Here is a 288,358-nt window from a genome sequence, read left to right as displayed (position 1 = left end):
TAGAAAAACAACATATTTGGGCTTAGGATTAGAATAGAATTTCCAAAATCATATTAAACACGTTTCTGCCTGCTTTACAATATATTTATACTAAAAGACATTCTAAGCATCAACAATTATGAAATCAAATTATCAATCAACTCTGAGAAAATAAGATATTCTTCATCCTGAAGTATCAGATATTCAGCCAAGATTTATTCTTTGATATTTTATTCTGTCTCTGTCTCTCTCTCTATCTCTGTTTCTCTGTCTCTGTCTCTGTCTGTTTCTCTCTGTGTCTCTATCTCTGCCTCTCTCTGTCTCTGTCTATCTCTGTCTCTGTCTCACTCACCATGTATGTGTGTGTGTGTGTGTGTGTGTGTGTGTGTGTGTGTGTATTTGATTCGTGTATATGAATGTAGACATATGGCATGCACTGGCTCCAGTGTACAGGAGGAGGTGAGAGGCCAATCTCCTGGACTTGGTTCTTATCTTCATAAAGGTTCCGGGGCAAAACTGAAGTTGCCATGCTCATGTATGAACCACGTTTATCTGCTGAGTCATTTCACCAGTCCTAAGATTTAGTTTTCTATGTAACAATAAACATGTTTTACTTCTGTTTTTAGTAAATGGTGAAATTATGTATGTGTACATGTGAGTGTGTGTCTGTGTGGGTGTGTGTTTGTAAACCAAAGAACTATTTTAAGATAAATTTCTGAATGATTTACTGAAAGGTAAGTTTCAGATCGTATACCCATTCTCTTATTATACCCAGGATCATATAAAAATTTCTTGGGAGAAAATAGGTCGTATATAGAGAAAACTAAAGAAACTATTTCAGTTAAACCGCATCGTTTCTTTCATAGCTGGCATTTGATAAATACTTAGTGATTTTTTTAAACAGTTGTGCTTTATGTGAGTCTGTATTTTTTTCTCAAAGTTATATTTAAAGACAACTGAAGTCTACACACCAGATAGAGTGCCATAAGAAAGTGACGCATTTTACATAACCAATGTTCTCCATCCTTCTGAAGCAGGAACAAGGAAGAAGATCTGCTGCCAATGAATTTTGTCAACTCCACTGGAGAAAATCACATCTAAATTTCTCAAGTCTTGGGCTTTTTATCTGACTAATTTGCTAGAGTATTGGTCTTATAGTCACACCAGGCCAGGGCTAGCAACCTTTGCCCTGTGTTCCTGAACTTTGGAATAGGCCATTCAGCAATGCCTGCCTGTAAGATAGTTGTAGTGAATGTGAGGCTGAGTGACCGCAGGTTTTAAAGAGCTCAAGCAGCTGTAGACTCTGCCCTATGATTTCCTTTTCAGTAATTTTCTTTCCTGTCACTGTCCTCCTGATGAGATCATAGTCATCACTTCTCTAACGATGGTGGCTTATAGTTCAGAAGTATACTGGCAGGGCCTATTTCTATGCCTTTGAGTTGTGGCAGAGAAGCATATATCCCATTCCTTCCCCGCCGTGAACTCTGGCCAAATTATAAAAACATGAGTGTCTTGCGTTTTTAAAATCAGATTGGAAAAGAGGATGATCCGATCCTTTAAAATGGGAAAATGAATTGAATGTCATGGATTTTCCACTTGCTTTCTCTTTCCGGGGACCCTAAGGGTAGGTGGCCTAGGAGAGCTCAGATAGTGAGCCAAGGTCCTTCTGTTACCAGAACTGCAGAAGGCAGAGCTCTCAGTGCAGTTGAGCACCTGGAAACCATGGAAAGAGCAGCAACAGATAAAGCTTTCACTTGTGAGAAGGGATAGCCCCAACTCCAGAACTTTCAGAGCAATGGTGCCTTCAGAAGAACATGGTAACCAGGACAAAGAATTACAACATCATCGTACAAAGCAAATTTGGGAAGACAGAGACTGCTGAGAGATCAGTGCGTCTAAGTCCTTGATAGATGGAATTTGGCACTGAAATCCTAATGAGTTAACCGGGCTTCGGACAGCTTGGATTTTCCATTAAATCCCAGAGGGCCATACCTTAAGAGAGAAACGCATCCCAGAGCAAAGATCAAAACTAAAATAGTCTCATCCTAAGAGTCCCAAAGTAAAACTAAGTACTGACAGACTCAGTGTAATCCACAGTAATTTAACCACACGGTTTTAAAACAACCTTTAAAAAAAAAATCCCCATTGCTTTTCACAGGAAATACAGAATCAGACTCTTTAAAGGGTGTGATCACGAATCAACGCTGTTGTGAATCTCTCTTACAAGAAATATTACTCGTGAGAAAAACAAAGTGTTTTTAATAGGTGAGGGTTGATTCAATCAGAAACGGACCCACAGGCCCTTTACATGTTGAAACTGGTGGCCAAAGGCTTTAAAAATAAGCACATTTAGGAAAGTCAATGAAGAAACAGGTGAGAAAACTATACCAAGGGGGAAAATAAGGTGTGTCTAGAGTAAGAAAATATAATAAAGTTTTTTTAGATGTTAACGTTGTATAGGACTGGAGAGACCGCTCAGTGGCAAAGCACAGCACTGCTTTTCCAGAGGACCACGGTTCAGTTTGGAGCACCCACATCACGTGACCCACATCACGTGCTCACAACCACCTGTAACATTAGCTCCAGGGAACCAATGTCCCCTTCTGGCTTCTGGGTGAACCCGAGCACGCGCAACATGTACACAGAGACAGACACACAAAGATACGCAATTTAAACCACGGTGTTGGATCAAATGAAACAAAGTTAAGTGAGTTGCAGGCCAGTAATCTTCGGGGGGGGGGGGGCACGGAAATTACTGAAAACTGAAGCCTAGAGAGCAACTGATTTAAAAATTAAGCAGAACTTTAATAAGTGACTGATCAGTGGGCAACATTCCAAGTGTTAATATTACCTGCATGCACTCCCAACTCATGTCCCTTACATGAGTTATTTCTTTTGATTTTTCACAGCCTAAGAAACGAATAGTTGTCAGGAACTAGTATTTAAAGCAAGAAAAATTACCAGGAAATAAATTACCTAGCTTTGATTAATGTATTTCCTGTTCATTCATTTTATCCGAAGATGGGTGTGGTGGTAGGTACTTAGGACTTCAACACTTGGGAGGCTGAAGCAGGAGGATTGCCAAGTTTGGGGCCAGCAGGAGACTTAGTGTCATAAGAAAAGGAAGGAGGAAGAGGACAGAGTAGGAAAGAGGAAGGAAGATTATTCCCTTTTAGTCCCTCACTGGGTGTCTCACAAACTTGCCCAACATTAGGCAGTGTGCTTCTGTGGTGTGATCAGGTTTGTAACTCTGTTCATTCTGGCTGGGACATGGTCAGCAACAGTCTCCATTTGAGGAGGAGGGGGAGGAGGAGGAGGGGGGGGGAGGAGGAAGAGGAGGAGGGAGAGGAGGAGGAGGGGGAGAGGGGGAGGAGGAAGAGGAAGAGGAGGAGGAGGAGGAGAAGGACGAGGGAGAAGGGGAGGAGGGGGAAGGGGAGGAGGGGGAAGAGGAGGGGGAGGAGGAGGAGGAGAGGGAGGAGGAGGGGGAGGAGGAGGAAGAAAACCTGGCTACTTTCTTTGATATAAGGCTTGTCTTGAAAACTGCTAAACTTGAAAGTAAAACTATGTATTTTAAATACCTGTAGATTCTCCTGACTACATCTCAGGTCACCCTTATGCTTTTGTTACTGTGTAGCTCACTATCTACAGAAGAAAACAAAGGAATCATCTCTGAAGACACAGCTCAGAGGGTGAATCCACCAAGCTTTAGAGACTGATAAGGGCAGAGGTATATCCCCTGTTCTGCCTAACATTGTGTATTCAAAAACAGTTCTTTAAAAGCAAACCTATCAGCCTGACGACTCAATAAAATCCCCGTTGTGATTTGTAGCTTATTATTTTGATTTTTTTTGACTTTTCAAAAGGGTCGGAAGGAGCAAGCAATCTTCCAGGTTATGAAAATGCACACAGCAATTGCTAAATTATTGAAGATGGTATTCGTTTTAGGAGATTATGATATTAAAATGCTATATGTGTTTATTTTTTAATTTGTGGGATTTTAAAATTCAGTTTAGTCCCCAGACCAGTCCATAAAGAAGAGGGTAATAAATTCATTCATTTGTTGAAAACTTTTAGCAAGGCTTTATCATGCCCACCATGTTCCAGACACTGTGCGAAACATTATGACACACACACACACACACACATCAGAGAAAGAACGATCTAGTAGACAGAGAGCACTGGAAGTGTGGCTCAGTTAATAGTGACTTGCCTAGGTTGTAGAAATCCCTGGGTTTGATGGAACATGCTCACAATCCTAGCACTTGGGAGGTACAACTGGGAATATCAAAAATATCAAGACCATCCTCGGCTACTGTCTTAATCAGGGTTTCTATTCCTGCACAAACATCATGACCAAGAAGCAAGTTAAGGAGGAAAGATTTTATTCAGCTTACACTTCCACATTGCTGTTCATCACCAAAGGAAGTCAAGACTGGAGCTCAAGCAGGTCATGAAGCAGGAACTGATGCAGAAGCCATGGAGGGATGTTACTTACTGGCTTGCTCAGCTTGCTTTCTTATAGAACCCAAGACCACCAGCCCAGGGACAGCACCACCCACAATGGTCTGGGTCCTCCCACCTTGACCTCTAGTTAAGAAAATGCCTTACAGCGGTGTCTCATGAAGGCATTTCCACAACTGAGGCTCCTTTTCTGTGATAACTCCAGCTTGTGTCAAGTTGACAAGCAAAACCAGCTAGTACAGTTACATAGTAAAATTTGAGGCCAGTCTGCGGTACATGATACTTTGTCTCAGAAACAGAAAGAGGACAGGAAGAGAGTTTAGGATCCCGGAAATAATGGACCATTTTCAGTATGACAGTTGATATAAGGATTGGACCAAAGCGAGGCATGATGGTACCTGCCTGTAATCTCAGTGTCAGGAGACCAAGGCAAGAAGATCTCTACTGTGAGATCCTAGGAGAGAATTTTGGAATGACTTTCTAGTGACTTTAATGTTGATGGATTTAGTCAAGTTCCTCAGATCTTCTTTCACAAAAGACGCACAATCTAAACATACTGTGCCCCTTAAGGAGTGCAGATGGGGCTGTTTTGGAAGCAAAGCAACGTCATTTTAGAGGTTGAACATGCCTGTCGTAACATTTACCCTTTTCTGGATCCATAATAATTTGCTAAAAAAAAATCCCTATAAATAAACCAGTTAAAAATAAAAATAAATACTAATAGGCTTAAAGGATAATTTCTGTCTGAATTTATTCCAATATTAAAAAAATGGAGTGTATCACGAAGTAGATTTTGGCATCAATTCAGCAACATACATTTCATACGATGAGATAAAAATCAAACAAACTCAGATAGAGATGACTAGAACTAACAACACTGGGGACATTAGTAGACAAACGTGTGACAGATTTCTGGTTTTGTTTGGCTTAAATTAGGAGGTGCTTTTGGGTTTTTACCTTGGCACCAGTTATGAAATGATTTCTCATCCTTCTTATTTACTTTGAATTGGTTTCTCAGAGAGCATGCTGCTTAAGAAAACAGGTGTCTTCGTACAACCCCTGGGAGGCCTTGTTTAAGTTTAACGTGCTTCATTTAAGGAATCAGGGAAGCCATGAACACCTTGTTTTGACACAGGTTAGCAGATGATGTTTACTTGGGTTTAAGTAAATGGTGATTTGTCATATGGGGGAAAAAAAGTACCCATGACTGTTACCCCAATCTGTTGAAACTTGTCAATGCTTTGAAACCACTAATGATGTCATGCCTCATGCTTTGGGGTTAGAAAGCTTTAGGAACATAGACTAAAATCTACAAGAGATCATATTACCCCCTTAGCCTCTCAGAATACCTCTTCTTGGTGAGTCCAATGGGAGAAATGATAATAAATACCACAGACATTCTGAAAGCTGGAGCTTGTTCATTTTTCAATGCAAAGAATCAAACCCAGGGCCCAACGTTGCCAGAAAAACATCCCACCACTGAGCTGACTCACATCCCTGATTGTATTTTTAAAGGAAAATTGAGAATGCAAACAGCCTGAGAGTCCCTTCATTTACCCCTCTCAAAGGTGCTGACACACACACACACACACACACACACAAACACAGAGAGAGACAGAGACAGAGACAGAGACAGAGACAGAGACAGAGACAGAGAGAGAGACCAGATAGCTATAATGGCGAAAATAAAAGTGCCACAAGGATTAAAGAAAATATATTGATAAAAAGATTGTCCTATGAATAATCACCAACAACTATCTAATGAAATCCAAGGCATCTATGTTAGACCTAGTGGAAATGAAGTTGTGTGTTGCAAATAATTAGAAAAATTATTATGTGCAGTCGTCCCTATGCTACTTCAGAGGGTTTAGAGTTCTGAAACTTGCCCTGGTTTTCAGCTAATTTTAGCCCTTATACCTATGAACAAGAAGCTGAGATAGCTTATGTTTATTTCATATGCAAAATTAATTTCCTCCACCAGAAGATTAATATAATGCCCCAACTCTAAACAATTATCACCTAATTAATGTATTTCCATGAAGAGCTGGAGATTTAGAACTGCATCATGATAGAAATCTCAGCATCTTTCCTCATGGTACAACTCTGATCGATTTGTTTTTTTAAAGTTAGCCTGGGGGTTGGGGATTTAGCTCAGTGGTAGAGCACTTGCCTAGCAAGTGCAAGGCCCTGGGTTCGGTCCCCAGCTCTGGAAAAAAAAAAACAAAAAACTTAAAGTTAGCCTGGATAGGCATCTTTGTGTTCCTTTCTCCTAAAGAAGCCAAACAGCGATGCAAAGAACATGTTTTCAGAGTGTCTATTACATGAACGCATGCTGAGATGTGCAACAGGAAGTGCTCTGTGCTGACCCTGATGTTGGAACAAGTTAAGCCAAGCAGCGTCCTATGTGATAATGATTTACAATCAAGACCCAAAAAGTCAAACAGCTTCACATTCCTACTGAGGTAAATGGAAATATTCATTCCCTTTCTTCCACTTCCTCCTTTCACATTATTAAAATTATATTTTAACTCATTTTTCTGATAAAGCATCACAATGAATTTAAATCATAATAGGCATGTCCCTCCCTTGAGCAACCTACATTCGTCCAAACAACACAGAACTTTCGAATCTGTTATGTTATGAAGGGCTGAGTTTGAGAAGAGAAAAATGCGAAGCAATCTAGGAGGCCTCTAGATTGAGGATTTAATGTTCTCAGCCCAAGTTAAATGCTGAAGCATTGTCAACATGGTTGAAGATATAGGGTGATCTAACCATGCAGCAGGAGAACTCTGAAGTGGGGTGAGAATCCTCATAAGAACCCTAAGAGACAGGAGTTCTGCCCTGAACATGACGCGAGGCCACTACGATAGGGTACCTCAGAGACAGGAAGTGGGATCTAATTAAACCAAGATCTCCAGAGCCCGGATCTCGAATGTCACTTATGAACCTACTCTATAATATTTTGTTCTACAAGCACAAAGACACAAAAGAGAACTTCCAGAAGGTGAGAGCATATTCGTGATGCATATCTACCAGGCAAGGGAGGCTAGTAAGGGAACATTCAGAAACCCATTTCTAAATTGCCTTCTAGCAGAGATTTACAATGCTACAATATGGGGTACGCTCCACTGTGATTCAGGGTATCACCTCTCTGCCATTGTAAGTGGAAAATTATTTCCAAGTTAGCAGCCATGTTTCCTCAGAAAGAACAATCTCCTCTTGTTGTAGTGCTAAGGATGCACTGAAGAAAAATTGTAATGGCAAAAAGAAAAAAACCTTCCTGGACTTTTCCAGGGTGCAGAAAGTCAAGGGCCAGTGCCCTTTACATAATGGTGGTGCTGATTCAAAGTCTCTTGGATGGAGAGCTGGAAACTATAGCAGCGCTGGGAACAAAGTTGGGGAAATTTTAGACTGGAGAAGTGGGACTCCCATCAGACTGGTGGCCATGCAAATTCGGAAACTAATACCTCATGTAAAGTGATATTAGGAAATATTCCTTAAGGTCAATTGATCCTATCATCAGACAAGCTATTTTTAATAGTATTTATAAAACCCTCCATATAGTCGACCTGGGGTGGGGCACTAATTCCCTCCTTTCTTTATCTTGGCAGGACATCACCATAATAGGTTTCCCACAAGGAAATGCCAAAATCTAACGTCACAGTTATGCTCAGAGCAAATAAAAATTATTTCACATTCTCTTTTACCCAAAGACCAATCATTATTACTTACCCATGATTCATAAGTGTATGCAGTAGTACTGTGTACTTTTAGGCACTTAAACATCTATTTTCAGAGCTCTTTGGTTTATTAAAGCTCCAACTGAAGAGAGTAAAGCTCGCTAACTAACAATGCAGTCCATCAAATGGACTTCAGAGATCAACAGACCTTCTGAGCAAAGACAAAGCTTCAAGGAAAAGTTGCTTTTCTGCAGTTCTACTAAGTCAACTGTGGGCTGTGATTACAAGAAAATCTATGGACCAAAGGTGCCCCTGACCTGGAGGAGTAGACTGTGGCCCTTTCAGTGTTAATCATAACTGAGAAGTCCAGAGACAACCATCTCTCAAAGCATCACCACTGACCACCATGCCTCAAACTTACTGTCCCACCGAAAATTGGAAAGAAACATTCCCAGTCCAGAGACACAGATAAGGTACAGGGCAGCCAGAATTTATGTGATCCACACACCCATCTTCCAAAGCCCATATAATATGTCACACAGAGTTTGATCCTAGAAAGATGCTTTGGTCTTTCAATATTAAATGGGGGTGGGGAGCGAAAGAAAACACATTGTTCTTGTGTTTCACCCTGAAGTGTACTCCACATCAGGTGCTACCAAGTTCTAAATGACACAATGTAGGCTTTGTAGTTCTGTCCCTAGCAAGATGGACTAAGTAAGGCATTTAGCCGTACACACAGTAGCTCAGTAGTATTGACGTGTGTGTGTGTGTATGTGTGTGTGTGTGTGTGTGTGTGTGTGTGTGTGTGTGTGTGTATTTCAACTTGTTAGAGTAGGTTCTTTCTTTCAACCATATGGATCCCAAGAGATTACAATCAGGGCATCAGGTTTGGTGACAAGTGCCTTCTCCCCTGAGCCATCTTCCCAGCCCACTTTTAGGGCAACTTGAATAGTTTTGGCAATTGTTTTCTGCTCATATGGTGTACTATCACTGACAGAGTATTTTAGGACCCAGAAATGAGTCAGCCACACTTAAAGACAGTGCTAAAGGAGATTTCAATGGGAAGGCACACTAAAGACAAATTTAAGAATAAAAAACAAACTTTGGGCCAGGTGGTAGTGACACAGGTCTTTAATTCCAGCATTCGGGAAGTAGAGTCAAGCAGAAGATGCCAGCCTGGTCTATAGAGCAAGTTCTGGGACACCCAAGGCTACACAGAGAAACCTTTCGTCAAAAACAAACCAAACTTTTGGCAAGGATTTCCTCAAGTGAGGCTGATTTAGCTGAGTTTTAAGATGGGGAAGCAGATAGGGTGGTGGCATTTAGTATTCTTAGAATTAAGACTTTTGGAAACATAGGTTCATGTATAGTTAACAAAACACTTTGAAGACTCAACATGATGATTATTGAAGTCTTTTTCAGTAATTATAATGCATGAAGGTCAAATCACTCCAAACTGCCTTTAAATATACCATGAATTTGAATAATATAGACACTAGATTGTTAGCTGTACAAGGCTTACTCTTTATTCAATCTAATACAGACACAAAGATTCATGGGTTCATGTGCGTAACGATTTAGCTTCCACTGATCTTAGGTGTTAGGAATGGAGGGCAAGGATGGTAAACTATTCTTGTTAGTTTTCTGTTGCTGTAATAAGACATTCTGACTTAAAGCAACTTAGAGGCTGAAAAAGTTTATTTCATCTTACTTTTCAAGTACACATTCCATCAGTGAAGGAAGCCAGGGCAGGAACTCAAACAGAAACCATGAAGGAATGCTGTTTACTTGCTCTCCGGTTCATGCTCAGCTAGCTTCTGTATGCAACCAGGCCTACCTTCGTAAGGATGGTGCTGCCTATCGTGGGCTAGGCTTTGGGCCCTCCCCAGTCAATCATCACTCAAGAAAATCTCTCACCAGCTAATCTGAGGAAAGCATTTCTTCAGCTGAGGGTCCCTCTTTCCAGATGATTTTAGGTTCTATCAAGTCGATGAAGAAAACCAAAGTGAGGGGAAGCAAATCTGAGCACTGGATATGGGCAGAGAGTGCCCTATCACCACTGGGACCCTTTATGCATATGCAGGTACATACTAGAGGGCACTAGTTAAGGTTAACAGAATATGTCATTGAGAAAGCAGGTGAACAGTGACAGAACTATGCAGAAAATAAGACAGTCACTTTGAAGAATACTTGGGCATTGTGTAGTAAAGTGAACACAGACATCTTCTTTGACTCAGCAGTTACAATGACAGATCTCTGAATATGGCAGGTGGGGTTATCACCGTGGGGAAGACAAAAATCAAAGCATTGCTGAGGTCTTTGGCCAAAATATGAATAAGACAATCTGCCAGTCTCTTCAAAGACAGAAAACATTCACAATGAACAGGTTTTGGAATTCAGACAACGAACGAATCTGTTTTATTGTTACTTCATGACCTTCACCAAGCTGGTGAACCTCAGTGTTTTCTTCTGTTAAATGGAAGTATGTCACGTGACAGGGTTTTAATATGAACTGAGTTCTATATTTAATAAAGCCCATTATTATTTCTGCTTACTCATATCCTGGTACTTAGCTCACTACTTTTTACTACTTTGTATATTCACTGTATACAAACTACATTCTAGCCCAGTGAATTTCCTAACTCAAGCCTCATAAATGTTACACAATTATCAAAAAAAAAAACAAAGTTTTTTTTTAAAGTGTAAACATGGACTTCCCAAGCCTTTCAAGTGGTGGCGTATTCCTATTAAATGCTTTTTTTTTTTTTTAGCCGCCTCTTTCTTAGCTTTATGGTTTAAAAATATATCACATCCTAGGAAATCTCTAACTACTTAAATGAAAGCTGGATAAAGGAATGAGTGTAGAATCTGACTTCTTCTCTGTGACTCTATCTAAATAAACAACAGTAAGAAGTATTTACAGTCAATTATGTCTGCATTACAGTCAATATTAAAAGTCAATAATATTCTTACCTAATATTTTAAAATCCTTTCATGGTGGTCATCAGCCTTAGTTTGCCCGATCATTTACAGGTTCTTCCTGCCATTCTGCTGTAGTTAGTGTAATCTTTCCGTGTCTTCCCTTTGGAAGTCATGCCAGTTTGAACAACAAACACATCTGCTCTCTATCAAGCATTTTTCACTTAACATTTTCCTGAGGAGCCAGGAAAACACAGTGCAGCAGAAGGTGTTGAAGATTTCATCTGCAAGCTCAGCAAATTGTCTAGTTTTGTAACAGGACTCTGGAAGGTTTGGATGCAGAAATAAATTAAGTCAATATTTTATTAGTGGATCATCATATAGCAGTGCAGATAAAGCAAGACAAAAAATTTCATTAAAATGTTTTTATGTATGTGTATATGTTGTGTTAACTTGTCCGGATGCACCTCATGTGTGGGCAGGTACCTAGGGAGGACGGAAGAGACTGTTGGAAGCCCTGGAGGGGCTGTAGGTGGTTTGTGAGCCAGTTGGTGTGAAGGCTGGTCTCCTACAAGAGCAGCGAGAGCGCTTAGCCACTGAGTTATCTCTCCAGTCCAAGACAGAAATAGTTACAGGTCTAAGAGTTGGGCAAGGCCCAAGGAAGATTCTGCCAGATCACTGGTGAACAGGTTCATTGGCAGATGGATTACTAGTGGACCAGGAAAATGGGTCAAATTTGGTAATAAGTATATTTATACTATGCTTTCCAAAAATAATTGCTAAAAAAAATAAAAAATAAGAGAAATTTACTTGGGTTTCTAGGAAGTACCATCCATCCATCCATCCATCCATCCATCCATCCATCCATCCATTCATTATTCATGCTGAAGATAGAACCAGGGCCATTATGATTCATCACCACAGTTCCTTTTGCCTTTTATTTTGAAATAGGTGATTATCCTTGAGTTCTCTTTGTAGAGCAAGTAGGACTCAGCCCTGCAATCTCCTCCCTCTAGTAGCTGATATCATGGCCCTGTGACACCATGTGCAGCTTAGAGTGTGATTTTAAAAATCAAAATATTATCTGATCTGCCCTCCGCCACTGAATTTCTAGTAGGAGTCACCAGTTCACTCTGAAATCGTGTATGTTGGAGACAAGTCTATTTTATAGAACTGAATGACGTGTTGCATGGAAAACGCCAGTGTCTAGACTAGACTATTTCTTCTCCTTTCCTCCTCTCTCTTCTCCATGGTTCCCACACAACTTGTAGTACTTCCAAAGAATTACGAGGAACGAAGATTATGGCTTCTGACAGTTTAAAACAGATTTCTTGATTTAAATCTATTTTAATAACTTACATAAGTTATAGAAAGACTTTAGTCAGTTTAAACATTAGCCTGTGAAGTATGATATACTATTTTTATGATGCCACGATATACGTTAATCAGAACAGCAAACACTGTCCTTTTTAATATCATCATTTATTTACTCAGCCCAACTTAGCAGGAAAGACAAAATGGGTGTCTTGGCATGGAACAAAGACACGGAAAGAACAGAAGGTCAGCAGTGCCAGGCACTGGAGTAGACTTTGAAGTGTAATCATTCCTAGGAAAACACAATCGCACAGTGATCATGAATCATGGTTATTTCTGGCTTTCATGGAATCATCATACTGAATCTCCCAATGTCTAAAAAAATAAAATCTATCAATTCCGTGTTTGAAAAAAAAAAAAGGATATTCCTCTAACAATCCAGGTGCCATTTTCTCTTCAAATGTTTGTCACTACTTAATGTCCAAGGAATCTTGTACCTATTTCTTTTAAAATGTCAGCTTGTAAGTTCTTTCAGAGCATATCAGCAAAAGAAAAGAAATCACAAAGGAAAGGGTTTATACATTTGATTAAAACAGAGTGAAATCTGTAGAAGAAGGCCTGTTCTAGAAGCAAATATATGAGGAGAACATAAAAAAATCCATCTTAGATAAAAGGTCACTGTGGTAAATCCTATTCTTGAGTTCTCAGAGTCAATTCCCTAATCAATTCCATGATTTAGGGAATTTCTGTAACAAGACAATCAGCTGGCAAGTAATGAAATGTATTCTACCTCATTGATGACCAAATGAAATTGAACTCAAATGCAAAAATTGAACAGCATTTTCAGCCAATAGGGTGGAAAATTTTTAGAACATCAATGCCTGTGCTAGGGAAAGGAAGGGAATAGGTACATGTCATTTGCTGTTGGTCTACATCAGCATAGTCTTTCTAGAAAGAACATAATATGCATTAATATTTTTATCGATCCAAAGACCCCTTGACAGTGAAACTCCTACTCTAAGTATTTCTCCCAGGAATGGATTGAGCACCACCAGCACAGGACAGAATAAAAAGCTTTGCTCAATGTTTCATTACTTCATGAAAACCAGAAGGAACTCAACTATCAGTATAAAAATTAAGTAAATATGGTGCATGTGTTTATGGAATGTCCTTCATTCATTAAGGGTGCAAATTTATATATCATTGGTATACAATAAAGCCAGTATAGAGCCAGATGTGTGACTCGGTGTTTAAGAGCACATACTGCTTTTCCAGAGCCCTGCATTCAGGTCCTAGTCCTCACATAGGTTGGATCTCATCTGCCTGGAGCTTCTGCTTCAGGATCGCTGACACTCTTCTGGCCTTGGTGGGCACTGCATACACATAATATATATATATACATATATATATATATATATATATCTCCATGTGCACACACACACACGTGCACACACACACACATACACACACCCACACACACACACACACACACACACACGATACACATAATAAAAATAAGAGCATAGGTTTTTGTTTTAAGCCTGTATTTTTTTTGGAGAAAATGATACTTACAAAAAAATGAATTTGGAGCTGGCAGCATGCTTTTGAAGGATATGCATAAAGCCTGATGATAGAATTATGTAGTGCTTTTTGTTTCATGTGGGTCTAACATGTCTGAACTATTTATAATCACAATAAAAAAAATCAATAAAAGTATTATCCATTCAATTTCCCATTATAGAAGGGGAAATTCTCTGGCAAACAATTTCAAACTTTTGGTTAGGTGGATTAAAATTTGATACCCTGAGCAGAGACACAACCATATTTCTGTATCCTAATGCAGACCTAAGTGTGCACCATAGTGGATGTTGTTGGCCAATTGCAGTAGGGAAATGCATTAGGAGACCAGTGATTCAGACAAGGGTCTTATGTCCTGCCAACCATGTGGAAGAGCTCTGTGGAGTGCCTGTTCATTTTAGGAGTCCCTTAACAACCCAGAGGTACTGTATTGAAGCTTGATATCTCTTAGTTTGTTCCTTGGTGCTATTTCTTCTTAGTTTTGAGTGTGAAATGAAATTTTGGGAATGTAGGAGATGTTCCTCTAACAACTCAAGTGCCATTGGAGAATAGAAGACAGAAACTGGATGAGTGTAGCAAAACTTCTAGGCCACAAGTTGGGGAGTGACATGGTCAGACCATACTTTTTGCTATTTTTAATCTGTGGGGGAAAAGAAAGTCACAGAACATGAGCCCAAACACCTGTCCTCCTGCTCCATATACAAATATTTCAGTCAAAATATGTAACCCGGAGGGGGGAATTCGTCCAATAAATACACACACCTAGCTGAGGCCTTCACAAACGGGCCCTCAGGGTTTCTCAGCAACTCATGATCAGAGCTCCTCTGAAACGGTTCATGAAAAACAGTTAAATATGTTTTCTTAAGAAGCAAGTCAACGTGTCAGAAAAATAGGATTGTCCTAATCCAGTTTAACTTTTAACCTCAAGAAATAAGCAAGAAAAGTTGCAACCTGAACCTTTCTTAGCAGCGAAATGTTTCTCTTCCTTTGTGCTCCCGATGAGTCCTTCCTTTTTGTCCTGGGGATAATGGAATATTATAATTCATCAAAATGTTATCCCCACAGGAATCTGGACACCTCCAAAAGGAAGCTAGAAAAAGAAATCATGGGCCCCATTTTCAAAAATATTTTTGTTTGACAAAGCAGGGACTGATCTGAGCTCAATCTGGTATGAGGGCTAAGGATTTGGATAGAACTCTTTGGCAGACCATCTGTCCTCAGGACCAGTCGGGTGGTTGAAATTAGGCCCTTGGGTCACTTGGCCATGCAGTCCTGATCAATTCTCTTCACTGTTCCAGGACCCTACAAGAAATGTTTGTACTAGCTAGTTGGGGTGATAAACACCTCAAATCCCAGCACTTAGGAGGTGGAGGCCAGAGGATCAAGAGATCATTTGGAGCTATATAATGAGTACCAGCCTGCATGAGATCCTATCTCAGTGTTTTTGTTTGTAACTAAAGGCTTAGGCTCACAACCAAAAGAATACAAAGTTCAGTTCTCTTTATATAATTAAATGACAGTACAAGAGAAAATAAGTATAAATCAATGTGTTTAAAACGAGTAAAATAGAAACATAGTAATAAAATAAATACATCAAGATAAAAACTAGACTGTGACCAGGGAAAGGTGCACTGATTACACGTTTTATGATCTTTACATATATACATATCCTTTGTTAGTATAATCTCTCAAGATGCACATTCTTGTAATCTGTGGCTAGAATTCTTGACTTTCTAAGGGTGTTTGATGAATCTGTATTCATTTTCATGTAAATCAACTCACTATTTTTTTCCCTACAGATTAGCATCTCTTTACCCTGCTTTAGAAATCCTTGCTAACATAGGGAGATGAAATTCTCCACAGTTCAGCTTTGTATCCATGTCTTTGTATCAATCCATCCCTGTCTGTTCCCTGGGGCACTGGTACTCTCTATCTTTCTAGAAGGTTCTCCTGTCTTTGACAAGTTTCCTTTGTCCCTGGGTCTTTCCTTCAAAGGTCTTCTTCTTTCCCTCACAGTAACAGAAGCATTCTATATTTCCATCCTGCCTAGCTGCCCAAGCAAGGGCAGACCCAAGATGTCTGTAATAGGTTAGAAGGTATAGTTCTGAGACATAAGTCATTTGGAAATCCTTTGAAAAATAAAACACAATAAAAACAAAATTCACCGGCAGTAAATATGGCAAATTTAAAAAGGGCCACTAATCCCTGGTTCGGGCCAGAGCAAGTGATGGTTTCTGCCACTGGGTCTCAGTGTAGGCTGCTGCAGCCTGAGAAGGTTGCTTTGTCCTCTTAGATCTCTCTGCTCAGCATCCTGGAGTTTGAATGCAGTGCCATTTTGAAGTCATTGCTTTTACTTCACCCACCTAAATCCACCACTCTTTTACCACACATGCACAGTTTTCCCTTTCATCTTTTTTCCTGGTTATTTTTTTATTTATTTATTTATTTTTTTTACCTCTAATCTCTCCTTAGTCAGTAGACTTTCTGAAATGAGCCTTTGGGCTCACAGAGCCACTTTGCTGATTCCTGTCATTTAATGCCCAAGAGGAAGGTGAGTCCAATTCCTCTGTCTCCCTTTTGTTTTAAATTGGCCCTTTGATCCTGTCCTCTTTTAGCTACCCCTTTGATTTCTGGCTTGCTTTGCCACAGCACCTCTCACATGGTCTTCCATAGTTATTATCCTTCCTTTCTGCATTGGCTAGTAGCTGTAATCAAAATGTCCAAGAGAATGACTCCAAGTAAAGCAAGATTTATTTTGGGTCTGTGGTTTCAGGAGTTCAGACTGTGGTTGCTTGGTGCCTTGTGCTTAGGCAGAACATGGTGGTGGGTGTGTAGAGTGTAGAAAGCTGTTTACCTCATGGCAAGACCAGAAGTAGGACACAGAAATACAGGAAAGAGCGAGAGCAGGATATATTCCCCCAACAATATGTCTCCAGTGACCACTTCCTTTAACAAGGCCCCACCTCTTACTTTTTGCTGCATCTAATAAGGTTACCATATTGTGAATCCCTTCCAAGTTTAGTTTATTTATTAGGTCAGAGCCCCCATGATCTAATTATTCTTGGGAATTCCCTCTCAGGCACACCCAGAGGTGTGCTTCACTATGATTGGTTTGTTTCAGTATCATCAAGTTGATCATCAAGATTAACCATCAGATTACCCCAATTCTGCTCTCCACCCTCTTCAGGTATAAGAAACGGGCCTTCATAGCTCAATAATGAACATCGTGCATCCAAAAGCAGTCATTGCTTTATCTTCATTGCTTATTCTTCTTGCAGTGGTTCATGCAAAAGCTTTGGATTTTTGTTTGCTTTGACCGCTATGACAGCACTCTTTTGATTCCTTCCCACTCTTGAGATGTGTGCTCCCTTCCTCTGCATGGGTGACTCCTCTCCTCTGTTCAGCTCTAAATAAGAGAACAATCCAGACTTGGTGCTGTCTGTCACCAGCCTATCCATTCCTCTTCACTAACTCACTACTGAGTGGATTGCTCTGCTGAGGTGGCACTTATACTCATGTTGTACCAGAATGTGAGTTTCTACTCCTTTCCCCTTCCCAAATTTCAGGATGTCTACAATTGGATTGGTATTTGTATCCTGGGCAGCAGAAACAGTACCATATGCCAGGTTGTTCAAATGACAGAAACCTGTTATAGACATGCCCTAAAGGCCACTAGTTTGAAATGGAGGTGGTGACAGGATTGTTCTTTTGATACTTCTGAGGAAGAGTGTTTATTTCCCCTCTTGTAGCTCTAGTGGCTTCGGGTTTCTCGTGATTCACAGATGTCATGTGCACCTCGAATCCTCATCACTCCCATGCTTCCCCTCCATTGCCTCCCTGCCAGGATGCACTCTATCCCTTCTTTATAATGTTTATGATCTTGCCACTCTTGTATTGTACTGAGAATAGTCATTCCCTCTCACACAGAGACCCCTCTTAGTCACACACTCAAGAATTCCATTCAAAACACAAAACCAGAACCCATAATATATATGCCAAGGACCTGTAGGGGGGAAAGTGGGAGAGGGGAGAGTAAAAATAAAAAGCTGAAATTAAATACACACCACACACACACACACACACACACACACACACACACACACACACACACACGAAAGAAGAAGAAAAGGAAAGGCCCTAACATGATATGGGACAAGGAAACCCCAACACATCGTTTTCATGTTCTGTTGGTTATCTACTTCTGAGCATTCAGCTTACCCATAAGAGTAGTGTGCTTCCTCAGTGAGGCTTGAAGAAAACTAAATTTCTATTTTCACGTGGTTATCAGTTACAAATTGCTACTGGGTTAGGAAGGGCAGGCATGTATCTGCTTCTCCTCTCAGCTCTGTCTCCATCTGGTGCAGACCCATTTAGGCCCCTTCTGTGCTGCTTCAGTTTCTGGGAATTCATACGCGCATTGGGCCTCCTGTGCTTACAGGCCTTGTTTCTTTGGTGTCCCCTCATCCCCTCTGGCACTAACACATCCTCACAAGAATTTCCTGAGCCCTAAGGAGAGGGATGTGATAGAGACATTGCTCTAAGAACTGAGCATTCCAAGGTCTCTCATTGTGGATATTGTTTGGCTGTGGGTCTCTGTATTTTTGCCATCTGATGTATCAAGAAGCTTCGCTGATGATGACTGAGCAATTCACTGATCTATGACAATAGCAGGATGTCTTTAAGAGTCATCTTATTGCTATATTTTGGGGGACGATGTTTGTTTTGATTTTTAACAGTAGTATTTGGTTTTACCTTCAGTTCTTTGGCTATCTATACTTGGTTTCTTGGTCACCCAAGAAGTGTCAGATATGGTCTTCACCTCAGAGAGTGGGCTTTAAGTCAAGTCTAAGATACTGGTTTACTACTACCACAGGATTGAAACCACCATTCCACTAGCATATCTCTCAGACAGGTCATCATTGTAGATATAAAGGTTTGTAGCTGGGTTGGTGTTTATGTTTCTCTTTTGATAGCCTGCAGAATACCTTCCTGTACCAAAGGTGCTAGCATGTAGGGATGAAGGCCCTAATTGCTGAAGGCAATATCCCCCTGTTCAATGAGTTGTGTAAGTATTGTCTTCAGCAATAAGGTGTAGCCATCAGTTTGTCAGAACAACCTGAATTCTTAGCAACAGCCTAGGTTGTTTGAAGCTACCCGTGGGAGCTGTTTGGCCCACAACTCAATTATATGTAACCCCTCACTGGTACTGAAAGCTTCATTTAGTGACAAGAGATGTCCAGCTGGAGCACTGTTTCCCTCGTTACTCAGCGATTTCATTTAGATCCTCTTCCTATATGTATGTTTTTCAAGAGAGCTTTTATAACATGAGGCTTCCATACTACCCCTCAAGTGGTCCTTCGTTTGAGCCGCGACTCTGTGTACACGTGACTCTATGTCCTCTGTTCTTAGCCACCTCCCTTTCTTCTCCCTCCCTTGCTTGATATAGCTCTTCTACCGAAATACACTCTTCTTCTCTACTTTTCATAAGACATTTGTTAATAACAACAGAAAAAAATAACTAATAGAGCAACGGAGAGAATTATCAAAGACTGCTGATTTGCCAAGGATGTAAGACTTAGAACAAGTTTACAGATTCACTACAAGGTTTTCAGTGAGAAGCCAAAAGCATGGTAAGTTAGGGAATGCGAATTGGTTAGAGGTGACGACCCAGAAAGGGTAGCTACAGAAGATCATTGGCCCATTAGAACTGTCAGTGAGTGGAAGGTAAGAGGTGGGTCAGGATAGGAGAAGAACTCTTATAAATGTAGAGGAATTCAATCTGTCCAGTGAGCTTCTCTGGCCAGATAGTTTCTGGGGGCCAGAGGGTAGGAAAATTCCCCCTTTGTTTTACAACCCTCTTTCCACACTGTTTCTGCCTGTCCACCTGACCCTCACCACCTATCTTTATTTCCATTCTTTTCAACACTATTGATTTCACTGTGTTCCCTGCATTCAGCAATTGTATGAGCAGAAGATTCTATGATTCTGTGAGTCTCCAAGGCTAGCTGCTGCCTACCGAGAAGCATCAGGATTGCATAAGACTCACTTAGAAATGCGGGCAGTTAGTAGGATGCACTCCAACTTAGCCAGAAGGGAATTCTGAAAGTGTGCATAAAAGTCTCTCTGTTATGAAGTTCACAGTAGATTTTTGATGTATCTTAAACTTTTATGGCCACTGCCATAAACCTCATCCGTGTCCTGAGCTTTCTCTTCAGCGGCCTTTCTGGCCAGTTCCATGTCGGATGGTCCCCTGAGCCAGAGCTTGGTTCCCAGTCATCATGTTTATCGTCATCTTCTGCTGTCTTCCAAGGCTCCTGACTCCTCTTTTCCAGCAACATTATTTTTCCTCATTTTTCACTGAAGCTTGTTTGAAATCTCGACTTTGCTTTAATTGGTCTTGGGAGGTAGACTGGCTTTGTCTATGACTCTTTTATAATAAGATTAGTTGAAAAATAATTTTTATGTCGGGTATGTTGATTGATTATTACCATCATTGGCCTTTCACTGTTGGCCAATCATTTTTGCCAATTTATCTATTTAAGATCTTTGCTTTTTTGTGTTAATATTGGAGCTCCTTTATCACTATATTGACTGGATGTTGATACACTATTGATCAACATTTTTGGAAATGTTTTCTGGTATTGTTGGTATTTAAATTTTGGCTTGTTGTTTTGAATGCTAGCAAAATTTTGAAAATATCATAATCTAGCAAAGTGTTGATAAATGTGTGACTTTGTCTAAAACATCCTGTTGCATAGTAGTTGGAAAATTAATATTCCTAAAGAGTTGAAATTAATTATGTATTGTGTTTTCTAATGCTTTTTCATGGCTTAAAATACATTTAAACACGTTTCCTGGCTCTTTTGGATTTGTGATATAATACACTGTAAGGCTAGATATACTCCAAAACACTTATTAGTTAATACTTTTTACTATTTATGAAATCTTTTTGAGGTGTGGGGAGGGGGGGCAGTAGAATACAGAGGTTAAGATGTGGCTCTGGGACCTGACAGCCTGGATTTGGATACAAGCTGAAGCACTACCTTGAAATATTGGCTTGGGAAAATTAATTTACTCTTCATTTCTTTCAGCCTTGGCCTCACAAAGAGGATGAAATAAGCAATTTCAGAATCCCACATATAGTAAGCGACCTATAATGACTATCTGTGTGGCATTTCAAAATTCATTAGGTTCTATTTCAAACTTTTTTTTGTATTTTTACCAACAAGATGTACACCTATTTTTGTTTGACTTGTGTGTGGTTTCATAACTTATTTGAAATTTTCTGGGTCGAGGCTCTTTCAGTGTTGTCTTTTCTTGGCAACTTTTATTCAGAAATCATATATTTGGGTTGCTTGACTGGCTGGGACACTAGTAGGCAGTCTATATAAACCAGCTTGCAAGAGGAAACAAGAGAGAATTTGGAATTCTACATTTTGAGCAGGTGGGCCTTACAGGTGAGGTGAACGTAAGAACTATAATAAAGAAAATCGGTGTAGGGAACAGGGCTTGATGGCTCTGGTGGGGATGTGAAAGAAACCACAGTGCCTTAAGGGGTTGGCAGCATGGTGAACAGAGAAGCCAAAAGGCAAGATGCAAAGGAAAGAAGAGAAAGAAGAAAGAGGAAGGCGTAGTTCGACCCACAAAGCTCCTGCCATTCCTGAGACCAGAAATGGATCCAGCTAAATCCTGCAGCTCGGCTTTGCTCCCACATAGCCAGAGCTGAGAGACAAGTAAAGTATGCATCTTCCCATTTAGGCCTAAGCTCTTTTCTACTTTGCTGAAGTTCTTAAATGCAAAGAGATTGACCTTTTTAATTGGCAAGGTATGTAAGATATTATGTCTTGCTCTAAAACTTTATCACTGCTTCTCATTGGCTGGTACCACACAACAATTTTCAATTTATACTTGCATGAATTTTTAAAATCATCTGTATCATTTTCAAGCTCAGCTACAGCCCCTTGACCATTATTTCAGAAGGCTCAACCATTTTGGCTTTGCTCCATATTTGAAATTATGATTTGTGTTTCCCAATAGATTTCCATTCAAATTACATCTCAACTCCTAACCTTTGTTTTACATTGCCTAAGAGCACAGAAAGTTACCTTTGGAGAGGGGAGATGCATATTGCATTGAAAAACTATGCTGTGCCCGGTCTTTGAGTTTGCCTTAAGGCCGATTTATGCCACTTAAAGTAATCCAGTATGCTCTTTGGTAATTGAAATCCTTCCATTACCCTCACTCCAGCCCATTTAAATATTTGTCTCTCAGATGCAATTACGTCAGGAGGTGAGCCAAATGGTTTGGGAAAGTCATGGGCACTTCCACAAGACTGTTGGCTCCCAACCAAAAAGTTGGCTCTTGATCATAATTCTCGGCCCAAGTCTCTTCTCTTTGAGGCTCCTGTTTATGGACTGTGATCTACCTTTCTCTTGATTCTAACACAATGCTCAGGAAAAACAGTTGACCGCTGCTTCTTCTTGGTGGCAACCATGAAGAAAAGATTCCCTCAGATCTCTTCATTGCTTGATATCTAGAAAAATAACTCCTCTTTTGCTTATTTTCCTTAGACCCCTTTACATCATACAATTTGATGAATACATGAAAACAATTTCAAACATTTGTATTTATTCTAAACCTTGTAAGTACAATATTAAGTAGGATACTGCCCCATAATCCCAATCAACAGAGCTAGGAAATGCCCATGCTAAAGTACCAATAGTGCCTTAGAATGTGCTTAGACAGATGTTTATTACACATAGAATGCTGCTGGGTCGCAGCATACAGAATAAATAATTCAATGGAACGCATAGAGAAAACTAATGATTCTGTATTCTAATAACCGTTTTATGGAGAGCTTTTCATTAAGCTCTCAAAACTATCTAATACATCCACATTTGGATGATGCAATGAAGTTATATTTAACTGTAGAACTCTCCTTACATGCCAGATTTCAAATCTGCTTCTAAGTAAATGTCCTTTTGTGGACTTATTATGACTATTCCCGTCTTCTTTCAAAACAAAACCATTACTGATGCTCATTTCCTTTCTTCTCTGGGCTTCTGGCTGTCAGATTTACACCTCTTCCAACAAATGCAGTCTTGGCCAATTGCTCCAATATCACAGCCAAGAACAGGGCTCTCAAGCCCATCAGACCTGGCCAGAGAGTACCAGCAAATGTTTTCTTATGGGGTCCTCTCAAGAAACAATCCCAAAAGACGATGCAGGTAAGATTATAACGAGTTAGTATAATGAGTAATCACTGATTGAATATATGATTAACTGCAGGCCCGCTTTATTAAAATTTAGAAGGTTCATACTGCTAAGTCATTCAGACATGTATATCCCAATATGAAGATGCATGTGAAATGCTGGTATAGTAGCCATTGAGACTTTCATGGGCCAGGAAAACCAAGTTATGATTCCTACTGAAAATTAGTTCATTTCTCTAGTACAAATCCCCTCCAAAATGCGCAAAACTGTATTTTCAAGCAGACACTACCAAAATACTCCAACACCCTCAAGTAGGAACACATGCACCAGTTGATAACTGAAAAACTGTGTGGTGTAGTTGTGGGCCATGTGGTGCCCTGCATCTGTTTCTCTGATGCTTTACCACTTTTTAGCCTCCCCTGGGACCAAGCTTGCCTGATGCCCTTCATGGCACTGACATCTACATTAAAATTATCCTGTGGAAGTTTGTATCACCCTATTCTCTGCATGGGTGGGTATATGCGTGCTCTGGTGCACGTGTGGAAGTCCAAGAACAATCTAAGGCCTAGCTTGTCTCCTTCAAACTCAGTTCTCTCTGACATCTGACAACTCAGGTTTTCAGGATTCACCACGCTTTACCCTCTAACTACCCTTAAATCATTGGGAAAATAGATGCTCCCGTTTTTGTGGGTTTTATTTTTTAACATTCCTGAGAACTCTGACATTTAAAAGCACAAAGGTAATTTTTTTCTCTTCAGCATAAAGCAGGTAAAGAAATATACATTGTTTCATTTAAGAATAGTTCTTCCTGATGTGTGCTTTCTTAAAGTCTGAAAAAGTATATGGAGAGCGATGAAAATAAAGGATTCTGATGTTTTGCGTTATGTGGTACTCTGCAAAGAATGATGACCTCTCCTGATACCCCACTCTCCAAGCCTGGATGTGAGTCACCCTCTGCTCTAGTGTATCCACTCTGTATGTACAACCTGCATATTAATTAGTGATCGACTCAGTGATCAAACTGTTTAAATGACAGATGTTCAAACAACCTCTATCATACTTAATAATAACCCCAACATATAAAATTGATGATTACAGTAATTAGGACATTATGTGAGTTGTATCATTACTGTGGACAAATATCTGACAGCAACAACCTAAAGGAAATGGCCCAAAGACCCAGGGCAAGTATGACTTCAAAGATATTCCTCCAATGAGGTTCTTTCCTCAGCTAGGCCTCACCTCTGGTGTTTCTATGATCTCCAAAGATAATGACGCCCGCCAGCTTCTCTCTAAGCGCAAGTGTATAAGACATTTCATATTCGATCCATAATAAAAATCTCCCAAAGAAGAGCCATCTGTGTTCCCTTAAAGAATCATCTCATGCTATCACAAGAAGAGGTAAAGAGAAGAGAATAATATTCTGAGAGAGAAAGAGAGAGAGAGAGAAAGAGAGAATATGGAAGAGGAGTTTTAAATTTGGTTGCAACATTAATGAGCAAAGAAGTTTCTTTCCAAAATTCTAAATTCTAATACTTTGTGGGCTTGAACAAATGTCTCAGCATAAGCTGGAATCCAAATACATATCATTCAGAACCCACATTCTTATACTTCAGTTTTAAAGGTATCTCAAAATAGAGATATAAAGTGCCCCCTCAAAAGGTCCATGAGTTATTGGTCCCCAGCAGGTGGATGAAATCCCTGAGGGGTAATTAAATCATGAAGTGCTGAGCTAAACAGCAGTTAATCAACTCACTGATTCACAATTTGAAGGCATTATTGGAAAGTGCTGGAAAAGTTCCGAGGTAGAGACGAAGAGGGAGAGGTCAGTCAGAAGTAAGTCTTACACACACACACACACACACACACACACAAAGAAGTTCATTCCAAAAGCAATTAAGGCACATTCTTGCAATTAAAAAAAAATCCCAGAACTACAAAAAGACAAAAATAATTTAAATTCCCCATTCTAGATGAATGCTTGCCCTGTGAAGTATGGAATGATTTAAACCTCAGCTCCTCCCAGAACGATGAACGATGAACGGCCCTCACGGTCTCTTTGGCAGCTTTAGGAAGAGAATGAAACCCTGGGTTTGATCATTACACGTGACTGTTATTTATGAAGAAAATCCACATTTTTTTCCTCCTTCTTGTGTCTTCTCATTCCAAGGCTGATCTCTGACTCTGAGGTGGGAGTTTTGTAATCTCCCTCAACAGAAATTGCTCCAGGGAAAATTTGGAAAGATCATTGGGGAAATTGACTTTTTTGTCCCCAGAAAGTCAAAGAACAAAAAAAAAAAAAAACTGTGAAGTTAAAATATTCACGTAGAAGCAGGAAACACATGGAACCAACTTTCAAAGAAAATTTCTAATTAGCTATGAAGGGTTGACAAAGCTCCTTGGGTAGGTATAGAAGCTACAATTGAATCGGTGCTCTAACATTCAGGTATCCTGAGCTATGCGCGGCAAACCAATGCCTTTTCATGAGCTTTCTTTTCATGAGCTTTGCCCAGGCCCCTCACATTCTCCAGCAGTAGAGATGACTGCATTGCAAATATGTCAGTCATCCTTCACTCACTCAACCTCTTATACTTCCATTAATTGAACCAGTCCTGTGCCAAGCCCTGTGTCATATGCTTCAGATACAGACAAGAGAACTTTGTCATTAATGAGTGCACATCCCGGATCAGAAATCATATATCAGTAATTACAGTACAGAGAGCTGGTCCCAATAATAGAGCTAAGGAATGATCAAAGAGGGAAGAAGATAATTAGCTTGGGAGAAGAGTTTTGGGTCAAATGACTGAGTTGGGGTACATAGGTAAGTTTGGGCAAAATGAGGAATACAAATAGCAACACGGAAGGCACAAGATGTTGCAGTGAATATTAAGAAAGTGTACACCAACCCATGCTATTGCTGGCTCTGGCAGGCCACATGGCATCTGTGGGATATTTTCATCTCAATCAGCAAAATGTCTCCACCTGACTTGTGACGTTCCAAACTTCCCTCCCATGTTGCCGAAGGCTGCTCTCTGGGCCCCGTGGCGATCTCGCCATCCATCTTCTAGTCCCCAAGGCGGGTTGCTGCCACACCAGAGACCACCCATCTCATGGCTTTCATGCTGTGGACTCTGCTCACATTCCTAGCATCCACCCCCTGTGATTATAGCCACAATTCCCAGTAACCCGTTAAAATCAAAACTCAATAAGCTTGTAATTTATATTAAGGTCTCATTCCACAAAACGTCCACACAGTAAACTCAGAGCCAACTAATATTGATATAAACTGCCCACCTAGATAAGACAAATTGTCCTGTAAAATTCCATCCCTTATGAAATATTCATAATTACCTGTGACCCATTACGGCCACCCAGATCTGGTTTGTCCTTCTCCTCCGTCTTGGTTCTTCCTCCTCCTCTCACTCTCCCTCCTCTCCCCAAAACTCTGTACCCATCTTATTTTTTCACTGCCCAATCAATCGCAGGCCTTGTCTTATTTTGTGCCTGCCCTATCCTGCATAAAGACAACAGTCTAAGAGAGACCATGATAGTATTCATTTTGGCTTTATTGGCTGCAAACTGTCCTAAAATAGTGTTCCAAGTAGAACATTTCAGATTCTGATCATAGCAGCACGGAATTCATTAGAGTCTGGGGAAATGTGGCTTCAAAAGGAGAATTTCCATTGGAACAAGACTTCACAACCCTGCACTTTGATTGGCTGTGGTTTTCGGAAGGGGTTTCCATCTGCTACAAAGAGAAGTTTTCTTGATGATGGGTGAAGACTACATCCATTCTTTGGTCTGAGGACAAATGTGTATAAATCATACTTAAGGATTGTGCTGGTTTAGTGAATTAGTGGTTGTAGCTTCTCCTCCGATGACAGCTATTCCACAGCATTGAGAAGTTAGCTCGGTTTCCAGTACCAAGAATGTTTTCACATTTGCTGAGCAGGTCTTAAAGTCCACTTGGAGAGCAAGTTGGTTACCACCAAAGTATGTGTCATTCTAAATGGTCCTGCTTGGTGCTCGTGTGGATTACTTCTCTCATTACTAAGACAAAATACTGGAAAAAGGAAAGAAAGAAACAGTAAAAAAAAAAGGAGCAGTTAATTTTGCTTGCAGTTTCAGAGGAAACAGCCCATTCTGGTAAGGCAACAGGAACCCTAGCTACTGGACATGGAGTGACTGGTCACATTGCAGAATCAGGATGCAGACAGTAATGAATGCTGGTGTTCAGTTAACCTTCTCTTTATGCAGTAGAACCACAACTAGGGAATGGGGCTGCCTACATTTAGAGGTGTTCTTCTCACTTAACTTCATCTAGATAGTCTTCCAGATATGCCCAGAGATTGTCCCCATGGTGATTTGCAATCTGGTCAAGTTAACACTCAATGTAAACGATCAAAGTATAATATAAGGAATGGTAGGCTCAAAAATAGTTTAGATGAAGCAAAGGCATAATTAGACATATTTTTAGACTCTTTTCTTTTACTTTTGTGTTGTGTTTGCATGTGCTCGTGTGTGTATATATGTGAATGTGCGTGCTCATGTGTGTACATGTATGAATGCAGGTCTGAAAGTATATGAAGTTCAGAGTGGACTATACAGTGTTTTCCTCAGTCACTCTCCAAATTATTTTGCTAAGCTGGCTCCCCATTGGTCTCTAGGAACCTGCCTGTCTCAGCCTGTCTCGGCCTCCCACATGCTGGCATTAGAGATGTGTACCCCGGGCCTGGCTTTTATGGAAGTGCTGCAGATCGGACTTAGATCCTCTTGCTTATGCAGTGGACACTTTATTGACTGAGCCAAGTCTCCTACCCATTGTTTTGCTCTGTGACTTTAAATTTTTCTTAATACACTATAGCAGGAAATCACATAAGAGTACATAATAATATGATTTTCTCAAATATCTTACATTTTTAAATAATTTTAAATATTGATTTTTTTAATCCAGTGACTCAGATTTTCAAAATTCAAAACTATCAAAGGTTTTACAATGAATTGCCCCAGACCGAAGCATCTATTATAAATATCTCCACCAAGCAGGTAACCATTTCATTACTTCTTTGAAATATAAATACCACTCTTTCTTTATTTTCCTGTGCTAAAGAGAATTCTATTCAAAGATCTACACTTTATTTCTTTATTATTTTAAAAATATGTCTTAGAGTACTTTCCATATTAATACATGGAGAAACTTTTATAGCTGCCTTTCATTAAATACAGATGAGATTAAAGGTATAGTTTGGTAACAGAATGTGTGTTTAATATGCCTGAGGCCCAGTGCCCACTCCCCAGCACCACAATTAATAAATAAATGCTTCAATTGCAATGTAAAAATAAAAAGGTGGAGAAACAAGAAACAATAGCCCTGAAAAAGCATGATGCTTAGAGACTGGGGGACTAGGCAAGAGATGGAGTCAATAAAATTTGGAGACAGTTTGGAGAAAAGGTAGACCAAGAAAGAAACAAAGACATGGGGCAGAGTTTTAAAGCACTAGCTGCTCTCCTAGAAGACCTGAGGTCAGTTCCCAACACCCGCATTGGGTGGCTCCCAAGGGCAGCTCACTACCACCTGTAACTACAGCTCCAAGGGTCTGATGCCTTATTTTGGGCTCACCAGACATGGACACACACACACACACACACACACACACACACACACACACACACACACTCTCTCAAATGAATAAAATAAAACTTTTTTTTTGAAGAGGCAATTGAAGGTAGAGGAATAAGCACTTCCTGGTCTTAGAGATTGGAGTAGCTTTTGTCAAATGGAGGCGTTTCACAGAAGTAGAAACATGAATGAACCACCATACATAGTTCCATGGTCAAAAGTCTAAAAAGTTCCCAGTATGCATTATCATGTTGAAACTTTATAGCATCCCCAGGACTGGAGATATGGCTTAGTAGTCCAAGGCATGCTCTACTCTTCTAGAGGACCTAGATTTGGTTCCTAGCACCCATAAGGAGACTAACAGCTGTTTGGAACTCCAGTTCCAGAGAATCTAACACCTTCTTCTTGCCTCTGCAACCACTATAGGCCTATGACACAGATATGCATACACCCAAAATACCCAAAACACAAATTAAAAATAAATTTTAAAATCTTAAACATCATTGAAAGTTCTTTGTTGTTGTTATTGTTGTTGTTTTGCTTATGTGTTTATTTTGAAAACTACTATGTTAAAATACACACAAACACATACTGCCCAGCACTGAATCTCTACCCTGGTAGTTCATACCTTAATTTTCCTTTAAACGGTCCTTGCCCCACAAATGGAAAATTCATCTACGAAGGAAACTACACTTATGAAGAGGCTAGCAAGCCCATTAATATCTACACTGTGGATATCTACATCTGGATGTCATGAGGTGGTTGCCTTGATGACCCTAAATCTATCCCTAAGGCCTATGTCTTCCCTTACCTAGTCTGCCTCCCTCCAATCAATGCATATCCACATACTGGGTCCACACTGATAAGTCATCATAAATAATTGACCATGTGAAAGAAGATTGGAAAGGCAAGCTGGAATATCAGGAGACACTTGAGGATCTTCAGAGTGGAAATGGCTATGAAGTGGAGAGGAGAAAACATGCAGACTAAGATCCAAAGGCTGAAAGCAGCCCTTCTGACCCGACTACATCATGTAAAGATGCTAAAAATTCTGATTTCCAACATAACTTCCAGTCCGTTGTGAATGTGGATCTGTCAAGATATAAGACAGAGTATATTTAACTTAGCTGTGTGTTAGCTTGATTTACTGTTTGTAAACATCTAGACATATGGTATATGGGCCTCTGTTAATCTTCTTGAACTAGATCCACAGGTTTTATTGGTTAGTACAAAAGGAATAGTGAGCCGCCAATGAGGAAGACTGAGTTAGTAACATTTACAGGTAGAAAGCATTTTTAAACAAATTTGAGGAAAAGTCAATTGTTCTGTCAATAGCACACTCTCTTGTTAAAAACATCCTTATGGCAATTGAATTTACAAAAGCCATAACAGGGACGTAGAAAATCAATCATAAACCTAAGCTCACACAGTTAGTACTTGTGAGAGAGCTTCAGGATCAATTAATTCCCAAACAATGTTCTTTTGCTCATACCCTCCTACCTGAAACTGGAGAATAATGAAGTGCTTTTGCTTTTGCAATATTAAAAAAAGAAGAAGAAGAAGCATTTCCCCGAAGACAAATGTCTGCTCACGCAACCAAATAACAAAATTTGATTTTGTTAGTTGAGTCTATAAATTATCTCCTGACATATATCTAGTTCCAAAAATAAGCTGAGTTCTGGGTCACTTCCTAGATACAATTCTTTTGTTAAAAGCACACTCTGTGGTGGGCAATGAAAAGACACTGCTTAGCATTGTTTGACATTATGGTTTAACACTTAGTAAACTATTACAACCACTTAGTTTAGTGCATATTTAGTAATAGAGAAAAATCATACATACTTTAATAAATAATCATTAATACAACAAATCATTAATATAATAAAGACCAATAGTACATTAACAGCTAGACCCAAAAAGCTTTAAAATATACTAAATAAAGCAGAAGTTCTGATATTCAATCTTCATTTTCAACTTGGTTATGAGAATGCTTGTTTCCAGAGAGGTTGAACTGAAGAGAGAAGACCCATCCTCAATGGGGATTGTACCTTTCCATTGCCTGCCATCCAGCCTACATAGAAGGAGAAAAGAGAATACAATATGAGCCCCAGAGCTTAACTTTCTCTCTGCCCCTTGGCTGCAGATACAATGGACCATGTACTTCACATGCTCACAGACATGACTTCTATGTCAGGATGGACTTCACCCCCTTCCTTTGATTGTTTTGTCAAGTATTTGGTTACGGCAGTTTCTATGAGTTGATTTGATGACTCTAACGACTGTGCCATTCCCAGATTTCTCAGCCCTTCACATCCATGGCTTCCAGCTCTTACATTCTTCCTTCACCCCTGCCCCCTCATTAAGGCTACATTAATATTTGTCCATAGGTATAAACATAAATACTTAGAAAGCAGGCTGACAGTATTTCAAATTAGCTAAATGATATTACACCTTTGGGCTCTTAATGACAGGACTGCCAATATTTGGGGTACTCTTAGAGATAAATCTTGAGTTATAAAATGACCATGAGTCCTAGAAAATACAACAATAGAATTTTTTGTATTAAAATTGCATGTTTAGGTATCAAGTTGACTAGGGGTCGCTGTTCCTGGATGATCTTCATTGTCAACTTGATTGGGTTTGGAAATACCTATAAGACACAATCTAGGTGTCTCTGTGATGATGTTTTCAGCAAAACTTTAACTGAGAAAGGAAGACCCACCCTGAATATTGATATTCAAATGATTGTGGGTCTGGACTGAATAAATGAAGTTGTGGGAGGAGGGGAGAAGGAAGCCTGCATTTGTCTCTTTTTTGTATCCTGTAAATGCAATCTGACCAGCTACTTTATGTCTCTACCTTGAAAGGTAGCCAATATCTCTTCTTAACCTGTGAGCGAAAATTAATTGATCATTATTTAATTTGCTCCTCCTAGGCACTTTGACACAGTTGCAGAAAATCCTGCACTTGAATTAGAAAAGAGTTATTTTGCTTACAACTTCAGTTGGTATTAACCACAAAATGTTAGTGATAAATTCCTAAGTATGTTAAATGAGTTGAAAATGTTTAAGTAGACTTTAGATACTTTAGTAACTTATAAATAACATTTCTCGAGACAAAATGTTTATTTGGTCATGGTGCTACAGGCCTGTAATCCCAGAGCTTGGAAGATAAAGGGAAGCAGGAGAATCACAAAGTCAAGGTCAGCCTCCCATAGTGAGTTTAAGGGCAGTCTGGGCTATATACAGTGCCCTTTTTGTTCGTTCATTTGTTTGTTTGTTTTAACAGGATAAAAAAATGAACATTATCACATATACATGTTCCTGTGTCCTGAACACACAGATCTGTGAAGCCACCAGAGGCTAGCCTATGATATACTTTATATTCCTAGAACTGAAGATCTGCTGAGAAATTTTGATAATAATTAGGCTCAGAACTAAAATGATGTGTGTGGAACAATGTCCCATCTCCACTAGACAGTGACAAATAGGACCCTGAAATTAACAGAGTATCATTTGACTTCCATACACAGGACCAGGAAATCTGAGGATGCTAGATGGACACCATGAACCAGTAACCCTCATCCTTGGAATGCCCAAACTCTTTGTTAGACATCAATGAAGGGATTATACACCTGGGACACAAAACATTGTATCATGGGAGCCTACCATGGAAAACCTCCTCACAGTTTGAGGGTCATTGGTCTAGAGAATGACCTCGGGACAAGAGTCAACAGCATGACAATGATCAGAAAAAGATATCAAGTATTAGACATAGCCTGTGTCCCTGGTACATCCATCATTTGTTCTCCTCCTGGAACTTTAAGGGCAACAGTCATTAACTAATACCAACAAGGTAACTAGGACATTTAAAGACTCAGTAATCACTTGTAAGGATTTGCAGGTATAGTTGGGGATTATCCCTGTGGAAAAAGGAAGCAGAGCCTGCCTTCAATTTGTAAGCAGTCTCAGAACATCAAAATATTGGTATTTATTATTAATGAGGTCATATATGCATCAACTTGAGCATTTTGTAATACATGTAAATATACAATTACATGTGTGCTACATAGCAATTTAGGGAAGAAAGGGTTTATTTTGGCATATGGTTTGAGGGTATGGCCATCATAGCAGAGAAATTATGACAGCAGAAGATCAAGGCATATTGTCACATTGTATTCATACCTTCTAATCCTTCCTAAGGATTTGCTAAGTCTAAAAGTCAAGAGATGCTGTTTATGGCCTGCTGGAGTTCTCCTTTATTCACTAAAGACCTCAGCTCAGGGAATACAGCTATCTAGTTCCCCTAATTCCAGCAAATTGTCTCATCTCAATTAACTTAATCAAGATAATCCCTCACAGTCATATCCGGAGGCTTGTGTCTTTGGTGACTCTATATCTTGTTGGATGGGATGACATGATACTAAAAATTACTGGTTGTTTATCTAGAATTGAACTATAACTGGTTGTACTGACTTCATCACTACTAAATTTCTATGAGGAGACACCATGACCAAGGCAACTCTTAGAACAGAAAGCTGGGGGCTTATTGACAGTCTTAGAGACTTAGTCATTATCATCATGGCAGGAAGGAGACAGGCATGGCACTGGAGCACTAGCTGGGAATTCTGCATCCTGATCTGCAGGGAGAGAGAGGAGGTGAAGAGGGGGAGGGGAAGAGAGGGAGGGAGGGAGGGAGGGAGGGAGGGAGAGAGAGAGAGAGAGAGAGAGAGAGAGAGAGAGAGAGAGAGAGAGAGAGAGACTGGGCCTAGCACACCCATTTGGAACCTTAAGCCCTCCATAGCTCCTCCAAAAAGGTCATGCACCTTCTAATCCTTCCTGAAAAGTATTTGCTAAATCTCCATGGATCAAACAGAGACAAACTGCGCAGCCTCACTGTAACTACTAATCAATACTCTCCCACTTCCCTAAGAGATCTATACTAAAAACATTGCCTCCTATATCCAGCTATTGGCTCTCGGATCAACTGAGGTTTCCTGTGAAGGTACAGATTCAAGCGGAGAGTCTGAAATTAAGTGTCCCAAACCAGGTGAGTGTGGAAAGTTTGCCAGATCCTTGCTATGACATTTGTAACTTAGCCACTAGGGTCTAATTCCCATGCTTATCTTTAATGACCTATGTACGGTTTTCTTTAGATACAGACTCATTAAAATATGACCCAATGCTGGTCACTAAAAAACATGAACTTACAGACTGCTGACACAGTTCTTAATCTTACCTGCTCTGACTTTTATCCCTACCATTTTCCTAAGACTGTTCTCTCAAGACCTGAGAATTCTAATTTCTAATTCAGCAGCATTCTCTCAGTCCTGAGGGTCTCTGTCCTTAAGCTTCTTCAACACTTGTTCTGATTAATCTCCTTCTGCCTCCCCTTGTCTATCTCCATGTTTCCCTCCTTGTTTATTCTTAAAACTGGCTATCCACTGGTTCTACCTAGGACTGTTTGTTAATTTGTCTCCCGCTCTTCCTCCTTCTCCTCTTGCTTTTTCTCCTGCTCCTCTCCCTCCGCATCTCCTTTCCTTTTCTCTTTATAACTCATCCCTCAACCTCAACCAACAGCGTTGATGTAGTAGAGCTGCCTTGACGTCATCCCCATAGCAAATTGTTATCATTCCTGCCAATTCCACATTCAGCGGCCCCATGAGAGAAGTAGAAGTTCCAAGGACATTATGAGTATTGACTTCCTTCAACTGGTCCTAGTATCTGACTGTTTGACTCCTCACAGGATACCGCTGCATAAGTGTGGAATACAAGGTCTGTCACTGATGGCTCCAGACTAGCCTATGGCCTCATGCTCCCATGAAAGCAATTTCATTTCTGCTCAAACTAGTTCACCCTGTGCTCCCCTCAGTGACTCAGCAGCCACCTTACCTCTCTGCCTTTGGGTGCACTGTGTATCACTCTCCTCGGTAATGTCTTCCTTCCAGCCTGGCCCTCTCTCCTTCAACCTCAAATCTGGAAGTCTCTTGTCTCTTGTCTGGCAGTCTTCAAGTACCAATTTGCATCAAGGTTGCTAGTGAATTTCTCGTTTCTCTTTCCAAAAGTTCAAAAATACTTCAACTCATGACCCAAACGTTTTTCATTCTTTTATAATGCCAAGGCCTCGTTTATGCCGCTCTAACATTCAAACACTGAATAGCAGCCCTATTCTCTTTTACAGAGTAAGAGGGTCCCATGCTTTCTGAGTCTCCAATTTAAATATTATAAGTATCAAATACAGAGTTCCAACTTACTTAATTTACTCAAATATAAAAAACCTCAAGCTTGAATTACCCTAGATGCCTAGAACAAATGAAACTCAAGACGGATGATCAAAATGTGAATGCTTCACTCCTTCTCTAAAAGGGGAACAAGAATACCCTTGGCAGGGAAGAGAGAGGCAAAGATTAAAACAGAGACTGAAGGAACTCCCATTCAGAGCCTGCCCCACATGTGGCCCATACATATACAGCCACCCAATTAGACAAGATGGATGAAGCAAAGAAGTGCAGACCGACAGGAGCCGGATGTAGATCGCTCCTGAGAGACACAGCCAGAATACAGCAAATACAGAGGCGAATGCCAGCAGCAAACCACTGAACTGAGAATAGGACCCCCGTTGAAGGAATCAGAGAAAGAACTGGAAGAGCTTGAAGGGGCTCGAGACCCCATATGTACAACAATGCCAAGCAACCAGAGCTTCCAGGGACTAAGCCACTACCTAAAGACTATATATGGACTGACCCTGGACTCTGACCTCATAGGTAGCAATGAATATCCTAGTAAGAGCACCAGTGGAAGGGGAAGCCCTGGGTCCTGCTAAGACTGAACCCCCAGTGAACTAGACTGTTGGGGGGAGGGCGGCAATGGGGGGAGGGTTGGGAGGGGACCACCCATAAGGAAGGGGAGGGGGGAGGGGGATGTTTGCCCGGAAACCAAAGAATTTTTATTAAGTATTAAATAAATAAAAAAAACTGAAAAAAAAACAAACCTCAAATTTCATATGTATGTATTTGTTTAGAAAAATTGGCTAAATCTCTTTGATCACACAATTCTTTCACAAAAATGCCAGTCTATTCCTTTAAAAAGAAACTGTATGCTTGATTTCGATGTAAACTAATGATTGTTTTAGGGATGTTAATGGAAATAGAAGACTCCTTTTTAGCTGGAAATAGAGTCAAAGTCATTTTTTGATCATGGTAGAGCACGGCTAACACATCATACTGAAATTTCTTCAGCAAACATTAAATTCCTCTTCCATGAAAGAGATAATATTGCATGCTAAACTACATTAAAAAAAAAACTTGGAATTACCAGAAAATAAAATCTCTTTCTCAAGTTTTGTGTGCTAATGGGATTGAAAAAAGAGTGATTCATGTAGAGTAATTCCTATTAAAGTTTAAAATGCATTAAAATTAAATAAAGGGCACCCCTCAAGAGCACATATAATTTACATTTGGGTAATAGGAGAATAGATGCTTCCTTTACAGAATTTTCCGTTAGTGTGCTATGGGCATTGTCAAGTATTGATGCCTTCAGTTTATAGGAGTTCAATCCTAGAAGGAGAATTTTAAAATCCATTTGCTCTGGTCTCTTAGAAAAAAGTGTCAATTATCCACATTTGTATCCATTTCCTGATAGTTTCCCCCGTATAATTTTATTGATAGCTCTCTCTCCCTCTCCCTCTCTCTTCCCCTCCCTCCCTCCTTCCCTCCCTCTCTCCCTCCCTCCCTCTCTCTCTCTTCTCTTCTCTCTCTCTCTCTCTCTCTCTCTCTCTCTCTCTCTCTCTCTGAGCTAATGGGGCAGTATGCTAATTACTGGCTTGTTACATTGTTATATCACACATACACACACTCAAGAGGATTTTGTTAAGAGTATAGAATACTCTACAAATGAATGGGACCCAACTTTGTTCCATGGAAGCAGCATGTGGTGGTGACACAGAGGGAAATTCGGGCTGAGCTTTAGCAATGCCCTTGAGCTAGACTTAAAGTGAAGCCCTGATCTACCTCTCAGAATGGCCTTCTGGGGAACTTACTCTGCCCTGTCTTCACGGGACTCAGCAATGATTCCAGCTCTGCAGTTAAACGATTCCTGGAAGAGGGAAAGACCACCATGCTTCTTACAGAGAACCTGAGCCTACAGCCCAGACTTGCTGGAGTCTTCCTCTATCAGGATGGAAAGAATGCCATCCTAAGTCCATGATGTTCCCATTTTCAGTGAGTCAGCTCTTCTCAGGTCTCAGCTGTGCAAGACCTGCCCCATAGCACCCACCCTGGCCAGATGAAGATGCTAGAAACAAGACCATCCAACTAAGAAGCTCTGCGCAACTAAGAAAATGGTGCTTCTCTGGGCCGACAGAGCCTCCTCTAAGAGGCACGGTTCAGCAAACCTATTGAAAGATGGATTTTAACCAACCCAATGTCCTTGTCCCCTGGCTGTCCTTATCTTTAGCCTTTTCCACAGAAGCTCTGACTAACACTATGCATTGTTCTCCCTTCAAGTATTGGAGACAAAACAGTAACCTTTGGATGTGTCAGGCTGGAGATCTGTGATGTTCAGCAACACCTTGGTAACAGTACATTAAGGGAGATCTTTTGATAATAAGCCCCCTGATTACAGCTCTGCCATATCCGGTCTGCTTCAGACACGTCATTACCAAGGTTATAAGCAGATGCTTCTAAGATAAAGCCTGACTTGGAGATGACTCTCAGAGTGGTTTATTTGTAAGACCCGTCAGAAAATTTCTCCACTGTATCAAATTATTTTAAGCCTGTCTTAGGTGACTTCATGTTACAATCCCTGCTTATTGCAGGCAGTCATCGGGTCCTCAAACAACCTTAGAAAAGAAGTCTCACTGCATTTTAATATAATTCCAGGGAACTTTTTGTTATGAGAAATGAAAAACAGACATTTACACAATTATGTATATACAATGTATATAAAGTTGTATACTTTAGCTATGTGCTGCAATTTCATTCTTGGTAATCTGCCAAGCAGATCTTAGTTCATTCCTGCGGGGAAGCATCCCTCTGTAGGGTCAGTCTTCCAGCCCAAGGCCCAGACAAAATCTCATCCTCCAGAAAGAAGAGACCTTCTTGAGGGTGAGGAGAGAGAGAGGCTAGAATGCCTTGCAGGTGACTGGGAAAGGCTAAAGGAGCAGGAGATAAGTGGGAAGAGATTCCTTAGAACCCTGTTACCTCCATTCTCCACCCGGGGCCTAGAACCGAGGAAGTTCTCAATGTATGTTTACTAAGTGACTATTTAGGGCTTGGGAACTCTGGTGCTCAATGACCTTGTGAACGCAACATCCACGGAGGGTCCAGTTATTTCAGATAAAACATTCCAGGCTTCTTTCTCAGATGATTAGGCCAGGCCAAGCTGAGCCAAGTAGGCTCAGCTGTTCTCACTTTTAGACATAATGAAAATGTCTATGGCTTGCGAGTGGGTTCAATGGAAGAGTTAGTGCTTGGTTAACATGCATGACACCCTGGCTTCATTCTCCAATAGAGTAAAGAGGGGGAAGAAGAAAGCAAATGCTTATAGCCATATGTCCATTATAGCATAAACATATCCTGACAGGTCTATTTAAAAATTGCTATTGAATTTACCAAAAAATATTGCTATTATTATTAAGGCTGGTTCCAGTGGACTAAGGCAGATCATAACATTTTATAAACTTCTAACATGCAGTGACACTTGCCTCTTAGGGCGAGTCTCATCAAACTGAAGTGCTGGTTTCGGGCTTACAGTTCAATCCATTTCTCTGACTCACAGGGGTGGAGTAAAACAACAACCTTCTCTGGCCCCTCAGTCTGAGTTTTTCAAGTCACTGGGTGATTATGCATTTATCAACTGACCACAGAAGGTGCTAGGGAGAACCATGGTTTATAATTACCACCCCACAATGGGCTTTTATGTATTCTAAAACAGTCCTCACATAAACATATTAGATCAGAGAAAACAAATAAAACATAAGAGCGTCACTGAAGGAAGTCTGGAAAGGTAGGGCAGGAGGAAATACGCAGAGCCAGCTAGAACATTGCCCAAAAGGGAACTCCATACGCCAGCACCTCTACACCCCAGGTACAGGGCACACCAGCTACAATTACTGCCTGTTGCAAACGGATGCAAAACTCTGGCCAGACACAGTACAACAGAGCTTCCACTGTGCATTGAAGTGTGCAGGGATATATATAGAGAAAACGAAATGCTACCATGGTTGAAAGAAGGTATGTATCCCTTTGTGCTAACTTACTGAGTCGGGTAACTGAGTTTAGACTTAAACCTCCTTCCCCTTCCAAAGCCTTAACTTTTGTTCAGTTGATGGTCTCTAACACAGGAGCCACACCCCCACCCCACCCCACCCAGTCCTCCACAGAGGACGTAATTCAAGATCCTAACAGGCACAAGAAAAAAATTGCACCAAATTTTCTACAGACGTATCTTTCCTCTATATAAACACGCCTATGATAAAGTTGAGATCATAGTTAGGCACGGCAAGAGATTAAAAACAAGAGTAAAGTAGAAGGATTACAGCAATCCATTTCAATGAAATCACCGCCATCATCATCGTGATCATCACCATCATCGCTGTCACCATCATCATCACCGTCATCATCGTCACTGCTGCACTGCGGGGCCATTGTTGATTAAAGTAAGGACCGCTTAAACACAAACACAGCAACATCATGAGAGTCAGTGATCTTAGCCCAGATGCCATGTGGGATTGGATGGACGGAGTGCTGAACATGTCACTAAGAAAGCTGCACACAATAAAACATACACTGTTTATTTCTAGATATTTCCATGAAGCCTTTCACCTAAAATCTCAAAAAGCAAAACAGCAACTAAGGACGTAACTTTGGACAACACTTTCATAATTGTTATTGCTATGTAAGAATTAAACCTGTTCCGGAAAATCCTGAGGGGATCCAGAGAAGGCTGGAGATGTGTGACACCTGAGAATTTATAACTAGGCTCAACAGTGGAACTGAACGGTAGATTTTCTGTGTGATTTTTACTTCAATCTGTGTTCTTTTCTAGTTATATCAATTTAAAATAAGAGAAAAAAAGCAAAAACAAATAAATTAAGAGCAGTTCAGTTTCGGGGAGATTGACTTTTAGTAGCTTGTTGATATAATGGTTGGACATCCTCAACATTCAAATAGGACCAGTTCTGAAATGTCCTTGACAGTAAATAGGAATTGTGACGGTTGAAAATAAAGCCCAAAAAATGTTTATTTGTCCTCAAAAGTGTTTTGAGACTTATATTTAACTGTAGACATGTTAAAAACTGAAGGTCTTAACTGTTTCAAACAACATAGCAAACACCAACACCACAGAAGATGAAGGAACCGATCTATAATCAGCTCCTTCCGATGGTCCCTCAATGGAAGAGATGATCAACTCTGCGCATGCCTGAACCTAAACAGAACCAAATGAAGACATGATGCGGACAGATAACGGCAAACAATTAAAACTTCACTCGGTACTTCCGTGCCCAGGCAAAGGGTTACACATGCTTTCCGTGAGCGCGTCCTCTTCATTTTCAACAGAGGCTCTTCTCATCTGCTCTGTTGCAGCCTGGGCTGAGGAATTCTGGGAAATGCGATTTCCACCTGACACCCTCCTGTGTCAGTTCTTCCAAGATGAACTCTCAGGGAGCTACATTTACAAGAGGAATAACGTAAGAAAGTGTCCTGACACTTTCATTGTGATTTTTCCTTAATGCTCAAAGAAACCCCTCTGCCAACTTAGTGTTGCAAAGACCGAAGACGGTTTGTACAAATCTTACTATTTTGTCTCAATATACAAATGTGAAGTTAAGTTTCTCAAATCAAGTACGTTTGGATATATTTCCTTCTAGGCAAGATCTTAGAAATTCTTGATAAGCAACCTACTGTTCTCTGAACTTCTGTCACAATAAAATCTCTAAGGGAACGTATTTAGAGGCACCCAGATCACTAACATCAACCATCTTTTCCCCCACCCCAGAATATTATGTTATTTAAGGAACTGTAAGCGTTAACCACTACAACAGTGGATCCCTGACCAAATGGGTTACATAAATATCACTGCATATTTCTTTTCCATTGAGTATTCACTTACCTTGTTCTTAGAAAAATAACATAATAGTAATTGTTTTCACTTAAAAATTATTTGCATTTAACAACTTAAGAATACAGAGTATACTTTCAAACTTAAGCCATTCCCCTGTAGGAGGAGGGGAGGAAGGATTATAGGAGCCAGAGAGGAGAAGGACACCCAGAGAATCAAGAAGCCAGGACTCATAGATGCTAAGACTGAACCAACAATCAGGGAGCATGCAAGGCTAGAGGTCTAACCCAGGCCTTCTGCGCATGTGGTATAGTTATGTAGCTTGCTGTTTGCATAGGACACCGAAGAGACAGAGTGGGGCTGTTTCTGATGCTTTGGCCTGCTATGGGGACCCTTGTCTTCCCACTGGGTTGCGTAGTCTAGCCTTAATATGAAGGGACGTGCCTAGTCTTATTGTAACTTGATATGCGACGTTTGTTTACTATTCCTTTCTGAAGGGAAACAGAGAAGTGGGTGAGGAGAGGGTGGAGCTGGGAGGAAAGGAGGGAAGGGAAACTGGGGAATGTAATACATAAGAGAATAAATTGATTTTAGAAAATTCATAAACACTTGGAAGGGGGATATTTTAACCACGTGAGTCATGTTGCCGTAAATAAAATACTGACGTCAAAAACAAAGACATTACAATGCTCTTTTTAAATTGATGAACCTGTGATTATATGTGTGTCTATGGGCACACACATAGGTTTGGGTGGAGGCCTGATATCCTTCATCAATCACTCTTGTTTATATATTAATGCAGGGTCAATCACTTGAACCCAGAGCTCTCCAATCCAGGTTGTCAATTCTGTCTCTGCTCCCGAGTCCTGGGAGTACAGGCGGTTCACCAAGCCAGCATAGTCCTTTCCATATATGACATGTTGCAATATTTGAGGTTCTTTTTTTTTTTTTAAGAGTACACTATAACTGTCTTCAGACATGCCAGAAAAGAACATCAGATCCCATCACAGATTGTTGTGAGCCACCATGTGGTTGCTGGGAATTGAACTCAGGACCTCTGGAAGAGCAGTCAGTGCTCTTAATGGCTGAACCATGTCTTCAGCCCCTCCACCCCCCGACCCCGAGGTGAGGTTCTTAAAAGTTGTTTTGCATCTAGCTTCTTCTTATTGTTGAAATCATACGAGGCTAATAGTTTGAGATGGTTTATTCACATATTTTCTTCATGACTTGACTTCTGGAATTTGAACTTCACACGGGAGCCTCACTGTAGCAAATGCTGGATCCATTTTTACCTCTATCACTATGACAGACACTTCCGTTTTCCAGAGATGAGCCCTCCTTCACTGAGTAGGTCAGCCCTGCTCTATCTCGTGATCAGGAAAGCCTACTGACTGCTGCTGATTCTTCTGAGCTGATGCAGAGGCTGCCCTCGTGTAGGTCTCTGCTAAATTATTTTATCCCTCAGAGTTGCATAGCTGCCTCCTGCCATCACTCTCAGCCCAGCTCATAGTTGCCCTCAGTACAGATCACGTGGATGACGTTCTTTGTCTTCAGGGCAGAGCTGGCTCAGAAGCAAAAGCTTTCTTTTAACTGGTCATCGGGTCAAATCGCAAACCTATTAATAAATTAATACAGAGTTTCAAGGAATATCTTTAAAACATGGTAGAAAATAACTAGAATTATAAGCACAAAGGGTGGAGCTGGAGAGATGGCTCAGTGGTTAAGAGCACTCACTGTCCTTCCAGAGGTCCTGAGTTCAAATCCCAGCAACCACATGGTGGGTCACATCCTGTAATAGGATCTGATGCCCTCTTCTGGTTGTCAGAAGACAGCTACAATGTACAATGTACAAAATAAATAACTATTTAAACACACACACACACACACACACACACACACACACAATTAGAACTAAAGGGGGAAAAGCTGACCCAAAGTGGTCAGCTTGTTCAGCCTTCCAGAACATCTTCAATAAAATTTCTATCTTTTCATAGCAACTACCTGATTGGGCAGCAGTCCACCATGACACATTTTGCCTGAATATTTTGGTAAAAATATGCAATGGATATAAAAAAATATGCAACTAGACTTTCCTTACCTCTCTTCTTAATTCTTTTTTTAAATCTCAGTACCTTCACTAAGGCTGCTTCTGAATCATTCGATTCTTAGCGAGTCTCCAAGGTCAATACTATTGAGAGGACAGTGTTGAGTATTGTTATTGTCACGCTCTGACGAGTATGCATCTTGGAGACTCACAATGGGTTCGTATCCATGTAAATCTGTAAGATCGTAGGGATCCGTCATCCAGAGGCAGTTATTTAAAGATGCCAGGCCCCATGGTTCATATGCATGCCTCGACTCTACATCCACGGCAGCCATCGAGTAATAGAAAGTCTTGGAGGAAAAGTAAATATCTACAAATGTTTACATAACACCATTTCTCTGCGATCTACACTACATTAGAGACTATAACTTAATCTGGAAATGTTCAAAAGAATATGATGGGGGGGCTGGCTTGAAGCAAGATTTTGACCTATAATGTAAGAAAATTGAATATGCACAGGTTTTGGTGTCTCCAGAGTCTTGGAAACTCACAGATAAGAAGATGCCACAATGTATATCTAATAGTCAGAACTGGACATGTCTTCTCCACCAGCGGTTTTATTTTGTAACACAATTCTGCTGTACCATCTACCTAAACAAGGATGTACTTTTAAGGAAAGAACGGGGCCTCCTTTTTTACAAATGAAAGATTTCCCTTTTAAAAACTTATCTTTTTATTATCAAATATGTCTGCTGTATGGATTTGTTGTGTATATATGTGTTTGCATGTGTGAATGTGTATATGCGTGCATGTGTGTGTGAGTGTGTGTGTGTGTATGTGTATGTATGTATATGTGAGTGTTTGTAAGTATATATATGTATGTGTATATGTGAGTGTGTTTGTGTGTGCATGTGTATATATGTCTGTGTGTGAGTGTGTGTATGTGAGTGTGTATGTATAAATATGTGTGTGGGGGTGTGTTTGTGTGAGTGTGTAGGTGTGTGTGTGTGTGTGTGTGTGTGTGTGTGTGTGTGAGAGAGAGAGAGAGAGAGAGAGAGAAAGAGAGAGAGAGAGCACCTTTGCAAGGGGAAAATGAAAGGACTATCAAGATGCTTGCTTTCTCAAATTGCATTTAAAAATACTGTCAGGGATGTGTGTTAGCTTGAGCACATGAATGCTGTGATAGATGTGTGGAGGTCAGAAGACAGCTTTCAGGAGTTTGTTCTCCTTGACAACTGTGGATTTTAGGGATCAAACCATTAGGCTTGCATGGCAAGGGTCTTTACCAGCTGAGCCAACTCACTGGTCTCAAAGCATTCTCTTTATTTATCCTTTTTCCTCAAAACGGTGTAACAATTAGTTTAAGTCTCTACAGAGAGGGAATTATTTGCGATGGCCATGTGATTGGTAGCTACCAAAATGCTCTACGAATTTGTGCACTAGCCTTCAGCTAGAACCCTCTGCTCTTTTTCTAGTATGTGTGTCTGTATGTGTATGTATGTATGTGTATATGTATGTATGTATGTATGTATGTATGTATTTCTAGTGTCTGTGTGGATGAGTGTGGTTTGCATGTGGATGTGTGTCCATATGTGCACCTATGACAGAAATTAACTTCTGAGGTTAGAAGTTAAGGTCAGATATCATCTTTAAGTGCTGTCCACTTTTCTTTCAAGACAAGTCCTCTCACTGAACTTGGACCTCGCACTCTACCTCCCCCAGCATTGGAACTTCAGGAATACATTGGCATTTGCAGCTGTCACATAGCTGCTAGGGACCTGACCTGAGTCTTCATGCTTGTGGGCCATGCACTTTACCAACTGGGTTTGGACCTGAGCCCCCAGAATACTTAACTTTGTTGATGAGATTGTGTGTGTGTGTGTGTGTGTGTGTGTGTGTGTGTGTGTGTGTGTGTGTGTTGGTGGGGTATGTGAGCACTCATGCACATGTGTGTCATGATTTCTAAAAATGAATGCTCTCCAATTAGGAGGCCCACTCCATCATGCTAGGTGCCTAGCACAATGTCCAAAAGCAGGGCTCGTTCTGAATGAGGTTCATTTTATGTGGTCTTTGACTTTTTTTTGGAAAGAATGGTAGGGATGTCATTTTCTATTACACTTGTAAATGCAATCTGGGAACACTGAACAAAGGGACACCCAAAAAATAAACACAAGTTTCAAAAACACATCTGAGCATCTCATTGAGATCAAAGCCCTATGTGTTTTTGCTGGGTGTATCTTTTACATATCAGAGTATTTCTGCCTTATTGACCATTCCTCTGGACCTGTCCAAAGGGCAGATGCCTGTGAGATCTTTAAAGCCTGTGAGGAGGCTTTAAAAAGACAGTTACTTCTCCATGGCATCAACCCATTGACAGAATCCCTTTTACTGCCTGGCTCTCATAGCCTTCACTGTTAAGTACATTAATTTACTAATTAGCCCTTTAATTAGATTTGTCTACATGCGTGATTGCTCCTGCGTGATTGTAGTCATGGTGACTGGTGTTCTTTGACCACTGCGTCTCCAGACAATAAACACTTCTGCAGGTAGTATGGAAGTCTTCTATTCCTCGTAATAGGCATGCTTGGTTTTCTATCACAATAGAACTAACCTGAAATTTATTTTTCTAAAACTTCCAGTTGCTGAGTTGGACGGACTGACTCCATTTGAGTCAGGCCTTCCTAGGAAAGTTCACTAGGGCCCATTGTTTGCCATATTATTGACTTAACATTCATTAAGAGACTCATAAAAACTTACTTCCTGCATGTTCAGGGCATAGTGTTTAAGCTGTAAATATGGCAATATGGGTGTAAATATTGGCTTAAAAATCTTCTTTGAGTCATTTATTTCCTTTATCTTATTGACTCTCCATGGCCATTCCCCTCTGTTTGGACTGGCCCTTTCCCAGTCTCCAAATGTGCTTGGTGAATTCCCAGTGGCCATTTCATTGGGATTCTTCCCGTAAGAGTCAGGGGGCACCAAGCTCGGATCGTTTGTGTTCTCACTCTGTTCCAGACACTCTGTAGTGGATGAACACGAGGACGGCACTCCACTGGGCTGGCCTTTGACTCTTGGCAAAGGGTAACCTGTGCACTGAGGGAATTCACTCTGCTCTGTGGATCTCTAATGTTTGTAGAGATCTCTGTGGAAACAAACATTCAGAGAGTCTTTGTAGACCTGTCCAGGAATAATTAAGGCAGGAGATACCTACCTCTTTAAAAAAAATGTCAGGTTACACTTAAGGAGTCCCTAATTGATTCACTTGTGAAAATGATTGCTTTTCCTAGCACTTCTCCTTTTTCTCATAAACTGAGAAAAAAACCCAAAGGGAAAGTCAACTGAATCAGGACAGAAATTCATTTTTACAGCTGAATAAGCTTTGTCTCTGGTTGTTTTAAAAATGAAATAAATGGAAAAATATTTGTCGGAGAATAATAAACACACCCAGGTATTTGCTGCTATTGTAAGGCTGGGCTGAGAGTGAAGTTGCTCCGTGAGACCACCTGTGTTTCTTGGTTCGAGCCCAGCAGAGCTTCAGAATTTGTATAGTTGGGTGCAGTCCAGCAACCTGGCTGCATTCTTGGATCTCTTACTGAACATGAGGCACCAGAATCACTGGAAACTTTAACAAAAACATCAACAACTGGAAGATCCAGTGAGCCTATGCTTTGACCCCCGGGCTGCACACCCTTACATCAATCTATTTTGAATCTTCTGGCAAATGAGTTCAAGGTGGGGGGAGGGGATGTACGAGCTGAGGGTACAGCTGCTTGGTTCCCCTGAGGAGATGAAGAATCCAGAATCACCCCAAAGCACATATTTAAATGTCTGCTTTTTAATCTGTTTCCACTTGGCCATATGGATGCTTCTTTTGCAACTTGAAAAGCATCGAAGGGAAAAGGAGCATAACCCTTGTAGCATTCCATTATGGAACCTAATAAAAGCAGCACAACTCTAAGTCACTTCAGAAGCGAACGAACAAATTGCTTCTCTAAAGGAAGGAATTTATTCATCTTCAAGGAAGCTTGTGATTCAACCCAACCATCCAAGATCGATCTTTCAAAACAGTAGCTGAGGAAGGAAGGAGACAGCTGGTCTATTTTCCACTTGTCCTTTGCTTCCCTACTAGATAATTTGGATATTTCTGAAGAATCTCATTGGAATAGTTTTACTTGAGTCTCCAAATTTTGATAAGTTTAACTACTGGCATCTAAAGAAGACGATAGCTTCCTGGTTGCTGCCGCTGCAGAGAGCCCGTGGGCAGCACCCCACGAGCGAACCTGAGCCTCGGGACCACAGGTAAGACCAAATTTTCTGCTGCAAGAAAGCTGCCTGGTGAGCTTCGGACACACGGAAGCAGAATTTCTCTAGGACCGAGCACGTTCTGTGTTTACCGGAAGTCCCACACCCGCGGATCCCGGCCCGCAGCAGCTCTCTGCTCCCAGACCCAGTGAGAGAGAGACCCAACCGCCTGGTCAGGTGGGCACTCCTGAGGCTGCAGAGTGGAAGAGACCACCAACTCTGCTCACCCCTGCCCACATCCCTGGCCCAAGAGGAAACTGTATAAGGCCTCTCGGCTCCCGTGGGGGAGGGCCCAGGAGCTGCAGGACCCCTGCCAGAGACACCGCCGGACCCTGAAGGAAACAGACCGGATAAACAGTTCTCTGCACCCAAATCCCGTGGGAGGGAGAGCTAAACCTTCAGAGAGGCAGACAAGCCTGGGAAACCAGAAGAGACTGCTCCCTGCACACACATCTCGGACGCCAGAGGAAAAAGCCAAAGACCATCTGGAACCCTGGTGCACTGAAGCTCCCGGAAGGGGCGGCACAGGTCTTCCTGGTTGCTGCCGCTGCAGAGAGCCCGTGGGCAGCACCCCACGAGCGAACTTGAGCCTCAGGACCACAGGTAAGACCAAATTTTCTGCTGCAAGAAAGCTGCCTGGTGAACTCAAGACACAGGCCCACAGGAACAGCTGAAGACCTGTAGAGAGGAAAAACTACACGCCCGAAAGCAGAACACTCTGTCCCCATAACTGACTGAAAGAGAGGAAAACAGGTCTACAGCACTCCTGACACACAGGCTTATAGGACAGTCTAGCCACTGTCAGAAATAGCAGAACAAAGTAACACTAGAGATAATCTGATGGCGAGAGGCAAGCGCAGGAACCCAAGCAACAGAAACCAAGACTACATGGCACCATCAGAGCCCAATTCTCCCATCAAAACAAACATGGAATATCCAAACACACCAGAAAAGCAAGATCTATTTTCAAAATCATATTTGATCATGATGTTGGAGGACTTCAAGAAAGACATGAAGAACTCCCTTAGAGAACAAGTAGAAGCCTACAGAGAGGAATCGCAAAAATCCCTGAAAGAATCGCAAAAATCCCTGAAAGAATTCCAGGAAAACATAAATAAACAAGTAGAAGCCCATAGAGAGGAGACACAAAAATCCCTGAAAGAATATCAGGAAAACATAAATAAACAAGTAGAAGCCCATAGAGAGGAGACACAAAAATCCCTGAAAGAATTCCAGGAAAACACAATCAAACAGTTGAAGGAATTAAAAATGGAAATAGAAGCAATCAAGAAAGAACACATGGAAACAACCCTGGATATAGAAAACCAAAAGAAGAGACAAGGAGCTGTAGATACAAGCTTCACCAACAGAATACAAGAGATGGAAGAGAGAATCTCAGGAGCAGAAGATTCCATAGAAATCATTGACTCAACTGTCAAAGATAATGTAAAGCGGAAAAAGCTACTGGTCCAAAACATACAGGAAATCCAGGACTCAATGAGAAGATCAAACCTAAGGATAATAGGTATAGAAGAGAGTGAAGACTCCCAGCTCAAAGGACCAGTAAATATCTTCAACAAAATCATAGAAGAAAACTTCCCTAACCTAAAAAAAGAGATACCCATAGACATACAAGAAGCCTACAGAACTCCAAATAGATTGGACCAGAAAAGAAACACCTCCCGTCACATAATTGTCAAAACACCAAACGCACAAAATAAAGAAAGAATATTAAAAGCAGTAAGGGAAAAAGGTCAAGTAACATATAAAGGCAGACCTATCAGAATCACACCAGACTTTTCGCCAGAAACTATGAAGGCCAGAAGATCCTGGACTGATGTCATACAGACCCTAAGAGAACACAAATGCCAGCCCAGGTTACTGTATCCAGCAAAACTCTCAATTAACATTGATGGAGAAACCAAGATATTCCATGACAAAACCAAATTTACACAATATCTTTCTACAAATCCAGCACTACAAAGGATAATAAATGGTAAAGCCCAACATAAGGAGGCAAGCTATACCCTAGAAGAAGCAAGAAACTAATCGTCTTGGCAACAAAACAAAGAGAATGAAAGCACACAAACATAACCTCACATCCAAATATGAATATAAAGGGAAGCAATAATCACTATTCCTTAATATCTCTCAATATCAATGGCCTCAACTCCCCAATAAAAAGACATAGATTAACAAACTGGATACGCAATGAGGACCCTGCATTCTGCTGCCTACAGGAAACACACCTCAGAGACAAAGACAGACACTACCTCAGAGTGAAAGGCTGGAAAACAACTTTCCAAGCAAATGGTCAGAAGAAGCAAGCTGGAGTAGCCATTCTAATATCAAATAAAATCAATTTCCAACTAAAAGTCATCAAAAAAGATAAGGAAGGACACTTCACATTCATCAAAGGAAAAATCCACCAAGATGAACTCTCAATCCTAAATATCTATGCCCCAAATACAAGGGCACCTACATACGTAAAAGAAACCTTACTAAAGCTCAAAACACACATTGCACCTCACACAATAATAGTGGGAGATTTCAACACCCCACTCTCATCAATGGACAGATCATGGAAACAGAAATTAAACAGTGATGTCGACAGACTAAGAGAAGTCATGAGCCAAATGGACTTAACGGATATTTATAGAACATTCTATCCTAAAGCAAAAGGATATACCTTCTTCTCAGCTCCTCATGGTACTTTCTCCAAAATTGACCATATAATTGGTCAAAAAACGGGCCTCAACAGGTACAGAAAGATAGAAATAATCCCATGCGTGCTATCGGACCACCACGGCCTAAAACTGGTCTTCAATAACAATAAGGGAAGAATGCCCACATATACGTGGGAATTGAACAATGCTCTACTCAATGATAACCTGGTCAAGGAAGAAATAAAGAAAGAAATTAAAAACTTTTTAGAATTTAATGAAAATGAAGATACAACATACCCAAACTTATGGGACACAATGAAAGCTGTGCTAAGAGGAAAACTCATAGCGCTGAGTGCCTGCAGAAAGAAACAGGAAAGAGCATATGTCAGCAGCTTGACAGCACACCTAAAAGCTCTAGAACAAAAAGAAGCAAATACACCCAGGAGGAGTAGAAGGCAGGAAATAATCAAACTCAGAGCTGAAATCAACCAAGTAGAAACAAAAAGGACCATAGAAAGAATCAACAGAACCAAAAGTTGGTTCTTTGAGAAAATCAACAAGATAGATAAACCCTTAGCCAGACTAACGAGAGGACACAGAGAGTGCATCCAAATTAACAAAATCAGAAATGAAAAGGGAGACATAACAACAGATTCAGAGGAAATTCAAAAAATCATCAGATCTTACTATAAAAACCTATATTCAACAAAACTTGAAAATCTTCAGGAAATGGACAATTTCCTAGACAGATACCAGGTACCGAAGTTAAATCAGGAACAGATAAACCAGTTAAACAACCCCATAACTCCTAAGGAAATAGAAGCAGTCATTAAAGGTCTCCCAACCAAAAAGAGCCCAGGTCCAGACGGGTTTAGTGCAGAATTCTATCAAACCTTCATAGAAGACCTCATACCAATATTATCCAAACTATTCCATAAATTGAAACAGATGGATCACTACCGAATACCTTCTACGAAGCCACAATTACTCTTATACCTAAACCACACAAAGACACAACAAAGAAAGAGAACTTCAGACCAATTTCCCTTATGAATATCGACGCAAAAATACTCAACAAAATTCTGGCAAACCGAATCCAAGAGCACATCAAAACAATCATCCACCATGACCAAGTAGGCTTCATCCCAGGCATGCAGGGATGGTTTAATATACGGAAAACCATCAACGTGATCCATTATATAAACAAACTGAAAGAACAAAACCACATGATCATTTCATTAGATGCTGAGAAAGCATTTGACAAAATTCAACACCCCTTCATGATAAAAGTCCTGGAAAGAATAGGAATTCAAGGCCCATACCTAAACATAGTAAAAGCCATATACAGCAAACCAGTTGCTAACATTAAACTAAATGGAGAGAAACTTGAAGCAATCCCACTAAAATCAGGGACTAGACAAGGCTGCCCACTCTCTCCCTACTTATTCAATATAGTTCTTGAAGTTCTAGCCAGAGCAATCAGACAACAAAAGGAGATCAAGGGGATACAGATCGGAAATAGATCAAGGGGATACAGATCGGAAAAGAAGAGGTCAAAATATCACTATTTGCAGATGACATGATAGTATATTTAAGTGATCCCAAAAGTTCCACCAAAGAACTACTAAAGCTGATAAACAACTTCAGCAAAGTGGCTGGGTATAAAATTAACTCAAATAAATCAGTTGCCTTCCTCTATACAAAAGAGAAACAAGCCGAGAAAGAAATTAGGGAAAGGACACCCTTCATAATAGACCCAAATAATATAAAGTACCTCGGTGTGACTTTAACCAAGCAAGTAAAAGATCTGTACAATAAGAACTTCAAGACACTGAGGAAAGAAATTGAAGAAGACCTCAGAAGATGGAAAGATCTCCCATGCTCATGGATTGGCAGGATTAATATAGTAAAAATGGCCATTTTACCAAAAGCAATCTACAGATTCAATGCAATCCCCATCAAAATACCAATCCAATTCTTCAAAGAGTTAGACAGAACAATTTGCAAATTCATCTGGAATAACAAAAAACCCAGGATAGCTAAAGCTATCCTCATCAATAAAAGGACTTCAGGGGGAATCACTATCCCTGAACTCAAGCAGTATTACAGAGCAATAGTGATAAAAACTGCATGGTATTGGTACAGAGACAGACAGATAGACCAATGGAATAGAATTGAAGACCCAGAAATGAACCCACACACCTATGGTCACTTCATTTTTGACAAAGGAGCCAAAACCATCCAATGGAAAAAAGATAGCATTTTCAGCAAATGGTGCTGGTTCAACTGGAGGGCAACATGTAGAAGAATGCAGATCGATCCATGCTTATCACCCTGTACAAAGCTTAAGTCCAAGTGGATCAAGGACCTCCACATCAAACCAGACACACTCAAACTAATAGAAGAAAAACTAGGGAAGCATCTGGAACACATGGGCACTGGAAAAAATTTCCTGAACAAAACACCAATGGCTTATGCTCTAAGATCAAGAATCGACAAATGGGATCTCATAAAACTGCAAAGCTTCTGTAAGGCAAAGGACACTGTGGTTAGGACAAAACGGCAACCAACAGATTGGGAAAAGATCTTTACCAATCCTACAACAGATAGAGGCCTTATATCCAAAATATACAAAGAACTCAAGAAGTTAGACCGCAGGGAAACAAATAACCCTATTAAAAAATGGGGTTCAGAGCTAAACAAAGAATTCACAGCTGAGGAATGCCGAATGGCTGAGAAACACCTAAAGAAATGTTCAACATCTTTAGTCATAAGGGAAATGCAAATCAAAACAACCCTGAGATTTCACCTCACACCAGTGAGAATGGCTAAGATCAAAAACTCAGGTGACAGCAGATGCTGGCGAGGATGTGGAGAAAGAGGAACACTCCTCCATTGTTGGTGGGATTGCAGACTGGTAAAACCATTCTGGAAATCAGTCTGGAGGTTCCTCAGAAAATTGGACATTGAACTGCCTGAGGATCCAGCTATACCTCTCTTGGGCATATACTCAAAAGATGCCTCAACATATAAAAGAGACACGTGCTCCACTATGTTCATCGCAGCCTTATTTATAATAGCCATAAGCTGGAAAGAACCCAGATGCCCTTCAACAGAGGATTGGATACAGAAAATGTGGTACATCTACACAATGGAATATTACTCAGCTATCAAAAACAACGAGTTTATGAAATTCATAGGCAAATGGTTGGAACTGGAAAATATCATCCTGAGTGAGCTAACCCAATCACAGAAAGACATACATGGTATGCACTCACTGATAAGTGGCTATTAGCCCAAATGCTTGAATTACCCTAGATGCCTAGAACAAATGAAACTCAAGACGGATGATCAAAATGTGAATGCTTCACTCCTTCTTTAAATGAGGAAAAAGAATACCCTTGGCAGGGAAGGGAGAGGCAAAGATTAAAACAGAGACTGAAGGAACACCCATTCAGAGCCTGCCCCACATGTGGCCCATACATATACAGCCACCCAATTAGACAAGATGGATGAAGCAAAGAAGTGCAGACCGACAGGAGCCGGATGTAGATCGCTCCTGAGAGACACAGCCAGAATACAGCAAATACAGAGGCGAATGCCAGCAGCAAACCACTGAACTGAGAATAGGTCCCCTGTTGAAGGAATCAGAGAAAGAACTGGAAGAGCTTGAAGGGGCTCGAGACCCCATATGTACAACAATGCCAAGCAACCAGAGCTTCCAGGGACTAAGCCACTACCTAAAGACTATACATGGACTGACCCTGGACTCTGACCCCATAGGTAGCAATGAATATCCTAGTAAGAGCACCAGTGGAAGGGGAAGCCCTGGTCCTGCTAAGACTGAACCCCCAGTGAACTAGTCTATGGGGGGAGGGCGGCAATGGGGGGAGGGTTGGGAGAGGAACACCCATAAGGAAGGGGACGGGGAGGGGGATGTTTGCCCGGAAACCGGGAAAGGGAATAACACTCGAAATGTATATAAGAAATACTCAAGTTAATAAAAAAAAAATAAAATAAAATAAAATCCATTGTTGAAATAAAAAAAAAAAAGAAGACGATAAAATGGTTCACTCATGATTAATAGGTGGGAGAGTACTCTATGTATGTAGTCGAAATGATGACTCATGCACTCGTGTGCCAGAAATGTGTATATGATCTTGGACAGGTTGTTTTGAACACTGCAGAGTTCTTAGGTGAAACAAAATTACAGGATAAGATCCTGGCTCTCCATGGTGCATCATTTCAGGAAAGCGTGTGGTATCACTAAAGAAATGTTATGTTTTTCTATATTTTAGAAGCACGGTACCAAACAAAATGGAATTTTACTGAAGGGTGGTTCACACATTTTAGTATACTAATCACCTATAAAGTTATAAGAAGCAATATCTAAAGTTTCTTGACCATAGGACTCTTACTTTAAAATATCAGCAGTAGGGAAAAACCTATTGTACTTCCAGCTCCAAAATTCCAGTTTTTGACCTGAAGTGACTTGTTGAAAATTGCCCTGGATACAAAGTCATTATCACAGAAGTTATCAATCATCTCTGAATCTTGTATTTCACAGGTAGACATATGGAAATACCAACAGAGCAGGCACATAAGGTTTTCCTGTTCTTCTGTATTCTCCAAGTTTGGAGAGACAGGTGACCTTTATGTGTACGGCCTTGGACAGAAAAGAAAGAGTGCAAATTCATCAAGATGTACAATGGCATCACTCAGTCCTGGTGCCATCCATCATATAGTTTGTCTCCTGCCTTTCTTATGAGACAATATGCCATCTAAACAACTAACGATGCCCATATCTCTGTTCGGTATTTTATTTGCCACATTATTTATCATTTATTCTTCAGAAAATAAAAGAAAGACCAGCTTAAATTAGACATATTTATTTTATTATTTTATGTATGTCTGTGGTTTGCCAGCATGTATGGATGTGTACCACATGATTGCCTGGGGTTTGTGGAGATCAGTCTCTCCGGAGACTGGAATTATAAACCATAGTAAGCCACTGTGTGGGTGCTAGAATTTGAACCCAGGTCCTCTGTGAGCAGCAATTGTCCCTAAGGTGCTGAACCAATTCTCTACCTAAAATGAAATTTTTTAAGAAAATATTGAATATCAGCAGATCCAGTAAGAGGCCTATGCTCTAACTAGAACACAGGTTTTCTAAAACCCTGTATTCATGTATGGCTGGCCCATTTCATGTTTCCTTCTCTTTTGTGATTATAAGTCAGGCACCACCGGATACAAGAGCAAAAGTAGTACCATCTGGGTGACTCTTACACATTATCAAGTACAGCTGCAGCATGAGGTACAACCGTGGCTAACTCTGGAACACAGCTTCTTTGTGATTTTGGGAAACACTTCCCAGATTTCACCTCAATAATACTAGTGTCTTCTTAATCACCAGCTTGCTATGCTTGTGTAAATGCTCTTCATGAGACTTAACCAGAGAACAAAGTCCATGATGGTCATTTCTGAGACTTCCTTTGTCAATGCAATTAATCTGAGTCTCTTCACCTTATCCTCAGGCAGAATCTTCAGACAAGGGCAAAAAGTAGTCACAGTCTTCACCAAAATACCACAAGAACAGTCATCTAGATCACAAATTGAAATTCTCCACTAAACCTCTTGGGCCATGTCAACACAATTCAAATCGCTCTCAGCAACAAAGTCTTCCACAGTCCTGCCAGGATACCCCATTTAGCCCCATTTAAAGCATTCTACTGCTTTCCAAATCCAAAGTCCCCAAACCCATTCTTCCAAACAAAAACATGATAAGGCCGACCACAGCAATACCTGACTCCTGGTGCCAATTTCTATCTTAGCTATGGTTTTACTGCTGTGAACAGACATCATGACCAAGGCAACTTTTATAAGAACAACGTTTAATTGGGGCTGCTTACAGGTTCAGAGATTCAGTCCATTATCATCAAGGCAGGAACATGGCAGCATTCAGGCAGGCATGTTACAGGAAAAGCTGAGAGTTCTACAGTTTCATCTAAAGGCTGCTAGAATACTGACTTCCAGGCAGCTAGGGTGAGGGTCTTAAGCCCATGCCCACAGTGACACACCTACTCCAACAAGACCACACCACCAAACCATCACACTAGCGTGCATCTTCCCAAATTGAAAAAAGGATAAACATGCCCTGGGGTAACTATGTGTATATAGCAAAGGGTATAAGATGAATTACATTTAAACTAGATTCATATTTTAATTATAAGTAAAAATACACTGTATCTTGTCAGCATTTTTCCTCACATTTTAATGTTTACATCTGACAGCAGTGACTACATATTTAATGTAAGACTCTGATATGGCTATTCTCAATTCTGTTGTGAAGAGCATTGTTGATTTATTACTTCAACTGGTATTAACTGAACCTTTCCTTGGATTTGAGCAAAGGCCATACTCTATGGTATCCCTGAGAGCTTCTGTATTTCTTCAGAATGACTTTGGCTTGGACTCTATTGTTAAAACTGTGCTCTAAGACTCTTCACTCTAACTTCCTCTGTCTCCTTTCTGTCACCCAAGTGAGTGCACTATGGTGCAACTCTCTCTCTCTCTCCCTCTCTTCCCCTCTTCCTCTCTCTCCTCCTTTCCTCCTTGACTTTTATCCCAGTACATCTTATATGACTGATCTTATGTTGGCTCTTTCTTTGTAGCGGGCAGAAACTACTATTAACCAAATCCACAGAATTGGAAACATAGACTAAGTTACTTTCTAAACTTTGTTTTGAACAAATTTCATTACAATGGAAATTTCTGTAAGAACTGATATGTAGGAAGCAAGTTTGGGCACTGAATAAACCAGGTTTGGTCGTACAGGTCTGAAATTTTAAAACTTTGGAGGTAGAGGCTGAAGGATCAGAGTTCATGGTCTTCCCTGACTCAGAGGGAGTCAAGGTCAGGCTGGGATACATAAGTCTCTCAACTCAAAGAAACAGATGTACACAAATATTTAGAGATTTTTATATGAATTGGAAGACTACATTCTAAAAGTTTTCCTATTTTTAGCACTTGTCTCTACTGAATTGCTTATACATTTTTGTAGTGATATTCTGTGTGTGTGTGTGTGTGTGTGTGTGTACATGTATGTTATGTTATTTAAGTGTGTAAGAGCCAAACTCAGGTTTTATACTTGCAGTAAAGGCACTTTACAGAGTAATCCATTTCCCCAGCCCCAGTCTAAGTGAATTTTAAAGTTTTTACCTACCAAGGATCATAAAGGATGAAATAATTTCTAATTTCACTCATTATTAAATAATCATAAACCCTCAAAAGGTGAATTCTACCTTAACTCATAACCCTTAACTCCAACACTGACAGTCAGACAATATCCAGAAGGCACTGTGCACAGGTTAGTAAATTGTAAAAGCAAAGAGAGAAATGCATCTCCTAGATGAATTTCCATGGAGCCAATTATGTTGAGGAGCAGCTCACATCACTGTTAGCTCTTGGCCAACAGCTCACAGAATCTGGCGAGTGCTCGCAGAGGAATTTTGTGTGGGCTTGTGCACTCATTTACTCTCCAAAATAATCCCATCTGCGTGCATGAGACACGCTCTATCTGTTTCTGCTCAATAGGAGACCAGACTCAAGCAAACGTGCTCACTTTCTTCACAAGCTGGGTCCTTGAGGAGTGACTCATCCTTTTCAGTGCGCCCCACCAAGTTTGGAAATGGAAGACCCACACATGTTCTCTCAGTTGCCTGTTTTAATTTACAGCTTAGGAAAACATAATATTTTATTGGCTTACACTAAATCAGGCACCCAAAACAATTAGATACTTGGGGAGTGGGAGGGAATGAGTGTTTTAAAGCTCAGCTCTAATTCATTTTTATTGATTTCATCAACCCTGGGAGGTCAAGGAGGCAATTTTTCCAATTTTAAGTAAAGTTGCCCTGTTAAGAGACATCTTTTCGAATTCTCACTTTTCTAGACTGAGTCTCAGGTAAAAGACAAACGTGCAAGGGTACACTTTAAGTAAATCAGTTGGAATTGATGCCATGTTTCCAGAGAAAGAATTGTTTCTGTTTGTTTTTACAGGCAATTCACAGTTAACTACTGTATTTTCGAGTTATAATGAAACCTCAACTAAGCCGGTGATGGAGCTGTGAGGACTTACAAAGAAGGCTTGCCCTCCACCCTTAGGGTCTCCCTGACTACTGCAAATCAGAACTGAAAACCATTTAGGTCCATTTAAAAGCTCCAAAGTACCAACTGCCTTTTAAAGGGCACTAATAGAAAGGGGCTCCACATTTGCGTTACTGACTCTGAGCAAAACAAAGGAAATGAAGCCATGTGCTTGTTGGGAGGATCAAGGCAGGAGGCAGACTTTCAGAAGATTACATATGAATTTTCCCAGAAAAGGCATGCTATTTTATCTCTCAGTGTATCTCTTTGAAGTAATAATGTATGAAGATTAGTGTGTTAATATCTTTACCACAAAGTCTTCCATTTTGACTAAAACTTCTAGTCCATTAACAATAGAGAGGCAGGGCACACGCCTCTGTGTGTGTGTGTGTGTGTGTGTGTGTGTGTGTGTGTGTGTGTGTGTATGTGTGTGTGTGTGTGTGTATACATGTGTGTTTATTTCAATGAAGTAGAAAGTATTGTAGCTCACAAGCTCCTTTTCAGCATCCAGAAAGGTGTCCCTAATGCACAAAATAAAGTCAAACCATGAAGTAGCACAAAGAATGCACAAATATTGATTTTTATATGATCAACTAAAGCATTTATATCGAGCTCTGGAGACTAAGTGATTCAAAGAATACTTTCTGTCTTTCAAAGTATGATGATGAAATACATTTGGGTTTTATCTATGGTCACAAAAGTTGACCCACTTATGATGAACAGAAGCCCTCGGCTACACAGTTGGCCCAGGAGTTTAGATTCTTTGAGTTCATGTTCTATACTAAACCATAACACTGAGAGTATGAATGTGCAAAGTTAAATATCCATATTTATTCTAAAACCCGGGCCATTTTACAGGAAGGAAAGCTTTTGCTTATGGTGGCACAACTTTTGCATCTGAATACATGTCCATACGCTACTTCTCCAGAACTTCAGAATGTGTCCTACAGTGTGCTACATGGATAATTTTGCTAGTCAGCTGAGTTTAAAAATAAGAAGATAACTCTGGATTATCTGCATGCTTCCTATAGTTTCACAGGTATCCTTTTAGTGTAGATGTACGTGTATGGTGTGTGTGTGGGCCGTAATGGTCCAGGGTTATGGAAGAAGGTCTGAGGGAGCTTTAGTCCCAGATACCTCAAACATTCGGATGGTAGGAATTGGCTACCTCCCCTCTTCCAACCTGGCGCCATAAAGCAGACTCCCCTACGATCAACCATAGCAGGGATTTATTACCTGACCGTTATCAGGCTTCACTCCTTGCTTGACCTTATAAGGTTCCCCTACCCCACCCCACCCCCTACCCTACTCTACAGCCCGAGTACGTAGATAAAGTATCGGCCAACACTCCATCCCCGGCCAACAGTAAACGGCCACATAAACCTTTGCCCAGAGACCCTGGTCACCTCTCCAAGGGTATACATACCACAATAAATGCACCAGTTCTCCAAAGCTAGTCTAGTGTGTGTTCTTTGCCCAGCACCGAGATCCTGCATCGCATTCACCCTTGCCTAACTAAGCTTCCCTCCCTCCAGACATAGAGTGTCTTCCTCAGTTGCTCTCCATTCTATGCATTGCAGTAAGGTCCCTCACTGTTTTGACTTGTCTAGCTACCCAGCATGCTCTGGGAGTCAGACAAAGCGGGAGAGGGGGTTCTTAAATGATGAAAAAGCAGAATAGTCACATGAGGCTTATCTGGAAATTTCTGGCATTGAACATCGAACAGGCCAAAGAGCCAAACAATGTTTGGGGAGTGAGAAGGCAGTAAAATTCACCACACCGCACCACTCACCCTAGTTCCCCACCAATCTTTCAGAAATCAACAGCCATGTCTATATAATGTTTTTAGCCCAAGGGAAACCATTTGCATCTTCTAACTTCACAGTTATAAGTTCATGTTGTTTTTCAGTCACTAAATTTCTGTAAGAGTAATAAGAAAAAACTTAATTAAATGACTTTCAATGTTCAAAAATGAACATGTATGTATATATAGGTGTGTGTATTTTATGTAAATACATTTTGTTTCATATATGTACACATATATTTTATTAATATATGTGTATGTGTGTGCTTCTAGCAAGTGTTGTTTTTTTATTGTGAAGACAGACTAGATTCTAAATTCAGTTAACGTTTTTGTAGACAATTCTTTAGGTGACTATAACATAAAAAGATTATGGAGAATTGCTCAGAAGATTTAAATCTTACAAAGTGAATCATTTGTTATTTTAAAAATATTTATTGCCTGGCATAGTGATGCATGACTTTAATCCCAGTATTTGGAGGCAGAGGCAAGAAGATCAGGATCTCTATGAGTTTGAGTCCAGCCTAGTCTACATAGTGAGTTCTAAGATAGCCAACACTACATAGTCATTCTCAATCTCTCTCTCTCTCTCTCTCTCTCTCTCTCTCTCTCTCTCTCTCTCTCTCTCTCTCTCTGTCCGTCCCCCTTTCCCTTCTCCTCCCCCTCCCTCTTCCCCTCCTTCTCCTTTTCCCTTTCCCCACCCCCTCTCTCTCCATGCATGTGTATGGTTTTGTCTGTGCATATATTAGTTTATTTATTGTGTAAGTGTTAGTACAATTGTTCTATGGAAGGTTCATGAGCATTGTGAGCTAATGTGGAGGTCTGGGGTCAATTTTTGGAATCTATCTTCCACCTGTTGAGGCAGGATCATTCTTGTTTCTCCAGCTTGGCTTGACCATGGAATTCCAGCTGATTCTGCTTTGGGGTTGGAGTGCTGGGTCTACAGATGCTCGTCACCACATTCAGCTTCCTGTGTGAGATTCAGGAGGTGGACAGAATTTGGGGCTGGTGCTTTTGGGCACTGAACCATTTTCCTGACCCATTCCCCTCATTTCTGAGGGACATTACCTAGCCAAAGACTTGTCTCTAGAGAGATAACAGCTGTTGATGGCTGGATGGCTGCCTCTTGTAGAACTATAGCTCTAGATGTGAGTTGCCTGTGTTCCTCCTGATTCATCCACTTATCAGATGTACAAAGATGGTTGCCTCTTCTAGCACATCTGCCCATATTTGTTTATGTGTTACGTAGTAGCCAGAGTACCTAGATTATAGGATAACTATGAAGATTAAACAGGACTAGTAACCACTCATTAAGTGGTATGTATTACCCTTTTATTTGAATCTAGTGAAACTGCTATACATTATTTTAAATAATATAACGATATTAAATTAATCAAACATGTCTCTATTTTGAATACACAGAAAGTTTCAGTGTGTAGATTAAAAGTACTACATCCTTACTTCTTAGGAAGACTGCTACTGTGTCTTATAAAAAATGTTGCTCAATAGCTTCTAGGTTTTTTAAAATTCATTTAAAAACTCCAGAATTCTCAGTAAAAAATGTGTCATTACATTATGATTGGGAAGAAAGAAGTCCATGTTTCTACAAATTATAAAAGATAAAGAAAGGCATGTTTAAATTCTCGAGTCTCAGTGAATTCAAGGAATTTACAAATGGAATGTGGGTCAAATTTTCCTAATTGTTATGATCTTCATAACTAAATTCTAGAGGTGGCTTTTTTTTTTATTCTGTATTTCATCTATTGCGGTAGTGATCTCTTGAATTCTGCTGGCTAGCTTCCATGCGCCTCACCCATTGGTTGGAGCTAAATATTTTGTATGGTTTGAAAAAGGCACACACACGTGCATATGTGTGTGCACGTACACACACACACACACACACACACACACACACACACACACACACACCAGATAGTATAAAAGTACCCGTTTCCTCTTTCCAAAGTAGGGCTAAATGACTTTTAGTAGTCAAAATACAAGAGCCTCAACTGCCCCCAACGTGGACCTTGCAATTCACTACTTAGAGGTGGTATCCATCTTTCTGGCATCACAATATGATGCTACCTATAAAGTCCACCTTGAAAAACAAAAAAGAAAACAATGACAGTGTGTTGTCTGTTTTTCTCTTAATGTTTTAGGTGCATTTACAGATTTTTGTAGGGCTACATTCATAGCTATTTTGGACAATATGTGAACTGCAGAGTGGACACCCTTGGACAGAAAGCACCGATAGTCAGGCACTGACGAATTCATCAATGCAATACATTCTGATGTTCTCAGGAAAGGGAACAGAGGAACACAGGCTTGCAGTAGTGAAGTACCCAGAGAACAAAATGGATGAGGAAAACTGGAGAAGAGATGAAGATGCTATGCACATCTTCTCTCCCAGGATATAGCCCTGTGAGGCTAAAATGACCAATGGATTTGCCACTGAGTTGGTGCCTTGTTCCAAACAGTCATGTTCCCATATCCTCCCAAAAACCCTGCTCAGAAGATCTTGTCACCCTCCTGTCTCACTTTACAGATGAAGACTGAGGCTCAAGCTTCTCCGACTTATTCAAGGTTCCTCTTGGTCCATTAGCTGAACCAGGATAAAAACCTTAACTGATCAGATTCAAAGCCATTGGTCTTTCCATCAGCACCTGACACAGTCTGCTAGCATGTTACATTCCAAGTCCTGTGTGTTAAGCTCCCAGGAAATGTCTGTCAAGCTGATGAAGTAACATGAGCAGAGTATAAGGGAGAAGAATTCTCAAACTAGATGCAACTATTACAGGAAGAAACTACACATGTAAGACTTACATGGGAATCTTGTCCCTGCTGAGGAGTACATCTGACAGATAGAGAAAGGAAGGGAAGAGCAAATCCTAGCTGATGGATAACAGATTATTTTTAAAGAACTCACAACTGTCTGTAACTCCAGTTTCAGGAGATCTAATGCCCTCCTCTATCCTCCTTGGGCAGGCACGCACATGATGCACAGACATACATCAAGACAAAATACCCATACTCACCAAATAGAAAATTGAAAAAACAAAGAAAAACAGTGTGGCTCTCAATTCCCCTTCCTAATAACTGGCCTTGCCTCCTGAGTAACCTCTTTCTCTCCTGTTGCCTCTTACCAGATCATCATACTCATTATTACCTTTCTCATCATCTCTGCCACTGTCACCATGACTACCACTACCATCACTAAGGTCCCCAGGAACATCAACGTACCGTTGTGGTTTGTGAGACTTGATCGTCACCTCTGCTGAGGAATGAGCCCTTGTAAAGCAAACACTGTCCTTGTTTTCAAGGAGTTGAACGATGTAGGCTCTGTCTGCATTTCTTTTCTTTAGACTCCCTTCATTGGTGCTTGCGTACCTACTTCCCACCCTCTGCAGCATGCCCCCTCTCCTTACATCTGTATTAACTGTTCTCTACTTAAGGCACTACGCCTTCGAAGCCAACAGAATCCAGAGCCAGCATTGTGCTCTCCAAGAAGCTTTTCATGAATCCTTCTGAAACTCCAGTGTCTTCGTCCTAACTCCTTTAATCAGCATGCCCTTTAAATGGATTTTCACTGGAAGCTCTTTATTCTAATAGCTTATAAATTCACCATAGGAAAAGCTAACAAATCTTTGTTGACGGAATGAATGAATAAGTCAGTTTATAGTGATCACAGCATAGCTTTGCAAGAGTTACCTGCCTTTGTCTTCTGCTAGAAAGAGAACACAGGTATCAATGTACCTAGTAACAGACTCCTGGAACTTTTCACAGTAAATCTTACAAAATAGACATTCACTGTAGTCTTCTGCTCAAGCTATTAAGAGTAAGTGAGTGTTCAGTGCTTAGCTCAGAACAGAATATTAGCATCTCCACCTCTAAGGCTCAGGGAACACCACAAAGGAAGGAATGTAAGAGCAAGACGAGAGGCAGAAGTGTTTTGAAAACCTACTTTCTGCCCATGACGTGGCTGTCACAATCATGAACTCAAAGTAGCTATGGCTGCCTACACAAAACTGGGTGGGTCAACCATGAGTGATGGATTTAGGGAGAGGCACATGGGACCCTATGGATCCCTGGGGAACTATTGGTTATTAGTGGATACTAGGAGATGGAGAGGATTGTCTTCTGTTGTGTAGTGTTGATGAGCCTGCATGTTCCAGTGGATAATTCCACACTCGTATTTATGTGGAAGACCCTGGTGAAACTCGATGTGTTGAAAAACATACCAAAAAGACAATGACTATGGCTAAAGGACTTGTGAGAGGGAAGAGGCTTGATGGAGGTGGGACAAGATAACAGAAGGTGGGGAGTAAGTACAGTCAGAATACATCTCCCATTTATATAGTTATGAAACTGTTCACCAAGAAACAACCCCAAGATGATATTCTGAAAGACCTTCAGAAAACAAATGCTACGGCAAGGTTGGCGTATGAGAAAATATTTAGAATATTAAAGAATAGGTCAATGTTACTAAGCTAGACTCACTACTCTGAATTCACTTCTAAACTAAGTTAATTTTCCTGGAGGGAAAATTCAAAGGTTGGGGCTGGTGAGTTGGTTTGGTAGGTAAAGTCACCTGCCACAAAAGCTTGGCTACCTAGACTCTATGTAAGAGTAAAAGAAGAGAACTCTGCCCTCTGACCTCCATGTACCATCATGACACATGCTCTCCCGCACATACTCTGTGAACATAGAGATACACACACATACACACACACACACACACACACGCACACACGCACGCACGCACGCACGCAAGCATACAGACCAATAACAATGATGATGATGATAAACTTAAAAATAAGCCTTGCTTATGGAAATTTGATGAGGTCATCTCTTTACTCCTCACTATAAAGTGGTCTGAGAGATTGGTATGAGAATGCTTTTCTCCGTCATTCTGCTTTCAGTAAGTCTCCCCAGGATCTAACGTTCCAGCAGGTGATGGATTAGAAATCCTCTGCCCTGACCAGATAATGAGTGACCACACCAGGTCAGTTCTTGATAGCTCTGTTACCTTAAGCTTGGTAGTTATTTGTCTTCGGTTATTTTTATTCTCTTACTTAGGTATATAAAAATGAAAGTAGACACAATAAATCCCTACTTGTATAAAGCTATGAAACCAAAATGAAAATAACTTTAAGTTTTTAAATGAAATAAAAGCATCAGAATCTAAAATCCAGATAAAAACATTGAAGTATTAAGATAGTTTGTATGTACTATTTTGCCGTCACACTCCAGGATACAGAATTGGGACACTGTGTGTCCTCTTCCTTGATCTTGTTCTTGGTCATCCCATATGCAAATTAGTGGCCTCTTTGTGCTAAACCCCCATGACAGGCACACGCCTTTCTCTTGTGGTGCTTTTTAATTTTTTTCTTTTATCCTATTTGAGACAAGGTCCTCTAAGTTTTCTAGCCTGGCCTCAAACTCTCCATTCTCCTGTTTGAGGGTGAGCAAGTGTTAAGATTATAGGAGTGGACCATCCTCCCTACTTACTGTATCTTATGGGGTTCACATGGTTTATGATTGCCTATCTGTTCATATCTACACAGGAGCTGTCTTTTCATTTATGCCTGCTTTGAAAGCTAAAGTACAGTCATTTCCCCACTTTCCAAGTAAATTCTTATCTTGTACCTCCTCTAAGAAGAGACAAACAGTGGACTGTGAACAAGTAGGAGGAGACCTTTGTCATGTGGGAGTGTTCCTTTGAATAGGAAAGTAAGTCACTATGTAAGGATGTAAACTCTAATAGTATAGATTTGAACTCCGGGCGATACCCAGGAGCCTGCTGACGAGTGTCACCGTTCTGAGACACGCAGCTACTACAGCAATGCTTCTCTGCAGAGCAAGGGTGCAGAGAGCTGGTCACAGTCTAGGGTAGCTGCTGGGTCTGGCAGGTCTGAAAGGTTCATGGCAGGAATAGAGGCTCCCAAGAAGGCCACTGAAAGACTGCTGGAGCTCCACTGCCTGTGGAAGGTCTCTTGTGGTGGCTCTGTCTCTAGCAGACCAGGTGTACTTTTCTTCTTTCTCCAATAACATCTGGGAGACAAATCACTGTCCAGAACCCGGAGCAGGTTTCTGGTTCAAAATATGTCTTGTGGTGCACTTTCCTCTAAAGATCCTGGTGGGCCCTGATTGGCTGAGTGTTTGTACACTAATGAAGCACACACATACACACACACACCACACACACACCACACACCACACACACACACATACACACACACACACCACACACACACATACACACACACACCACACACACACACACCACACACACACATACCACACACAACACACCACACACGCGCACACACACATACACACACCACACACGCACACACACATACACACACCACACACACACATACACACACACAACACACACACACATACACACACACAACACACACACACACACACACACACACACACACACACACACACGAAAGGGACCCACCAGGAGACAGAGTTCAAACTCCGAAAGGAAGAGAGAGCACTTAAAAAACCTGGGCTTGTTCTCAACCTCTCTATCCCTCTTCTCCAATGGCACAGCAGAAGGCCAACAAACAAAAAAACCATGGTTTTTTCCATCATTTCTTTGGTCCGATTGCCTCAGGCTTAAAGCAGCCTTGTGCTTGAGTTAAGGGCTCCTGGGACTTTTGTTCCCTGCAGATTCCTTGCTTCGATGAAAGGGAACCTGGGATCTCCACTGGCCACTCCCTAATTGTTCCCTGGGCTTCAAATACAGCCTACTGTTGGCATCCAAAGCGTTTCCACATCTTTTCCAATCATCTCCAACTGTGGGAATCCTCCACCACCACCTAATTTTTGGAAATAGCAGTGGCAAAGAGCGGAGGAGGAGGGATAGCCCATGCATGAACTACTAATCTATCAACATTTATTTATTTATCTATTATTTATTTATTTTCAGAATTTAGAAAATAGAATGGTTGAAAGGGGAAGTCTTAATCACCCTTAACTACAGAGACAGCCACTGCCATATTTTTTAGTGTATCTTGCCATCCCATAATTCTTATCGTTTGCCTAGTCTTTCTTCATTCTTAATGTGACATTAGAGAACCCACAGCAGTTCTACCTGTAATGTAAGGACACGTAAAGGCATGTTCTTTGTGACTGTGGGGTGGGAAGACATGAGTCTTTAATATGGTGCAGAACTTTATCTAAGATAAATCTCAATGTTAAACATAGAGAACTTTTTTGAGGTCTTTATTTTCTTGTGTAGAGAGGAAAAAACAATCTGTAGCTGAAATATCTCTTGCCCTGTAAGATTATTTGAAAGTTTTGAGAATAAGAAAATCAATAGGCCTTGTCTAAAACAAAGTCTAGCATTCTGAAAAAATAAAAATGTATTTTAAATTCTGTCTATAACTTTAACTGGGAAGGATCCCAAATTTACCGAATTTAGAACTCTGGGGTAGCTGGGATCTGAGGCAAACAGTAAGATTAGTATATATACCAAAGGTATAAGGCTAACCAGACAATTGTGCTAATGTTAAGTAAATCAGAGATCAGAGCAGTAAATATTTGAGCAAACTTTGTGTCTCAGGAGCAGGGTGACTCACAACCTCCCACAAGTTCAGACAAAGTGGACTTTCGGAAGAAATCACTGTTTTCCCAGTTACTCAGCAAGGCTTAGGGGAAGAGGTGAAAACAGAGAAGGAAAGACCTCCATTGGCTAACAATAGGTGGCGTTTCCAGGAATGAGGCTTAAAGATCAAAGAGGAAAGGAATTGATTAACTCGTTAAGAAAAGACAAGAAATTAGGAAGAAAGTAAAAAAACACCTGGGTTTCTTTTGAGGACAGGTGCTTGCACAAAACGTATCTGTCACTTAACCACTTCTAAATAAATATTCTAGTAGCAACTACTTGCTGGGTAACAGTTGGGAGAAGCAGGACATCCACCGCATGCTGAGTGATTCTGGACGGAAAGATTTACTTCATAAATGAACCCTTAGCTCGCTCCTCGAAACCAAAAGGGATTGGCTTAAACCGCTATTTCTCACTCCCATCTCCAAATGAACTGATTCTGAGTGATAACGCTCACTTTGCCAATTTGCACTCTGTGATTTGGCAGAAGTCACGAAACATGGAACCTTGCCCATTACCAGCATTCAAAACATCTGACATCCCCGAGGGCCTGGCTATTACCTATGCATATTCTCGTGCATGTTCACATGTCCACAGGCCTGCATAAGTCATCACACCACACTCGTGCATGCACGCACACACGCACACACTCACAAACGCATGCACACTCCCACACACAGGTACATGTCTGGGAGTGACATTAGGCACTGGGAAATGTGGCTACACACAAATTATCCTAGGAAATTAATAGGGATTAAAATCATACCTAAAGGTCACTCTTCAAACAGTTGTAGCAAATGTTTGTTCCTTTCTCCGTGATAAAAATAACATCAAGATACTAATATATTCTCCTTTGCGGGTTATATTTTTGTTCTATTTCTATTCAGTGGCTGATTTCCGTTTATATCTATGAAATGAGGAAATGTTCTGGTGTTTTAAATGTGGACACAATGTTGCCATGATTCTAAAAAAAAAAACCTCGAGCGATTCAAAATTGTTCCATGGTAAAACTGCAAGCATCTCCCCCTTTCTAGTGTCTTTGAGTCACTGATTTCAGATGTATTAGTCATATTCCTTAAGGCTGAACCTCATTTTATTAATTTCTGAAGTTTTCTCCTCATATAAAGGTAGCTGGAGTTCTGCAAGAGCATTAGAACAAGATCAGCCTGTTCTCAACGTGACAAATTATACGGTTTCTATGTGAACACTGCCGTTCTTCATTCAGAGTCAGAAAGCATGGGAGCCGAGATGAGTCATAGTTTCCCGACACTGGAAGAACTTGTTTGCTTCTCCAGCCTCTGAAATGCCATCAGAGAAGAGCTTGATTCTTCCCAAGGACAAGCGAATTCTACAAGATCACATTCTAGATAAAGGCATTTCAAGGAAGAGCACACCGCCTCGGTGTAAATTTAACAACGCCACGGTATCCCTTGACCGCAGGGGCAAGGTTGAGGAGGCAGTTTTGTTAACCCTCATGCTGCCTTTAGACAAACCAGTGTCGAAGCTTTCATAGCTGTTCAGACAACAGAATGTTCTAGTCATGCTGATTTCAGTGAGGAATACCAACGTCTTGTAGAGGCGAAGCTCGAACCGCCGAGCAGCAGATTCGTCAATTGTATCGGGTGCTCCGCACATCTGGCAAAGCCTGTGAGCCTGGTATCTCTTTCTACCTGACTGAAGTTTTGACATTTTCCTCAGCCATTTTCCTCCTCAGGCTCATGTTTCCAATGACACAATGTACTCCTCTTCTTCTTCTTCTTCTTCTTCTTCTTCTTCTTCTTCTTCTTCTTCTTCTTCTTCTTCTTCTTCTTCTTCTTCTTCTTCTTCTTCTTCTTCTTCCTCTTCCTCTTCCTCTTCCTCTTCCTCTTCCTCTTCCTCTTCCCCTCCTCCTCCTCCTCCTCCTCCTCCTCCCACCTCCTCCTCCTCCTCCTTCTCCTCCTCCTCCTCCTCCTCCTCCTCCTCCTTCTTCTTCTTCTTTTTTTTTTAGCATGACTGTGACTGTCAGAACAACAGTCCACCTATCCAAATCAGCAAAACGAAAACAAAAAGCAATGTGTACAGGAGGTAGGAAACAAAACAAAACAAAGCAGGCTTTAAGATTCAATAGAATTAAGTTGGGACCTTGGTATCTAAGCAACTCAATTGTTCTCTTCTGCCTCGGTGTCTGCATCAATAGAGAAAACCAGTTAATGATGTGGATCCTGCAGACGCTGTGAAAACTAAAAGACAAGTTTTAAAGGGCTTGTCTACGCGTCACTAACCCTTCTTTAAAACGTAATGAATTTTCCTCACAAAGTAACTTGAGTAAGGATGTATCCAATATGAATTGTGCACACAAGCACACGTACTTTTTAAAGGTTGCCAAATAGAGCTGATGGTTGGTAGAGCCGCTGGTGGGTTTCCTGTGCCGCCAGTGGACGGCCCCGTACCCACGTGCGCATGGGCAGTACTAATTGGATTCCCAGTGTTATTTTTAAAGAGAGACAGGAAATGTGAAGGGAAATTTCCAAACGTTATTTTGAACTTTAAAAATGCTGAAGAAAATTACCACCAAAGAACTCACGAAAACTCTGGATCAAAGACGATCCACAGTTAGTAATTACCAACCTTAATTCCCCGTGCTAAACTGGTAAGATTTCCAGCACTGTCCCCAGCCAGGCCATCTCATTTCTGTGTCACTTTATCAGGATTGACAAAGAAAAGATGAGTTGGGACAGGAAGAGCTTCCTCCCACAGTCTACCTACAGCTGACACCATTCTCCTCAGCTTCTCGGGCTTACTAAGTGTGGAAGCAAACCAGAGGTTAGTAACAAAGTCATCTGCTTCAAATCCTTTCTGAAATGGGTGTTGGCAAATAGATGTAGAAATCAACAAGTGCTAGGAAGACAACCACGGTGTAATATAAACCGTAGAAATGCTCTAGACTCTATAGTCCAACAAATCACTGCCACATACTGACCATGCAGTTTCTGAACCACTCAGCCTGCTTCTTGGTCATCACATGGAGTGGTAATGGCACCACAGACAGTTTTTCTAAGGATGTAAACGTATAGCAGATACGTTTGGTCAGGTTCCCAGGACTTGGTCGACCCTATAGATCTCAGTTTTCTTCCACTGTGAACAGCTATTCTGACCTTAGAATGGGATCTCCTATGTTAAAAGAAATGGAGAAGGCAGAAATAGGCTGGCCATAAATCAAAATCACTGAAGTAGTCATAGTCTTTGTCGTCATAGCGATCACGATAAGATGTTGAAAGGATGGGCAAGTGACTAGCCTGCCAGCATGCTATTGATCCAGATTCTGAAGTGTAGAAAATATTTTCAGTAATGTAATAAAAAAAAAAAGAGAAAATGAGCAGAAGCGAAAAGCAAAGATGTTTGCCCTCTATAAAGTTGACTCAACTTGCTACTGAAACTGAACTGCAGACACAGCTGGACAATTCACGCAGCCTCCAAACAATAGCAACTACCAAGTCAAAGTAGAAAAGGAGGAATATTTAGTATGTTAATTTTCTGATAATAAAGCTACGAAAAAAATCTCATTTTGGAAGATTCAACTAAAAACATAAACTGAAAAATTAAAATAATCAAATTTATCTCTACCAAAATAATTAACTTGGATTTTTTTCATTCAACAAGGATGGGTTTATGACACATGTATAAAATTTTTAAAAAACTTTTTTTTAATTTTAAAAATCTCAGGAGAAAATTACTCTAATTGTTCTATGGAATAGTGGCCCAAAAGTGTTCAGCCATAACAGAAATGTCTTAAGATCAGTGTGCTGACATTTGCCCCTAATTTCAGTTCTTAGTAGATTTCAGCAGAAGGATCACAGCTTCAAGTTCAGTCCACATAAATATCAGTTTCTAGGACAGTAGACTATACGGTAAGATCATGCAGACAAACAAATAAGGATGACAGAGAATAAAAGGAGAATGTTCAGGGATATGGCAAGGTCAAGTCTGAAAGGACCAGAGGCCCTCCTCATGGAGATGTATAAGAGATGTCACAAGTCAGTGTATGCCATGCATGTGTTAATAATGAAATGTAATAAAATGCCCTACTCAGTGTCTAACATCTTGGGAGTACTTCTTTCTATCTGAAATGTTGAAAACATTGCTTTTAAAGCTTTGTATACTCTATAATTTTTTTAAATAAAGCTCTTGAACAGCCTCATAGGTACCCTTAAGAAGCACAGCCTACTATACCATAGGGTCAAAAACATGAATTTTTTTTCAACTCTTGACATATACTAAATTGAACTTCTAAAAGGCTATGTTGATTTAACATTTCATCCTCCAGCTATTAGGTCATCTTTACTTAACTGTATTTTTGCAAAATAGATATTGGTTTTTGTTAGCTTCTTCTTAATTCTCTAGGTAAAAAGTGTCTGTTAATGTTTAGCTTCCCCTTAACACAAGCTTTATAAGTTTAAACCCTTCTTCATAACTTTGTATCTCTTTTGAAATATTTTTGGAAAGCATTCCCTTACATAGTTTGAATGAAGTGCTTTTGACATTAACGATCTATACAATTTTATTATTAAATATTTTTCTGAAATGACCGGTACTTAAAATGAGACATTTCCCCCTAGTGTCACAAAGCATATTCAGAAAGGACCAAGACGTTCTCCCTCCCTTCCTCCAGCTAACACCAACCTCTTTGTGTTGGTGTATCTTTGTGTATCTTTGGTAGATTTTTGTGTTCTGAAATCAGGAACCACGAAGGATCTTGCCTTGAGCAATTGCAAAGAAGCCACTTACACTGTGGGATCAAAGACTCTCCCTGACAAGTTGGTGTCTGTCCTCTGGCGGGGAATCTGGAGATGCTCTGTACCAGGAAGAATGGACCAGGAATTAAAGTGAGGAGCCAAGCAGGTTGTACAAGGTCTTTGTCAAAACCTTGGGAAGAGAGGCAAAGCCAAGCCGACAGCTTTCCCAAACACTACAGGGCATAGTCAAGCCAGAATGTTTCCTACACAACAACACTGCTTCTAAGAACCATAGTGTAACTTCATTCCTGTATTGGGTCTGAAAGTCATTAGGACACATACACATCACCCTCAAAAACCTGAATATAGTGAGGCTAATCAAGGCCTGAGGGATTGCTACCTCCTGGCAAAAGCCATGAAGGTAGATAAGGGTATCCTTGGGGTATCCTGTCCTACAGCCTAGGAAGAAGTGGGTGGAAATAAGATCTACTCCACTGACAGTGAAATTTAAGTCCCCTCTAAACACCAAAAAGCCTTACAGTCCTAAAGGCAACTGTGCTGAATAAAATTGTTATAAAACATTAAATGTACAGGAATCAATACTATAATACCTTTTTATGGTAAAAGTAGTTAGCATTTGATAAACCTCATTATGTGCCGGGAGTCATGCTGAACATGCCACGAAGGCTATTCTCCTTAACACGAGTAGTTTTTAGAGGGTAGATGCCAGCCTAATGTTCCTTTCCCAGACTCCCTACCTCCCTCCCTCCCTCCCTCCTTAGCAATTTACCTAAGGTAGCATAGACTTGAAACAAATCTAGATCTGTGTCATGGCAAAAATACAAGAGCTTAACTATTCTGCTTTCTCTTCTGAAGCAGGAAAGATACTTTTATTATAATTCGGTGCGCGTGTTAGCTGTAACACACAATCTTACGTACTTGAGCAAGTACAGACTCCTCAGCTCCCATCTGCCTTTCTTTCTTGGGACTATTTACTTGTTGCTTCAGTTTCTAATCTATTATTCTGTCGCTTCAGTTTGATAGTCTTAAAAGCCTTTGGGGAAAACATAAACAGATGAAATAAGCCATGGTTTTATAGATAGATAGATAGATAGATAGATAGATAGATAGATAGATAGATACATACATACATACATACATACATACATACATAGATACATAGATACATAGATACATAGATGATACATAGATACATAGATACATAGATACATAGATACATAGATAGATACATAGAGGTAGAAATGCACAAAGATATATTACTGTAATGTCCAAAAATGTAATGCTTTCTTTTAAAAAGTACGTACGTGCACAGCCAAATGTAAATTCAGCTCTGAAGGGAAATGCCCTGGGTGCCTAGTAACGTATCCTGTGCTGCTGTGTTGACCAAAGACAGGAAATGGAGCATATAGCATACCTAAAGTGGTATTACCTTCTGCATTTATTGCTACAACAGAACTGATCCTGTCTGTTGCAATTCTGACAGCATAAGATAGAGCAAATCTCCATGAAAGCTCTGTCAGCACAGATGATTAAGACCTTTACCATACATCTTATTCATGAGCACCCCTGAAAGCAGAATGCCCACTCACAGTGATTAGTGAGTGGGTCAGCCTGAATCATAAGAAAGTATGCACCTGACTGAATCACCAAGTCCATTTCCTGTAGCACCTGGTTTGCCTTGGACCACTGCCACGCACAAACGGCCCCAGACAAAGCCTGTTCAGCTTCTGAAATCTGATAAGGTCACAGCTAGAGGTAGTGTGCTGGGTGAGATTCACCAGAGCCCTGGTACAAGAATCAGGAAATCCACTGCTATCTAAAACCAATACAGGTATATCCATAGCATTTTATGGTATCATTTCCAGTCATTTAGACAAAGCCATTGTATTGGGGGCCTGGAAAGCAATTCAGGAAACCGCTAATGTATGTCCAAGTGAGTACAAAGGTTATTACATCTCAAAACGATTGACGTACAATGTGTCTGATAAATGTGCTTATTGAACTCGTGAGTCATCAATTCCACTACTGTTCTCCTATGAAAATTATCCTTACTGTATGGCCTCGGGGCCACTCATTATCTCCTTCCCCCAAGGCTTAGCACAGTATCCTCTACCGTCCAAAGCAGTATGGAAATTCTTGTCTGTAAGAGACTAGGGGGAAAATAATGACTTTAATAAAAGTATTTAAAACCATGTTTTGAGGCCGCCGAGAAGTCTCAGTGGGTAAGAACTTGCCAACAAGCCTGAACACCTGAGTCCCATTTCTATCACCCACATAACAAAAAGGAGAACCAACTTTCACATGTTGTCTTCTGATCTTGAAGTGTGTGCACACGAAATAAATAAATAAATAAGTGTATTTTAAGTTTTTTTGAAATCATCTTTTTGTTTCACCTTACATAGGGGGGAAGAGAAGGCTGTCAAGTAAATCTCTGTTTGTTTGCCTTCACTATAATGTGAACAGTAAACAAGAATAGGAAGCCTAGAGATTCAGACCCCTATTGGGTGATCTATCCCTCACCAGAAGGTTTGTGCAGTATCAGTTCATAGGAACTGAACTGTCATCCATTGATAATGGGAGTGTCAACTGGTGAGAAGGTTTAGCTGACAAACCTGTCATGAGGCAGTCTAGAAAGGAAGCATGTGAAGGTTGCCTTGTGAGGACTATGAACCAGAGCACACCGACTGATTTATCTTCAATAGCATGAGACATTCACCCAACAATGGAGTCTTGCCAAGCCTGTCCTGATCATCTTGTCCCCCTTGACTTTGCCTATTTTGATTCCAGAATTGATTACCTTTGACATAGAAGAGATTTTCTCTATGTCAAGAAAAGAAGCAAATCTTTAAGATTTCAGATAGTGACTTACAAAATCACGGTCACATCCTGGACCCTCATCCTGGTTTTCCTTATTGGAGCATACTGAATTGTTCCTAAGAGTAACAATTGCTCCCAGACTCTCATTTCACCATGTGTAGATGAGGTCACATCTATTATGTGAGCACTGTCTAATTCTGGAATTAGGAGAGGAATATTAGTTATCTCTTAGGTCATTGTGATAGGATATCTAGCAGAAGTGACTTAAGGGAAAAGTTCATTGGGCTCACGGCATCTAGGGCACAATGAGCAATACATCATGATGGGGAAGGCTTGGAGTCTGGGCAACTCCATCTGTGACGCTGGGTGCTTGTGCCAGCAGCTCCATGCATGTTGATAGATCAGGAAGCAGAGAGCTCAGTGAGGAATGAGAGGCAGACATAACCTCAAGAGGCCCATATCAGCTAGCTAGCCACTATGCCCCCAAAGGGCATACTCCCAGAACCAAACTATTAGAAACAAAAGGTTCAACCATAATGGGGGCAGAAGGCAGATTTCAGACTTCAAACCATAACAGAATGCTAAAAATAAAGACCTTGGGGTCAGGGCGATGGCTCAGTGGTCAAGAGGATCTCCTGCACTTTCAGAGGACATCAGTTTGATTCCCAGCACTCACATATGATGATTCACAACTGCCTGCAACTCCAGCCCTGGGGGGATCCAAACCTCTGACAAGCACCCCTCCCAACATGTACACATTAAGAATAACAAAGTAAATCTTTTAAAAATGAAGATAATAGTTTAAAAACACCGAGAAATACATTGTCATCTTTCCTGTGAAATAGTGGTCGCTTTGTTTCACCATCAAAAAACCACCCCTCCAGCTCACTAGACTGTCCATTTCTGACAAATACATCTTATGAATTTATTTATTGTACAATGGATTACATTTAGAAGAGTATACACCTGCAGTCAGAACAATCACAAGCCCTGGTAAGTCTTTGCTGAGTTGACATATCCATAAGGTTTACTAAACTTGAGTGCCTGACCAACCTTCCAAGGCATTCACAAGACTGTAGCTACCACTGTAACTCCATATTAAAGCACATGCTGAGCTTTGCTTATGACCAGCAATTGGGTGGTTAAGTGGACTGTGCCTGATTGTGCTGTCTGTTCCTTTTCCTGCTTTGTGGCCAAATTCTTGTTTATGCAATCATGGGATCTAAGTACCAGATGAGACCTAAAGGAATTCCAGTTAAGCCTCCTGCTCCAACCCAACACTACAGATTACCCCAGGCTTATTTCTTCAGTTTTAACAGATTTCCTGGAGCAAAGATTCACAACTGGTAAGTTCTCCAGCTTAATGAAGATGTTCTTTCTCCTATGTAAGTATAAGATTTCTTATGAGAACTTCAGGCCATTTCTCTTTCTGATCTCTATGGAAACAAAGACCAACTACTTAGTTCTTCAACAAATAGCATTCCATAAGATTGGAAAAATCTACAATTATCCATAATTGTTTTATTCCCCCAGTTACATTTCCCACAGTCCTTTAAATTTTTTTTTATTTCCAAACATTTTTATTGTCTTTGTTTCTTCCAAGTTGCTTGATGTACTTTAAATCCTATGTAAAATATAGGAAGATAAAATAATAGTAATAATAATATTATTATTAGTCAATCAGATGTCGGAAATTTTACTCCACCTCCTGTATCATGAGACGGACACACATTCTCTATAGGAAAACTATAAAGCGTGTGCTTTATGTCTTTGCTATGGTTCTGTCTCTTGCTCAACTTTGGCTTGAATTTTTTACTCCTCAGAAGCTATTCTTTACTTTTAGGCTATTGAATTTTCTCAGACACGAAGCATCAGTCAACCAGAGAAAATGTGTCTCACCTTCCACCCAAATTCAGATTTCTTCCAACACTCCTAAAGTCATTGCCTCAGCAGTAGTACAAGCCAGTTGAACACCATGTTGAGCATCACGCTCGCTGTCTTTCAATAGACTTCCTGCATGGCAAGCACTCCCAGGAACCTCTTCAAGAATGGATTATGGCTGTCATGCACACCTTTGTATCAGGAGTTCTGTGAGTGATTTTAGTAATCGTGTTGAAACAGAACCTTGAAATGAGAAATTTGCTTGGGAGGGGCCCTTAAAATAACATATAGAATACAAAGAGAAATGTCTTAGGATAATCATAACCTGTAATGGTTATTGCAATTTTTCATGGCAATTCTCGTAGCGATGCTGGATGAGCCTAAGGGAGTGGAAAGACAATGATTAAGAGACCAAGATAACCTTGAAGAAAAGACCAAACTTGATTTTATTCAAATACCACATCATTATCCCTTCAAATAGGTGTTCACCCCATGTTTTCAGTGCTTTTTGGTCATCATTGTAAGTCACATGCTGTGCCAGCCAGGGCCCAGGAGCACAGGCATCGGTGTCTTCTGTAGTCAACTGTGAACTTGGCCACTTTAAGAGTGCCGTGAAAACTTCTTGTCACCTTCAGCTCCCTTGTGTATTTATTTCTCCTTTCTTTTGAACGTGCATCTCACTTTACTTGCTGCATGCCAAGTATCATTTTGTAAATTTGTTATGAACATCGACTTGACAAATTCTCATAATCATCCAGTGATGCAGATGCTATTGAACCCCTTGACCATACATGGAAGAACTGAAGACTCGGGGTATTATCCAAACTTCATACACCTGAAAATAAAAGATCTGGGCCCTAGCCCTAATGGTTCAGGTTTTGACTCTGCTTTTAACCGCCACTGATGGAGTTGGAATTGGGACCTAATGAAAACCATGTACTCAGTAAGGGGCAGGGTTTGTGGGTTGCCATGCATGCGTACTGATGGTAGTCCAGATAATGATGACAGTTATTTTCCAAAGTGAACAGATCGTAGGTGACCCACTATATATTAGGCTGGCCTTAAGGGGTATGGAGGAAAGTGGCATTGCAATCAGTAGGTGGAGCTCTTTCCTCTGATTGCATTTACCACCCACCCCTCCCATCCTACCTCTACCCCCTCCACTATTGCATTGGGAGAAAATAGATAATCCCAGTATGTCAGCTAGTAAAGAGAAACTCCAGCAAGTTCATCACTGTATATAATTTATTATATATAATAATGTATAATTATTACATACTATATACTGTAGATAATATATAGCACATGTGATATATAAGTATATAAGTATATAAGTATATATTATCCAATATAAATATATTAGGCATTATATATTATATTTATAACATTATATAATACATTAATATATAAGTATTACTATTTTATATTATATTAATATATTAATTGTTGCTATTATATAGGTTAATGGTTAATATTAGTAGTAGTATATTAATCTATAATTAATGTATAATGTATTATATGTGTCATATTATTAATGTATTATATATTATATGTGTGATATATAGAAGGCAGAAAATTAGCAAAATTAGTCTTTTTTTTTTATAGGTATTTTTTCAGAATGAGAAAGATATTTTAAAAGGCAGAAGGAACCACCACCGTGTAAGGGAAAGTGATCTAAAGCCGTAGGTATGGAATTTGTCATTGATAAGGAAGGCTAATGAAAAAGGGAAATGCTTTTGGATGAGATGAGTTTTATATGGCAAAGTAAGACTTTGTGTTAAAAGATTATTTAAAATGAAAATATATTATGAATTATATATATGAATTATAATATAATATAATGTAAATTAGAGGTTTTGTGTGTGGCAGAAAAGGTTATGAGAGTTAGGGTGTGAATAAAGAAAGGTCACACAAAATAATATGATATTGAAGATTATTGAATTTGCTAAATAGAAATCTAGCACTCCACATATAAACCAGCGAGGCTGTGGCAGCACTCACAGGTTCAAGTTAGATGGGGTCCTGCTGTTGAGAGGGGGGACTTTGCTCCATATTGCTTTGTTTGGGCATTTTATTTTAGTCTTACTGGTATTTTGCATGTATATTACAGTTTCCAATTTTGTGTTTTTATAGTGTTTTTGTTTGTGAATTTCTTTTTTTTTTCTCGATCTTTATTAAATTGGGTATTTCTTATTGACATTTCAATTGTTATTACCTTTCCGGGTTTCCAGGTGAACATCCCCCTAACCCCTCCCTCCCCTTCTTTTTTTTTTTTTAATTTAGAGAATACTTTATTAGTTTTTGTAATCAAACCCACGTAGATAAGACCTTACATATTTAATACAGTGTGTTACCCCTGTACAAATGGAAAAAACTTAAGTTCAACATTTCTAGACCAATATGGCTGTTAATTTCTGTACAGTGCCAACTCAACACAGTAAACGGGGATACTTTCTTCCAAAGTTGACAGCACAGCTAAAGTTTCAAAAAATTCAAATTATATATCTGTATATATATATATATATTTATATAAAAAGACCAATAATAGCAGTGTGTTATGCATCAACAGCAGCAACAGCTTTTCCAGGTTCTGCAGTCATCTGAACAAAACTGTAGAGACATCCAGCACACTTCATTAAAAAAAAAAAAAAGTAAAAAAACGAAACCTGAGAAAACAGCACAGTTCTGTTACTCTTGTGGTACCTGGCACCATTTTTTTTAATTAGCTTCTCAATCATCATCTGGAAAGAAAACATTCTGAGCAACATCATTAAAAACAGCTCTGATAAAGCACGGTCACTACTACGTATCATAAAGCAGGTACAAGCTATTTTACATCCACAGAGGTATGATACAGTACTGTCCTACATCTATAATACTAGAGGATACAATTTAAAAGGCATTATTTGAGACTTGATTCTACTTTTCCAGCAGAGGGCCCAAAGGATGGTGTGACACAGCTTTGTAAAGAAACATACTCTAGACAGGATTTCCTTTCACTAGTGGCACACTTCTAAGGATTCATTCTCTCCATGAATGTCAGCTAAAACCGTTATTAAAAAAATGAAATATCCCTAGAACAAAACCGTATAACCACCGGATTCACATGAAGATGACGTAGTGGAGACAAGCTGGACCTCACCTTACCAACAAGCTATCAAATCTGTTATGTTTAAACAGTGAGACCTCCAAGGAAGGAGATGCCAAGTAGTGCTTCAAAGCTTCGGACCACAATCAAACACAGCATCCTTTTCAACAGAAGCAGAAGCTCATCTGAATATGCTCAAGGATGCTGACATCAACATTTAATCATCTCCTCACTCATCCAGGAAGAAGGGGAGATCAGTTACTACTGTACTTTATTGTGTTCAACCAAATCACCATGTTACAAAAATAGCAAGCTGCCATAATAAAAAATAAGGCTCCTCTATCCAGCACCAGATAGCATCATTTTACTTTCAAGCCTAGAAATTGCACACTTGTATATAAACCAACCGAAGATGAGGATTGAGAGTTCATCTTGGTGGATTTTTCCTTTGATGAATATGAAGTGTCCTTCCTTATCTTTTTTGATGACTTTTAGTTGAAAATTGATTTTATTTGATATTAGAATGGCTACTCCAGCTTGCTTCTTCTGACCATTTGCTTGGAAAGTTGTTTTCCAGCCTTTCACTCTGAGGTAGTGCTGTCTTTGTCTCTGAGGTGTGTTTCCTGTAGGCAGCAGAATGCAGGGTCCTCATTGCGTATCCAGTTTGTTAATCTATGTCTTTTTATTGGGGAGTTGAGGCCATTGATGTTGAGAGATATTAAGGAATAGTGATTATTGCTTCCCGTTATATTCATATTTGGATGTGAGGTTATGTTTGTGTGCTTTCATTCTCTTTGTTTTGTTGCCAAGATGATTAGTTTCTTGCTTCTTCTAGGGTATAGCTTGCCTCCTTATGTTGGGCTTTACCCTTTATTATCCTTTGTAGTGCTGGATTTGTAGAAAGATATTGTGTAAATTTGGTTTTGTCATGGAATATCTTGGTTTCTCCATCTATGTTAATTGAGAGTTTTGCAGGATACAGTAACCTGGGCTGGCATTTGTGTTCTCTTAGTGTCTGTGTGACATCTGTCCAGGATCTTCTGGCCTTCATAGTTTCTGGCGAAAAGTCTGGTGTGATTCTGATAGGTCTGCCTTTATATGTTACTTGACCTTTTTCCCTTACTGCTTTTAATATTCTTTCTTTATTTTGTGCGTTTGGTGTTTTGACAATTATGTGACGGGAGGTGTTTCTTTTCTGGTCCAATCTATTTGGAGTTCTGTAGGCTTCTTGTATGCCTATGGGTATCTCTTTTTTTAGATTAGGGAAGTTTTCTTCTATGATTTTGTTGAAGATATTTACTGGTCCTTTGAGCTGGGAGTCTTCACTCTCTTCTATACCTATTATCCTTAGGTTTGATCTTCTCATTGAGTCCTGGATTTCCTGTATGTTTTGGACCAGTAGCTTTTTCTGCTTTACATTATCTTTGACAGTTGAGTCAATGATTTCTATGGAATCTTCTGCTCCTGAGATTCTCTCTTCCATCTCTTGTATTCTGTTGGTGAAGCTTGTATCTACAGCTCCTTGTCTTTTCTTTTGATTTTCTATGTCCAAGGTTGTTTCCATGTGTTCTTTCTTGATTGCTTCTATTTCCATTTTTAATTCCTTCAACTGTTTGATTGTGTTTTCCTGGAATTCTTTCAGGGATTTTTGCGATTCCTCTCTGTAGGCTTCTACTTGTTCTCTAAGGGAGTTCTTTATGTCTTTCTTGAAGCCCTCCAGCATCATGATCAAATATGATTTTGAAACTAGATCTTGCTTTTCTGGTGTGTTTGGATATTCCGTGTTTGCTTTGGTGGGAGAATTGGGCTCCGATGATGCCATGTAGTCTGGTTTCTGTTGCTTGGGTTCCTGCGCTTGCCTCTCGCCATCAGATTATCTCTAGTGTTACTTTGTTCTGCTATTTCTGACCGTGGCTAGACTGTCCTATAAGCCTGTGTGTCAGGAGTGCTGTAGACCTGTTTTCCTGTTTTCTTTCAGCCAGTTATAGGGACAGAGTGTTCTGCTTTCGGGCGTGTAGTTTTTCCTCTCTACAGGTCTTCAGCTGTTCCTGTGGGCCTGTGTCCTGAGTTCACCAGGCAGGTTTCTTGCAGGGGAAAAGTTGGTCCTACCTGCGGTTCCAAGGCTCAAGTTTGCTCGTGGGGTACTGCCTAAGTGCTCTCCGCGGCGGCAGCAACCGGGAAGATCTGCGCCGCTCTTTCCGGGAGCCTCCGTGCACCAGGGTTCCAGATGACGTTTGGTGTTTTCCTCTGGCGTCTGGATGTGCACAGAGTGCAGTCTCTTCTGGTTTCCCAGGCGTGTCTGCATCTCTGAAGGTTCAGCTCTCCCTCCCACGGGATTTGGGTGCAGAGAACTGTTTATCCGGTCTGTTTCCTTCAGGTTCCGGCGGTGTCTCAGGCGCAGGGTTCCTGCCGCTCCTGGGCCCTCCCCTACGGGAACCCAGAGGCCTTATACAGTTTCCTCTTGGGCCAGGGATGTGGGCAGGGGTGGGCAGTGTTGGTGGTCTCCTCCGCTCTGCAGCCTCAGGAGTGCCCACCTGTTCAGGCGGTGAGGTCTCTCTCCCACCGCAAAATTAGTCTTTATAGATTCTGTCCAAATTCTATTGAATTGACTGAAAAAACCTTTAATATTATCATGGAGGTGACACATATAATAAAATACTTATTTTATTATAGTATATCATATAGTAGATATATTGAGAATAACTGATAAAATATATTTTACCATATATAAAAGCTATTAAAGTATTGAGTTTAAAAGTTACTGTATTTTATTCTTAATCTTTTTCAAAGTGTGTTCTCATAAAACAATTTGAGTGAATTTGGTCTAGAATCATTTCAACTACCTGGCAGATTGGAAGAGGGAGGACACATAAATCAAAAGAAAGTAATCACATAAGAGAAGTTACTACCAGGATCTGAGATTCTGGGTTTTCTCTAGTTCGTTCATCACTTTAGTTCGTTCATCACGGTAGTTTCTGGCTATCACTGATGCTGTTCGTGACGTGGTTTCCTCCTTTCTTCTTCCTGATTCTTACTGATGCTCCCTGCAGTTCTATGGAGTCTGTGTGAAGCAGTAGTTTGAATTCTGTATCCACCCCACCGGCCCTTTGAGGTGAACAAATGGCTATTTTAGTTTTGTGTGTTTGAGAACACTGAGTAGAATTAATAGCTTCCTTCAGATGAAGTTCCTAGAACTTTCTAACCTACAAAGGAACAGAACAGGTTTGAAGGAATTCTCTTCTCTGTCTGCCTTTCCTATTCCCTTTATCCCATAAACACTTATGGAATCAGAGGCATACATGTGTGAAGCCCAGGTTTAGATAGATTTTCAATTACCAGTTGTGCTACTAGAAACTGAAACGACCCAGGCACAGCCACCAAGAACTGTAGTGGGTTGGTCTGATGCCACTTGTATTCAAATGCTAAATTCTGTACTCCAAGGTCTGGTTGCTCCATGATGAATAGATCCTCAGGTATACCTCCTGTTGTATAAATCTTGACCCTCTAGTTATCCCTGATTGGGTGATAAAGATGTCTACAGCCTGTAGCTGGGCAGAGTTCTCCAGGGTCTGAGGCAGGGACCATGAGAGAGAGAAGAAGGAGTTGGAAGAAGAAAGAATTCACCGTAGGGTAGGCTGATCGTGAGTACATGGCCCTAAGGGTAAGTAGACAAAGTAGCATAGAGGGTTGATATCTGTCTAGCTCTAATACTTTAAGGCTTATTATAAATATAAATGTTTTATGCCTTATATTTAGGAACTAAATGATCTAAGGTGGTGTAGAAACCCCTAAATAATACTTACCACAACAAAGACCCTCAAAGGAAAAGAGGAAGGACAGCAGACAAGTGAAGTATGTACTGTCTGCTGTGACGTTAATACTTGGGCCCCTGCACCCAAGGGATGCAATCACTCATTTACTCCCGCTCTTCAGCAAGTAAGCACGAGCACAGACTCTAAGCAGTCGTCAGTGCTTAGTGAGATGACATTTAAAAAGGTAAGCAAGTCAGAAATGGGTTCCAAGAACCAAAGCCTAACCAACAAAACCAGAAACAGTGAGTAGATGGTAGAGTCCGAGAATGTATGTGTAGGGAAAAAGGACAAAATTCTCATCATAAAGCATTCATACAGTTAATAAAACCATCGCATCTACTGGACGCGGAACTAATGGTGTGGCATAACCACATTGGAAGAAGCTGCATCTGTAGCAACAGCTAGCTGGAAATTGAGACTGGTTGAGTGGGATGTATTTTATCTCCCTCCCCTTCTTTGTAATGGTATTACAATAAAATGTTTTACAGCTTTTTCATCAAAATGCTCAAATAGCCCTTCTTCAAGCAAAGCACTCAGTGAAAAGGCAAAGAACAGGGCAGACGGCAGACTCAATCTGACCCTTGATTTTGCTTGTCCTTGAACAACCCATTTAGTTTCCAGTAGCTTCAAGTTTTTGTGTCTACTAAATGGGAATCATAAGAATTATATTGATTATCGACTCTGTCTCAAGGCTGCCTAAGAATTACAATGAAAGAGGAAATAGGAACGTGTTCTAATAGTTTTTCTGTGGAAACAGGGGATGGTGGGAGTCAAATGAAAGCAACTGGGAATAAAGAACAGAAAGGCTGCCTGTTAGTTGCTGGCAATGTAGAGGTCTTTGTCCTGCCTGAGTACACACTCCACATTGGCTCTTAGCATTGTTCATTGTCCCTGAGATTCTAGTTTTTGATTCTTCAGAGGACCAGGGACTGTGCGTTACATATGACAGAGATTCAGTTAATATCACCACAAAACAGCTTTCAGAAACTGAATAACTTCAGGAGCTTTGGCAAATAAAGTTTATGCTTTATTTATTTGTAGAAATAAATTTAATCACAATTCACTTGTAACACTTACTGATTATTGAATCCATCACCATATTTGAGCAGTAATAACTGTAATAAATAACACTATAATAAGTAAATTGTGGTAACTGCATTTTATACTTTTTTTCTAGCTATATAACACAATATATAGAAAACCTAACTCTTTGGGAATGAGGGCTTTTTGCGTGAGTTCATATGAATACCCAGGCAGGCACGCACTCGTGTGTGAATGCAAGGGACACTGGGTATCAAGTCTTCCATAGGCATTGCTACCTTGTTACTTGTGATGGATCTCTCACCAACTTGCAAATTAAGTGCATTCTGGAATTATAAATACATGCTCCATGCTCCATGCCTGGTTTCTTCACACAACTTCTGAAGAACAAACTCGGGTCTTGGAGCTTACAAATCAGACTCTGCACTGCCTGAGCTCTCGCCAGCCGATCTACTGCCTCCCAGAAACAAGATCTTACTACATAGTGCATAAGCTCACTACATAGTAAGTAAGGATTACAACGTCCTCATTGTCTGAGAACTTGTTAGACACTATGCTGGCCTTGAACTTGCAATGTTACCTCCCTTTGTCTCCCAGGAGTGTACCATCACAGCTAACAGAAAAATACAATTCTAATTAGTCAATTCTAATTAGTTAAAAACTGAAGCAAATGGCTGGGAAACTAACTTGATTTCACCATCGCCCTCTTTTCTCATTTCTATTATGATATTTAGGCAGCTTACAGTAGAAGCCCCTTGCCGTGTGTTGAACCACCTGAGTTCAGACTGCAGGGACTCGAAGTTGATGCCACACCTTCAGTTCCTAGAGAGACCATTGATGCTTATAGATTCGTGCAGTTCATGTCGACCTGCCTATTTCTCTAACAAAGGATCGTTCAAGTGACCCATTTAATTTGCCAAGATCCTAGGGCTCTACCCCAGTGCTGTCACACTCTTTGGTATTCCCTGTAAGAGAAAATGTAAGAGTGCAAGCTCTACCATTCCCTGATTAAAGACATACCTCTGGATTTATCTATCAATCAGCTGAAAGAAAGAACGTAAAGAAATGTCACAATGGGAACTTACTCAACTTAGCCTCCTCATTTACATACCAACCTAGGACACTTTTCTATAGACCCTTTCCCTGGTTTGCATGGAAGATAAGAACCTGACCAAGAAGAGGAAGGCTAGAGACAATCAGAAGAAAAGACTATCAAAACACACATCTGTACTTAGAATACTCAGGAATTAAAAAAGCATATCGAAGTGTCTTTTTAGGAATTTAAAATGCCTTATTTTTTTTCCCTTGGACTAAATGCCACCTCCTAACCTCTACCAACACTTCAAGAAGACATAAAGAAGGCTAACTTTAGTGGTTGTAGCAAAGCAAAGCATATAATTCAAGGAAAAGACTGAGGTCTTGCTCACTTTACTTAAATCTGAACTGTCAGAAAGTGATCTCTCGGTTACCATGAGGTACTAACAGGAAACCGACAGTAAAGTCAGAACCCTAGGCCTAAACTCATGAGCTGACTTTCCTGCTTAGGCTGCCAGTTTGAGGCTCTAGAGGAAAAGAGAAACTTGTTCCTTCTTATCCTATTAATATTCAACTCACAGTACAAATTCCACAGTCCAACCTTTCAAAGACCCCAGTACGCACAGATAAACAAGGCAACGGGGAACTGTACGGTTAATTTCCTGTACAAATAGTGGTAAGGAACCATTAGCATACTGGACCGCATCTGGGTAAGGGCAGGAGATGAAAAGCCAACAGGACAGATGCTAGCAACGAACAGCAGACAAGTCTAGAAATGCTCCTTGCATTGGAGCTTAGCATAACCAGGTCTGCTCCAATGTTAAAGGTAAGGGCCTACAGGAGCATTTGACAGCTTGATAACTAATAGCCCCCGGCCCACTACCAGACCAACCCAAGCCCTTCCCTTCACTATCTCTGTAATAAGACATGATTACTAACATCCAGTGATACCCGAGGAACTCTCATGTGTTACCAGCTGTCACTAAACACCCAGCAATTGGAAGGTAACACACAACAAGATTTATTTAATATGGTTTTATTGTGTAATTTTTAAACTAAGCAACATGATCTGAAGTGAATATTATTGTTCTAACTTCCAAAGAAAGGAAGGATATGTAAAATATAGTAACAACATCTTTTTAATTAGGTGGTCAGAAAATGAATTGGCACACTAGAAATATATAAAAATTCAATAAGCTGGGCTGGAGAGATGGCTCAGCGGTTAAGAGCACTGACTGCTCTTCCAGAGGTCCTGAGTTCAAATCCCAGCAACCACATGGTGGCTCACAACCATCTGTAATGAGATCTGATGCCCTCTTCTGGTGTGTTACGGACAACTACAGTGTACTTACATATAATAAATAAATCTTTAAAAAAATTCAATAAACTCTGGGTTATCAATAATGGTTTAAAACAATCATGTGGTTTTCATTAACTATTCTTCTTAAAAAAGGATTATCAAAATACCTATGGCCTCTCTAGTTCCCTCCCCTCTCTCGCTCCCTCCCTTTCCTCCAACCTACCTATTGCCCTTAAGACTCAAGTTTCTTTCTCTTGACTGGAGGTGATAGTTTTGTTTGGGACAGGACCTCATTCTACCAATTCTTCTCCAACTCTTGACTCTGTTAATCCTCCTGCCTCAGCTTCTTGAATATGCTATTATATGTGCCTCTTGAATGTGCTATTATAACCAGCTGGCAATTTTAAGCATAGACAAAATGCATAATCCTGAAACTTACAATTCCCCGTGATCCTTACAAGTTATCAAACCATTATCAGGTTTCTAGGTTCAGTACAGGTCAAATAAACAGGTAAAATTTCAATTACTGTTTGCCTAATGGCATTCCCTGGAGTTTTCTGTTTTGATTTATTTTGTTTTATTTCCTTAATGTTACCTTCCTTCCGTCTAATTCATCTTTAATAAAAGCGTACTTCAGAAACATCAGTATAAAAGTGTATTGGTGGCTTTGGTTTCTGGGACCCAAGTTAACAAATGAACACTTCAGATCTGCAGAGGGAAGGGGATGGAGAGTCTGGGGTTCTGTGTGCCAGGAACTAGACGTAGGGCCTCAAGTGAGTCTCTTAAATGCTCTGGGTATCAGATTCCTCCTCAATTAAAGAAAAGCATGACAAAAGTCAACTCCTCACAATGCCCACATCTATGATTCTACGACACTTCAGATGTTGAAAGGCACACACTGTGAATGTTTTCTAAAGTACAGTTCATTAGGAAGGTAGATTATTGAGCATCAGGATTTTAGTTCCTGATGCCACTAACCAACTCAGTGGCTAAGTGAAATTAAACCCTTTCTGAATCAGAAGGGAGAAGACAGAACTTAAAGTAAGGTTTTAAAAGCTGACACACTTTATGCAAGCTTATATATTAACCTTTCTCAGTCTCAATTTTCTCATCTGAATGATGAAAATGCTTGACTAAATCATCTCTGGACTCTTGTCTCCATATTTCGGTGCTTTGGTATCAAGTTTGAGGGTAAATTCGGGGGATCGTTTCTTGGCCTTTTGGCAAAAATCAAGTGGAGAAATGTTTAGGGACCAATGAGATAGTTCAGTGAGGAAAGGTGCCTTTGTCTGGTGGTACAAGTTAAAACTATGACATCAGTTTTTGAAACCAATGGACTGTGGTTTAAATAGAGAATGTCCTCTGTAATAGCATGTTTTGACACTTGGTCCCCTGCTGGTGCTGCTAATTTTGAGGAGGGTATGGAAACTTTGGAAGGTCTAGTCTTGTTAGAGTAAGGCACTAGGAGTAGGCTTTGAGAAAATATGACCTCACTTCCAACTTTCTCTGCTTCCTGTACGTGGATGAAAATGTGATCAGTCAGCTTCCTCTTACTGTCACCATGTTTTTTCTAACACTCGCCATGCCTTCCTAGCCATAACTAACACCATCATCCCTCTGAACCTGTAAGCTAAAATATTCCTTTGTCTTTCTTCAGTTGCCTTTGGTCATAGGTTTTTATCACATCAATATAAAAATAATTAATTTACCATGTAAATGTAGAAGAATGAGTTCACAAAGTTTCCCTTTGACCGTCATCCATGCTTCTCACATAGACACCATGTAAAACACAGAGAGAGAGAGAGAGACAGAGAGACAGAGAGACAGAAAAACTAAGAGACAGAAAGACAGAGAACCAGAGACAGAGAAAGAGTCAGAATCAAAGACAGAGACAGACAAAGACAGAGGAGAGTACTAACAATAGTAGTAGTAGTAGTAGTAGTAACAAAGAAGAAGAAGAAATAGTAGAAGTAGTAGTAGTAGTAGTAGTAGAAGTAGAAGTAGTAGTAGTAGTAGTAGTAGTAGTAGTAGTAGTAGTAGTAATGGGAGGAGGAGGAGGAGGAGGCGTTTGGCCATTTCCATTTTCAGAATGTTCACTATGATGATCCAGGAGCCATTTTCCACACTAATCATTGTAAAGCTGATTAATTATCCACTGATGACTTTTTGATTTACTGCTCTGTGACTTTTCAAATAATATTGTCCAGGTGCTTCCTGGCAGGACAAGCAAAGGTTGCCAATGCGACCCCTCGCTCAGTTATCCTTTCAGTAAATATTCATGGGTTTTCACTACTTTCTCAATGATGACTAATCTTTGACCAAAGCATATTCCACCTTAAAAAACAAGACAGTCGCCTTCTTTGTGCTTCTTTGCCTATAAAACTGTGACCATAGATACTTACCTCCATTATGGAAGGGCTTTGAAGATTTATGACATCTGCAAGGTGCATTGAGGTCCTGGATGCAAGGCGCTCCATCTGTTGCACAGTGTAATTAACATTATGAGTTTACCAAAAGAAACATAGGAGTCATTGTTAAAGAACATGATGGAGACTGTCTCAGCCTTTAGTCATAAGACACCTCTTATGCAGGGGAAGGTAATAATTTATAGAAGCTTCTAAAAGTAATTTGGATATGAAAAGAGTTTCTTGTTTTTAAACTCAGCCAAGTCTTTTCATTAATTAGAAGAGTAGCCTTCATAATGTATTCAACACACTCTATTTTCCTTAACTAATAACATAAAAACAAGTGTCACAATCTAAAAATAAGTGATGGCGTTCATGAAATTTAGAAAAGGTGACATGCATTCAAATTAGGAAAACTATGTTTTAGGAAACTATAATATCTGGAAGCTTCTGTTCCTTTGGTCAAAGCTGGAGAGAAGTTCTCTGTGTCATCTTCTTCATGTGGTTTAGTTCACTGTGGCAATGCTAGGGCAAGAGGACACCCACTCCCAGGATCTAAGCCTGATTGGATGACACTAATCCCAGTACTTCTCCAAGAGTCAGGCAAAGTTCTTGGCAAAGACCTGAAAATTAAAAAAAAAAAAAAAAAAAAAAAAGACCAATGATCAACCAGTTCCTCCTGATAGCTTAGATCAAACAGTGTTCCACACATCAAGAAACTTAGTGAACCCTGGACACTGCGTCTGCCTCTGGGGACACTGGCGTGGCTAACAGGGGTAGCCATTATTCTGAAGTGGAGAATGGAATTCCCATGAGCCTTAGCTGACATGCTGTTGCCTCCATCTCCAAGAAGAACTACAATCCAAAGAAAATGACTGTTCTTATTCTAGACATGCAGTTTTTCAGGACTGAGGGAAAGTTCCAGTATTAGAGACACAAATAGATAAGGAAAACACTTAGTAGCATGAAGGATAAAAACAACTAATAGTATAATACATACCTGTGATCCCAACACCGGAGAGGCTGAAGCATCCCGTCTTAACAAAATAAAGGGCTAGAGAGGTGGCTCACTGGGTAAGAGCATTTGCTGTACAAACATGGAAATCTGAGTATGAATCCAGCACACATGTAAAACCCCAGATATAACTGCATGTGCATGTAATACTTGCACTATGTCAGGTAGACACTGGAGCTTGGGGGCTACTGATGACCAGCCTAGTTCTAGGTTCATTGAGAGTCTGTCCCAAGGGCATAAGGCAGAGAGTGATAGTCCTGAGTATCTGATGTGTCCCTCTAGTCTATGCCCAGGTACACATACTAGCACAAACACGTATGATTGAAGAGCACACATACAACACAAACACATACATATTCCCCACGGCCACAAAAAAAATCCAACAAAGTATAACCGATAAGTTTTGAGTAATTAAACAATCTTTATTTAACAAAGTATTTTTCAGAAGCACAGTTTGAAGTAATAAGAAGATGAAACTTAGCGCACTTGCCCATTAGTTTTTAATAATGTTTCTAAAATTGTTCTATTTAATAAACTAATGTCTGCATTTCAGTCTCTGTAAAGTTGTTCCAATGAGGGATATGGGAGGAAAAACAAATCATGAAAAGGGTAGCATTCAAACATGTAGGACAGTAAAACTTTTGTATATGATTTTAATAGTAGACATAGGACATACCTTTGTCAAACCCCACAGTAGCAGGCAACTTGGCGAGACATGATGTAAACAACAGACTCTAGTTAATAAGCTGCCATTGTGCAATTGTACCAAACTATAAAACAACATGAATTTAATGGAAGAAGTTACTAGACTTGCTTCCTAGAAACTGAAAAATAAGTTAATAAAAATAAAGTCAGTATCTCTTTGAATAAGGAGAGAAAAACCTATATACTACTTGCATATATATCCAATTTAAGTAAAAGAAAGCTAAGGGAAGATTGTATTTGAAAAAAATACTTATATGCCTTTATCACAGAAACAATAGTCAAAAATTAAACCTGATTATACCTACTTCTTTACTGGGTGCATGCTAAGAAGCAAAGAGCTCTTGGTTTATTCTGAACTGCAAAAGGAATTATAGTTTTAATGAAAATATCACGGATGGTCACTGTAAAATTCCTATCTCTATGCCTCAACCCCAAGCAAAATGTAAAAATTTTTTAGATCATATGAGACATCTATATATTACAAGGGTAAGGGAATACTGTTAGCTGATCAAACAAACCACAGAACTCTGTATGACAGATATGTCTTCCTACTTCCCATTCCAAGAATGTCATGACGCACGAAAGCAATATCACAGGGAAGTGGCAGTGATGTCCTCTAGAGTAGGATGTCTAGAGCGAATGGTTACAGTGAGGAGTATGATGACACTGATGCAAGGCCCTTCTATCCTGAGTCATCTCAACAGCTACTCACATCACTTGTAAAAGCCAAGACCAACTACAAAACAGAAATTGTGTCGAAACTTTGACTACCAGAGTCCCAAACCTGAAAAGCCTGCGCTGACTGTATTCATTTGGAAAGAGACACCTTCAAGGTGTCTCTCTAGATAGGACTGGCTTTGGAGCTTGAGGAGTAACACTGCAGTGTCACTTAGATGTTACCGACCCATGCAAAATGAAGAAATTTCCTAAATATAACTGGCAACATGTCCAGAGATGACTTCCTTTTTGATATTTAGAAGCAAGTCTTGACTACCTACTACCATGACACTTCTTCCTGGGCCTATGGCACACCTGCTCCATGCCCCTGCTCTTGGCAGTGATTTGGAGACTAGCTCCCATCCCCAAGAAAGTCCTTTTAGAAAAGATTGCATAACTGTTACTGTCCTTGTTCTCATTGTATAAAGGGGGACACCAGTGAATCAGGGTAAGGAACTGAACTACCCGAGGTCACACAGTAGGTGAGGAACTGTGGCCATCACAGCGCCATGACATTAATCATGATGTCACACTGTTCCTGCCAGGATCCTGTCTTTAAAGAGCTTCTTCTGTGTAGAGAGTGGCTCGGCGAAACAAAGATGGCACCGACATCCAGCCTTGTCTGGATATAAACGACTTACTGCGCATGTGCAGGCTTGTCCCCTTGCTAGGGCTCCCTCTAGTGGTGAACAGCAGTACTGCACACGTGCGGTTTATGCACCAGGTGTCAGTTGACCGTTAATATGCTAATGAGGTGATTCATTCTCCGCCAATCCCTGGAGGACAAGTAGTGGGGTGATCCAAGCCCCACCAATCCCTGAGAGATAATTAGCATACTGTTGTCTATATAAGCCGAGCGATTTTGCTGCTCGGGGTCCCTGTTCAGAAGAGCTGTAACACTAAGAGAGCTGTAACACTGAGAAGAGCTGTAACACTGAGAAGAGCTGTAACACTAAGAGAGCTGTAACACTGAGAAGAGCTGTAACACTGAGAAGAGCTGTAACACAGTAAAGGCTTGCTCGCAGAAGAATCCTGTTGCCGCGCGTCGTTCTTGCTGGCGGGACATTGGGCGCGCAACACTTCTATATTGTTTTACAATGGTTTCCCACCAATATCCCACATGGCCTTGGTATGAGCTACACTGAATTCGGCCTTTCTTCACTCCGTTCTTTTGTTTTTATACTCATCCACTCCCTCATTCATTCACACACTCAACAACATAGTCAACAGACAAGTGTTGAACTCCATAATATAAACTAGAGTCCTGGCAGAGAGCTCTGAGATGAAGCAAATAATAAAAGAGGTGCAGTCCCTGGTTTCATGAGATTTACAGGTTAGCCAGAAAAACAAATGAATACCAATCACACAAATAGCTGTCTAAATAAAAACGTCCTAAGTATTGCAAAGGAAAGCATAAATGTGTGAGAAGGTGAAAAGGGAATGAAATCACCTGATAGTACTACAGTGGGAGGTGATCAACAGAGCTTTAAGTCTCTTGTTTATCTATCTATCTATCTATCTATCTATCTATCTATCTATCTATCTATCTATCGTTTAAATTGGATCTAGCTGCCCCTCATTGAACTGAAAACTGCCAGTCTTATGTGTCATCTCATGAGGACAACACTCACTATTCTTTTTGAAAATGCAATTAGCTAATCTAGGAAACTCACTGTAGTGCTGATATGCTGGAGGGAACACTTCCGATAATACCGTCTGAAGACCCTCTTCTCGTGTCAAAGGAGGTATCAAGCTCGCCAGCATCTGGAGATCTTTGCCCCTTGCTGGGGGAATTTGAGGCCCCTTGGGGTAGGAAAACCCATGGACCAATGTTTCATGTCTCAGTCAGCTGCCTCCTTTATCTTTATTGGGGTCATTCCTCACTATGATCTCTGTCTATGTTGCCAACGCAAAGATGTGAAATTATGGTCCATTCCAGATTCACCAGCTAGCCCATAACTAGAAGAAAGTCCCAGAGGAAAAGAACAATGACTCACCTTAGTGGTGGTGACCTGAGGCCACCTTTTGTAAGAACTTCATGGAAGATCTTCATAGTTATCTCTTGGCCTTGGGCCACCTAATAAGATAGTCTTCATTAGAGCCATAAAAAACAGATGTAACCAAAATGATACTGATCAGCCAACAAGTAAGATGTCCCCCAGGCACTAGTGGGAAGTAGCAGCAATTTAATTCTAGTGTCCCTCTTTGAGGATCTCCATAATTACACCCATTTCACAGGTCTTACCCATGGGATACCCATAAGTCTGTATTATAACATTTCTGTAGTCACAACATAATTCCTACTTTTTAACCAAAACTTGTGTAGTCTTTGTAACCACATGTCTCAAATTTATAACCATAGATCAGTTAGATGTCATATTAACTAAAAAGCTTTCTACTTCGAGTATATTGAATGCTGGAATAGATGGACACAGATATTCTCATATAAAACACCAAAACTTACCACTCAGTTTTTTTTTTTTCTGGCTCTTGCTTGTCTTGTGACTAGAATGAAGGAAATGTTGGCCTACATAAATTTTTCTAGCTACTATAATATGTTAATATAAATACTTTATAAATGTGTAATCAAAGATTATTTCTCCCAATGATGTGATTCTCCCTCCAACTGCTCCCAAAGCAAGCTAGCAGGGAGATACTTAATTTTCCTTCCCCAACTGTCTGTTCCCTTCCTGTACCTTCTCCTTCACTCCCCTACTTTCCCCAGTTGTCCTGCCTTTGCACTAAAACTTTCTTGTTGCTAGAACCTCTACCTACCCTCTAAGTTACTTGTGTAATATATGTGTGTGTGTGTGTGTGTGTGTGTGCGTGTGTGTGTATGTGTGTGTGTGTGTATGTGTTTATAGTTTGTTTGACTGGAAGAAAGTTTAGATATACTTGGCTTGTCAAGTTTTTAATCTTTAGTTTAATTAAGAATAACTAGAACATATACAAATAATACAGAATAATATCCCCAACATGCATTTGCCCAGAGGTCAGACTTATCATGCACTAATGTCTTTCCACTTCCCACAAATCTATTTTTAAAAAGAAGACCTTCACAGCCAAGTTGACTTCCCTACCTTTCTCCTTTCTTCTTCCCTAAAGAGGAAGAATGGTCTTCCATTCGGGTTCTTTAGGAGGTTAGATTTTGTTTCTTAAAGATCATGTGTGTTTGATAGCAGGGTACATTCATGTGAGTGCAGGGGCCCAAGGATGCCAGAGACACTTGATTCCTTGGACGTGGAGTAAGAGTTAAGTGGAGCCCAGGCGATATCAGTGCTGGAAACTGAACTCCAATCAGTACACAGCCAAACTGCTTGGCCCACCCTTCAGACCCAATATCTTACACTTCCATCTCATATGTACTTATTCATAAATTTAAATTTAAATGAGATGACCTCAAATGTGTTTATTATTTTATCTGTTCTATTCAGCACACTAATTCCTGGCACCAAGTCTGGAGAGAACACGTAGAACCAGTTAGATCATTTATGTTCTTGTTTCCATTATGTGAGCATACCATAATTTACTGACTCACTCAGGATTAGGCAAACTTGAGTAGACAAACATACACTACGCACTTCTAATTGTGTACTTTTACAAACAGCACTCCCAAGAAATTTCCTCTCAAATACTTCCTTGCACAGAAGAGTTTCCCTCAAGGGTGACTGCCTACGCATACACTGGGTTCCAACTAACCCAAAATAAATAAATAAATAAAAATAAAAAAATAATAAATTAAGGGAGACTTACTAGTTATTAAATGACTAAGAATCATTATACTGAATATGTAAGAAATTCCTAAACATATACTAGAGAAGAAGGTGATCCAATAAAATTGATAGATTATAAAGCTATCTGAATAAACTAAACTCCAATCAGTACACAGCCAAACTGCTTGATCCACCCGTCAGACCCCATATCTTAAAGATAAGTGTTAAGTAGCTGTTAAATATTAAAAAAATTGTTCAACCAGTAGTCATCTAAAGGAGCTGAAGTAAAAATGAAATCCCAAAGCACATATATATGATATATATCAATCATATATCAGATATATCAAGATATATCACATACATCACATATATCATATCAATTATATATCATATCAATCATATCAGTCATATATATCAAATCTATCATATATATTATATACATCATATACATTATATATTTATCATATATATCAAAGCGGCCAAAGAACCCCCAAAGAAAGAGGATGCCAGGGCAGGGCTTATGGGACTCTCCTATTCAGGCATGAGGAAGTGACTTTCTCTCCCTGGACCTTGGTAATTTCACACATAAATGAAGGTGATCTGTAAGAATCATCTAAGTCCCACTAGTTCCATATCTTTCTATTTGTTTAAACATGATTTTTGCCAGAACTACATTTGGAGATGTGAAAAGACAAAAAGGCAAATTATTTGTCTCATTCATTAAGTAAGGCTCTGCTAGGAGAGGCATAACTTCTTTTGGTGTACATCTGTGTGTTTCTTTCTCCTAAAATATTTATGTATGATGAAGTAACTATCAAGTCACTGTCCTAAAATAAGTTATGGGAAAATGAAAATATCAACCTCTGAAGGGCTAATCATCCCCACAGAAATAAATGCTGTGATGTGGTATAGTAAGGGGATGTTGGGAAGCATTGTTACTAGGGTGACCAACTCAAAGGCCTCCTTTAAGAAAAATAGCAGCCCATCTAAAGAAGACTTGCAGATCGAGAGGCAGTCATAACCAGGAAAAAGCAACAAGCTATATAAGGAGGACCCTGGAGTAAAACAGAGTTTGAACAACCTAAAGGATACTTGGTGGCTGAAACGGAAATGGAAAGAATGAAGAGATAGAGGGTAGAGGTAAAGAATCCGGGAATATCCCAGTGTTTTAAGTAATACTCAAGGGCTTAGATTTTTATCCTAAAACCGAGCAGAAAAAGAGTGGAATCGTAGCTTAGGATGTTCACTCCCCCACACCGACAGCAGGACATTAGGCAGGAGACGGAACTGAGTTGTGTGCTGGGTATCCAAAGTAAGTACAGTGAAACTGACGAATAGAGAGACTTGGAAGAAGGAGGCTCTACAGGCCCTGCTTTGACTTGATGCTTGAGGGAAGAGGAGGAGTAAGGAGAGCTTTTAGTATCCGGCTTAAACCACATTGTAGAATGATTCTACTCACACAGCGGGTCACGGGTCACAGAGCAGAGAGAAGTGTGAATCTTGTGACCCTGTTGTACAGCTTGAGTGTTAGGAGGCAGCTGAGAGATGGATGAACGCAGATGCAGTTGGATAAAGGACATTGCTGTCCTAAGAGCAGTACTGCCTCCCCAGATTGGGACGTGAGAATCCCAGGGAGTTGAAACTGCCCTAATAAACAAGCTTATCTAGCTAGAACATCTATAGTGAGACTTAAGGGCAAAGGAAAGTAAGACGTTATCAGAGCCGTAGAAAACAGCAGAGTTCAGTTGTATACACACACACTCACACACACACAGGGTGGGGTGGGGGGAATACATGTATGTATAGACATAAATGCATAAGCAACAGGGTAGACAGTCCTCCATGAAGGTTCCACCCCTCAATATGGTTGTCTGTTTTCCTTAAAGTTTGATCTCAACACTGATGGCTTTTCAGAGAAGTCTCATGACGATTTACAGAATTGACCTTTCCTAGCATATAGCATGACTGTATGGTTAGACCTGGGGGCTATGCTGATCTCTGGAGAATCTGCTCATAATTTTGGCATCTATCTGTCTAGGTCACTTGTGAATGCACTGTGCTTGTTTCTCACGCCTGCTCTGTCTTAATGCAGGAGGCAGGCACCAACCAACGCACTGTGCAGTACCAAGAAAAAACTTCCGGGTGACACCTTGCGAGAGCGAAGAAAAGCTTCCTCCTTAAGGCCCGTGGGAACTTTGAAAATGTGGAATGCAAGAGTGCACTGTGGAATTTAGTCAAACCTAGGGTTATCCCTCCAATTTTAGAAGAAAAAGAAAAATAAAAGAGCAACTAAACATTGTGCTGGGTCCTGGCACCAGATTGCATGTGCCGTCATCCTCCAAAGACTATGTGTGCACTGACAGCTCTGAACTCTCTCCTAAAAAAGGGACGGGGGCTGAGAAAATTATCGCCTGCTTCCACAGCCTCCCCAAAACTCACACACTCGAAAACCGGAACCATTTATCCTCTGATAACTTAACCATCTACTTACTAGACAAGTCCACATGTCACTGTTCAATTAAAAATTTAGTATAAAAACCCAGAACAAAATCTCGGAGTTTCCTGTGTCCTCTTTTCAGCACAGGTTGCACAAATGACCGAGATGGTGACGGCAGACACCCTCTCTCTTAAGGGTGACTTGGTGAGGACACCAGAAAGAGAACAGCATCAAAGCAAGAAAAGACGATGGACGGTGGAAAATGAGTTCCCCGGGACAAGGAAATACGGTCTTCTGTCTCCTGTTAATATTCCAGGGAGTAAGAGAGAACAGTGATGTATGTCAAAACACCCTAAGAGATTAAGAGAAAGAAACTTGCAAGCTCTGTATGCAGAAAGTTTCAGTCATGTTTTCAAATCACTCCTAAGATGAGGTGCTGAAAGGCCCACAGGCCAGGGATTTGGGCATAATCGGATCATTCAAAATCATATAAATGGCTGCCAGAGTCCAGGACAATGTTCACTTTTGAAATCACAAGAAAAGCTTTGTTTTCGGTAGGCTGAACTGACTAAAGCTCGGTTTCAGTGAAGCATGTTTTTGCTTTGGGTGTCATTATTTACTTTGGCATCTACAACCAAGGGAGCCTTTTTCTTACTCCAACTGTTGTTTTTCTTGTTTCTGCTACAACTGTGAGAGCGGAGGCAAGAACCCCGATGCTACATATCTGAATGAGAACTGGGCCCCTGTTTACCTTTGGTTCTGATAAGCCAGTGAGGGAGCATGGGGTCTCCATTAACTTGCCACAACTTGAAAAGCTGCTAGTTGTAGGTCTTGTCTCTTCAGCAATCTGGAAAATCAAGTTTAGCTGGTTTGATCAAAGACCCTGGGAGTCAGTTGAGAGCACTTTGTATGCAAAACTATAGATACTGTATACATCGGCCAGCCCAAGGCCAAAAAGCTAATAGCTCTGGGAGAGATAAAGGATTGTAATGTTGTGCTTGCGAATACCAAAGGACGGAATTAGCCATTTTAATATGGCGGCTAAGGTTTGTACTGATTAGACACTCAGACAAACAAAATACTCCAGATCTTTGAGACTTAAATCATGACCAAAAAAAAAAAAAAAAAATCTCGCTTCTGTCTGTCAACCTGCTGGAATTCAGTGTGGAGTCAAGGAATAAAACCACACTTCTATTGATGAGAGAATAGTGTTAGATAGCTATAGAGTGAGATTGCTTTTTTCCCTCTTTGTTTTATTTTATTTTATTTTATCTGTATCTCTTTTCATCCATAACTTCTCACTACAACACCTGCACAGACAAGATGATTTGATTGAGATTGATGTGGACATTCTTTCTCGGACATCCTACTTTTGGGCAAGTCAGTCATGCAAGAAAAACTAGACTCTGCTGCCAAGACATGAATCCCCGGGTCAGAACATTGTACGTTTCAACATGAGGAATTAGAATGACTAAAACCGAAAAGATTGGTCAGGTCCTTTGTACCTGATCTTATGAAATCCTGGCTTATTTCTCATTGCAAGGTTTATTTCTTGTCCTGTGATTTTATTTTTATTTATCTTGCGAAAGGGCAGACAAGGTTTTGTTTGTTTTACCTCCGGGTGGGGCAGGTAACAGTTGGTAAACTCCCTGCTATGCAAGAATGCAGACCTGAGTTCAGATCCTTGACACTTAGGTAAGGAAACAGTCATGGCTGCTCCTGGAATCCAGCGCTAGGGAGGCAGAGACAGGATGAGATTGGAGCTCAACAGTCAACTAATCTAGCCAGGTTCCAGGTTCAGGGAGAGAGCCTGTATGAGACCAAGGTAGAGCAAGAGAGGAGAATGAGCATGTGGATGGCCTCCTTTGGCTTCCACATGTGTGCAAATGCCCTTATCCGCACACTGTCTGTATACCTGCATGCAGTACACGCAAACACACAGAGCGGTGTGTGTTGAAACAAACACTGAAACCATTGTAAGCTAACTGCCTGTCCCTTTAGCTAGCATTTTTGACAACACAATATTAAGTCATGCCCTAGAACGTTAACCTTTCTTGCCCTCATGTTTGTAAAGAATGTCGTGTTTAAATGCAAGAAAGATTATTAATTCTTAAAAGGGACCCTGATTTTAGTTATTACTTACAATCCCTGAGATGCAACCATTGAGAGGAACTTTAAGCACACATACTCACACACTCACACATGAAAGGGAGACAGAGAGAGAGAGAGAGAGAGAGAGAGAGAGAGAGGGGGGACAGAGACAGAGACACAGAGAGAGACACAGAGAGAAACACAGAGAGAGAGAGAGTTGCACAGTGACCTGGTATTAAACTAAATTACAGTGGTGACATATGTAAACGAATCTGCCAGTACAAGTCTCTGAATGCCGTATGCGGTGCACAGTAATGGACAATGTGTTATTTGAGTTTTGTACTAATTAAAAACTACGTCGTTGCTAAGAATCAGTGTATTAAAACCATACATTCTTATTAAGCACGTTCCCGAGAGTTAGAAAGATGAGAGTTGGCTCTCAGGTTTCGGGGAACTATTATTAGGTTCTCAAAGTATTTTCTTAATCGCTTGCGTTTTCTGAGGGAACGCTTGGCGTCCATGTCAAGTAAACAAGGTCTGATTGTGTTCTAAAAGGCCATCTCAGGTCTTTTCTTCTTTCCGTGTTGTTTTTCCTTCCCACTCCACCAAATTTCACTTCTCAGAATCGGGACCTGAACCAAAGTTAAACATCATAAAGAAATTTGCTCAGTATAAATGAACTTTTATGGACGGAAAAGCATTTTTTTTTACAGTGTAATCTACATTTTTGTAAGGCCGTGTGGAAAATCCCTGGTGATTGAATGGCACTTAAAGACTTAAGGCCATACATTTGCCACCAAGTTTTCAAAAATCCTAGGGGGGCAAAGGGGAAGGAAACTATGGTTTCCCACTGTAGTCCCTAGAACAAAAGATTGCTTTTAAGGACCTTGTGATCCTGGCCCTCACTGGCTTTTTAGCCTCAGTTCACACCACCCAGCAGTGAGCAGTGACAGCCCCCACCAATTGCCTACAGCCTCCCCTCAAACTCTCCTTGCCATTACTCCCAGGACCTTGTCACATCCTCAGTTTCTAAATCCTCCCTGAGTCTTTCTTGCCCAATGACCCAGATTTCTTTCTTTTCTTTTTTGTTTGTTTTTTTTTTTCTTGAGATTTATCTTATTTCTCAAGTGTCTGTGGAGAAAGGTACACACACATGTTCAGGTTTCAGAGAAACCCAGAAGAGGGTGTCAGAGCTCTTACAGCGGAGTTTCAGACAGTTGTGGACCTGACTAGGGTCCTGAGAACCAACTCAGATCCCAGACAAGAGCTGCAAACACTCTTCATGGAAGAGTCAGCTCCCCAGCTCCAGGGGACTTGTTTGTTTGTTTGTTTGTTTGTTTGTTTGTTTGTTTTTGTTTTTAGCTTTCAGTGCTTGAGCCTCATTTTTCTGAACAGTATCTTCATGAACCATTCTAATAAGCCCAAGATTTCACAGGCCATCGTCTTTCCTTTAACCTGAAATGACTGAGAAACAAAAAGCCCCTTATCCTCGTCCCTTGTCCACATCCCAACTGCACCTGATCCCAACCCACAGCCACAGAACTGCCCCTTCCCTTGTTTCTTGCTCATGAGCTGTGTGATTGAGAGAAAATTCAGTGCCAAGCTTTGTGATTTGCACCTCAATGAGTTTTTCTGAGCGACTGAAAATGAGGTGAAATTAGAGTCGACTTGCTACAATTGCCTGTTCCCCTGATAGCATAGGACATCAGAACATTCTTGCTCATATGCAAGGAAGAAAACTGGTGAGGTGCAGGGAGATGTGTTCTTCTCACCCCCTTTTACTAACTCGGACTACACTGCAGTGTCTTAGAGTTGAGGGAGGCTCCTGCCTAATTCGCCAACTCCTCTCACACACATACACCACGACCTGTCCCCTTACCCAGAGGATCCCAACCCTTTCTACTATATTCTTGCTCTGCAGAACTTAAGTGGCCAAAAGGTCAACAAAATCTCAAGAGTCATACTCGAGACAGCAAATGCCAATAGCAACCTTCTAACTTCTTTTTTTCTTTAGGGAGAAAAAAAGACCCTTCTTAAACAGCTTGGTCAGTAAGTATGCGTGGCAGCAAAGGATTCTCTGTTTTCTCTTCAGATGATCACTAAACCCTGAGGCTTGACAGCTTTTTCTTCTTGTCATCTTTTTACAGACTCAACACCAACTCTCTGCTTCCACTTCATTGTTTACAGATCAACCAACCACTTGTGCTCATTGTACCATGAGGGCTAACTAGTCTGACTAGGTTTCTTCCCTCCTCCATTGGCTTTCAGTCCAAAGCCATATGTTGATTCTCGTGTAAGCGGCCTCCTTCTGTGAACATCTCTAACCAGGGCAGTGGTTCACATTATACACATATCAGCTAAGTATTAGATCTTCTTAAGATACTAATGCCCTAGGTGTGGGGGTGCTGAGGCAGGAGCGTCTCAATCTGGACAGCCTGGGCTGTGTAGTGAGAGCTCGTTAGAAAATAAAGCAAAATCAAAGACAGGGGCTGGCAGTGGGGTGGCTACAATTATTTAAAGAAGGTGTTCTTTAGATCAGCAAACAAATTTCTTCAATAAATATGATGAACCTAGCATCGAATGACATACTTTAGTGTTGTTTGACCATAAATTCCTATTAATAAGCTTATCAAAGGCTTGTGTATATAGCTAGACCTGAATCTAAAGTTAACCTTTAGAGTCTTAGCCAGGCATAGTGGGATTGCTTATAATCTCGGCATTTGTGAGGTGGAGGCAGAGGGATTAGAAAGTAAAAGCTCTCTCCGGCCACATAGTGAGTTTGAGAACAGTCTGAGCTACAAATATGTTTTTGGAGCCTGCCAAAATGTGATTTTCTTAGAGACTTTCGGAACTTCCCATGGACTAAACAGAGTCCAATTTCGCCTGCTTAAGCTGTATCTAACTGCAGCCATTTCTATTTCCAGTTTCTGCCTTAAGTCACATTGTCATAGACGAGGGTTGCAGAATTACGGGCTACTCCTCTCTGTCTAACACAAACCTGCAAACGGTTCCAACATGAAGCCTGGCTCCCAGACAGCAGCCTGACAAGCTCGGAGCAAGATGTGGTCCAGGTGCTCTGAGTGAAGGAATCTGTGCTTCTGAGCCGCTCTGAAGGGGCTTTGCCTGCAGGCTTGGAGTTGAGTTTTGAAAGACAAAGAAAAAAAGACCCCAGAAGCCATTTTGAGTCATAGAGAAAGGACATGATCAAGGCAGAAACCACATCACAAAACTGTCAATACCTGGTGTTGGTCACATCTTCCTCAAGACCCTGAGAAAGAGCATGACCCACATCTTACAGGAACAATATTATTGGCATGGTTTTATGCACCGCAGAAAAGTTTAAGCCATTAAAATGCCATGACTGATAACCGCACTTCTACACATTGAGAACCCCATTCTCAGTATACTGAACTGATTTGAATAAATGGCTACTGAGAAAAAAATTATCTTCATAATTATAGCTAAGCTGATACAGGTGAGTACTCTGAATTCTTATTGTTTCCAAGTCTCGACTTGTTGATGAATCACTGGTAGATTTCCTGACAGACTTTTTCCAAATTACTAGGATTTAATAGTGGAAGAGCATGATCTAGGTGCTTCACTTACTGTCAAAGTAGTTCCTCGGTCTCCTAATATATACAGGAAAGGCAAGGGAAACAATTTCAGTTTTAGGGTAAGATGTTTCCTTTTACCTCCAATGCTTTTAAGTTAAAAAAAAAAAGTCTCATTCTCACACAAGGTAGAAAACTTGTATTGTAGATAAATGCATCTTATACTGCATTAATTATTAATTGCATGCCCCACCTAAAATAAAATGCCTATGATCTCTAGTCATACTCTGAGAAGTTTAAGACCATTGTAATAATAGTGTTTCTGTGAAACCATGGCTGATGGAAAAGAAAGAAAATATTGGGGAAATTGTACTTTCCTTGGCTTATTTCCTTGATGAAAATGAAAGAGACTTGGTTATCTCATTTCTGAGATACACACACACACACACATATGTATATTGGGAACACTTGAACCAGTGGGCCAGCTTCTGTCACTAACACTGCATTACCCTTGGTATAAGTTGGTGGTTGCTCCCAAGCCACTTAGAAAATGCACGATTCTCACAGTTGATCCCACTCCCCCTTAGATCAGCCCCATGCCAGTGCCTGGATGATACTCATCTTCACAGTTGATTGAACGGGCATTGCTTTTCAGGTTGCAGTGCAACGTGACTAATCCCAAACAGAAATGAAACCGAACTAATTAATAAACAACTCTTCCTAATGTGCATTCTGATTAAAATATGGACTTAAGATCGGAAATTCTGTTTCAAGAACTTTTAATAGTTCTTCTGCTCACTGAATTGTGATCAAATCAAAAATCTCATTGCTTTCTTGCTTGTTTTGTTTCTTTATCTTTTGAAACAGGACATTGCTATAGCTCAGGATGACTTCAAACTTATTGTGTGGAAGCTCTTATCAAGTTTGAGCCTTGAAAATGATGGCTTGAGGTTTGGCCCTCAGCTTCTCAAAGGCTGAGAGTATAAGGTATATGTTACTACATCCCAGCACCATTGACAGACCCTTTGATACAATTTCTTTTTTAGATATGTTATTTGGTTATTTGGGTTGTTTTCTTAGTTACCAATATAAGTAAGTTTCTCATTATAATCAATATTTTGGGATGCTTGTGAGATAGGCCAGTGGGTAATGTGCTTGGCCACCATGCAAGTCTGAAGATCTGACTTCAGAAGTAAATCTACAAAATTGTCCTCTGACCTCCATACATGTGTCATAGCAATAAATTTTAATTCTTTGTCTGTTTCTTTTTGGTTTTTAAGACAAGGTTTCACTATGTAGTCCTGGAATTTACTCTGTAGTCCTAGAACTCACTTTATAGACCAGGCTGGCCTTGAACTCCGAGATCCAGTTGCCTCACCTCCCACAAGTGCTAAGATTAAAGGCATGCACCACCACTGCCTGGCTAACTTAAAATATTTAAAGTATCTTCTATTATACAGAGGAGAAATGGTTCTGTTTTATGGAGAAATCTACCAAATTTGAAAGCTCATGTGTTTTGGTAATAGAAAATGTTCACTGTCTTAGAAAACATTGCTTCAGCCACACATCTAGCAGATCAAGAGCAACTTTCATCAGAAATCTCAAAATTTCTACTCTCATTATTTTATTGACACCACTCCTAATACATCAATGTGGGATTCCATAGCTCCAAAGGAGACCAGGTCTGACCCTTGAAAAACATCACTTCTCTAAGGAGCATATAGTATATTCTTCCCTAGTCTGCTCATAGCAAGATTTATTGAGAGAAGTATAAGAGAGGCAAAGTCCTTAACCTCTGAGAAGTCATTATAATCATATAAAATAAAGAGCAATAGCCAAGGTACAGAAAAGGAACCTAGAGAGCTGGAATAAAGGCATTTGCCACTTAGAATGCAAAGATGCCAACTTCGGAAGACTAATCCTCTGTGTTATACAACCAAGGAGAAGAACAGAAGAGCAATGGGGAGAATCTGGTGAGGGGCAGGAAGGACAGCTTGAATTGAGTGTGGGGAATATGAGTGAAGACCAAGAATAGCAGCCCAAGGTGGTGGGGAAATAGCATTGCCTTTGCAAGTGGGTTTCCATCCAGTCTCTGTGCTTCCCTCTGACCTCCATGCTCGGGTTGGTGCTAAGAGCCCAGGGAGAGGACTGGAGCAATGCAAACTTTCACTGAAAAAAAGAGAGAGATTAACATTTGAAAACCATAGAGTATTTTGAAAATGCAAGGAAGCCAGGTATCACAGCATCAGGTAGATGGGCATAGGATTGGGAGTTCAAGGGTATCTTTGGCTACATAGGGAATTTGAGACCAACATACAAATGCAAGATGTCACCGTTTTCTTAGCAACATAATTCATAATCATATTAAAGCATTCTCTTGCTTAAACATTCTGGGGAATTCTCTTTGCATTTATGAATAAATAAAATCTAAAGTCTAGTTCTACTGTCTAGTTCCAGGTGCCTTTGTTGCTCACTTTTCCTAGGGCGCACTGGCCTCCCCCCCCCACACTCCCCCCTCCAGTTCCAGGTTCTCTAGGACCACTTGATCTTTCTACGTCTTCTCTATCTAACCTTCACCTTCTTCTCCCTTCTCCTCTCTAGCTCATTGAAAAGATCTCTGAATTTCAACTGAAACACGTCAAAAAGAACTCATACACCCCGCCCCCTCCCTCATTCATAGAAGGACCCCACTCTTCCCAGACACATCATGTTGGGTTTGCCCCCAGCATCTGCCCTCATCTGAAATTACTTTTCTTATTGATTTGTCTCTAGCTCACTGACTGGCTCCTGCATCAATCTTTCTCTCTACGGCATCATTCTCCTTCCCACTGAGCTAGAGAAGAAGAGCTTCTTGACCCAATCTAGGTCTCTCAGCAGCTGTTTCCATTACTGCAAACGGATTTAAGATGGCTTCTTTCCTTTCCATCTCTATTTTCTGAGTTGCCATTCTCTATTTAACTTTCTTTAGTCAGGTCTGTGTTAACTTTGTCTCACTGTGAAAAAAAAAAAAATCCCAACAAGCAACTTAAAAGAAGAAAATGGCTGTTTGGGTAGATGGTTTCAGAACTATAGCCCATAATCAGTTGACCCCCACTGTTCTTAGGGAGGTGGCAAGGGAGAAGGGCATGGTGCAGTAGACCAAGGCTGTGCTCCAGGAAGGCCAGGATGTACAAAGAAACAAATAAAAGACCTGGGTGCTAGAGCACACTCCCAACAACTTAATTTTGTTCCACCATATCTTACCTTCTGACATACACCATCTCCCTAACAGTGGGCACCTAAGCCTTTAATGTACGAGGTTTAAGGGACACTTGAAATCAAAATCTAAAATAGGGTCCCTATCCCTACTTCACAAAACTGTTCTTATCAGTATCCTCACTGACAGCTTTAGCAGCGCCTAGAGTTAACTTTCAGCTGCCATCTGCCTTTGAAGTACCATTTGACAAACCTGATTATCTCACACTCCCTAGTATCTTTATTTCTCTTGGCTGCTGGAACTTGATTTCCTATTGGTTCTCCTATAACCTCATAAGCTGCTTTTGAGCAGGTCTTCACTATTTAAAAGATTAAGAGGCCAAGTTTAGTCTTTATGTTTCTCCTAATTACACTTCTCCTATCACTTTAGTTTTATAGCTTTAATATAGCCTATGTGCTAATAAATTCTCAAATGTTTTAAGCTCAAAGATAAATCTACTTGAATGTTCCAAGGCAATGCAAGCTACATAACAAACTACCCAAAAAGGAATGGCTTAAAATGACAATTATATTATTATAGGCCACAAATTTGAGTAAACTAAATGGCCCACCACAGGATACTCTTGGATATTTACCTGATGATATATAGACCATTTTAGAAGAGGGCCAAAATGGCTACCTTCCTTCACACATTTAAAGACCTAATTACATAATATGCAGAACCCACTGGAGGGTGGGGAGATTAAGAATCTTTGAGAGTGTCTATATTAGTTTGGTCTGTAAGTTTGTCTTCATTATATTGATTGATGTGGACTCAGCCAACTGAGCTGGAGATCTTGGCCTATGTAAGTTCAGAGAACAAGCTGAGTTCTAAGAATCATGTGTGTGTCAATTTCTGTTTGCCCTTGACTATAGATGTAATGTGATTAGTTATTTCAACTTCCTATAGCTTTGACTTCCCTGCAATGATGGACTATAACCTGGCCTTGTGAGCTACAATAAACCCTTTCTTCTTTATGTTGTTTTTGTTGTCAGGGTATTTTATCACAACAACAAAATAAAAGTTAGGAGATCCCTTGCTTAAAAATCACTAAGAATTTCAAGAACTCAAAGGTAGGCATTCTTTACACAGGTACATGGCTTTATTTCCTGGATCATATTCTGTAGAATCATGGAGTAGGCAGGTTAAAATGTAAACAACTAGACTCATTCCAGAATGGCCAAATCAGGTTCTCTACTATTTATCTATGGTATCAACGTTATTTACGTGCTTTATGTTAGAGTTTGAAACTGACATTTTTGTGTCCAAACATACCTTCTACTTCTAGATACTTTCCCTTCCTTTTCTAATTTCAAAGGCTTGGTGGTCAATTATCGTCCTTAAATTAAAATTTAAGACTTGATGAGTTATTAATGTCTATTAACACTAGTAAGAGTCCCTAAAATAAACAAGGAAACAGCCTAAAAGCTGGACAAGCAATAATATTTTAAGAAGGAAGGAAGGTCATTCTGACACTCATTTATTTGCTGTCTGTGAATCAAAAAAGTAATGTTCACTTTTGGTATTTCAAAACATTACTCACTGATTTGTTTTATTAAAACGTATACAGTGAATGCCTGCTATGAGTGAAGAATAGAATTGTTCCCCTTTATGATAATTATCTAGGAAGCACTGGATTATAGCTCTAAGGATTTGTGTTTTGGGGGGATGTCTTGAGACAGGTTTTCTCTGTGTAACTCTGGCCATCCTAAGACTCATTCTGTAGACCAGGCAGGTCTCAAACTCAGAGATCCACCTGCCTTTGACTTCTGGGTGCTGGACCTATAGTTGTGTGCCACCACCGCCACCACCACCCAGCTTAGTCCTGGGGATCTCGAGTATAACAAGTACCAAGTAGATGAAGCCACTTACAAATGTCACTACAAAATGTCTTTGAACTCTGCTTACAATTGGACTCGGAATTTTTGTAAATTTGTATTCTAAATCATATGTATTTTTTAAACAGAAAATAATGTTTAAGTTATTATGTACTGTTAGAAGGCAGGAGACTCCTCTCAAAACACATTTTATTCTTTGTATAATGATAGGATACCGTTCCCATTCTTCAGTTTTGTGTGACTATTTAATTGGGTGCTAGCCAATGGTTCATGAGACTTTGCTAGAGTGTTTTTTAAACAGTTCTCTAGGCCTATTCCACTTCAGTTGGTGTCATCCAAAATGTTGCACCAAACTTGGAAGGCATATATTGTCAGTGTCAGAGCCACAACATAGAAGGAGCCTGGGTCCTTGAATGGTCAAATGGAGGAAAACTGTAGGATGATGTCATTATGCAGGTGAAAGCAGGTAAGTTAGGTCAAGGCCATGACTGGATAGTAAAAGAATAAGGTGGGGACAAAGTTTTTGTAAATCAGGAGAGAAGGAGAGGAAGAATCAAGATGGAGATAGGGAGGGATGACCCAGATCCAGGTGGTCTTGAATTGCCAAGGTAACTGGGATGGCTTTCTGTAGGCAAATTTATCTTATCTAGGTGGTTTATATCCTGTTGGAAATTTATTGTGTGTGTGTATTGTGGATTGAGACTTAACATATAAATTTGATTGTTGGTTTCAGTTTGTTGAGTCTTTGTTTCACCAGGTAGTTGGAAGTTTATACTTTAACTACCAGGGGGCAGTTTACTGGAGTGTGGGCAGAGTCCATGGCAGGGAACTTCGATAGGCCAGCTACTGCTGGCCTTCTAAAGCCCTGATTTTACCAGGTAGCCGGAATCAGAGAGTTCTCAGCTAACAGGCGCCAGGGGAGATACTAATCTGAGATAAATTAACAATATTTCCAATGGCCCACTGGAGCCAGAACTAACAAGGGAGGGAGACCACCAGGGTACACTCGGGAACTGGTTCTGGCATTTTTTTTTTAAATTTTTACTGCAACAGAAAACTACAAGTCAGTTTTTCTATTAGAAAAACCTTCTTTATGACTGTATCACTATGTATTTTGTGGTGTTTGTTACATCAATCTTTACCTCAATATTATAGATATCTCACTCTTCCACTAAATCCTTGATAAATCAGTGTTTGGCCAAAAATTGTATGGTTGTTCCATGGCTTGACACAACTCCTGGCATAACTAGTTAAGGCTTTTTACATAGATACTCTCTTTCCATGAAGTATGGCAGGCCACCATTATGCATGCCCAATATTTTTTGGTAAGGTACCAACCACTTTTATGTACACAGCAACAGTGTTAGAGCAGCAATCTCCATTGTGACCTAAATCAGGAAACCATGAGCAGTCAACCCAATGAAGCCAACAACTCTCTTTCCTGCAATGTCCCGCCATTGCAGCCACTAGGTGCCAGGGGTCAGATCCCCTCCTCATGCAAAGTGTTTCTTTTCTAGAAGACAATCCAGGCTCTGTACCCCACAACAGAGTTGCTTCTGTATCTGTTCATTTTTTTGTTTTGTTTTGCTTTTGGGGAAGAAGGGGGTGTGAGTATGTAGACAGTTAATAGTGTGGTGGTTCACTCTGAAACAGATTTTTAAGTATACTAAAGATCTTAGAGAGCACTTAGCTCTCTCTAGTATATTACAGCAGGGAATATAAGAAACATGAGATACTGAGGCAACAGACAAGTCACACGTCATAAGTCACAGGGCTGTATGCAGAATTTGCCATGGAACTCAAGGGTTCCTGAAGTAATCTTCATGCTGATAATGAACAGGGTCTGAATTTGCACATGCGAACATCTCCCTGAACATGAATTGTCACAAAAATGCAAACCTAGAAGTCACCTCACCATCTCCTCAGTCCTGGAATTCTGGAAAAGAAAAAGGCAGTTTGGGTCCTCTTACCTTTTGAGGCAGCAGAAACCTTCTGAACTTAGAGGCAAGATGGATGTAGATCTCCTGTCAGAAGGTGAACTAGTGCAGGGCAGGCTTCCTGAATGTAGTCCATGCTCCCAAACCACTATTGCTATCAATTCTACCTTCGTTTTTGTTTGTCTTTCTTAAACATCCTGGGTTTCTCTTCCCATTCATTACTAGTAAGAGTTTCTTCATCTCCCATTCTCTTGAAGCCTTGTCTTTCTGAACTGTCCCACGTGACAGTATTTATTTTGGCTTGCCAACAGTTTCCCTTCACGGTGTCCTGTCCAACATTTTTTCCAGTTGGTCAGTTTGCTAGCTCAGGATGTTTGGAGATAGAATGTTTACATATTGGACATGTTGCCTGTTTACATGCAGTCTTGTCATGTTCTCATCAGGTGACTTAAGAGCTTATTGTTCTCTGGGTCACTTCTTTAACCATCCGAAATGTGCTCTCTGGGCCAGTCCCATGGGTTGTTGATTGACATCAAAACATTCTAAGGTGTTGGGTCCTCCTGTCTTCTATTTTTTCTTAATTTCTTCTCATTCCACCTGAGCAGGAAATACCAGTTTTTCTGCTGCCTCATGGGATACCTCATCACTAAAAGCAGGCTTTCTCTTTAGCTCCCATTACCTTAAGTTTGTCATTGTTCTGCTAATGCGTCTCCAAATTCTGTGATGAGATGCCAGTGTTTTTGCCTACCACCACAACTATGTTTTCCAGTTGCTGTGCCTTTGTGTACCCTGCAGTACCAGATGTAAGGCTGGATGTTCTTTTGTGATCCTAAACATGGCCCAAGAGTTTACTTCTTTCTAGAACTCCCTTCATGTTTCTGTTATTGGGTTTTGTTTTCTCATTTCCCAACTTGGAGATCATTTCAAATTGTATTTCTTCCAAGTCAGTCCCAGTTCAAAGTGACATGGCTTTATTTATTTATGTAGTGTGTGTGTAAGTAAGGTGGTAAGTGATAGAAAAAGATATCTAGATATTAACCCTGGGCCTTTATATATAAGCACATACAAAACCCACACACGTACACATATACACATGGGTGTGAAAGAACATAAGACATGGAAATAATCCTTTTAGCACACAGTGGTCTGTTGCTTCACTTGGAAATTGGCCAAAAGACTAAACTGATCATGTCTTCTGTCATTCTCATGTTGCTGCTGGGTCTCTGTCTATCCACTAATTCACCCCAGATTGAGCTTTCTCCCTCCTTACTGTGGTGGCCTTAATTCATAATTTCTTTCTTCCTCTTGAATCTTCTACAACACTTCACTAAGCCTCTTTGCCTTTAGACCACACCTTCGAATCAAACCTCCACTGAACTCCAATAAATCCTTTCCTTAATTAAATCTTTAAAATTCCCGTCTCCCATTAGATCCCTCCCTATATGGTTTCCTCATCTTCTAGAAGTTTCTTCAGAATACAGGTTAAGCCCTGAAGGCTACCCCAGCAAGCACTTTGACTCCCATCTCTCCAGCTCATTGCTTTGCACACAACCTTTAAGGTTTTTAAAGCTTAGGAGAGTACCAAGTTGTTGCGTGCTATTGCCATCTATGAAGCCATCATTTGACTTGCAGTCACAAACGTACTCCAACCTTTAAGCTCAATCAAAGGTGCAAACAGGAATGCAGGTCTTTCTCTGCTGGCAAATAAGTCTCATATACATTGCTGCTTGCTGAATACGCCTTCACCTGAGTTTGATATCATCCAAGAATCTTTCCCCTTCTGCACATCTTTCTCTTAGAAAAGAAAGGCCCCTGGCTCAGAGCAAAATGCTTATTGTTTGATCACCAAGCTCCTGGGGGATCTGCCCACTGAAAACAAATTCCTGTTTGTTAGATTGCTGGGAACTTACAGAAATGAGCCTCTTAGCCACCAAGGTAGAGAGCTCAGGTGCAGAGAGAAAAAAAGAAAAAAATCATGGCACAAAACGGCATTCTGTGTGCTTGGAAACAACTGTGCTTGTGAGAAGCTTAAATACTAGCTAGGTACAGAGAGTTCAGCAATCCTTTCCGAAGAGAAATCATAGTTTCCACGTGACAAAAGCAAATGCGCTCTTCTTTGAATGCTGAAAGTGAGGCAGCAGTTTGGAGAGGAAACAAAGTGTCACCAAGTAAAGCACTTGCATCTGAGTTCAGAGCCAGTCCCTTCCCGTCCCAGTCACCTTTGTCAGAGCACACAACAGCACAGCAAGCTTGGGCTTTCTCACTTTCCCAGGTCATATATCTTTACCACTAGTGAGATTCTGACTTAATCACAGAAACCCATCAGCTCTCTTAATCCCCGGCTGCTTTAACGAGCTCTGCATGTGCTGCAAGAAAGCCAGGACTCTGTACTCAGTTCAGTACCATGCTGCTCAGCCTTTGCCTAGAACCCATGGCTCCTCCGTTCTCACGACACAGGAAGGCAGACAAGCAGTCAAACGATACCTGACAAGCTACACGTATCTTTAGCTAAAGTCGTAGGGGCAGGGAGGGGCAAAGAGGTTGCCCTTTGGTTACCTCCTGAGATGTGTCACACCTCAATAGCGCTCGAGAGCATTGTTAAAAAGCTATACGTTGCAGCTGAGAACACTGAATCCAGAAGTGTTTTGCTCAAGTGATGGACCGTGGATCTAAACTGGCCTTCCATAGATGTGCTCTGTCCCTTCCATGGCAGCAGCTTCCCAGAGAACAGTCATGGCCCTCTGTGACAAAGGGAAACTGATTGCCTTCAAATCTGATGGTAATGAAGTAGATTGCTCAGAGAATAGACCTCACTTCTCTTAGTTCCCATTCTTGTTCCCCTAGTGGATATTAGTCCAATGGTGGTGTCTCTATGTGCTAGGTCTAGAATTTTTCAGAAACTGTGTTTTAGCTCAATGACTAGCACCAGAGTGAGGGCTACAGTGATAGGTGACAGCGAGATATCAAAGGCAAGCCACCCTCGAGTCTCCCATACACAATGTAATCTCAGATGAAAGCCTTTCTTTCGGCTTTACGCTGAGGAGTGACGCTCAGACGCATTACCCTTGTATTATCTGGATTGATATCCCAGGCTCCGACAGCCCGGTGACAGCTAGCAGAACTCGACTATTGCTAAAGGCGAATGTCTATATCTCCTGGCATCGAAGATCAATATTTCACTGGCTTCTTGTTGCTTAAATAGCTCATCTCAAATAGCTCTTGGCAAACATTCATTCAGCAAGACACCTACCATGTGTGACACAGCAATAGGAAATAAAAAATGTAAAAGATACACGCACTGGGTTCTTCCTCCCAAATCATGCATTCGTACATCTCTACTGCCCTTACCATAATAAAATCAAACACTGCCCTCCCACCCCAATTAGGAACATAGTAGCAATGTTTTGATTGGTTTGTGGCTCTTCTTTTGAAGCTAGAAGTTCAGTTATAGTATACCTCTACTTGATGTCTTTCGATAACTGCCCCTTGCAACCACAATGAGCTGCTTTGCCTAACTCTGAACCTTCATGTCCGCATATTCCCTGCGGTTCAGGTTTACCTGAGACAATCTCTCCTCCGAGGGATCTCCCTGGTGACTGCTTCTTAGACAAACATGGCAATACTTTGCTCCCTTACCTCTTAGAAGAGTTATTAATGTATTAAACATTTTTTTAAAAATATATAGCTATTTCTTTCCATCAGGGTAAGGCGAAGCCTTTGAACACAGGGGTTCTTTTTCTTCATTTTAATTTGCTTATCACTTCTGCCAAAGCCTCGCTCAACGTGGTGCTTAATGAACTTGAGAAATGAATCAGAGCGGAGTACATCTTGGCATAGTCACATGAGCGGTTAGTGAGAATAGAAAGCATCATACAAGACAAAGTCAGTCAACAATCAACATTCTAGCATGCGGTGGAAACAGGATTCACAAACCCCTGTCCCTGAAGAGTTATTAACAGTTGATGGCTTCTGGGGAAGGCAGAATAGGTTTTCTTTATGGGTGTAGCTCCTAGTATAGGTCAGCCACACTCCACTGGGTGGCCCCATATCCAGGAATATGTGGACAGCACAAGTTAGAGTTCATGGGTTATTAAGACAAACCAAAAAAGGGACATGAAGTTGGGGGTCAGGGAGGTAAGGGTGAATCAGAGAACTAAGGGAGAGGACTAGGGTGACACGAGTTTGTACAGCCTGAGGGATTGACCTGATTGGAGTTTCAAAGGAATGAAGACAGAAGAGCTTGGATTGGGAAGACTGCATTCTCTGATGGAGAAGCCACGGCATCCCTGGAAGCTCAGCATATTTATTAAAATAAATGTTGAAACAGGAGGCAGGGTTATTGCATGCAGCTGAGCAGGGAGCGGGGCTGTTGCAGACAGATAAGCAAGGGGGCAGGGTTATTATGTACAATTGAACAAGGAAACAGGTTAATCAAATCTTGGTAAAAGCAAACTCTGAAGTGTAGTCCATGAACATACAGAGGGAGAAGGCTATAGCAGACATTTTCTGCACACACTGTCCATGCTTGCACTTGGCCAGAGGGAGACTTTGTCATCGATCTGAGCCTCATGGAGGCTTTCCTCTTTGCACAGGTATGCAGCATTGGGAGTCCTTAAGATGGGGGTGCCCCTGTCAAACAATATACATTCACTGAGTACTTCGCATGCTCCCTACAGTGGAGGGTGAATATGACCAAAATATTTTGTACGAAATTCTCAAAGCATTAATAAAGTAGTAAAAAAAATTAGAAAGCACCAATATCACTCATGCCGTGACACTTTGTTTTTCATTCCATGTTTTTTGTAATTTTCATGTCACTTTTTCCCTCTATTTTCTTTTCATTGATTTTAATAAGAAAAACAAACAACCTAGTTGCTGATACTTAACTGACAGTCCTGTCACTGAAAAAAGAGAGAAAGCTGAGGACATTTACAGTACATCTATCCAGATAGTAACGTAAGTATTATTTCCCCAAACAATGTTTCTTTTAGGTCTACATAGTAGATCTATGTTTCTAAATGCTTGCAAGGAAGCATCCAAGAGAAAGGGTCGGAAGAGCCTAACAAACATGAACTCTAAATGTCCTTCAGAGAGAATGCTTGAAGAAGCATTGAAGGATTGATGTAACTTAGAAGTTTGCCGATCCAGTACTCATGAGACCTTGGGTTTGATTCCCCCACACCAAAGAATAAGAACGAGGAAGAAGAAGAAAAAGAAAAAGAAAAACTATCCACAGCATCAATTACAGCAAAGGCCCTAAGAGGAAGAGCCGAGTTTCATGACATATTTCAGCAAAAACAAAAACCAATAAGAACAAAGAGGCTGGTGGCTCAGCTATTCACACAAGGTTATTCTGTTTCTTAAAAAATAAAACAAGAAGCTATGCATGCTTCATGTTCATGTGTATGCAGCAAAAGATCTAGGAGGTTCCTCATTGAATTGCTAATACTGAGAGAGCCCGTGGGCAGCACCCCGAGAGCAAACTTGAGCCTCGGGACCACAGGTAAGACCAACTTGTCTGCTACAAGAAAGCTGCCTGGTGAAATCGGGACACACAGAGGCAGAATTCCTCTAGGACCGGGCACGTCCTGTGTTTACCGGAAGTCCCACACCCCCGGATCCCGGCCCGCAGCAGCTCTCTGCTCCCAGACCCCGTGAGAGAGAGACCCAACCGCCTGGTCAGGTGGGCACTCCTGAGGCTGCAGAGCGGAAGAGACCACCAACATTGCCCACCCCTGCCCACATCCCTGGCCCAAGAGGAAACTGTATAAGGCCTCTGGGCTCCCGTGGGGGAGGGCCCAGGAGCGGCAGGACCCCTGCCTGAGACACCACCAGAACCTGAAGGAAACAGACTGGATAAACAGTTCTCTGCACCCAAATCCCGTGGGAGGGAGAGCTAAACCTTCAGAGAGGCAGACAAGCCTGGGAAACCAGAAGAGACTGCTCTCTGTACATACATCTCGGACGCCAGAGGAAAACACCAAAGGCCATCTGGAACCCTGGTGCACTGTAGCTCCCAGAAGGGGCGGCACAGGTCTTCCTGGTTGCTGCCGCTGCAAAGAGCCCATGGGCAGCACCCCGCGAGCAAACTTGAGCCTCGGGACCACAGGTAAGACCAACTTGTATGCCGCAAGTGACCTGCCTGGTGAACTCAAGACACAGGCCCACAGGAAGAGCTGAAGACCTGTAGAGAGGAAAAACTACACGCCCGAAAGCAGAACACTCTGTCCCCATAACTGGCTGAAAGAAAACAGTAAAACAGGTGTAGAGCACTCCTGACACACAGGCTTATAGGGACAGTCTAGCCACTGTCAGAAATAGCAGAACAAAGTAAACTAGAGATAATCTGATGGCGAGAGGCAAGCGCAGGAACCCAAGCAACAGAAACCAAGACTACATGGCATCATCGAAGCCCAATTCTCCCACCAAAACAAACATGGAATGTCCAAACACACCAGAAAAGCAAGATCTAGTTTCAAAATCATATTTGATCATGATGCTGGAGGACTTCAAGAAAGACGTGTAGAACTCCCTTAGAGAAACACAGGAAAACATTAATAAACAAGTAGAAGCCTACAGAGAGGAATCGCAAAAATGCCTGAAAGAATTCCAGGAAAACAAAAATAAACAAGTAGAAGCCCATAGAGAGGAGACACAAAAATCCCTGAAAGAATATCAGGAAATCATAAATAAACAAGTAGAAGCCCATAGAGAGGAGTCACAAAAATCCCTGAAAGAATTTCAGGAAAACACAATCAAACAGTTGAAGGAATTAAAAATGGAAATAGAAGCAATCAAGAAAGAACACATGGAAACAACCCTGGATAAAGAAAACCAAAAGAAGAGACAAGGATCTGTAGATACAAGCTTCAACAACAGAATACAAGAGATGGAAGAGAGAATCTCGGGAGCAGAAGATTCCATAGAAATCATTGACTCAACTGTCAAAGATAATGTAAAGAGGAAAAAGCTACTGGTCCAAAACATACAGGAAATCCAGGACTCAATGAGAAGATCAAACCTAAGGATAATAGGTATAGAAGAGAGTGAAGACTCCCAGCTCAAAGGACCAGTAAATATCTTCAACAAAATCATAGAAGAAAACTTCCCTAACCTAAATAAAGAGATACCCATAGGCATACAAGAAGCCTACAGAACTCCAAATAGATTGGACCAGAAAAGAAACACCTCCCGTCACATAATAGTCAAAACACCAAACGCACAAAATAAAGAAAGAATATTAAAAGCAGTAAGGGAAAAAGGTCAAGTAACATATAAATGCAGACCTATCAGAATCACACCAGACTTCTCGCCAGAAACTATGAAGGCCAGAAGATCCTGGACTGATGTCATACAGACCCTAAGAGAACACAAATGCCAGCCCAGGTTACTGTATCCTGCAAAACTCTCAATTAACATAGATGGAGAAACCAAGATATTCCATGACAAAACCAAATTTACACAATATCTTTCTACAAATCCAGCACTACAAAGGATAATAAAGGGTAAAGCCCAACATAAGGAGGCAAGCTATACCATAGAAGAAGCAAGAAACTAATCGTCTTGGCAACAAAACAAAGAGAATGAAAGCACACAAACATAACCTCACATCCAAATATGAATATAACAGGAAGCAATAATCACTATTCCTTAATATCTCTCAACATCAATGGCCTCAACTCCCCAATAAAAAGACATAGATTAACAAACTGGATATGCAACGAGGACCCTGCATTCTGCTGCCTACAGGAAACACACCTCAGAGAAAAAAACAGACATTACCTCAGAGTGAAAGGCTGGAAAACAATTTTCCAAGCAAATGGTCAGAAGAAGCAAGCTGGAGTAGCCATTCTAATATCAAATAAAATCAATTTTCAACTAAAAGTCATCAAAAAAGATAAGGAAGGACACTTCATATTCATCAAAGGAAAAATCCACCAAGATGAACTCTCAATCCTAAATATCTATGCCCCAAATACAAGGGCACCTACATATGTAAAAGAAACCTTACTAAAGCTCAAAACACACATTGCACCTCACACAATAATAGTGGGAAATGTCAACACCCCACTCTCATCAATGGACAGATCATGGAAACAGAAATTAAACAGAGATGTAGACAGACTAAGAGAAGTCATGAGCCAAATGGACTTAACGGATATTTATAGAACATTCTATCCTAAAGCAAAAGGATATACCTTCTTCTCAGCTCCTCATGGTACCTTCTCCAAAATTGACCATATAATTGGTCAAAAAACGGGCCTCAACAGGTACAGAAAGATAGAAATAATCCCATGCGTGCTATCGGACCACCAGGGCCTAAAACTGGTCTTCAATAACAATCAAGGAAGAATGCCAACATATACTTGGAAATTGGACAATGCTCTACTCAATGATAACCTGGTCAAGGAAGAAATAAAGAAAGAAATTAGAAACTTTTTAGAATTTAATGAAAATGAAGGTACAACATACCCAAACTTATGGGACACAATGAAAGCTGTGCTAAGAGGAAAACTCATAGCGCTGAGTGCCTGCAGAAAGAAACAGGAAAGAGCATATGTCAGCAGCTTGACAGCACACCTAAAAGCTCTAGAACAAAAGGAAGCAAATACACCCAGGAGGAGTAGAAGGCAGGAAATAATCAAACTCAGAGCAGAAATCAACCAAGTAGAAACAAAAAGGACCATAGAAAGAATCAACAGAACCAAAAGTTGGTTCTTTGAGAAAATCAACAAGATAGATAAACCCTTAGCCAGACTAACGAGAGGACACAGAGAGTGCATCCAAATTAACAAAATCAGAAAGGAAAAGGGAGACATAACAACAGATTCAGAGGAAATTCAAAAAATCATCAGATCTTACTATAAAAACCTATATTCAACAAAACTTGAAAATCTTCAGGAAATGGACAATTTCCTAGACAGATACCAGGTACCGAAGTTAAATCAGGAACAGATAAACCAGTTAAACAACCCCATAACTCCTAAGGAAATAGAAGCAGTCATTAAAGGTCTCCCAACCAAAAAGAGCCCAGGTCCAGACGGGTTTAGTGCAGAATTCTATCAAACCTTCATAGAAGACCTCATACCAATATTATCCAAACTATTCCATAAATTGAAACAGATGGGTCACTACCGAATACCTTCTACGAAGCCACAATTACTCTTATACCTAAACCACACAAAGACACAACAAAGAAAGAGAACTTCAGACCAATTTCCCTTATGAATATCGACGCAAAAATACTCAATAAAATTCTGGCAAACCGAATCCAAGAGCACATCAAAACAATCATCCACCATGACCAAGTAGGCTTCATCCCAGGCATGCAGGGATGGTTTAATATACGGAAAACCATCAACGTGATCCATTATATAAACAAACTGAAAGAACAGAACCACATGATCATTTCATTAGATGCTGAGAAAGCATTTGACAAAATTCAACACCCCTTCATGATAAAAGTCCTGGAAAGAATAGGAATTCAAGGCCCATACCTAAACATAGTAAAAGCCATATACAGCAAACCAGTTGCTAACATTAAACTAAATGGAGAGAAACTTGAAGCAATCCCACTAAAATCAGGGACTAGACAAGGCTGCCCACTCTCTCCCTACTTATTCAATATAGTTCTTGAAGTTCTAGCCAGAGCAATCAGACAAAAAAGGAGGTCAAGGGGATACAGATCGGAAAAGAAGAAGTCAAAATATCACTATTTGCAGATGATATGATAGTATATTTAAGTGAACCCAAAAGTTCCACCAGAGAACTACTAAAGCTGATAAACAACTTCAGCAAAGTGGCTGGGTATAAAATTAACTCAAATAAATCAGTTGCCTTCCTCTATACAAAAGAGAAACAAGCCGAGAAAGAAATTAGGGAAACGACACCCTTCATAATAGACCCAAATAATATAAAGTACTCGGTGTGACTTTAACAAAGCAAGTAAAAGATCTGTACAATAAGAACTTCAAGACACTGAAGAAGGAAATTGAAGAAGACCTCAGAAGATGGAAAGATCTCCCATGCTCATGGATTGGCAGGATTAATATAGTAAAAATGGCCATTTTACCAAAAGCAATCTACAGATTCAATGCAATCCCCATCAAAATACCAATCCAATTCTTCAAAGAGTTAGACAGAACAATTTGCAAATTCATCTGGAATAACAAAAAACCCAGGATAGCTAAAGCTATCCTCAACAATAAAAGGACTTCAGGGGGAATCACTATCCCTGAACTCAAGCAGTATTGCAGAGCAATAGTGATAAAAACTGCATGGTATTGGTACAGAGACAGACAGATAGACCAATGGAATAGAATTGAAGACCCAGAAATGAACCCACACACCTATGGTCACTTGATTTTTGACAAAGGAGCCAAAACCATCCAATGGAAAAAAGATAGCATTTTCAGCAAATGGTGCTGGTTCAACTGGAGGGCAACATGTAGAAGAATGCAGATCGATCCATGCTTATCACCCTGTACAAAGCTTAAGTCCAAGTGGATCAAGGACCTCCACATCAAACCAGACACACTCAAACTAATAGAAGAAAAACTAGGGAAGCATCTGGAACACATGGGCACTGGAAAAAATTTCCTAAACAAAACACCAATGGCTTACGCTCTAAGATCAAGAATGGACAAATGGGATCTCATAAAACTGCAAAGCTTCTGTATGGCAAAGGACACTGTGGTTAGGACAAAACGGCAACCAACAGATTGGGAAAAGATCTTTACCAATCCTACAACAGATAGAGGCCTTATATCCAAAATATACAAAGAACTCAAGAAGTTAGACCGCAGGGAAACAAATAACCCTATTAAAAAATGGGGTTCAGATCTAAACAAAGAATTCACAGCTGAGGAATGCCGAATGGCTGAGAAACACCTAAAGAAATGTTCAACATCTTTAGTCATAAGGAAAATGCAAATCAAAACAACCCTGAGATTTCACCTCACACCAGTGAGAATGGCTAAGATCAAAAACTCAGGGGACAACAGATGCTGGCGAGGATGTGGAGAAAGAGGAACACTCCTCCATTGTTGGTGGGATTGCATACTGGTACAACCATTCTGGAAATCAGTCTGGAGGATCCTCAGAAAATTGGACATTGAACTGCCTGAGGATCCAGCTATACCTCTCTTGGGCATATACCCAAAAGATGCCCCAACATATAAAAAAGACACGTGCTCCACTATGTTCATTGCAGCCTTATTTATAATAGCCAGAAGCTGGAAAGAACCCAGATGCCCTTCAACAGAGGAATGGATACAGAAAATGTGGTACATCTACACAATGGAATATTACTCAGCTATCAAAAACAACGGCTTTATGAAATTCGTAGGCAAATGGTTGGAACTGGAAAATATCATCCTGAGTGAGCTAACCCAATCACAGAAAGACATACATGGTATGCACTCATTGATAAGTGGCTATTAGCCCAAATGCTTGAATTACCCTAGATGCCTAGAACAAATGAAACTCAAGACAGATGATGAAAATGTGAATGCTTCACTCCTTCTTTAAAAGGGGAACAAGAATACCCTTGGCAGGGAAGAGAGAGGCAAAGATTAAAACAGAGTGAAGGAACACCCATTCAGAGCCTGCCCCACATGTGGCCCATACATATACAGCCACCCAATTAGACAAGATGGATGAAGCAAAGAAGTGCAGACCGACAGGAGCCGGATGTAGATCGCTCCTGAGAGACACAGCCAGAATACAGCAAATACAGAGGCGAATGCCAGCAGCAAACCACTGAACTGAGAATAGGACCCCCGTTGAAGGAATCAGAGAAAGAACTGGAAGAGCTTGAAGGGGCTCAAGACCCCATATGTACAACAATGCCAAGCAACCAGAGCTTCCAGGGACTAAGCCACTACCTAAAGACTATACATGGACTGACCCTGGACTCTGACCCCATAGGTAGCAATGAATATCCTAGTAAGAGCACCAGTGGAAGGGGAAGCCCTGGGTCCTGCTAAGACTGAACCCCCAGTGAACTAGACTGTTGGGGGGAGGGCGGCAATGGGGGGAGGGTTGGGAGGGGAACACCGATAAGGAAGGGGAGGGGGGAGGGGGATGTTTGCCCGGAAACCGGGAAAGGGAATAACACTCGAAATGTATATAAGAAATACTCAAGTTAATAAAAAATAAAAATAAAAAAAAAGAATTGCTAATACTGATTACTTCTGACAGGATGAGATGCTAGAAGTGGAGAGCATATGAAATAGGACTTTGGTATGTTAAATACTGCAATATTGACTGAATCTGAACTTCCATTATCATAGCCCAGGGAGAAATCTAATTCTAATAGGAAAGGATAGCTATCTCTCTTGGTTAAAAATTAGCCACGTGACATGCTGAGTTTCTATTAGCAAAGTTGAAAAAGTACCAAAAATATATTTCTGCGTAATAGTTTGCCTATAAAACTGTGAATATTGAATAACTGTAGAAGTGGGGTGGAGAATAAATGAAATGTTCTGGGCATTTGAGCTGAGCATCGAAAAGGGAATTACATTTAAATAGCAAGAACACCGTCATCGAGCAAGGATCATTGCCATAGCATGTTCATGAACACATTAATCTGCACGCCAGGTTCAATTATATTTATTGGAAGTAGTACATGTGTGCAAATGTGAAGGGAAATAAAACCGAAGCTTCTCAATATTATATGCATAAAGTTTTATTATATAGTGAAAGAAGTTGTCAACTGAGTCTAAGCTAAATTTGTTATAAAATGTTAATATTAACCACGACATTTCTCCCTGGTGGGCAATGTTTCAAAGTCATCGATACCACCTTACACCTTGGCATGCCTCAGCCAAGAGCAAATAAAACATCCAGAATCTGAAGATGATTAAAAACAGCAATCTTAGAGAGGTGGCTCAGTGGTTAAGAGTGCTTGCAGCTCTTGAAGTTGACCAAGGTTCAATCCTCAGGGTGCATATGGAGGGTGATGACTGTCTCAGGAGTTCTGACTCCCTCTTCTGGCCTCCTTGAGCACCATACATGCATGTAGTACATATGCCTATGTACATACGCATAGGCACAACATACACACAAAATAAAAATAAACAAATCTTTTTTAAAAAATAGCAACCTAATGTCATGATGGACTTCTGAATATAGTAACAAGGAGAAGCTGATCTGGCCATGCAAAAAGATAATGTCTCCTAAGAGCCAGCTTAACCTGTAAGTTCTGAAACAAATTTCTGTTGGGGTTTGGTCTGGTGCCTCTATGTATTCAAATGCTAAATACAGGCTCCCACGATCTGTTGCCCCCCTTCCCATGAGCAAATCCTCAGGTACACCAACTGCTGCGATGTAAACTTTGCTTCCCTGTTTAAAACTATTGGTTAAATAGAGGTGGCTACAGCCACTAACTGGGGAGGATGGAGGTAAGCAGAGGTTGAGTTACCAGACCAGAGGTCACAGGAAGGAGAAAAGAAGAGGAGAGTAAAGGAGGAGGTCTGAGAGAATAAGAGGTCTCTATCAGATGTGATGGACCAGGAGCATGTGAAGATGACCTCCCACCCCCAGGACAGACTGCTGGAGCAGAAATAACCCAGGCAAGACTCAAACAGCAAGTGTTTGGAGGAACACAGCTGGGGAATTAACAGTCTAGCACATAGACAGATAGATTAGGGGTAATTTGCCCAGTACTTGTGCAAGAGCTGATTAAATAAATCCATAGGACTCTGCCTTGAACAGGCCAGGTCATATTAATAATTGATAGAGATTATTAAAATCCATTTATAAATTTCAGCTTTATATAGCTATAATTTATATATCATAAAATTCACATGTGCACACACACAGAGTGTGCGTTTAATTTTCTGTTGTAAATGGTATTTTCCTATTTTCCATGAAGGGGAACAGTCCAAGTTCCCCAGTAGATGACCCAAACTGAAAATAATATAAAACATTATATTATGTACTATGAATTGTCCTGTATATCATAGCTATAATACAGTTTGATTTACAAAGCAAATCGAGGTAAGAGCTCAATAATGATTTATAGACCTTGTAAAGGTCTATAGACCCTAGCAACCTAACCTTAATATAGATTTCCCCCCTTTCTTATTAAGTCGAGAATTTTCACTTTTTTTACTTAAAGGAAGCACTCTACAGCATGTCTCTGGCAAATTCAAATTTCTAGCAGTGTTGGTCTTTCACTTGGAGATCGTTAAGAGAAATAAGAGGGACTAGACTAGAAGCACTATCATATAGCTACGGTCAGTCTGACAGGCCTGAAGGTTACTAAAGGACAAGTGGGTAGACAGCGTACACGTCATAGACGAGGGATAACTGAACGTGCAGGTAGGGCTTAGGGATCCATCAGAAATTTCAGAATAGCACACAAATTGCAATTTATGGATTGCATTTCTGGAATTTTCTCTCCATACAGTCAAACTTGGCTTGGTTGGTGGGCAACTGAAGTCACAGAAGGAAAACCGAAGATAAGGGAGTGGCCACTGTGTTTGTACATCCGCACAATCAATGGGGGAACATTTTTATTGATGGGAAGAAACCTTGTTCCCACGTAACATTCCTTACCCTTCTCTCTCCAACTGTCAACTGTGCAAACAAAACAAAGTAGGAACTAAGTGAAGTAAAATGGGGAAATGAGTGGAGGAGGCCAAGGAAGAGTTGACAGGAAGAGAAAGGAAAAATACAAGCAAAATCCTAAGAGTTTGAGGAGACTATAGATGGGCACATTGGTCACTCCACATCCGTATTGGAGCATCTCTCCTTGTGAACCAGTATAGGTGCACTTCCCAACTGATAGAATGTAGAGTAGGAAACGCATGGTTATCAACTAAAGAGCACACTATCGAAACCTATGTAAACGTCACTTGTCAGAAAATAACCAAAAGGAAAATACACTGCCAGGCCATTGCCATGGTTCTCTGGATTAAAGCCAGAGACTTTCATTACTTAGGCACTGAGATTTTAGCTTCTAGTTGAGGTCCGCAAAGGTGTCTCCCGTCCTGAGTTGTTAATCCGATGTCTCCAACACGTTTCATGACACGGTCAGGAATAATACTGTGTACAGTTCAAGCTTTTAAGGGCAGGAAGATTTCTTATGTTTATACAACGAGCTCCTTCATCAGATCCAACAACTCAGGAAAGATCAGTCCAGGACAAAGGGTCACAGAAAACTGTTCCGGCATCTTACCCTTCCAACCTCACATGTTGAGAGAACACACTGAAGTTAATGTCAGCCCGCCCAAGTTGAGAGATAGTACTCAAATGTTGCCAGCTACGATCAAGCCCCCTCTGTCTAAACGTTTGCACCTTTCTGGACAAAGAAGTCTAATAACTGGAGAGATAAGACAAGAGAAAACATTGAGCAGTAACTTTTCCACAGGCCAGGTTTCCCCAGAGGCAAAAGACAAGGGTGCTGTATTTTCTCAACCCTTGTGATAAGCGCTCCTGGAAGGAAAGAGAGAGAAGGTTGAATAGCTGGAAAAACCTCCACAACATGGTAGAGGTGCATGTAGGTAACAATTGTTTGGGAGAGTTCCCTCAAGGACTCTGTTGCTAGGTGGCTACAAAATACAAACAAACAAGATCGACTACAGAGGAACCGAGTCTCAACACGACTTCTGGGACAAGGAAATCAATAAAATGCCAGCCAGTGAGGTAAGAAGAATAAGCTTAAACATGCGGGGTTTACTCGCATTCTTTTGTGTGTGTGTGTGTGTGTGTGTGTGTGTGTGTGTGTGTGTGTGTGTGTGTGTGTGTGCTTTTTTTTTAAAGAAATGATTACACAAAGACAGGAACAGTGAAGTGAGAACTCACTAGCGTAGAAAATGGGAGTCCAGGAAGATGAGAGGAAGTTTGTTTTAAAGGCGAGGTTAAAAGAAAAAGGCTGCACCTGTAATACAACTGACTGTGGATTTGCTCCCCTGCGGTTTGTTCTGTGGGATTGCCTTGTGCCTTTGGTCTGTCTGTAGGAAAACTACACTTGGGGAACTGAATCAGATTCCTCACAGCTTTGTCTAAGATCCCAGGCTGATAGATTTGTGAAGAACACTTGCTTGGATGGCTACCTTCTCACTGGAGGCCTCACATCAGTACCCAGTGATACTGCCTTAGACAGCATCTGAGAGAGAGAAATGTGATTCCCAGGCAGCTTGGTCCTCAAGACTTACCTCGGCCATATCCCAACAACCTCCTGAGCGGTAACTCTACCACTCTCTGATGTGAACTAGCTACTTCATCCTAACTAGGATAAATTTATTCTTAGCGATCCCAGTATCAAATAAGCAAACAACCACTGTGGTGGCCTGTCTGGTACAATAGCCTTCTGCTTCTCCTTCTTTCTCAAGGCTCACCACTTCCTGAGTCCTCTTTGCTCACAGTGGCCTAAAGGACTCTTCCTGCCCTGATATGTATGCTCTGTGGGTTGAGTGACAGCCTACCTTGCATGGTTCATTTTATGGGTACATGTCTTATCTCTCCAATCTGACTATAAACTCCTTAAGGTCAGGGACTGAGACACATTTATTCGTGTTTTTATATCCCCAGGGCTTAACATAATGTTCAATAGATGTTTGTTGCTAGTTTTATATGCTTGAAAAAAGGACAGACATTATATCAAAGAAATGGCAGTTGCTAAAACAAATGCAAAGCAATGACTGACACTGGTCCAATTTCAACAGCAGACTTTCCTTTACTCAGGTGTTCTGAGAGCCAAGGTAACAGAGAGATATCATACTACACAACTGCCTTCCAGTATCAAGGTAAGGACTTTATTCCAGCCAAGAGGGAAAAACAGAGTTCCAACACCAACTCTTTTCCTTTGCTATGTGAAGAGGAAATTACATTCATCACTACTGAGAGCACAGTTTTCCCTGGGATCTAGCTGCAAGGGAATCTGGAAACTATAGTCAAAGTAGGCACTCAATCGCATCTCAGCTATGACTCTGTTAATGGGGGGAAGGGAGGGAAAGTGAGTTTGTGGGTGAGAGCCATCCTCACCACAGGCATCCTGTAGACCTTCCTCATCTGCACTAGTCAACTTTTTCAGCTCATGAGAACATGCGTTCCATGCTGTGCTAGAACAAGCCTTCTCTTGTGATGTTGGCACAATCTAGAAACTCGTTGCAATCACAAAAGAAATCTTAATTCTCCCAAGAACCTCACTTTGGAGAATATTTAGCATCACTTTCCCTCTCTCCCACATCTTGCTCTTTATTCTTTTCATAAAAAGAAACCCCCTGTTCCTCTCCATGTAAGGCCAAGTGACATATTTCCCATAGTCTGTGGCAAACGAGGACCAGCTCTGTTGCTGTAGACCAAAGATATTGGAGGTAGGAGGAAAGTCCTCTCGTTATCAGTGCATTAGAGGTCATACCCAAAGTGCTAAGTCAGAAGGGATTTGACTCCCACCTGTGCAGGGCCAGAGCCCCCTGCCAGGAGAACCTCTGCTCTACCTTATGTGACAGTAATTCAATCTGGACACACAGAGGGCAACAAAGAAGGATCAAAAGGAGACTGTACAGGCTGGGGAAATTACTTCATGGTAGACTATAATTTAGAGGAGTCTGGGATTGCAGGAGGGAAAGGAATGGACTTCTGCTTAGTCACAGTGAATTTGGAGCATGTGGAAGAGAAACTATGAGAGCATCAAACCATGCCTGGGGGCCTGAAGGCCAAACATTAGAGGAACACAAAGAGTGTGCACACTTGTGGATGCCATGCCTGTCAGCTAAGCACGGGAAAACCAAACAGTATGTGAATGCACAAAGCAGAAAAGCAGGTAGCTGCCCGAGCGAGCTCTCGTTGACTGATTTCAGAAGAAAAATTCAACTTGATTGACTAACCCGCATTGCACCAACAGTAATAAATCCTTTGGGCCAAGCAGAATTCGGTTCAGCTGGAAAGCTGCACTCTGGGCTATCGTTTTGCATACCAAAATATCCATATATCTTGGGAAAGCATCAAACATTATGTCTTTCCTTTCGTAGACTGGAATGTAAAGTACCCACCAGATCCTCCTGGACGGCGCCTGGGTGAATACTGTTCTTCTTATTTCTCTTAAGCTGCTAAATATCTACTTGAGTAAAATTATGGGCTCTTTGCACATGGAGTTTTTTTCCACTTGATTCCTGAACACCAGGGCAATAAATGTGACTCAGAGCCTTCCGTCTAACAAGACAGGTCTACTTCACTCAGTGGAAGAGAGTCCTAACAACAACTATTTCTTTGTGCATTAAACCAGAGGGCTACAGAGGATCAGAAAGACAGCCCCGGGATGGGATATAGCTCAGTTCGCAGAGTGCTCGCCCAGATTTGAACCCTGGTACTGCATAAACCAGATGCCTGGAATCTTAGCACTTAGGAAATGGAGGCTGGAGGACCAGAAATTCCTGATTATTCTCTCACGAGCTAGAGAGCTCAAGGCCAGCTAAGAACCCTAAAAAGAAAAAGAGAAAGAGAGGGAAGAAAAAAAATAGGAAAGTCTCCTCATGTCTGTCCAGACCAAAAAAAAAAAAAATTTCGAAGCCACCTGCAGACACTGGAAGTGAAAGTGCCTAAGGGCCCATGGCCTTCAGTCTGACCCAGGGACTGCTTTTCCCAGAATGACTGCTCACTCGATAAAGGCAGAACAACTTCTTTCTCTTTCAATTCTCTTCACCTTCCTGGAGTGTGGGTTTCAAGTTTGTCAGGTGAGCCAGCCATGTGCCCTGTCCAGCAATGCCTGGAAGCCAAAGGGTGCACATGGAGAAAAAGAAAGCGCGCGCGCGCGCACACACACACACACACACACACACACACACACACACACACACACACACACACAAATGTTCCTTTATTCAGCTTCACCAACCTTCTCACCACCATAGGACAAACAAACACCAGTGAGACACTAAGGCCAGCCCCTTCTCCTGAGCTCAGAGCTGCCAGGTTACCAGGGAGGCCCTGTGCCAAATTAGAATGCATGAACTTTTAGAGTATAGAAACCAGAGCAGGAATTAAGCTCATATCACTCAAAAAGAGCTGAATGCATATGAAACCAAAGTACACTGTCAGCCACCTCCACTCGCTCCAGGCGCTGATACCTTGATTAGCTATGCAAGAAGCTACCTGCTATTTTAGAATTATATGAAGTCACCTCAGGGTATCTACGAGCTTCTCACGCACAAGGGACTGACTCTCCCCGCCCCACCCCATCCCCCCCTTCTTCTTGGCTTACAGCACAGTTGTGGCCACATCCAGGTAAGTACTATATCACGGATTGTTGCATAAGCTGTCATTAAAGCTCACAGGAGAACCAGTCAGCAAACAATAATGCTTTGCTGCTACGTACCCCCAAGATGAAAAGACCCTGAGAGTTTGGAAGGAGGAGGGTAAACAGGCCCCTAAAAGATTAATGAGCCAAAAGGTTAGTTTAAGAAAAAAAAATTGAAACATAATCAAGTACTTTTGCTGTACCCCACCTTTTTAAAAAGAAATTAGCTTCTTTCCTAAAATAGTAACTAAAGCTATAGGAACAAAAGAGTAGCTCACATGATAGGCATCTACGGGAGAGAGCTGCCAGCACACATAGCATTACGGGCACTGTGCAGTACAACATGTTTCTACCTGAGACACAGATTCTGTTTGGATACTAGACTGCTCAGAAACCTTGCTACATGAAAATGTGATTGTGAACATGAGGGACTGACAGCTCAGCCTTCCACAGCCAAGGTTAACAAGGGCTTCTGTGTGCTTTCCCAAATAAATATCTTGCCACAGCTCACCTTTGACCCGTACAGTCCTTAATCCTTCAGCCTCCAGCTCTGCCTGGGAAGGGTGGAACCATTCTACCTCCTAAGCTGTGCCAAAAAGAGCGCTGAGCACTCAGCAGAGCTTCGACCGAAACCGCCTTAATCACTCACCTTTCATCTTCTCAGATTTCCAGAGTAACGATTCAAACTGACTGTAGACTTCTCAGGGCCCCCCCCCCCCACACACACACACATCTCAAGACTTGATTATTCACGTGAGGGGGAAAAAAGTTCCAGATTTCTGTTTCTGCTTATTCAGCCCTCAAGCCTAAGGGCAGCCATCAAAAGGACTTTTGAGAACCCAGGGCTCCCCGCCTGACCTCAACTCAGCTCGTGGCCCCTTACAATAGTCTGCCATGCTTACTGCTGTTCCCATGTAAAGTCTGTAAGTCCAATCTGGCCTGAGGCCTTAATAAAACACTTCCCTTACTCCGCATGCGATTATGAAGCATGCAATTTATATTTCCCGCTGCAAAAATATGTTCTCATGCAAATAAATCCCTTTGACCTGAGGTAACCACATGTACCTTAGAAACGGGAGTCCACTGCTTAGTCAACCAAACGACAACACCATCAACCACCTGCAATTTATTGAGACATGGGTGAACCCAGGCAGGGCAAGCTTCTTGGGACCGTCATAGACAACTGGACCAGAACTACAAAATGAGATTAACTCTTCTCTTTAAGAGCTTATGAAAGTAAAGAAGTTAACTAAAAACCCAGCTTTCACCACTGGGACAAGAGGATTCCCTGGCTGGATAAAAATTCTAAACACAGAGGCCATTTTGGGTGTGTAAGCTATTAAAAAGATGGGCACAAAAGTTTCACCTTTTTTTGCTACCTTTCTTGCAAAATCTCAGATGCTCCACAGTTCAGATCTTAAGTCGAACATTTTAGGGAGGGAGATTAGAAACTGGAGACTCTTCTGGAAAGTTGATGAGTTGTTAGGTGAGGTTCACAGTCCAGAAACACAAAGGTTGAGTAGACCCATAGAGACAGTGGCGATGCAGCCCTTACCCAACCCTTCCCAGTTGCACTCGGATTAGCCGTGTGCAGGAGAAGCAGCAGCATTTTTCTAACACTAGCGATCAGGCTGATCGCCCACCACCATTTCCTCTATCACCATAACCTCAGCACCAGAGAACAAGAGGTCAATGTGTTTGGAATGCTCCCCTTGTCCCCGGAAGCCAACACAACACTTTGCCATTGGCTAGTTGCGTAGGTACTCATCTCACAGATATTCACTCCTAGTGTATGCAGGTCTTCAGTGCAGGCGCCATCACAAGGGAAAACTAAAAGACGAAGGAAGCCGTGGGGGCGAGGGGGAGACTCTATCTCCCTCTCGGAGTAAGTGCGTTCTAATTGCAAACAACTAACTGGCAAGCTGACAACCAAAGACTGCCGTTGACTGTGGTCGAGCCAGAGCATTAAAGGGTTGCAGGAGGCTCCGAAACATTGATTCCTACTCTTGTCTTTAAAATAAAGCACAACAAACAAAAAGTAGGTGTTTCTATAGAGTGTGTGTGTGCATATGCATGATAAATCTCTCACATGCCTCAGCATGTGTGAGGTTCGACGATGATGAGTTTGTGGAATCGGTTCTCTCCTTTACCCTTTATGTGTGTCCCAGGGATTGAACTCAAGCCATTGGGCTTGTGTGGCACAAATCTTTACCCACTGATTCAGTCTGCGGTGTCATTTTCAAAGCTACTTCATTTTCAAACGGACACTGACGAGTGAATCCATTCAAGATTCCAGTCCAGCCCTGAGGTGCAAAGCTCACCATATTATCTGCCCATGTTCCTACTTAGGTCGTCTTTGCATCCCATTTAAAAACAAAGGAGAGCAAAATCTCACGCTTTTCACTTCAGGTTTAATCGGGCAAATATACATTGTTCTTTTTTTCTACAAAGAACAGAGCAACATCATAGATCTGATCAGAGTGTTTTAGTACAAAATCAACAGGCAGGAACTATCTAGGTGAGTCATGAGGAGGTGTAGTGCTGCTCTTAGGCTACCTAAAAAAGAGGGAAAGTTCATTAAAGTTCAGTCTCAGAGAACACAAATCTGAAAACTTACAATGCGTTAAAAGAAGTCAATCTCTCCAGCAGTGTGTTCCCTTAGAATCTGATTTTTGCCAAGACTTCACAAAAACATGATCATACTAGACCTGTCAAGGGGATCAGGTCAGTCATAAAATGGGAATCCTGCCATTCTCTGTTCCCTGTTTATCACACAGCTGCAGGGGCTGAGTTGCAAGGGTTTATTATTTCTGAAGATATGCCCGCACATAAACATGGGCAAGAGAGATTCTCCAAGGTGCCGCTAGTTATAGACAAGGACCCCAGGAGGGTCGATGAGGGACAATGGAGTCTCCCTTTTTCCTCACAGCATTTTCTCCTGTAAGATGTCATTTCCTCCACTTCATACTAATGGGAAAGGACCAGACCAGAGTCTGGAAGGAGAGAAAGCTGCCATTGGGTAAACACATGCTAGCAGACGTCCTTTCTAAAATGGATCGAGTGTCTTTAATCCTGTATCTTGGCCTGCAGAGGACTTACGGCTTTTATTTTCTTTTCTCTCTTTCCTTGTGGGGCTTGCCAAAGTAGACTTCATCTCTGCCTTAAAGCATGCAAACACAGAGTTCTGTATTCCCTGACGAATCAAATCTGTGCCAAGTACAAGCTGTGATGACAAAGTTATGTGGCAAGGAAAGAACAAGGTGATAGAAAGACCAACAGAAGTGCCAGTTTCCTCTCTGCCCCCCAACGGTTGGAGTTTACAAATTAAGAGGTTAATGTCCCTTCCATACCTCACTACTGGCACACTTGTCCCCTGCCCCAACTCTGGCTCTGGTATAACAGAACAATGCCACCTATGTTAAAACTGGTTTGGTTTGTACGGAATTGACATTTGAGGTTCTGATCCACCACCCTTGGCTTCTGCTTCATGATGAGCGACTTAACTACCTGAATCCTCTAACCCTTTCTATCACTCACTATAAACCAGCTGTCAAATTTTGAAGGAGCCAAAGCCTGTGTCTAGCATGTAATGATCTTTGTTTCTAAACTCCATCACTCCCTAATCAACCCCCTCCACCTCATCCACCCTGCCATTTGCCTTTTAGGGATTCATTCACCCGTACCTCGGTTTGTCATGATATGAATTCATAGATTGGAAGCGGCCTGTTCTTGTCATTCTCATACCCACAGTTACCACAGTTACAGTTCTAAATTTCTCCTGGTATCCTTGATAGGCTCTCTGAGTTGCAAAGCTACCCAAAGAGCATCCTTTTGGATATCATCATAGACGATTTCACCACCTCTCTTCCCTTATGCCTTGTCTTTCTGTGTGGAGTGGAGTGTTGTCCATTGCCAGGAGTCATGTTGTCTGCTTTACTTTTCCTACCAAAGTACTTTCCAGTTCTTAATCTACCTCTTATTAAGCACATCGACACACAACACACATCAAAAACACAGTATTTGTAGAGTATCTACACTACTTCTGCCAAGAAGTATTTGTGACTTTTGGGATACACGGAATACGTTGCCAGGAAAAAAAGAAAGAAAGAAAGATCCTTACACTGTAGCATTCACATGTTGGGTTTTAGGTGATATCTCATACTGATAGAGGTGGTAGTGATGACAACGACGATGACGACGACAACAATGGTGATGACAATGACAATAAATAAGCAATGTTGACATCTTGGGAACTGAAAAAAGCAAAAGTGGAAAATGCAACTGTAAAAAAAATAAGACCATTGGGAACTTCCATTGCAACTCAGGTTGTAGTGTACCACGCTCCGTGCTTCAAGTTCACTTCTCTGTGGTGCTTCTCCTTAGATGCATGCAGTCAACCTTGGTTTCAAAAACCTCACACCTACTGACAAATAAGTCTCAAACTTATTTCTCTTGATAACCCTAAACGCATATATCTAATTCTCTACTGAAACCCCACACCCTTGGCTTGTTGAGCAGTGGCAGCAAACAGCGATTGATGAAGTTTCAAACAAAAGCATAATACCCACTGAAAGATGAAGGTCGAGCTCAAAATGGCTTCATGGATGCTAAAAGCATGATCCAAAGACCATGATCTTGTTTTCAAGGAGATATTAACTGGCCTAATTCTACATAAATTGTGAATGGGGACCCAGTAAATTCTCTTTTTGTTCTGAAATAGTTTTTACTTTGTAGAAATGTTGCAACCCACATATAGAAAGAGTTCCCATAAGCCCTTCACACAGTTTTCCCCAGTGTTAGCTTATACACCCATTAGATAATGTTCATAAACATAAATTACAGATTGTATTTGGCTTTTCTCGGGTTTCAGTTCATATATACATTCCTCCTGTTTTCCCCAATGTCCTTCTCGAGTGCCTGTTTCTCTTCTAGGAGCTCATAGAGATTGTAGCGGTTGTATTCTTGGTTTCCTCTAATCTGTTTACACAGATGATCAGTGTTTCCTTGTCATAGGACTGAATGACTAACAGGTATTTTCTAAAATGTTCTGTATCTTAGATTTATCTGATATTTTCTCATGATATTGTATAGCATTTTTAGCAAGAATATTATAGAAAAATGTACATCTTCTTTGTAACAGAGAAAAGCAAAAGTGGAAAACACAACTGTAAAAAAAATAGGTCTTCAGTACAACTTACCAGACTATGTCGCTACACTTATTAAATACTAATACTGGCTTCTAATATTTCTTGACAAATTAAAATGTGAGGAACGGGAGAGTAAGATGAGTCAATAATGAGTTCAAGGATTTCATTATGGGACACTGGGCTTATGAATTTATCAATTGTAATGGATGCAAGCTAGGGGAAGAGAGGTATTCACATTTGAAAACACCAACATGGGATCTATAGGCTACTCAAGAGCACCTCCCAGTATGGAACTGGATATATAGCTTTAGGATTTAGAAGACAGGTTTTAAAGTAAAGTAAATTTAGGAACAGTTAGCATGTATAAGGTTTCCAAAACTGAGACTAAGTGTTCTCACCAAAGGGGAAATAAAAGAGAGAAGTGAAGATACATGCTGTGCCCTGGGACCTTACAACAGAACAACACTGGAGAGAGGAGAAGAAACCACAAACAATATTAAGGATGGCAATCACTGTGCTGGTGAAATGGCTCAGTAGGTGAAGGCACTTGCTTCCAGTCTGATCTATGATGTGATCTCTGAGACTCACATAGTAGGAGACACCAACTTGGGCAACTTGTCTTCTGACTTCCATGTATACCATAGCCTACATGAACACACACACACACACACACACACACACACACACACACACACCTCTGAATCAAATAAATGTCATTTAAAAGACAAATAGCAATCTCTAAGGGAACAAAAAAACCCTTTTAGATGATATTTTTCTATTATTGAAAATAGATTGTTTTTGTAAAATATGTTCTGATTATGGTTCCTCCTCCCCTAATTCCTCCAAGATTCTCTCCACCCCCTCCTCCCATCGGAATCCTTTCTGTCTCTCAGTAGACAGCAAATAAACATCCAGGGGATAATACTAAAATAAAACAAGATAAAACAAAACCAAACAAATTTGGATAGGACAAAACAAACAGGCAACAGAAAAGAATCAAAGGCACAAAAACACACATGGTTGCAGAAACACACATGTTCACACACACACACACACACACACACACACATACAGAGGCACTTCATAAAAACTCAAAACTGGAAGCTATAACATATAACATATAACAAAGACAAAGGACCTGTAAAAAGTCCTGGCAAACTTTATGGTACAAAGAACTTAGTATTTCTCTCTCTCTCTCTCTCTCTCTCTCTCTCTCTCTCTCTCTCTCTCTCTCTCTCTCTCTCTCTCTCTCTCTCTCTCATGTCTATTCCCAACTACTGCAGAAAAAGGTTTCTCTGGTGATGGCTGAGCACGACACTGATCTATGAGTACAGCAGAATGTTGTTAGAAGTCATCTTAGGGCCTTGTGCATTTAGCAGAACAGTAGTATTTGGTTCTTCCCTAGCTTCTTTGTCTGTCTGACCTCAGGTTCTTGGCCAGCTGATCAGTGTTTTGGGATGGGTTGCATCTCATATAGCGCACCTTAAATCCAGCCAGATATTGATTGGAACTCTGAGGAAGATTGTAAAGCCAGAGATGGGGGATACTAAGGAAACCAGGCCTTCTAACCACAGCAGGACCGATACACACATGAACTCACAGAGACCATGGCAGCATGGGTCTGCACCAGATGCAGTCCTGGTTCTGAGAGAAGAAATAGGCACAATCCCCTATCCCCAACCCAAATGTTATCTCTAATTGATAACCATTTACAATCAAAAATGGGTTTTATCCAATGGGATCTCACTGGGGATATAAATCACTTATGGGCAGGTCCCTACCTGTTAGCTGATTTTTACAAATTTTTTTCCCTCTCTACCTTTATTTCATAGCCAAAACTGCTTCCATGCTCTTAATATTGTCCACTTCTTTAGAACGAAGCTTCTAGATGCAAGGCAGGTTTTAAATGTTTCCAATTTATATGTATTAAGCTAAGTAGGTGAGGAAATCCCTATAAATTATTCTGCATGGTGTCTAAGATAAGTGTCAGCTCTTAGGGTCTGTATTAGGTTTTCTTCTCCTGGAGACCAACATCATCTTAATAGCTCAGGTGGTTTTGTTTCTGAGTCTCAAACTGCATTTGTGCATCTCTGGTGTTCCACAAATGCCTTTGAATGAGCATAGCATGTTTCCCAGGTGACCCTTTGGATGTTGCATGGCCTTTTATGTGTCAACTTGACACCAGATAGAGTCATCAGAGAGGAAGGAGCCTCAGTAGAGAAAATGCTTACATAAGATCTAGCTCTAAGGCATTTTCTTAATTAGTGACCAATAAGAAAAGGACCAGTCCATTGTGGGTGGTGCCATCCCTGGGCTGGTGACACTGGCTTCTATAAGAAGTAGGCTGAACAAGCCAGGGTAAGTAATCCAGTAAGCAGCACCCTCCAGGGCCTCTGCATCAGCTCCTACCTCAGCGGGTGGGGAGGGGAGTCCTTCCCTGATTGAGTTCCTGCCTTGACTTCCTTTGATGATGAACAGTAATGTGGAAATGTAATCTGTTCCTCCCAATTTTTGGTCATGGTGTTATGTTTCAGCATTAGAAAGCCTAACTAAGACAGATTTTTTTCTACTCTGTGCCTTGAATAGAGAAATACTTCCATAGCTTCAGGCCTATTCTTGTCTAGAACTTCTTCTCAATGAATATATTTTGTTCAAGAATTCATTGACCGGGGTTGGGGATTTAGGGGTTGGGGATTTAGCTCAGTGGTAGAGCGCTTGCCTAGCAAGCACAAGGCCCTGGGTTCGGTCCCCAGCTCTGAAAAAAAAAAGAAAAGAAAAGAAAAAGAATTCATTGACCAAGCAGAAATCTCCCATTAATAACAAATCTCTCAAGATTAGAATCCAACTATGGATGCAAGGACATGCAGGGCCCTTTGCACAATTTCCTTTTTCCCCTAGATAGTTGTATTTATAAAAATCCTTTAAACCATAGAAACTGTATTATGTTCTATGGAGTGCATATGTAATAATACAGGAAAATAATTAGAAATGTGTTGCCATACCAAAACAAACCACAGCCATTGCCGAGATTACTAAAGGCAGTTTGAAAATGCCAAAACACAAGAGGACTCACTGAGTACCCAATCTGTTCAGACCTATCCAGTATGTGCTGTGTTAAATCTATTGCAGTTTTGTGGGTAGTAATATAGGCAATATTAAACAATTTATAGGCAGTGAATGTACGTAGCAGAGGATGGGAAGGAGCACTGTGAAATGTCTTCTAGACACACGACATACCCGGTGTACACATCAACTCACAACAGCTGTGCTTCCCTGTCTAAGACCGACACAAGATCAAGCTAGTTCAAGTTCCAGCATGTGTCTGCATGGGGGTGCGGGGGAAGGTCCCTAAGCCCCATCACTAAAATGGAAGCTATTGACACTTGTTGGCTGATGAGGGAGAAGGCATTCTCTTTTAGAAGTGTGCCTGCTGGTAGACTGCTGATGCCTCTGTGAATGGCCCCACACCCATGTGTCTATTTGAGCATTAAGAGTTGGACTCAAGTTGATTAATATAGTTGTTGTAATTGTTGTTGTTGTTTTTCTTGTTGTTGAAGATGTGAAGTTGGGAGAGGGACAGGTTGGGTTATCCTGGAGTTGGAGGGAGATAGCTGAGAATGAATATGATCCAAATATAATGTGTACATGCATGAATGTTTCAAGGAAGAAATAAAATACATTACTTTTAAAGATTTTTATGGAGCAAACAGAGTCTGAGTTTCTCTGATTAGATGAATGCTCTTCTCATGGCACCGTGCTTGGGACAAAAGAAGACTTTACTATAACTAGGAGAGAGTGAGCTTTGTTTTCCTAGAAAAACAAGAACCTAAAAACTCTGTTCTTGCCACACAGACAGACTTCTAGAAGGATCGAGTATGGTGCTCTTTGTGCTGTTTACTTTGACCTGAATTTAATAGAGACCTTCAACAAGTCATTAAACCAGACATTCATGGCACATCTCTGTGCTCTCCTCCAAAGTCAGTGTTGTGAATTTGCCTGTTTCCAGTGTTGTGTCCTTGGCCAGTGGTGCAGTTTTTACTCCCTTGAGTGAGGGGGCTAGGAAAATATTAAAGAAATCTATAGTGCCAATGCTCCAATCCTTTCTATTAGAGCAATGGTTCTGGAGTCCAGCCAATAAGGTCATTAGCTAGTTTTGTTTTCTTCAGTTCCTGTGTACCATTTGAGAGAGAGAGAGAGAGAGAGAGAGAGAGAGAGAGAGAGAGAGAGAGAGAGAGAATTAACATATATCACAGACTTTATCTGCATCAGAAAGGCAATTTCTGTTGTCACCCCATCTGTAGGCATTTGGAGTTCAATTTGCTATAACTTCTCTGTCTATGTTACTTGACAACACCAGAATTCTTATCGTTAATCATGACCCGGGGGCACTGCATATAATCATTAAATGTATTCACTAAACCATACTTACTAGGGCAGAAAATTGGAATAACATACTTCAGAAAGATTTTGCACAGGGGATGAAATTAAAAATGATTTTCTCGCTAATTAAGTCGGTTTTACTTATCACACCAATGCAGTTTGTGATGGAAGATTCCATAAAGTGCCGTGTGTTTACATTCAGTTTCATGAACATTCATTTAGTACCAGGTATGTTGATGGTTGTCACTGGTACAGGGACTATGAATATAAAATAAATATGAAATAACGCTGTCATTTGGGAAAGGGGTCAATAAAATACAGAACAGAGGAGAAGGCCATGTTATGTTTGCACGATCCATAATCTAAGAACTGTTATAAGGTTTTGAATAGTTGTATGAAAAGATATAACATGAAAGTGATATTACATTCAAATGTTTATATTGTACATTTTTGTGAAACTGAGATTTTTCATGTTTTTTTAAACAAATATTTACTTTTTTTGTTTTTGTGTATGAATGCTTTTATTGTGATGACTGGGTTTAGAGGGTGACAGAATAGGATCTATTTGGCCTACAAGGTCCTGTAAGGAAAAGGTTGCATACACTTGTTTTAGGATCTCATAATCTAAAATAGGATACATGGACAAGGATTTCATTTTCATGGGAATGACTGGTGCTTTCATAGACTTATAGTAATAATGGGAGAGCGGTTTCATTTGGAGAAATCTGAGGTTATTGAGCATTTTAATAACAATGAAGACAAAGGGGGTGGGGAAAGGATTTTATGCCAGGATGTGGAGAATGGGCCTAGAGCATGAGGACAGAGAATAACAGACATCTACTGGAGTAGGTAGACAGAGACATGTACAAACATCGAACTGTAAAAACATCTCATTGAACTGGCTACTAAATATGGGGCGGGGAGAGTGAGGAAGTGGGAAAGATATTGAACTAAGCAGTGGAGAAAACATCCTCTGAGCAAGTCTTGGTTTACTGCACACCAAGCACCAGGCTCAGGGAAGATCTTGGGTTCAACGCCCTCCACATCGGCACCTGCTCTCTTTCCTAAACATGGCTTAAAAGTTGATGGTGCTGCTGTTGGATTCTAAGACAGCCACAACCTCTTATCTTTCTCCGTTCTGCCCCAAGATGGGAGGCAATAACTGACTGCTGGAAGACAATAAATATTTTCTGAATGAATTAATTAAGTAATGCCAAGAGGCAAGACAGGAGATGAAAAGACACAGGTTTGTATGATTTGCTCTTTCCCCGTCCCCAGTCAGTGAGTTTAAGACAACATACTTTATGGTAAATGGGAGGCTTGAATACACGGAGAGTAGAAAATACCCTAAAACACACACTCAGTGCTCACTTGAGAGACACTGATGCCATTAAGTGTCAACACCATAGAGGCAAGTGAGAGACAATGAAACCAGTGACAACATTCCAGTTAATTGGCTTTACTAGAGTACTCAGCTGCTTCCCTTGCTAAGTGCTAAAACAAACCTGTTTAATTGAGCAAACGCTGCACAATTAAACAACCTTCACAGGGTAGGTTCCTATGTCATTCAAATGACTTAGTGGCCACAGTCTTTCCAAATCTGTAAAAGAAGGAAAGAAAGAACAAGCAATAATTCCATAGCAAAACTCTGTTACTTGACATCGTGTGTCACATAGAACTACAATGAAAGGAAACTATACGTTGCTTTAGAATCCAACATTAGCACCATCAAATTTTAAATTGTGTTTAGGAAAGAACACAATAAAGGGAGGGGCTTGAACCTAGGATTATGTCTAAATCTGATGTTAAGTATTCAGCGAGTCAAAAATATCAGTTGTACCTACCTCAAGTCTGTGCGTAGACTCATTGCAGACTGAAACCATTGGAAAGTGTAACAGAGTATCCATGGTCCACGGCAACGTGGGTTGAAACTGCATTGCAAGTTAGTGGGGTTAGTTCTTCCCTGTGCTTCTGCACATACCTAAAATACACTTGCTCTATTTTGCATTAGTTGTGTTCTTTTCATTTTTAAAAGTATTACATTATTGGGGGAGGGGAGTATTGCGACTGTGTTTGTTTGGGGGAGACAGATAACCCATGGGTATCAGTTTTTTCCTTTTACTACGTGGTTCCGGGGGTTCAGATTCTGTTTGTCAGATTGGGTAGTAGGCACCTTCACTCACTGAGCCATCTTGCCGGGGTATAAGTCATATTTTAATAAATGTGGCCATGGGGTGTTTGTGAAACACTGTGGTGTACACGAAGCACATTTTGACACTTTCATTTGTTCCTGTACCCTGTCTTGTACATTTTCAAGAGAAGGATATTGTTGAATATTTCTCTAAAGCTTGTTTGACCACTAAGTAATTTTACTCAAAGTATTAGAATAAGTCCACCATGAAATTCACTTTTGAAAACAATATATTAGTTATCTCTATGAGTCACCTAGTTTTGCAAACAATTTTAAAAGCTACTTATTTGTGGATCATGATCAAATTGGTATATTGAGTCAAGCTCTTTGTGTCCTGGGCTGTGTTCTGTAGAACATTGCCATTGGAGACCTGAGTGTCTTGTCTATTAAAAATTCACCCAACATTTCCCTTCATGGCTCTTTCCACTGGATATACACTACACACATACTGATGCACTCCCCATATGTATTCCTCCATTCAGAACGCAGGACCATCAAATGACTGGTTGTTTAAACAGGCAATCTGTGAAGAAGCTTCGAGGTGCCTTTCTCCCTTAATGTCCATTACCATTTACCAAATCCTGATATGATTACCTTGGAATTGCCTCCTAGTTCAATGACCTTCTCATTAGCTCCCTCACTTTGTTCCAAGCAGCGGCCTCTAAGACATTTCTATGGCTCTAGTCTTACTTCTTTCTAAAGCATTCCCCACAGCGGGGAAGAAAGGTCCTCACGTTTGCTTGTGTAAGAACACACTTGAAGGTCTTCAGGGACCTATTGTGATATCAGGATGAACTGGAGATTTCTATCTGCCTTTGAGATCCCTGCTGCTTTTGCTGTGTTTTTAATTTGATCACTTTCAGCCCTTACTAAGCTTCTGCTGTGCCCTGGAGTACTGATAGCATTACCTCCCTACAATACCCATTCTGGACTCTCTGTCTCATTCCTCCTCATTCCTCTCATGTCCCCGTTCCTCTGGTCTCTCCATTCTTCTGCCCTGCCTTCTCAATGCCTTACTCCTGCCCATTCATTCCATTTTCACCTAAGCACCCATTCATTGTTCAAGGCTACCTTCCGTGATGCTCTGACAAAGTCAGATGAGAGTAACACATCCCTCATGACCTCCTGTACCTGACAACTCAGCAAACACCATCACCATAGCTGGCTGTGTTCTATCCATTTCTTCAGACAGCTTGTCCGTCTGATTCCTGGCTCTATTGTCAAGGTTCATCTAGCATAATGGCTGCTGGAGAGCAGATGCCCAATGACAGTGGAGTAGTTTGGTGATTGCTGAAAGCCCTTTTGGCTCTGAAGTTTCTATCTTCAGGAGTTAACCAGCTCAGCTGAATGCTACAGTCAATTTAGCATAGAAAAGGCTAAAACGCTTCCCAACTTGGAATGACAGAATGTAACCTAATGTGATTTACCAATAAAACCTATGTTCTTACATGCATATTTTAAGCTCCAATATATTGCCAGTAAACAAGGCAAATATTGAATTCAAAGCAAAGTATTTAAAGATTGCCCTAAAAGTGATATTCATTAGATCAATTACAAAAATGAAAACCTTATCTCAATTAGAAAGTAAGTAAATGCCAGCAGCTAAGCACAAAGAAACAATGGACGATTCCATCCACATAAAGCCACAAAGGAGGCAAAGTCATGCTGTCATAGCAAAATTAAAAAAGTGGTTGCTTCAGTAAAGATTGGCTAGAAAGGGACTTTCCATCGGGAAGCCTGTGCAGTTCGATGTACTGTTATAAGGATTTAAGCAATTGTCAAGCTGGACAACACTGAGACACTTCTGGCGCACTTTATTTAAGCTATGCTTTAATAGCATGCTGTGTCAGTGACTTGATAGCAGTTGCTGTGGTTCGACTGGGAACTGTCCACTCTAGCCTCATGGGTTTGAATACTTGACACCCATTTGCTGGCACCATTCTGGGAAGGCCATTGAATCCTTAGGAAAGCGGAGTCTTGCCAGAGGAAGTGTGTTACTTGGGGGGAGGCAGAGTGCATGAGATTTGATAACCACCTTCCATTGCTTACCCAGTCTTTTACATACGGACATTGGGCATGATGTGCCATTAGGTGCCAGCCACCATGTCTTCCCCACCGCGATGGAACTGTTTCCCTTCTTAAATTATAAACTCTCTCTCTTTTAAGTTGCTTTTTATCAGGTATTTGGTCACAGCAACAAGAAAAATAACTAGCATAGCACATGATTCAGATGCCTGTGAAGAAAGACTTTGCTTCTGAGTCTCTAATGTAAATCACTCCTCAACTGAACGTTCTGATTAATGGGGCCAATGACTGACCCAAAGCTGTGCTGTCAGGAATCCATGATGTTCTCCTGGGTGAGAAGGCTGGTAAGACTCAAACAGGTCAGCTCAGTGCATACCGAATGCAAAGGAAACAAGCACATGAATTTCCACAAGATTACTTAAAGGAGATAAAAAGGCAAATATTTCATCTCCAAAGCAAAATGTAAGTTACCTCGAAAATCACAGGGTGAGGCCCCTTGCACCAAGTACCAGGAGGAAAATTTATGGGTTACAGAAAGAATTTCACATTTATATACCTTATTATCTTCCATTGCTCATTTCACCAAATACCACAATTGAGGGTTTTGTTACAGCCTAATCAGGTTCACATTATATTCTTGTCCTTTTGCTTTTTAAACATAATGGCTTTGTTTAGAAGAACTCAAAATATAGAAAAACATTCAAGTTAGTTCCGAAATGTCGTAGATTTGCTTCTAACATGCAAAGCAACACTGAAGTTGGAAAAGTAGCTACTAAAAAATGGGAGTTAAAAGCCACGCTTGGTGGTACAACCCTTCGTGCCCAGCAGTCAAGAGGCTGACCTGGCAGGACAGCAGTTCCAGCCTAGGCTGGGTTGCCTTGTCAAACTTTACGGTGAGTTGTGGGGAAGGGCATGGAAAAACGGGTGTTTATTTTCTGTGTCACTTAAGATAATCTGAAGTAGTACGTTCTTGCTCCTGCCTGAGAAAGCCCAGAAGGCTACCGGAAGAGATGAGTAAAGTGGTTGCTTCCCTGGCACTGCATTACACTGTTTCTTAGTCCATAGCATCCCAACACTAGAAGGGAATCTGACACATTAATATTAAGTTATTGTTAGACAACAACATTTAATAAATGAGTAAGCCGTAGGCATCAATAAATATATTTGTAGTAAAATGATACAATAGCATATTAGGTGTAATAAACAGACTGATTTGTTATTTTAAAGACAGACAGTCTTCAAACTAATAGAAGAAAAACTAGGGAAGCATCTGGAACACATGGGCACTGGAAAAAATTTCCTGAACAAAACACCAATGGCTTATGCTCTAAGATCAAGAATCGACAAATGGGATCTCATAAAACTGCAAAGCTTCTGTAAGGCAAAGGACACTGTGGTTAGGACAAAACGGCAACCAACAGATTGGGAAAAGATCTTTACCAATCCTACAACAGATAGAGGCCTTATATCCAAAATATACAAAGAACTCAAGAAGTTAGACCGCAGGGAAACAAATAACCCTATTAAAAAATGGGGTTCAGAGCTAAACAAAGAATTCACAGCTGAGGAATGCCGAATGGCTGAGAAACACCTAAAGAAATGTTCAACATCTTTAGTCATAAGGGAAATGCAAATCAAAACAACCCTGAGATTTCACCTCACACCAGTGAGAATGGCTAAGATCAAAAACTCAGGTGACAGCAGATGCTGGCGAGGATGTGGAGGAAGAGGAACACTCCTCCATTGTTGGTGGGATTGCAGACTGGTGCAACCATTCTGGAAATCAGTCTGGAGGTTCCTCAGAAAATTGGACATTGAACTGCCTGAGGATCCAGCTATACCTCTCTTGGGCATATACCCAAAAGATGCCCCAACATATAAAAAAGACACGTGCCCCACTATGTTCATTGCAGCCTTATTTATAATAGCCAGAAGCTGGAAAGAACCCAGATGCCCTTCAACAGAGGAATGGATACAGAAAATGTGGTACATCTACACAATGGAATATTACTCAGCTATCAAAAACAATGACTTTATGAAATTCGTGGGCAAATGGTTGGAACTGGAAAATATCATCCTGAGTGAGCTAACCCAATCACAGAAAGACATACATGGTATGCACTTATTGATAAGTGGCTATTAGCCCAAATGCTTGAATTACCCTAGATGCCTAGAACAAATGAAACTCAAGACAGATGATCAAAATGTGAATGCTTCACTCCTTCTTTAAAAGGGGAACAAGAATACCCTTGGCAGGGAAGAGAGAGGCAAAGATTAAAACAGAGACTGAAGGAACACCCATTCAGAGCCTGCCCCACATATGGCCCATACATATACAGCCACCCAATTAGACAAGATGGATGAAGCAAAGAAGTGCAGACCGACAGGAGCCGGATGTAGATCGCTCCTGAGAGACACAGCCAGAATACAGCAAATACAGAGGCGAATGCCAGCAGCAAACCACTGAACTGAGAATAGGACCCCCGTTGAAGGAATCAGAGAAAGAACTGGAAGAGCTTGAAGGGGCTCGAGACCCCATATGTACAACAATGCCAAGCAACCAGAGCTTCCAGGGACTAAGCCACTACCTAAAGACTATACATGGACTGACCCTGGACTCTGACCCCATAGGTAGCAATGAATATCCTAGTAAGAGCACCAGTGGAAGGGGAAGCCCTGGGTCCTGCTAAGACTGAACCCCCAGTGAACGTGATTGTTGGGGGGAGGGCGGCAATGGGGGGAGGGTTGGGTGGGGAACACCCATAAGGAAGGGGAGAGGGGAGGGGAATGTTTGCCCGGAAACCGGGAAAGGGAATAACACTCGAAATGTATATAAGAAATACTCAAGTTAATAAAAAAAAAAAAAAGACAGACAGTCGTAACATAAATTATAATGAGATAAGGTAAAAAGAAGCAATGGCTGAAATTTTTCTGAAAAAGAGACACCAACTCTTGGATGTAAGAAGTTCCATAAATGCCAGGCATAGCAAATAAAAAAATTCTCTACCCTGATGCATCAGAATTAAGCTACAGAATACCAAGGACAATGGGAAAACCCTAATACCAGCAAAAAAAAAATCATATCAAACAGAATCCTATAAAGCAGGTATCACCTGGCTTTGTTTTTGTTTTTTTCCCGTCACCTACAGAAAAGTGGCAATTACCCTAACTGCTCACTTATCCAGGCACTAATGGAAGCAAGAAAGCAAAGTGAGAAGCTAAGCTAGAGTTTCTACTGAGGCATTTAAGACATTTCCAGATACAGAAAACACCAGGAAATCTTCTCCGATAAACCTACTATTGTGCGATTTGAGAAGCTGCTCCTCGGAGATAAAAACAAAACACCTAACTGAAGCTGTGAAGCACGAGAATAAATCATAAACAGAGTTTACTACCACAAGGAAACAACCCTTTTCCATTGAACAGACCCAATGTATTGTTAATTTAGTCACACGCTTTATTAATTTCTTCCCTAACATTTCTAATTTCTTGCTGTCTACTGCTTTGAGTTTGAATTGCAGTTTTACTTCTGTCTTTTTCTTTTTTTTTCTATCCCCCTTAGGACTCTGAGATGTAGAATTATGTCACTCGTTTGTGATCTTCTGCTGTAATACTATTTTACGGTTCCTGGTAGGCTGTGCTTTCATTTTCATTTAAATCTAAGAATTTTTAAATTTCCTCTCATTTCTGCAAACCCCAACTGGTCATGCAGGAGTGTAGTTTTTAGTTTCCATGTACTTGTATAGTTAATGTAGCCTTTCTTGTTACTTATTTCTAGTTTATCGAATTGTCATCTGATGAGGTGCAAGAAATTATTATTATTCTTTTGTATTTGGCAAGACTTGATTTATGGCCTAGAATGTGACATTTTAGACAAGGTACATAGGCTCCTGAGAAGAATGTGTATCCTGTGTCTGTTGAATGAAATATTGTGTCAAGTCCATTTGATCTATGGTGGTGTTAAACTTTGTGATATGTTGACTTTCAGTTTGGATGACCTTTCTAATGATGAGAGTGAAGTATTTACATCATGGCACTATTGTATCACCATCTATCTGAACTTTATGACCCGTAATATTTGTTTTATGAAACCAGGGATCCCAGCGCTCAGTGCATATATATTTATAGGTGTCACCTATTCTTGATGAGTGAATATACAATAACATGCAGGACCTTTCGTTATCATTTGTCACTGCTTTTGACTTAAAGTCTATTTTATCAGAACAGCCGCACAAGCTTCTTTCTGGCTCCTATGCTTGCAGCCTTTAGCTCTCAGACTGTGAGGATCTTTACCAGTGAAATGTATTTCTCGTACACACGGATTATTAGATTTAGTCTTTGTCTTAGTTAATGTTTTACTGCTGTGAACAGACACCATGACCAAGGCAACTCTTATAAGGATATTTAATTGGGGCTGGCTTACTGTTCAGAAGTTCAGTCCATTATCATTAAGGTGGGAACATGGCAGCATCCAGGCAGTCATGGTGCTGGAGGATCTGAGGGTTCTACATCTTCATCTGAAGGCTGCTAGGAGAAGATTAGCTCTCACATGGTTAGGAGGAGAGTCTCATGGTCCACCCCAACAATAACATGCTTCCTCCAACAAGGCCACAACTATTCCAACAAGGCCACACATCCTAATTGTGTCACACCCTGGGCTACGCATATTCAAACCACCATAGTCCTCTAATACTAAGCTAGTCTGAGTATCTTTATTGGTAAGTTGAGGCCATTTACATTTCAGGTTATTGTTGAAACTTTCCTTATTAATTCCTATAATTATTTGCCAATGGCTCTTATGGGAGTTAGATTGTTTGTTCTTTACTGTTTCTCCTACTAATGTCAGTGGTTTTGCTAGCTTACTGTGTTGGTCAAGGTGGATGCCTTCCTGGCTTTCTTTTTTTTTTTAACCTATTTCTCTCATGAAATTTCCATTATTTTTCATGATTAAGACAGTCATTCTTCCTTTTCAGTGTATAGATTTCCTTATTTTCCACAAAACTGGCTTGGTGTCATGACCATATTAGTTTGTGCTTTTCTTGAATTTCTTTCCTATCGTTGTGTGCATGTGTATATGTATGTACACATGTATGTATGTGTTGTGTATGTCAGCATACACGTGGAAGTCTACACCAAAGACAGAAGTCACATTTGTAGAGTTGTTCTTCCCACCTACCTTTACATGTGTTCCAAGGATCGAACTTGAGTTGTCAGACTTGTATGGGAACCATTTCTTTCAACAAAGCCATCTTACTAGCTTATTTTTTTTGACTACTTTAAAAAAAATAGCTCTCTTGAATATAGCACTCTTCGTTGGAAGTTATAAGTTTTAGTACTTGAAATCGGTCATCCCTTGCTTTCTTGGCTTTGAGGGTCACCAATGAGAGATCTGAAGTTATTGAGGTATTTCTGCCTTTTGAGAGGAGTTGGCAATTGTCTCCTATAACTTTAACACTATTTACTTGCTTTATGCTTTTTACATATTGACTATAGCATGTTGTTGAGCAGTTTTCTGCTTGTGTCTATTTAAGGTTCTAAATAACCCCTGCATTTTTAACTTAGCTTATTGAGATTTTCATTTTATATTGACCATCATGGTGTTGAATGGTTCTTCTTTGGTAATGTCTATTTGGAGTTTTAAATACCTCTTCTGGTTGAAGGTTTTCTTCTCTGGGAGAATTGTCTACAACGGTAATGGTGTCATTGCCTAAATTCTCTGTGCCTTTAGTGTTTATCTCTAGCTCTTCTTCTATTGCATAAATGCTTGGGTTTTTAGAATATTAATCCTGACAATCCATGAGCACAGGAAATCTCTCCATCTTTCAGTATCTTCTTCACTTTTTTTCTTCAGTGTATTAAAGCCTGTGACCTCTTCGTGAAAATAGCTATATTACTGAAAGAAGTCTACAGATTCATCAACGCCAATGGCATCCTTTACCAAACTAAAAAGAGAATATTGCTAATACATATATGGAAATGTTAGCTAACTCCTATAGCCAAGATAGTACTTGAAAAAGACAACCCTAGAAGAATCATCAGACCTCGCTTTGATTATGTTCTAGAACCACAGTAGCTAGGTAGCATGATTAGTGGTAGAACAACAGACATATAGACCCATGAAATTGAATTAAGGCTAGAAATAAATACACATAGCTACTGCCAGCTGGTTTCTAGCAAACATGTTAAAAACATAAATTATGGATCCTTACCAAATAGTGTTAGGGACTAGATTTCCACATAAGATCTGAAACTTTGAAATTTCTAAGGAAACCCTTTCAAAAGTTAGGCACAAGCAAAGGTTTTCTGAAAAGGGTTCCAACAGCAAAGCAAATAAATCCTAAAATCAACTAGGATTATATGAAATTAAAAGGATCAATATAGGGTTCAGCAAGATAAATCAGTGGGTAAAGGGACTTGCTTTGTAGGTTAATGACTTAAGATCGGTCCCTGGAGCCCACGTGCTGAAAAGGTAAAACTGACTCCTGCAATTTGTCCTCTAACTCCTAACGGCAATATATATTTGTATATGGCAAATTTAAAACCAATGTTCCATTCAACAAAGGAAATAATCACCAGAGTGAAGAAATGGTCTATAGAATGGGGGAAAAATCGTCACCGAGTGCATACAAGACAGATGGTTAATACTAGACTATATAGAGAACTGAAGATAAACTTCAACAGAACAAATTATCCAATCAATAAACAGACCAATAACTGAATATCCAGTTCATATGCAAATGTACCACATGATTTGTCTTTAAAATGTTCCAAGAAGCTATAGTGATCAAATAATATGGTTTTCTCATTAAAATGCACACATTGATCAGTAGAAGACAATAAAGATCACACAAAGAAATCTAGACATTTATAGTTAACAAATTTTCAATAAGAGCCCCAAAATATGTGATAAGGAAAGGGAATCTTTTCAATAAATGGTGATGGGAAAATGAGATATGCATATGAAGAAGAAGGAAACTAGAACTTCCTAGTCACAAAAAGAAACACAACTTAAAAAACATATATAATACCCAATATTAAAAAGCTACTAGAGGAAAACATAAAGTAATTGTCCAGTGTATAGGTAAGGGTGGTGTTTTTATTTTTGTTTGTTTGTTTTGTTTTGTTTTCTTTTTGTGATGGTGTTAGTTTTTGCTCATGACAATTTCAAAAGCATAGGCAACTAAATAAAATAAATAAATATGAGTCTAGACATGTGATTTAGTGGTAAAGTGCCACCATGCATATCTGTGTTTTACGTATAGCCCAAAAATACACACACACACACACTCATACTTTAAACATTAGTTTCCTTCTTAAGTATTACGAAGTTGCTTGGCTAAATTTTACTAGATTTAAAGCACACTGTTCTTTAAAAATAATACTTGTCTAAGTCTTTTACAAAAATTCAAACAAACTTTAACTATAAAAAATTTAGTGTACTCTGGAAATCAGTCTAGCAGTTCCTCAGGAAATTGGACATAGTACTACCTGAGGACCCAGCTATACCATTTCTAGGCATAAACCCAAATGATGCTCCAACACACAACAAGGACACATGCTCCACTATTTATAATAGCCAGAAGCTGGAAAGAACCCAGATGTCCTTCAACAGAGAAATAGATACAGAAAATGTTATACATTTACACAATGCAATTCTACTCAGCTATTAAAAACAATGACTTCATGAATTTCTAGGCAAATGGATGGAACTTGAAAATATCACCCTGAGTGAGGTAACCCAATCACAAAAGAACACACATGGCATGCACTCACTCATAAGCAGATATTAGTTCAAAAGTTCGAATACCCAAGATACAATCCACAGACCACATGAAGCTCAAGGAGGAGGAGGACCAAAGTGTGGATGCTTCAGACCTTCTTAGAAGGGGGAACAAAAATACTTACAGGAGGAAATATGAAGACAATGTATGAAGCAGAGACTGAAGGAACGACAGAGACTGCCCCACCTGGGGGATCCATCCCATATACGGACACCAATCCAGACAATATTGCAGATGCCAAGGAGTGCATGCTGACAGGAGCCTGATATAGCTGTCTCCTGAGAGGCTCTGCACAACCTGACAAATACAGAGGCATATGCTCGCAGCCAACCACTGAACTGAGAATGGGGTCCCCAATGGAGGAGTTGGAAAAAGAACTGAAGTAGCTGAAGGGGTTTGCAACCCCATAAGAACAACAATATCACCCAAACAGAGCTCCCAGGGACTAAACCACCAACCAAAGAGTACACAGGAATGGACCTATGGCTCCATACACATATGTAGCAGAGGATGGCCTTATCAGCATCAGTGGGAGGAGAGGTCCTTGGTCTTGTGAAGGGTAGATGCCCTAGTAGGGGAATGTCAGGGCAGGGAGGTGGGAGGGAATGGGTGGATAGGTGAGAGAGCACCCTCATAGAAGCAAGGAGGGTGGGAAAGCTGGTTTCTGGAGGGGAAACTGGGAAAGGGGATAACATTTAAAATGTAAATTTAAAAAATGCAATAAAAGAAAAAACATGTTCAAGGCAAAGAATAAAAAAACAGTGAGTTAAAAAATCGAGTGGTAGAAGTCAGTGTGTTGATGCCATGAACTTCTTTCAGTTTACATATGTCCACAGCAGGGAAGCAACCTGAGCCTTCCTTCTCTTCTCATATCCTTGTATCCTGGAGCTTTATGGGCAGCATAACTTTCTGTAAAATCTTACAGCAACAATATTTGAGTGAACTCCCTGTGCAGGTTAATGCAATGTGGGATGAAAAGGAAACAGAGGCAACATGAGTAAATGTGTTTGAGCACATGTCAGACAGACTCATTCTACAGGTGAGTTCAATGCCCAGCTCTTCATCTCACCCAAAACTTTACCAAGAGCAAGTCCTTAAAAATCACCAAGTCTCTGTGTCCTCCTCTACAAAACATGGATTGTGGCTATCTCCTATACCATGACTGGAAGGACCAAGTGACATAACATGTGATTCTTTATAGGAGAATTGATGGTTATGAGGGACATTCAACAACTTATCAATGCTGTCGTTGTTGTTGTCAGAATCATCTTATAAAGCAGTTGGGGTCTCAAACATAGTCACATAAAAAATACCACACAAGTAGTTCATACAAGAATAGCTGCATTTTCCATCGTTAAATGAGCTATACTCTGGAGTCATTTGCTAGACTAGCTAGATTTATTAAAATGTCTACATGGACATACCTAGACTATGGTCGACTCAAATAACATGAGATTTTCATGTCATTGTATATCCAGACACTTATACTCGGATGCTATATCCTTCTTTATATATCCTATACAGAGAGAATGGTAAATGGACAGAGAGATGATTATTTGGGACCTGCTGTTTCTAACTCAACATCCTTTTGCTGTGACTATCACCTGAATTTCCATGGCTCAGCATTAACTGGAACATTTTTATGAATACAATATTACAGGCAATAAAATGCATCAAATTCAACATCTTTAACAGACATATATACAATCCCCAAATAGGTCTTGGACAAGAAAAAAATATGTTGAAAAAATAGCAATAATAAGCCACTGAGGCAATTATAAATCAAGAATTCCTTCCTTCCCACACTACAGAAAATATCTCAGTAGTGGGATATCTTCTCACATTGTCAACACACAGACATACACACAGACACAGACACACAAACACACACACACACACACACACACACACACACACACACACACCTCTGTAGAAGATAGACTGAACCCAAGACTTTGGCATGAGTGGGTGGTGGGATGATGATGGAAACTCAGCCCATCCTTACCTTCTTAAGAAACCAGGATGTCTCAAAGTAGACAATAAAAATGTGAATATAAACAGGAAATACATGAAAGGATTCAAAGATTCTCAAGTAGATCTCCCAGTAGATGGTATTAGAGAAATAACACTCTAAACTACAATTTGAAAAATACTCATTCTCACATACTGTTTCTTGAATTTCCATCCATTCTATTCTCCAGCATTTTAACCATGGACTTTTTCAAATACTCCATACCAGTCAGATGGAGTCAGTAGGCTCTTTGGTTTCATTGTGTGAAAAAATGGCTACCCATAATCACAGTCTTTGATCATTCATGTATTCATTTTAGATGTCTTCTAAGTTGTTTTTGGCATCTCTGCACACCTCTAAATGGATCACAGTCCCTAACAAGGTTGCTGAGAAACCTAGTGCTATAGACTACTCAGCAGAGACAGTGCTGTACCAAAGGATTATCTTTGCCATACCAGGAGCCTACACCACAGAGGGATGTAGACTAAAAGTCTAAAGAGATGATACACACATGTATGAAGTTGAAGAGCCTATAAGGGAGTGCATACTTCGGTCTAGAAGTAGGGTACACTTTGGGTACAGAAGGTAAGTCTCAGTTGAGTAAGAGGAAGGTAATCTTATAAGACCAAATCCTGGCCCTTAAAATAGCACCTGTCAGTCATTTTCCTTTTCTCTGGTCTTGAGGAATTTTTCTAACTCTATAGTGTGGAAATTTCCAGTTTTCTTCCTGTGATGGATAGTCTCCTTGGCTGACAACTTCGTGAACCTAGGAAGAAGGGGCCTCAGGTGAAGAATTACCTCAACCACATTAGTTTATGGGCACATCTGGGGCACATTTTAATGATCCCTGAGTGACAGAATAAGGCCCAGCCTACCATGGGTAGTACTAGCCCTGGGTATGTGGGAATGGACTATATAAGAAAGACAACCGAACGTAAGCTTTATGGTTTATGTTTCAAACTTCTGCTTCCGCCTTGAGTTCCAGTCTTGGCTTCTCTTGGAGATGGACCTTAACTTATGGAATGAAATAAACCCTTTCTTCCCAAGTTGCTTTTGGTCAGGGTGCTTGTCACAACATATGGAAACCAAACTAGCACACATCTTTAAACTTGTAGGCCTAATTTAACATGTTTCCTGTTTTTATATACATGACTACTACGTACCAGGCTCTGGGTTAGTTGGGATTAAGGATACCTGCACTGCATATACCCGAGGTCATCCAGACTAAGCTGCAGTATTCTGTAGCTTTTATGTGTTAAATTCATTTTTGGCTTAAAATATTTTTGCTTTAACATGAGTTGATTAAGACGTAGCATCATTGTATGTCAGAGATGTTCTATATGATGCCCAATAGATTTTTAATTTCAGCTTGAGATATTGATTGGGTAGTCAATTCATCTTCTGATATAAAGTTCCATTTTCATTGAATATTTATTGATAAAATGAGAAAACTAACATTTCAAAAACACCAATCATGAAATTAAACATTCTCTAATATAAACTACCTTAAGCTCACATCTATTGACACAGGAGCATCTAAGAATTTAAGTAAACTTAACATTTACAAATAACATACTTTTGAAGACAATTACTCAAAATTATACATTCAATCCTGCATTTAATTCCTTTAAGGAAATGTTTGTCCAATGTGATTTGCATGAAAATATAAAAGGTCCTCTCCCCTCTTTTTGGCTAAAAAGTTCATTCTCTCAGGACATATAGTGTAATGCTAGCTCCAGAAGATTTTTCTCAGCAAAACTTTAAGCAGAAGAGAAAAGGAAAGCATTTCTTAACTTCAGCTTGCTTTCGATGTCTTACTGAAAGCACAGTCTACCTTCCCACTGCTAGAAAATCTCATGAACCAAAAAGGATAGAAGACAGCAGGATGCCCTTGTCTGCCTTAACACTTGCCTCTGCCAGCAGCACAAGAGTGGATGATACTCTTTATCTCAGATTTGTACATAATTACGATGGCTTCTGCTAATTGTTTTAGAATCATCTATCCCTGGTTTGTGTTTTAAGCAGAAGGAAAGGAAGGTGTGATTCACATGAGTCATCAACCTATGACTTTCTTATTTACCCAACTTTCTTATCTCACAAATGCAACTGCTATGTTTGTTTCCCAGAATGCACTGTAATCTTGACCAAGACTAGATGTTCACAAACTGTATGAAATTTTCAGAATGCTAGGAGCTGTAGTTTACTGTAAGAAGTACCACGAGTGGGTTGGGGATTTAGCTCAGTGGTAGAGCGCTTGCCTAGGAAGCGCAAGGCCCTGGGTTCGATCCCCAGCTCAGAAAAAAAAAAAAAAAAGAAAGAAAAAAAAAAAGAACCAGAAGTACCACGAGTGAGTAGGCTCTGAGCTCCCAAGCTGATACTCTTCTAGAAAGTTCTTTCCAAGATGGACCTTTAGAACTGTGCTCAGAAGCAGAAGAACCACATTATATTAAGACAGTGGGTCTAGAAATATATGAACATATTTTAATTATAGTTCATAGAAATGTTGTATTAATTTGTAGACATATCTACTAGGAATATTATTATTTAAAGTAAAAAAAATAAGTCATGGAAAATCTGGGCCTCTTGCCCACTGTTGATGGGGAGATGAAATGTGTAGTAGTTACTGTGCAAAAACCTCTAGCTTTCTTCGAAGGTTGAAACACAGACATGCTGAAAGCCAGCCTTTCCACCTCCAGATACTTTGCCCTACAGTAGTCCACTGGACTCAGATGCTGTAATGGGGTGCTAGACCTTAGGATTCCTCCAGGAAATTCCAACTTGGAGTGAAGATCAGCCATCCATAGGACCCTGGCACCAAAATGAAAAACTCATCTTTCAAAAGGAGAAGACCTACATATTGTCTGGCTCCAGACCATCTTTTCTGTAAATAATGATCTGTTGTGATGAAAGACAAAGATTGAGAATGTGCAATTCCTCTCTCCCCAGCACAGTCTGAAACCATTTGCTTCTTTCCCCATTTCTCTACATATGATCTCCCAGTTGTCTCTCTCTTATCTGCCTTTTTCCCACTCTTCCCTTTCCCTTCATGTGATCTCTAGAAGCCTCTATGGTAAATGGGTGTGGAGAATGACAAGATTGGGCCTGAAAGTAACTTCTACTCTCAGGCACATTCTCTGTTGCACTGAATCTAAAAGAATCAAAGCAAAAATAAACAGAATAACACCCGTAAGATATACAGACAAGATGATACAGGACAAACCACATGTAATTGGATAATCACTACCATAACCATGACTAGCAAGCAGTTGCAAATCGCAAAACACTTGTTTGCTATGGTCTTTTTTTTCCCTCCTTTTCTTTCATTTTTTTTTCTTTTCATGGAAACAAAAAGTTTGTTTTTCTTCCACATAAAAACACTGGTTTGTGGGTTTGAATTAACTTTTTTTTTTAATTCTTTGTGTAAGAAGGTCAGAGTGACTATCCACCCAACTATGAAACAGTAATAGTTTCCGGCATGGGAAATTTGATTAATTAAACAAAAGAAAAAGAAACAAGACCACCTTGTATCACTAAAGACAAAACAAAGAAAACAGAGCTTACTTCCAACTTTGAAGACATGAGGATCTTTGATCCCCTTGGCATGGACCTCGGAGGAAACATTATGGGATGTTTGTTTTCCCCATACTTTGAAAGTGATTTCTTATACCCAAGTCAAAAAAAAAGCAAAACAACATCCAACAAAAGTTGTACACAGAAAGGTAGGCGGTACATGGATTATCTTACAGCAACCTAAGTTCTGCAGGTTCCCTAATTCAAACCCTGATAATTAAGGTTACATAACAGCAGCACTAACGAGGAACTAAGCCAAAGAAACAATATTTTGCTCGGATCCATGGCGATGTCACAGTTGCCATGCATATTGAACAAGCTTCTAAAACATTAGGTCAGATTTACCTCATCAGGTAAGGTACAGGAATCATAGCTGCAAGTCATGAAAGTCTAGAAGTTAATGAATTTATTTTAACTCACTTCTCATTTTTCCAAGTAATAAATTCAGTCCTGACCTCTAAATTTCATTTTGTTTTCAAGGCATGTGCCTGTTTTGTTGTAATATATTTGCAGTAATAGATCATGTCACTTATTCTGGTCTCACAAAACAGCTTGATTTCTCTTTGCAAACACATCGTCTGCCTTAGAGTAGACTCCAGAATGTTGTGTTATGTTTCTTGCCTAATTTCAACAAGATATCTAAAGTCAATTCACTCATATCTTTTCAAGACAAATATTTAAAAAGATGCCTTCTTAGATCAAAAAGTGTGTCTATGTACCCTCAGAGCTTACCTAGGGGACTAAAATTATAATTCTGTTGATCTATCTAAAAGTAAAGATTTTTAAGTTTTGAATATCAGCTTTTAATTTAAAACAGTTTCATTAAACTTATTGTTTTTTCTAAATGGAGGGGTGGCAGACTCTGTGGACAAGAGTGCTTGCTGTCCAGGCAAGGTAACTAGATTCAGATTCCCAACATACATAGGAGAAAGCTGGAGTAGCCACGTATATTGGTTACCCCAGAGCCATGGGTGTGCATGGTGGAAAATTACTGGGGCTGACTACCCACCAACCAGCCTGTCTAAAAAATGGGGAGTTGTAGGCTCAGTGAGAGACTGAATGCCAATAGAATAACATAAAATATGATAGAGGGCACCCAACAGCTTTTCTGGCCTACATAGATACACACACACACACACACACACACACACACACACACACACACACACACACCTGCCTAAAAGTTGAATGAGAAATTGTTATCATAGCAGAAACTATTTTCTTCTTTGAAAGAAAACAGAGCACTTCCTAATGGTAGAAGAGATGCTTAAGGGACAAAGAAACATCTACCTAGGTAGACAGTGTTGCTCACCCATATATTTAGTAATAAGTGGAAACCTTTCTTCTTGACACCATGAAAGTAGGGGTGTGTCTTCTAGTGTCAGGTAGGTATCAGCCATCAGAGATACTAGACAGCATCCTACAATGCAAAAGATGTCTCTAACAGCAAGAAAGATTATCCAACCAATCGTGCCATTAATGCTGAGGCTAAGAATTTACATGCCGGGGTAGTGGAGGATACTGTAGAATGCAGTCAGTATATTTTTCCTTACAAGCCAGGAGAGAGTATTTTGGGTTTTGCTATTATTATACAGTTTCTGGTCATAATTGCCCAATTCAGCCTGTGGGGCACAAAGCCAGCCCCAGGAACAGCAAGTAGCTACCTTGGAGCTCTAATACAATCCTATTTACAAAGGCAGGTGGCTGGACCTAACTAATCCTTTTAGCTTGGTTTATTTCTCGAGATAGAGTCTTTCTCATCTTTTTTTTTCTTTATTACCTTGAGTATTTCTTATTTACATTTCGATTGTTATTCCCTTTCCCGGTTTCTGGGCCAACATCCCCCTAACCCCTCTCCCTCCCCTTCTATATGGGTGTTCCCCTCCCCATCCTCCCCCCATTACCGCCTTCCCCCCAACAATCACATTCACTGGGGGTTCAGTCTTAGCAGGACCCAGGGCTTCCCCTTCCACTGGTGCTCTTACTAGGCTATTCATTGCTTCCTATGAGGTTGGAGTCCAGGGTCAGTCCACGTACAGTCTTTGGGTAGTGGCTTAGTCCCTGGAAGCTCTGGTGGGTTGGCATTGTTGTTCATATGAGGTCTCAAGCCCCTTCAAGCTCTTCCAGTCCTTTCTCTGATTCCTTCAACGGGAGTCCCATTCTCAGTTCAGTGGTTTGCTGTTGGCATTTGCCTATGTGTCTTTCTCATCTTTGAGATTTCTTAAATTCTTATTTCTAGAACTGGAAATTATCTTGATTATCATCAGGTGACATGCTGATAGAAGTCTAACTTTATGAGTCACGTCTAAAGTGAGAAAAAAATCACAAGTTCTAGCATGAACATTATGTTGACAGAATGAAACTTGCAGTGTTTTAAACTTATTTTTAAAAAGAAAATGCTTCTACGATGTTGTGTAAAATAGATTTAAAGATTTAGAAAAGCCATCTCCTCTGTGGCGAAAAGTAAGACAAATGACTATACTAGGATAGACTCTCTAAGCCAGAGATTCTCAGATTTTTATTCTGTTTTCTCCATGGTTCCATGAAATGTCAACAAAGAATCTCAGAGATAGTACATAAGCTTCCTTAAATATATGCAAAATGATGTGTCTGCATATATGTGTACATTTTTTATGATGTCCTTAAGTTCATAGGAATGCAAAATCCACTGCTAAACTAGGTCATTAGCTTCGGGCATAAGCCATCCTGAGGGCTTGCATAATTGAACTTACTGCATGTGAACAGAGTCAGCTCTGCCATAGACTGAACGAGTTGTCACCAATTACAGCATCATTTCTGATCAACCATGTGAAACTCATCCTGCAGTTCAGGTTGCGTTTGGTTTAAAAAATTTGGCAAAGGCACAGTTGGGAATCTACGGTTTTATATTGTCTTCCTAATGTTTATTTCTTTTAACTGTGCCTTGTTCCCAAAAGCCATCTGATATGTCTTGTACAGCTAAGTCTATGTGGTTACAGGATGCAACGTTTTTAAAGTCTATAATCCTAATACTCAGGAAGCTGATGGGGGAAAATTGAGAGTTATGGACCAGCCTGAACTATATAAGGAGATTGAATCTCAAAGAAGAGAAAAAGAAAAATGGAGACATGAAGGGCATACATTTATAGGTCATAATCATACAGCCATTAACAGGATAGTTCTATGACAAAGTCCTTTACATACTGTGTCGATGTGCCAGTTATTTCCAGCATCCCTATTTGCTAATCTTCAGGACTGAAAGAGGTGATTTCTACATGACATTTTCCTTATTCTAGGGATTTATTGGCGGTCTAGCAATCAGTCCACAAACATTTAGTAAATCTCCATTGTGAGCAAGGCATTTTATTAGGTGGTACCATGAGTCACAAGAAAGAGTTTCGCCTACTGAATCATTAACCTCACTTCCTGTATTAAGTGTGCCCTTTGAGAGGCTCTTCTGTCATCTGGCCACAGTAATGGGCTTATGAAATCAGACTTCAATTATAGCTTAACTAAAGAAAGTCCATAGTAGCCTTCTCAGAATGGGAAAGCAAGGGACAAGGGAAAGAGTGATGGACAGATAAAATGAGAGAGACACAACTACTCCAGTGAGAACAGAGTGACTTACAGTCACTGACAGGCCTTACAAAACACTGGTCTTAGAGATGAAGAAGAGAAATAGATTCAAGATGAAAAGAAGAGTTTTCCAAAGCTTCAACACAGGTCACTGAAATCCCTGCATGTGGACAAACAGAAGACATTCTTTCCCAAGGGGAGAGAGGATGAAGATACCAGATGAACAGAAGGAGTACTGTCAAGACAAAACAGTAACCCTCAGATTAGAACCCATTCTTCAGACATGCAACTCTCTCAAAAGATGGGACATTGAGTTTACAGACTAAATTCGCTTGGTTAGGGAGCCCCATACCCATACCCCATTAAGCCAGAATCCAAATATTCTTTTTGTGCTTCCACTGCACAAGGTTAAATTGCTGAGTCATCATGATATTGAGAGAGGACAGAAGGATTCTTTAAATTATGGATCATAGCTGCCTCTTCCTGAAGTGAACAGGAAACAGAATCGCTCCAAGCAGTAAGTGCTTAGTCTCTATTTTTACAGTTGTTACCATGCAGTCACAAACAAAAATTGATGATGAAAGAATTAAGTTAATCTATCCATGCAATGTCATTACTCACTTCCTAGGTTCTGTAGCTCCCTAAAGCAAAGAAAGAATATAATTTCTAAATATTACATTGCTAGTTGGTTTTATAGCTATCAAGTTCGTACAGGCACATAAATCAGAAGGTATTCAGAGAAAAGAAGCAGATGTTTGCATTCTCCAAACAAGTAAAATCATCTTCTCTTTTATATGGCACAAATCCTCAGCCTTTTCATCAATATGTGAACTGTAAAATAAATTGAGATCCAATATCTAGGTAGTTTGTATTCCTCTATGACCACTCCTGCCCTCATGCCCTCCAAGTTTTCAGAGCTATCAGAGTAGGACCTGAAGATACTCTGTTATTAATTTCCACAGCAATACAATTTGTGACAAAGAGTCCAACTTCATGTGGAGGCAGAAGCAGGCAGAAACCAATCCCTATTTTATTTTTTTTTTGTTTTGTCTTATTTGAGGTAAGGTATTTCTCTGTAGCCTAGCCTGGACTCAACTGAGATTCTCCTCCCTTTCCCTCCCAGGTACTGGGATTATATGTTTCTGCAAATGTCTTTGGAATTTTTTTAAACCATCTTTCCCTCAATTCAAGAGTATTCATCTGAACAATATTAGAACCATGATGGAGATAATTAAAAAAGAAAAGGAGGAGGAGAAAGAAGGAAAAGGAGGAGGAGATTGAAGAAGGAAGAAGGAAGAAGGAGCAGGAGGAGGAAGAGGAAGAAGAGGAGGAGGAGGAGGAGGAGGAGGAGGAGGAGAAATGAATGTATTCAAAAGTCAGCCTACTAAAGAGGTTCTGACGAGACTGTTTTTTCAACAGACTGTATTCTTTTTGGTTTTAGGCTTTGGCTCCTTGTCAACTTGCACATAGTCCAAGGCACATTAAGATACTTGAATGAAAGTGTCAAACCAAGTTTGTCCAAAAGATAACAAAGGAATAAACATGGTGCTGTTGCTAACAGCTTGCTTCACAGTGCTTCCTTTAGCTCATATACTCATTAGCTCTATATACACCCTGTGAGAGCTCAACATACCCAGAGTCTGTCATTTACACACAGACCACGGCTCCCAGCATCCTTTGTATACAACAGAGTTTCCATGATTACTAGTAAAAAACATGAGCTTTTTTAAAAATTGTGGATTATGCAAGTATGTTGATAACATTGTCATTTTGTATTATTTTTGGATGGATGAAAATTATTACTTTTACATGGAATAAACCGGAAGCCATTTACATTTAAAACACTATAATATATGTAATGTCCTTGGTGACCTTTTCTGTATTCTGTTCTCAGGCCTGTTGTACAAACTCTCTAATATACCTCAGATAGCATCATCTTCCATGTAGATACCATATCCTCAGTCAAGAATGCATGAATGGTTGCCCGTGGACACTGGAACATCTCCTGGAAAGCACTCTCTGCTGATGTTTCATTCTGCAATTGGTAGTCAGTATAAAACTCATTGAATGATGCAAAACTATGAGTGTTTTTCATGCTCTACAATGTTGATAGCAGCCTCATTCATAATAGCCAGAAGCTGAAAACAACCCAGATGTTTCTTAACTGAGGAATGAATAGAGAAAATGTGGTTTATTTTCACAATGGAATACTATTCCGCTATGAAAAATGAGGACGTCATGAATTTTGCAGGCAAATGAAAGGAACTAGAAATTTTCATCCCAAGTAAAGTAACTCAGACACCAAAGGACATGCATGGTATGTATTCACTGATAAGTGGATCAACTTTTAAGATAGAGTTTTGGTATATGGCCTTGAACTTAGGTCTTTCCTGTATTGGCCTGTCCGGGGTTAGAATTATGGGTAATTACCACCTTAGCTCTTGATTTTGTTAATACAGAATTCACTTTGCCCAGATATGAGATCAATTCACATGATGGTTTTTCAATATTAATGTTTTTGCAAAATATGATAAATACTTTTTATGTTCTTACCAAAACTACTACAGAATACTTTACTAATATATGCCTAAGAGTTTTCATAAAGAAGAAACTAGCTATCCTTCTTATATGCTTCCTGATGATTCTTTATCACCTCTTCTCTGTGTGTCTGGATCTGAGAACTTACTGAAATGCCAGTTCTAACTCAGTAGATCTAGGATAGAGATTGAATCAACCAAAGAGCATATATGGGCTAGACCTAGCCCCAACCCCCAACATATGTAGCAGATGTGCAACTTGCTCTTCATACAGGTTCCCCAACATTACTGGGCAGAGAGTGTTCCTGAATCTGCTGCCTGCTCATGGATCCTGTTCCTCTAACTGGAATGCCCGGTCGTCTCAGACGGAAAGTATTGCCTAGTAATGCAGTGAAGTGATATGCCAGGGCAGATGGGTACACGGTTGGGGGGGGGCTCCCCATTCTCCGAGGAAAAGGGGTTGAAGGAGCTATGTGTGTGGGTGGGGGGGAATATTGTGAAAAGGAATGGCTGTGATCTACCAGAATTTAAAATGAATAAATTAACAGAAAATGAAATAAATGAACTATTTCAATGATGGGTGTTATTGAGTCTAATATATACATTGTCGTATTTTTTTTTCTTTTTCGGAGCTGGGGACTGAACCCAGGGCCTTGCACTCGCTAGGCAAGCGCTCTACCACTGAGCTAAATCCCCAACCCCACATCGTCATATTTTTATACAATATGAATGTTATTGGACATTTTACCATGATGCATATTCATGTTGAAAAATGTAGACTTGACTAAAGCCTCCGACACATATGTATCAGAAAGGCAGTTTGTTCTTTATGTGGGTCCCCCAACAACTGGAGTGTGGGCTGTCCCTGAATCTGTTGCCTGCCTGTAGATCCTGTTCCCCTAACTGAGCCACCTTGTCTGGCCTCAGTTGGAGATGTGACTAATCCTGCAGTGACTTGATGTGCTAGAGAGGAGTAATACCTAGGGTAGACCTCTCCCTTCTCAGAGGAGAAGAAAAGGGTGTTGAAGAAGGAATTCTGTAAGAGGAACTGGGAGGCTAATATTGAGATATAAAGTGAATAAATAAGTAAATTAAGGAAAGATGAATAGATAAAGGGGAATAAATGAGAATAATCTATAATAACACATAATATTTATGAAGAGACCATGCTGAAAGCTATTAATTTGCATGATGATCTAAAATAAACATCTAAGCATGGCAGCTCATATACTTGAGAGACAGAAGCAGGCAGATCTCCTCGAGTTCCAGGCCAACATGGTCAACAAAGCAATTTCTAGGACATTGGGGCTATGTAGACAGACCAGTCTCAAACAAACAAATAAAAGTAATCAATATATGTGTTTATCCTGATGGCATGATTTTATTAGCCAGATTTCTTGAGTTCAGTTTCCATCTATTATTATTGGCTTTACAGATCTAGAAGAAAGGGTTTTCTAGACATGATATCCTTTGTATCCACCCTTGCTGACCTTCTTAGCCTCAGGCCATGCCATCCACCCACATATATTCCATATTCCAGTCACATTTAACTTAGATCTGTTCCTGAAATGTTCCACTTGGAATGTCCTTACCTCATCAGCCCCTGTCTGAAAACCTTACTCATTCTTTCCCTAAACTGATATAACTACATTAGAATTCAATCATTAAGAAGAAACTAGATTCATGGCACTAAGTAACCATGGGGGTTGTGGGGAAGATCTCATACTAGTAGGCTAGCATTACACCTGAAAGTTCTAGAACAAAAAGAATCACACAAAAAGGAGTAAATGGCAAAAAATAAACTCAGAGCTGGAATCAATAAACTAGAAACAAACAAAGAAAATACACAAAGAATCAATGAAAAAAGAGTTCTTCAAGAAACCCATAATATTGACAAAGTCTTATTCAAACTAACTAAAAACAGAGTGAGAATATCAAAATTAACAAAATTAGAGATGAAAGGGGGAACCAATATCCAAAATATATAATGAACTCAGAAATTAGATACCAAGAAAACAAATACCCCAGTGAAAAAGTGGAATACAGACTTAAACAGAAATCTCACAAGAGGGATCTCAAGTGGCTGAGAAATGCTTGAAATGTTCAGCATCCTTAGTCATCAGGGAAATGCAAATCAAAACTCCTTTGAAATTCCGTCTTGCACCTGTCAGAATGGCTATGCTCAGTAACACAAGTGACAGCGCATGCTGGTAAGGATGTGGAGTGAGGGGACCACTCATCCATTGCTGGTAAGAGTACAAGCTTATACAACCATCAGGGAAACCACTGTGGTAGTTCTTCAAGAAAACCTACTTCAAGATCCAGCTGCACCACTCTTAGGCATATACCCAAAGGACACTTCTTCCTACCACAATGAAAGTTTTTCAACCACGTTCATTGCTACCGTATTCATGATAGCTAAAAAACTGGAAATAACCTCGATGTCCCTCAACAGATGAGTGAATAAAAAGAAAATGTGGTACATTTACACAGTGGTATATTATTCTGGTGTTAAAGAAAAGATCAAACCATGAAATTAATATGTAAATCATTGAAACGGGAAAGATTAATTGTGAGTGGGTAACCCAGACCTAGAAACACATAATTATATTTTTTGTATAGAAATATTAGTTTTTAATTAAATGATAATCAAGCTACAATTCGTAGAATTTGGGCATAAAATAGGAACTATGTAGGGGGCAAGAGTGACAGATAGATCTCCTTAGGAAAGGGAAATAGAATACATCGTTATAATAAATTGTGGGGGGAATGGAACAGGTGGATCAAGTGGAAAGGGAGAGGCAGGCAAGGAAGGGAATACAGAGAGACATAGCTAAAATTATGGGCCATTTGATGGGTAGTATGCAAACCTAATATAGTAGAAGCTTTCTGAAATATATACATATATGAAGGCAATTTAAACAAAATCACCAAATGAGGGAGACAGAGCCCAAACAGTACATTTCTTCACACCAAATGAAGCTCCCAATACTGGAATATCTAATAAAATTGTTGACCAAAGAGGTCCCATGAGAATTCCCAAATAACCTAGGATATTGTTCTCCACAAACTGACAAGGCCCCGTTAGTGAAGACAACTCGGTGAACATGAAGAAGATGAGGCGGTGGTGCCTACATAGAGCTTTCACTCCTATGTACTAATGTACATGAAGATACTCTCCAGGCTACCAAAGGGGAAAAAAAAAAACAAAACATTAGACACCAAGCCATCCAGAAACCCTTTGATGTACAATGGTGTCCTACTTGCAAGATACGCTAGTGCAGTAATTGAACAATGTTTGTGGGCATAAGCAACACATCTCTAATTAGACTTAATGTCCACTCCATGAGATGGTATCATCCATACCCTACACTGCTTGGGTTGGGCTTGGGTACCTCAGGAGCCTAAGTCCCTTGAATAAAACCAAGTTCAAAAAAATAAAAAATAAATAAAATACACCACCACCAACAAAAAAGTAGCAATAAATGGCTCTTAGTAACTTTCTGCTGTACCCATAGATCAGTGCTTTGTTCAGCTGTAATCAGAGAAGCTTCTCCCTGCAGCAGATGGCAACAAATACCCACAGCTAGACATTATGCAGAGAATGAAAGACCTTCGAACACTCCGCACTAAATGGGAGGTCCCCACCAAAATTCTACCCTTTGTGTTCAGGTCACCCTGTGGAAGAGGAGGTAGAAAGTGTAATAGACAGTCGGGATAGAGGACACCAAGGAAACAAGGCCCTCTAAATCAACAGGATCAACGCATATGTAAACTCCTAGAGACTGAGGCAGCATGCACAGGGCCTGCTGGGACCTGTAGCAGATGGGGTCCTAATGCTGAAAGGAGAGATAGACACATGTCCCCATCCCTAATTTAGAAGCTATTTTAAATTGATAATCACTTGCAAATGAATATTTAGTTGTCTCTAAGAGAGTATCACTGGGAAAACAAAGTACTTTTAAGGGTAAGCTACATGCCCAGAACCAGAAATCAAATTTGGTCAGGGCTCTTTAAAATTTTACACACACACACACACACACACACACACACACACACACACACACACCTTTGTACCCTACAGGTAGGTTTCTTGTAGCTATATTATGGCCCCTGTTTTACTGTTTTTTTTATGTGATTCCTGAGTTTCAAACAAGAGGAATCTGTATCTGTTTCAAGTGCCTTTTCTTGAGCTCTCTTTCTTCTCTTTGTTTTGTCATATTCACATGTATTAGTTTTTGTCTTATTATATTTTATTATTATCCCTAGAAGCCTGTTTGTTTTCTCATAGAGACAGAGAGTTGTCTGGGTGGAAGGAGAGTTGAGGAGTGGAAACTGTAATCAGGATATATTATGTAAGACAAAAAGCTATTTTCCATAAAAGAAAAGAAATTAAAAGAAGATATCAGATGTTTACTGCCAAGAAAATTGGATAATGTTACATGAATAAAAGCTGGTGCTAATTCTTCGTAATCCTTCTTTTAAAATAAATTGATAGATTAATTTTATTTCATTACTGAGAAGCTATTATAATACAAATGAGTATTCTAGAGGCTTTTTTTCCCCTCTTGTTTATGTTCTGGGTAAATGGATTTTTTTTCCCCAAAAGAATTTAAGTCTGTTTGTTTATCACCATATCTCTAAAGACATTTGATGCCATTGCTCATGTCTATCTAGTAATCATGAAAGCTCAGAGACCTTCAAGAGGTTAAATGATCTTTCTATAAACTCAGGTAAAATAGAGGATTTCTTGGGGGTGGGGCATGGAAATAGATGATTTTTTTATTGCCTGGAGTTAAAGTATAATTACTTTTAAGCTACTTTCAGTTGAGATAACTTCTGAGATAATGCAGTGGAGTGTCCCAAGTTTGGTAGACTCCAAAACCTCTGTGAACTTCAACTGAATTCTGCCTTTAGTCCCCGAGAATGAGAGGAATTTGCAAGGTCCTCAGGCCTGTCTCCTTCTTATAAGAATCGTAAGATCCCTGTCATTTCAGAGGAATGACCAAATAACATAAGCTTTACTTTGCAAAATGTCCTTTGAAGATTTTACTTCTAGGATGTGAGGTAAATTTTAACAAAATCAGAACTTCAGACAGCCCTGCCTCAAAAGATGGGCTAGAATTTTGTGAACTCTTCCCAGCCCAAGTCTAAGGAGGTGTCCTGTGACTCCAAGGGGTTACACTGAGATTGGAAAATCACCTGAGTCCTATGAACCTACCCTATCACCATGCACTTACCTCTCCCTGTACATTTCTAAAACTCTTTAAAGATATCAATATTCAAGTAGTAAATCCAAATCTCTATATACCTAGAGATGTAGGTGACTCCTGAAGTAATTGTTCATGGCCTACCTACCTGCTCCCAACTGATTTTAATATGTGGGATGGCTAAGATCTGCTGGCTCCATCAGCCTCAGGTTCTCCATATGCAAACTATGCTACCTCTTTGTTCACAGGTTGCCATAAGAATGAAAGGAAACAATGTGTCACATAAATGCTTGTTACAGTTTAGAAATGTAGTAAGAACACTGTATGCTTTGGTTTAATTCCTTCCTTCCTATTAACCGGTTGGACCACATGTCATTTGTTCTACAGGCTTCCTTGTTTACCGTTTCTCATTGAAACTGACCAATGACTGAACCTCCCTCCACACAAGGAATGCTGTAGATTTTATACCTGCAACATTGAGCCTATAGCCTTTCTAGCCAAGCCTGGCTCACAAGGGACTTGTATTCCCTCTTACAAACTAGATGGTCCAGAGAGAACACCCAGAAAGACTCCTTTTCTCTGTTGCAATTTGTAATAATTCAATATGCATTGCTTCTTCAAGGTGTCCCCTGAGATGCATTTACAATCTTGGTTCCTGCCAGACACTTGTTCTTACCTATAAGCCCACCATTCAGTAACCTCACAATAGTTCACTTCAAGAATAGCCTGAGCACTAAAGAGTTCTAAAATGAGGGGAGGCGGGAACTAGACAAACAGACATAGAGTCAGAGACAGATAGACAGACAGACAGACAGACAGACACACACACACACACACACACATACACATACACACACGGAGACACACATATAAACATGGGCCTTCTTTGTATACACTATTAGCCAAGAAGATGAAACAGAGTAAGAGACCAGAAAAAAAGAAAAACACAAGACTAGGAAAGGCAGAAGCAGCAGAGGGAGAGAAGATGTAATGGAGAGAAAGAGGGAGTTAGTTTGGGATCCTACCTTCACTCTACTAAATCAGAATCTCGAGTTTGGAAAAGTTTGTAAATGTGTTTTTAGCACACTGTTCAGATGACAGCTATGCATTAATAATAACATATAGGAAAAGGATGGTTGTAGAGAAAGTCATCAGATTTCTCCTCTTGTTCATTCCTACCTACTACAATTTACACAGAAACCAGAGAGTCAGTTAAAGCTCCTCTGATGCCTTCTTGTGGAGTGAAGGTGAGTACTGACACTAACAATTGCATAACTCCCGTTTTCTTAACTGTTTTCTTGTCCTCAAAAGCAACTCTGCTCTCCTGGTGTCTTAGGACTGAACAAGATCTTACACAGCACCCAATCGAATCTCCTCTTGTATGAGACAAGGTCCAACTTTCCCCAAATCACTGGCCTAGTAATGGCATATGCACAGGGATAAATGGCTACAGACTCCTCCTACCAAAGATGAAGGTTTTAGCCTTGCTGCCTCCATAAAGGTGCTGCTAGAACATTGTCCCCAGCCAGTTATTAATCCTACACACTTCTAGAAAAAAAAAACATCTCTTAAGCCTGAGAATATGTCCCATGTCACAGATTATGATAATAGCAACCCATTGAGGAAGGCTTCCTATGAAATGCAGATTTCAAATACATAACTTAAAAAAGGAAATAAAAACAAAAAAGAAGCATTTTTACAGTGCTGAATGTACCAGATATGGAAATGGTTTTCTCTGAAATGCATGGGGCTCTTAGGGGCAAAAGTGGGTTGCAAAAAGGTAAATGATTACCAGAGCCATAAGGCTGTTGAGTCACAAGCTTGTACAGGTGACCCAAGCTAACCGACTGACAGGTAGCACAGGAAGTCTGCATGGTGCGTCATCATTGCCACACTAGGAAGAGTCCAGAGTGCTGGGGTCACTAGATGAGCCTATGCAGTCATTGCTTTGGAATTTATAAATGTATGTCCGTGGATACATGAAGCCTTACGCTTGCTTACTTAGCTTGGCGTCCTGCTCTTATTGCTCTCACTTTTATTATTAAGTGCTTTTATGTTTCTGAAGCTTGATTCATTAAGTAAATGCCATCATCCTATCTGGGACATTGGTCATTTTTACTGCAAAAGAAAAACTACGAATCATTACTTCAAGAGCATATGCCACATACTTTCCATGTCCTAAAGTTTTCAACTGCTCTTATTTTCTTCGGAGCTGATTCGTTGTAGGGAATAGCACATTGCCCAGAGGTAATCATGAAGCAGGAGAGGATGGGGTTAGTCCTCTGTAGGAAAGCCCATGGTGATTTTTGCTGTTTGCCATGTTTAGCGTTAATCTCTGTTTCCTCAATATCACTAAAGGGATTTAGAAATAAACTTGTAGTTGACGTGGATAAAAATGACCCCAAGTCAAAATCATAGGAGAATTTACAAATAGACAAATTACCATTCTTATTCTGTATGGAATAGGTAGCCTATTATTTTCAACTGGTCATTCCCCTTTAAAAGAAAACATAAATAAAACATGACTGGGGGAAACTAGACTACATCATTAACTTAAACTGCCCATCCTGAGGAAGAAGATACAGAATAGAAACACATGTGCACCTGCAGTGTGCCTGTAGGAAGTGTCCTTGCTTACAAATGATACACAGACTATGTTCCTACTGGCTTTTATTTCCATGCTTTTCAGAGCACATTCATGAAAATGTCTAGATTATCCTTTGTGCTTGCTACATGGCTAGTCTGAAAACTCATGCAACAAACAATCCAGACTCTTAAAAGCTGAGGATGCTTTGATGCCCCTAAATGAAGGAAAAGAAAGGAGCTTTCACCTTCCACCTTGACCAACTTGACTTTTTTAGGTGGTGCACAGGCTCAGTAACAAAGGAAAGGGGGAATCCCACGCTTACCAAGAGTTCAATGGCAAACATAAGGTTAGGGGCTTCACCTACAGTTTCTGGTTTTGCTCACACCACCATGGACAGCCAAAACTATTATTGCTTACCAGATAAAAAGCAAAGGCTCAGAGAGGTAAAAAAAAAATAATTCACTAAGACTATGAAACAGTAAGTATAAAAGATAGGTCACGGGAAGGGGTGAGTGGTTCAGTGGGGGAAAGGGGATAACATTTGAAATGTAAGTAAAAAAATCCAATAAATATTTTTTTTAAAAAAAGGTATGTCAAGACAGAGCTTGGCCACCATAATTCAAAGGTAGTGCATTCTTTCCATGTGGTTAAAGGGTGAATATAGCCAGGTGTGGTGGTGCATGCCTTTGATCCCAGCACTTGGGAGTCAGAGGCAGGTGGATCTCTGTGAGTTCAAGGCCAGCCTGTTCTACAAAGCAAGTTCCAAGATAGCTCAGGCTACACAGATAAACCCTGCCTCAAAACAGCAACAACAACAACAACAACAACACACACACACACACACACACACACACACACAAGCAAACAAAAATGAACATGCTCTTCTTCTTTGCAAAGAGATCATAGGTTGAATCTATCCGTCATCTACAGGCTTTTTGGCCTGTTTGGTTTTGGATTAAATTCTGTCTCATTTGATTTTTTCAGAAGGAGAAAGAAAATTAGAACTGTGAAACTGTAGTTCCATGAAACTCAATAAGGTCCCTTTTGAGACCTCTTAAACAAATGATAATGACCAGATGCCTATGAAGCTATTCTCCTTAGCAAGGCAAAAACAAGTTCCACTTAAAATTATCCCTGGAAGATTTAATGAAAAATTCAAAATTGCATTTACAAAGAGAGCATGGGTTGAGTTTATGGGAAAAGTTCAGAATGGCACTAACCAGGTCTTCTTGGTAGCATGGTCCCTTTCTGTCCTCCAGAACCTAAAAACGTGCAAACACACTGGGTCGTTCATTGAATATCGCCTGACCCTTGCTGCTGCTTAGGTAGCTGATGACACTAGAAACTCAGACATCTCCCATCTTAGTACCCAGAATCCCTCTGAGTGCTGGGTCAGGAAAGGAGATCTAGATACAGCTTCTCAGTAAAAGCAAACGAATTTTTAGATGCAGGCACTATTTCTTTTTGCTTTAAAGATACGTCCTTTAACATCCTGGTAATTTCCCAGAATCCTGCAGGTGCCTAGTATAAATGCCTCGGGGACTATAAACTCTGAAATCCAAATGACCTCATTTTGTATCCCCAATAAACAACTCACTAATTACATGAACCTGAGTCTCTGTGACCTCATTTGTAGACCAGGAAACATACAACCAACCTTGCCACATTGTTTTGAGGATTAGAGATAATACACATAAAAATGTTTGGAAGATACTTAGGCAAGAGCCTGTGATCCTTGGTTAGTCATGTCAGCCTTAAATATGACTGAGACATAAAATCATAAGCATTTAGAAGGATATGGAAGGCTCATTTCAGCAGCCTTTCCAGTGTAGCAGTACATTCTCCAACATTCTTGGTGAATACAGTTTGAACACTTTCTGCTTTGGAAGGCTGGGCACCACTAGAGGGTCATAAAACAAAAATAATGATTTGTTTTCAGCTATGCGGAGGATTACAAAACAATCAAGGAACATTATTCAGAGAGACGCGGATGGCGAGAAGAAAAGTCTGTAGGAGTTTTGAGCAAGGAAGGATTATTAAGTCACGTAGAGACTACCTAAGTCACTGGGCGCTGAACATTGGGAGAAAAATGCATTTACCATCACAAAGCAGCAAATTAACAGCACAAGTAAATCTGTGTGCAGTTAGCTGTCCTGGAAGGGTTGCTGCTCACAGTTTGAAGTAATAAACTTGGAAATTTTCTTTTTGTAGTTACTAAAGAAACAAAATCAAAATGAGAAAAATTTTTATCAATTATTCAGATTGTCTTTATTATTTTGTGTGTCAGTGTATACGTGTGTGTGTGTCAGTGTGTTTGTGTGTTGTGTGTGTGTGTGTGTACTTATGTGCAGTGCCACACAGGCCAAAAAAGGTGGAGTTAGAGGCAGCGGTGAGCTGTCCAGTGTATATGCTGGGAACCCAATTTGCATCCTCTGCAAGATCAGTAAGTCTCTGGACTGCTGAGCCTTCTCTCCAGCTCTATCATTTGATTTTTAAGAAGTTATTTTGTGCCATTCCTATCCTTTTGCGCTACTCAACTTAGAAAATGTGCTGTTGGGAACATCAAGTTCATCATAAAAAAACAACAACAACAAAATCTGGGTTGGTATGGCTCAACAGACATTCTGGGTTGGTATGGCTGCTCAGCTGGGCCCAAAAGAGACAATACAAAGTATTAAGAAAGAGAACACTGGTGACATGTGTCCCACAGCCAACACACTTTAGCTCCAAGAATGATAGACGTGCTGCCTCGGAGCCTGTCGTAACCATAGGATTGCACTCATACCACTACATGTAGCAGGACCTCATGGACTACAGGGAGATTCAAAAACCAGAACACTAGCTATGGTCACAGAGTCTGTGCCCTGATCCAGCTTGATAAGGGTATCTCTCCCTCCTTGTCACAGAAGCTTCTTTTAGCATCGAATGGAGAGGATTGGAGTGAATTACAACTGGTCAAATTGCAGAGACCAAATGACCATAGGATGTGCAACACTATTAATCATATGCAATGCAAACCCTTCCCTTAGGATTAGTTAGAATCATGGCAGAGTGAGTGGAATGATGGGAAGAGCTGGAAGACCAGAACGCCTGACGCTAGATAGGATCCCATAGACTTGGCACGAACAATGCACTCATGAAATCCCAACAATATGGTTGCCTAAACAAGACCAACATATGACACCAGTTGACATGGCAATATGGAAGGGGGAAATTCCACATGGTTTTACCCATAGATGAAGAGTTACAGATGGTCAATGGCTGCTAAGAGAGGGAGAATCAGGTTCTTCCAGGGACAAATACCCCAATAGGTTATCTAACTCCAAGTGATCAACCCTAAACACACATGCATAAGAGCAAGCTAAATGAACTTATTAGATTGAGAGTGTATGTGTGTGTGTGTGTGTGTGTGTGTGTGTGTGTGTGTGTGTGTGTGATAAAGAAGATGATGTTATAAATTTAAAAGGAGACATGGGAAGAGTTGGGAAAAGGGAAAGTCAGGAGCCACATAGATGACATACTCATGTATGAAATTAAAAAAAAAAAAACCTTAGTCATTCATAAACACACAGATCTTTTTTCATTTTCACAGTAAATAGATTCCAATCAAGGAGAATCGGCACTTGAAAGGAATGAACATAACTATCCCTGAAGTAAAACAAAACTGGCCAAACCATGGAAAGAATCTGAATTTGTACCATTTAGAATTCGTTGACAACTTTGATTGAAGGATTAGAGAGAGTATTAAGGGTATTCAAAGTATAGGTAAACAACTGTCCTTAGGATCAACAAACTAGATTTTGTTTTCAGTATGCAATTAACTGTTCCTTTTTGCCTTTATTTTGCATCTCGCTCTCTCTCCCTCTCCCTCTCTCTCCCTCTGTGTGTGTATGTGTGTGTTCGTGTCTCTCTCTCTCTCTCTCTCTCTCTCTCTCTCTCTCTCTCTCTGTGTGTATGTGTGTGTTCGTGTGTGTGTGTATGTGTGTGTTCGTGTGTGTGTGTGTCTGTGTGTGTGTGTGTGTGTGTGCGTGTGCGCCATGAGTTTGTGTTCCCCTAGAGGCAAGAAGAGGGTGCTATACCCTTTAGTGCTAGCAGTGGTGATGCTGGGAATTGAATGCTCTTACCCTGGAAGAGCAGTAAGTGCTCTTAATTACTGAGCCATCTCTCCAACCCCAGTTAACTGTCTCCTATTTATGCACAGGAAAAGATAGCTGAAAATGTGAGCATCATTTTGAATGTACATTCTTTATTCTTATCAAAATACTAACAAAATCCGGGTGCTGTAGTAACGGTAGTAGCATACATGATGCAGGGGTTTGACTTTCAGCACTGACATAGATTCAAAACATACAAAAAAGAATCAGAATAAATTCTAAAAGGAAAGAAAAGGAAGAAAGGAAAAATATACTCTCAAAATATCTTTTTTTTTTTTTGGTCTGAAAAGAAAGATTGGTAGAATGAATATAACAGTCATGTCAGGGTCATTGTGAAGAGCAACAGAAACAATGAATGTGGTTTTGAAAACTGAAGCAAAGTTTGTACACTGAAGAGTCCTCAGGGGCCAGGAGACAATACAGACATATGAATCAGGGTCAGTATAACAATAAGGACAGTGGAGTTTATAGCTGGTTTCATACTAATGGGAAAAAGATACGCCGTGTCTGCCTAGGATCGATGGACCAACTCACCAATTCACAGGAGGCCGTCTTCTCTCTCTGTCCTCACATGGCAAAGAGGCAAGAAAAACCTGAGGTCTTTATCAGGACATTGATACCTTCCTTGGAGGCTCTGCCCTGCTGGCCTAGTTAGCTCCCAAAGGCTCAACCACCTCCCACCTCATCAGGGATTAAGTTTCCAAATGGAAACTTGGTGTAGGAGACAAAAAACCCTGGACGCTAGCATCTGTCCTTTTCTTCTCCAAGACTGTTCATTATCTCCCATGTGACTTTCCACTCCAATCCACCGTTGCATTCTCTACTTGTCGCAATAACTTCTGTATAAGAGTCACTACACATGACTCAGTTATAGTCTGGGTCTATCAGTGAACACCACATCTATCAGCTGCTCATCAAGAATGAAGAGGGTATGGTAGCACACATCTGTAATCCTGTCGTGGCCAGTCTTTAGTTGCAGGGCAATCCTTAGGTGACAGAGACAGGAGTATCATGAGTTCTCTTTTAGCCAGCCTGGACTACACGGATGGACTTTGGTCTTTGGAGGGTGTGGAGACAGGCAGTGCACAACACAGTGTGAACTGGAAGAGTCCCAATTCCCATCCATTCCCTCTCCCACCACTTAACCTATGCATGGTGCATCTTGGCCATCACAGGGTAAAGGTAGATCAGGGCAAAACAGAGACTTTTGTGCCAACAGACGGTGGGGACCATATTGGTATCCCAAACTGGTAGGTAATATGTTTAATTGTTGGGCAGTTTTCCCTAATATTAGTCTGAATCCATTCTTTGATCATTCTTTTCTTTTGGGATTTGGGCACACCATACCATATATTCTATAAATATGACTGAAGTAACTCTTGGAGCCACCAGTGACACTTGGATTGCCTTACTTGGCTGCATACTTTATAAGATAAATAAGTACACTGAGTGACTTCAATGATGGTCCACAGCTCTAGCCCAGGCCTCTCTGCTCTGATTAGTACGCTGCCTCTGATTCAGGCACCAGTGCTGTGTCTTGGCTTCTGTGAACTTTCCTGTTAGCAATCTCAACTTCTTAGTTTTCAAACTTCAGAGTTTTCAAAGCCCTTTCACACACACACACCACTTCTCAGTGGACCCCACAGGAGAGTAATATAAGCTATTATCACTCTCTCCTTTCAGACCAGGAAGTGTAGGTTCAGAGGGGTGAAAGAGTTCTCTGAAAGTTACCACATAATTAGAACACGGTGGGCCCAGAATCAATTATTGTTTTTACCATAAAACATTGCTTTTTTTTTAAAAAAATGTGCAGAATAAATGTAGCCCAAACACCTCTCTCTCCAGTGCCTTCTGTCATCATTCAGATTTCAGAATATTAAAAGGCATAATAAAGGGTGGAGTAATTGTAAGAGAGAGAGAACATTGTTATGATTGTTGGTTTAATGTCTTCGATGAAGCCAAATCACATACTGTGAATAATTTGTGGCAATGTCCTGGGCAAACACATTATGCGAACTATAAAAATGATGTATTGATATCTTAATTACTCAGGCATGTGTTCTTTGTGGACAGATTCCCAATCCTAGCCAGCTACCTTCGCTTATCTTTGATTGTAAAGTGCAGTTGTCTCCACTTAGAGAAAGACAGAAACAGAAGAGAAGATCAAGGCAGGGATCCCACAGAGAATGAAAAGCCCTGGAAATGTGGAAGAATTGGTTCGTCACTGACAGACCACCTTGAGTACTTCAGCTTCCTGGGCTCAGGATCACATCAGATGGAAGTCGTCATCACCAGCGGAAGACAAAACTGGTCCCTTCGTGGCGATGACGTAACTTTTAAAATCAAAGCTCGTTCAACAGCCTGTAAAATTTTCTTTTTAATGAAATACGAGTACTTTGAAAAACTGTGCTCCTAAGCATTGACATACCGAGGTCAGGTGAGGGGAACCCTTTGAAGATATGTACCCCAAAGATGTGAGTCATTTGTCAGTGCAATTGCTTAGAGAGGCTGTTCCCACTCATAACAAATGGCTTATACTTAGCTTTATATCCCTCCAGACATTACAATCCTGAGTTACTTACTTCAAAGCTAGACCACGCCATCCAATGCCCCCTCTCATCTTGTTGTAAAAGATGGCTAATGCCTTGTCCAAACTCTAGATGCCATGTGCCGCACCTCCTATTCACATCAACAGTGGAAATTCAGACCTTCTAGAACATGAAGGAATAGGAATTTAGTCTTCAGACAAGTGTTTCACATGTCACCCCAAGCAAGGTTCATGGGGAAAATGAAATATGACAATCTATTTAACTTAAAAAATACTAAATTGGAGTTAGAGACAGCTTGGAGATTAAGACCATGCACTGCTCTTAAGCAAGTTGTGAGTTTGACTCCCAGCACCCACTGATGGCTCACAATCATCTGTAACTCCAGTTCCAGGAGAATCCATTGTCTCTTCTGGCTTCTACAGGCTCCTGTAAGGATCAGCCCTCATGAACTCATGCAACCACACACATATACACATGAAAATAAATAAATAAATTCTTAAAATATAAAAATGTTTAAAATTTTTATTTTATTTTACAAAATTGAAGGCTAGAAAATACTGGCCTTGAGGGGCGTTTACAATGCCATTTTTAAAAAAATATTTTTGAGAGTTTTATTTTAAGTGGTCAAGTGTTTGCTTGCATGTATGTCTGTGGACCACAAGTGTGCCATGACCACAGAGGCCAGACGAGGGTAACAGAACCCTTAGGACTATAATTACAAATGGTTGTGAGCAACCCAGCATATGGGTATGGGAAGTTGAATCTGTATCCTCTAGAAAAGCAGCCAGTGCTCTTAACCACTGAGTCATCTCTCAAACCCCTACGATGATTTTGATGAAAGAGATGATGCACCATAAAAACATACTGGGTAGAATACAAACAAAAACAATAAATGCATTCTTATTTAGAAAAATTTCCTGGAAAGTCAACCATGTAAATCTCTCAATCTCTCTCTCTCTCTCTCTCTCTCTCTCTCTCTCTCTCTCTCTCTCTCTCTCTCTCTTTCTCTCTCTCTCTCTCTCTTTTTCTCTCCAATTTCATTACTTTATTACATAAAATTGTATATATAGGATCCAAAGAACTGCCTTAGAAAATTAAAAAGCACATGTAACAATAAGAACTTAAAAAGTATAGTTCAGTCCTTAAAATCAAAGACTAGTTAAAATTGAATCTAGTTCTATCAATAACTAGAAATTAACTCTGCATGCATAGTATCACTTAAAGTTCCATGAAAATATAAAATATTTCGATGAATGTCACTATATCTGGGACAAACATCACTGGCTTCAAAACTTGACACTAAAGGAATTTCCAATCAACACACGCTCAGAGGTTACACCGAGTAAGTGCGATTACAATTCCATTCAGAGATCTTGAATCCTCAGGTGTATATGTATGATCTGCTGTTGACAGAGAAAAACAAAAAACAAAAAACAAAAAAAAAACCTCTAATGCATAGTTTGGACACATCCTGACAGCAGGATCTTTTCACAGAGTTTCATCTATATCACAGAGCTGTTCTCCAGCCAAGGACAGGCTTCTCACTGTTGAACCCCTGAAACTCTGCGGCCTTCCAGCTTGAGCAGTATTGTAGGAGTCGCGAAGCTTACATTTCATGACTAAGATATGGAACTGGACTGTGGATCGTCCAGTACAATCATTGCAGAGAATATCAACAGTAACGTTCCGGTATTCTGATGGCATAGGAGTCGGTGCTACCTGATTATCTAATTGTCTCCAGTACCGAGTCATGTCTAAGGCAGAATGCTTACACAAAAGGCATCTGTAACCTTCTTTCAACATTTCTTCATAACACATTCTATTTAGGAGATGCCCACATGGCAAGACATGAAAAACAACACAGGAGGTGTGAATGTCCTCCAAGCAAATTGGACAATTCTGCCAGGAAACATTTTCAATACACTTGTGTTTTCCTCGAAGATTCATGACTAGGCATAAGTTACATTTCAAGCAATGGAAAAAAAATCTTCCTTTGGACCAATCCTACAAATCCCACAGCTCTCACAGTGATATTGTTTCTTGTCTTTGTCAAACAGGTGGCAAATAGTGCAGTAATATTCTCCAAACATGTGCTGCAGACCTCACAAGTCTGCAGGGCATGCTGGAGTTTTTCACAGTGTATGATGCACTGCACTTCCTTTACTTTGAAACGATCTAGCTGATGATCTTCATTGGTATCATGACACAGCCGACAAGTATAAAGCTTGTCAAAACAAGGTGCCTTGAGGAGACAGGCTCTGTCATAGTGCTCGCAACCCCGCAGCCCTTGCGCCAGGCCGCGGACGCCATCTTCCCACACTGTCGCCACCATTTCCTCCTCCCTCTCTCCCTCACAATCCATAGAATCTTCCCCCAGCTTGAAAGCCTTGCCTGAAAGAAGCAGAGCGGGCCTGTTACCCCTCCTCCTGGAAGCAGATGCCACCACAGTCAATATGGCAGCTGATCACGTGATTCTGGAGCAGCCGGATTTCCGGTTCCTGGTCAAAGGGAAGAAAGCCAAGTGAGACGCTTAGTCCTTGGTCAACATTAGTCGCTGCTAAGAGTAATAACTATTAGGTTGGCTCTTCTTAAGCCCCTCATCGCTGCCAGCCCAGATTACAGGGCGATGGGGGCCACTACGATGCCGGGCAGGGGCTGCGGCAGGCCGCCCTGGGCTCTGGTTCTTGTGAGAAGCAGCACCCTCTTGGCCCGCGGCCGCCGCCAAAAGGGCGAGTGTCTCTCTCTTAATGGTCCATAATTCACTGCTAAGTCACTTAGGGTCAATTCCATTTCCATGACTGGTTCTAGGGGCATATATGTAGAAAGGGAAAAGGGATGAAGAGACAGAGATACAGGCATCAGGCTATGTCCACCTAGTCAGTTTAGATATAGTTCCAAGGCCTGGGGGTAAGTTTTTAAAAGGTGAAGCAGTCACACTTTGAGTCAGCACTATAAATAAATAGCAGTGCATCCAAATTTCTAATGGTGCAAGCGATTTAGCTCAGTGGGTAGAGGTGGCAAAGGCTCACTATCTGAGTTTAATCCTTGGGTCCCACCCACACGGTGGAAAGAGAAAACGCATTTCTGAAAGTTGTCCTTGGACCTGTACATGTAAGTGTGCCCACACATACACTTGCATACATAAAACAAATAAAAACATAAGTAAAAATAAACACCTCTGTAATCAAGATTGCATGTAAAGGCTATATTTAATCATGGTCTCACTTATTGGGGGATAGGGAGATTTGCTTGTCTGTGTGTATGTAAATATATATGATGTATACGTATGTGTATGTGTATATGTATAGCTTTTGCATGTGGAGGGTGGTGATCTCCCATTCTCATACATATAAAAGCTAGAAATCTCTTCTGTATTTTGGGATAGGGTCTCTCATTGAACCTGGAGCACACAGGCTAGGTTGACTAGCTGGCTACTTGCTTCTGGGATCCTTGCTCCTGCTCTGTGTTGGGTTACAGACATGTGTCACCAAACCCATTTTTTCATATGGATTCTGAGGATGCAAATTCAGCTCTATGTGCTTGAGCAGTAAGCAGTTTACCCACAGTTTCTCTCCAGCCCCTCAATTACTCTTTGAAAAAGCATTTATTAAAACGGGATTAATTAAACAACATGTAAAACAGACTAATATCTAAACAGAGTTATGACTCTCCTGATTAAAAATCCTTACACTTAATGAGGAGGAAAGATTTGTATCTGAAACCTTGCATCTGTGTTCCCCAAATGAAAGATGCATTTATCATTAGCCCAGATCAGGAGGTTCAACTCTCACAAACACGCAAACTTCAGCTTTGAATCTTCATCGAGATGTGCAGAAGATTTGCCTGGCCCCTGGAAATGTTATGGCCTGCCTTGGTATTGTTAATTTCAGGGTTGCCTTAGCTCAATATGAATGTTTTTTAGTTTTTTTGAGTCTCATCGTCGACTACTGCAATGAGCTGTAGGGTGGGGTGGACATAGAATCACTTTATAGCAATAAAGGATTATCTTGTGGAAATCTCTTCCATCCTTCCTTATTTTTTACTGCTCCCCTACACTGACTTAAATTTACAAGCACTCCTTCAGGCCTCTCTCAAATCTGTTCTGGGAAAAATTAGCTTCAAACGCAGACATTTCAAATGCAGACATTGTAATACATGTGTAATGCACAGGTCGGCCGGCAGCCATTTTTGTGTCTTCTCAGCATCTGCTGCACCACATTCCTACTGTGGGAAGGAACAATTTTTAAATGTGACAAATTTCTCATAGATTTATAATATAAACTGAGAAAAGAGCTATGACATTTGCTTCTAAATAGTAGTGGGATATGTTAGAGTTGTGATTATATATTTTAGTATTCACCTCTTGAGGAGGAAGATGTAATGATAAAGTAGGTCACTGGCAATTTTAATAAATCATTCTCTACAATCGTGGAGAAAAGGGGAAAGACAGCTATGGTAATAGCAGTGGTACAGGCTTGCAATGCCTTCATTTGGGAGGTTCAGGAAAGGCCATCTGTTGCCCCGGAACATCCTCAACTTCGAAATGAACTGAAGGTCACACAAGGCTCCATGGAATCCTGCCATACTGGGGAAAGGGATATCTGCCTTTCTAAGTTCAGAAAAGCCTACATTAAACCATTCAAGATAGAACGAATTCTCTTCTAGAAACACTAATGAGCATCTAAAATACACAAACCACAAGCAAGATGTCATTAAGTAATACTCACCAAATCTAGTTGAACGTCAAGAGGCACAATCAAGAACATTAACTCTTGAAACCAGAGGAGAGACCTGCTTTCCTGAGGCATGATGGGCTAGGTTATGCTGTCATGACAAACAGCCCCACCATTTGCTTATGCAAGTTTTAAAGTCTATTCCTTACCTTCTATTTCATGCCCACCATACCTTTAAAGAATCTGTTTAAGGTTGTCAATAGTCCCAAATCCAAGGTGGTGGAAAAGACACTGTCAAAATATTGGCAAAAGATTGTCAGCTCTGGAAGTCCTCAGATCAGAAATTATGGTCTACAGCCAAGCATCAACCTAAGGACCAAGAGTCATCCTGCCTAATAGCAGAAGAGAAGAAGTCTTCTGTGGGTGCCATGTATGACACTAATTACTATTCAGATTGCTCACTATAGATAAACTCATTGCTTGCTATAAAGGTAACATTCTAAAATACTGCCAAAGGAATTGACAACCAAAACAAACTTTTACAGTCTGCTCTGGGTGCATGTAATGTTCCAATCATGAGGAACCTTTTTAGACAATACAAAGAGTTTAGTTCTTTATCATAAAAGTGAGAGAAAGGCTACTGATATCATTTAAACTAGCCTGCAACATTATCAGATTTTGACTTTTAAAGTATCATTTTGCTTGCTGTGAAGGAGTGAGTTTAGATTGCACAGTGCCCTTTAAACCAAGGGATCAGTTAAAGGGCTGAGAAGATCCAGAGATAATGACAAAGTCCAATCAGATTGGGTAAAGTAGATATCTTTGAGAAAGACTTAAGTCAAATTAAAAAAAACCAAAAAACCTTTGTGATTCGACATGGAGGATAAGGAAGAATCATCTAGAATATTTCTAGGGTTCTGCTTTGCCTGTCACAGCACAAAGATAATAAATGAATTGTTGATTAAAGCAGGAACAGGGATGGGGAGATGGCTCAGTTAGTAAAGAATGAGAGGAGAAGATGAGTTGGATATCCAGAACTTAAATTAAAAGGCCAGTGCTGGGGTATGTGCTGGGCAAACAGAGGTAAGGAGGTCCCTAGACCTTGCTAGCCCTCCAGTCTAGTTTGGGCAGTGATTCTGAGGATGAGTCAAAGACTTGACTCGAAACAAACAAACAAACAAACATAAAATGAAGGTGGGTGCTTCTGAGGGATCACTGGGGTTGTCCTCAGGCACATGTGTATACCACGCAACACTGAAAAATAAAGAGAGACCAAGGACTTGGTTGTAGCCATATTGAGTTAGAAGTGTCTGGTAAACATGTGTAATTAAAAACCAAACAACCGCCGGTTGTGGTGGCGCACACCGGTAGGATTTATTGAAGGAGGCAGAGGCAGGAGGATCACGAGTTCGAGGCCAGCCTGGGCTACACATGGGCTGGAGAGATGGCTCAGTGGTTAAGAGTACTGACTGTTCTTCCAAAGGTCCTGAGTTCAAATCCCAGTAATCACATGGTGGCTTACAACCATCTATAACGAGATAGGATGCCCTCTTCTGGTGTGTCTGAAGACAGCTACAGTATGTGTATGTATATATATATATGTATATATATATAGTATGTGTATGTGTATATATATGTATATATGTGTGTATATATGTATATATGTATATATGTGTGTGTATGTATGTATGTATATAATACATCAAAAAAAAAAATAAAAACCAAACAACCTTGGGAAACATCTCTGTTCCATCAATACAGTTCAAGTGAGACTTACCAAATCCTACAGGCCAATCATCCATCTTCCTGATTTAGAAATAATATTACCCACAAAAGTCCAATCAAGGCATCCCCTGGGGGCTTTCCCCTCCTCAACTTTTAAGGAAGATTCTTGGACTTTCCACTTCAATCTCACTGAACGGGTTTGTCGAAGGCTGGAAAACCATGGTAACGCTTAGAAATGTCACAACGAAAAACAAGAAAACAAACAACAGTATACAAGATGGTTTCCCACTTACATAAAGCAAAAGGTCCTGGTTCTGCTTAAGCTAGACTTAAGCAACCTTCGGTCACTTATATTTAGGAAACGCTAACCTACAGTGGGTATAGGACATGTCCAAAGAGTGATCTAGAAGCCTTTGAAGTAACTGGCACCTTGGGGGCCACTTGAGCAACTATCAGATACTAGACAGAAAATTTCTATTGGAGGAATATTCATTTGGATCCCTAAGCTTCCTCCTGATCCTAAGAGTTTTTAAATGTACTTAGCATGCCTCAAGAAAACTTCTCTCTCCCTTCTCATGGTGAAAATACTATGGCATTTTTTTTCTTCACCTGATTAATGCTTAGCTTAGGAACAACTTAATATCTTTATGAGTGAAGCATGAAGAGAAAACAAAGAAGAGGGAACTATTGGTCGCAACATAGCATATACTGACCTAATACCAGTCCAACAGAGTAGAATAAGAAACTTCAAGCTGTTTCCATTAGCTTTGGTTAACTTCAGAATATGAATTCTACGTGGACTTGTATATAAAGTGTGACTTCTGAATGGATTCATGAAATTAAAAGATAGGAAAGAATACTTTTAAGAACCAACGTGAGCTATGGGTAAAGGCACTTGCCACCCAAGTCTTGTAACATGAGTTTAATCCTTAGGCTTAACCAGGTGGTCAGTTTTTCTCTGACCTTCAAAAGCACATTATGCCATGTATTTCTTTACAAATACACCACACACACACACACACACACACACACACACACACACACACACACACAATATAATTTTACAATTTTTAAAAGATCAAATGTGCCAGCAGCCATGATTCAAACACCAGCATGCCAGGGGGCAAAGTGAACAGGTGTGCATATGAAATTTATCCCACACCATAAACTCTACTTTCCCAGCCTCATGATATGTGTATGAGATGCTTCTTACCCCAGGTCATACACCCTCCAGAGGTCTGAACCTCTTCTTAGTCATGTTGAGGTATCTTTTCTTTGAATAACATCTCTTCCCAGTTAAATCTAGTCCAGAGTTTTGCTCCCCATAAACACTAATTAAGTTTCTATCAAAAGTATGAAAATGTAAAACCCAGAGTCTTCTAGAATATTCAGAATCAGATGTGCTTATCAGAAAAATCACACAGATGTTCTTGTAACAAGCAGAATCCAAATTAGTCATTCATGGTTTCTGCTGATCGTATCAGAATCATAGTCTCTGTGTATCATCAGCATCACCTCTCCTTGCAGGGAAAAAAACGCTGCCTTCCTAAAGCATCATTGCCTCCCACTACCCCCAAGCAATATTTAGACACAGAACGGCTTAACAGGAAATAGAATCATTTAGTTACAAATGATTCGCTACCATGAACCGTTCCCCAGGTGAGTCCTAATGCGGGCAGTTCCCAGGGAATAGGCCTTTGCGGCAGCGACTGATGTGTTACCTGCGTCAAAACTGTGCGTGACAGTTTCATGTATTCACTAGTCCACGGAAGCAAAATGTGAGCACCAAGTTCCCCTGACTCAGCATAGATGTGTGCTAGGTCACTCACCTTCCACAGCGGGACATGGGAGCTGATTCAGAAAGCTCACACTCACCAAGGGAAATAGAACCTAGTCAGCACCAAGCGGGCATAGTCACCGTCCCTTTGATAAATTCGTGTGTTTGAATCACAGCCCTATGACACCCTGATGAGATTGTTAGGGAAAGACGCATGCAAATATGAATGCAAATCAGCCACAGCATGGGAACCCTGGGGCGAGCAGAAGCGCCTCTGATTTCACAAGCTACTCTTCCGTAGGGTCAGCTCAGTCTGCAAGCAGAGGCAGGGTTCTCCTAATGTTCCCCTAGGTGGTTTTGTGAAGTAGTTAAGGTGGGGGAGCAGGGAAAGGAAAAGAAAAGGAGCAGCAGAAGTAGATTCACAGAGTAATCGGCAGAAGAAAAGGGATGAAGAAGGGAACCCCAACCAGGGAGAACACAGGTATCCCTTGTGGTCACCAAAATGAAGGTGCTTTTGTGATGCTTTTGTATTCTTACTGTGTTTGTGTCTCATATATAGACAACCTTTTATACCTATTTTTAATATTTTTGCTTTATAAAATTTGATGCCAAGCTGAGGATGTAGCTCAATAATAAAGTACGTAGGTAGTGTGTACATGAGGACCCCAGAAGCACACACTTACAAAAAAGTATGGGATGGGATAGACTAGAAGAAAGGAAGGAAGAGAAGAGAAGAGAAGAGAAGAGAAGAGAAGAGAAGAGAAGAGAAGAGAAGAGAAGAGAAGAGAAGAGAAGAGGAGAGAAGAGGAATGACAGTGAAGCTTTACTTTACCCCGGTGTGGCAAGAGTGTGCTGTAATCCCAGAACTTAGAAGGCATAGACAGGATCATAGATCATCCTTAGTATGAATCTAACCTGCTCTACAGGGCGAGCTTTAGACTAATCGGGGATTCATAGAAAGACTCTGGTTTCAAGTGAATGAAAGGAAGAGAGGAGGAGCCAAGGGGGAAGGAGGGAGAAGAAATAATTGACCCAAAGATGTTTTTCAACTGTTCTCCAGAAGATAGTGGTCACTCAGAGCATGAGTGCTGCCTAGGGTTGGGGGAGCGGGGTCGGGAGGGGGGAGGTAAGAACTTGGGCCCTGGAACTAGACACTATCAGTGACAGCCACCACAACCTCCCCCTTACTGAACCCAGGAATTTTGGCACACTGTTTAAGCCTGAAAATGTACACTTTTCTCCTTAGTTCCTTGGAAGTAATAACACTACTCAGGAGATTTCACCAAAGGTCAGATGAGATAATGTCTATAAAAAGATTAGCAAGAACTGGCATTTGGTAGCCAATCAATAAATGATAGCTATCATCGCCTCAGAGACGGTGGGTGTGTTTACTGACTTCAGGCAAGCACGATAAGTGAACTTCTGTACTGTCTGCCTAGAAACGGTTGACTCTGTCTCTCTTTCCTGCTGCTTTCCCATCAAAGCCAAGCTCAGGGACTGGAGTGCCATTTAGCTGCTGTAATTGCTTTCTTGATTGTAATTAGTTACAGTACTGTTGACTTCACATTTGCATTGCTAATGGACCCTTCCCAGTGGACTGACATTTAGGTTGGCTCTGAAGACTCAAAAGCCTTACAAGTTTCCACAGTGAGCCCCCAAATATTCAGAAACTAGAAACTACTCGGGAAGCACCCATGGGTGTCCTTGTTCAGGAACTTGCTAGGTGTTGCAGCACTAGCATTAATTTATAAACGTTGTCATAGGCCAGGAAGCAGCTTAATGTGATCTGAAGCCAGTGAGTAACTTACATTTAGAGAGCAGCAGTGTGAGATATGTTCAAGCCCCTTCCCAATACCTATGGAGACCTTGGAGCAACATGTCACTGACCCTTTCCTGTCACTCCCACTCACCCTGTCAAGATGAGAACGATTTTTATGCCCATTTTACAGATGAGAAAACTGAGACACACAAACACATACAGAGAGAGAGAGAGAGAGAGAGAGAGAGAGAGAGAGAGAGAGAGAGAGAGAGAGACTGATTTGCTTGCTTCAGGTTACACAGTCAGCAATGGTCAGTACTCAATCCAGGTGTTCGATATGGTCCCTGGGCTGTGTCATCATCAGTGTGACCACTGGGAAAAGCTGTTCTACTTAACATTTAAATGGAATTCAGAGCCACTGAAGAGCATTGTTAAAAACTGACAGTTACTGTGAATCATTAGGCCCAAATGTGCTGAAAAACGGAACAGTCCCTCTGCCCACTGGGATTTGATTGATGCTTGGGGGCCTGCAAATTACTTGAGACCTGACAGACTAAGAAAGGCAGAGCTTGTTCAAATGTATATGTGAGTCACTCAGCAATGAGTAACTCACAGAACACCAAGGTTGGGTATAAGTCGGCATAAGAGAGGGGTGGTTTTTAGGGCTTCGGTGAAACACAGTGTGGATGGTTCAAAATGCTTCTGAATGCTGTAGAGGCAACGGATAGCCTGTTTCCATGGCAGCTGAATCTGAAGAATCTTCAGAGAAAGGCTAATGGCAGGTGTAGTTTCATGATGCTCCAATGAGTCAGATAAAATTTAATTCTACATCATCTGTGGGTCAAATGCTATCACTTTAAACCAACCTTTACCCCAGTCTTGAGGGTGTGGCTAAGTCTCCACTACAGTCACCTCTGAGGGGAAGAGGGCAAAACAGCTCCTATTCTAAATCAACTTGGAGCTGATTGTGGGGTGCAAGCACTCCGAATACTGAGACAGGAGGATCATAGGTCTGAGTCACAGTGGGTTACATAGTGAGTTCTGGTCTCAAAAAGCTATGTCAGCAATGCAAACCAGATTAGCTTAAAGCAATGTGCATTTGTAATGAGTTCTTAGTAACTGTGCTTGACAGTCATTTTCTGATCACACATAGTAACTACAGTAATATCATGATAATGTAATGTTTATTATAGGTAGTTCTTGACCCTTATGAACTGTCAAATAAATAGTTGTTCAATAAATAAGTAAATATTAAGTTCTTTCTGTTAATATAATGAAAAGATAGGTTTCAACATATATGTTGCCTTCAAGGACATAAAATACTATTTTTGAAGCTAATGACTGAGTAACTGTGGTAGGAATTACACCAGAATTACTGGAGTTAAAATAGGGGAAATCCGTGTTATTTTACATGGGACAGATACGGGTAGTAGCCAACCATTCTCAACTCATCTGAACTACATCTCACTGCTATGTTTATATATCCCAGATGCATATATATATATATATTTACTCTAAAGCTGGCTTCAAATCCTCATGAAGCTCAGAACTCCATCTTGGCCTTTGGTAAACTGGGAACAAATGGTGTAACTTAAAGGCCTATGCACCAGAGGATTTAGCAGATTCCAGTCTATGTGTAAAGACCTGTGAACTAATAACATCAAATGCAGGGCAACCCCAGCTCTCCAAGCTCCTGCCTCAGACTGGAGGGAAACATATCCAGCTCTGCTCTGCCTTCTGGATCTCTTCAGGTCCTTGGGAATCAATGGTGCCTGCCCACACTGGATCAACCACCAGTTCTCTGAGAGTCACTTGACACTAAAATCCAAAGAAACATGCTACGTGACCACTGAAGACTGTGAATCCCACTGTGGGGTAGTGTAACTTCAGTGCCTTAGGATCCTATCTTATCCTATGCCAACTGGTTCTGTGGCTGTCTGGACAGCTACAGCTTAGATAGCACTCCGGTAGGATGCAGTTCTACGCATGCCGTTGATTGGTCATTGATGAGTGTGCATGCCGGAGTGTAAATTGCCAACTGGGTGAGAACGAAGATTCTTTTTCACCTTGGTGCTGTGCCATGTGTTTTGAACATGGCCTGCTATTATAGTCATAGTATGAGCATAGTGAGTATTAATTGAGTTAGGGAAAGAGTGAAACAAATTATTTCTCAAAGTACCTCCTTCTGGCTTAAATGGATTTTAGGGGTCTGCTAACTCTATGCTTCGGGAGGACATGGTGGTGTCCTCTCCTGCTGTTCACTGAATAGATGAAGGCTATCACAGGCAGGAAAACCTTTGATCAGAGGCCCAAGTAAACCACAAACGCCATGTAGACTTTTATTTTCTCTTTTGAGACAGGGTTTTGTGTAGCTCAGGATGGTCTCACACTCCCTATGACTATGCAGAGTATGCTGAGATAACAGGCATGGGCAAGCATACCGAGTCTATGTCAGGAATTGAACCGGGAGCTTCAGACATGCTAAACAAGCACTCTGTGAACTGGGCTATGTCCCTGGTGCACCCTCCAAATGAACAGATTTGCCAGATAGAGCCTGAATCTCTCGGCGCTGTATTGGTCATTATTCGCTTAGGGGTTTCCAAAGCTCAGTTAATGGATTAATGGAGTCTTAGCAAATCTTAGGAGCTGATATATACATGCATACATACATACATACATACATACATACATACATACACACACACACACACACACACACACACACACACACACACACACACATTCCTGCTCTATCATGGACGGTGTCTCTCAGAAGATTCACTTGGGACCTAGAAATCCCACTTTGTTCTCGTTGGACGGCAAGTGTTCTTTCGCAGATGGTCCCTGAACTAGCTTTGATGAATCTTAAAGTGGTATTCAAAGGGAAAGGGAGAGGTTGGTGGGGCCAAAGTCAATGTCCACCGGCTCCTGGACTGTGCCAAGGGCTGGCCCTGGTAGGGAGGCATAATTCGTGTGGGTAAAGTGACTTTAGATCTTTGGGTGGAATACCGTGTGAGCATGCCAAAGATCAATATTGTGTTTCGTCTGAGATTCTCCGCTCGCTCTCTCCTGCCACACCTTTCACACTGTGATGGTGGGAACAATAACAAGCCTGAGCTATTTGGTTTCATGAGCCCTGGTTCTTCCGCATCTCCTTAAAACTGCCAGGGCCTTGCTGCACAAACCCGGGCTTGCAAGCGTACGATGGAGCAAGCGTAACAGCCGGTGTTCATTCTTTGATCCCCCTCCCCCCATAATTGTCCTGTCTTCCCTCTTTGCCTCAAAATCAAGCTTCATGTGGGAAATTTTTGCTAAGCGGCCTAAGTGCCTCTCTCAGATCTTTACCTCTCCACATTAAATCCCTTGAGAAGCAGGTAGGAACTGGAAGCACTTTCATTGCAGTATGCCTTCATCTACCAAAGAAGCCACAGAGGTCACAATAGGAAAGGGGTGGGGAGCTCATCTCCACAGGACTTGGGGGTGGGTGCTCTGGTCTCTGCATCTTTTTATGAAAAGTAACCAATAGAAAGACTAGCTGCGAACTCACACCAAGGAGCTCATCCCGGTGACGGTGACGCTGACTGCTGGCTGTTGGGTCTTGAGAACCATGCGATTCACTGAGACTCCTTTGATGGTGAGCCTGCTCAGAGAACGCTGCTGGCCGGCCACAGGCTAGCCTTGATAAGTACGTGTGATGAAGTCCCGTTTTCAAAGTGGAATCCAACAGGATACAACGGAACAGAGTCACACTTGGCAGTTCCTATCTTCTAACAGAGGAGGACACAACCGCAAAGCACTCAGACGCCGGGTCTCTCTGCCTTACAGTCTAATGAGAGTGTGGTGGAAGTTGCAATTGCAGACCCAATTCAAGAAGAACTGATCAACCCGTTCGTCCCATGGAGCAGTCCTCTGCAGTGAGCGCGGCCATCCTGGCTTCCTTCGCAAATAGTTGATTCCTAATCAGTAGGAAAGGGTGTGGCCGAGGAGGAGAGAAATAAGTATTTCTGTTTACAGTTTCTTCCCTGTGAGCTCAGCCGAGGAGCAGAAAGGAAAAACCTCCAACTCCTTTTTTAATAGTACATTACAGATAAAACTAACAGATAACAATTAATAAACAGCCAACTAGTTTTCCTGGAGTAGCCACAGAGGGACCATTGGAAATTGCGAAGCATAGGCTCCCAGCTCCTACAGTGCATTATCTACTTACTGAGGAAGAAATGGGAACATATCTGAAACATACAGGAAAAAATATTATTAACAGGTATCCTTTGCTACAAATATCCCTTCATTGACCAAAATGTCTTCCCAAGACTCTAATAATCCCTATGGTGAACAGAAGGAAAATTATAATTAAAATGGAAGTTTGGGGCACCATCTGACCTACCTCAGACCCCGTCTGTCACAGCGTCAGAAAGCCAGATCAAGCCAGATCAAACTACGCTTTGCTAGGGAGGTTCTAAGATGCTATTTGAGGTTAAAGTTCAGAGATAGCTCAAAAAACACTTTTTTAAACTCTGATTTTTAAACCTCCCAAAGGGAAGTCGGCTTTTTGAAAAGAGCCCTTTAACGTGTTTTTGAAGTACTTTCTAACATCTAAAGAAATATATTTCAGTTGGGAAGGACAGCAAACAGAGATTGTTAATGACAATTTTGCATTGCGCTTGAAAATTTGCTTAAAAAAAAGGCAAATCCTATGGGTTTTGTCTTCCCAGAGAATTTTTTTTTTTTTTTTAATAAACAAAAGGCAAGGTCCTTATAATGGAAAACTCGTTCCAAGATACACAACTTAAGAGAAACATGGAAAAGGAATTCTTTCTTTCCAAAATACTTTCCTTACGTCTCCTTGTCTTAAATGGTAATTGCGGTAGGAAATTTTTTTTTCTTGTCTCCGGATGGAACAATGGACTCTTATTTCCACAAAATAAACTGTGCAGGCTATCAGAAACTACTTTTCCAATGGAGAGAGAGAGAGAGAGAGAGAGAGAGAGAGAGAGAGAGAGAGAGAGAGAGAACCTATTCTCTAACGAAACAAAACAAACAGAAAACAATGGTCTCTGGCATCATGATTTGTACTCAATTGGGAGAAAATAGAATGAGTTTTCAACATGATTTTACTGTTGAGAAAATACCTCTCCAGCTGCACATTTCAACATGTATGAAACACTTACAAGGTAAAGATCAGAAAACAAGTGCTTCTTGGCACCCTTGCCTCCCTGTGCCCCTGGCACAAATGATGATGAAACACAAGTCTCTCCTCAAGGGGGAAGGTGTGTCTTCTTGTCCCTGTGTACGAGAACATCTATTTGTTTTCTAACAGGTGATCAGCACGTTTGACCACAAAATCTAGCTGTGGTTACAGTTCTGAAGCAATAGGTAACTGTGTTTAGTGAGTACCTATTAGACAGCAGGCGATTACACAATCACAAATTCAGTCTTCACGATGCCCTACAGAGATAGGCACTGAGGCCTGACAGACAGAAAACTAAGGACCAGTGCTTGACGTTGAGCCTGATCGCTTGACCATAAACAAACCCAACACTGGAAAGATTGTTTCTGGCTTGGAAGTCACAGCGCAACCTCCCTTCCCGCCATGCCTCCTATTCCCATCACCTCATAGTGTTCACATTTCTCCAGGATCTTCCTGTCATGGAGAAAATGAAAACAATTCTCATGACTTCTTAATGATTTAATGTGTTATCTGTCCAAGGACCACGCTGGAGAGAATAATATTTAAACTTGAGTCTCTTGTGGTAATGCTTCAGAACATCTGGAATGGAATGATTTATTTTAAGGTTGAGGTGAAGCCTGGTCGTATCTCTCAAGCCACCCTGGTAGGACCACCACACAGGGTCACGTACATAGGACCCTAAGCAGGGGTTGCCATTGGAATTGAAGATCACACTCTGGGCACCACTATGTAGCTTTGCAGAACCAGACTCCAAGGAATCACTGATGTTAGCCACTACAGAGACCTTACTGACCATCACAGGCCAGCGTCTGTTTATGTTACAGATGGAAACATTGAAACCCATCTAAGACTTTACTAACTGCTCTATCAATGGCAGATTTTTACTTCTAAATTACAGTTTAGGTGGGAGACAGAATAAAGGCAGGGAATGAGTCAAGGTGGAAAAGAGATGTTTGTTGATTTGCAAATTGAGTCTAAGAGTTGATACTTTAAAAAAAAAAATCTGATTGGGGATTTAGCTCAGTGGTAGAGCACTTGCCTAGCAAGCACAAGGCCCTGGGTTAGGCCCTCAGCTCTGGGAAAAAAAAAATCTGTTCCAACTATTTGGTTGGAACAGCTGAGGATCAATCTGATTCATCAAATGAAGTTCATACCACAGACATGGAGTAGAATCACACCTCCCTTACGAACTGTACTTTTCAGAATAATGTACTAAGTATTTCAAGCCCAAGCTTTCCAACTCTGTATTCAGCCGTCCCATGTTTCCTAGGTACAACTTTTCCTCCAGATTAGAGAGCATTATCCTTTCAGAAGGACAGTATAAAGTTTGAAACATTCCTTTCTGACTCTTCTTTGCATAGCAGTGGCATAGCCATCTTGGGCTTTGCTGTAATGGCTTTCAAACTTGGGTTCCTGAGTCTCTGGGGAAGAGCTTTGGGATGGACTGACTACCAGGTTCTAGACCTCAGGAAAGAGAAACTACATCACTAGAGGAGCTAATGTAAGTGGAGAGAAGCTGGGGATAACTACTCTATCTGAGAATCAGTAAAATCCTGGGCGTCATCACCCAGACCACGATCTGCTCGTAAGACCATCTTTGAAGACAGGGTTCTACTGCTTCAGAAAAGGAAAGTCCAGTAGATATTAAGTTACACAAAGAGCTCTTCAACTCCAGAAAGCTACACAAAGTGCCTGAGAGAAGTTTCCACATTGGCTGATCCATGCCTAACAGACCACTGAAAATAGCAATCATAATGCTATCTTCATAATCACAATGCTCAATCTAAAACTGCTGTGTAAAACATGGGCAGCTAAAGCACAAATTTTCATCAAAACAATACTATTTTGTTAAAGAATGAAGCAGATGTGGGAATGAGCATGGATACAAAGTGTGAGAAGCTGAGGAACCTACATTTACAAAGGATTTAGATTTTGTGTATAAAGTATTATTTTTCTATAATGCCACTGGTTGATTGTTCCTCCTAGTCTGTAGAGTTAGACTAATTGGCCATTAGAACCACTTCTAATCCTCCTTGCTATGCTTCTTCTACAAAGGATGCCAGTACCAACTTCCTTATTGAAAGAGGAAAAAAAAACACAACAAAAAACCCCACAGTGAACAAGAGCTTTTATAAATATAAAGGTACTTTATCTCCCAATTGTCAATGGTGGCATGTAAACACCCATGACTTCTGCTTGAGTGTTCTTAGTAATGGATCAAAAATGTTTTCAGACTGTAGGAATTTTCAGGAAGTATATTCAGGGCACAGGAAGAGGAGCAAGAAGAAGAAACACAGTTGAGCTCCACCAGAAAGCAGAACTAACGTCAAGAGAAACCCCTATGCCACCATGCAACTCACCATTCACCTCAGAAAACTATTGTGATAAGAAAAGGCAGGTACAGATGACTCCCACAGCCTCTGTCCTTGTGTGTGAACACACAATTGACAGTCATCTATAAAGTCAGAAATGCTTGCTTGAACTAGAAAGGAAGTTGAAATAAACCTCAAAGAAACTTCCCCCCAACACATGCTGAGCAACCAAGAGACCAAATAGAGGTACATGGATGCTGTTTTCACAGGTTCAGTCAATTATCATCATGGCAGCAAGCACGGCAGCCTGCAGACAAACTGAGAGTTCAACATCATGATCTAAAGGCAGCCAGGAGACTGTCTTCTACTGGCAGACAGGAGAAGGATCTCTCTTACACACTGGGCAGAGCTTGAGCACTAGAGACCACAAAGCCCACCTACACAGTGACACATTTGCTCCAGCAAGGCCACACCTAATCCAATAAGACCACACCTCCAAATAGTGCCACTTCCCATGGGCCAAGCATATTCAAACCACCACAGTCCCTTTATCCTAAACACTCCCATAAAATTTGACCTCATCATGGAGTACAGGGTGTCATGATCATTTGACGTTGCTCATCTCTTAAGCAAAGAGCATCATCCAAAGGCCAAACAGTTTGTTGTGAGCCCCTGGGAGAATTCAAATTCTTCCTGGAAGGTAAATGAAGGATGCCTGACAGCCAATTAGCTCCTCCTGTAGTTTGAAACTTAACCTATCTTGCTTTCAAATTATAAAAACTCTCATTTCATTTTTAAATATGTGTAAGCATGTGGGTCTGAGTGAGGGTATGTGCACATGAGGCCAGAAAAGGCCATTGGATCCCTTGGAATTGGCACGCTAGGGAGGCTGTGAGCACCCAACACAAGCACTAAGGAATGATCTCAGGTCCGCTGTAAGAGCAGGGCATACTCTTAACGACTGAGCCATCATCTCTCCAGTCTGTTCCTTTCAGTTTTTCATAAGAGAATCTTCTTTAGTTGGTTTTTAATTCAACTGAGCTCCCTGTGTGTCAAGTTGTAAAATGAAGTATTTTTCATATAAATGTAAACAGTGAATTAACTTGGGAGCCATGTTTCTTTACCTCTGCTAGCCACACAGATTAAACCAAGATTTATTTTTAAAGCTGCACCCTAATACCTGGGCAGTTAAATGATTATATTCCATAGGGTAATCTGGCTACTACCGGCCAATATTTGCATATTATTATTGATCTGGCTTTTTGGACTTCAGATGTTTTTTTCTCAGGATATCTTCTCAAACCCTCTCTTCATGACTCCTCTCCTTCCCCTGACTGCTGGAAGCTTCTGCCCTGTTCTCTCTTCTGCCCAACCATCAAGTGATCAGCATTTATTGAAACGGCAGAAAATAAATGGTAACAATTGTTTTCACAAACTTGAGACAGGATATTCTCAACATAACATAAATATCACAGTGTCCCATCCAGATTGAATCAAGACATGAGGGCAGAGAAATCAGTATTTAAATAACACAAGGATAAACTTCACACATAGTACAAAAACATTATGCCTACATCAAGTATACAGAGATGAGTGGTACTTACTAGAGGAAAGACACTGGAGAAGTAAACAGATACATTAGGATATGTGATGAGTCTTAAAGAGTCACAATGGGGACAGAAAAACTGAGTAGGCTTTTTAAATCCAGGCTCCTTGAGCTCTAGTCTCAGCACCTCAAGCATCCACTTACTAAAATCCCTTCCTTAAAAAAGGTCTCCTTTGGCTTTTTGATATGTTACCAATGGCATCCTGAACCATTACATTTACTTTCCTGTCTATGCCCTTCCTTCACATATCTAGATTCTAAATTAATGCTTCATTTAGTCATATGTCCATTATTTAGGCACCTACTATGTTTATGTTGATTTATCTCACATCAAGAGCCAATAGTTTAATGAGCATCAAACTATCTGGAAGACTTCATTCCTTGGGTAGAAATAGCTGAGTCTTTGCTTGTTATTCTATTCTCAGGTCTTTGGAAAGGATTCTACAAGAGTTCGGGTATGACATCTAAAATAAAAATAAAGACCACCTTACTGATCCAGGGAAATTTTACATCAGCATATCAAATTATATCCAAATAGCTAGTATGAAAATCGCTACCCAGATTTCATAGCATAATCAAACAATAACAAGAAGAGGGAAAAGTCCTTCAAAATATGACTGAGGTAAGATAACCAACAATGTTGATCTTCCCCTGAGCTATTGTGATGATTAATAAGATAATGTTCACAAAGACTTTGAAGGAGTAATGTAATGTTCTTTGAAGCATTATCATTTTTTTATTAATGAGTTTTGACTCTGATAGCTGCCAATTGCACTGCAGCCATGGTAAGCCTGCCGATGCCCTACTGAAGGAAGGGAAATAAGATACAAGAAAGCAGATAACACTTGCTCTGGGTGAAAGCCAGTTCCTGCTAGATGCAGAAGCTGTAGGGAAATCACTCAGAAAGCAGTGGGCAGGGCCAGATGCTGGTAGAATGGGAGGAAAACTACCATAGAAAGAAATACTACCTCAGATGCACAAAGAAACTATACGAACAGAGAGCACAAAATTGCCTACACCAATGTTATTGGACTTCCATTGACTCATTCCATCCCGCACCACGAAAGCAAATATCAAGCACCTCTATCTTTCAGGCAAACTGTGGGAATCCAGTATCTTGGATATCAAAACAGATGTGATAGCTTCTGTTTTCAAGGGTTTGGCTTTTGGGGACAGAGGAGTGGGTGGAGAAGCATAGAGATGAATACTGGATATTTTGAGTTGCTATGGAGTATATGGAAGGAATACGGGCAGCAGAGAGGGACAGCTCAGATAGCTTGAAGGGCTCCACTCAAGAAAATTTGGGTCTTAAAGGGCAGGGCAAGGAAAAGCATTTCAGGAAGAAAGAACTTCTACCACACAGATACTAGGGACAGTGTTCGCTACAGGTGTACCTGGGACCACATCATACACAGTGACCCGAGAAATGGAGCTGAGCTTGAGTAGCTACAGGAAAATGTTCAAGACTGGGTTTTAGGAATCAAAATTTATTCTGAAGGTGGTGAGAAACTTTTGAAACCAAGATGATCTTTACAATTAATAGGACTTCACTAGCATTAGCATGAAGTTCAGCCTGAGCTGGAAGACCATTAAGAGTCTGTTGAAATTGTCTGTGTGATGAATTCCAAAGGACGGAGCAGAAGAGACAAAGTCACATGGAAGGCAAGAAGTATCACTCCTAGAAACTGAAAAAGAGTGAACATGGGAGACAATCAGAGGTAATATCATGAAAGACTTTCCCAGGCTTGTGATTTGGGTCACGGGTCAGTGCAATCACAGAGAAGGGAAGACCCAGGAGGTCAGAAAATGCATGCTTTTCTTCTTGTGTGTTCTTCTTGTTGACAGACCTCACCATGCAGCCTGTCCCCAGGGAACCTATGTACCTCAATCTATGCTGTCCTGTAAGAAGGAGGAAACTCCAGGAGGAAGAGCTGCTGCTTCTTGGAGCATTCTTTCAGACGGTTAAAGTTGCTTTAGAGAGAAATTCAAACAGAGTCTCTGCCACTCCCCTTTCAAATTCATTAATGGAACTTGAATGAAAATAAGGTTCACATGAAGTTCAGAAAACTTTAAAGCACTATTTAATGGTAGAAGCTCAGCTGTAAGAATTGCTTTATTTCCTATTCAATTTCATGTGCCTATAATTTTCTAAGAATTGGGAATTTAACAGGTAGTTCTTACTTATATTTGCCAATTAAAGTCTGCCAATAGGAACAAACATCTCAAACATTTCAAAATAACAAAAATATTTCTTTGGCATAGACACTCAAACATGAAGAAATACTCCAATATAATTATAAGGCTATTTTAAACTAATGAAATGTCCAAGATTTTTAAAGTTTTAAAGCCAAAAATTTGGGACACCAAAACTTAAGAATTCATCGTATTTCCATGAAAAAAATATTGAGTTCCTGCATTTGTGGAGGAACTCAAATACAATTTACTAAAATTTGATTTAGCATTCTCTAAAGTAAAAAGAGATGTGAGGAAACCATCAAAAACATTTAAAACTGCCAAGTTCTGTTGTGTTAAAATATGATTTAAAACATTTAGGGGGGAAATTAAAGTTGTGTAAGATGTGGGAGGCATGTTGCAAAATATGGAAAAAGGTTAGCCAGGAAACTCCAAATAAAACAATATGTACAGTGCAGACGGGCTGTGAAGCTGCACATTTCCCTGTGTGGCCAGATATGCAAATTAATTTACTAGTTGGAGGAGGTAGGAACAAGGCTAATATCTAAGCTTTGTTGCTAAGATAACCAAAAGTCATAGGGCAGTGCTTCCCAATCTTTAGAAGTTGAACAGAGCCTTTCACCCGGGCTGCCTAAGACCATCAGAAAACACAGATATTTGCATTGCAATTCATAATAGTAGCGAATTTACAGTTATGAAGTAGGAACAAAATAATTTTATAGTTAGGGGTCACCACAGCATGAGAAACTGTGTTAAAGGGTAGCAGCATTAGGCAGATTGAGAGCCTTCATATTAGAGGAAGACAACTATTGGCAATTCCGACGTTCCCAGTGACTCTGGAACTTTCTACAAGTATAGCTGTCTGTTCAGGGTGTTTCAAACCTGACAGGATAAAGTTTCCTTCTTTCAGTGAGAGACGCGACAGTGTCAGAGTTAAAGACATGCTCACTCAAGTCACATTGTCAGAAATGCAAGAAGCATTAGATGTCTTCTCTGGAATAAATTCAGTGCTCTTAATTAATCAATTAAAGTTTAATCAGGAGTCAAAGGCAAGTGGGATCTCTGAGTTTGAAGCCAGCCCGGTTTACTGAGCGAGTTTCAGGACAGCCAGGGCTACACAGAGAAACTCTGTCTCAATAAATAAACAAACAAAAAAGCAAACAAAGTTGCTTAGGATTAGCAACAATTAAAGTAGATATGATACATTTTCTGATCAAGGACAGATCTCAGAATCATTGCCTTAGGAAAAATTCAAGGCTTTTAAAGAACATTGCCTATGTAAACCTGGTAAGAAAATTGTCACGGAAAATAATATGACAAAACTATTGAGCCACCCAAATTAGTATACCTCTTATTGGTCTAGTAAACAGTCTCATATCATTTAAAATAGATTTGTAAAACAACTTTCTGAACTTCGTTTGTGCTGTATTTGTTGGCTATAGCTGTGCTACAACAAAATAGAGGGAAGCTTAAAAGCATGAATTCGAGTCTATGGTTCTGAAAGTCCAACATTCAAGTGTCTACAAGATCATGCTCCTCTAAGGTCATAGTCACAAACCCACTTCTCCCTAGTGTACAGAGGGAGAACTTGAATCCTTGGGAAGAATGATTTCAGACATCATGCTTTTTATATATCCTTGGGCCCGATTTATCCCTTTTACTAAAGACTCAAAGCATATCAAATTAGCAGCGCGCGCACACACACACACACACACACAGAGAGAGAGAAAGATTTATTTGTTTCATGTATGTGAGTACACTGTAGCTGTCTTCCAACACACCAGAAGAAGGTATCAGATCCCATCACAGATGAATGTAAGTCACCATGTGGTTGCTAGGACTTGAACTCAAGACTTCTGGAAGAAGAGTCAGTGCTCTTCACCGCTGAGCCATCTCTCCAGCCCCTGCAGCATCTCTTTAATTGTGATGATTAATAGTTGATTGACAGCTTAAGAAAATCTGCAGACAAACCTCTGAACACAACTTTAAAGCTTCTAGATTAAGTTAATTGAGGTCAGAAGAACTACCCTAAATGAGAGTGTGATATCACATGGCCTGGGGTCTTAGACTGAATGAGAGAGAGAGAGAGAGAGAGAGAGAGAGAGAGAGAGAGAGAGAGAGAGAGAGAGAGAGAGAGAGATATGGTTGAGCACCAGCATTCATCACCCTCTGCTTCCTGACTGGAGATACAGTGTGACCAGCGGCACCAAGTTCTTGATGAATATGGAAACAAAATGAGACCTAGATGTGGGTGGAAGAGGAGGCTTACTGTAGATATGAGGGAAAGCCTAGCCAGAGGCATCTGGAAGAGACCAAAGTAAACATGGCCAACAGACTGAATGGGGCCATGTGTGAGAGGGAGGAGGGGAGAGGGAAGAGCCAGAGGCAAGGAGAGCAGGGGCCAAGAGGGCAAGAGAGCAGCACAGACAAAATGGCTTCGTGATGTAGGAATCAGAGAAGCTGGAGAAAGAGACGCCCAGCCTTGGGTGACAGAATTTAAAGCAGAGGGCAGGGTGTGCCAGCCAGGATGACTCTGTAACAGGTACTGAGGGATGCTGGGAGAACCTGGAGGCCAGGACACCTTGATATGTCAAATAAGCATAGCAGTCAGTTGTCCTGAGTTTGAGACCTAACATATGGCACCATGGCTTCCTATGTTCAACTGTGAGTCAAAATTCCTTCATTCTTTACGTTGCTTGTGTCAGGTATTTTGTTACAGTAATAAGAAACACAACTAATGCATTGTTTCACTCTGACGTTAGGTTAGCTTGATTGCATTTGCTAAGACCTAATACTGTCACATTCACAAGTATTAAGGAGTACGGGGTTTGCATTACCGAGGTTAACAGCTTCCTTAATGACTCCAAAGGTTGTCAGACGGCTAAATGCATCTGTGCCATTTCACTGGGGGTTGTAAGATTTTGATGTAATTGTATATAATCTCTAGCTCTCTCACACTCAGTCTACTCTGCAGCTACTATGGTCTGGGGATGTGGAACACACTTTGCTTTTTATCACAGCCTCTTCTTTTCCCCAGAGCTTACTTTTCTGGTGCTGGGCTTAAAGGAAGAAGGAGGGAAAGGAACATGGCTTCCTTCAGTGGTTGTATAAGATGACAATGGTGGCCTCCAGAATGGTCAAGCCCATGAACAGCCCCTTTTTTACAGGATTAACATGGACTCAGTGTGGCAAAAAGTGGCCACTACCACCCCCGCCACCAAAAAGTGATATCTTTTTGAGAGTTAGTAACAACTGGGTGACCCTAGGCCAATAACAATATCCAATCTTCATCAATGGCCTGTCTTCAAGCTCAGTGTCCTCAGTGTTCCCAGTGAGGCTGAAGTTTATTCTCACCAATCAACAGCATCTAGCCATAAGGCCTCAGGCTAAGAAATGACCCATCTGAAGCATAGCCATAAACAGATAAATGATAGATGACAAACAGATAGATAGTTGATGGATTATAGATAGACAGATAATAGATGATAGACACATAGACAATAGGTAGATAGATGATAAATATATAGATGATAGACAGAAAATATATAGATGATAGATAGAAAATAGATAGATAGACAGACAGACAGACAGACAGACAGACAGACAAAAGGACCTGAGGTAGATAAACCTTATCCTCTGAGACAGACAAGCTGAGTTATTTACATGGCAGGTGCCCCTACTTTTCCCTCCAGAATAGAACCTTCATTTTTACTGATACAGTAACTCAGCTCTCATCGTACTTTTCTCCTCATCTTTCCTACAACATAAGCCTGTAAGAAAGATGCAGGTGGGGCTGGAGAGATGGCTCAGCCGTTAAAGGCTAGGTTCACGACCAAAAACATAAGAAAGATGCAGGTGTTGGGGGAAAGCTTATGGGAGAGCTTTGGCTTTTCCAAGGAAAGATAACACTTTCACATTGTCCTACCTCAGAATAACTCTAATGTTTGAAGTGAGGAACAACAGCCATCTTTTTTTTTTTTTTTTATTAACTTGAGTATTTCTTATATACATTTCGAGTGTTATTCCCTTTCCCGGTTTCCGGGCAAACATCCCCCTCCCCCCTCCCCTTCTTTATGGGTGTTCCCCTCCCCATCCTCCCCCCATTGCCGCCCTCCCCCCAACAATCACGTTCACTGGGGGTTCAGTCTTAGCAGGACCCAGGGCTTCCCCTTCCACTGGTGCTCTTACTAGGATATTCATTGCTACCTATGAGGTCAGAGTCCAGGGTCAGTCCATGTATAGTCTTTAGGTAGTGGCTTAGTCCCTGGAAGCTCTGGTTGCTTGGCATTGTTGTTCATATGGGGTCTCGAGCCCCTTCAAACTCTTCCAGTTCTTTCTCTGATTCCTTCAACGGGGGTCCTATTCTCAGTTCAGTGGTTTGCTGCTGGCATTCGCCTCTGTGTTTGCTGTACTCTGGCTGTGTCTCTCAGGAGCGATCTACATCCGGCTCCTGTCGGCCTGCACTTCTTTGCTTCATCCATCTTGTCTAATTGGATGGCTGTATATGTATGGGCCACATGTGGGGCAGGCTCTGAATGGGTGTTCCTTCTGTGTCTGTTTTAATCTTTGCCTCTCTATTCCCTGCCAAGGGTATTCTTGTTCCCCTTTTAAAGGAGTGAAGCATTCACATTTTGATCATCCGTCTTGAGTTTCATTTGTTCTAGGCATCTAGGGTAATTCAAGCATTTGGGCTAATAGCCACTTATCAATGAGTGCATACCATGTGTGTTTTTCTGTGATTGGGTTACCTCACTCAGGATGATATTTTCCAGTTCCAACCATTTGTCTACAAATTTCATAAAGTCATTGTTTTTGATAGCTGAGTAATATTCCATTGTGTAGATGTACCACATTTTCTGTATCCATTCCTCTGTTGAAGGGCATCTGGGTTCTTTCCAGCTTCTGGCTATTATAAATAAGGCTGCTATGAACATAGTGGAGCACGTGTCTTTTTTATATGTTGGGGCAACTTTTGGGTATATGCCCAAGAGAGGTATAGCTGGATCCTCAGGCAGTTCAATGTCCAATTTTCTGAGGAACCTCCAGACTGATTTCCAGAATGGTTGCACCAGTCTGCAATCCCACCAACAATGGAGGAGTGTTCCTCTTTCTCTGCATCCTCGCCAGCATCTGCTGTCACCTGAGTTTTTGATCTTAGCCATTCTCACTGATGTGAGGTGAAATCTCAGGGTTGTTTTGATTTGCATTTCCCTTATGACTAAAGATGTTGAACATTTCTTTAGGTGTTTCTTAGCCATTCATCATTCCTCAGCTGTGAATTCTTTGTTTAGCTCTGAACCCCATTTTTTAATAGGGTTATTTGTCTCCCTGCGGTCTAACTTCTTGAGTTCTTTGTATATTTTGGATATAAGGCCTCTATCTGTTGTAGGATTGGTAAAGATCTTTTCCCAATCTGTTGGTTGCCGTTTTGTCCTAACCACAGTGTCCTTTGCCTTACAGAAGCTTTGCAGTTTTATGAGATCCCATTTGTCGATTCTTGATCTTAGAGCATAAGCCATTGGTGTTTTGTTCAGGAAATTTTTTCCAGTGCCCATGTGTTCCAGATGCTTCCCTAGTTTTTCTTCTATTAGTTTGAGTGTATCTGGTTTGATGTGGAGGTCCTTGATCCACTTGGACTTAAGCTTTGTACAGGGTGATAAGCATGGATCGATCTGCATTCTTCTACATGTTGACGTCCAGTTGAACCAGCACCATTTGCTGAAAATGCTATCTTTTTTCCATTGGATGGTTTTGACTCCTTTGTCAAAAATCAAGTGCCCATAGGTGTGTGGGTTCATTTCTGGGTCTTCAATTCTATTCCATTGGTCTATCTGTCTGTCTCTGTACCAATACCATGCAGTTTTTATCACTATTGCTCTGTAATACTGCTTGAGTTCAGGGATAGTGATTCCCCCTGAAGTCCTTTTATTGTTGAGGATAGTTTTAGCTATCCTGGGTTTTTTAACAACAGCCATCTTGGACCATATAGTATGAGGTAAAAGGTAGAACCAGAAAGGCCATTCCTTGCCTTGTCCACCACTGGGGCAAAGCTGGAAGATACTGGCCTCCATAAGTCTTATCTATCATATGAGAAAACTAAGTTCCTGCTTATTTAATCCACTACTAGCTGTGCCCTCTATCACATGGATTCAAGTGCCTGTACTGTGTTCTTGGATTATTCTGGAAAGATGTCACAGCTATACCCCCCAGCTCATCTGTGTCATGAGTGTGTTTGAACTCTTAACATAGAAAGAGCATAATCCCTATAGCAGGGTGTAGTGGCCTATAACCCCAGTTATTGACAGACTGAGATAAGATTTCAAGTTCAAAGCCACATTGAGGGTATCCTGGGCCATACAGTGAACACCTATAAAGAGAGAAAATGCAGAAAAGAAAGGAAAAGAGGAAAAGACTGAGTTTCTACATTTGAATGGTTTCAATGTGTCTCAGATTTATGGTAAATTCACATATTACTTCCACACTGTGCTTTTTGCATTTGAGCTATATGTGAAATTTCTTTTAAAATTACATTCTAAGTGTTCGTGATACCCAAATTTGCAAAGGTGTTTAATATACATAAAAAGAACACTAATTAATTTTACCCATGAAATAGATCATTTTGTAACTTTAGATCCAATGACTATTGTTTTTAGTGGAGAAAGCAAAGTATGGAATGATACTCTGGTATTCTCTCTCTCTCTCTCTCTCTCTCTCTCTCTCTCTCTCTCTCTCTCTCTCGTGTATCTCTGAAAGAATACATAAAAATTTTAAAACATCTTAGTTGCTGTTGGCCAGCAATACTTGCCTCTGAGAAGAAAGACTGGAAGGATGGGAAGTAGATCGTGGTTTTGACTGTAAATATTTTTGTATGATGTTTTGCTCTGATCTGTCTATAATTTGAAAAAACAAACTCACTACGTACAATAAAAATGTTATGCTTCTAAATGATGGTTAAAAACTTTGTAAAACAAATCAGGATCAAGACAAAGTAACAACAAGGTTAGGAGTCAAGTTCAACCAGCTCACAAACTGAAGAGGTGATACTATCTACCAAGAAGGAAATTACATCATCGCTATGCAAATATGGTGGACAAAGCAAGAATGTAAAGTCTGCACCTCACTGAGTTCCAGAGGAAAGGCTGCAGTGTCTGATCAGTGACAAGGGTTTTGAATTGGAGCTGTTATATTTGTTAGGCCAAACATGAAGATCTTGTCAAAAAATAAATAAATAAAGTACTCTTGAATTCCTCTGGCCTATGGCAATAGCTGATCTACAGCTATGTGGTTAATTGGGAAAATTACAGAAGGCTCATTAACATCCAATGTAGGATTCCAGGCCCAAGCATTTGATGATACCAGCATCCGGAAGTGTGTTTATAAGAGCTAAGTGCGGAAGTGGGCCACTGGGAAGCAATCATCTGTACACAACGCTCATAAATGTACAAGAGGTATGGGTCATTTAGGCAAACATTGTTTGCTAACTAGGACAGTGGATTAGAAATTATATAGCATCAAAAGTAGGGTGCACTCACTGGTAGCACCAAAGAGAAGGAAACTGTACTGAAAAGAACTGACGGCATATGGCTGTCGGGTTTGTTTTCTTTTCTCTGTGGCCCAAAACACATCTTAAATTTTACCCTAGGAAAACATGTAAAGTTCACAGTGAAGTATTATTGATTATGTGCACCTTCATGTTACCAGAATTCTAGATCTTTTTCAAGTGGTGTCACTGAAACTGGACCCACCAAAAAGCTCGTTTCCCCCTTTCCCAACAGACACTAACCTGCTTTCTGTTTCTGAATTTGATTATTTTAGATATCAAATACAAGTGAAATCCTGTATGATTTACTTATCTGTGATTGGATTATTTCACTTAGCATAATGTTTTAAAGAGTTCTCCATATTGTAGCCTGTATGAGGTTTTCATTTTTAAGGTTGAATAGTATTTCACTATACATGGTCTTCACGTTTGGTCTATCCATGCTGTTGATAAAAGCTCATTTGTTTATCCATCCTAGCTATTGTGACTAATGCTTTAGTGAACTCAACTGGGCAAATACCTCTTCAACCTCTGTTTTCAGTTCTTTTGTGATATACCTAGGGCAAACTATATGAAAACTCAATTTTAGGAGCCTTTTTAGGAGCCTCCATATTGTTTTCTGTAGTTGGTGCACAATATACAGGGTTCTTATTTCCCTATTTTCACCAACATTTAACAATCTTAGATATGAGCTGATAAATCGCTGTGGGTTAGACTTGCTTTTCCTTTGTTTCTTTTCATGGTTCTTTTTTAAAAAATATAATGCTTTATTAATTTTTGAGAATTTTATGCATGCATACAATGTATTTTGATCCATCCCCAGATCCATCCCTAACTCTTTCCAGGACTACCACTCACTCACTACAAAGTTTGTGTCCTCTTTTTATTTTTTTGAATAACCCAGCAAGTTGAGTTTGTGATATTCATATTTTTTATTGGTGTGAGGGCATCCACTAGAGCCTGGTGAATCTAGCAATGACTGCAACTTGAAAAACTAGCTTTTCCTTTCTCAGCTACCATCAGCTGTCAATAGCTCTTCATCTAAGGGTGGAAGCTCGTAAGTCCATCTCCAGTCCCTGCTAGACTACTGACTGGCTTGATCTTGTACAGGTCTTATACAGGCAGCCAGAACTGCTGTGAGTTCATGAGTGCAGACATCCTGTCATGTCATGTTCAGAATATATTTTTCCCTTTCCATTAGTCAATTGAGCATCTTTTCATGTTTTTACTCTCCTTTCGTATGTCTTCCTAAGAGAAATGTCTATTTGAGTCGTTTGCTAGCTTTTCTGGGGCTACATGTTTGCTGACTGCTGCTGAGTTGTAGTAGCATATCATGCACGTTGGACAACAAGTCCTATGCAATAAATTGTAAATATTTTCTCCTCTTCAATATCTTGCCTTTCTCTGTATTGTTTCTTTGCTGCACAGAAGACTCAAATGTTACAGTGTCCCATTTATCTATTTTTGTTGCTGTTGCCTGTTTCCTTTCCAAAAAAAAAAAAAATTATAATGTTTTAAATCTTTTTTCCCGTTTCCTTCTAGGAGCTTTATAATTTCAAGTCTTGTGTTTAGTCTCTTAATATATTTTTAAATACATTTCCTGTTGTATACACAAAATTTATTTGACTTCATATTTCTATTTTGTCCAGCACCAGTTGTAAAAAGAAACTATTCTTCCTACCCTGTGTAGACTGTCTTTTTTGAAAATCATTTGATTTGATATATGATATAAAGCTTTTGGGTTTGTCTGCTACTGGCTTACATGATTGTCTTTTCTGCCAATATAATACTGTCTTGATTACAGCTTCTTTGTAAGTTTTGAAATCAGGATGCACTGAGGTCATAAGTTGTTCTTTCTCAAGATTGCTTTGGCCACTTAATGAGATTCCTGATTCTATATGAACTTGAAGTCTGTTTTCTATTTCTTTAAGCATACTCTTGGACCTTGTGAGGAACTCCTAGGCATTAACTTGGGCTGTGTGAACATTTTAAAAATGCCAACTCAATTTCAGTTGGGTTCTTCCCTTTATTAGCCTGCTTTGACTTCTCTCAGCAGTGTTTTTCAGAATGCTTTTGTCTTCCCAGTTAAATTTATTCCTAAGGATTATATTCTTTCTGAATCTGTCATTAATGGAAATGTATTCCTGGTTTTTCTTTTGGATTGTTCATTAGCAGTGCATAGAAACACAACTGATTTTGAGTAATGGTTTTTGTATATGGCAACTTTGCTAAATCCAATCATCCATTGTTATATGAGAGGGTTGCCTTTCATTTATTTTCCTTACATAATTGCTCTGGCTAAGACTTCTAACAGCAGCAGGATAGACATGATGAGAGTGAGAGTGGCCATTCTTGTTTTACTGACCTTACAGGAAACATTTCATTTTTCACCACTACTAAGCATCATGTTAGCAGCGGAATTTATAGAGGTTAAACCATGTTCATCTTACTCGTTGATGGCAAAAAAAAAAAAAAAGTACATTCTTGGTTCTACCTATAATGGTTTAAAACTTCTTAGTAAATGTACAAAATATAGGTTTTTGACAATTCCATGCATGCATACCATGCCTTTCTAATGTTTAACCCATCCCTTTGTCCCTTCTCCCCTTCCCATGAGTTCCCTTCCTCCCCTCAAACAGTATTCCTCCTTCTGTTTCCATGCTCTGTGTGTGTGTGTGTGTGTGTGTGTGTGTGTGTAAAATATAAAATAGAAATGTAATGTTTTTCTTTGTTTTACTCTCCCCCTTTAGATCCTCCTTTCTATTTTCTTATATATACACACATATCTAAGTTTACATTCTGCATCTGAGAGAAAGCTATGCTCTTGAATCGGGCTTATTTCACTTAACGCGATGATCTCTAGTTTCATTTCCTCTTCCTGTACATGACATAATATTGTTCACTATGTGGAATGGTCCTATCAATGTTAAATGCATAAATATAATCACTTGGGCTTCTCACCGTCATTGTGGCTTATCTAGAGACACAGCTACTCTAGAGACTAGAAAAGAGTGCCACAAAAGCCAGACTTACCAGGTATGTGTTTTTAACCAGGTATATGTTTTTAACCCTGATTCATGTGAGATTAAGGCAGATGCAAATCACAACGCAGTCCATTTCTTATTTTTTTTAAAAAAAATATTTTTTTAATTAATTCTTTTCAGCTCCTGCCAAAGGGCAGAGCACTGGGAACTGTCTGAAGAATCTTTGACCTTTGCCCTTTATAGCCCAGAGTAGTTTTTGTGCTTGTTTTAAAGAACTGAATAGAAATCACCCATTAGTACTTTCACCTACAAAACAATCAATTTTGGAATACAAAGAATAGGAAATCTTTCTGGTTGCTGAAATGAATTCTTTTTGCAGCTCCTCAGGATTTAACATTTGTTCTGCTAATTTCCCCAAGTTTCTGTTGATGGACTTTGCTGTTCAGTTGTTAATGCAGCCTTCAGTCTTTAAAGCTTTTAACCTTTCACCTCCAGTAATTCAAGTGGCTTGAAAAACTCCATCTTGCTTTTCTCATGTCCAAAAATTGATCTTCAATCAAATTTTCTTTCAGAGGGCCTGAGCATTTTAATCTGTGATGAACTCAGAATCAGGAAGCCTTTCTCCACTTTTTAAAAAAATTGTATATTAATTGTACGAAATAGTGGACTTCATTATGACATTTTCATTCATGTGTTTAACCTATTTTGATGATACTTCCCTTCCAAGTGCCCTCACTTCCTCCCTTTCCCCCTCCCAGTGGTTCCCTTCCTGATCCCAAACAACACCATAAAATCCTTTAAGAGCTAATTGAAACTTTTAGAAGTGCTGATTGGTGTATCTCACACACACACACACACACACACACACACACACACATTTTTTTTAAACTAATTGGTGGCGTTTTCTCCCTCCCTTCCTTCCTTTCCTTTCTCCTTCTTTCTCTTTTGTCTTCTCTCTCTCTCTCTCTCTCTCTCTCTCTCTCTCTCTCTCTCTCTCTCCCCTCCTTTGTCTCCCTCCCTCCCCTCTCCCTCTCCTTCTCTCACCCTTCCCCATTTCCTTCTTTTGTGTACATTAGACTGATACAGGGAAATGGCCATTGGATTTGGACTATGGGTGTTAACAGACATAAGAAGAGAACATGAAATGCATGGTTATCTCAAGGTTATTCACAGTTCTGAATCACCCAGCTAATCTTTGCCACAAGTTGTGAAGCAAATTTTAGACATGAATTTATTTCCCTCCATGGCAAACAGCTTAACCAGAAGGCTTGTCTATCTTCACAGCCTTCAAAAAACTCCCAGAGTACCAAGCTCAGCCCAATTGAAATTCCTTTGTAAGATGCATTCCTCAGTGACGAAATAACCCCCCCTTCCGATGATATAGAAGTCACAGTGGCTCTTTCTCACTCTATCTCTCCTTTAAAAATTCAAATTCTCCTCTCAGAATTCACAGCACATTTACTCCAACACAGCATCCCCAGGTATTTCTTGGGGGATTTTTAATTATAACGATCTTTTTATAAAGGGATATTTGAGGTAGAGCCTGACACATTCCATTCACGCACTGCAGTGATTAATTCTTATTGCTGTTCGGTCACTTGTTACTTTATTTTTAGGGGTAAATTTATAGCAAGTCCTGGATCACATGTACAATGGTATTTGAAGCATCTGCAGCTGCTTACATAGCAGAAGTTCCCGGCTACATTCCTGTTGTGAATCACAGATTTGTGAGGTCGGTACCATGAGTAGCAAGAAAAAAGAATTAATCTTGTGGAAGTACACACACATGTTCATGCATACACAAATTCCCAAAGGACTTTCGGTATGCAGCGAAGAGCATCCTATGTCTTCTCAGGACCCTCCCCTGTTCAAGGAAGGCATTTGCCTCTGGTCACAGGCAAATGAATGAAAGCTTTTTAATTTTCTTCATATGTATACACATGTGCACTAATGTATACATGTGAATGCTACATAGACATGAATGGACGTGTTTAGGTATATATGTCATATAGGTCATCTCATTGATTTAAAATTCTGCGGCGCAGTATATGCTACCATAGTCTCTCATTGAAGTGCCCTCGGGTAAACGGTGTCAAAGACAAGCCGGAATGGTTCGCACCTCACAGCAGCTGGTAATGGAAAACTGACGGAGGCTTCAGGTCATTATAAAGACCTGATTTCATCTGTAAACACCCAACTGTGTGCACTCAACTCATACAGACCACACAAGAAAGAGTGATCACCTTAAAGATGATGCTCAAGGAATTAAGCAGTAATTCGGACCCTAGAGTTAAATTGTTAGGCTGCAGTATTGCTCTGCCTCCTAGAAAGGTTGAACAAGTGGCTTTGAGTCTTTAGGCCTCAATTTTCTTTTCCGGCTATTTTACGAAATGCTGTGTGGATGACACGAGATAATGTACGTTAAAAAAAAAAAAAAGCGCTCAGGACGGTCTGCGGCTCTTGATAAGCTATTAGTACATCCAGGCTATTTTTGCTCTTCTGAAGAGAGAGGAGAAGAACTGCACTTAGGTAGTGCTAAGGCTGGCTTGAGCAGAGAGGTCCGCCATCATGGGAACAGGTGCACTGTGGAAATAAACATGTGTCCGCACAAGTACTAGCTAGCAGAACACTTAAAATTCCTCTGTGATGGGATGGTCCTCTTCAACAGGGGTGGGCTCCATCTCAAGAAGTAAACGCTAATTTTCTCAAATGGAGACTGGCTAAAATAGAGAAGACTATATTCTCCTGTGGCATTCTGAGGACTGAACCATGTACTCATATTCAGACATTAGGTCGGGAGAGGTGTATTATGCTTGCAAACAAAAGGTTATGTGACTCCAATTTAAAAAGAAAAAATCTCAATCTACTTGGAAGAATGGTTGCAAGGTTATCTTAATAAATACAATAACAATCAATTGTATTATTAAGGTCAGGTGATCTGAGAAAGCTATTGGTTTGTTCGGGTCATTTTTAAATGCATTACTGAACAAAATAATTGCATATATATTCAAGGAAACAGTGAGGGCCTAGTGATTTCCATCAGGAGAGGCTTCTGGGAAGCCTGATTTTTGAACCTTCTTTCTGAGGATTACACAGTGGAGCTAGAGACAGGAAAGCATTTAGGAACAAAACTGGCATTAAATGAAAACGCACACCATTAAGTTCATCAGAAGACATTGTGAGTAGGGCAGGAGATTGGGGTAGGAGGAAGGCATGGGGAAAGACTGTGCTCCTATAGCGATGCCACTGTTCTAATTCTTCTCAGGTTTCAATCAAGTCTCTCTAATTCACACAGAATAGGCTTTGGGGGTGAGGTGGTAATCTGCCCAAGGCAGTAACTATCAGGGAAGGAAGTTCTATTGCACAGAGGCCAGGCAAGCCTGAACACTGCTTTGCCCTCTGAGGTGAGACTGCCTTGAGAGGGTCTGAGCTTGTGGTGAGTGGGGAATGAGAAGGAATGAGAAGAAAGCTAAGGTGCTCTATGGGATTTTTCTAGCAATCAGACAGGTAAAGTTGTAAGAAATTGCTACATGGCTTGTCAGCAGCAAGACAAGCCTTTTGTCAGCAGTGTTCTCAGTGAGGGACTACCCCACCCTACACATACATGGTTTTTGATGTGAAGTTGGATAAAAGACTCTATCAAAATTCCTGAACTTTAGGCTTCTAAATTATTTGTCTCGCTATGAAATGCTAGGCTAGATGGCTAATGAGAAGAAATCAATTTCTCACAGTTCTCAGGGTTGAGGAACCAATCAAGATGCCAAAAGAGGGCCTAGGGAAATAGCTCAGTGGGCAGTGAGCTTACCATACAAGTATGAAGGCCAGAGTTTAGTCTCCAGGACCCATATAAAAGGCCAGGCAGAGTGGCCCATTCTTATAATCCCAGTGCTTGGAGGAGCCGAAACAGCCAGAACCTGGGGCTCATGGGCCCACAGTGAGATGCAAGCCAATGAGAGAGTCTGTCTCTAAAGACAAAGTGGATGGTACCTAAGGAAAAGCAATACCCAGTAGATTCTAAACTCTACAAGTATGCACACATACCTGCGTACTCAAACATATGCATGCACACACACACATACACAAGATAAAAGATTCGGTGTATCTGTAAAGGGCAGCTCTTGGCACACCTGTGGTTAATTTCTTAACCAAGCTTTCTGAGGTCTCCAATACACAGTCACAGATTTCATTCATAAGGGCCCTATCTTCATTAGCCCATACCCATCCTGAAGTCCAGCCTCCTGAGAATTTCCCATTGGTTATTAGGGCTTAGCATATGAATTTTGTGTGGACAGAGTAATAATGTTATGAGTTTTATGCAATCCAACAGCATCAGCACAAGAAAACCACACTTTTTTCTTATCAGGAAGAATAAGTTATCTCCCTAGTCTTTCTGAAAATACTACTACATAAAATATGCTATTGTAAGAGAGGAATACAAATACGAAGTAAAAAAAATATAGAAAAAAAAGAGCTATAGAATTAGGCAGTTAGTTAGGAGGTTATTGTTTTAAATTTTATACTCTTGGTAATATGTGACAGATTAAAAATGTTTTTCTTATTCACAAAATGATCACTTTGTAGCTAATTTCATATTTTTAATTTGATTCTCTTAAAAAGTCACTCAAACTAAGTAAGTTCTAGACCTCCTAAAATTACTCTGGTCTATAGTTTGTGTGTCAACAAAATCCATAAGAAGATTATGGAAGGAAAATAAAATATATGCACTGTCATCTCTCTGCATCCATGGGGAACTGGCGCCAGCTCTTTCTGGCTTCATGTATAAAAACCTATAGATGCTCAGATCTCTTATGGATGGACCACAGTGGGTGTTTACATAACACCTGCACACATCCTCCTGTGTACCTCCACTTACTACACGGTGATAGCATGTAAGCCTATAGAGTTGGGTCTAGGAACATGGACATACTCTTCAATATGGACAGTCTCGCCTAAGCTCTGCTGTTCTTTCACAGAAAGTTCACCCAGTCCCGGTCCTCAGACTCTTCTCTTTCTTTCTAGTTTTGCTGTGCTGTTTCATTGTTCTTAAAACAAGGTCTTACCCTATAGGGAATCATGGCTGTCCATTCTTAATTCACCCATGACAACCCAGGTAGACGTTCATGCAGCCCCGAGACCGGCCTTCAGGATACCACACATCCATGAGCTACAAGAAAGAACTGGAATAAAAGAGAATCTTCCCTTGGCTAACTGCACATCTCCAACTTAATGACAGAGCCTCTGGTGGCCTTATCTTCTCTCAGAGTCCTGGAACAAGGTGGGATTGATATTGGAATTCCTCACCTGACAGGTGTCTGCCCTGAATGTTGTCAAGTTTGGCAATGTAGTATAGTGTCTACATCATGCATGGCTGTGAAAACCCAAACACAGGCACGCCTCTTCATCTATTGCTACCGCTGTCCTGCAACTTCAGATGCTACTGAGGGCACTGTTGCATTTTGCAATGCAGCCTGTTCCAGAAACAGCTGGCTCTCCTCTGGCATCTGGTCAAAAAGAAAAGAAACACAGAGTCTCCTGCTAGCTGATGATCTGGGGCAATTTCTCCTTGGTTAATGAAGGAACATCTCTAAGGTGACTCTGTCCTTTCAGCTACTGAGGATGCCATAAACATGCATCTGGCAACAGCCGTCACTTAGCCTCTACCCTAGTTCCTGTGTGCTTAATGGACAAACTAAGATGTGCCTGGGTATTTAGAATAGTACTAGAAGAAAGGGAGTAAGGACTAAATGTGATAAGGCAAGAGGCTCTTCAAAGAAGGGTAGCCAGGGACTGTTGTGTATGCATGTACTCTAGGTAAAGAGAAAAGAGTCAACACAACTCTTTTCCAGAAAAACTTAAAAAAGCTGCCTCACATAGAATTAATATCTACATGTGTGCCTGGTGTACACATTCACACACACACACACACACACACACACACACACACACACACACACACACTACTGCTTGGGTCAAGCTTTCTACTAACAATTACTGCTCCAAAGGAAAATTAGTAGACCCATGCTTTCTTATATTTGCTCTTCGATGACAAAAGCTGTTTACTTTTTGCTTGTCTTTTTTTCCCTAATAGATTCCAATACAGGTTACTAACCAGCTTTCACAAGACACCCAGATTTTCCAAGTATATTTGAATTTCACAAGGCATTGAGTGTGAGGAAATTCAAGGCAGCCAATGCTCTCCAACTTCAACACTTCCAATAAAGACCCAGGCCTTCTGTTAGATTAACCAACAACAGTTAACAATTATAATCCAAGGGAAGTGGAAAGTGAGCTCATTAACTAGCTAATGACACCACTCAATGTAGACATTAGCCTTTCAAACATACTTCTAAACAGATGTGTTATTTTAAATCTTTAGAAACCATCAAATGAATGTCTGTGTGAATACTAGAAATGTAACCTCAGCCACTTTCATTCCAAAAGGGTCAATACTTGACCTGCCAGCAAAACATCCTTTTTAGTAAGACATTTATTCCTAAAATTGAGCCTCTGAAAATCTTATTAAATGTCTAAACATAAAGCCATATTCATGTATTGCCCCAGATTTATGTTAAATTCCCATAAGAGTAAAGATACAACTTGACTCTCTGAATTTTATGGTTGCTTTGCTGGACCATTCCAAGTTGACATTTTAACACATGAAAAATATAGATTTCGGAGGATTGGCTGAAATAGAAAATGTTTTCTTAACTAATGATCTGTGCATTAAGCCATGTAATTGTAGTTTGCAAAATAGTGATGTTATGTGGGATTGTACCTCAGAGGGGTAAGTGTTGGGTGAATAGGTTGCTAATGATTGTGAGACAGCAAATCTGAACTTCAAATATGAGGAGATATTTAATTATCATCTTTTTGAGCAGGTATTTCTCCTGTAGCTTCTTCTTCTTACTGAGGGTTGAACCTAAGGTCCCCATCCTTTTTGAATCTTTATTTGAAGAGAGTGTGTCTCATTAAGTTGCCTACACTGGTCTTGGACTCACTCTAGGCCTTGAACTCTCTCTGTATTCCTTAGGCTTAAACTCATTCTTTTTCCTCAGCCTTGATAGTAGTTGGGATCACCGGCTGGTGCTTCCAGACCTATCTCAAGCATTGTTCTTGGTAAATTCTGACAGCCACTCATGCCCAAGCACACCTTCCAAACCTTCTGTTTGTTTGAGGCCAAGTGAATCAAATCACCTCAAAAGCAGGATGAAATTCTAATTTAAAAACAAAATCAAGGGGTTGGGGATTTAGCTCAGCGGTAGAGCGCTTGCCTAGCAAGCACCAGGCCCTGGGTTCGGTCCCCAGCTCCGAAAAAAAAAGAAAAAAAAAAAAAAAAAAAAAACAAAATCAAATTGTCCCAGTGATTTGGCCAAAGGTTACCAGGTAGATACCTTGAATCCTTGTGTTAAATATTATTCATCTCATGACAAGAAACAACTTTAATCTCAGTTTATTATGTAGGGACTATTGCAGCCAAAGACCAAAGGTATAAAAATCCCAAGGCCATAAGCACCCTCAGGGAACAGTACGGTAAGCTACTTTGTTAGTAGACTTGGCAGGAGAATATAATAAAGCTCAAAATCCACTGACCTTCAGCTCAGTTCACAGCCTGCTCAGGAGGAGCGCTGCTCTCCAACAACTTCAGGTTTTGAAACCTTCAATACAAAACGTACAACACTGCTAAAGACGTAGCTTAGTTGGCAGAAGTCTTCCCTCTCAAGCCTAGAAAGTCTAAGTCTCCAGTTTTAAAATTGCCAAGAAGTCTACTGGCAGGTCCAAAAGTTGCAGGAGCTAATGTGAGGCAGAAAGCTCTCCCATTTATGTTCTTCATGCTATAGACTCTAAGTTTTGAGCTTGTTAAGCTACTTTATTCCTTTCATTTTCCCACAATTAAGTTGTAAAATAATTGCTGTGATCATTAAGCATCCATATAATGTGCTCTACATTCAATGTGTTTTGCAATCATCTACTCTACAGAGTACATTGTTCTGTTATATCAGGTTTTATCATGCCCTCTGATGCTTAAGAACCATGTTCTACATGATCAGATTAAGAGGTCATATATCAATTTTAGGAGCAAAGGTGACTTGTACAATATGAATACAACTATTTGTTTGTGCTCTAGTAACCTCTGTACAGTAAACTAGAACTCTCTAGCTTATTATGAGCCAAGAGTCTGGAACAGAGCAAGATGGTGTCTTTTCAAGATGCCCTCAAGAGAAGGGGCAACAGGATCTGAGCTGTTAAGAAACTTGTGTTCAGAAGGAAGGGCCTTAATTCCACTCTGCTAGAATCTTCCCCGTTATCAAAGCAAGAGGAAAGCCTCAATGATCACAGTTGTGCAAAACAAGGACAGAAGAACTGTTCTGACATTTTCAGAAGATGTGTATTATCAATAGTCATGTACTACACAATGATGATTGCAGAAGCAATGGTGTCCTATAAGAGATCACCCAATAGTCATCCTCATGAGAATACACTGTTGAAAAGCACACACACAAGGTCACTGAACAATGCATGAATGATATATGGAAATGACAGGGCCTGTCCTGTTTTGTTTTGTTTTAATCCAAAGGTATAGTTCACTAATTCTTTCAGCAGAAAAGAGAGTCAGATCAATGAATTCGTTTGTTCCTTCCCTCATACATGAGAGTCTCCTTGGCCATTGCCGCTACATGAATCTCCAAGTTTTCTTCTGCCCAAGGTTGACATCAATTCTCTACTGGTTTCCCAAAGACAATGAAAGTAGACATGGCCTTCCCTTTTCCAGAACCTGGCAAGTCTAATGGCAATGCATATTAGCTACTGTGGAGTCACCTTTAGCTTGAAGCCACAATGTGTAATGGACAAAAAACGAAACAAGGGGGCTGGAGAGATGGCTCAGCGGCTAAGAGCACCCGACTACTCTTCCAGAGGTCCTGAGTTCAATTCCCAGCAACCACATGGTGGCTCACAACCATCTGTAAAGAGATCCGATGCCCTCTTCTGGTGTATCTGAAGACAGCTACAGTGTACTTATATATAATAAATGAATAAATCTTTAAAAAAAAAAAAAAACGAAACAAAACAAAAGTACTATAGAATGTCACTGTTCCCTGCACCTCACCAGAAAGGTCTGTTAGACTTATATTTTTGCAACTATAGTATTCCTTGAGAATGATCATGGCTTGTTTGTTCGTTTTTAGATATACAGCACTGGAGATGGTGTGATGGGTCAGTCAACCAAGTGCTTGCCTTGAAATCATGAGGATTTGAGTTTTACCCCTAGAACATGTGTCACCAGGCATGGCACTGTGCATTTATAATCTCAATATGGAAATAGGCAGATTCCTGGAGCTTGCTGGCCAGCCAGCCCAGCCTACTTGGTGAATTCCTGCCAATGAAAGACCCTGTCTCAAAAAACAAAACAAAAAACAAACAAACAAACCAAGATGAGTGGGCCAGAGAGATGGCTCAGCAGTTAAGAGGACAGGCTGCTCTTCCAGAGGACCAAGGCTCAATTTCCAACACCCTCATAGAATCTCACAATCATCTGTAACTCCAGTCCTGGGAGATCCAAAACCCTCTTCTGGCATACACAGATACCAGGCATGCCCCTGGTGAACATATGTGTACTCGCAGATAAAAATGTCCTCATGTAAAATAAATAAACAAAAAAGTTAACTACAAAACCACTAACTGGCAATGTGTAGAGCTAGAAAGATGACTGTCAGGAAATGGCTTGTCCTGGAAGCCCAAGGACCGTGCCTCATCCCCACTATTTACATTTCCTTTAAAAATAAGCCAGATTCGGGGTTAGGGATTTAGCTCAGTGGTAGAGCACTTGCCTAGCAAGCGCAAGGCCCTGGGTTCGGTCCCCAGCTCCGAAAAAAAGAAAAAGAAAAAAAAAAGCCAGATGCAGATACATATCATACGCCTGCAGTGCCGGCTTTGGGGTGGTACAGACAGGAACTTCCTTGTGCTTGCCAAAATCTCCTTCCAGGTTTACTGAACACCCATATTTAAAAAAACAAACAAACAAAACAAAAAACAAACAAACAAAACAAAAACAAACAAACAAAACAAAAAACAAACAAACAAACAAAAAACGGTAAGAGAGCTATTGAGGAAGACACCCAGCGTCAACTTCTGGCTGTCACACACATGTACACACATGTGTACCTGCACATTCACTCATGTATACACACATACATACACAAAGCCAAGGTAGATGGTGTCTGAATAGTCACAGTTGCCTTCTGATCTTTATACAGGCACATACATTTGCCTGTGTACAGTAGCACATACGTACATGCTCATATGCGCATGCTCATACACACACACACACACACACACACACACACACACACACACAGGGTCAGGGTGGGTAAGCACAGGAGGTTCTGTTTTTAGGTTTGTCCATGTCGGGGAAAAAAAAATCAAATGATACATCCAAGCTGAAATCTGGGCAAGTCTGTGAGCTCCATGAAAAGATGGAGTGTCACGATGTCATACGCCAAACAACAGTGCGCATGGAGACTCTGAGAGCATTATCTGATTTCCCTCCTAAAATGTCAACTAAGGGCAGGGAAGCATGTCTTGCCAAGGTGAGCCCGAGTGCTTCTCATGGGGGATGGATGGGGTGCACTCAACATCTAATGTCACTGAGTTAAAACTATAGACCTTACTGCCTGGCTCAGCCCCTGTGTGTTGCAGTCAAAATGAGCTTTTATTTCAAGGAAGTTCTAGGTCCTCCCCATTCCCCTCATCTCTCCAAATAGTTTACTATACCAGATAAATAAGTAGACTTGTATAGGTGGAAGTAGACAGGTATCTTTCCTCCTTCCTTCCTTCCTTCCTTCGCCCTTTCTTTCTTTCTTTCTTTCTTTCTTTCTTTCTGCTTTTTTCTCTATGCAAACCAGTCTTCCCCTCTCATAATCCATGTGTTGTTCTGAGAAGATCAATCAATTAATTAATCCGATTAATCCTTGAGTGTAGTGATTGATCCCATAGGACCCATTCTTCTGTCCTTCTTTTCCCTCCCCTTCAATATTTCAGGCACTCAGATTGTATAACTATGGGCTGTCAGGGTCCATATTTCTAAATAACCAGAAAGCCACACTAGAACTGAAGCCACAAAGCCAGACTGATCAAAGTGGGGAAGAAAGATGGCGGGAGCAAGGCAGACAGGTAGATGGTAGTCGTTTGACTTTCACGATACAACCACTGAGAAGCTGAACATACCCTTTTCTACTGTGTCTAATCTGAGTTTCGGTCCTTGCTCTCGACAGTCTTTGTTCTGGAAAAGATTATATCCAAATGTTAACAGTGTCAACTATGACGTTTGTGTTTTCTGCTTTATCAGTATTTCCTTTTTAAAATAATAACTACATTTTACTTATGTGATAAGAAATCTACTTATATAAAAAATGGCTGAGCAGTGATGGGGAGATTGTAGACATAAGTACCTCAATAGAAGACCTCTTCTTCCAGGTCCCACTGCCCATGCAAGAAGCTCATGGACCTGCGCTTGCTCCACTGGTACGAGCTGAATATTTCCCCGCCTTATCTCTAGACAAAAGGTTCCCAGGCCATTTACTGACATAAGTAATCACTTGAACTAGAACCAACTCTGTGCTCAGTAGCCACAGTTCAAAAGTAAAGTGAAGGAGTTTGGGGGCTGGTTGTAGTTCAAGTGCATATGCCTATAACGTAGCCCTCGAAAGTTGGCCATAGGAAGATCACCAGTTTGAAGTAAACCCAAGCTTCAGAGAAAGTTCCAGGCAACCCTGAAAATGTAGAAAGACCCTGCCTCAAAAAGGAAAAAGAGAAAGACAGAAATAAACAGAGGGGAGGGGAAGGGACGGGAGAAGGAAGGAAGGAAGGAAAGAAGGAAAGAAGGAAAGAAGGAAGGAAGGAGAAGAAAGGGCAGGAAGGAGGAAGGAAGGAAAAAAGGAAAGAAGAAAGGAAGGAAGGAAGGAAGGAAGGAAGGAAGGAAGGAAGGAAGGAAGGAAGGAGGGAAAGAAGGAAGGAGGGAAAGAAGGAAAGAGAAAAACAGAAATAGTAAGGAGGAAGAAGGAGAGAGATGGAGTACAGAGGACCAAGGAAACATAAAATAGTAGCATATGGCATTTCACTGAATATATCCAAAATACTGTCATTCCCATGTGCACTTGATTTTTAAGATTACCAGTCTATTTTCTTTATTTACCCCCTAAGTCTTTGAGAGTGATCCTGTTTATTGTACATTTGAGGAACATCTCAGCTCTGCCACATTTCATGTGGTCGAGAGTCGCGTGACTAACATTGCCACAGTAAAGAACACAGATCTGTACAGTTAAAGCTTCTAGAAAATAATCAGTCCTGCAGTGGTCCCAAGGCACTGCCCCCAAGTGCCTTCTTGCTATTCAGGGGCACACTTCCAACATCCGGGGAGATGTAGTTACAAGGAAAGTGGAGTGATGCGGGTGTGACTACTGGTTTCGTGTACCAGGGAGTGGTCTGGGGCAGGAGCCCCAGACATCAAATTCAGCATCAAACCACTGTCCACTGCTTCCCCTAAAGAGTCTGCTCCCGACAAAAATACCTTGGAAATCTGTTCTTTACCATGCTTTTTGTGTTTTCTTGAAGGAGAACTCTAAGAAATATAAACAAACCAGGAATCTCTGGAGCTTAAGGAGAATGAGAAATTAAGAGCAATGCCCCTTCCATGGTTCCAAGTATCCGCAAATTAGATTTTGCCAAACTTCTTCTAAGGAAGCCCCAACAACAGAAACATGGTTTCTATATCAAATAGAGAGATATGGCTCCTCCTCAAAACTTTTTCTTTATCTTTTCACTGGGACACTAGGTACCCCATATTCACAGGCAGATGGGGGAAGAGAGACCCTGCATAGCTCTGTGTATGATTGCTGGTGTAGGGTTAATTGGCGAAATATTGGATACTTTTCTAGAAAATCTTTAGGCTAGAGTTAGAGTACCCCTATTTGGAAAGTTTCCAGGAAAAAAAAAATGTGTCGGCAAAATGTTCATCCTACGAATGTCCCCCATTTTGCCAGGCCAGATTTGGAAGTGCAGGCCACCGTAGGATTTCTTCCTCAGTGCTCTTTCTGTCTGCCCCATTTGTCTCAGACAAGGGCTGGACCTTGTTTCAGCTAACAATCCCCAGGCTGGATGTGTCTTTCTAGCAGAAGGATGCATTCGGGAGGGGTAAGATACAGAAGTCCTAATGCTGTTCCTCACTCTCAAACCTGCTGATAGGCAGAGGAGAGGGAAGAGACAGATACCGATATTACACACAGGCAACCGGAGCTCTAAGCTCTGGACAAAGTCCTGGGAGTTTGGCAGCTCGTTTGCTATGACCACACACAAGGCCATATTTAAATCATTTCAAATTGATGGGAATATGTTTTTCTTTAGAAAAACAAGAGAGAGAAGAGCGATAAAGGACTAAAGCAAAGTAAGAACAAGGAGAGAAAAAGTGAACTCGAGAGGAGATAACATTCCCTCAGCCAATTATTCACTGACTCAACAACTCTTGAGAAAACAGACCTTAGCTCTGTGTGACTTTGATCCCTGCCATGGCCACCGTCAGCTCGTCTATGCTTTCAATGCATGGCCGCTGAGCATCTGTTAAGTGCCAGGTCCCATCCTGAGGGGCTCCAAAGGTGGAATGGGGTCCAGCTTATGGTTCAGTAGAGAAGATGAGCCTCCTACACAAATATCCGTAAGCCAAGACATTAAGTGCTTAAGTGGAAGAAGAAAACAGGCTGGGACTGTTCCCGGAAGGGAGCTCTTTGTCCTCACAAAAAAAAAAAAAAAAAAAATGGAGAACAGCTGGCCTCTATCCCACTTGTTTGTCCTGAGTAATCTCCCTCTTCCTCACCTTCTATTTACTCTTCACATTATTTCTTCAGGCTGTCAATATTTTGAGACATATGGAAGACACTGAATGAGGTAAGAATACATCCTATCTGCTGGCTGAATAGTCATAGGTTCAGTGACTAAATGTTACTCGGCGGCCAGTGAATCACTAGCCAGCTGCCCAGACGGCCACCACACCTGCCCCAGGACCACCTTGTGCCCCACTGCTATACTAAAACAAATACCGGACTGTGCATGTTTCTGAGCTCATTTGATGTTAGTTAACAGCTCTGCTTGACCACTATTTTACGTCTTTCTCTAGCCACATAGGAGTGGTCACTTGTCACACGGGACACTGATTTTCTTACGCTAAATAGTTTGCCTTACCTGTCTGATTAGTCATAATTATGTCCCATCCTCTTCTGTATTCTTAATGAAAAATGTACTTTGTCTCAAGAAAATCAGAAATAAGACCTGGAGAAATTAAAGGGCTTTTCCAGCTTGACACGGCTACCAGGAACAGAATGGCACTTTGGTTGTCCTACATCCCCTCTTCTTTCCATCCCAGAATTCCCCTGTATCCTCATCAGATGGCACAAGCTATACTTTGATCCCTTACCTGCTCTGACAGGTTACCAGAGAGTCATCTTCATTTATGTTTACTTATAATCAGTATCTCAAGTCTTTGGTTGAAAGAACTAGAACATATGTATATGTGTTTTAAACCACACTGAGAGTAAAATCATCACATATAAAAGTGACACGAAGGAAAACATACAGACGTAGACGCTGGCTTAATATACAACCTAAAACCAATAGTTGTCTTAAGTATGTGAAATAGAAACAGCAGTGAGTGAGAGTTTCACAGGTTTTTTTTAAATTAATTATTTTATTCATTTACATTTTCAAATGATAGCCCCCTTCCTGGTTACCCCTCCACAAACCCTCCATTCTACCCCCCTCAGCCCCTCCCCTGCTTCTATGAGGGTGCTCATCCACCTGCTCACCCACTCCTGCCTCACTGCTCTAGCATCTCCCTACACTGGGGCATCAAGCCTCCACAGGACCAAAGCATTGATGCTAGATAAGACCATGATCTGCTACATATGTATCTGGAGCCATGGCTCCCTCCATGTATACTCTTTGGTTGTTGGTTTAGTCCCTGGGAGTTCTGAGCGGTCCAGTTTCATAGTTTTAACAAGAAAAGTACCGGTGTTTGTGCATGCTTATAATTCCAGTACTGAGAAGGTAGAACCATAGGATCTGAGTTTGAGGCCAGCCTGAGCTACGTAGTCACACCCTGTCTCACCAACAAATACAGAGAACAATGCGTGTAATGTCGAGTGTTGCTTCACCAACCTCCCTCCAGAGAACCCCAGTGACTCTGTCTTCTATAACATGGCCCGAGACCTGAGATCAGATGAGAACTGTAGATGAGGATGGGCTACAGAAGGCGAGGAATAAATGCCAGACCTGTTTAAGCATCACTCAGCTCCAACATCAGAGCACATGGGAGGAAGAAGAATTCCATTGCTCATAACTTGTGATTTCTGGGTGTAGAAGGCAGAGCTGGCCAAGGCAAGGGGACCTGGCTGCCCTGATCTGCCTTAGGTTCTCAAGACAGACATAAAATAGAAGGTGTTAAAATAAAGAAGGCAAGACAGGCAACGAAGTCCCATAAAATGAACGATTTCTGATTGATGGAGACAGCAAGTCTTACTACAGTTAACTTCAAATGCTGCCTTTAAAATCATGAAAGTTGACACACTCCTTGCAAAAGATGAGAAGTCTTTGAAATTATATTGTAAAATATGAATCTGGAACTAAAACCTCAGATTAATAATATATCGAAATAGAAGAGATGAAGCAGTACCCATTATTAATTCGTAATGTTAGTAGAGAAGTATGAATGGACCTGACCAAGTAGAAGAGGAGGAAAAAGAAGAGGAGGAGGAGGAAAAGGAGTATAAAATTATAAATCACTAGAGGAAGAAAAAGAAAACCAAGTTTGGAGGTAAAAATTACTTTTTAATAATATTTTACTAATACTTTAAGACTGTACACACACACACACACACACACACACACACACACACACACACACGTGATATTTGTATTCCAACTTGTCCCAGATCCACTTGTACCTCCATACACACCCAACTTCCTGGTTTTGGTTTTGGTTTTGTTGTGTTTTTTTTTTTAACCAACCAAATCCAATTAGTATTGCACAACTAGTCTTGGGTGCAAGGCCTGCACTGGAGTGTGGTCGACCTACCATGGGTCACATCCTTAAAGAAAAGTGATTCTCCCTTTCTTGTCGGTTACCAATTACTCCTCAGCTAGAGATAGGATAACACACTCATCTCCACCCTCCATGCTGGGATTTGACTGGCTTAGACTTGTACCTCGTGTCAAAACTGTTCATACACACAACTGACCTGTTGGGGCCTGTTTCCTCGTAGTCCTGACTCTTAAAATCTATCTTCTCTTCCATGAAGATGTCCAAGCTCTATGGAAAGAGGTATGATATAGATGCCCCTTTAGGGCCAAGTGCTCTGAAATCTCATATTCTCTGCGGGTTGATTAGTAATGGATTATTGTGTTGATGGCAATCTGCTCCAAGAAGAAGACTCTCTGTTGATTTATGAGTATAATAATAAGTCACTAGGTGTTGAGCTTGTACTCTGTTCATTTAGCACAGTAGTTGTAGAAAGACTTTCCTCTAGGGTCTTTGATCTATTTAGTTTCAGATTCTTGGGCTCAATAACTGTAACAGGCATGGGTTCCATCCTGAAGTAGGCATTATAACCAATCAGAAAGTTGTTGGTTACCTAACAGTCATGCCACAGAGGCCATGTCTTTCTAGGACACTCATTAATGGACCTCACAGAGTTTATACTGATAACTACTTTTCTTCTCTGGTGCAATCCTTAGCACTTTTCAGAACCTACAAGAACTAGTCACTGGCTAAGATAAAGTTTCCAGGTCAGTATAAACATGATTTCTCCATGTTCTAGGATTCCACTGTGTAATGTCTTCAGCATTGGGGTCTTATTGTCTTGGTTGATAACCAAAAGCAATGACAACAGCTTGTACTGTTTATGGATCTATGGGATCCCACTGGCCAACAACTCAAAAAGAAATAGCCTATTTCTAGTACTTAGATTTTTATTTGCTGGCATATGTTGTCTAGTGGGGGTATTTGCTCCCTATCATAGGTAACTCCATTTAAACTGTTTTTTCCATATGTTTCAATATTTTAGGAAGCTTCTATAGTAATAAGTTCTATATGAGCTTGTCTAAATAATTGTGTTAATTATCCTTTTCCATGTTCATATAGTCCAAAAAATCATATTCCAAAAGGGATATAGATTTTTCTGATTTAAATTCACATTATCTGGAAGATGTTGACACAGATAACAGAGTACTTGATGGTGGAAAGAGGGGATGTTTCTTTATTGGAAATATATATGTAGGTAAGAGAAACACTCTGATGGGAGTCAGAACTTACTCAGATAATTACAAGAGGTACCAAGATATGAGGGAACGGAATTGAGGCCAGGGGGAAATGTGGCAAGGGAGGGGAGTGTAATAAAGTGTAATAAATCAGGTGGTACCTGATTTATGATGGTTCCACTTCACACCTGATACACATTCAATACAAACTGTAATTCCGATTTCGATCTTTTCTTAAGCTATCAACTTGCGGTGCGAGGGAGTCACAGCAGCCAGCTGGCTGTGCAATCACAAAGAGCAACAACTGATGTTCTGAAGGTCCCCATGCTGATAAGCTACAAAACTGGATTGGCTACATACAGTGATTGCATTCTAATGTAATGATATTTGCAACCTATAATGCACTGACATGTGAACCCTCTGTAAATTGAGAGGTAATTTCAATTTAGGGGACAGGATCCCATTAAGTTGCCCAAGCTTGCCTTGAACTTACCATGAGCCCAAGCTGATCATTACCCCTGCCTCAGCTGTCGGAATGTCGAGATTCCAGGCACGCACCACCACGTTTAGCTAATCTTATATATATTTAACTTTAACAATCCTAACTTAACTAACTAAACAATCACATTTCTCTGAAACGCCGGTGGGAATCTCCTGTACACACAGGCTTAGAGCATGGAGAAGGACTAGAACAATGCCCTGTATGGAGTGCATCCTGTATAAAGAGGACGGCACAGAAGTGCATACACCAGTAATGGATCCCAGGGTAGGGCAGGCATGGGGTTAGAAGTAGATAAACTACCCTGTTTCCTCAGTTCCCTAAGACATTGGGGAAAGAGTGCGTCTCTTCCCACACAGATGTGAAAGAAACTGTAGACAGGTTGGTCCCTCCCAAGGCCTTTCAGATATTGAGAATATATTCTTCTCTCATCAGAGATAGAAAAACTGGAGACCAAGATTGGAAACACAAAGTTTGGGCTTCAGGTTTCCTGTATAACAGCACTGGTGTCACTTGGAAAATAACAACGTTTAACACGTCTAAGGGGATATGTGTAGGTTGATGGCATTATGCAGGTGAAGGCAGACAAGATAAAACAAGGCCTGTCATTGGATGAGAAGGAAGGGAGGCGGGAAGAGAGGTTTTAGAAGGAGAGGGAGAAGAGGAGACAGGAGGGTGGGAGAATATGGCGGTGGATGTTAAGATTCTTCTCTTCGAATATATACAGCTGTCATGAATATTTTTAAGGGATGGGTGTGTACAGGATTTTGTGCTGTCTAGATGGACAAATTATATCTTATCAATTAGATCGGAGGTTATTGTGTGGTGTGTATTCTTTCACGTGGCGACTTGAGGTCAAGAGAAGGTGCATTGGCGGGTGCACCAAGCCCGCCACGGAATTGGGATGTGTATGCCTGGTGTGATAACAACCCAAGGGAACTGTGTGTGGAAGCAAAGCAGTGTGGCAAGGTGCCACGCTGGGACGGCTTGAGGACTGCTCTGGTAGCAGAGAGCCACAGGGAGAGATACTAATTAGAGCTAAAATAGCGCTAGTTCCTACGGTCCACTAGAGCCAGAACTATCCAGAGAACGACCACCAGGGTATTCGCAGGAACCTGTCACTCCACCATTTTTATATACCTCAACAGATATGTTTATTATTATGTAACTAATTTATAAAGAAAATAATCAACTTCTAAAATAACTAAGAAGTAGTGTGCTCTCAATCCAGAAAAGCAACAGGAAAAATGAATTCTTAAAGATTTAGTGAAAAAAAAAAGCCCTAAAGATTATATACTTAATAAAATAGTGGTCCTTTTATATTATTTCCTGAGAAAGGAAATCAATGAGTCCAAATCCAACCAGTCAGTGAAAACATTGAGAAAGATCTTGGACAAAAGATTTTTGAAACCAGAATAGGCCTTCTAGAAAGCCTGGAGCCACCGTGGTATCAAGAAAAAACAGAAAAAAGGAAGAAGGAAACAGTAATGCTAATACTAAGTGTTCTTCCTGAAGATTAGTAACTACCACAAGACTTTACATCATGCTGACAGAGGCCTTCTGGAGTTACTGAAGGGAGAACATTCTTCCAGCTCCACAAACAAAGGCACCCAGAGGACTGCCTTTCCTCTGGATGCATGCTGGACCAACTTCCGCTCTCTGTGCAAAGGTTTGGCATGATTCCTGCATCAACTCACGCATCGTGTTAACCCAGAAAGCCAGAGTAGAAGACTCCTTTTGTTTCTTAAATGACAAACTATGACTGTCACAGCATGAACATCTTAGACCAGTGCTGAGCACATCGATTGTAGGTGTCAAACCATCCCCTGGCCAAATATGGTCTCCAGTTCATCTAGATCACTGTGGGATATGCTGTTCATAGACTTTAGTAAACCCTAACAGAAAGCTTGTTGAACCATCAAAATATAATTATCTCTGTCTACTTGAGACCAGAAAGCCAGAAACTCACATGTTCATTTGGGTCGTGATTAGAGAGTTCTCTTTTCTGAGCCTCCACTCCTCATCTAGATTATCCATCTATCTCTTGGAGAAAAGAGATTCCGCCACATTCTGCAATTTTCCACTTCTTCCCTCCTGCCTTGCTCTTCTCTCTGAAGTGTCTTTGAACACATCTGATTTTCTCTGGGCCCTGATTATTTCTATCATTTCTTTGTCTACTCTTTGAGAAGCTGGAAAGAAGACAAAGAAACTCGTCCCTCAGATACACCTCAAAAGGTAGTTGTCTGGAGCTTCCTGGCCATGCAGAGAAGCTTTCTGGGAAGTCACTTCTGCTTCCAGGTCCTCTCCATGGTTTGGGACACTGTTCTCCAACTGCAGAGTTTTCTGTGTCCGTGAGCCTTTTCTGAAATCAGACATTAAAGACATGGGATTTCGCAATCCTGCCTCATGTCCCTCATCAGCCACCATCGGTATTTTCTCAGGAACCTCCTGCGACTTCATGTCTGGCTGGAAGAAAGGCAAGGCCTCTTTCAGATACAATGCTGTCCTCTTTGTGGAATGCAGATGTTCATACCTCTATCCCATTGTCAAGGCATCCATTAAAGGATCGTTGATCAAAAGCTAGATGCCACGGTTCAACTATAACTCTCCAGGTCAGCTTTGTGACTCACACATTCATAGACTTAAGATTTGAAAATGACAGGACTACAGGTGACATTAGAAGTGATATGGTTGGTTTGTTTTTTGTTTTTGTTTTTAATTATCCAGGTCAATACAATGTATAATACTATGACGACACCCTATTTAATTGCTATAAAACTATTCCCAACAGCCATTAATTGATCCCAATGGATGCCTAATGGCCTCTTAAAATAGAACATTGAAACAATCTAGAACATTGCTAATTACGTAACTCTTTTGTGTAATGTGGGATCTTTAGATTTGGGCCTCCTCATTCTCATTCAGTCTTTGCCCTCTACATAAAAACCCTGGATGTTCAGGCTCCATTGCCCATTATACATTGATTTAGGCTGATACCCAGCGCTCCCAGTGTACCTACCTTAGGTGTCTCTGGCACTGATATGCATCGGGTGTGTCTGCCTTGTGACAAAACAGATAACAACCAAACAATAGCGACAAGAATGTCAGCCACATTGATACGTTTGTTTCTATGATAGATCAGATGTTCTCTGAATGTGATCATTTCCCTTTCAAAGCTCAACAGCAGGATTGTCTCTGAAGAAAACTGAAGCCAGGTGTCTTTTCTTTTCTCCATACATCATTTTGCAGTGCAACATCACCCAGTCTAGTTCAACTCCATCAAGGGAGAAATGTGAGGTTTGCTGTGACAGGAGAAAAAGGAAGGAAGGAAGAAAACCCTGCCCTGAGAACTCCAAAGAAGCTCCTTCCCCAAGCCAATCAAGCCACATTCTGCATTTAATTGTTTCCACTGTACCTTTGGACTAAGTAACTATAGGAGGGTTTGGGTTTGGGTTTGCCAATTTACATTATGATTTTGATGGAGATCATCTGTTGCTTTTAATAAAATCTTGCCACTCACTTGAGAAATATGTGCCATAAAAATAAGTGGTTTTGTTTTCTAAAACTCTTCAAGGTCTTCTTCAGAATTCTCTATTGTTTACTCCCTCCGAGTAGAGTACTGCAATCAGACCACATGGGGAGAAAAGTTAACCCCTGACTGCAGAAGGAATCAGTCAAGAGGTAAACTATTAATCACAGCCTCTTTCTATCTCTGCTGGTTAGAGGTTCGTTCCTTCCCATCACATCCCAGTAGATCCACGTTCTCACTCATCGTTCACCCCTGTGGTATTTGGTTTCTCCTGACATCTAGGGTGACCTCAGTCAGTCAGCATGGCTAACCTTACTGCCATCTCCGATGTCCCCCTGATAGCTTGATCTGACTGTGATAATTTGTCACCGTCAAGCCGTTTAGGCATTTGGCTTTGGTCTTCTTTGTCCTGCAGGTGTCAAAAATGCAAAAGCATAATTTATAAAACCTGAGGTGACAGCGTCCCATTTGCACTGGTCATGAAGTACCAGAAGGTAACTTTATTTAAAGGACCGCAGCCTTTCTCTCCAGACGAGCTGCTGAAGTTCCAGGGTGGTCTGAAGAGCTGATTCAAAACCATGAATGCCACTGTAGCAACGTACAGTTCCTAAGGCCAAACATCCAGATGTGTCAATAATCGGTGGAATTAGAAACAGATGTAAGCCCTTGTTGAAAAACAAATATCGTAGAATTATTTCCTTTCCTTTGCCTCCTTGTATACTTCAAGGCAGTTCTTCCTTGGTTTGTTGTGTTTTTCTCTTTGAGAAACAAAAGTGATTTCTAGTTTTCGTATAGGCGTGTGGCTATGGATAAAATTGCCTTCCCAGGGAAGGAAAAGACAGTTAATTCTGCACCTCCTTTCATACCCAGTGGGACTAACTGAAGCACAGTAGGCATCTGCAGCCAGCTGGAGGAGGAGGAGGAGGGGGGAGGAGGAGGAGGAGGAGGAGGAGGAGGAGGAGGAGGAGGAGGAGGAGGAGGATGGGAGGAGGAGGAGGGGGGGAGGAGGAGGAAGAGGAGGAGGAGGAGGAGGAAGAGAAGGAGGAGGAGGAAGAGGAAGCAGCAGCCAGGCACCAGGCATGGTAGTATGCTCTTGCAGTCCCTTGAAGGCAGAGACAAATAGATGATTCCTAGAGTTCTCTGGTCAGCCAGCCTGGCCCAATGGGCAAGCACCAGGCCAATGAGAGATCCTCAAAATGTAAGGTAGGTGATGACTGAGTAACTGTACTGAAGATTTCCTCAAATTGCTACACTAACTCAAACTGCTACTCCAGACACACGCACGCACACACACACACACACACACACACACACACACACACACACACACGGGCGCGCGCGCACATGCACACGCACAGTAGGTATTTCCTTACAGCACAAGTTGTACCTCCACATATGTAAAGTTTAATACACAGTCAACATCTATTAGAAAAGCTGAAGTAACTTCAGTTGTAACACCCTGGAAATCCTGAGATCATTGTGTCAGCAATGGCAAAGGGCAGCTGACTGGGCTGTGGTTCTCTGGTTAACTACACAGGGTCATCCTCTGTGCTTTGTTTACCTCCACTGAGCATAAGACGAGACCCAGAATGGAATGCAGGAAGGCAGAATCGGCTACTGGAGTGCTCTCTGAATCACAGCTGTAGAATAATGAACCAGCTCACCATTTGCCTCCTTGCTCTCAAACCCTTTCCAAAACATAAATCACAGTGCCCCCTCATGCCAGGACAGACCAATAAGATGGTGAGAACAGCCAATGACATTTCAGTAGTTGTTGACCATGCCTAGGTACAGTGCAAACTTATATTGCTGATCGTGTAGTGTACACAGGCCATCCATCTTAACAATCAAAGCAACACTCCCATTTGGATGTCTGAACAGTTTACTCTCAGTAGCCAAAAACTACAAGTTTTGCTTGCCCTGCTGTCCATTTGACTCCACATGCTGTAGTATACTAGGTTCAACCCAGTAACTATTCTCCCTACTTTCCAACCAGGAAAACTATAAGGGGAAGAAGCAAAGTGCATGATTCTGAAAATTACCCTTCTTGGCTCTGTGTGTGTGTGTGTGTGTGTGTGTGTGTGTGTGTGTGTGTGTGTGTGTGTGTGTGTGTGTGTGTTATGTGTATATATGTATTCACATGCATATACATGGGTTCCTGGAATTGGACTCATGTCACCAGACTTTATTTGATGTTCTAGTCTCATTTCTCTTGATCTGCTAACATATCCTGACAAAAACACCTTAGGTAGTATAGGGGTTTTTTTTTTTCAGCTTACAATTTCAGTTTACAGTCTGTCATTATGAAGAAGTCAATGCAGAAACTCCAAATACATAGTTGTGTCATATCCACAGTCAAGAGCAAAGAAAAATAAGTGTCTACAAGCTCTCTTGCTTGAGATCAGCTCTATTTATCCACTCCTCTACAATTCAAGAACCCCTGTCTGAGGTGGATCTCTGATCTCTGAGTTGGAGGCCAGCCTGACTGACAGAGTGAGTTCCAAGACACCCAGGGCTACACAGAGAAATCCTGTCTTGAAAAACAACCAGGAGAACCTCTGCCTAGAGAATGATACCACCCACAGTGGGCTGTGTCTTCCCACATCAGTTAACTTATTTAAGGTTATCCTTCTTAGACATGACCATAGGCAACCCCAATATATAGAATCCCTTAGTGAGAAGCTTCCCAAGTGATGTTGGGTTGTATCAATCTAATTTTAAAGTTAAGGCTAAGTGTCACACATGGCAGGGTCATCTCCCTAGCACCTCTTGACCATTTTGAAGATATGCATAACGAAGAAGGTCATTTAAGACGTGCTGTGGTCCACAGATTCACACTGTTTATTCTTTCTTCCTTCTGCATTGTCGACGTGGGTCAAGAATGTGATTTTTAGAATACCAGCAACTGTGGCCCTGGAGATAAAAGGAAAGTTTTGTCATCGGCAACAGTAGGAAGACAACTATATAGCAGCCTCCTTTGTCTACCTCTGAACTTAATGAACTTCATCTTAGGAAGAACGGTGTTTCAGAGTTCCTGTCTGCAACTATGGAGTGTAATTTTTTTCACACTTGGAGATTCCACTGCCACAAGTTCTGCCTGGTGCCACCCACCCACGTATTTACTGTACCATCTATCACTTCCGCTTTTCCAGAAATTACTATGTTTTCCCTCTGTGTCTCAGGCTTCATCGCTGCCAAGTTCCTTCCCAGTAAAAAGGAAGAAAGTGTTCTTCCCATACTATCTAAGATGGTGCAGCTCCCTTTGCTCTTTGCCCTTATCTTGGGGTGTATTTATAAGCCTGATTAAAGGACTTACAGGAGGCACTTTAACACCTAGCTAATCTGACTATAATATGGCTTCTTGGACTGATGGAAGAGATCACAGGAGAAGAGGAATTAAAATTCAAGGACGACTGTATACAGCCCAGGATAGTGAAAGAGAAGTAAATTGAATTCTTTCCAATACAATTCTCTCCTATCCAGCGCAAACTAATAAGCCTATCTTTAAGTTTTGTAAAACGTTCACTGCGGATGATTCAACTGGAGTTGGATTAAGTAGCTACTGCAGATCAAAAAGTCAGCTGGACTCAACTTCTTCCCAGCAAATTAGGAGTTAGGAATCTTTCCTCTCCAAGACCAAGGTTCCTTTCCTCGAAAACCCTCTCCCATCATTCTCCTGCCTCAGTGGTTCCTCTACTTACTGTTTATTGACCTCATATTGCCAACAGATGGAGTGAGAAGGGCCATTACCATGTGCTTGGGCTAAGCTGCCCTTCTGCTCCTGATGCTGTACACACTGACCCCATCTGGAAGGCTGGCTTCTGAAGCAGACCCTCTCCCAACCCAAGCTATTTTACTACCTTGTTTTAAATCTCTCTCTCTCTCTCTCTCTCTCTCTCTCTCTCTCTCTCTCTCTCTCTCTCTCTCCCTCCCTCCCTCCCTCCCTCCCCTTCCTCCTCTCTGTCTCTCTGTCTCTCTCCTTCCCCTTTTCTCTCTCTCTCCTTCCCCATTTCTCTCTTCTCTAGTCCTTTCTTTTCTCTTTCTCTCTCTTCTTTTTCCTCTCCTTCTTCCCTCTTCCCTCTCTGTCTCTCTCCTCTTCTCTCTTGCCTCTCTGTCCAACCCCTTTGTGTGTGTGTGTGTGTGTGTGTGTGTGATACACTTGTACTTCATCTAGTTGAGAAGGACAAAGCAGGCTCTCTCTTACTCCAGGCTTGTGTTCCTGGTCTAACCTACACCAAGAAGAACACTGGGACTCGGATGTTCCTTTGCCATTTCCCTGACATCTCTATAAACTGGGTTTCTGTCTACAGCACTATACAGTCCCTTTCTAGCTCCCCCCACCCCAATTAGGAACTGATCCTCCTGGAGGAAGAAGAGAGAAGGAGGTGGGGAAAGGAAGGGGGGAAATGGTGACAGAAAAACAGATGTGTTGCTATTGAGTCAGAAGGACTGGATCCAAAAGCAGTGAGTCACCTGCTGGGGGACATCGTCTTTCTTTATATGTAAGGGCAAGTGGCCAAATACACACCTGCCCATAGGTAAGGAATTCAGCTGTTCTCAGGACTGCAGGCTGTTGGATTTAACATGCTGGTCCACACCCTTGTTTCTGCATACTCACATGTCGGTGTTCACTACACCGATATGATCTCCAGCTCTCACCTGTCATTTCACAGAATACACGAGAAACGGCATCAGCGTGTGGGAAAGGCAGAAGCGAGCGGGTGGCTCAGAAAAATCTCCTTTGCCACACCCTCCCCTCTGAAAACTCCAAAGCTTCCTCTTAGCAACGCTAATCCGCACTGGATGGAATTGTGTCCTTAGCGTCTATTTTAGACAATTCACGCCAAGCAACGTCTGGTGTTTTACATGATTTTAATGTACCCAAAAGAGGTATCTGACCATAAGGTTTTCTCATAAACAACCTTATGAATTCATTAATCATGCATTGTATAATCATTCTCACCTCTTACAACTCACGGAGAACTTAGTTCTGAACATTGGTTGCTTTTCTTGTTGCACTGACCAAATCTCTGCCCCGAAGCAGTTTCAAGGAAGAAGAAGGCTTCTATTTGAGAGCACAGACCATCATGGAGGGAGCATGGCTTGGTAGAGGGGCGTGGCTTTGTCGGGCCTGGCTTGAGGAGAGTATGGTTTGGCCGAGGGGGGAAGGTTTGGCAACAGTACCCTCCATGTGGCAGGAGTACATCAGGAACTCCTCATTTCCTAACATTTTGGTGAAACAAATATGATGGGAAGTGGAGCTGGTTCCTAACACCTTAAGGCTCTCTCCTACTTCTGAGGTCCTCCGACAAGGCTCCATCTGCTAGAGTTTCTACAGTCTCCCCAATATATCACCAACAGTAAAGACTGAGGCTCACAAATTCGAACCTGTGAGCCCATGAAAGATCCTTCATTTTCAAACCGCAACAATATTGTTGAGTTTTGTCTCACTGTTTTATTTTGCTGTTTAGGCCAGGCTGGCCTTGAACTCACAATGTAAACCAAGTTGACCTCAAGTATGCCATGATCCTCCTGCCTCAATTTCCCAAAAATTGGGATTACAAGGATAAGCTACCATGTTGAACCTCATGGAGAATTTTCTCTAATTACATCTCTCAGATCTTTCTCCTGATGACTCTTTTCAAGACCTAAGTATTAAGAAGTAACGCAGCCCAGTGATTGAAAGGGTACATTGTCAGACCAGCCTGTTAGAGTCAAATCCTATCTCTACCATCATCTCAATTGTGTCTTGGGATAAATCCTTTAATGTCTGTTCTTCAGATTTTGACCCGCAGAATGGGAAAATACTGCATCGTATTCCAGTTAAAGCCAGCCATGGTGGTATATATCTCTAACCTGAATACTTGGGAAGCTGAGGCAAGAGAATTGCCGTGAGCAGGAAGCCAGCCGCATTTTTTTTTTCATCTTTATTAACTTGGGTATTTATTTACATTTCAATTGTTATTCCCTTTCCCGGTTCCCGGGACAACATCCCCCTAAATCCTCCCCCTCCCCTTTTCTGCGGATGTTCCCCTCCCCATCCCCCCCATTACTACCTTCCCCCCAACAATCACGTTCACTGGGGGTTCAGTCTTGGCAGGACCGAGGGCTTCCCCTTCCACTGGTGCTCTTACTAGGCTATTCATTGCTACCTATGAGGTTGCCAGCCGCATCTTTATATCATGTTTAAGACCAGAGGTGGAAGCACATAGAAAACTCTGTCTTAAGCAACAAAAGCAAAACAGACATTTGTACAAGTTGACATCAAGCTGTGCCTGGTTTCTTGTGGCCCTTTACATCAATGAAAGAAATTAAGCCTGCTAGTCAGGATGTGAGGACTAGAGTTAATATGCACTCGATTCTTTATATTCTTTTTCCCAGTTAAAACCAGTCCTATAAGCCAGGAACACAGAATTTAAGGCTGATTCTCTCCTCTCTTTGACCAACGGCATCCCAGTGTTTACTGTGTCCCCTTGGTTCTATAATCTAAATATCCTCCATTTTCCCCTCATTCTGCCATGCCCACTGCCACTTGGACTATCCACCAATAAATATAATGCCTCCACTCATAATTCTGTTGTTTCTCTAGAACAGTGGTTCGCAACCCTCCTGGTGCTATATCTTTAATACAATCCCTGGACCCTCAACTCTAAGATCATTTTGTTGCTACATTATAAGTGTAATTTGCTACTGTTATGAATCGTAGTGTAAATATCTGACATACAGGATATCTGCGATGCGACCCTCAAAAGGGGTGGCGGTCCACGGGTTGAGAGTCGCCATGCTAGCGCTGTCTCCCTGCTGTGGGAACCAAATCCCTTATGTCTCTATCACAAATATTCACTGGATCTTACCACTTCCAGGATTAAGTTCCAAGACCTGAGCTGCGTGCTAGGTTACCCGAGTCCTGTTCTCAGGTTGACTCAGACATCTTCATCACAATCCTCACCTTCTGCCACAATCTCTCACAGCTGACTGCCTGCATGTGTCACTTTTCACACCCAGAGGTCCAAGAACTTAAGTTTCTAGACTCTTCCCCCTGCCCTGAGGCCAGCACTCCCCTTTGATCTACTTCAGTCTCTCCTTCAACCCTAAGATCTGAGAAAACTCTCTGCCTGGCTCCCTGTCCTCCTATGTGCTTAGACAGGGCCCGAACTGGTCTCACGTCACCTTATTTACATAGCTACCCTGTCTCCAATGCTTCATAGATGGGCTTCCCTAATTACAGCAAATGCTTTTAAGTCATGCTTCCCTGATCCTTAAACTTAACCTTTTCCCATCACATAGCTGAAAGTCAACCTGTGTTTGCTGGATGATAAAGGAAAGGTAAGAGTGTGTGGTATTGGGTGAGCATATATTGGGAAAAATAATACATATTGAGAAAAAAGTGGAGGGACTGACATAAGAAAAAAAAAAGCAATCCCCCCTCTCTTCTGACTGCAGTGACCAGTTGCTCTTCAATGACATGTGCCCTGCCCTTGTTTCTCTTCCCTAGAAAGTGCCAACACTCTAGTGAACTGTCTGTGCCATGCTGCTCTCAGGCCAGGACACTAATTTTTCTTCTTCCAATATTGACACCAGTGTTCTATATGGGCGCCTCACAAATGGACAGACTTGTTCTTTCTCCTATTACAAGAAAATATCCTGCAGGGCACTGCCTTGGTTTTAGGGAAAAGGCAACAAACTATCAAAATGCTGCTTCTGTGGTAACAAGAAAACAATGCAAAGTGAGGAGCAGCACCAAACCTCCAGGACTTTCTCTGACTGAGATTGCTTCTTAAGTGCCTGCTGTTAAGTGTAGAAGGCAATTGTATAAGTACATTCACAGATTTTTTTCAACGCAATGCCAACTCACCATGGCACCCAGATGCCCTCAGGAGTTAACTCAGAGCTGATAGAAGGAAAATGGTGTAGCAAGAGACAGCATGTGGAGATCCATTTGTGGTATAGGAGAAACACAAAGGGCAAGATTTTCCCATGATGCCTTTCAGTGATAAGGGTGGGCCAAGGATAAACCAAAACCCCAATGGACCAAAGGCTACTCATCAAAAGCTTGCCTTAGCACTTACTGACATGTAAGAAAGTGCCAGATGATTACACAACAAGATGACATGGCATGTCCTGTCTTTGAGGACTAACAGGTATGTGATACACCATGGCTGCTTTAGAGGGGGATGAAGAAAATACAGAATTTGAACTCCCTGCTAACCTGCTCTTATCAGGCCTCCACTTCATGCTTATAGTCTCATGATCAAAGCAATGACTCTAAGGAGTAGAAATGTTGCCAGCAGTTATTAGAAAAAGCAAGGCAGATATACTCAATCTGCACAAATATGTAATATGCTGCTGTAGAGTCTATGGTTTCTTTGCAAGCCATAACTCATCCCCAGGTCCCACACCAGGGGAGATAATTAAATGAGAGACTCCCTATAGTATTGTCCTCTAGGGCCCTGTTGCAGAACTGCATTGTCAGCAGAGAGATGTTGTAACCAATCCCTTTGGCAATTCCAGCACTAAGTGTCTCCACTCCTTGGAAAGAATCCAACACAGAACCACACCTCCTGCTACATCTCATTCTGAAGTCAGTTGCTCTGTGTCTGAAGTTGCACTGATAACCTTAGGAATGAGAGTTCATGGATGCCCAGTGCTATTTTCAACAAGAAGGGACAAAAATTAAATTTCATCTTTTAAAAAAACAAATGGTGAACCAGAGTATTAGAACCATGATCTTGCTTGTTGGAACATTCTTAGAGTTTATCAATATTCCCCTTCTTCCTCCCATCCTGGATATTTAGGACTAACCTAGTGAAAAGAGACACAGCCATTTTGGACAATAAATTATGAGTGATGTATGTTATTGCCTGAGCAAAACACTGCTATGCAGGATCAAAGCTTCTCTACTTTTCGTTCCTTGTATAGACACCACGGGCACAACTGTCCTAAGTGAGAAGTTGACGGACACTCACCGTTACCTAAATCTAAAGTAGACTCAGTGTGATAATGAATGTTAGTGTTGCTGAAAGAGCATGCTCCTCTCTATACAGAAGTTTCCGTATCCTTGGATAACACAGTATCCTTAGATCTTTGGAAGTGTCATTATGGGCTCAATACTGTTCGCTTCTTTAAAATGATAAATCTGGACCTTGGAGTGCAGCTGAGTTTGCAGGATGCTTGTCAGGTGTGCGCAAATCTCTGGGCTCCGTCCCCAGCACCACGTGAACCTAGAATAGTGGCGTAGTCATTCATTCATTCATTCATTCATTCGTTTGTTTATTTATTTCCTCTCAACATGTAGGAAATGGAGGCAGAAGGACAGGAAATTCAAAGTCATCTTAGATATATATAGAGCTTGAGTCCAGCCTGGAATATGTGAGACTGTATCTCTAAATAAACAAATAAATAAATAAATAAATAAATAAATAAATAAATATTTTTAAAAAATAATACAACTCCCAGAGAAAAACTCGTAATCAGCTTCACAAAGATGTAAAAATAAAATAAAAATAGAATAAATTATTTCCTTTAGAATTAGGTTAGAAAGACAGAGCCATAAAAAGTCCTTGGAGACCTAAAACAATTCTGAGCAAAAATAATAATGCTTTAGGGATTACCAGACTTCAAGTTACATTACAGATTCATAGTAATAAAAGCAATGTGGTACTGGCACACATAGAGATATATAGAACTAAAGACCCAAACAGAAGTAACTATGACTAGAGCTATCTAATATAAAAAAAAGATGTCAAAACACAGACTGGAAAAAAAAGAACAGTGTCTTTTGCAAAATGCTTCTAAGAAATATAGATATTCAAATGCAGAAGAGTGAAGTTAGACCTGTATGTAGCACCCTGTATAAAAACTGACTCCAAGTGAATTAAAAAAACCTATACATGACACCTGAAATGCTGAAACTGCTAGAAGATGACGTCATCAGTACCCACAGGATATAGAAACAGAAAAGCACTTTCTAAACAGGACTCCATTTGCCCAGGAATTGAGGTCAACAACTAATAACATGGATGTCATAAAACTAAAATATTGCTACACAGCTAACAAGAGAACCAACTAAGAGAAGAGAAAATAGAATGGGAGAGAATTTTTGACAGCTGTACAACTGACAGGGGACTAATAGCCAGAATATATAAAGAACTCCAAAAAAAGTAATTAAAAAAAACCTTCAAAGAATGAGCTTAGAATCTGAACAGAGAGTTCTCAAAAGAAAAAACAAAAATGGCTAAGAAATATCTCAAAAAGAAAGTTCATTGTAACTAGCAATTTGGGAGATGAAACTTTGAGATTTCATATTACCAAAGTCTGAAAGGCAGAGATCACCGAAACAATCAACCACAAATGCTAGAGAGGATACAGAGACAAGAGAACCTTTATTCACTGTTGGTTAGATTGCAAACTGGTCCAGCCACTCTGGAAATCAGTGAAGAGAATCTTCAAAAAGCTAAAACTGCATGCCCTATCTGACCTCACAATACGAGTCCTCAAGCACTCAACATCCTCCTGCATGGACACTTTCTCAGCCATGTTCACTGCTGCTCTATTCATACAATATCTAGTAAATATAAAGAGCTAATGTGTCCTTCAGCTAACAAATAGATATGGCCTACTGTTCAGCTATAAAAAAAATAAGCTATGAACTTTACAGGTAAATGGATTCAACTAGAAAAAAAATCACTTGGAGTGAGGTAACCCAGAACCAATAAATCATATTCTTTACCTGTAGTTCCTAGCTCCAAATCTTCAGATTTAAGTATATAACATGGAGCATCAGTAGAAACCAGCAAAGCATCTCGGGACAATTCAAGGAGAGGCACAGTTACAAGGGGAGCCAAAGGGTACCTGTGATTTGAAGGGAGATATTAGAGGGGAAGATAAGTACAGAAGGAGTAAGAAGGGAGAGGCCTAGGCAACATGTTATTATTATCTATATTCCTAAAACTACACATCATTCATAGAAGTCTGTTTAAATGAAAATTTCTCATCTGAGCTGACAATGCTTCCGTGAAGGGACATAGACCATTTAACAAAAACCCTATAAACCCTACCTCCAAGCATGAGAATTCTACTTTTGAGTTATTAGTCAGGACTGTCTAAGAAGATTCCTAAAATATTACAGCTATTGCTGTTGCCCATGGTTTCCTCCCAGAAGTGGAAAGTTAGTCCCTATTGCAAAAGACACCATGCACTTATCACATAAGACACTGGGGACCTTTGCTGGATCTTACCTGAAAACTCTTCTCCCTGAGGACTAGCTTTATGGCATGAAAAGGCCATCCAGCTTCCAAGGGAGGGAAGCACCCAATAGTCCTAGCCAGCTTTAATACCTATAAACTCTAGCAATGACCAGCATGACACGATAACTCTCAGGACACAGCAGTGACACATACGCACCTTGGCAGTAACCAACAGCTCTCTGATTGGACTTCAGGCTGGCTCAGCAAGCGGGGAGTTCTGCCTAGGAATGGAAGGCTAGTCCCTGGAAGCAACTAGGAAAGTCAGAGATTTTGGATGAGAAACTACAACCATCACTTTACTCAACCAGAATAATCCCTAATGGCATTCTAATTATTTATCCTTCTGTCCACAGATAAGCCTAGTTCTCACCCCTCATCAGATATATGTCTCTTTGGAACAGATGGAGATCATTACAGAAAAAAAAAAAAATCACAGCCAATCAAATGCAGAAGACCAGAGATACTATGGTGCCGGTCCCAACTGATACATCTACAGCACAATTCCTACACCTAAGGTGGGGGTGGGGGTGGGGGTAACTGCGGAAGAGGAGACAGGAAGACCGCAAGAACCAGAGGATCAGGGAGTTTGCTGTGAGCTGTGTCTTCTGGACGTGTCAGAGGAGCTGTACCCACGAAGGCTTATCAACATGGCTGCCTATACAAAACCTGAACAATGACGAAACCAATAGACATTCGAATGTGGAAGGCGATAGAGCGTGAGGCTTCAATCTGAGACAAAGAATACGGGTAACTAGGGAATTCTGAGAGCAGGAGAAATAAGCTTCCCCAGGGAAGAGCTTCCCAAATGGTTACCCAATCCCAAATGGTTATTCAACCCTGAAAACATTCAAACAAAGAACATAAGGACTGAGCAGGTTGTAGTTACATATTCAAGTGTGTGTGTGTGTGTGTGTGTGTGTGTGTGTGTGTGTGTGTGTATGTGTGTGTACATGTGTATGTGTAGCAATAATTAAAGAAAGAACATAAATGAAAGAGGAAGTACATGAAAGGGAAAAATTATATCATGATTTCAAAAAATGAAAAAGTATTATAAAAATTGGGTTACAGGATTATAGCAAAATCCCTTGCCATAGTTCATAATTTCCATTCTAATTAATGTCCTGTATGTTATGACAAAAAATTATGGAGCAAGTTTAACAGTATAATCTATTTAAATTACAAAACTAACAACCTTTTCGGCTTTTGAATCATAAAAATCAGAATTGTAAGCATTTCTGCTATGTGCTTTGCACTCCAAATATTTAATAGCTATCACACTATCCCAACTATACAGAGGAAGTAGTTTTGTTCTAACAAATATGATGAATGTTATCGTAATACTTTGTGTGCTTTCATTGTTCTAAATAATATAATATCATTTGAAATTTGTTAGGATAGACATTTATATTTTAGGCATTTGAATAGATATTTTTTTCAGAAAAATAATTCACCTTGTTTTCCTCAAAACAAACAAATAAGGAGTTTTTGTCATTTGAAGGCTACATAAATAGGATTCATGGCAAGTCACACACAAAGTATTTATCAAGTGCTTTCTTTGGCTGTAACAGGAGAATAAAAAAGGGAGAAGGCATGGTTACTCTCTTCCCCAGATTTACAATCTAACAACATCTTTTCCAGTATAGATGCACAGTTATTCTCCCTCCATGTTTTGAATTATAAAAATGGCATTGTCAAGTTTTAGGAGGAGTAAAATATAACTTCTCTATCTGGGTGCCTCAACTGTCTGAGACATATCTGAGAATGAAGAAGGCAAATGGGAGAGTATTGGGGCTTATTATACACAGAGAGAAAGAGAAGAGGGGAGCACATTCAGATATAGGAGCAGAGGGAGGACCTGTCCTCTGCTAGTCTCTTACCAGGACCTTCAAAGTCTGTATGCCACCGTGTCAAATCCTGACCGGAACACCAGCACTGCCCCCAATTTTTGGATAAGGAAGTTGAAGTTTAGGCTGGAGAGATGGCTCAGCCATTAAAGGCTAGGATCATAGCAAAAAAAAAAAAAATATATATATATATATGAAAGTTGAAGTTCAAAGAAGCCAAGGAGTTGCCTAGAAAAGACTAGCTGGTAGATCCGAGATTTAAATCTGTGCCTACTCTAGAGAGGAAAGCTTGACCCTAAGACCACAGAGCAGTGTGTAAAAATTATGAACTGAGACTTTTTGTCCCTGCTTCAGAAGAGCCTCAGAGGGTTTGCTTCAGTTACGATTGCTGTGTGTCAGATGGCTGGAAGGACCAAGGAGGGATCTTTGTCTCCGAGAAGCCTAGGGCTTCAGCATGAGAAACTCTACACCTGGAAGGAAGGGGAATCAGGAATGAGAAACATGACCTAGAAGGAATCAGCTGGAGGTGTACCCAGTCACATACCAGAGAGCGTGTACTTGTAGCTGGAATTCTGTGAAGGAGTTGCCTACCCGTGTCCTGTCTATGTAGCTTGGGCTCCCTCACAGCATGACCCTCTTTGTGAGTCAGACCTCTTACTAACTGATGCTTCAAGATGCATAGAGCACAGATGATGCTACCTATGAAGACATACTGTATCACTTCCTTCATACCACAAACCAATCCAAGAAGGGAATAGGGTAGAAACCCCGCCTCTCCATATATACCTATCTCTCAATGGGGCTTCAGATCATGGGCTAGAAGGTGACATGGAATGGAAAACTGTTGGTAGCTATATTTGAGGGGGGGGGCATCTTTCACAAGCTCAGTTAGTTAAACTGTTCCTCCCGATCTATCTAATCTACCTGGGAACATTCAAACATAGCCCAGGTAGAAAGAATAGGATAAGGACTATATAAACATTTTCTGGGCTCAATAATAGCCCACAATCTGTCAACTCGAACAGTAAATGTCACGCACACTGAATAGGAGAGGAAGTAAAAATAAATATGTTGGTTTTGCCACAAGACAAAAGTGGAAAAATTATGGGCATCTGATAAGGAAAACTCATAATTATAGTCTATGGCCCACCTGATTAAGCACTAAAACACCACACAGTTCAACAACCCTCTGGGCTTTCACTCTTTCACTGACCACCCAAGTGCCTAACAATGACGCTAGCAACCTAGATGAGGTTAGGTTCTTCTAGTATATTTCATAAAGAAAGGTAGTCTGGATTAGGAAGAGACCCATTGGGGATGAACACTGAATTACTATACAGAAAAACTCACTCCTCAGTGCCCATTACTGGATCATGCCACTCAGAAAGCTGCAGCCCTCCTATGGTTCGTTTTAATGAGAAAAGGAAAAATCCTACTGCAGACTACATTTTCTAGGGCTAATGACCTCAAATCCACTGACAGTTACCAAGTCTGATATACACTGTCCCTTTCCAGTAGCAGTGTATGTACATGCATAGATTGTCATCTGCTCTGAGTTTAATTCCGATATTTATTTCCCAAAACTATTTTTTACTTCAACTTCCATCATCACCATCACCATCATTGTTCGGTGAGTGTGCACAGGGGTGTGTGTGTGTGTGTGTGTGTGTGTGTGTGTGTGTGTGTGCAACTGCAGAAGTCAAAGGACAAGTTCTGCAGAGTCTGTTCCTTTCTGCCCCCTTTACGTGGTCTCCAGAGATTGAACGTGGGCCATTATGCTTACTCAGCAAGCAGTGTTACCCACCAGGTCATCTCACTGCCCTAGCCCTACTCCTGAAAACAGTTTTTTAAGCATTTCCAATACCGGGATCGGAGAGATGGCTCAGTGGTTAAGAGCACTGACTGCTCTTCCAGAGGTCCTCAGTTCAAATCCCAGCAACCACATGGTGGCTCACAACCAACTGTAATGAGATCTGATGCCCTCTTCTGGTGTGTTTGAAGACAGCTGCAGTGGACTCATATATGATAAATAAATAAAATTAGTAAGAAAGAAAAAAAGAAAGAAAGAAAGGAAGGAAGGAAGGAAGGAAGGAAGGAAGGAAGGAAGGAAAGAAGGAGGAAGAGGATTTCCAATACCTTGAGTTCCCAGGGCAGTAAAACCTTACTAAAAAATAACAGGAGACAGCCATAGATCTAAGAACGAGTAGTAGTTATTAGTGTTGGTATCTGCCTCTGAAGAAATCGCTTACCTTAAAATAGCCTGTTTCAGTACACGATAAAGGTCAACTATAGGTTTTGGTGGTTGTTTTGTTCGGTTTTTTTTTTGTGTGTGTGTGTGTGTTTTGTTTTGTTTCTGTGTTTTCATTTTGTTTTATTGTTGTGTTTGTTGTTTTAGGGTTTTGAGTTTTGAGTATTTTGGTTTGGTTTGGTTTGGTTTGGTTTTTGGTTTTTCCAGACAAGGTTTCTCTGTGTAGTTCTAGCTGCCCTGGAACCTGCTCTGAAGACCAGGCTGGCCTCAAACTTGCAAAGATACACCTGCCTCTGCCTCGCTAGTGCTGGAATTGAAGGCGTATACTACCCCTGCCCTAGTCAACTACATTTCTTGAGGATCCACTCAGCTCACAGATAAGAATTTTGATAGATGATGTGGAGATTTTGCACAAGAGTTCAGCAATAGAGGATAACACCCCATCGCAGTTATGAATGCAAAAGAATTTGATGACTTCCAAGGTCAGTGGACGGTCTTTAGCCTCTGAGTATCATCAGCTCCAGAAAAGATATCTGAAACAAAGTCCTTCTCTGGGCTCTCTTCTTTCCAGTATTTCAACTTTTCATTCCCACAGCAACTTCTAAAAACTCATTCCTTGTTCAGCAATGGAAATTTTTTACTGATTTCACAACCTCACCAAGAAGCCTTTGACTAAGCCGTGACACAGATCTGCAGACCAGGAACAATTGGTAGGGTGTGTAAAAAATAAATGTAAATAAAGAGGGAATTAAAGATTATGGGGAGATGATGCAATGGGAAGATACAGTATATAGGAATAATATTGTTCTCTGATTATGACAATCTCAGTAAACTTCAAAAATCCCCCTTACCCACATCCCTGTACAAGTCTCCAAACTTTATTCAACCTTGTATGTTAACATTCTTTTCAATACTTTCTTTTATGCATATGATTTCCTGCCCACATGTATATATGTGAACCACACGCTTGCCTGTTGCCTAAAGCAGTCAGAAGATAGGATCAAATTCCTTGAAACTGAAAAAAAAAATTCCTTGAAACTGGAGTAATAAGCAGTTGTTAGTTGCCATATGGGTGCCAAGGACTGAACCCAGGTCCTTTGGAACAGAAGCAGTGGATGTTCCTAACCACTGAGCCATCTCACCAGCCCTTAGCCATGATTAATGTGAAGATACCTTTGCGTCCTCATTTCAGACACTAAAGCCCATGGGTTGTGACACTGCTGTGGCTGCTGTTTTGCTGCTGACAGAGCGAATGTGTTGGTTAAGTCAGATGGGAGGGTGACCTTTCCGAGGACCTGCAAACCCTCCTGACATAAAGTAACCAGGAGCAAATCTAAGCACAGTGGGAAAATTACAAACAAGAAATAAACCAAACAAAGAGAGGCACATTAGTGCACACATGTCATCCCAGATGTTTCAGAAGCCGGGGTGGGGTTTGGGGGTGGGGGGATCAATCTGCAAGTTCAAGTTCTGACTGGGAAAAACAGTGAGATGGTGTCAGAGAAGAAAAGAGAGAGGGCATGTCCTTAAGTCGGAGTGTGGGGAAACGATGTTCTCACTATTTAACAAACACATCACAGAACAAGACTCTAGAATGTCTGTGCAGCAGGCATCAATTATCACTAATAAATGATTGTGTTCTAGCAGTATTAGAAAATCAAAATCCTCCTGGAATTTGGAACAAGACAGAGATATCCACTGTGATTGCTTTCATTAACATTGTATTGGGAGTCCTGGATCGAAATAAGATCAGAGAAGGAAAAAAACTACATAGAAAAGAGTAAGAATCTATTATCATTATTTTAGGTGAGATGATAATGAATTTAAAGAATTCAAAAAGAACATGTTATTAAAACAAATAAGAAAATGTATCAAAGTCATCAGATACAAAGTCAATAGTCTAGGAATTAATGGGTACAGATCAATACAAAAAACTTATCTGATTTCTGTCAGTCATAAATAAAAGTTCAAGAGGATTTTGTTCAGAGTTGTATCCCAAAGTGTCAAATTCCTAGAAATAAACCTAGTGGACTAAAACTCCTATTCTAAAAGTATAAACATATTAAAGCCACACATGGTGACACAGACATGCAGCCCTAGGACTCGTGAAGCTGAGGCAAGGGGATTACCATGACTTCAAAACCAGCCTGGGCTATACAGTGAGTTCAAAGGTAGCCTGAATTATACGTGAGATCCTATAAGAAATTAAAATAAAAAGGGTATTGAGAAATAAATATTGATGGGTGATAGATAAATAGATACATAATACATAGGTAAGACATGTAAAGCTTTTCAACACTGTGATATTTAAATATCATTGCATAATCACAGGATGGGGTGTTCAAGGCAATGAAAATGAATGCAAAGCTGCTGTTAAGGCAGTGTGGACTGAACTCATGGATGCAACATCTGATTCCAGGGAACCAAGCAGCTAATCCTTAGTGTCAAAGCTGGGCTAAGAATGACTTTCAGGGAAGGCAGTGTACCTGGAAGGAGCACCAGAGGATTCTGGGTGCTGGCAGTGTATGCTTTCTTGAGCTAAAGGGTCTTCATATGAGTTGTTATGGTAACAGAAACTCATAAACTTATGACGTACGTAGACAGTTTTGTCTGGACCTATCACACAATTAAAATTTTTCATTAAAAAACAATCAGGATTTCATTGTTTCCAATGACAATGACGCTAATGATGACGATAGATTTTTCATTACATTTTGGTTTTACAGCACAGTAGCATATTAAAGGTTATTAAAATATGAAGATAGAGCAGATCCTGGAGAAATGGCTCAGTCCATAAGAGCACGAACTGCTCTAGCAGAGAACTTGAGTTCTGTTCCCAGTTCCCACATCAAATGCTCATAACTTGTCTGTTACTCCACCTCCAGGCGATCTGACAGGCCTCTGTAGCTATTTACACTAATCTGCATGGACCCATGCAAAAACCCGTATACAGAGATACAATTTTAAAACTTTAATCTTTAACATATAAAAATCATTATTTTCTAAAGTACGAAAATGTTCAAGTAGGTATTGCCAAAAGAATAAAGGTACAGTGTGAAAAACAAAATTAGCCATGTGTAAATGTAGGAGATCTAGTTAAAACATGTCCCAGATCACATGAAAAAATATACATGTATGGAAAAACAAGCCTGAATTAACCCATGGAAAGGCAAGATTATCTGGTCATTTGCTCCTTTGTTTTAAAGACATTCTCTTCCCAAGAGTTCCATCTGCAAAAGATAGAGATATAAAAAGACCAAAAGTGAGAACTATGTAGACAATGCTACCCAACCCTAAAAACACAGGGCCATAAAATTAGCATGAGATAAAATAGACTTTAAAGAAGAAAGCAGCTGGGTATAGCACTTGCCTCTAATCCCAACACTCCAGGGCCAGGCAGGAAGCTTGCCCATCGCCCATCCCATCAGAGGGTCGGGCTGGGCTACAGGGAAAGAGCCTGTATTAAAAAAAAAAAAAAAATGAGGAAGAAAAAGAGAAGGAGGAGTGCATTGTTGAAAGTAAAGATGTAATGTATGATATAATAGACTCATACACATCCATCAGTATGGTACAATAATTCTAAGTTTGTTTATATCTAATAAAGCATAATGCTGAAAATTTGTGAAGCAAAAACCTAATGAACTGCAAAGTTAGTTTGTCTGTCGTCACAGTAGAGGCTTTCATGGCTGAGGCCGGTGACGGTGTATATCTGTAAACCCCCGCACTTGGGATGTTGAGTCTGGGGGATTGTGAGTTTGAGACCAGCCATGGCTCGATTGTGAGTTCCAAGCTGGGAAGGAAAGGATTTCACATTCTCTCTGGCTTACTGATGCTAGTTTAAATGAACCAATATTGTTTTTAAAACATAGATCTTAATGACAAAGTCAAATCAACGAAGTTGTTGAGTGGACAGGTGTAAAACTGAACCAAGCCATCATGGAAACATGCGTTTCTTGTTGGTGGTTGTTTGATTTGGTTTGTTGTTCAAGATGGAATTTTCTGTGCAGCCTCAGATGTCCTGGCACTCACTCTGTAGGCCAGGATGGTCTCGAACTCACATTGATCTGCCTACCTCTGCCTCCGGAGTTGGAATTAAAGGTGTGCTCTATCTACCACACTGCCCAGCAAAACAGGCTATTCTAAAACACACTGGGGAAGTTTATTAAAAGTAACAAAAGCTGTGTCCTAAAGTCCATCTCATTGTCCTTAGAGAATTTGTGTATATAGGCTACATTCTTGGACCACACTACAATCAAATCTGATCTTAAATACAAAACTAGACATTAACATTTCATACAGTTGGATTCGCTGAGGACATGCTAACTTGCCAATGTACGTTTGCCTAGCATGAAGGTGTATCTGGATCTGGGCATCCCTACCTAGGACAGGGAGGGGCGGGGAATAGAAATAACTTGTGTAATTTATTGGAAATCGTGTCAGAAACTATTTTTTAAAATACTTAAGAATAATATCTATGTCAAAGCAAAAGCTCAAAGACAAATATATATACTATATGGGGAATATATAGGGGAAAACGTGGACAATAAATCATCTTTAATAATTTATATTACTAGCTTCATTCACCTACTGCAGGCTGACTGAGGTTCCCAGGGAGTGGACCCACACTCTAGGAGACACAGAAGTAGCTGTGACACGTTGTGTGACTCCAAAATGTGGCCTGGTCTCCAGGTCACGCTCCAGAGCTTTCTTGGCATATGCTTATCACAACGAAGAAGGAAACAGCAGGAAAATCAAAATGGACGATTTTTTTTTCTTTTCTTAAAACAATATGAATGGGTAGAGACCAGGGAAAATATATTTTCTTTGATCCTTAACTGCATGATCATCAATCTCTACTACTGCCAGCCATGCATAACTGACCAGTTCATAACCACAGAGCCGGTGAGGAATTGTGTCAGAGCCACCACAACCAGACTCCTCCCTTTGCCTCTATTGCGTGGTCAATTCAAAGTCCAGATTCATCACGCTGTTCTGACTTTGGGTGAGCAAAGTCACTTAAATAGTTTGTTTCTGTATTTAATTTCCTCAAAAGTCAAACTATGATACCTCTCTTCCCAATGAGGAGAGAGGACCGCAATACTGTGATACAGGACAATGTGGCTCCCTTGTCACTTTAAGTTCACGATAGTCTATGCCTAAAGGAGAGACATTATTGAAGAAGCACCTAGCTGGGTGTGGTGGCAATGCCTGTCTGTGTTCTCAGCACTTGGGAGACTGGGGCAGGAGGATTTCTCTAAGTCCCAGGCCAATTCAGTATGCAAAACAGGCTCAATGCCAGCCCAGACTACATGTCAAGATGCTACCTCAAAACGGAAGACTGACTAGAAAACACTTGAGCTGAACATGGCAGCGCAAACCTGTGATACTGACACTCAACACCCAAGAGGTAAAAATCAAGAACAAAAGTTCAAGTCCAGTGTCTGGTGAATAACAAGTTCAAAGACAGCTTGGGCTATATCCGTTGCAATGGCAAAAAATTAAAAAAGGAAAAGAGGGAGGGGAGAGACAGGGAGGGAGAGAAAGAAAGAAAGACAGAGAGATAGAGGAGAAGCAAAACACTTGGCAAAGTTCTGAATGTTTTAATTTATCGGAAAGAGAAACAGAGAAAAGCACTGCTTAGCATTGACACCGTAATGTCCTCTGTTCTGGGCACGATGGTACAAACCTGTAATCTAAGCACCTAGCAGCTACAGTTGGTAGAGGCCTGTGCTCTGTAGCAAGACCTTCTCTCAAAAAAAACAAAAATAGTAGAGAGAAGGCAACTTGCTATACAAACCCGGTTGTGTCTGATAGTAATGGCTTCATAACTCTGCCATGAGCTGTGTGAATCAGGCTAGCAAACTTCAGGCCTCTCCATCTGGGTGGTATTTTTGGTAGACAATCAAAGGGCCTCACCCTCCCTTCAGCACTTGCCACAGTGTGGGAAAAAGCTAACTCACAATCAGGCCTTTCTATTCAGGCGCTGTCGGAGCAAATCCTAAAATACCAAAGCTATTTGTGAAATAGTATTGTTGCTGCTGATCCAAAAGAATAGGACATACACATTTGTATGTAGAGGGGAAATATGAAGTGAGCCTTCAGACCTGGGTTAGAGTTTGTAGTCCTCTAGTTGTATAACCTTGAACAAGTCAGGACTACAGAGTCCATTCTTTTATATGAAAATTAGAGACCAAAAATATCAACCTACCAAGAAGTAATGACAGGTGCTGAGGGAGACCAGCTCTTGAATGGATGTGCGGAAGCTAGGAGTCAACATCACGTGTCCTATTCTATAAGTGGCCGTCTTATCTACGTGAGGCAAGACCTCTCACTGAACCTACAGCTCACCATTTTCACTAGACTCTTTGGCCATTGAGTCCCAAAAACTGCCTGTAACTGCCTCACACTCAGTCATGTGGTTGCAGATACACACAGTCACACCCAGCTTTTATGTTTACCTCAGGGGTCACACCCAGTTTTTATGTTTACCTCAGGGGTCACACCCAGCTTTTATGTTTACCTCAGGGCTGGAGGATCCAAACCTGGGTTTGGGCAGCAAGTCCTCCTCCCCCAAGCCATCTCCATAGTTTCATGAAGTGAATTTTGAACACTGTGCAGTGTGGGGCAAACACTGGATGACTGAGGCTAACCATCAATGGAAGGAAGGATCGCACCTAATATAGACAGAAACAGGTCTGAAGGGAACTATGTCTGGGGACCCAGATCCACTAAAATAAGTAGATGCTGGGAGGCTTATGACAAGTGTCAGCGGAAGTAGGAAACATCAAGAGAGGAGAGAAACATGGAGACTTTTTTTCTGGTACTGTCTCAGACCTGGAAAGAGAAAACATCCTTGACAAGCATGAAGACTTGTCCAGGCCCAGAAGGATAGAGCCATGTAGACCTAACTCCCAGGTCAATGAACCCAGGCTATCTTATGTCTTGATTGGCCATGAAAAGCAAACTGCTTCCTATCCCATAGTTCCTCTTTCCTAGGCAGGGGTCATATATAAAGCAGAGTACGTGAGTTGCACATGAAAGCAGGACATCTGTTTCCCAGTCGTGTCACTTTCCCAAGCCTGGTGAATGCAGATTTATAGCGATGCTGGGCAGTCATGCAAAAGGTGGTATTGTGTCGAGCAGTACTGCTTCTAGTTTCGGGACACGTTCTGCTGGCGACCTTTGAAGTGGGAGCTTGAATCATACGTCTGTAAATTCCTTATTTTCCACAGTTATTAAAGCACCCTCCAGTGCCAGGGTATCCCATTGTTCATTCACTCTCCTGGCACGCTAGTGTGGGGGCGGATGCCAACAACAGCCACAGGACATAGACAAATGGTAGGTGAGGAAGGCAGGTGGCATGGAGACAAGAGTTTGCATGCCGAAGGCACACATGCTTGGGACAAGCCATGTTGTCTCTGCTCAGAAGCATCTTAAGGCTTTGGACATACAAGGCCTTGCAAGAGAATGGGGGAAATGAGCTCAGGTTGTCAAAGGGCATTTTCTACATCCAGTGAGTTTTCCCTTCTAATTAATAAAAGCACTTGTCTCTTTTTTAAGATTAATGCATGTTTTCTTCCTTTTCTCATTCATTATCATGGTCTCGGTCACCTGAGAGGGGTCAGGGACTGACTCCCAGCAGGGGCCCCTAAGGTCAAAGTAGGAAGATACCATCATAGTTTAGGGTATCAATTGTGGCCATATAAAGTGTGTGGGACCAGAACAACGTGTTTGCTTTAATTGGTTCTTTTCTTTGGAGTAGGAAATGCTGAGTACAAGGGCTTTGTTCCTCTCCACACCAGGTCACCACCACTAATTATTATTGTAATGCTTTTGTAGTACTTTCCCATCCAGCAAGTTCAAAACCCTTCACCTACACTACCTCTTTTTTCTCCAAATATCCTTATGAAATCACTGGAGGAAAGGTATTATTATCCAACATACACATAAATGAAAGAAAAAAACAAAGCCCTAGATGTTTATAGGGCACATAGCCAGGAACTCATAAACCTCATTTTTACATGTAGTTTGGGGAGTCAATTTCATTATGCCTAGTGTCACCTGCTCACTCAACCTGGAGCCGTCTTGTCTCAGTAACCAGGGCTGACTGATACAGAGCCCTGTCCTGTAACAAGGCAGAGGTGACTGTGAAATAGAGACTCGCTCTAGGGAAAGTCGGTAAATGGGAAACTTCTCACCAAAATGTAGCTAGGAACAGGGAGATGGTAAAGGCTTTCACAAGGTCAATCAAAGCCTGTCTGGATGCTCTCACACAGGATGACTACACACTACCACTACTCCTGATGCTTTATATAAATAACTCTTCAGCACGTGGGCACACCACACTGTGTGATGCTGTGTAGAACCTTGAATGTTTATCCACTAGGCAGACACCCACACCACCATCACCCCTAGGACAACAAAAGTAGACTTCAAATATTACCATCTATGCCTCAAGAAGGGGAAAAATAGATAAACCAACTCCTATTAGAGGAACCACTACATTGATAAAAAAAAATTGAAAATGACAAAAAAAAATTTAAGGAATTCCAAGAAGAAAACATAGTAGCTTCTTTACTGTTGTGGTGGGGAAAAAAAATACTCTAATGAAAGCCTATTTCTGGCTTGGACATACTCTTCATGGGGAATCTGTGTCCACCAGAAGACAAGTGCAGTGACTGGACAAACGTTTTTGGAAAGTGTAGAGGAAGTGTTCTCAAGTTAGGTGGGAAAATAAAACCCAAGCATCGGAGGTGGCAAGAATCAGTCTCTAACAAGATCTTGAGCAGAGCACCCGGATTCACGGACTGCGTTAAATGTAAACTCTTCTTCAGCTGAGGCAGATGTGAGGACTGTGTTTGCCTCTAGAACTCAACTGAAAAACAGAACGTAAGGTAATAATGCCCGGTAAACATGAAGAAATAATTAACAAATGTTGTCATCAGTCGGTATAACAGAAGTCAAGGAGAAAAGACAAGTGCCTCTTCCTGGTGCTATATAGAGTAGTGAAAGCTAGATTCCCATGAAAGAAATACAATATCTAGAATATACTGTCTATGTAGTCACTATTTGACAAACTCACATGTGGATTGCTGCTGTGTTCCAGTGTGTGTGTGTGTGTGTGTGTGTGTGTGTGTGTGCGCGTGTGTGTGTGTGCATGTGTGTGTATGTGTGTGTGCATGTGTGTGTGTGTATGCGTGTGTGTGTGTGCATGTGTGTGTGTCTGTCTGTGTGTGTATGTGTGTGTGTGCATGTGTGTGTGTGTATATGTATGTGTGTATGCGTGTGTGTGTGCATGTGTGTGTGTATATGTATGTGTGTATGCGTGTGTGTGTGTGTGTGTGTGTGTGTGTGTGTGTGTTAACACAGAATTCTCTGACACCATCTAAGCTGGCCCGGGACTTATACTCTTTATTCTCTTTCTGCCTCAGCCTTCCAAATGCTGGAACAGCGCATCTCTACTACTGCATCTACTTTACATTCCTGTCTACCCAATGTCGCATACATTTCTCTCTAGTGAAGGGAGATTGCAAATCAAACAAGACTAAGAAGCCCTGGTGCAGAGCATGAGGCTAGGGTGCAGCACTTGATAAGCCTCACTGTCAGTTTCTTAATTCCAATGGCGGTTAGGGAAGGGCTGAATGATGTCTACCTGAGCCTCCTGTGATCACCAAGTGCAGCTCCCTTGCATTTCCTGACTTTCGCACCCACTTGCCTCCAAGCTCAATCTATCAGAGCCCCACAAACCTCCAGATGGATCGAGTAAGAGCACAGCATCCCTCAAGCCTCACATCCCAGGAGTATAAATTAGTGACTCTTCTCTGACTCACACGAGCATGAGCAGTCCTGTGACAATGGGATCTTCCCACCAACCCCACAGCAAGTGTCAGCTGCGTCAACATGGCAGCAAATGTCAAACGCTGCCTCAGATCAGACTCTGAAAGAGAATGCTGCTCAAAATACCTGGGGAAAAATCAGAGTACTTTGTCTTGGGCGTACAATGTAGATGAAATCACTGTGCCAGAGAAATTTTCATTTGATCGAAGGTTCACCAAGTCATCATCTGGACCCAGCACAACATGCCACGCTTTCTTGAGTGGGATCAGCCTACTCTTATTTTGCTCAAAAGTCTGCCTCTTTATGTATCTCTAATTCTGACTCAGGCCAGGACAAGGTGTGGGGCAAGTGGAGTTCCCAGAGCGCAGAGTGAGTCCCTTCACTGTGGGCTAGACCCTATGCAGGGAATCTCAGTATCCCAGCCACCTCACCCTGACCCACCCCTATCTAAAATGCAGGATTTTGTGGGGGCATTGGGAATGAGTATCTAGTGACGTGTATCGGGTATTGGGAATGAAAATCAGTCTTATACATACTGGGTAAATTCTGTACATCAATATATATTACATAATATATATAATATATACTATATATGTATACACACACGCACACATGTATATATACACACACATGTGCATGTAAATATGCTATAACATGTAGAAAAAAACGCAAGACAGGGTAAGTATGATCCTGTCATAGATTTATTCTTTTGGATTTCTATTTTTGTTTTGCATTTGTTTTGTTGGGGGTGGTAGATAAATGCATAAATGTGTATTTTATATATCCAACTACAATGTAATATTTCAAGCACCTCCTGAAGCTAACTGGGGGCCACACTGCTGACCAAACCTTGCCCATTCGCACATAGTGTACTATAGAGCATCCAGAAAACATCAATGAAAGAAAATCACAATGAATGCCCCTTTTCTCCTACTCCATGTACCTCTGTGTATGGAAAATAAATATGATAGTTGGAGTTCCAGCAACAGCTGTGACACATGTGGTCTAACTCCGGACTTTATGCAGTGTAGGAAGCTGGTAGCACTCAGGCTCATGGGGAACATTTATACCAGCCTACAGACTTTTCATTGCACAAAGTTGATGAAAAAGAATGCTTAAACACTACTCAGACCACTGGTGCTTTGCTTTCTGATTCATCCAAAACTAAATCTATTAGAGAATTTGCTAACAAAAGAAGGTCATAGCATCACCTGAAATATGGGATTCATTTAAAGGTATTAGACAGGACAATAGCCATCTGGGTAATCCCAACAGTTGGAAGGCAGGGGTTAAATTATCATGGCAAGTGTAGGGCCAAACCGGCCTACAGAGCAAGTTCCAAGTCAGCCAGTAAGATCCTGTCTGGAGTAATAACAACAAGCAAACTGGTTATGAGGAGTTAGAGAAAGGACTGAAGGAGCTGAGGGGGTTTGCAACCCCATAGGAAGAACAACAATATCAACCAACCAGACCCCCCAGAGCTCCCAGGGACTAAACCACCAACCAAAGGTACACATGGATGGACCCACGGCTCCAGCCACATATGTAGCAGAGGATAGCATTGTCCAACATCAATAGGAGGAAAAGTCCTTGGTCCTATGAAGGCTCATTTCCCCAATACAGGGTAATGCCAGAGCGTTGAGGTTGGAGTGGGTGGGTGGGAGAGGGAGCATCTTCATAGAAGCAAGGGGAGGGTGAAGGGGTATGGGAGACGGGGGAAAGGGGATAACATTTGAAATGTAAATACATAAAACATCCAAGAAAATATTATAATAAAAAGGAAACCGGTTATGATCAGGGGAGGTGATGCTCCTGGTAAAACAGAGGTTAGTGCAGGCCGGAAGTCTTCAACCAAGGTGACACTGCTCCTACTGCAAAGGGACATTTCCAAAAGATTGGAGCTTATTGGCTGATTCTAGCTGCTTCCAACAAAACCTCCCATAAACTCAATGAGCACAGAACAGACCTAGACAGTATGGCAGCAAAATGGAAGGATGACACAGTTGCAGGGTCTGTAGCCACCAGACTAAGGCAGACTAACTTGTATCCTTTTGAGGCTAGAAAGCTGACTACTTTACGCAAAAGTGAAGCTCTTATAAGCCATGGTCAAAGGGCCACCCCAGATGAACTTCATCAGAGATGAGACATGGTTCCTTCCCTCCCAGGAGTATCGCTCCCTCTAAGAGGCTTCTAGTAATGGAGGCTGCAGTTCATTACCAATGTGTATTGAAATGGTCTCATTTTCCTTTGGGGGAAGGGAATGGAAAAGCAGAGAGACTTGTTCATTCTAGACCAGATTCCCTGGGCCCAAAGGTTATTTGAAGATAAGATCTTTTGGTCAAAGTTACTCACAGATAGAATGGAACAATGGCTAGTACATTGGAAATACCCTAAGCTTATCGCCAATGAAACCTAAGGTTCCACAGTGATGGCCAACCCTGAAAACAATCCAGTTCCTCAGACTCACACCGAAAGAAGTAAGGTATAAATTCTGTCACAATAAAAGGAGACCCCTTAATTATTCTTTGAAAAGTCACAGATGAGCATCCCATAGGAGACTATCCAGGACACAAAGGGACAGTAACCATGGCAATCACTCTACTGCCTGAAATGGAATCATCATGTTGATCCAGCATGATTCCAAAAATGCTATACCCTAGGATCTCAATCTTTACTTTTTTTTTTCCTGTATGGCCATTATGTTTCCACTCTATCATTGAATGTTGTGATAGGCAGATAATTTTTTTTTTGGTGAAACAAAAAATATCCACAATGAAATTGGGGAAGAACCAACTATACAACATCTGGAGATCCTTATCCCTCCCTATGCTAGAGACTTTAACGGTGTTCACATTTATTTATCTGCCTGGATGAATAATAAGGCATTATTATGAAATGAAAGATATGGTTTGAAATGAAAGATGCCTGTGAATATTTGGGGAGACACTGGGGTAAGTTAGAAGAGACAAGTAGATAGTTCCCTCCTCAGCCCCTTTGCAACAGGACCTTGGTCATTTGTTTGGGCCTCTGACCTATTGAAAATGCTTGATGATTTTCATTGTAGTTATGCTTAAGAAAGATCATTCTAGCAACATTAAAAAAAATAATCTGAAAGAAAAGACTCTGGCCACAAGTACTCAAGGGAGAATTAATAAGACCCAGCTAAGCTGGATGGCCGGAAGTAGAAGAAAGGACATGGAGACCCAGACATCAAAGGAATGCTTCTCAGTTTGATGATTTGACCCTGAAAAGCAGAGAATGGGAAAAAGCTAAATGATGACTTCATAGTCCTGCTGAAATATCTAGAGAGTAACTGTTGTGAGGAAACAGAGAAGCAAGGATAATGAGAATACACTGACCCAGGTCAGTCGGCTCTGTCTGAATCTACCAGGAGTAATGTGGTGGAAGACACCCAGCCGTCACAGGTTGGTTCTGACACATTTGAAATCAATCACTGAAGACAGAAGAGTAGACCACAGGTTGGAAAATGGTGAGAGTAATCCAGACAGCAGAACAGTAGGACACAGCTTTGAAGAAAGATTGGACAGCTAAGAACTGTCACGATTCAGAATGAAAAGCTGAGAAATGCTTCCTCAGAGAACATATCCTTGTCTGACCAGTCAAGTAGAGAGCAGCAGTTCTCGGGGTGTTGTCCTCAAGTTTCTAGCCGTAGCCTTATATGGTACTTATCAACTGGATATGATATTTTGTTTTCCCTAAATGCATATGCAAAGTCCTCGGCACTAATTCCACAGATTGTTAGAAGAGACAACCATTTAAACAGTTGAGTCTATTAAAATGAGGTGGTAGACTGGGTGCTAATTTAACCAGACTGGGGTCCTTAAAAGGAGAAAATGTAGATATAAATTCAAGTGTATGGACACTTGAAGAGTGGACACCTGACAATCAAGGAGAGAGGCCTCAAACTAAGCAACCCTCTGGCATTCCCATGTTGACCTCTCTGCTACCTGGACTGCAAGTTAATGAAATGGCTAAAATACTAGGTATTTTTTTCTTTTGTCCAGAGTTATCAATTCCTTTTAAAACAATTGTTTAAATAAGCAGAAACAGTCAGCAAAGGCCTCTTAAATAATCAGCCTCAGTGTTGATTAGGATAAGTTCAGATAAAAGCAATCATTATCAACAAAATACTCATTGTCTATACAAGCTTGGGTCCTATACTAGGAATGATATGCTCTTTGTTTTTAGAGCTTGTGAAAAACCATGCAGTTTCCAAATATATACTCTCTGGACGCCATTAACCACAGGAATCAAACCCTCAGGTGGGCCTGACACACAGCAGGCCAGCATTCAGTCAAGGAGTAGGCAGAAGAAAGTTGCTGTCTGGATGAGGTGAAGAAATAAGCCAACAGCAAGGCGACTTCACAGCTCAAGAAGAAGCCTGAAAATGCCACTTCCAGTCATGCATGGTCTGCACATGGTCTCCGCGCTCTCCACAGAGGAGAAGTTCAGGCAGTGTAAGGCCAGCCGTTCACCCAGGGAATGGTGACCTCAGAGGCTGAAATTTCAGGTAACATGTTCTGACTAATGTTCCTCAAACGCTCCCACCACTTTCAGATGTCACAATTCTTGGTCTGGGTTGCATCTGAGGACACCACATCAAGGCAGGTCACTGCTGGTAACATCAAACAAACTTAATTTTTTTTGGATCTCACCCCTAAACCACTTCCTGGACTCCAAATAAGGAGACATAGTCATCTTTCCTCAGCCTCTGTTATAGTAAGACTCAGAATTTCACTTTCTTTGACCACTGCCATCATATCAACGAACACAGGGGAAATAGTCTTTACCACAAACCAAGCGTGAACTCAGAGAATCAGTTCCTGATTAAATGAATGCTCCATATTGACAATATAGTGAGGTACCATCAAGTCAGCACATACCACGGCCGGTAAGGAACTGGAAAACTAACTTGATCAACTAATTAATTAAGTGGCCTAGACATTTTCAGGAGTGACAATTCTACCCTAAACTCCTAGCCCGTCAATTCAGTTAGTTTCAGATTCTATGCTCTAAACACTTCAATAGAAATATTTCATTGTTGTAGGCTGTTTTCTTTTCTCTATCAAACAACCCCTCCCACAAAGTTTTCTATTCAAAACTCTAAATCTTATCATGGAAAAGCCACTAGGCAAAATCACCCAGGAGTGTCCTTCCCTGGGTTGGCGACATATATGTGTCTAATGCGGAAACCTGAAATGAAGTGTTCACTATTGGTATTTTAAGGAATTCTGGGCTCATTTGAACAAATAGATACAAATGATGAGACCCGGAATAAACAGGAGGCTTAAATTCACACAGGAGAAGAAAAGCCAAGAGAATGGTGATTCACTGTTTGTGGTTTTGTTTAAAAAGCTCTTTGTTCAAAACCAGGGCTGGCCCTTTTCACCACACAGGTTTTGTCTGTTTCTGCGCTCTGTGGTTAAATGGGGAGCACATGAATGTGAACCATCTTGTGGCTCCTGGGCTGGGTGGAGTAGCTGTGAAGCTCACTGTGGTACAGCCAGTGACGGAGCCTAAAACTTACCTGATCCTCTAGCAGAGCAGAGCCGATGGATCTCCACACCCTATGTGTCCCCTGAATCCCGCTGATAGCCTGTCTCTGATGCTGCCTCTGCCTACTCCTTCCCCACCCCGGATCTGATTTTTATTTTGTGTTTGTGGTGCTAGACATGGAACCCAGGGCTTCCCACGTGCCCAGCAAGTGCTCAGCCTTGGAACCACTTCTCCAATCTCCAGATCTTATTTTGATTAGTGGCTAGATGCAGCTTTAGACCCATCAAAACAACTAGTTCAAGGCCAGCCTGATCTACAGAATGAGTTATGGGATAGCCTGGGCTACCCAGAGAAACACTGTCTAGGAAAATAAATAAATACATTAGCTTACCTGCTTCTCTGTTTGGTGTTTGTCCCCCTCCCTTGCTCTCTGCTGTACACATGATGGAAGGTAATGTTCTTTAGAGCAGAGACTGGTGTCCTGCTCCTTCTTGTATGCCTTGACCTTGTTACAAATATGAGCTAGTACGTCAAAGAATCAAGTATCCTGCAAGTCAGGTATAATGGTCCATGCCCTGGGATGCTAGAGTTTGAGGTCGTCCTTTTCTATATAGTGACTATGAAGCCAGCCTAGGCTACATGAGCCCTTTCTCATAGATAGATAGATAGATAGATAGATAGATAGATAGATAGATAGATAGATAGATAGATAAATGCAGTAATGGAAAAAGGGTTTTTTTGTTTGTTTGTTTGTTTTGGTTTTTTTGGTTCTTTTTTTCGGAGCTGGGGACCGAACCCAGGGCCTTGCGCTTCCTAGGTAAGCGCTCTACCACTGAGCTAAATCCCCAGCCCCGAAAAAGGGTTTTATTACATGCTCTCCAGTCAAGTTCTATGCATTACTAAGAATGCCGGTCCATACTTACGAAGCTGAATGAAGGTAGCTGGTCCAAACCAACATTTCTGCCTGCCACTACATTTTATTTTTCTGTTTCTTTTCTCTCAACTGATGGTATTGTGGGCATGTGTCATTATACCCTACCTACATATTCCAAGCCTTCCTTGTGGTACCAGGTGAACATATTCCTTGGGTTAGCCACTAAAGGAGCACCAAGCTAGACTGTGACATCATCCTTATATAACCTAAACAGGACCAGACAAGGAAGGCCACAGTGCTGCTAACAGTGTTCACAAGAAAAAGGCATTGTTTTCATAGAGTTCTTACTAGGCATTCTGCTATCTTTACACCTTGATACAAATATGTCCTTATGGTTTTGCTGGTTTGTTCTGGTTTGCCTTCTTTTTAAGGCAAAATCTCTCCTCGGGCTCCCAGAAATCCCTTTCCTCGCTTTTGCAGGTCTTGGGAAAACAGGCAAGTGCCATCATAGTTGGCAATTACAAATATTTTGTGCTGGGACTACTTGTGGCTAACATGGCCCCTTTGGAAGGACTCCGATTGAGGATGAAGTCAATGTCAAACCAAGCAGTGACAGAGAAGAAAGATTGCTGGGATGCCAGTGGTGTGACCTGAACTCCTGTGCCTATTTCATTTCCAAAGCCAAGTCTTTGAACATCTCAGATGAAAACTTAGACTCTTTATCAAAGTTGTTGCTTATAAGCAGAATCTTTATAAAGTGTATCACAAGTAAAAGCTGAAAGGTATGTTAGGGGTTTTACTACTGTGAACAGACATGACCAAGCCAACTCTTATAAAGAATAACATTTAATTAGAGCTGGCTAACAGGCTCAGAGGTTCAGTCCATTATCATCAAGGAGGGAACATGGCAGCATCCAGGCAGGCATGGTGCAGGAGGAGCTGAGAGTTCTACATCTTCATCTGAAGTCTGTGAGCAGAATGCTGGCTTCTAGGCAACTAGAATGAGGGTCTTAAAGCCACACACACACAGTGACAGACCTACTCCAATAACACCACCACACCTAATAGAGTCACTCCCTGAGCCAAGCATATTCAAACCACCACAGTACGTAATCATAAAATCACCTATTCCTCCTCCTCCTCCTCCTCTTCCTCTTCTTCCTTTTCTCTCCTCCCCTCCTCTTCTTCTAGTCCTCCCTTTCTTCTTAATCCTATCCCTCTGTTCCTCTTCTTGATTTTTACCCTCTTTCCCATTCCCCTCTTTTAAACCAGCCATCTATAGCCACTAGTAAGGTACTTCATGCTCCTGCAAACAAATTTGTACCCACGCACTTCTGTAAACAACCCTAAAAAGAATATAGCCAACTTTACTTCCTGTGTCTGCTCCCTGATCCATAATAAAGTAATAAGCTCTGATATCCTCATAGATGGAACACCATGCCTTCCCCTCAGTAAAACTGTAAGCTAAGGACTCAGCGGTTAAGTGTAGCTGCAGAGCATCTGGGGATCAATTCCCAGCACCCACAATGTGGGTAACAAGTTCTGTCCTAGGGTCTCTGATGCCCTCTTTTCTGGCCTCCATGGGGATCAGGCACAATTGTGTTGCCCAGACAAGCACACAGGCAAAACATTAATATGAAAAAAGAAAAGGAAAGAGAGAGAGAGAGAGAGAGAGAGAGAGAGAGCTGTGAGCTAAGATAACTCCTTCTTCCTGAAGAGTCACAACAACAACAACAAATGTTGCATTCAAAGAGACGAGAACTCAACCTAATTGGAAAGGGGTGGCAGGTTACAGAACTCCAGATGCACTTAGGAAAAAGGATATCTAAGCAAGAGACTGATGAGCCCTGGCTCCAGGATGACAGAGAAAAGGCATTTCAGACTGAGAAGAACATCTCTAGGATCCCGCTGCTGAAGATATTCTGCCAGGAGCATTTGGACCGATAAAACCCAGAGAGTCTCGGGGGGGGAGCATCTCTATGGACTTGTGTGTCACGTGACTTTGTAAGCATCACCTGTCCAAATTTAAGCACACGTTTTTTTCCCAGCACACACTCGCAATTTTACCCATATTTTACATATCACAATTTCTACATAATTCTACATATTTCACAGTTCTACATATCCCAATTTCTTTATCAAACATACACAGTTAGGCTGATTGTTCATTTAACAATATTGTTTAGAAGTCTCATTACAGAACAACACAAATCACATACCTGTCAAAAGCTACAAATGTTTTCATGTGTGAGTTGTTTAGAACTTTATTAAAATAATTTCTATATAACCTCCCTAGATGAGGTTTCTTCTGAACAGCATGTAGTCTAAATAGACAAAGGTTATGCTTCATATTCTCTGCAGAAACACAAGAGCTGTATGTTCCAATAATAAAGCTTTGTATAACAAGATCATATATCATCCAGCTGGAATAAAATGAGATTTTGAAAACAAAGTTATTGTATTGTTAAATGGGACATGAAAAAGACATTTCTCCCCTTAGAATGTTGCTTTGAGTTTAAACAGAAAATATTTGTATGGGAACAAGCGATAATAACTCATGAACAATTCTACTTCAGCAAGTTTCTTTTGGGGGAGTGCCATAAGGCATTTTTATTTCAAAACATTCGTCGCACTTATGGATAAGGTCTTTGGGTCCCAGGAACATCACAGCAAGGGGGTAAATGGCCAACCCAGCAACATCCTCTCCTCAAGGAGAGGAGAACTGGCCATAGGGCAGACCCCTGTTCATCATAATGAATGATGAACCAAAGGAAGGGTAACAGTTAGAGGATCGAAGGAGAACTGCATGCCGGTTAATAACATGATGGCAGCTGTGCCGCTGCAGCTTCTGTGCCCTCCATGTTGACATCCACAAAGGACTTATACTTGACCTTGGACAGAAACAAGCCTCGTGTGGAAGATATTTCAGAGCAGCCCACTCTGTCACATGCCCAGCCTGCACAGGACCTCCTTCATGTCGTATTTCCACTCCAGTTTAGACAAAGGAGAAAGGCTGCCTCATCCTCATCTGCCTCAGCCGCTCTACAAATTCTTCTAAGTGATTTGCTTTACCATTTTCAATCCAATATGTTCATCCAGAAGCGTGATGGCTCTGTTCAGCTCACTGCTAGGGAAGCAACAGAATCTAGGTAATATCTCTCTTATATCTCATCTTAAAGGTAGATTTCATATGCATCGTTTGCACAGTTCTCAGTGACCTTGGAAGGTATTTCCTAAGTGTTCTCTTTCTTAAGTGGCTTCTCCTGGCTTCCTTTGAAGTGGATGGAGCTCACAAAGACCAGCAGCATGTCTTAATTGACCGTACTCAAAGACAACAACTCTTTGATCTTATTGTGTCTTTTTGGCTACTAGGGTGTTGATATATTTTCAGGACTGCTCAGTAGTACTCATAAAGTCCAGCTCTTCCATCTCTGCTTAGTAAAATTTGAGGCAGGGTCTTTAAAAGATGCTAAAAGATCACAAGTCATTTCTCCGAAGAGCCTGTCAGTTGTTTTGAGCTAGTACTGAGAAGCACTAGTGGACATCTCTGCCCCATTGCCGCCATTCACAACAGCAACTGCACTATCTATCTGCCTTGCTCTGTTTCCCTTCGCTTCAACGAAGGCCATGGCCAGGGCAGAGGAGATGCTTATGGGTAAGAAAAATACATTTTCCAGCTTCTTTTTACTCACTGTTGCCAAAAGGTTTAAGGCAACGGTGCTATTTGCTTCTAACAGAGGATCCATGAGGGCAGACACTTGGTTCCCCAGTTGGTAGTGAGTGAAGCAGAAAGCTCAACACATTTTCTAATGAGTCAATATTTTCCCTTGCAAAAAAGCATTCCTCTCACTTGAATTGTTGGGATTCTAGAAAGTATCTTTTAGTCGAAATACTGTATCACTCCTTCCATTTTGCCTCATGGGGCCAAGTCTGTTAATTTTTTGCAAGCCCCACATCTGTTTTATATGGAAGATTGCTATTTCTCACATGCTAAAAATACATATTATGACCAAAAAAAGAAGAAGAAGTCTCCTAAAGACTACTCAGAGTCTGCACGCTTACTGCTAGTGCAACGATCTGGTGGTCCTTGAAATGCACGAAGCCGGAACTACATTGGCATGTGTTAATGTGACTGTCACTTTTCACACAAAGTATCCTATTCATCGTTGGACACGTTTTCAGGAAGAGATGCAATGTTCAGTTTGCCCCAAGAACATAGTCCCAGGGCATGAGCAGAGCTACATATCTTCATGTGCCATTGTCTGAAGGTGAGGAACAATGGGAAGTGGTACGATGAAAGCAAGAAAAGGTTGAACTCAAAGATTATGGTGCACCAGTAGTTGGAGTCATTCCCTTCAACTAGACATCCACAGAGACATAAACGTAGGGTGGGGGTCTCTGGATCCATAAAACGTTATTGAACACGTAGGCTTCTCTGGTCCGTCATATGAACTACCAGAGGGGTTTAATTCAGAGGAGAGCTTTTCACTATGCAAACCCTTCCATAGCGTGACAGAGGGGCTCATGCCTATAATAGCAGAACTGAGGAGAGTGAAGGATTGTGGGACACAGAAGACAGTTTAGCCTGCTCGAGCTTGATAAAGCCTTTGATCTAAGCTTTATCCCTATAACCTATTTATGTGGTAGAAAAAGAGAAAGAACACTCTCCACAAATTGTCATGTCAATATGCCATGACATGACCATGGCATACACACAAGCCCATGCATTCACATTATATGCATGTAGATAAAAGTAATGATAAATAAAATTAAAGACAAAGATTGTGAGTTCAATGCTAGCCTGGGCTACTTAGCAAGACCTAACTTTAAAATAAAAAACAAACAAACAAAACAAAAACAAAAACAAAAGCCTGTGGTACAATGAAAGTGTCTCCTCTCCATTCTCCATATCTTCCATATGCCCTGGGCCAAAACATAAGTAAGGATTATTTCAAATCCTTCTCTATACTAGTTGCAAAACATTAATTGAATACCATTCAACATCTACTACTTGAAGGCAACCCAAAGATTGTTAAGTGGGTTGGCATGATGTCTCCATTCACAGTCATATTTATGCCATTTATTTTATGTCACAACAACTTTGATTTAACCAATGCATGCTCCCTGAAGTCCTGGTGGAGTGAACTGTCTCCCAGAGACTCTAGCCATTCGCTGTTTCCTAATTAGGAAACATTGTGATTACTAAATACCTGACCTTCTGGCACCTCCCAAACTTTCCCCTAGTGCTTCACAGAGAAAGTTACCTGGAAGGGGCTGATTGACAAACTAGAAGAATCCAGGCCCTGGAGAACATTGGTGTAATGGAATCACTCCAGCATTACCAGTACAACAGAGATACTGGGAAATACTTGACTCATTCTTTCAAGCATTTACTAATGCCGTGTGTTTCCCAGTTAACCTAGCATTATGAATTCAGTCTGTCTCTGGCCCGATCCAACTCCTTCCCGTGTTTTCACTGAGGTACCCCAATACATTTTATCTGCTTTCTCCTCAAGAAAACAGACCTAGAAAAACGTCTCTAACATAGTCAGTGCTACCCCTGTGACACTAGAAATGGAAGGAGCCCCAAACTCCAACAGCGATGGTATTTTCCACATGGGATCTCTCTGAATTAGTGAGAATGACATACCCTAGGGCCACCCTCATAAGGAGTAAGCTACTAGACCCTCGGTTTCCACATTCGGAGATTCAAACTGAGGTTCAAAAGTGTGTAGCGTACAACAATGTCAAGCAACCAGAGCTTCCAGGGACTAAGCCACTACCTAAAGACTATATATGGACTGACCCTGGACTCTGACCCCATAGGTAGCAATGAATATCCTAGTAAGAGCACCAGTGGAAGGGGAAGCCCTGGGTCCTGCTAAGACTGAACCCCCAGTGAACTAGACTATGGGGGGAGGGCGGCAATGGGGGGAGGGTTGGGAGGGGAACACCCATAAGGAAGGGGAGGGGGGAGGGGGATTTTGCCCGGAAACCGGGAAAGGGAATAACACTTGAAATGTATATAAGAAATACTCAAGTTAATAAAAAAATAAAATAAAAAAAAAATAAAAAATAAAAAAAAAAAGTGTGTAGCGGAGAAACGCACATGAACTAGGCCTGCACAGACCGTTGTCTATTTTTCCAGAGCTGCAGTTGGAACCTGGGTCTTTGCCCAAGCTCCGCACTGGTCTTGCCATCAGTCTCTGCACCAGATAACATAACATGCATTTACAGAGCATTTACATTGTATTCTGTACCATAAGTACAGGAGAGAATTTAAAGCCCGCTGCAGGATGTGTATAGGTCTCATGCAGATTCTGCCTTCTCTCTAAGGGAGTTGAACATCCTCAGTGTTTGGTATGTAAGGGACAACTGTATTTATTTACACAGCACATTCACAGCTACCAAATGCTTTCAGTGGGTTTACCTTATAATATCTAGAGATAGAGCAGTTGTCATTCTATCTAATGTTCACGGTGTCAGGGAGGAGAATTTATAACATTGGTTTTCAACCTGTTGGTCATGACCCTTTAGGGTAAAATGACTCTTTCACAAGGGTCACCTAAGACCATTGGAAAACACATATACTTACATCAGGATTCATAGCAGCAAAATTAAAGTTATAAAGTAGCAACAAAAATAACTTTATGGCTGAGGGTCACCACAACACGAGGAACTGAATAAAGGGTCATGGCATTAGGAGAGATGAGAACCACTGGAAGCTAGATCAAGTCCCAAGGCAAGAGAATAGAAACTGCCAGTCTGAACAGCACTGTCTCTAGATGAAAATCTGAATGACACCCCCATTTCCATCCCTGAAGCCTGCATTATGGTCCTCGTCATCATCATCTTTCCCTCAAACTCTGAGTTCAGACTTCAAGACCGATCCTGCGTCCATTCTTCTAACTGTGCATTACCAGCTACCATCTACCAAAGCATGATTCTTGGGTCTGTAACGGCTCCATCCCATTGACTGCAGATACCATGTAAACTCCTCACCGTGATCTGCAAAGTCCTACACGACCACCTCCTGAGCAAGTCCAACTTGCAGGTCAGCCAGCTCCATGGGCAGCTGCATTTATGAGTACAATGCACAACACTCAGTGTCAGTTCTGTTTGCCCAGAGTAATGGTCCACGGTGCTCTTACTGCTCCCGCTGTATATCAGGCCTTCCTGGACTAAATCAATCTCTAATATGTTATCTGCATTCGAGCATTTTAGAAACTTAACTGCTCAAAATTATCTTACTTGCTATTTCCTTCTTTCCTCTCCCATACTCTAGCTTCATGAAAATCATGAGTTTTAAAGCCTGTTCATTCTTAGAATCTCTTTAGCTGCCCTCTCCTCCCCTCCCCATCATGTCTAGCTATTTTGCCTAGGCTGGCCTTGAACCACTTAACTGGATTCAATCCTCCTGACTCTACATCCACATGGCCAGAATTATGTACACATAGCACTCTTGCTTAGTTCTTTTCAAGTTCCTTATCTTCAGCATCTTGACTACATGTAAGTAATACCCAAAACAATTATTTGAATGAATTAATGAGATTAACAAGTAGCATATGGTAGCCATGCTGTATTTATATCTATTGATTATACAAATATGCTTTATTAAGCGCCTATTGAAGGGTGATGAATGTGTTTGAATTTTTGCTGTTATAAATGACATAAAAACAAATCCCTTTGTTCACATATCCATAAAAATGAGTGATAAACTGATTTTAGAGTTTATCATGTGGCCAAAATTCCACAGTGCCAACTGACAATCTGTTTCATGACTCCATGTGCTAAAAGTAAATTTTTAAGTACTAAATAAAAGTTAATTTTTAGGTCTTTGCTTTTAATTAAGAAATGTGTAAGGTATTTTTTGTTTTGTTTTGTTTTGTTTTGTTTTAATAATCTGTGACGGCTCTCTGACTTGTGGTTTCTTTCTGAAGCCCAGCCACCCCTTACCAGTACTTAAATCTCTTGGAAAGACTCCAGTCTATAAATCTGATTTTTCTGGCTTTTATAATTACCCCTAATCTGACAGGAAAAGAAAAGAAACTATAATGCTTGAAGAATTAGCAAAATTGACTCCATTATCTTGCCCAATTAACTCTTCTTGTTCTGCAGCTGAGGAGAACACCTCAAGGGCTTTGTCAATCAGGTTTAAGCCCCTTAGGTAGATCCAAATTCTCCTTTAAAATATTCAAAAGAAAATTAAGCTCAACACAGCCTCCTAGTTATCCTGCTGGGAGAACAGGCAGACTTCAAGTTCTCAGTCTCTTCACAAGAAAGTATTCTTCAATATCTACGGAATGGATTTCATGATCAGACTGCTCTCACCTTTAAAGTTCTCTGTAACTTTGCTATGGTGGCCCACTTGGACCAAAAAGAGAGTCATCACATCCTAACCCTTCCTCACTTCATGCAGACTGGTTTCCATCCTATTATCACTGCTCGAATGCTGAATAACATCATCTTGGACCAGCATCTAGGATAAGATCACTTCAGTTCTCACAGAAAACTTTAAAGTAAGCAGAACTCTAATAAACTGATGGTTTGCTCCTCTGTGGTTCCAGAATGTAAACAAGGACTGAGGCTTCAATGCTCAAAATTTGCTCCATATGAAATTTACATTCAGTATTGAATTTTTTTTTAGTTTCTCAGTTGTTTTGTTTTCACAAATACATACTTTGTCTACAAGATCATATTACTAAGAAGAGTGTGGCTAGCCTCAATCTTTCTTCCATAGTTCAGTACCAAAAATGTGTGGATTGATTTGTATGGGGTTTTGTGGTTGTTGTTTACTAAATTTGAATCTTCTATGTTGTATGTAGCATGTTAAAAATGGTTTAGGGAGGCTTGAATAAGAATGTCCCCCATAGTCTCATGTATTTGCATGCTTAATTGTCAGAGTGGCACTATTTGAGAAGAAATAGAAGGTTTAGGTGGTGTGGCCTTGTTCCGGTAGGTGTAACCTTATTGGAGGAAGTGTGTCACTGAGGGAGGGCTTTAACATTTCAAAAGCTCATACTAACCCCAAGTGTTCTCCCTCTCCCCCCGACTGTGTGTGTGTCTGTTTGTCTGTGTGTCTCTCTCTATCTCTATCTCTGTCTCTCTCTGTGTCTGTCTGTGTCTCTGTCTCTGTCTGTCTGTGTCTGTGTCTCTGTCTCTCTGTGTGTGTCTGTCTCTCTTTATCTCTCTCTGTGCCTGTGTGTGTGTGTGTGTGTGTGTGTGTGTGTGTGTGTGTGTAGAGGTGTGTGTGTCCATGGATCAGGATAGCTCACAGCTGCTGCTCCAGCACCTACCTACATTCTGTTACATTCCCCACCATAAGAATAATGAACTAAAGCCCTGAAACTCTAAGCAAGGCCCCAGTTAAACTTTCTTTCATAAGAGTTGCCTTGGTCATGGTATCTCTTCACAGCAATAGGGCAATGACCGAGACGCGGTTCTAAATTATTTTGGTCTTATTTGGTGATAAGTCTTGAGCCTCATTTTCTACTGTGAGCAAAACCAAAACTGAATACACACACACACACACACACACACAGAGAGAGAGAGAGAGGTAATAATTTCTTGACAATCCTCAAATGATTTTTATATGATCCTTGCATGTCTCCATGGGAGGTTGGAAATTAGGTACAGCTGGAAAATAGGTAAATTAGATTGCACAATATAATCTGAAATAAGTTGTTTATCCCAGAGCATAAGAAAACAGGAGTGGACTCAATCCTTTGGAGACAAATGTCCCACTGCTGTTTGGGAAGAAGACCTGGAAGTCAGCTCTGCCACTGATGTTGTCTGGGCTTTAAAAAAAAATCATTTCTAGTCCTCTCCTCCACCAGCTAGGTATTTTAATAATACCTCAGGAATATTAATGTTTTTGCCTATTTAAAACCCTTCTGAGGATAATTTTCCTTCATCATGACAGACTTTGTCCAGGCGCCCCTGCAGCTCTTTCTTGCTCTAGTCATCTCTGCTGTGCCTTTGTGATCATCCACTCAGCACTGGCTAACCATTTCCTGTGTACTGACAACATAAAAAATAGCTTGAGACATTCAAAAGGAAAACAGCCCTTCAGAATCTTATCCTACCTGTTTCCAAGGCAATGGTATTTGAACACACACACGCTGTGTTTACAGTACCTGCTATTAAACTTCTCCAACCTAAAACAGTTTTCAAACACATTTCCATTTTATTATGCCCCGAGACCCTGTTATCTGTGAGTTCTACCTCTATCAACTGCAGCAGTTTAAAAAACACAAGGCACCCTTAACCCTTTCACTGTCCTTAGAAACTTCAGATGGGTTTCCTGGGTAGGAAAATTACCATGAACTTGGATCCCACAACAGTACAATGTGATCCTGTAGACACCAGTGCAGTGCTCAGTGGTTACTCATCACCATTGAGAACTTCCTTCTGAACCAGCAGCTGTCACCCATCTTATGGTCTAGTAAGTGAGGTTTCTAACAGCATAGGAACTGTGGGCGCCCAACAGCAGGAAGATGGGTCTGCTTCAGTGGAGATGGTGTGACTAGGAAAGACCTTCGGAAGAACTAAAAACCAGAGTTAGGGTTGAAGCAGGGAGCACGAATTGTTGGCTACACGGGAGTAAGAGGAAAGAGTGCAAACACATTCCAAACAAAGGAAAGGGCAGTTTTTCAACAAATATTTGTGTAAGACTTTAGAATCCAGGGGTATCAATATAATGCATTCATTACCTGTATGCTCAGTCTACAAAGGCACAGAACACATTATAGCCTAGCTACCACTATTCTTAACCCTAGTCTGTTGCCAAGTAATGATGTAAGCTCTTCACTTCCTATAATTCCTCACAACTGATGAGCTAACAGACACAGAGAATCCAAAGAGCTTTCCGAAGGTCACACAGCTGATGGAGGATAGAACCAGGAAACTGACATTGACCATGAAAAGATGTATCGCCCTCCTCCCATCTTGAACAGAAACCATCAGATGAAGGTGGGAATAGGGGCAGAAAATGTTAATGGGTTAGTAGGTATCAACCAGGTGAGCCGACACAAGCATACGCAGCAGCCAGCCCATCTCTGTCTGTTAGGGAACTTGTGCCAGTGAACTCAGAACTAAGGGGTTGCACACCCTGAGAAAGAGAGAGCCCAGCAGAAAGCTTGAAGAGCAATTTATTCTTCTAGGAGTTCATTGTGCCTGCTAAGTGGAGAATATATTGGATGGCAACAAGGGTGGACACACTAGACAGAAAGGGATTTCTGTAATTCTTACGAGATCAAAGAGTGGGTTCTTTCAGAGCCATGGCTTGGGAATAGGGTAAACATATTCCAAAAGGTAATAATCATATATAGGAAGTTTTAAAAAATCAAGGAAGTGACATAGAAAAGGAATCATATATTCAGAGAAGAGTGAGACATGGTACATGACTCTATATGATCTAGTGAAGGATGTGTACTATGTGGAAAGGGGTGGGATTATCAGAGGTAAGAGTAGAGAAGAAAGGGCAAGCCTAGGTCATTCGAGAAAGGCCTATGTATTTACTCAAAGACATAGCAATTTCCTCTTCAAATCTAATAGCTGCCAGTATCGATAGTTTTTCCATATGAATGGGGGAGAGTTGGGGGAACGGTTCCAAGGATACTGTAAGGATTCCCTGTATGCTCTTTACTCAATTTTCTCTATTATCAACAAGTCACATGACAATACATACTGGTCAAAGCCAAGAAACCACCATCAGTTCATGGCTTCTAACTAAACCCTGTATTTTGTTCAGATTTCACTAGCTTTTCAACTAAGTCCCTTTTCTTGTCCCTAGGTTCCATTGCAGAATGACACATCAAATCCCAGATATGTTGTCTGCCTGTAACCCTAGGCTGAGACAATTTGTCAGTCTTCCCTTGTTATTTTGTGACCTTTGAAGAGGGCTGGTCCTGAGTTTGTAGACTGCCTTGTTTTTGGGTTTCCCTGATGTCTTTATCATGATGAGATTTGACCAGGTAAAAGACGTGAGGGAGGATTGGCACTGATAAACTGCATGTGGAAAGGCAGGGATGATGGCGTATGCCTGGAGTCCCGACACATGGGACCCTGAGAAAAGGAGGACCTTGAGTTTGAGACAGAAAACAAGACTGTCTCAAGAGGGGGAAAAATGTTTTTACCAAAAGATCTCTGATGACAAGGTCTGGTGCAGTGGGAGAAATGACTAGAAAGTTGTTTATTAGTTCCCTGCTGATGTTTTACAGGAGGATAGAAGTTGCTTTCCTCCCTCTGGAGCAGGGAAAGGAGTTCCGCAAAGTGATCAGGAGACTGTGGGGATTCCATACTCCCGTGCTGCAGAAACAAGTAAGAATGCTTTCCTGTCTGTGCATTCCTATCTTAGCTGAATAATAAGTGTGTGTGTAAGGCTGGTGCGTGAGTTTGTCTCTCCATTACTGTGAAGAAACACTGACCAAAACGAGATTTTGATGGCTGTCTCACTCTCATAGTCTCCTACTGTCACACCACCTAGGGAATCCCTGTCTTCCAAATCCCCAGCCTTTGACTTTGTCCTATTATAAGCACAACAAATTATACTTTGCCAAGATAAAATGCATGTCTGGCATTCTGTGAAATATTTAGTTGCCATACCGGGGCTGTTTTCCAGTCAGCCTCCGTCACTTCAAACTTAAGAAACAAGCAATAAATCTTTTATAGGAGAGCTCAGCCCTCATGATGGCCCACACCTGGATGGGATGATGCAGGGTTAGGAGCGCAAGGGCAGCCTCAGTAACACTCAAAGTTAGAAGTCAGCATGGGCTACATGAGACCCTGTCCTAACTGTAGAAAAAAAACAAATTTTTAAAAAGACATCAATTATCATTCCTTTTCCAAATTTTGAGATCTTTGTTGGACTACTGATAAATTTTACTCTTATTCTAACGTTTAGATTGGAGGCCTTAAAATTTATTACTTTGAATCTTCTACTGTGTGTGGTGGACATGTAACTAAGGATTTGTGAATGCTGGGCAACCATTTATTACTGAACTATATTCTCTGATCTCTTTTTAATGTTAGAAGCATTATATATATACATACATATGTATATATATATATATATATGTGTGTGTATGTGTGTATACATGTTTTATATATATGTAGTATTATAATATTTTCAAATAATGTATAATATATTGGGATAAATATATAATATAAATATATACTTATAAATTATAGAAATATTATTTATATATTCAAAGTGGAACTTTAAAACTTAACGATCACCCCTACATCAAAATATAGTTTAAATAAACCAGTTCATCCATCAACCGCCATATTGGTCAAAAATAGATCTTCAGGGCAGCGGAGATGGCCTAGTTGGCGAGGTACTTGCAATTTGGCATCAGTCCCTCTGACCGTGTGGTGGGAGAAGATAACCAACTCCTGAAAGTTGCTCTCTAACTTCCATAAATGTGCCACAGACATGTACAAATATGTGCATGCATACATGCACACACATGCACACATGGAGACACACACATACACATATATACAGAGTGAAAACTAAATAGAAAAAGCATTTTAAACCCTTTTAAAAATAGATCTCCAGGATATTTTTAGCCACAAATTATAAGGAAGTTCTGATACACACGACATTGAAAGAACTAGACACAAAAGCTACAGATTGTATGACCCACCTATGTGAAACGATCACAGCACTGAGTCAGAATGCATATTAATGGTGGCTGAAGGCTGCAAAGACTATGGGAGAAAGTCCCTTCAGTAGGATGGGGTCTTACTTTGGAACGGTGAGAGTTCATCAAAACTATACAGCAGAGATGGCTATGTAAGGTTGTGAGTGCCAAATGCCACTGGCCCAATGACTTTCAAATCGCTGACCTCATACTACCTGAATCTCAACCCAATAAATCATTTTTATAAGGATGCTTTGAGGAAGTTCACTACCTTCCTGCACACCCTGTGCCATTCCACCCTGCACCCTACTGACAGGTCGAGCTTCGCGGAGTGCACTTTGTTAGGAACTCACTCAAACTTCCCTTTGTATCAAGCTGAAAATCATCTGTCTTCAATCATCTGAGACTCCATGGTCCTTTCCCATAAATACCCCTACATCAAAGCTCATTCTCTCAACTAACCTCAACCCGCCTGGGAAATCAAACCAGAAGTCTCAGAGGACCACCTAAAAATCTTCGCTGCTCATCAGAAGCCTCCCTCAACTTGCTTAACCGTGTCTCTCTGGCATCTCCCTCCCTCAGATTCTGCCTGCACTTCCAACGGTTCCACGAAACAGACTGTTTCCATGGGATATGCAAAATACACATTGCCTAATAAGATCATAACTTCCTCTTTGGGCAATACACTATGGCATTGAATCTCACACAAGTTACTTCACTTTGGGGCTATCGGAAGGACTTGGTGAACACCGTGGTGATTACTCATTAACAAGCACTCATCTGTTCTCCCACTTCTCCTATGCTACAGTGTACCCTTTGTTGGGAGTAATCTCTAACCTGTCCCATGACATCATCTCTTTCCCCTCTCCTACTTTTCGAGAAACAGTTCCCTGCATTTCTGGGAAACACCATTCACACACACAGTCTTTAGATGGATAAGACATAGTAAACATGGCAGTTGACGTTAGTCACCTTTCCTTCATAGGAAATCCCTCAATTCAAAGCCATTGTATATCAGGATTCTGTAGGAAAGCCAGATAGGCACCAGTTTCCAAAGCCCAGGGACTGATAACGTGCATGGGGTGATGCTTGGGGGTGCACATTTTAGTCTGCATGCCTTGAACTAAAAAAAAGCAAGTTAGCAATAAATCGCCAATGAAAAGTGGAAAGACTTTTATTCAACCAGCTGACTTTTGGTAAGCTTTAAAATACTCTCTGGGCCATGTATTCCTGATGTAACATAGCGCAGAAGATATTAGAATGCTGGAGATTTTATTTTTTTTTATTTTTTTATTAACTTGAGTATTTCTTATTTACATTTCGCATGTTATTCCCTTTCCCGGTTTCCGGGCAAATATCCCCCTAATCCCTCCCCCTCCCCTTCTTTATGGGTGTTCCCCTCCCCATCCTCCCCCCATTGCTGCCCTCCCCCCAACAATCACGTTCACTGGGGGTTCAGTCTTAGCAGGACCCAGGGCTTCCCCTTCCACTGGTGCTCTTACTAGGATACTCATTGCTACCTATGAGGTCAGAGTCCAGGGTCAGTCCATGTATAGTCTTTGGGTAGTGGCTTAGTCCCTGGAAGCTCTGGTTGCTTGGCATTGTTGTTCATAAGGGGTCTCGAGCCCCTTCAAGCTCTTGCTGGAGATTTTATAAGAGGTTATAGGTAAGGAAAAACTGAAATACAGAAATCCAACTGGGGCAGGGATTCAAAGTGGAAAACAGAAGTGGGGAGAAATCACGGTCCTAGAATTGAGATGTCTGCATTCTTTTAACTCAACCAGGCTGGCCTCCAATTCACAGAGATCCACCTGTCTGCCTCTCGAGTGCTGGGATTAAAGGCATGTGCCACCACTGCCCCACTGCGATATCTCCATGCTTAAAGTCTTAAGAGCATAATAAAAATAAAAACAAACCTAATGTCCTTTTCAGTAAGTTGCTTATATGGGTAATTTTGTTTATCCTTTGATTTTTTTTCTTTTACTAAGACACGATTACACATAGCCCAGACTGGCCTCTAACTCACTATCTAGTCAAAACTGGCCCATTCAATCCTTCTGCCTCAGGCCCGAGGCAGTGGGATTACAGCGGTGAGCCACCACCACCAGCTCGAATCTTTCAGCTCTAAACAACTTCCCAGCTCAGAGATGATCTGTGCTGTTTGTGTGAGGCCACATTAAAAAAAAAGTTGAGTTAGAATGTGGGCTGGAGCAAGATAGAGGCATATCAACACCAAACACAGATCCTAGACAGAGTGGGAATCCGATAAAGGGGGAAATCAGCATAACAAAGAGGTCCCAATTATCGCTAATATCAGAAAGCTTCCATTTTCATAATATGATTATGCCTTTGTGTCTGTACAGCGCACACTGACGAAGCCCATAGGCTTTGTTGTTCTATATTTACAACTGTGTCTATTCCCCGGGATCTATGTTCTTTTTTATCTATTTTTTTTTATGTTATATTTCATGAGCAATTCCAGCTTGGCTTCAGAACAACATTTTTCCACCCACATGGGAAAAGCCTGCCAAGTCTTCAAGGTTTTGCAATACTCTTTTGTAGTATTCTTATCTGGAAATCAAGCAAATATTAATTTTTTTCTTTAAAAAAAATGCCTGCCTGCCAAGCACCCAAATTACAGTGATATGATATGGACTATCAACACTTCTCCAAAGAATTCAGGTGGGATAACCTCAGTAGCTGTGAGCTTCGTGAGAGGTATGTGGGAGAAATCACTGAGCTCAAATTGTCCAAGTTAGGGCTGGAGAGATGGCTCAGCCGTTAAAGGCTAGGCTCACAACCAAATTGTCCAAGTTGTTAAGCTTCTCCACGAACAAGTATGTATTTATGTTAGCGTCCTGCTAACTTTTCCCTAGTTAGTTCACAAGATCAATCATTTTGCTCTCTCACAACTCCACTAAAATCCAGTGGTTATTAGACACCTAAGAATTTAGCCTAGAGTGGGGATCATTTTCCGTGGTCAAAGCATAAAGTGTGGCTAGATAACCTTGACTGAAAGTGTCTGCTGTGAAAAGCATGAGGACTCAGAGTTTGGATCTCCAACACTGATGTAAAAAGCCACAGTCAGGGGTTGGGGATTTAGCTCAGTGGTAGAGCGCACACACACACACACACACACACACACACACACACACACACACACACATGGATATTGAAGTGATGATTCAGTCACTAACAGCTTGTCATGCAAGCATGAAGACCTGAATCTGATGCCTAGAGCTCACATTTAAATGTGATAACAGTGAGGTGTACCTTGTCATTGCAGTGCTAGGGAAGATCCTTGGGGCTTGTAACAGCCCGGTTAGCTAAGGCATGAACTTCAGGTTCAGTGAGAGCCTTTGCCTCAAAAAACAAACAAACAGGGGCTGGAGAGATGGCTCCACGGTTAAGAGCACCGGCTGCTCTCTCAGAGGTTCTGAGTTCAATTCCCAGCAACCACACAGTGGCTCACAACCATCTGTCATGGGATTTAATACCCTCTTCTAGTGTGTCTAAAAACAGCTACTTGTATACGTAAAATAAGTAAACCTTAAAAAAAAAAAAAAAAAGGTAGACTGTGACTGAGAAAGATACCCAGCATCACCCTCTGGCCTTCACATGCATATGAACGATTCTTGCACATACATATACATACAAACAAATACAAAATTTTAAGCAAAAGCCCACACAGGTTTGAGAAGTACAGATGGCCTGCTCTCCGTTTGCAGGCAGAACACTATCCATAGGATCCACAAAGCACCTTTATTTCTTGAGGTTTCAATACATTTAAGGGCCACACACGAGCAGTTTGAAGGAAAAACAAAAGAAATTGATTATTAAATGGTCTGTGGGAGAAATCAAGCAGAGAAGTGGATTGCCAAGAAACTCTGTCCCAAGAAGCTTGAGGCTTGAGCTGCCACACCCCCAAGCTTTATTTCCATCCCAACTTTCTAGATGAACTCACATGTGAGGAAATTCTGACCCAAGCAAGTTCTCCTGGGAAGTCACTATAGTTTACAATGTAAGATCGCTTAAACAGTAATCAACAGTTACACCAAACCAACACCATCTAGGAAATAAAGGAAATGAGGTTCACCGGGGAAAGACACAACTAAGCCGGTGTGCAATTCAACTCAATGACCACCAAGGCAAGGACAGCTCTTGAAGAGTTAGACCAACAAATCTATACCCTCAGGTTTCCTCAATCCCCTCGTTAAAAGAAGCCCACTCAGATGATAGAAATAGGCCCGTGCATAATGAATCATTTTATAGTATGTCATTTTAAGCCTGCAACTCATTATCAATTTAGATCACATAGAGTCTGGGATGCAATGATAGCTATTAAGGCTGGCAAAGGAATGAAACTCCACAGCAGAACTACATGGGTGTCAGTGTGTGTGTGTGTGTGTGTGTGTGTGTGTGTGTGTGTGTGTGTGTGTGTAAACCACCCAGGAATACAGTGGTCTTAACAATCCATCTATATAGAGTGCTCTTCCCGACGTTCTTGCTTACTCGGTCCTCAGTAACTCTGATTTTCTCTAGAATCTCTGTTTGTTGATGAGGAAGCATGTAGCTTCCTTACAGAAAATGAGCTCAACTTTGGGAGAAGAAATAACCCTACATTAGTCAGCCTCATTTAACCATTCAATGTGAAAGCCCTCAGAGACACACCCAATCTCGTAGTGTATCAGGTAAGCATTGTGCACACAGCCATGACGAAACCCGGCCCTACCAACTCAAGGAAGGACTCTATCCTTGTAGATTACTGATCAAAATCCCTGCCTTGTGCGCTAGCCATGAAATATAAAAGACTCAATGCTGAAACCTAAAGGCAATGGAATCTCTTCCCTTCATGCCAAACAATATGAAACGCCACCTGATTGTCATTCATTTAGAGTCATACCTAAGAAAGGACATGATAGTGAGCACAAGTACATGACAGATTTGTGTACTTCTCTACATAAAAAGAGGTATTATTTTACATGATTTGTTTGCATATAGACTTATTTCATACATCCTAACAGTCAATGAATAATTTGTCTCTGGTCATGGTTGAACTAGTAGCAAACTCTATGCAAATAAAAAGGCTTCTGGACATGATATGACCATTGCAGTCATGCAATCCTAGTAATTGTGGTTGTCTGCTCAAGATTTCACATGGCAACATTCCACTATGTTAAGGGAGGGATGTGCAATGGCCCGTGCCTCCCTGCATTGCTTTTAGCCGTCACCTATCACTAAGGAGTTGGATGAATGATGATCATTGGTAGTATAGCCACTGAGCCACTGAGCCACTGGGTGGTTACCCATGTTCCTGTAAAAACAAACAAACAAACAAACAAACAAACAAAAACCTGAGACATGTTAATATAATTCAACTCATTGGGTGAGAGAGAGAGAAAGAGAGAAAAGCAGAAAGGGTTCAGGGGATGGGTCCTAAGAATGCAATAGGGTGAATGTTATCAACATATATGAAATACTAAATACATGCATAAATTGTCAAAGAATAGGTAATAAATGTGTTTGTTTTTCTACACATTGGAGTACTATCAGCTATCAAAAACAATGACTTCATGAAATTCATAGGCAAATGGAATGAACTAGAAAATATAATCCTGAGTGAGGTTACTCAATCACAGAAAAACACACCTGGTATGTATTCATTGATAAGTGGATATTAGCCAAAAAGCTCAAATTACCCAAGATGCAATCCACAGACCACAGGAAGCTCAAGAAGGATGACCAAAATGTGGATGTTCCCACTCCTTTTTAAAAGTGGGGAAAATAATATCCATAGGAGGGGATATGGATGCAAAGTTTAGAGCAGCAACTCAAGGAATGGCCATTCAGAGCCTGACCCACATGTGGCCCATATATATACAGCCACCAAAACTGGATAAGATTAATGAAGGTAAAAATTGCATGCTGAAAGGGACTGGATATAGATCTCTCCTGAGAGACACATCCACAGCATGTCCAATACAGAGGTCACAGAGGTCAGTGCAAACCACCAAACTGAGAACAGGACCCCTTGTTTGGGGGAATTAGAGGAAGTATTGAAAGAGTTGAAGGAGCTTGCAACCCCATAAAAACAACAATGCCAACCAACCAGAGCCTCCAGGGACTAAACCACTACCCAAAGACTATACATGGACTGACCCAGGGCTCCAACTGTATATGTAATGGAGAATAGCCTTGTTGGGGCACCAGTGGAAAGGGAAGCCCTCGGTCCTGCCAAGTTTGGAACCCCAGTGCAGGGGAATATGGGGTGGGGCAGTAAGGGGGATGCATGGGGGGAATACATGTATGGGGGAGACGGAGGGGATGGGATGGGGGCTTATGGACAGGAAACCAGGAAGGGGAATAACATTTGAAATGTAAGTAAAGAAATATATCTAATAAAATCTTTTTAAAAAGCAAAAAAAAAATGTGTTTGTTTTAATGGGGCATGGCTCAGATATTGGGCATTGGGGTAGAACGCTCAAGAGCACTGGGTTTAGTCTCCAGTGTGCTAGTCAATTCATTACGTGTGTGACAATTGAGCTGAGATAGCCAACTCAAGGACGAAGAATTTATCTTAGCAGAAGGTTGTGTTCATGGCAGACGGCTCCCATGGTTTCTGGGCTTATGGTCAGGCAAAGAATCATGACAGAGAAGGTTCAGGAGGTACAGCTACTTACCTATGACTGCCGGGAGGCAGAGACACAGAGGAAGGGTGAAGAGCCGAGATTGACTCTAGAAAGGCACACTCCCTGTGAGGCTCTTCCACCTAGCAGCCAATTTGGCTCTGGGTTTATCAACAGAAGATTAATTAAATGATGAAACATTATCCTCATGATCCGATCAAACCTCTCAATAGTGGGAATCAAGACCTTCTAGGGACCTGGGCTTTGGGGTGCACATTTTATTTCCAAACCATAATATACTTTTCCCACAAGGTGCTTACAAGATTTTCATCTGGTCTTTCAGGTACAAGAGAGGGACTAGATTACAGTTATAGGTTCCTTAATGTTTTTGTGGTGTGTGGGGGCTTTTGTTTGTTTAAGACAGATTCTTGCTATATTATCCTTGATGGCCTGGCACTTACTATGTATGCGTTAAACTCTTAGCGATCTTCCCATCAGCCTCCTAAATGCTGGGAACACAGGCATACAACACATCCAACTAAAAGTAATAAGATCTTAAATGCTAATGACACACATGTGATTATAATGGTAGCTTCTCCATCATATTAATTTTACATTTTACATTTTTATATCTTATTCATTTATTTATTTAGAACTTGGGATTGAATCTACAACTTGGTACACACTAAACACATACCCTGTCAATGAGTACCACCCTCCCCAATAGTTCAGGTTTTAATTAAGCATCCCATGGCTATCACATAAAACTAGCCAGATAGACAACACATAGACCCCTTGTAAAGCAATTGAACAATCACTTAACAAACATTTATTGGTCTAAATCAACATGATGAATTGGTGATAAATTTTTTTTGCTAGATTTAAGCTCAAAAGGACAAAGAGAAGAAGAGGTGGGAGGAACACCAGTGAATAGAAGATTTTCCTAGATCTCTGGGAAGCAGGAAGCAGATGTAGCAATGGTAATGAATGAAAGGAATTCGTTTTCTCCAGCTCAGGCAGATATTAAAATCTAAAGTGGGAGTAGGATCTTCTGAGGAAGAACAACTAGGAAAATGTCATTAAATGAATAGTGAACATGTAAGCATCAGCCATGTGACCAGGCAGTTCCGTTTGTAGGCGTATACCCAAGAGAAATGCACACTAAAGTGTGTGTGTGTGTGTGTGTGTGTGTGTGTGTGTGTGTTCACACTGAGTTGGAAATAATGCTCAGTACTACAGCGTGTGTTTAATGTACTTAAATTCCTAGTTTAAGCCTCCCAAATTGTGAGAGAAAGGAGGGGGAGGAGGAGAGGAGGAGGAGGATGAAGAGGAAAGGAAGTGGGGAGGAGGGGGAGGAAGAAGAGGAGAGAAGGTGGAGAAGAGGAGGAGGAAGAAGAGGGAAGGAGAAGAGAGACAGGAGAAGGGAGAACAAGAGGGAGGGGTGAGGGGAATAGGAGGAAGTGGAAAGGAGGAAATAAAGAAAAGCAGTTCATAGCAATATTATTCATAAGAGCAATGAATTAGAAACAACTTCATTCCACCAACCACAATATGCTATGTCCATAGAAGGAAACAGACAACTGCAAATAGAGCTGCAGGACCAGGCATGGCAGCACATGCCCAGAAGCCCAGCTTCTCAAGAGATTGAGGTTAGGAAGGCCTGCGTTTGAAGCTAGCCTGGGCAATTGAACAAGACTTTCATCTCAACATTTGAAAGGAGCTAGATGGTGGTACAGCACGGTGGTAAAGCATTGGCCTAGCATGCTTGAGGCCCTGGGACCAGTCCCTAGAACCCAACAAGGTGGGAAAGATGACCAGGGAATGGCTAATAAAATGCCACAGTAGTGGCAGTTCTGTGATGTGTAACCTTGGTTTTAATTATGCACTTCAAACGCACAAATTGCAAAGTCTGTGGATTGCATCTCCAAGACTGAGAATCTAAGTCAAAAACCCACATCTTCTAGATGGAAATGGTCCCCCTCAAGGACACAGTGGATGAATTAAAAGTGTCCTCACCTAAAGCATATCACTGGGAAGTTTCCAAACCCCAAGAATAAAGGGAGGATTTTAAAATCTGACAGAGATTCCCATCTCCACAGGAATGAGAACCGCCCTTGTGCAGATCTCAGAGACCATGCCCTGCAGGAGACAGAACAGAGCTGTCAGTTCTGAGAGAGAAAATGATTTTCAACCCAGAAGCTTCTCTTCAACAAAACTATACCAGTATAAATCCAGGAGAACATTCTTTCCCCTCCATCATTCTTACAAAGTTCCTGAAAGTACTCTCACATAGCCTAGAAGAGAAAACCCAGAAGGAATAAGATTCAAGATTTAGAATAATGCCCCAGTGACAGCCTTGGGGGAATGTCAATCAGTTGGCAGCCAGAGGACCCAAGTTCCTAGAGTGTCCAAGAATATCTTCTTGGTTCCAGGAACAGGATACAATCTTTGAAAAATAAAAGCAATTCAAGCACAAGATAAAGGTGGTAGATACAGTTTAAAAGATTCTCAGGTCTCAGGTTGAGGCCATAGAACATGCACAAGAAAGACCTGGAAAATCAAATCTTCATGTTTCCTAACAGCCATGTTCCACACATAGACACTTATAGGAAATATCTAAAATTTAATAAGAATTAAATATACTATAGATAGTGAGATATAAGTAACCTAAATAAAAATACCAAATAAAAATAATTGGAAATGAAGTGTTATTCCCTCTTGGAAGCAAGAGTTTGGTAAAGAAATGTGGGCAGTATTGGTTGTCATTGTAAACCTTCCATGATATTTTTCTAAGCAGAACAATGTATTATTACACTGATAAACTTCAAGAATAGTTAAAAATAAATATACCCACTCATCTGTCACTGACAACTTACAAATATACTCTTAAGATGCAAAAGTGAAGCCGAATATGGTGGTTCATGCTATAATCCCAGTTCAAGACTAGCCTCTACTCCATCATGAGTTCCAGGCTAACCTGGGCAATAGCACACATTAGAAGAAATATCGCTCCTCTCAAACAGATGAAATGGGTGATTAAATGTCCATAAATAAAACTAACTTGTATAAAAGAAGCAACCCTTGAACTGAGCCCTAACGTATTGGTAGGATTTGGATCGAGAAAGAAAACGGCATACTCTAGCTGCTTTGAAATACATTCCACAGGCGGACAGTCACTTGTAGCATTCCTAGCGAAAGGCAGTTACACCTTCCAGGAAGGAGCTGCTATTTTTGAAATACACATCTTGAGAGGAGAAGAAGAAATATTCAGAGTATTTCATGTTAAGCTCAGACTTACCTGTACCAGAAAATATTTTCTGACTTATGAGTCACTTAGTTACTTAAAGGGAAAAAAAAGTCCTAAGAGAAACAAGACGTTGCCGCGTGTCAGCCACTGTGAAAGCTGTGTGCGTTTGCCTAGAGCAGTTTCTGTTGACTCAAATATGCTTAAAGTTGACATACTTTGCTAATTCTGTAAAAATAAATAAATACAGACCCCGTAACATGGAAAAGACCAGAATGAATCACAATTCAAGGGCTCTTTTCTTTTGATTTCCCTTTAGTATATATTTTGGTTATTTTTAACACCAAGTTTATTTGGTTGAAGGCTGTCGTTATAAGTAAGTCTATTCCTTTATATTCCAACAAATTCAGTCTAGAGATTTGACTTACTCTGTTCTTTTAAATACATGAGTTTGGTTTGGTTTGGTTTGTTTTTTCTATCCAAAGTCAATTTGGGGGCCAAAATCAGGTCCCATTCTAATGAGTCCTGGCCTGGTGTGGCAGCCCATGCCTGTTATCCCAGCATACCTGCTGAGACAGTAGGGTTATCACAAGTTCAAAGCCAGCCTGGGCTACAGAGAGGTTTCCAGAGCAGTCTAGTCTAAGTCTAGCTACTTAGACAGAGTCTTGAGATTTTAAAAAAGAAAAGAAGGAAGAGGAGGAGGATGAAGACGAGGATGTGGAGGAAGAGGAGGAGACCATGACTTCCACTCTGGAGCCATATGAAAATAAATAGCTTTTTGTATTAAAAGAAAAAGAGGCTTTCTGTGAAATAGTTATATAAATAATAGTTCTACACTTTAGTACCTCTCTGCCTTTGGGTAATTAAATATACATCAAAATATCACGATATTGAAAATATGAACACTTAGCAAACTTCAAATAAACAGATATAAGAGACAATTAGAACATTCACTACCCTATCATAAAGGCTCCTTAAAATCTCCCATTTCCTATTTATTCTTCCACAGTCCGTGTGTAATCTCAAGTGCTTTCACCTACCAGCCTCATTCTCTGGGGCAGAGATAAAGTTAATGGAAAGAGAAAACGTACCTTAATATTTCAGGTCAACAAACACTGCCAGGGCACCTACCATGACCCCACAACCATGCTGGGGCTCAGGAGAATGAGGAGGGACTGTGGCATTTGATCATTGAGAGAAGGAGAGAGGAAGGGAGATTTTAAATGACTGAGGAATGGCCAAACACAAACCAGTATTCTGTGAGATGTATTCTGGGTCAAGAGGAAGGACACAGGCAGCAGAGTATAGATGTTAGGAGAGGGAAGGACTCAGTCTGGGTCGGAATAGAGAGATCTGACAGCCCCTGCAGGACTGCAGCCTTAAACACTAAGTTTAAAGGGCCCATGTGGGCCTCAGGATGTGCTACGGTGGGAGGGAGCAAACCTAGTTAAGTGGGAAAAACAAAAGAAAATGAGTTTAACCTGTGAGAGACCAGTAAGTCAGCCTAGTTAGGGACTTTCCAGCTAGGCCAATGGAATATGCCTGCCTTGTCTTGCTTCTGAGAATGTCTCCCCTGCCCACTCTCCACCCCCAGTGAAACCCAAAGCTCTTTCCCTTGGGTGATTCCCAATTTGAAGAAGGCTGGATGTTCAAGTGAACACATTAAAACCTTAGTATGCCCACATTTATTCTTTAACAGGTTATGGGAGAACACCAAAAAAAAAAAAAAAAAGGTAGGAAAGAACAAATGTGAAAACAATCAAAGGAGGAATCAACAGGAATTGTGAGCTGTGTAACTTGAGGCAGCTGTCTGTGTGTGCACAAAAAACAGAACTGTGCATTTCTGATCTCAACACGTACAGAACAGCACTTAGAATCTGCCTGTACCCCAACCCTGCTTCCTTTTGATTCTTCTATATTTTTATTGCATTTTATTTATTTGGGGAAGCTGCTGTTGACTGGCATGAATTCTGGAACCCACATAGCAGAAGGAAACAACTGAATCCTCAAAGTTGTCCTCTGATCTCTATTCAAGGAGGTTCAGTGACAGGCACATACCTGTACACACACACACACACACACACACACACACACACACACACACACACATACACTCACCAAATAAATAAAGATAATTTTAAAAAATTTTAAGAGTAGCTTAGCCAGGTGTATTGGAACCATCCAATAACACCAGTAGTTGGGAAGTGGATATAGGAGGATTAAGAGTTCAAGGCTGTCCTCAGCTGCATAGAGAATTGGAGATTTGAAGAAACTATGTAAGACTTTATCTCAAACAAAGGGGGGCTGGGTGGCATGAAAGGGGAGGAAGAAGTGGGAGAAATGAGAATTAGAAGAAATTTAAGGTCATGCTTAAACTTCCTGGGCCACATGAGACCCTGTTCAGAGCAAAACTTCCTAGTTTTCCTGGTTGCAGGTCTCTGCAATCATAGCACTGGAGATTTGAGGCAGATGGAGCTCAAGCTATAGTCCAACC

General features: G+C 40.9%; 1 protein-coding gene, 2 long non-coding RNA genes and 2 pseudogenes across 12 annotated transcripts; 1 reads left to right on the top strand and 4 right to left on the bottom strand.

Moving 5' to 3' along the window:
- Positions 1 to 30,571: 30,571 nt before the first annotated feature.
- On the bottom strand, positions 30,572 to 41,227 carry LOC148001096 (uncharacterized). The gene is made up of 3 exons (XR_015638431.1): positions 40,875 to 41,227; positions 39,301 to 40,430; positions 30,572 to 30,835 (listed from the first exon to the last, which is right to left on the bottom strand). It is a non-coding gene; the product is annotated as an uncharacterized LOC148001096 (long non-coding RNA).
- Positions 41,228 to 89,677: 48,450 nt separating this feature from the next.
- On the bottom strand, positions 89,678 to 116,985 carry LOC148001095 (uncharacterized). 3 transcript variants are annotated; one of them, XM_087587135.1, is made up of 6 exons: positions 116,711 to 116,922; positions 103,191 to 103,322; positions 98,853 to 98,948; positions 93,949 to 94,028; positions 90,515 to 90,601; positions 89,678 to 90,137 (listed from the first exon to the last, which is right to left on the bottom strand). In XM_087587135.1, exons 1-5 carry the CDS (start codon positions 116,819 to 116,821, stop codon positions 90,553 to 90,555), a joined length of 468 nt encoding a protein of 155 aa, XP_087443261.1. In that variant the 5' UTR covers positions 116,822 to 116,922; the 3' UTR covers positions 89,678 to 90,137; positions 90,515 to 90,552. The 3 variants fall into 3 exon arrangements, 2 of the variants coding, with proteins under 2 accessions (XP_087443261.1, XP_087443262.1); XR_015639016.1 differs by lacking the exon at positions 103,191 to 103,322 and having other exon boundaries at positions 116,711 to 116,929; XM_087587136.1 differs by lacking the exons at positions 89,678 to 90,137; positions 90,515 to 90,601; positions 103,191 to 103,322 and adding an exon at positions 90,935 to 92,727 and having other exon boundaries at positions 116,711 to 116,985.
- Positions 116,986 to 126,127: 9,142 nt separating this feature from the next.
- LOC102553927 (uncharacterized) lies at positions 126,128 to 244,035 on the top strand. 8 transcript variants are annotated; one of them, XR_015638423.1, is made up of 5 exons: positions 126,128 to 126,404; positions 127,446 to 127,507; positions 197,162 to 197,358; positions 198,280 to 198,454; positions 198,582 to 200,647. It is a non-coding gene; the product is annotated as an uncharacterized LOC102553927 (long non-coding RNA). The 8 variants fall into 8 exon arrangements; XR_015638426.1 differs by having other exon boundaries at positions 198,367 to 198,454; positions 198,582 to 200,325; XR_015638429.1 differs by lacking the exons at positions 197,162 to 197,358; positions 198,280 to 198,454; positions 198,582 to 200,647 and adding exons at positions 230,825 to 230,931; positions 242,379 to 244,035.
- On the bottom strand, positions 179,168 to 180,126 carry LOC120097060 (uncharacterized; annotated as a pseudogene).
- A 21,123-nt stretch (positions 244,036 to 265,158) lies between the features above and the next one.
- Positions 265,159 to 266,091, bottom strand: Serpinb6l-ps1 (serpin family B member 6 like, pseudogene 1; annotated as a pseudogene).
- Positions 266,092 to 288,358: the final 22,267 nt, after the last annotated feature.

Source organism: Rattus norvegicus, chromosome 15, assembly GCF_021556685.1.
Source record: "Rattus norvegicus strain SHRSP/BbbUtx chromosome 15, alternate assembly SHRSP_T2T, whole genome shotgun sequence".
Lineage (NCBI taxonomy): Eukaryota > Metazoa > Chordata > Mammalia > Rodentia > Muridae > Rattus > Rattus norvegicus.
This window is presented reverse-complemented; position numbering and strand designations above follow the sequence as displayed.

Coding starts and splice junctions, on each gene's coding strand:
- LOC148001095 (XM_087587135.1), bottom strand. CDS start 116,821: ATGGGCTCTTTGCAGCGGCAGCAACCAGGAAGACCTGTGCCGCCCCTT. Junction 98,949..103,190: donor CATGTTGGAACCGTTTGCAG/GTTTGTGTTAGA, acceptor TTGATTTTCCAG/ATTGCTGAAGAGACAAGACC. Junction 90,602..93,948: donor CTCAGGTCACCACCACTAAG/GTGAGTCATTGT, acceptor ATGTTTGTACAG/CAAATGCTCTTACCCAGTGA.